Consider the following 280,482-nt stretch of genomic DNA (forward strand, 5'->3'; position numbering starts at 1 on the left):
AGGCCCACCTGCGTATGTACTCACGTCTGATGCAGCAGTAGGTGGTATGCATGTTGCTGGTTTGCAAACGATATATTTTAAACTTTTTTTGCCCCCAGTCATTGAGGAGGACGGTGGATGGGGTCAGAAACAGGGACAATAGAGTGAGGGAGAGACATGTGGGAAAGAGGCCACAGATCCACCTGAACCTGGGCTGCCCGAGCACATGGGGTGCGCCTCAAACCACCAGGCCATCTGTGCCCCTAAAACATTTTAAGAAGCAAGCAACTTCTTTCTTTGTATTAACACATTTCCAGGCAGCTCAGAGGGTTAAATAGACCTGCGCTACATAACTATGATGTTTTTTTGAAGTGACAGGAGAGGTTTATTGTCTTTTCACATCCACTGGCCGATTATAACTTGCAGTCATCTGTAAGCTGAGTCATAACAGACTGTTGACTTTATTTGGATGATTTCCACCATTTATTGAGAAAAATGGAAGCAAACTTCAGCCCTGTGAAAAGAAATTTTGCTGTAATGCCGACGTCCCATAACTGACACGACTCTCTGTCCTGTACCTAGGCGCAGTTACATTCACATTCTCATTTGAACAGAGTCCACTTGAATAGCACTCAAGACAACCTCCACAGGTGGCCCAGGCCTTGTGCTTGAGCACAGCTCGTTTGCATTTACACAGAAAAATAATAATTGGACTTTGGGCTCAGGTAACCTGGCAAGATGATGGATGTGTTTCACACATCCATCTGGAAAACCACTCATATACAGTGTTTGGGAAAGGGCAGAGCCTTTGAAAAAAAAACTCAGTCGCCGGTGAGAAATACAGAAACAGGCGTATCCATCTGCTATGCAAGGTTAGGGCTCAGGTGTTCTCAGATCTGGGACAGGACCCCAATGTGAAAGCACCCTAAGGCTGGCCACACACTACAGGATTTTAAGCCTGATTTTAGCCAAGATTTGACTCCCCTGACGATCGTGGGGGCGTATACCAACTGGAGCATTGTTGCAAACAATTATTTGTCTGAGTAGTCTGCATGTGTATGGTGTCAACACGATTAATTTACTGCTCCAAATTGCATCGTAGCCTCCCAAACCCTGAATCATAAATATCAAACATGTCTGATATTTACGATTCTAGGTCGTAGTGCCGCTGACGGAGTACCCACAACAACCAAAGAGATCGAGCACATCGGTAGCATCACCAGACAAATCATACGTACTTTCACTGCTCACAACCGTAAACACAACTGCGCCATAATTCCAGACAGGATTTCTTCCTGAGTCTTTCCCTTGTTTTATGATTGTTGCTGCACCTGTAACACACGCCAGGACAGCCTGTTGTGGAGAGACAGCAAGACGGTATCGACAGACATTCTGAAGTGAACCTCTGCACAGCCCAGAGCAGCTGGATAAGTATCTTACAAGGTGACATGGGAATCAAGATAGCAGCACACAAATAGCGTGTTTCTTTGCCTGTCTCAGGCTGACTTGCAGTTTGTTTGCTTCCTGTTTTGATGTGATGTTAATTTAGTGATGGGATTTGCCATCAGCGATATGTACCTGGTGTTTTATTTTGAAAAAAGTGTTTGACTTCTTTGTTAGGGTTGATCTGCTCTGCCCAGCTTGATGCATAGCAGCAGCACTTCTGGCACATACCAAAGATGGTCTGCAGCTCGTGCTGAAACATAAAAAGTGACTAGAAAGGACACAATTCATACTGAACACACAATAGGAATAAAGCATGTTGCATACGAACAAGAAAACTGCAAATCTGAGTCATATTCAAACTTTACCATGTTTGTCCTTATCCTCCACTTTAACAATGATGTCAGTTCATATTAAGCTTTAATTTATCAGGATAAATGAAACTGGCAACACTGAAGTGTAAAATAACTTTGTGATGGGTTATGCCACATTTTTTTCATAGGAAGCGTGCGAAGGCAGATCTGCTGAATATGTGAAAAGATAGCTGTAATCCGACAGGTTTCCCCCTCTTCACCTGTCTTGTCTTTCCTCCCGTCCCTCTCACTTCACACCTGCAGTTTAAGGCCAAGATGTTTATCACAGCCTGAGTCAGCCGACCATATCTCTTGCTCCGTCTCTTCTTCTTTTCTCTCTTTTTCTCTCTCATCTTGCTGTTAACCCCTGCCAGCTCTTTGAAGACTCCCAGGGTGTTTTTTCATTTGTCACCTGAGCTAAACAAGGCGAGTGATAGGGGAAGAAAACAGATGTAGAGGAAGAAATGAAAGGGGAAAGACAGAACACAAGACCACACACCTCTGTCTGCGTTTTAGCACTACATTGTGGTGAAGAAGTGGGGTAAAACAACATATTCACTAATTAAAACTTTTCATTTCTTTCTACAAGAGGCTTGTTTCTCTTTTGTTACGCACATAACCAGTAGCTAACATCATGGCTTTATACATAGAGGATCAAAGAAAGAGGGAAACTCAAACCCTCTTCAAAGTCAAGACTACAAAGGGAAAGTACGATAAACCATGTGAGAGTGTCTGACTGTGGTTATAAAGTACGCTGCGCCCTGACTCATTTGCTGGACCTCAGTAAGTAAGAAATGTTTTCTAAAAAAGGAAAGGTACCAATTACATCTCTGCACTGGCTCCTTCTCACGGTACCGCCCCTCCATTTCCTTCCTTCCTTTCTTCTTTCTTTCATTCTCTCTTGCCCTCTGTCCCTGGACACAGAGGGACAGATCTGCCATATAAACAGCTAACATCTCCCTGGATAATAAACAGAGGAGAGGCTCTGACTCTTGGGTTTGGAAAGACAACATTGACCATGTAGACCCCACACCCAGAGGAGAGGCAGCCCATAAATAGCAGCTTAATCTCACAACCCAAACTGGGGAACATACCCCAGTGGTTAATGATGACAGTGGGAGGGGGCAGAGTTGGTTAAAATTAAAGTTTAAGGGTCTGTTATAAAAACTAATTCCAAACCTGCTTTTTGACAAGCATATTCAGTGGGATTAATCTAATTAGAAACTTAAAAAAGCCTTCATTGCCAACCACACTCTCCTTTTAGTCTAGTTTTGTTTTCACTAAATTAACACCTTGTGCTCTTTAGGTAGATATTTGATCCATGCAAGCTTGTCCCTATACTCAGACACATTGTCTGTACATTAACATAGACAGCGAGTCACTCTGTCTCCTTCTGTTGTATGAATGAAGCCAAAATACCAAAATATCCCTGTGACAAGCACTGACGTAATGCACTGGTGGCGCAATAGTGTGGTGCAGGGATGACGTGCTTTTGAGGTCAACCCAGATGTTAGCATTGCACAGGTTCCATCAACCCAAAGCCTTCAAGTTTTTTTCCATGAGTTTTAGGATTATTGCTGAAAACAGGCAGGAGTTATGGCAGAGAGGTTTCTAATGCTTACATGTTTTGTTCATCAAGACAGTCTTCACAAATAAACACTACTTTCACATGTTTTGAACTGTAAACATAGATGGCGAAAGTTAAAAGCTTCTATCTACCCTTTATGGTGCTCATTCAGTACTGATAATTTAAACCTGGGAATATTTGGTGGACATGGATTTTTCTGAGATGCATAGGCGGAGTTTTCTTAAAAGCCCCAGAACTTTAGGGGCGGTTAAAACTCAGGATGCACGCGGTTAATCAGTAAAATGGTTACATTTGTATATCAAATTACCTGGCACGAGATTTACTTGTCAAACTAATTACCTATCATTTTTTATGAACAAGGGCTTGAAATTCTGGTCTGTAATGCTCTTTTAAACTGTAATGAACCTCCCACGACTTGAGGCCACTGAAGCTTCAGTTAATGGCCACTGCCTTCCTGTCTGACCCTTCACCGGAGGTAAATAAGAGAAGTTCAGTAGTGGCTTAGCAGTTAGCGTGTAGTAGGAACAGCGCAGTATGACCATTTTTTTAAACTAGTAAATGGGCATAAAGTGGTATGTAGGCTGTCGAGGGTTGAACTCATGTATAACTACTCAACCCAAGTGAAAAGAGGCCAAATACCAAAGCAAGATATCAAACTGCAAAGAGGAACGAAGGCTGGAGGTGCTAGTTGCTAATGTAGCCAGCTGTAGAGAGAATATCAGGCTAACATCACACCTGCTGACAGAATGACCCTGTGAGGAATTTGACTGTCTTCTAGGGATTTTCTACTCTTTAGACTAGTCGGTTAAACGAAATTTAAAGGACCATTTAGCCGAATAGGAAAATAGATGCTTAGGAACATCCTTATGTAAAACTATGATGCAATAGATAAATACAAAAAAGAAATAAATGCTAAACAATTGGGCCTTGCTAATCACAACATGGAAATTTGATTCTTAAAGTCAAACATAATTAAAAAAGTATATTTTTCTGTCTTTACCAGTAACAACTCCTGCATCCCTGTAGTATAAAAAATACTTTTAACATTGGTCTAAAGGTATATATTTTTTTGTTGTGAAAAAAATAACTCCATATGTTGTTTTTATGTTCTCTGTTTGAAAATTCATAGTTTAGGTTGTGAATAAATATTCCAACCCCACCTATGAAAAGTAAGAAAAAAAGAATTATTAAACATGTTTTAAGGCAGAAGTGAAAATTATTGAACCTCAACAAGGTATTTCATCAATTTAGAATGATAATGACATGTTGAGTGTGATAATATAGAGAAAAAAATAAGCAAGCGCTGAGGATTTTTTTAAGGGTGAGCAGCATAATATTTGCCCAAATGATGCCTTGATTATTTTGGCATTTTAATTCTAAATCTGTGTTTTAAATTAAATAAAATAGGGCATTCAACTGTGCAATAACCAAGGAATTTCTGGATAAGCCACCTTCTGGACTGTGCTTTGTTTAACACGTCCGGCTCCGCCCCTGCAGAGTTGGTTTCAGTGTCTACTGACAGGGTCAGATATATCAACGTTTGTGAGGTTTTCTTTAGATTCTGAACTCCTTTACAGGCAAGACATGACTGGCTTCAGAATACTTTATACTGTAAGTAGTGGTGGCACACCAGTTTCATTTTATAATTCACAAACAAATCAGAAATATCAAATAACTAAGTGAATTTTAGCAGCGATGAGACTTACAATGTAAAATAAAATCTGATGTATACCTTTTAAGTATAATAAAACTGTTATACTGTTGTAAACTGACTAAAATCACATACATTTATCTAAACTTAGCAATTGGAAATTTGTGTTCAGTATATTATTTCTCTGTTTTAACAAACTGTTGGAAAGCCTGTTTATTACCCTTTTAAATGCTGCCACATTTATAAGGAGCATGCATTTGTAGAATGAGCAGCAGACCTGAGTATGTGGGTTGTGGCTATAAACTTTAGCCACATCTTCTCTGCCAATGCCAAACAGCTTTTTCTGCTGTTGCTATTGACTCTTGCTTTGAGCTTCTGGTACCCCCAAGTGCTGACAATCAGGTGCCTGATTAGCTATCTCAATGCTGAGAGATATGGAGAGGAGATTCTGCTACCAGTGGTAATCCCATATGTCCACGGACTGGGATCTCTATCCTCCCAGATGACAGCGCTCTCCCCCACAGATTGGGGTTTATCAGAGACTACCTCCAGAATTTGGGAGTGGCGAGGACGGACTGGCCTGCCAGCAATCCTGACCCCAACCCCATTGTGGGATCAGCTTGGACGTGCTGTTCATGCCAGAGTGACCGACATAACCACAATGGCTAACTTGTGACAAATGCTGGATGAGCAATGGGATGCCATCTAAAAGGCTCAGTTTAAAAGGGAAATAAACAGGCTTTCAACAGTGTAAGGTTTATCCTCAAGAAGCCTTGTTTCAACAAAGAACTAATCTACCAAACACTAATTTCTTTACTTTTTGTGCTAAGTTAATATTGCAAGAAAAAAATAGTAGAATGTAAGGCTTTTCCACTATTGATTTATACTTTTGTTACTACAAGTAAATATCTGAACATGGTTTTGCTGTGACTCTAGCCCCTGGAACAGGGGCATGCTGGGAGAATGGGCAGGACCACATCACTTAGCTTGGCTGAACTCAGGCTTTGACCTTCACCTGTGGATGTTCACTTAACTTCAGTCACACTCTGTTACTCAACCCTCTCCCCCCTTCACACACTCGCATGGACACTTACACACATAAACTAGGTACGGGGGCAAGACTACAATTAAGGTGGAGGTGTGACCAAAGTCACAAATCAAACACATGGCATTAAACTGACACAGTGGACAGGAAGAAATATCATCTCCCGGTCCTGTGTATGAACACTCTCACCCACATGGTCTGTATCACAGGGTAACTCGATTCCTCTTATTGGATAAATGGGAGGTTGGGGAGGTGTCAGGTTTTCAGGAATAGCTTGGTAAAGAGTCTGTTTCCGATTAGTCAGCCGTGATCTGTGGCCTCCCGTGTCAGTGGGGCTCTCAGCTGTACTGATGGGCGTACAAGGGTTATGACAGCAGGGAGAAAGGCTCTGCAGCCGACTTCTCTGCTGCCTCCACTCAGAGGGACATTAGGTCAGTGTGCCCCCACCCCTCCTTCCTCTCCCACTGGCTCTAAATTCCCCAATGAACAACACATTCCTCCTTCCCAGTCCCTGTTTATGACACGCCATCCTTTGAAGCAGCATGTGAGTGTTTGTGTACGTGTACGTGAATACGTGCACGAATCCGTGTTTATGTGTTAGCCTTGAGCAACTGAGCCTTGGTGAATTCATAAACATTTCAGCATGACACTATCAAAGCAGGAGCGTGTATTAGATCATGCTGCGAGGATTCCACAGATGGAGCACACCTGAGCAGGTACGACAGGGGCATACAGCTGTGTGACAGCTGTTTTTTCAATGTTGCACTGAAGGCAGAAATCTAGGCCAGTTGAATGACACCTAGAGAGGGAGAGTGCATGAAAGCAATGGGTGGGGAAGAAGGCAGTGAGTCATCACCAAACATGGGATGCGCTGATTTTAAAGGCAGTGATTGAAAGGGGCAGACTGGGTGTTGGGACGAAGGAAAACAAACGAGTTGCTTTTCTAATTAAAGCAGCCCTGAAGGAGAGGGTGGGGGTGTTAGGGAGTTGGGGGGTGGTGGAGGTCAAAGCAAGCTGAGTCATTGCTTTACACCCATTTCCTGTGATCGGGGCACTTTGAGAGCGGGCAGCACTGTGAAATTATAAGTGTGGTTCGAGCAATCCTTCCTCATTTCTATGCACACTCACACGCAATCATATTATACACGCACACCCATGAGAGGCTGTTCAAATACAGAAGTGAGCATAAGTGAATTATATGCATACGCATGCGCTCATACATATGCATGAATATAGAGAGGCAAACATCATTCATCTTTTTTATATAAATATACTCTGAGGGAAAGAAATAGCCTCAGCTAAATCAAACCAAACTATGTATTTCTCACGTGTTTTTACCATTTACCTGCTCACTACTTCCTTCAGTGTCATATGCACTTTTAACCTGCACTGGAAAATAAGTCATGCAATAACCCAAGTACTGTCTTTACAGAATAAAGTATCAGAACTCGACGTGTTTATCTTAGTCATAAGCCGTTTTTACACAGAGATTCCACAATAAAGGCGAAAAGGAATGCCTGTCTGTTCTGCAACGAGCAATTCACACAAAGGTGTAACAGAGCCGGGAACGCCCGAACCTACACACACACACACACACACACACACACACACCGGCATCCCATAGTCAGATGGCAGCCGCTGCCCGAGCTGCTGCTTTATTTCAATGAAACTCGAAACTCTGGATTTCTCAGTTCAAAACTTTGTATTTTCTAAATGAAATACAGGGAAAATAACATGAACATTCATTTGATCAATTAGATCCAACAGACTTTTTTCCTCCATGTGTCTGAGTTTGAGGTCCGACTTTAAAGGGATATTTCAACATTTTGGCAAATTTGCCCATTGCCATAATTCCTATAGTCTTAAAAATAGGTTCGTTACTTTTAGTTGTCCGTGCAAGCTGTTTCTAGATTGGCGCTGCCGAGTTCGGAGCTTCTGTGCCAACTCAATGTAAGCAGATGGTATTCCGGCTTTCCCTCGTCAAACTCATCAAATACACAATCCAACAACTCCAAAACGCTCTCGTGGACAAGTTGTGACCTGTACATTCACCACACTAAGCAGTGTCACAGCGCATGTATTTACGTCGGGGATCGGAAACTTCAGAGTACCGAGCTCGCTTGAACACATCATGGAACTTTTCAGATGCTGCTGTGAGCAGAGATGTGTCTGCTCTCTCCTCTCCTGTACAGAGTGTGATCAGCTCTCTAACCTCGCAGTCTCTCCAGTTAATCCACATTATTCTTTGTTTTATGCCCCTGTTGTTTTCTCTGATGAAATGCCGCTTGATTAAACCGCGCTGGTTTTTAAATCTCCCGTTTGTGGAGACAGCAGCACACACTTGCCGTTGCAGAATGTCGTGACGTCCTTTCACACTCGTTGGGAAAAAGTCTGTTACGGCTCTGATACTACCTCTCGATCCAGATCAGAGGTGGGGCGAGATCAGCTACAGAATGGCGTTGCAGAACGAAGGCGTAACAGACACAGAAAAGAGAGGCAGTGTGAAAGTAGCTGTATGCTTCATAAATCCTCTTCTCTAATATATCATGGATTTTGATATGATCATTCTTTCATATACCGCACTTTTGTAATAAAAAGACACCATAAGGGGTGCTGGTAGTCGAGTGGTTAAGGCGCGCACCATATACGCGGGCAGCCCGGGTTCGAATCCGGCCTGAGGCCCTTTGCCGCATGTCTCTCCCCCACTCTCGTCCCTGTTTCTGAGTCTATCCACTGTCCTCCTCTACCTATTAAAGGCACGAAAAGGCCAAAAAACAAATCTTATAAAAGAAAAAAAGACACCATAATAATAAAAAAAAAGTGGTTAACACTTTGCATTGTAGATAAAGAGCAGGTGTGGGCAACTGGCACCCTGGGGGTCACGTGTGGCCCTCCTCTTTTCTCAGTGCAGCCCCCAATTCAGTTTTCAATAGTAATAAATTACAAACATGAAGAAAACAAAACAAAATCTTCCATGAAAAAATGAAAGATAGAAAGATTTCTTTTAAAGTCTTTGATTAATGGTATATGTTTGGTTCTTAGTACATATGATTGGCCAAAATTGCTTGAATTAGCTAATCAACACAAAACACCTGCAAAGGTTTCTTCAGCCTGGTCTCTTAGTCTAGCCCAGTAGGTTACACAACCATGGGAAAGACTGCTGGCTTGGCAGTTATCCAGAGGACAGTCACTGACACCCTCCACAAGGAGGGTAAGCCACAGAAGGTCATTGCTAAAGAAGCTGGCTGTTCACAGAGGGCTGTATCTTAGCATATTTAAAGACAGTTGACTGGAAGAGAAAAGTGTAGTAGAAAAAGATGCACAAGGAACAGAGATGACCACAGCCTTCAGAGGATTGTCAAACAAAACCCATTCAAGAATTTTGAGGAACTCCACAAGGAGTGGACTGAGGTTGGAGTCAGTTCATCAAGAGGTACCACGCACACAAAGATGTATCAAGAAATTTGGCTGCAAATGTTGCATTCCTCGTGTTAAGCCACTCCTGAACCAGAGACAATGTCAAAAGCGACTAACCTGGGCTGTGGAGAAAAAGACCTGCTCAGTGGTCCAAAGTCCTGTTTTCTGACATGAACCCCATGGAGAATCTCTGTAAAGAGAAAAATGAGAGGCACCAGACCCAAAAACACAGACAAGCTGAAGGCTGCTATCAAAGCAACAGATTCTTGCATAACAGCCCAACAGTGCCACAGACTGATCGCCCCATGCTACAGTGCATTGATGCAGTAATTCATGCAAAAGGAGCCCTGACCAAGTATTGAGTGCATGAAAATGAACATACAGAAGGGCAACATCTCTGTTTTAAAAATCCTATTTTGTTGCTTTGTTGCTGCTGTGTAGCGTTCTAATTTTTTTGGGACACTGAATTCTGGGTTTTCATTAACTGTAAGCCATAATCATCAAAACTGAACATTGAACTACTGAAATTGACGGTTCCACAATATTCTAATATATACAGTACTGTGCAGAAGTTTTAGGCATGTGGAGTGCTAATGGTTCTTCACAGGTCCTGATGTTCCACATCCCTGGGCTGAAGAGAGGAGGGAGGGTGGCCAGAGTCAGTGTCGACACATTTGACATGTACGTGTGTTGCTCAGCAGCCAAGGCCGAGCTTAACAGCATTTCTTTTATCCGGGCCTTTGCACCCCTGGTAATACACCCAGCAACCACCAACAGTTTTCAGGTGCTTAGAACATACACATGACAACCAGGGGGTTGTGGCAACCCTCCTACCCGCCCCAACAGTACCCTAGGCTATGTTTAAGCGCCACATGTACCCATAACTCCTAAAGCTGTGGTTTTGTTTTATTTTCATCTTATTATTTTCCCATGCCCTTGGTAATTACAAAGACATCCAGAGCATGACCTGGGTTGTGTCAACCCTTCTTCCCGCCCGATGGGGCCCTCAGGTGGACGCACTCACCATTACACCTTACTTCAGCCTCAAATTTCAGCCCAAATATGCCTAAAACTTCTGCACAGTACTGTATGTTCTGTGCAGATGATATCATGCTACAATGGTGAACTGCCTTTTAAAGGCCAAGAAGAGCAAAGAGAAACGCTGCAAAAAGACCATGTTTGAGCTGTTTATGACATTAAAAGTGTGAAGCTATAATCATTTTTGATTCTTAAGGTACTTTAGTGTCCTGAAAGTAGTGAAACATTCAGACAAAATAAAGTTTAAAAATTTTACAGGAAAACAGCAGCAGTCAGAAATTGGAGAGCCTCTGTCCAAAGCCTGGACAAGCCGTGTCACACAGTTCCTGTATGGTCTGTATTTTTTTTTTTTTTTACAAAGAAGCCCGATTTGGTTCAGTCCAGTTTTGCCATCTTTTAGCTCACTAAACTCTGATCTTGCTCGTGTTTCTTCTGCTGATGTCCTTCCAGTTTCGCTCGTGATGGGAAATCTGTCTCTTTTGAGAGATGCAGATCATTTGGCTGAGCTCAGTAGAGCTGGCTGTCTGGCTCCAAAACGGCTCTTCATTTGGTACCAGTTTGGGTTTTTAAATGTGGATTAAATAACAACAAAGGATGGAGAAAAGGAAACAAGCCCTCAAACAGGAGGCAGCTACAATGGCTCACATTAAAGAGCCATTTTGTAGAAAGGGCTCCTTCATGAACTCCACATCTTTACTTGGTCGCTCACCCCACAAGGTTTATTCAGTCGATAGCACATTGCTGTTTTAATTAAAAGCACATTTATTACATAACAAGGATTTTTTTTGTTATGTAAAAGGGGCTCAGCTAGCCTCTTAGCTCAGTATAATACTCCTGTGACTCTTGTCTCTCTTCATTTGGCTAGATGACACTCGACTCTGGGGCAGGACTCATCAACTACATTTGTAGTATGTATTTATCATAAATCACATTTCCTAATAATGGTGGTCAGGGAGATTTCTGTAAAACAGATTAAATGTTAAGTCATTCATGCTAAAACCATCAGGAATATTGATCTTTTTGGCCGGATGGGCAGCTATGGGGGACCTGTTCTGGGCCCCGGGCCATCAGTTGATGACCATGATTTGAGGAAGTCTGCAGGACTGAGTAAATTGTGACACTGATCACCCCCATGACAGGTAAAACTATTAAACTGTGTTTTTCTTATTGGGTGTAGGGATCACATTCAATGCATGAGGACATTGTCTGATGAAAATTGCAGCGTAGAGGTCCATGTGGAGCTGTAAAGCGCTAACTTTTCTTTGTTACCCCCATTCCCCGACCCCCTCAGACATTCAGGATTACTAAAAACAACCTGTGGAGATGCACCAAAGTGTGCACAACATACTCATTGATGACTTTATATTTCAGTGACACAAAGAATAATTTTCTATATTCAGTGTTTTATGTATTACCACCAATTAACCCCCCCTAAATAATACAAATACTGAAAAAGGTGTGACCCCCCATTATTGGCCAAGTGATAATGGCCGAAAACTTTACACATCACTTCCTTTAATCACTCTTATATAATGTGTCTCTATTTGGATGTTTTTGTTTTCTGCAAGCTGCTTCCTTTCCTACATTTTAACAAACAAATAAAGTACCAAACAAATAAAACTGACTTAACAACATCCTTGGCACATGAACTCAAACACCTGCAGTGAACCTCTAAACACATGTGCACAACACACTGACAAAAAAAAGAAACAGGGGAAGACAGGTATAACAGAATCCAGACTTCAAACATGGGCTCTAATTCAAGCCAGTGTATCAGCAGTGCAGTCTGACCCTCTGCTGAGTCACAAAGGCTCAAAGAGTTTCACACCGTATCATGGGGCCCATCTTTGATAAAGTGAATCTGGAGCGATTGGCTTTGACCACAGCGATGATACAAAGGGAGATCATAAGTTCTAACACATTCTACTTAGCATTCCAGTGAGAGTCAAGGCAATGGTATCTGAATTGTTTATAAGCTCACACCACCTGAAGAACACATGTTGGTGTGCCACTGAGTGTGGTCTTTGTTTTCTTTTAGACATACCCACTGGTCTCTGCAGTGTAAAAAGGTGCTGTCCTCTCCAGAGAGTATCTAGAGTGATGGTGCCTCCCCTGCCCGGCCACCCAAGTGTACAGGATGTGGACTAATACTTTACAGTAAGGGATCGGACTCCCTAGAGATAAAAAAGCAGGCTCAGGGATGAGTCTGGAAGGCACCCAAAGGTCTGTCAGTAGTTAATACAAACTGACAGGAAAGTCCAACAGTAAGAGCAACAGGAAGAGGAAACTCTCCCCCACAACATCCTGGATGGCCTGCGTATGTGTGAATGGATATTTTCAGACACTGCGCAGGGTTTCTCCCCTTGTATTTGTGCCTCACAGCTGGTAAAACGGCCAACTTCTAACGTCTCATTTGTGACTTAAAAAGCATCTGTGTCATATTCAGTGCGTGTCCTCGATGATGCAGTGGTTGGGAAAGTTATGTTGTTCTTCCTACAAATCTGTTTGTCTTGAACTCTTGTGACGGTTGTCTGTCTGCTTCTCTGCTTGTTTGTTATTTCTGTCTCACCACATCAGATCTGAGCTACACACGCTACTTGAGACAATTCAGACGAGAGGCGGTTTCCTCAACAACCCGTCTCGCTTTCCGCCTTGTTTGAAGAGCCCGATGGAAGGCCTGCTTCCCTTTCAAGTCCCGTAGTCATCTAATGGTCAGAGTGTTTGCACCCAGACATCCTGAGTCACTTATGATGCGGGTTCCTTTCTGTGGGAAAGCTTGACCGTGTGCGTCGCGCTGGACCGTTCATTGCTCATAAACAGTAGGAGCAGAGCCTGCGATGTAAAATAAACTAGCTGCCACAACATGTCGTCGCTACCGTTAATTGGTGTGAAAACAACAACCGCACTGCCAGATGAAAGGACCGCAGAAGGTCACACAACTGCTCCCCCGGAGTACTGCCACTGCAGCTTTGATAGATAATTCCAGGGCTCTTTCTTATTTTATGAGCTAGCGGGCAGCCTTCAGGCTCTTTGGGGCGGCTGTCATGAAGCTGGTGTTACCCTCAGGTGAAATAAGCAAACAAAGGTGGCACTGTCTCATTTATAGTTTGCTCCAAAGCTAGAAATAAGGTTGTGGCTGAGGAAAAAACCCCTTCAATTATATTTATAGTGCAGTTTTTTGTCACTCTTGATGGGTTTAGTAGGATGTCTGATGTCATTGGGCGCAGTAGAGCAGCATCTGGGGTGGTCACTGCCTATAAATATCATACTCTCCTCCACTCTCTTTCACTAACAGTTACAACCTTTTCACCTCCACCATTTACAGCCTTTTGATTAGTGAGTCTATTTCACATCCTCCTCCAGTGTCTGCCCCACTCCATCTATCTGCATTCCTCCCTGCGAGTTTCTGTCTCTCTCCGGCACACAGACATTGGTCTATTTGCTTGAATTTCTCATTTCCTGTTTGGGGCGTGTAGCTGATCCCTTGTTCTCATGCCCAGCACACATCAAACACTCGTGCTATTGAAAATGAGAAAAAGAGATAGAAAAGAGGATACACAGATGGCATATAAATAAGGGAATGATGGCAAAAGAAGATGTGAACGTGAAGAGTGGAGAGAATCAGGATGATGGTGGAAGTCCTGACTGATGACACAGAAATAGTAAAACAAAAGTTAAAAATACAAAGAAGCTGATTATCACACTACCTAAAAATATGGCCAAATAAGGCCAAAAGTGTGCCAAACACTTACATCATTCTGTTTAAACTTCATCTGATTTTAAAGGAATCTGGGCAGCTTTCACTTCCCGTAGCAATTTGTTTTTTATTTATTCGAATTATCTGTTTAGTCAGTCATTTTCTAAATTTGTTTTAACAAGGCTGTGGTGCCAGTGGATGGAGGGGCTGGGTGGGCGCTCCTGGGTATAAGCCATTAAAAAAAAAAACGGCCTTAGCCTGCTTCACATTTCCACTGGTAGGAATGTATTCCACTGAGGCTGTGTGTGGGCTTACACTCCGGTGGTTTCAGTGGCTAATGTAACTACCCTTATTGTATTGGTTTTCAAGACTAATCTGCCTGTTTAGATTAGCAACAATAAGCCACATGTTAGCCTGTTTTACTGGCAAAAAGGAAAATACAAAGTGCTTTTGTGTTTAAGTCTTAGAAAAGTGAAATGTTTGTGGTTAAGACATATTTATTTGAATGGTTCCTTTTGACCTGTTTCAAATTATCAGATGGTTTGGTACTGGAACAAACAAGACAACTAAAACTGCTCATCAAAATCAATCTATCCAGCCCTCAATACCATGTATCAGGGTGGGAAATTAGCACCCGCCACCAGCCATATGCCAGTCTTTCTGAGCAGTGATTGGTGAATTAGCTCAACCTACAGGCCACCAGGGCAGGTGAATAAAAGTAATAACAGAATGATTTTTGGACAGCCTAAATTAAAGTCTCAGGCCCCGTCCACACAGAGATGAATTCAGGAGTATGCGCAAAGTTTTTTGTCGTATCGACGTTTCATCCACATGGAAACGGCGCATCGAGAGGCCGTAAACGCTACTTTTTGAAACTGGGTCCCAGAGTGAACAAATCTGTAAACGCTTACTGTTTTGTCTCGTGTGGACAGGCAACCGCATCTTTCTTGAAATGATTATGTCCCACATAGCGTAGCCCACTTACAGCGCATGCGCATACCGAACCAAAACAACAATGGTGGGTTACAGGGGGTGTGTGCATGCTGCAGAAGCTATGAGCTTATTAAGGCTTTTACAGCAAAAGCTGATGCTCCTTTACCACCATTGCAAACAGCACACACCAGATGTTCTTAAATCCATCGCAGAGAACAACCAGAAGGGTTAACTAGAAGAAAATTTGGGGCAGTTTTCTGTGATCTTCTTCTCTCTTTTGGTGCATTTACATGGAAGCAATACAGTGCCACGTACAGGCTTGGCATTTATACTACAGCGTTTCCAGTTTCCAGAGGTTCCGTGGTTCCATGGACATTTCCTGAAACGGTCCCATATTTACAGAAAACTTTTTCAAAATGAAACAGAAATACATTGTTTTCATCTCCGTGTGGACAAGGCCTCAGTTTTCTTGTTGTTTTTACTTTCTTTATGATCAGAACCAAAGAACTCTTCCTCCTCATCCCCTTGTAAGATCAGCTGTCAGATGTTCACAGTCAGCTGTGCGCTGGGATGTTTCGACTCAGTATCATATGAGTAGCACTGCAGCTGGTCTACCTGCTAAAGGTCTTTATACAGTGCTTAACAAATTTATTAGACCACCTGTCATATTTGTCTCAGAGACCATCCAGCATCATGAAGTGCTTTAATGCGGACTCTTTCATTTTCAGTGAGCTCTCCATGGTTTACCATTTTGAACAGGATTGAGGGATTTCAAACTGAATTCACCCAAATTTGAGCCGTCTCACTGGGCTTCTCTGAGAAGTCAGAAATAAATCAAGCATAACATTCAAGCACTAAAACAAATTTTTCTGTTTAGGAATGCAAGTAAATAACTATAACTTGACATAAGAAATAATAATGTGCTTTACTATTTTTTCAGTTTTTTTGTAAATCAGTGAATTTGAAAATTCATGGTTAACAATAATAATTATATTTTAGCATTAAAAATATCATTTGGGTTAAAGAGCTTCTACATATTGGTGTATTAACCATTGCAGAAACATAAAAAACTATTTTGGTAATTACCAATGCTGTTAATTTAGGGCAGCTGTGGCATAAACCTTACTTTGGTTAGGGTTAGAGTGGTCTAATAAATTTGTTAAGCACTGTACCTTTGTTTCGCTTGTCTTAAGTCTAAAATAGCTACACAAGGCCTGCATTCTGGTGTGAGACTGCAGGAATGAGGCACAAAATATTCAAGGATTGCTCATCTGACACTCATAATGCAGGAAAATGATGCATGAGTTTCCAATGCTCTTGTATGTCACGCAGCAAACATTTGAAAACTGGGTGAAAACATGGTTTAAAATAAGCAGCACTCAACTTTCTAGCACAATGATGATTAATGATTGAGATAACTCTCCTAATATGACCTCATAACAACAAATTGATAATCTTGCCTCTCAGTTGAGTCACACTTTTAAGACCTTACTACAATGGAGACTTAAACCAGCCTCACAACAATATGAACAAGATGGAGCTCATGCCAGCATCATTTTCCTTTATTAAAAATTGAATACTACCATTCTTCATTTTTATACTGTACCGCATCTCATTATGCTGTATGTTGAAATAAAGTGGCTGGTAGAATATGACAGTGGCTGGTGGATTAAAAATTCTACCAAATTGTCAGGTAGGTGAAAAGGTTCATTTCCAACTCCACCATGTATCATATGCAGGGTCATGATTGGCTGGAGTCAGTCCCAGCTGTCAGTGGGCAAGAGACAGGATACACTCTGGACTGGTCACAAGTTAATCACAGAGAAGACAAACAGGGACAAACTAGCAGTAAATACCATACTCACAACAATGGGCAATTTAGAGACACCAAAGAATCCATCCATTATTACTACTGCTATCCCATTCAGGGTCTCAGGGGGTTGGAGCTGATCCCAGCTGTGCAAGAGGTGAGGTACACCCTGGAAGTCACCAGTCAATTGCAGGTAGAGACAAACAAACTCACTCACACCTATGGGCAATTTAGCATCACCAATCAACATAACAGGCATGTCTTTGGAATGTAGGAGGGAGCCAGAGTACCCGGAGAGAGCATGCACAGGGGAGGACATGCAAACTTCCTGTGCAACTAGGATTCTGCCTCCATGCTGAGGTGACAGCAATAACAACTAAGCCACCATGCAGTCAACCTACTAAATACTGCTTCTAAAATGAAAGCTGGTACAAAATTCAGATGCAATTATTCTTATTATTATGTATCACAATACAAGCAACAAAAACATCACTAAAGTCTGAATAAATAGAAAATACATAACAGTTAATGAGAATTATTTTGCACTCAGCATGTGCGTATTTCACCTGTTGGATTGAGGCTCAGGTATGATGTCCATGCTTTCACACTATTTTGGGGTCGTCAGATGAAAATCAAGCTCGCTTGCAGCAACCCTCAGATCAATTCGTGCCAGTTAAGCGCTGAGTTGGACTGGTTCTGATACCAGTATTGGAAATACGTCTGATGCTGCTAGAAATGCACTGACTGACACAGTTTGTTTAAAACTTTTCCAGACCAATGTTGTTCTATACGACAGTGACACAGGTTATTAAGTGTTAAATAACTTTTGAATCCTTAATCATTGCTGATTACTTTTTTCCCTCTTGAAGCTAGCTGTTGCACTGTTCCACTGATGCCATCATGCTTTTGTAGCTCTTATAGAAGCTTTTCTAGCGAGCCTGGAACTTGGGTGGCTTTTTGGGGGCTTTAAAGTTGATTCCACACCGGTAAATCTCTTATTGATCGTCTGTTTATGAACTTTCTCAAACAATTTTTGATCATTTATTGCCGTTAGCTTGAATGCCAATGACCATATTGTTTCCCAGAATTCTTTGTGAGGAGCTGTCATCCAGTGGCAGGCTGATCTTTCATCACACCATGTTTAAACAGGCAGATCTTTATGAAGACGACCTAAATAGAGCATAATGGAGAGAAAAATAGATAGAAAGCCTGTGATGTGGCCCTCTCTGTTATTGTTTTCTTAATATTCAGCAGGAGAAACAACTTTAGGTGTAAAAGGGCTGTACATTATGATTCTATTTGTTGAGCCGTGCCATGTGTTCACTGTAAGGCTAAATTAATGGGCCAGTTTTCCACAGCACAGCCAGTCCAGAAAGTTTACACTGGTACTGGATTGGTACTCGGTTTAGGCTGATGCCCAGTGCTCTGGTATCAGAATCAGTATCAAAAGAGGGAAAAATAGCACTGGAACAACTCAACGAAACAGAACTTTTGGGGTTTATTTTGGCCTCAGGAGAGCCTTGTAAGTACTGTATAATATGTGAAGAACATTAGATAGACATAGAAACCATGAGTTTAGCTCATATGCCTTTTGTAATATTTGTTTATCATTATGTTGTTCAAAAATATGTAACAGTGAAATCACAAATTGTGCCTTTTTCTGAAGCCATTCAGACCTAACGTGATCCAAACCTGGGGGGTGGTGCTAACATCCCACATGACATCATGAGGGGAAAATCTGAGAATGGCTTGTTTTAGCACACATTTTCTCAAAGGTGGAGAAAGAAAGGGGTGGGGGTTTCTGATTCTTTGGGGGATTGTGGACAGGCCAGGGGCACAAAACCTGAAAAAGTGTATTTTGCATATATTTGTGACCTTTAAATGTAATCAAGCTTGAAAAAATTCATGTTTGGTGGGTTTGTCATCTAATAAATACACATCAGAATCCCTGTCACAATGTGTGTTAAGGGTTTCAAAAGCTTCATAGTTTCATAGAACTTGTGTTTGAATGGGAAATTCAGACCAGAACTTTAAGAAACAAGGAAATACTGCTTTCACTCAATATTTCTTCCACTGGTACCAATACAAGGTGGTATTCACTAAACCGTTTGTTTAGGAAATGAGTTTATATCCTAGCTTCAGCCTGGTGAGCTCAGATGGTCAAAGTTTGGTACTAATTATACCAGGGTTGTGGGTTAGATCCCCATACTGGCCAATGATTGACTGATAAACTCAACTGTTGCCTGGTAAATCTACAAAACACTGCAGCTGATTTTAGCTGAAGGTAACAATAGGCTACTTCAGATTCAAAGCAGCCCTAATAGACATTTAAACAGACTATAAACGCTGTAGCATATAGCTGCATCCCCCTCCCTTCCTCCCATCTCACCCCTAACCACTCTTGTCACAAGTCCAAGAAACACAGGAGAACACAGAGAAAGTTTTACTGTGGAAAGGCAGTGCCAGCAGGAGCGTTTTTAGACAGGTATGCATCACGTACTTTTTCCATTTATATTAAATTTCCAACTCCTCACTCCCCTGTAGCGCAAATAAATTGAGTGAACATGTGATGTGTCATTTCAGGATGCTGCATGATGGGTACATGGATCAACAGGAGGAGAGACTTTGTAATGCTGTCATATTATGTGAGCAATCCCTGCAGTCCAAACATGATTCAAAGAGACGACTAGCCTTAAAAATGTTGACTTACTGAGGAACTAGACGTCTAAATCAGGGATGAGCAAGAAAGACACAAATAAGAATTGAGAGGAATGGAGGGGCTCCAAAGGATGTGTTTTTTATCTTTCATGTTTCTCAAAATTTTTTAACCCTGCCCACTAGGAAAACATACGGTTTAAATAAGAGCGACCCCCCGCAGACCCCCTGAAGTCATGTTCTCATTAGTGAATTATTTGGATAGAGTGGAGCAGAGGGGGGAAACAAGACTGTTGCCATTTCAGCTTCAACAAAACACTGGCAATGTCTGACATGATAGTTAAACAGGCAGAGTCAAAAGGGGGGGTGTTCAAAACATTTACTACCCAGTGGTCTTACATGTTACAGGACAATAAATAAGAGGCCCATGTAACATACACTCCACCTAGGGCTGGGAAATGCTTTGAATTTTAACACCTACTGATATAGTTTCAATAAAATTTAGAGTAAGACAACATTTTTTATTTATGTATTTTATAATGATGTTGATTTGAAACAATATATCAAGCACTGACAGACACAATGCTTGGCAAGAAGATTGTTTACATTCTTGTTTCTCAACTGGTGGGTTATGAAGCCATTTTCCCCATTTTGTGTCTCACAGATGCATGACTGGGGAACAAAATATGCAACAAAAAGTCTATGATGTACTTTTATTTTGAAAGGCAGATTTGCAGTTCTTTGTCCTGTTGATTTATGGTTCCATCTCAAAGTCAACTGCCCCATTTTTCATAAAAGGTTTGGTGATTAAAATCAAATAATATCGATGCCTGTTTGATACCACTGGGACGAAAAACAGAAGACTTAAACACCCATTGAGCAGTTTAGTTTTCATAAATCAAAAAGTGTAGGAAATTTGTCTAAATTGCACAAATGCACTGCCAGTATTTGCAAAAGTGGGTCTTTCTTGCTGCTTGTCAATTGCACTCATTTTTCCAAATGTTGGCAAATCTACAATTGCTCTCTCTCTCTTTTAGTTAAAAATATAAATACTGATCACTACATTTTAAAACCCATGTATTTAAGAGTATAGAAAATTTTGCCAACTTCAACACACAGTACAGAAAAGTTTCCAGTGTTTTAGTACAACTCTAAACCACCATTGGCATTTATTACAGGGTCACTGGAAATGGTTTATACTTATTCACAAACTGCTGACTGCTGCACAAAACGCAGTTACATTAGGGCAGAGACTAAAATAAAGTTTGGCCCCCTTGTTTCCAGAACACTGTGCAGTGTCTAGTTTGTTTTTATCAATATCCTTGAGCTCCAGTGCAAAAACTTGTGTTGCTCTGTCTAAATACATGTTCAATAATTTGACAAAGACCTATGAGACTGCTCAATGCATGTGCAGTGATGAAAAACTCAGTCTCTTTGTGAGTTGAGCTTAAAAGAATTTTCATTTAATTTCTCATCACTGGTGTAAGAGACAGAAGAACTGAGCTGTTTTTAAATCATACATTATCACAGATTCCTAATACAACAGACAGCGCCCCTTACAGTTTGACTCAAGGGGAGATTACAGAGTTGTGTCATCACATGACGCGTGAGTGTGTCTGAATAGTGCCTCTTTTTTTGATAGTTCATTCATTCCTTAAATTAGTCCTATAATTAACAGGAGTTCTCTCATTACTTTCACAGCATCTTCTAGAACAGTCAGTGGTGCTGCTGCTGGACATGGAAACGCACACAGATGGCATTTATCATAAACATGCACAAATTACAAAGCATTATTTTGAATTAATATGGTGACTTTTTTCAAATACCCATGGGATACTTTTAACCATAATACTGCTCAACCCAACACCATGGTATCAAACAGGTGCCAGTTTCATTTGAGTTTTACTGGAGTCATATCAATGATCATAATTTGGGCACTGCAACAACTATTTGTCTACTCCAAGGAAAAAAAAATTGTCTATTGCTATACTGCTAAAAAAAATATTGAGATATGGTTTTGAGTCTATATTGCCCAACCCTAACTCCACTCACACTGAACTAACATCTTTCATTGGTCTGCGACCCTGGAATGTCACTCATATTCCCTCTGACCTCCATCGTCTCTTTTCTCTAGTTGCTCGTATATCTCTGCACTTCTCTATTCGTGCTTGTTTTAACTTTCTCAGGACCCCTCCATAGCCCACACTCACGCATCGTACACCCAAGAGGACAGCAATTTCCCTCCTCCGCTCCCGTCCTCCAAGCAAGCCAGATTTTCTCTCTTACCTCGCTCCCTCCCACACTGTCTCTCCCACTCACTGTCTGCGTTTACTCTCATGTGGGGCTGAGGCTGTAACGTCAGCTCGCTCCCAGTCAATCTTGTTGTGGGTATTTTTTTCCCTCCCTCGAGCAGCACTAGTAAAACCATCACAGAACTAGACATGTTATTGCTCAGAGAAAGAGGCGAGTCATAGGTTATCTTGCTGAGAGAAAGTGAACTCACACTCTGGGGTAGGTGTTCAGCAGGGGTCAGGGTGAGTCACCCGACTGTTTGGCCTCTTACTCTTCACTGCGGGATGTCGCTTGTGAGTCAGGGCAGCAGACTGGACTGGGTCGTATCCTCTGTGTCACATGCTTCTCTTGAGTGTCTCTTTTTCTGTTGAACTTCTAACCCAAACCACGTAAAACCCAAACACACCAAACCACAAACCTACATTTCAAATCTGGTTGACTTTTCCTTTCTGCTACACAACACAGACGTCTTGTGACTTCACTGATCCACAGAACCTTTAGATTATAGGCAGTTTAGAGTTTATAGTAAAAGGAAAATGTTTCAGCTTTGACGTGCTCGCGTGATGTCTTTGCAAACCAGTTATTTGATGCTGGGGTGCGTCAGATGCCATGTGTGGGTGAGTAAAGTTGTGGACATTTGCACCTGTGCTGGATTTGTCCCCTAATTGCCATAGCTGTGGTTGCTGGATGCTGACATTGCTGAGTTTGAACGGCAGGAAACTTCCATCGCTACATCTCTGAATCCTTGAGGCATCTGGAAGAAAGCAAAAGGCAATCATGACTGAGGCAGTACGTTTGTGTAACATGAGACTACAATTTAATTAATCTGAATGTTATTTTAGTTTAGTCTGAGAGGTAGAGGCTTAATGACAGGCTATTGCTAAATAGTAATAATAATAAAGCCATTATCCCAGACAAGCCAGGGAAAATGATCTCCCTTGTGAATCATTAATCGAATCTCCAAATAATGATTTGGTTGTAATACATTACTCACTCATTGAGTATTTTCTGGTTAACCTCACATGAACAAAGTTACCTCCATCAGCAGTATTACAGCTGCCTTTATGAGAGCTTTATAGGAGTTTCAATGAAAGCCAACACTGACCTCTGCTGGTAAACAAAACAGAAATATTTTCCCACAGAATATTTCCCTTCTTCGGTTTTGAAGTGCCAACAGAGGTGAATAAAAGTACAAGACTATTGTATTCATGTAAAAACACTGTTGACTGGGTTGAAATTTACTTTAGCAGAGGTAAAAGCAGGCTGCTACTTCATAAATCTAGTCAATTAAAAAAAAAAAAGAACTCATTTAAACTTTACTTAAAGTACTTACTTAATAACTACTTATATCTGATGCAGGAAAACATGATTTTTCTTCAAGCGCCATCACAACAAGAATATAATAACAATGTAAATCTTCAGTCAGGTTTAGCTGTTGTTGGATTAACGTCCTCGTTTTGACTTCATTTTTTTTTCCGTTTCACGTAGTGAAGTATGCTTTTTAAAATGTAGTGAAATACAGTGCCCCCTTCCAAAAGGGTAAGATAAAATTATTGTCTTTAAAAAATACAAGTACATAAAAACCTACCCAATAAGGCTGAACTCTGGTTTACTGGAAAGTTTCTGTAATTTTGCCTTGTTATCATATTCTTGTGATGCATTAAAAAACAAACACGATATATATCTGATTCCTCAGGGTATCCTATGGGACTCGATTGACCACTTTAACTCCATCCTCTTTATTCTTCCACAGAAATCCTTTCACAAACAACGATTAGTCCAAATTCTGCTGCCCATATCATGTCCAGAAACCCATCCAGTCATCAGATCATATCTGTTCCTCAGCAGCTCCACTGGCTCCCAGTCAACTACCACACTGACTTTAAGATTCTGCACCTCACCTCAAGGTCATCCATAACCTCACCCCTCCATACCTTTCTGGCCTAATACACATCAGCATCCCCCACCCCCCTGCACTCTCAGGTCCTCCTCCGCTATCCACCTCTCTATCCCACCCCCTTCGCTTGACCACCATGGGAGTCAGAGCCTTTGGCTGCACTGCTCGGTAACATAAACACTCTTTCCATTGTTAAATCCTGTCTCATAACTCATCTTTTAAAACTTGTAGTATATCCTGTCTGATTGTCTTCTTTCTGCCAAACTGCATACTGTTTTAGTCAATGTTTTATTTATTGATAACTTCTGTATTTTCATTGACTCATTTATATGTCTTTTTTAACTTTGCCTTGTATAATGACCTTCAGTGCTCTAAAAGGCAACTATAAATAAATGCATCTTTATTATTATTATTATTATTATTATTATTATTATGCAATCTTTTGTCAGAGTTGTCACTAAATTATTTTCAGTGACATGTTTGGTAATTTGGGACACCAGGTTTGGTAAATTGGATCACAATTTTATTTGTGTAAATTACCACAGATTTTTTTCTTAGAGTTTGTCACTGCTTTCTATTCTTCTTTGCACTCTCTCTTTCAGCCCGGCTGCTTTTTCTAGAGCAGGAGGCATTTTCCTCTACAAAAGGCATCAAACCTATAATGGACAGTGGTTACCCCATGTATTAGAAAAAATAATCTAGAGATGTACATGTAAAACCTGCCCTAACAGTCAGGCCTGCCCACAGAAATGGCTGTGAAAAGCCCTCTGCAAATGTAATTGTTCATATTAATTAGGGTTAACGATGAACAACTGATATTTTGGGAAAATAATCTAAATGCATTTTTTTTCCCTGAACATTGCGGTTACAATTTAATACGCAATTACTTTTTGAAGTTTCTTATCCTATGCGTTTCTCAACAAACACAAGTAATAAATCATTCTGTATTATAACAAACACAACATCAGACAGAATAAAATATGGAACGATTTTGAAAAAATATGTAATTATGATTATCTTGACTCATATTGTGAAATTGATGTGAATTTTTGTGTTGAAGGGAATCTTTTTTTTCCAGTCATTCTTATACAAAAATGAGAAAAGAAGGATTTTTGTGAACTTTTCTAAAAAAGAAGAAAAAAGTTAATGAAATTTTGAACACTCTGCATTTTGAAAATTGCTGAAAACCATATTGTAATTTTATCTAAATTTCAATCCCTAACCCAGCCCTAACATTAATGCATGTGTGTCGGATAAATGACTTTACTGCTTAACCTCCTTTGGAGTCACAAGATAAGCTAATTAGTTATTTTTATATTCAAATGTTCCCTAGCGAGTTACCTCAGTTTGTACTCCTTTCTTTTTGGCATCCTGACTTTTCTGCCAGTCATAGCATGGTTATAAAGTCTGACATTACAAGCCAAATAGTGGGTTTTGGACTTTGCACTTAGAAGGAGACTACATGTAACTAGAGTAACAATAAACATAATGCATATTTGTGTTGTTTTGATAGGAATGGTCATTATTTTGGTTGGAATTAAATATGACCATTCCTTGACTTTACAATTGACCATATTTTTGCTAACCTCCATGAGTCCCATATGTTGCTGGGCCCCAAAAAGCTCTCCTTTTTACCCCCCTATGGGTGGCCTTGGTTATAGTCTCCAACAACACTGCTTGGTTTGATTCCCTTCACAGTGATGGTGCTGTTAACATGATGAGTATAAAAATAACTATTATATACAATTAACGGTATATAATTATCATAATAGGTCATATTTGGGTTTAGCTCTATTGTTTACCATTTCAAGTTAGCAAATATCTAAATAAAGGGATAACAGTCAACAGTTACATTGGACTTGGAGGATAATAATTAAAGACTCAGTTGCTTCTCTTGTCTGAATATCTGTGTTTCAGTACTAAAATAGATGTTTCTTCTTTAGAGATGTTATTTAAAAATAGAAGTGGTGCACATTATTTACACTGTTCCAATTATCAGGAAAATGTCCTATTCTAAAAACAATTACATAAATCTTTTTACTTTTAAAGACATAAAACAATCGTGAAAAGACAGAACACCTATGACAGCCACACTAAATGTGAAAAAATACGGTTGCCCTGTCCTATTGTCTGTTTAGCACGCATACTCGAGTGAGTTATCAAAAAAATGTCAGGTTAACCTGAATTCTACCGGACATTTGTCTTTGCCAAACTGAGACCAATTAACTTGATTCTTGGTGGAGGTGTTTTCGTAACGTTTGTTTTTAACACACTATTTGTCGTATTTAACCAAGAAATACTCACCTCTAAAAACATTAAATTAAACCAGTCTTAGCAGTAAAACGAGGACATACACCAACAGTTTTCTTTCTTTGTCAGTTTACTCGGAAAAGATTCTGAAACATTCGAGAAACTTTACGACCTTTGCGACTGTCCAGTCAATGGCGAACGACTCAGAATACGGCAGTAAGAAGAAGATGGCGGAGGGAGGTAATGATGCTGAGCTGCTGAAGGAGAAGGCGAATAAGTACTTTAAAGGTAATTTGGCACACCTGTCAAGTCAATCGCTGTCACCAGCTGTTAAGAGCAGACAAATATGTTTCCACTAATAACAGCAGCGTCATGAACATGTTCCTACAGGCTCTAATAGAAGCCGGTGGCTAACGCTGGGCTAAGCTAAAAGTGCTGTGAGAGCGTGCTAACTGTAAACCTCATTCATTGGATTACGACTGGACTCTGGGCGAGCTAGCAGCTATAATATCAGCAGAGATGTAACACATGCCGTCACGCCTGTTTAGATAAATGCTCCGATAACCAGACCTTTTCTGTGTTTTGACCGCATTGTTCATCTGTGTTTGTGCTCATTTTTGATAACGTTAATCAGAAGTGTTTTCCTGTTATTTCGGTGAAACGACTTTAATCGAGTTTAAGACTGAAATCACAGATTGTTCTGTTAGCTAACGAGCACAAAATAGCAGCAAGGCTGGGTTTCGATTTGTAGAGAATCACGTTATATAATAATATATTTATATTTTCTGTACCAGGTTACTTGAATCATTGATTTCTAGAGAATATTTCATTTTGAGATAAAACAGTCTGCCCTATTAATTAGTAATGTATCTCCATACTAGCCCCCGAAATCAATCATCTTAAGACAAGCGTCATAAACGTACGGAAGAGTATTAGGGCCACTGAAAAAAAAATTTTTGAGACAAATTTTTTTTTTCAATTGTGAGAAAAAAGTCAGAATTCTGAGATTAAAGTCAGAATTCTGAGATTAAACTCAGAATTCTGAGTTTAAAGTCAGAATTCGGAGAAAAAAGTCAGAATTCTGAGATTAAAGTCAGAATTCGGAGAAAAAAGTCAGAATTCTGAGATTAAAGTCAGAATTCTGAGATTAAAGTCAGAATTCGGAGAAAAAAGTCAGAATTCTGAGAAAAAAGTCAGAATTCTGAGATTAAAGTCAGAATTCTGACTTTATTCTTCAAATGAGAAAAAATTCTCAAATGTTTTTTTCTCAGAATTCTGACTTTTTTCTCAGAATTCTGACTTTAATCTCCGAATTCTGACTTTTTTCTCAGAATTCTGACTTTAATCTCCGAATTCTGACTTTTTTCTCACAATTGAAAAAAAAAAAATTTGTCTCAAAATCTTTTTTTCAGTGGCCCTAATACTCTTCCGTATAAACGGAAGTCTCTGTTGTTAAATGATTTGTCTATTTTTGATTGATATTAACCATTGTGTTTTTAAGAATCGCCGTTTGAACACTATTGTTACTTCTTATTAAGTTTTATTTTAAGGCAAAATCATAGATATAGAGGCACAGTTACTTGCACTGAAATAAAAGTAAAAAGAGGGAGATACACTGTAATACGGAATGTCATATGATTTGGTCATAAAAGTTAAGAAAATAATGAAGTGCTTCTGATTAGTGCTGGGTTACATGGTCCAAAAATCAAATCTTTATATTTTTATCTGATTTACAATACACAATTTATCGCTCAGTATTTTTTTCTGTAAAGAAATACCAAAAACACACCGACAACATATGCACATGAAAAATGACAGAAAAATATACTACCTGTTTGTGGGGGGAAGGATTTGACTAATTTTTGGCCTCGTAGTTGTATTTCTTTTCTTGAATCAGCTCATTCAACTTTGCTCTCACCAATGAAAATTTCCAAGGAAATATTATTTTTTGATGAAAAATACATACAGTTGTAAACATTATTGTGTTTACCTTTACTTAATTAAAAAAAAAATTCTCTGTCTCTAAAACTTGATAAATTTCCCACTCTGCAGGTTAAAAAAAGCTTTCTGAAAGGCCAGCTAAAGGGTACTATGGACTGGGAGATGTAGGTAGACATGGGAAGGAAACTTGTTGTGCCACAGGAAATAGTTTGCTCTAGTTAAAGAACTGTCAAAGTTCTACGGTCTGCCAGTCAGTGTATAGTTCATTTTATAAAGCTGACTATCCCTTTGGAGGATTCTGTGGAGGAAGCTTATGAAAGGAAAATGATATGCAGATTTAGGAGCAGAAGCTGAACAGCAAGGATGGCAAGTTAGGGTCTGGCCAGTAGAAGAGGGGTGTAGAGGGTTTGTAGCAAGGTCAGCTCGTTCATTGCTTAGAGAGCTGGGAGTGCAGGGACAGAGTTTGCAAAAGACACTTAAGGAGATGTCAGATGAAGCAGTTCAGGTCAGTCAGTGGATTTGGATAAGGAGGGATAATGCTGGCTGAAGGCCGAGTAATGGGTGATGGTTGTAAGTATGAGTCGTGCTTGGGTAGGTAGAGAGGGGAAGTAGAGCATCAGCTTTGTCCGGCCTTCCCCCACTCTCTTGCTTAGCTCTCTCCATCTCATTTTCTCTTGAGTACCCTTTTCAGTATCATGTGTAATGTCAGTGATAGGAATAGTAGTCTTGTTGTAGCTTTAATTATGAGTTGTGTTAGGGTGGGTAGAAAAGGGACGTAGAGCGTCAGAGCGCCTCAGTAAGGGCACCTCACCCCAGCTCTGCTTCCTCCACCCTCTTGCTAAGCCTGGGACTGTTGAAGGTGCCAGTGCTGTTTGGGCTGTGATAGCCATGTGGTAGGGTAGGGTAGGTAAGAAAGAGGATGTCCCTGTGTTGGCACGGTGGGCCAACACAGGGACATCCTCTTTCTTACCTTGACTTGTGGAGGCGAATAGTAAGAATTTAACTGGGTTTAGGGACTCGCTGAGTGCTTATCCCTTCTGTAGAGTATGAGTATCCTCTGTTTGCTTACATACTAACTTAAAGTGCCTTAACTGAAGTGCATAGTTATTTGAAGAAAGCTGGAATTTTGCAAAGGCATTTTCCTCATCAGTTAGGAGTTTACAGTCTGAATGACTCAGGGTGAAAATGCTGCTTCTCATCTTCTGAGTCTGCATTTAGGAAGCAGATACAACAGTCAGAAGGCAGCCCTGGAACAGTTCATGACATAAGCTCCCTATCAGTCTGTCATCTTTTTTACACCCTTGTGTTGATATCATTTAGGTAGGTGGAGAAGTTGCTGTGATGTACTTTGTGCTCCTGCCCTCTTGTCTTGGGAGGAGCAGTCCTCATACCCAGCGGTGATACAGATTGAGAGACTGACTCAGACTCAGCTGTGGCAGTTGAGAGATTTTACAGTGCTGAGGATATACTAAATTTCCTCATCCTCCTGGGATGATGTGGCTTTCTTCACTATTGCAGCAGTGTGCTGACCAGGTAGGGTCTGCTGAGAGATGGACCCCTAGATGCTCACCGCTTCTTATTTCCACCTCAGTCTCTTTTATGAGTTTATATTCTCAAAATTCTCTAGGTTCAGATTTGAGATACCTAGAGTCCTTGTTATTTCTGTTCCACTGATGAGTCAGAGCAGTAGTAAGAGACAGGCTGTCTGGTGCTGGACGAGTAGGCTGCTGCCTGTCTGGTATACTGAATATAATAAGCAACAGATTGTGCCACCACCTACTCAAATACAAAACCTTTTTGTGTTTGTGCCAGTGAGATTATGTCAAAGAGGTACATTGTGGTTTTGCTCTATTATTGGAAAGTACCTGTGAACTTTCAAACACGTTTGTTGGTTGTCTATCAGTAAAGAAAGACTTGTCTGAGTCTTTTATTTGTAACTGATTTGCAGGTTGTTTTAAAAATGATTCAGCCATCAAGTACAAAAGAATGGCCAAAGTGGGGGAAATCAGTTATTGCAAACTTATCCACACACTAACATTAAAGGTCACATAATTTACCCTTTAAGACAAGTTTATATTGGTCTTAGAGGTCCCTAACATATGCCTGTGAAGTTTGTTGCAGAAAAAATACTCCGATGTTGGATTTTTGCATGTCTAAAAACCCCTCTGTTACAGCCCTGCTCAGAACGACCTGTTTCTGTGTCTGTGGCTTTAAATGTTCCTGAGCTACCCGACTCTGCCCCTCTCCAGAAGTTGATGTGGCTTAATGGATCAGGAGAGGAGGGTGGAACTTTCTTCCAAGCAGGGAGGGCCAACCAAACCTGGGGGGTGGGGCTAACTCCCCACACGATATCATGAGGGGAAAATCTGAGAACGGCTTGTTTCAGCACACATTTTCTGGTGAAGAAAGAGAGGGGGAGAGGGAATGGATTTTTCTGATTCTTGGGGGGATTGTGGACAGGCCAGGGGCACATGGATACAGTAGGCTACCTGTATAAGTATCAACCTTCTCCTTCGTCATAGTGAAGAAAATTGAGGATTTGAGTCTTTAAAAATGCACAGAGATTGATTTTGACTATGAGTGCTGTTTAAATGAACAGTTTGAGCCATGGCTATACAAACATGAACAATGTGTAAGCAGGGATATTCATAACAAGATGATAACTAGTTATACATGTCAAAATTGACCTGCATCATTTTTCATTTTGTGACTTTCAATCAAGTAAGACTTTTTTTTTTTTTACTGTCCTGTATTTTTTTTTTATCAAAGCTATCCTCAAAATAATGTAAATTCTCATCTTGTTTGATTCTTGTGAACTCAGTTTTTGGCATCATCTCATAATATCACATCTGTTTAACTGTCTGTCTCCAGTATTGCTGATTTACTGATGTCCTCTAACAAATGTAATTCTTACTAGTAACTTCTCTCAGATGACATCACCCTGCCCTGCTGCAAAAATAAATGATGAGTAAAGTTTAGCACTTAGGACTGAATCATTTAGCTGTGATTATATACAGAGTATGATCATGGTACTGCTCTTGATATGTTAAATTAAACATAATAAATGTGTTCTATTTAGAGTAACATTTCATTTGGTTGTTGATTTTACATTATCATTCATTTATTCAATTCATATTATGTTTGGGTTTTCAAACACTGTAAATAAAAGTCAACAGAGTGCACAGAGGTTATCTTGTAATCTTCTAGCTCTTGTTGGCACACTGTAAAAGACTAAACATCCTGTCAGTAATGAACTGGGATTGGAAAATACAAAACATCTGGTTTTAGTAGGTATTAAATTAAGCTATTAGATGAATTCCCTAGAGTCAGGATGTCTACTAATGTAACATTTATGTTTGCAGAAAAAGACTACGAAAATGCAATCAAGTACTACACAGAGGCCTTGGAGGTCAATCCATCCAATGCCATCTACTACAGCAACCGAAGCCTGGCATATCTACGCACAGAGTGCTATGGCTATGCCCTGGCTGATGCCACGAAGGCCCTGGAGATAGACAAAAACTACATAAAGGGATATTACCGCCGTGCCACCTCCAACATGGCACTGGGAAAGTTTAAGGCTGCACTTAAAGACTACGAGACGGTAAGAAACATAGCAGCTTTGTTCATGAGTAGCTGTTATCTGCCATGTGGTCAAACATCTAGAGCAGGGATGGGTAACTGAGAGGGACACATTCAGTTTATTCTCACTGCCATGGGGCCAAATAGTTACAAATTGGGGAATACTCACAATTAAGTAATTATAGGTACTCATATATTTACTTTAAGGACAACTATATAGCTTTCTTCATGCAGATGTAAAAACTAATGCTAAATTTTATCAGCTAAAGATTGAGTAAGCCAGTGTTAACTGCAATGCAAAGAATGTAACACTGGGTATTTTTGTATATTTTACTTGTTTATCTTCATTATTTGTATATACAGAGGCATTTAATAGTGGATACAAAAATATTTCAGCAACAGTTACTGCTGATTAAATCACTAATTTCTTGTAAAGAACCAAACATTTGCCAGTAATCATGTTGTGTCTGCAATACATTTCTGCTATACAGAGGCTTTTCTCTTCAATTTAGGCAGACTGGTTTCAGGTCCAGCCTGTGGCTCTTTTCCTGCTAGTGCTGCGCAATTTGGCAATAATATGCGATTGCAATTATGCTGGACGATATTGCAGTTGCCATTGCGATTACAATATAATACATAAAAAGTAATAAATGGCAAAACATAAATACATAACACATAATTGGTGTCATTAGTCTAGTTGCTTGGTTATCAAGGAAAAAGAAGAGAATAATGATAGTTTTGCAGTATGTATATCTCAGCTCAAAGCATACAAATATTAAGTATCATAAAAAATACATAGGGCAGCACAGGGGTGCAGGTGTTAGTGCTGTTTCCTCACACTAAGAAGATTCCTGGTTTGCTTCAGTCCTTTCTATGCTGTGATGTGTGTGAGTGGTTGTTTGTCTCTGTGACTGACTGGTGACCAGTCCAGGGTGTACCCCGCCTCTTGCCCAGTTACAGCTGGGATTGGCTCCAGCATCCTGCAACCCCAAAAACTGGATAAATGGTGTAGATAATGGATGGAAAAAAGATACAAAACCTGAAGTTTTTACAGTTCTGCTTTCAAAATAACGTCATATTTTCCAAAAAATAAGTAACATTGCATTTCCAAAAAAATACGATTTCCTTCTTTTGAAAGTAAAGGTATTTATACAAATGACAATAGTTGCACTATTGTAAACTTAAAGGCATTTTTGTAAACCTTTCAAGTAATACTGGATAAAATAGTTGCAGCCTTTCATGCAATTTGTAATTGCACAGCCTAAAATTGCGACCATGATAAGAATTATTGTGCAGCATTATGTCCTGTATGTCCTGTCTCAGAAATAAAACCACAGAAGGCACCCCCCCATCCTCCAAAAAGTCCATGTATTTAAAAAAGTTTCCCTATGATTTTCCCAAAAAGGAAAGCTGTTCTGATGTTTATAGTCTTGCTCTTAATGTTGCCTTTCAGTGTAACATCGCAGTCATCCTTTAAATCCAGTCAACGTTACAATCACATTCTAAGTGAAGGCGCTCATTCCCCAGCTAATTTGAGGTCATTGGTTTCTTTTTCAGTTCTCATTATAAGATACATAAATACGCTAAGGCTGTGACATTAAAAGAACCTCTAAAGCTCAGCCAAAATGTAAGAAATTTATTGTACCCAGTAAACCAAGCCCTATGACATCATACAGGAAGAGATGACCCTTACAGAATTATGTGTTACAGCTAAATCCTTATGTTATGGATAATCTGCTAAAATGTAACGGGTGTCACTGTGACCCTCAGAGAATTTTGTCCACAACCGGCATAAATAGAACAAAATATTTATAAAAATACCATATAGTATAACTATTTTACATAATAAGCACATAAAACATTTTAACACTTGTGTTAAAATGCATGTCTTTCACTTTCCAACTTCTCTGGGTGTATTTCCATATGCCTGCCTGAATGCTGGTTGATGGTTAACCAGGATGGTAATTCTTATCGTTTCCCTGTTCTGATGACAGGTAGTGAGGGTTCGACCAAATGACAAGGATGCGAGGATGAAGTATCAAGAATGTAACAAGATCGTGAAACAGAAGGCCTTTGAGAGAGCCATTGCCAGCGATGAGACAAAAAAGTCTGTTGTGGACTCTCTGGACATCGAAAACATGAGTAAGTGTCTTTTCTTAATACGAAACATATTTTTGGATATCTCTAATCATAATGTGCTTTTACTAACATTGTGCAGATCAAGCACTTTATTATGCTTCTAATAACAGAAACTAATGAGAAAATATAAGATGTAAACCTTCTTTTGTCTTTCATGTCCTTTGTTATTTTCCATTACTGATTAAACTCATTTGTTTTTTGGGGTTTTTTTTTTGCAGCTATTGAGGATGACTACATTGGCCCCAAACTTGAAGATGGAAAGGTGACGTTGGCATTCATGAAGGAGATGATGGAGTGGTTCAAAGATCAGAAGAAACTACACAGAAAGTGTGCTTATCAGGTAAATACATGACATACTCTTAGTTAAGTAAATATCACCTACAGTTGGAATTAATCTTGATTCTGCTCTTTCAGATTTTGGTGCAAGTTAAAGATGTTCTATCGAAGCTACCAAGTCTTGTGGAAATAAAGTTGAAAGAGGTGAGAACTTTGGCAATAATCAGCCATTTAGTAAGTCAAATATGTGATTATATGGTGTCTAATCAGAGCATCCCTGATATTTCTTTGATCAAGGCTGTGTTTCTCCTTTCCACAGGCAGAAAAAATAACTATCTGTGGTGACACCCATGGGCAATACTACGATCTTCTCAACATCTTCACGTTGAACGGCTTACCCTCCGAGACCAACCCTTATGTATCCTTTCTTTTTGTCGAGCCATCAGCTTTTTAAAATTAGATTTGTGTTCAGTGCAGTCATCCCCCTTGCTTTATCATTCTGTCTCACCTGCAATTTCCACAGGGTCCATGTCTGCACCGTTTTGCCTGAGTACAGTTTAGCTTTGACCGACAGCATGCATCCTCGCTTTCTAGGCCCGTTTCTGAAGCGTAGTGGACACTGAATGCAGCGCGGTTCATCTTGTGTCTGTTTCTTTTTATTTAGTCTTGATAAGACTAAGTAGGCTGTGAAATTGAATTGACTTTCTGGGTTAAATTCAGTCTTTGAATCTGAGCCTAAGCAGTGCAATCTCAAAATCACAAATTCAAGGGGGAAAAAGTAAACAGCAGCACATTTCTTTGCCTGTATGGGGTTGATTTGCTGCCAATTTGCTTCCTGTTTTAATGTAATGTGGATATAGTGATGGGATAATTGCTCTATTGTCTGTACGTGGTGTTTCATTTTGAAATTTACCAGATGCTTTGTGTGCCCCCTTGTGTGCGTCTTCCTGGTTGCAGGGTTCCTGCAGATCCTTGAAAAGTCTTACAAGGTCTTAAATTGAATATTTGAAATTTAAGGCAAAAAAAAAAGTCTTATTTTTATAAGTGACAGGTGTTAAATTTTCAAGGGCACATTGATTAAGACATCCAATCTTTATGTGACTTTAATCGTTCTTTTTTTGCTTGTGCACGAAACGGCATATGGCATTTCGCTTTTTAATAGAGAAACTGTTTGGACACCTGCAAAAATGTGTCATAATAAATGTCACAATACAGTATATTGGTAGAATAGTGGCAAGAAATTTGCCAGAAATCTTCAAATTTGTGCATTTATGGCCCAAAAATGTCTTGGACTTAGATTGTTTGACACTTCATTTCACTAAATCAGAAAATTCAGCCTTGGTCCGGTGTAACCAGAAATCTCATCTCTTTCATTTTTGTCCATTTGCTGTACATGAGTGATGTTAATTTTTCTCAAATCAGGTCTTAAATTTGATTTTAAAAGTGTGTAGGAACCCTGTGATGGGGTCAGCCAGCTCTGTGCAATTTTACCAGTGTTGGCTCCTTTAAAAATAGAGCAGCACATGCCAGAGACTGTGTGTGTTGGCCACAGAAAACCAAACACTGACTTAAAACGGAACAGTTTGTTTCAGAATGTGTTGGACGGACAGAACGCTGCACAGATGGACTATGTGGAATTTGGGGGTAAAACAACTTGTGTGTCATATTGCTTAACCACTGAATTTAGCTGTTCAATGGTGACTTTGTGGACCGCGGCTCTTTCTCTGTTGAGGTCATTCTCACCCTTTTTGGCTTCAAGCTGCTCTACCCCAACGACTTCCACTTGCTTAGGGGTGAGAGCACTCACAGTGTGCTTGTGCATGAGTCTGTGGATGTGAATGTTGTACCTGCAACATGTCATAAATGTCACATTCAATATGTGCGTTGTCAAAAAGTTCGGAACACAACTGAGTTTAATTTACTCACCTTTAATTTACTCCTGTCTACATAACGTTTTGTATCTTCCTTTTTGTGAATGTTCTTCACTATGAGGTTTTATGAGGATTTCTCAATCAAGACTTTTGCTGACAGGTAACCATGAGACGGACAACATGAACCAGATGTACGGATTTGAAGGGGAAGTCAAAGCCAAGTACACAGCCCAGATGTTCCAGCTGTTTAGTGAGGTCTTCCAGTGGCTGCCTCTTGCACAATGTATCAACAACAAAATACTGGTAAGCAGTGCAGCATTGTAATGAATCTCAGAACCATGCTAATCATTTTGTTGTCATTTTAATTGATTCCAGGCTCTGTATAATGAAAAAAGTTTGGGAAAAAGTCGAAACTTGGAAGGTCTACTTGATATACTGAGCTAAAAAGAACTGACTTGGATTTTTTTCCCATTGAGAGGCATGACTAAAGGGACGGAAACTTACTAAAAGTCATGTGTTTACATTTATATTTACTGAAAGGGATTTTTCCCAGACTTCGGGCCTTCTTTACTGGTATCGTCCTTTGATTTTTTTTTTTAATTTGGTCTTCAAAAGACCCCTAGATATGTTTTAGGCTTGCTACACAATGAGTGATTTTTAAATCTTAACCAATTTTTAAAAGTAAGAGTGGAGGATAGTCAGTGTTGTCAGTTGGCTGCCCTGGTATGCATTCTGTTTTCCAGTGAAAAACAAAATGCGAAAAAGAATATTGAAATTAAATCTTGGCAGAGAAGTTAGTATACTCGTGTTTATGTCCACTACCATATTTATAAGCTGTAAAGTCACAAAACATCCATTTGGTGGCATTTCCAACTCTGCTCTCTCTCTCTCAATCGTTATTGTGGGCATTTTATTAGAGGCTGCCTGATCAGAAATATCAAACATGTTTTATATACACAATTTGAGATCAGGAAGGCTCCAACTCATCCAGGACCAGTGAAATAATTTTAGTGACACACTTGAGGAATATTTGGGCAAAAAATGTTTGTGACAAGCCTCAAACTGGGCCACTGCCTCAGATCACTGGGGGGCAAATTGAGCCCAAAATCTGGCCTAAATAGTCTAGTGTGTAGCCAGCCTGCGGTGGAGTCATTAAGCTGTTCTTAGACTGCTGGGTTTCTCTCACATGTGTTCTTAACTTGGTAAATTCCATATCTTTGAAACCTCATGCATGTTTTTCTTAATTAGCATAGAAAGCTGCAACTTTAATTCACATATAAAGGCATGAGGCTGCAGGGCTGTGTGCAAAACCAAAGTCAGACAAGTTCAAATGGAGAAGCAGAGAGATTTCATTACGAGTAATTTAAAACATAAAAGCAATTATAAACTGGACCTCCAAGTGTCACATCCTGGTTTGCTTCCTGTTCAAGGCCTTTCTGTGCAGAGTTTGCATGTTCTCCCTGTGTTAATTGGTGACACTAGATTGGCCGTAGGTGTGAATGGGAGTGTGCCTGGTTGCTTGTTTCTATATGACATATTGACTGGCAACCTGTGTATTCTAACTTATTGTATATTGCCACCATTTAGTATGTTTTTTCATGACGTGTGTTGCTGACCTCTTGGCCAGGTCACCCTTGTAAAAGAGATCTTGATCTCAATGGGTTTTTTTTATCTGGTTAAATAAAGGTTAGAACCAGTCTAAAGTGTACCCCATTGCTAGCTGGGTTAGACTCCAGCCCTCTGGGACCCCCAGTGGGATAAGTGGTATAGAAAATGAATGAATGGATGGTCTTACTAAGAGAGTACTGCCATTTAAAACAACTTACACAATGCTCTAATCAGACCATGCTGTCAGCACACCAGATGAAACAGTTTGAATCAGGAGGGAAAATAACTATAAACAGGAGAGAGAAACTAATTATCTCATACTTACTTAGAATAATAATGATTCAATGATACTTTTATTTCCAAAAGCAAGTGCTGTAAAAGTCATTTAATACTTGCGTGTAAAGGTTTACATTCTAGTTGTTAATAGGTGTTTCTTACCTGTTATTGTTACAGTAAAACATTTTGCAGTTTAGATCAAACCAGGGGTGACCTGGAATAGGCGGCAGTTAGATGATTCGATTCGGTGGAGTCTGATTTGACTATGAACCTCATGTACCAACCTTATGTAACCAAGATCGTACCATTCTGGCTACATGGGGGTGCTAAGCCTGAGTTTCCTTAGCCAGAATTTGCTGCTCATTGGCTGGTAAAAAGGGCGGAAGTCCAGCAGATAAAAATATAACTGGTCAAAATGTCCGTCAGAAAACATGCAAATGACCAGATAAGTAAATACTGAATACTTGCATATTATATTTTGTGTAACCTAGAAGATATGTTTCGAGAATGCGTTGATATGAACTAAAATTTGCCTAGTCTTACTAAATCTACTGTCCAGGGGTGCTGGGGTTGTTTATCTCCTCAGATGGCAAGCACATGGCTAATTATGTGTGCACGATGACGTCAAAGCAAATGCATCTCTCTGTGCGAGCTCAGTATTGCTGGGAACTATGCAGGGAAAGTGGGAAAGTTTGACCAGAGCTTTCTCGTAAAGCAGAATTTTAATCTAAGTGAGGTTTTCCTGGTTAGCCAAAGGCTTAATATCATATGGAGAGATTTTGTGTCATTGCTGCGAGTAATGAAGAGGCTGAAACATGCTGTCAGTCATTTTGACCGGGGACAAAAAAGTCTAGCGGAAACGCTGTTCAACTATTAGTCAACTAAAAGCAAAATCTGATGAATCAGATTTGACTATGAAAATCCTTAGTCGAAAACACCTCTAGATCAAACATTTCAGAATTAAAATACATTTAAATAAATTTATTTTTTATTATGTGCTAAACTAGGTAATAAACCATACTTTATAATTATATACTGATGTATCAGCACTCAAATTTACACAAAAGTGCTCTGAAGTATTAGTATATCTTTGCTATGAAAAGAATACTAATAGAACTTTAGTAATGTCAGAATCTCCTTGAACTGTTTAAGTGGGCTTCATCAGCAAATTTCTTCCTAAGAATGGTCGGTGGATGTGGCCCAATGCAACTGAAGATGTATTTTTGTTTTTTGTTTTTTTATATTGTAGCTTTTTCTGGTGATATGGTCATGGGTCTGTATTACAGGGAAATGTCCAAAATTCCCCCATAACTTTACTGAAGACTGTGCTTAACTATTTTTGTGACACTTTTTGTCTCAGTGATTTTACTTTATGTGCTATTTGTGCACTTTTAATAAGATTCTGTCTCTCAGGTAATGCATGGTGGACTGTTCAGTGAAGACGGCGTCACATTGGATGACCTCAGGAAGATTGACAGAAACAGACAGCCTCCAGACTCAGGTAATGTTGAATCTGAACTCATCACAAATATCGACCTGTTGTGGACATGTGACTGCTTTGAAGCAGCTCACTACATGGATGGGGGAAATACTTGTGTTGACATTAGGCTACTCTGCATTTTATATGACAATTACATTTGAGGAATATTTAGAAGCAGTAAATGTAACAGAAAGTAAAAATGATAGAACTGACCTACTTTACACAAATGTTTCTATGTCAAATGAGGTGAGTCACCTTGAGGGCACTCAGAGAAACTTGAGTAGACTGGATTGTAATGCATCTGTCTGCATACAGGCAGGGATCTAAAAGCTCCAGCGCTGGCAAAGCTGTGCACATGAATACCTCTGTGTTGAGTTTTTCATTGAAATATCTAAATATGCTCTTCAGAGAAGTATTTAGTGCAGAGCTGCACAGGTACTCTCTTGGCTTAAAGCCTTATTCTGTAGAAAGTCACCAAAAATCACATGCAGGTTTCAGACTTTAACACTGGAGTTTTGTAGCATTAGCATCAGCCCATATACTGCTTTACCTAAAAATGCTAAGATTTGCAGGTATCTTATAGTGAAATTTAAATTTTTCTAAGCTTTCCTTGTACAATATGTGCACAACAAAGATTGCCACACGGAATTTGTGGACAAGAGTTTATTTAGCACTTGCACCCAGTAAGTAACACATAGGGCTTTTCCACTATTCCTTTTGGCCATGCGAAGCCAAACCAAGCTGTGCTGATTTACTTCCACGCCAAGAATGGTCCTGCTCTAGAGCAGTGGTTCCCAAAGTGTGGGTCGGGGGGGGGGTCGGTCGCATGCTGTTGCTTTTCATAAAACAAAGAGAAATGTCACACGATTTAAAATCATGAATTTTATCTAGTATTTTAAAAAAATTATATCAAAATGTCGTTATTAAGTAAGATTTATGCTTGCATGCAAGTTAAAATTACAAAAACGCAAGGTTTGTGCATGATGCTTTGTGCAAGATTTTGTGCTTTATCCCCTTAAGGGAAGATTGTGGCCCCTGATATCTGACAACTTTTTGGGGGGGCCACAGCCTGAAAAGTTGTGGAACCCCTTCTCTAGAGCAGGGCCAAAGCTGCCAGCCCTGCCTCCAAGCACGCTGCGCTGACATCAAAGCAGTTCACAGGTTGCGATTTGCTGGGGGGATTTACCCTATCTGCTTCTGATATCCTGCCCTCTGATGATAAATTTTCAGCCCACAGGGAGATATGCTTTATCCCTGCCTCTGCTCGGACTGACTACAACACTGTAACAGCATTCAGTAATAGCCAATAGTTGCACACGGCCTTAATTCTCAAAATGACGAGCAAAATCAGGATAGACCAGGCACTGATCCATGATTACAATTTTTTCTATACCTATTAATAACAAAAGTTTGACCCTTCCCCCTTCTTACAGACAAAGAAATTCTAGCCTTTTAAATAATAAAATACTGGAGATGTTTGACAGTCTTTAATTGATTAACTGGTGCTTGTGAGGCATACATTTCTCTTTAGAAAGTATATCTAGAAAGAGGTCCATTTTAAAACTTGCTTCTGATTTCCCACAGGTCCCATGTGTGACCTCCTCTGGTCAGATCCACAGCCCCAGGTCAGTTCTCGTTCACCGCATTGATCACAGCATCCTGTAGTTTTTGTGAAAATAACATTCAGTCACTTTCTTAAATTAAGTTATTCATTTCACTCTCTGACTTTTTGACCCACAGAATGGTCGGTCAATCAGCAAGCGAGGAGTGAGTTGTCAGTTCGGGCCAGACGTGACGGAGCGCTTCCTTGAACAGAACAAGCTGGACTTCATCGTGCGGAGTCATGAGGTTAAAGCTGAGGGCTACGAGGTCACTCACTCAGGGAAGTGCATCACCGTGTTCTCAGCTCCAAACTACTGGTGCGTCATCATGCTGACCATCTACAGAGTGCTGACTCAGCCATTGTTATATCTGCTCACTTTAACGGTTGGTTGTTGTTCTGTTTCCTCCAGTGATCAGATGGGAAACAAAGGAGCCTATATCCACCTCAGGGGATCTGACCTCAAGCCAGAATTTCACCAGTTCACTGCTGTGGTCAGTATCATTTATTCTTAGAAAAAAAAATGTATTGTTAATCTTTATTTAAAATCTTGTCAATGAAGGTAGGTATTACAAATAAGTGCTTTTTATCATGATCATACATTTTGGGCATAATAGTTATTTGTTAAAGATGTGTTGAGGTTAGCTCTTTTAACAGAAATCTAATGTTGTCTCATAAAAGCTGGTTTTGCTAAGTGTAGTCTTAACTGCTTATATGAAAAATTAATCCACACACAAGTATGAAATATGTTTTGTATTTTTGACATTGATTTGGGTAAATGTAGGAATGAATCCAGGTAACAATATGAAGTTGACAAGCTGCCATCACTGTGGTGGTTGCTCAGAGTAACATTTGCGGGCTTAAGTGAAAGTTGACTGAGAAATTGAACAATTTTCTTCTTTTACTGTAACTTTATTTTGACGGTGTAAAAGACATCAAGACAAACCTGTGAAATTCTCAGCTTCTCTAATAGTCATCACAAAATTTGACTGAAGAAAAAATAAGGAAGTGAACTATATATTAGCTTTTACTTCATAAAGAGTTTCCTCTTAGTCCTCCTCCACACAGGACTGAATTATTCAGAAATAGATCAAGAAAAGTGTCATTATTGGCCTCTAGAGTGATTTGTAAAAAAATTACTGTAAATCTAGGTGTCTTTATCTCCAGCTAATAACACAGACTAGTTTTTCAGCCTTGTTTAGAAACCTTTAAAGCTCTTTGAATGTTGATGTAATTTTTATCGTTCTGTCCTTTTTCTCTACAGCCTCATCCGAATGTCAAGCCCATGGCATATGCCAACACGCTAATGCAGTTGGGGATGATGTAGAGGCCACACTTACCCGTCTGTGACACTGACAACCTCCCATCTGACCTGAACCATCCCAGCCACCTCACTCCCTCCAGTGCTCGGACATGCTGTCGTTTATGCTTGGCCTAAGGGATCCCTCTCCCTGACAAACTTCCACTAGTTGTATGCAGAAAACACGTGGTGTAGTTCAGATGGGAAGAGATCACTTACACCTTCCCAGTTCCAAACTGGGTGCATTCGTCATTATATCAGTTAAAACTGGAAAGTCCCCATTTCCATTGTCCATCTGCCCTCTTTAAATGTTCCACCACTGGGTAAAGAAGCCAACGTTGAGAATTTCAGATGTCTCCTTGGAGGTGCTTGGTTCTTAAGTGTGTGATATTCTCAGCAGGATAGGATGACTTAGGTGGTATGTACCAAAGATCTGTAATGATAATGATTGTTCAGTTTTTACAAGGAGCACCTTGTGACTCTGAAACCTAGCATTGTACTGTTGGCCTGTGTACACAGCTAGAGAATTGTAAACTGGGTAAAGAGCAGTCTTTCAGTGTTTCTAAACCTTCCTACAGTATGTCAGATCATTTTCCACTTTACAGGAATACAAAATAGAAAAACATGTATGACCCCAGCCTCCATAAATAATAGATTGTTTCTGGGTACACTTTGAACGGTGCTGTTTGCCATTAGTAGTGTTTTTTAGTCGGTTCAGTCATAAAGCTGGTAACGTTTATTTTGCACTGCTGCACTGCTTCCCATTGAGGAAGATACTGCTGCTCTCCATGTTTTCATCCTTGACCGTCATTGTGCCACTCACCTGGCAGCTCCTGCACAGTCTACTCTCCAAACTAGCTTTGGTGTAAGGCGACCACTGATGGCACTGTAGTCATGATTATTGTTCAATAACTGGTGATTATTACCCCAATATGTGGATTTCTAAAGTACATAAAACGTCCAAAATGCAACCCTGTCTTGAAACGCACAGCTGCATTGTCCAACGGCCCTCAACTTTTTAGATAAAGAAGTACACTTATGTGTATGTATATATACTGTATCATTTAAAGATTCCGTGTTATGTTTGGAAAAAAATATTGAATAAAAAAATCAAGTCCAGTGATTTTAGAAACAAGCTGTTCTCTTTATTTCTGTCAGTTTGCCTGGTCAAAAACACCATTATGTAGATCTTTATTAAGAAAAAATGTGGTTGCAGTATGAGCTTTTACATTACACATTCCAGAAATCTAAACTTGTTACAGTAAGTATGAAAATTATTTTTATAAATGATACTTTATCACTATTTTACAGTCAGATGGAACTCAAGCTAGTCATCAGCCATCCTTGAGAGTAACTTGCAGATTGAGTGGTGAAAAAACAAGTCTAATTTTGATTCATAAGAAACATTGCAAACAACTATAACTCGAGTTGATACTGACTCTCAATCACTCTTTATGTTATAATTTCGAGATAAAGCAGTGCGCAGTAATTTAAAGTCCAAAGTGATTAAATTATGATGGGATGATTCTCTGGTTTATGGCCAATATTTAAATCTCTACAAACTCACTGTATTAAAGGAGACACATTTAACTCCTTTGAGAAAAGTTTCTGGTACTTGAGGGGATTGTGGACAGGCCAGGGGTACATATTTTTGTTAGAAAATCCTGAAAAGGGGATTTTTGTCCCCTTTAAATTTGGTTTTAATCTTAGTTTTTGGATTAAAATGTCTCTCAGTTTATCCACATTTTAGTCATTTTAACCTCTATTGTTTTAGTCTATTTTTAGTTGAAGAAAAAAAAGGTCCAGCTTTGCTTCATAAAAAGTCCTTACATTTTAGCCTTTAGCCTACATTAAGTCATAATGTGTACTCTCTGAACTAAATAAATCAGCCAAATTGTCAAATTAAAATGTCTGTAAAACACTGTATAGTAATACTCGATCAGTACTTAAAAAACAGTGATGAAACTACTGCTAATGACTCTTCTGTAATGTTCAGAGATGAGTCCAGATTCTCTCTACAGCTGTGGGATTGTAGGATCAAAGTGTGGAGCAGACACAGAGAACACTATGCTGATTTCTGTCAGCAGTCCTGACCTCAACCCCATTGAACACTTGTGAGATCAACGTGGGCGTGCTGTTCATGCCAGAGTGACTAACACAACCACACTGGCTGACTTGTGACAAATGCTAGTCAAAGATTGGGATGCCATCCCATAGCAGTGTGTGTGACCAGCATGAGGAGGAGGTGCCAGGCTGTTGTGGCTGTGTATGGTTCTTCTACACGCTACTGAAGCTCCTGTTTGTCTGATGAATAAATTGTTAAATTGCCAATATGTCTAGTTTCTTTAGACCAATCCTCCAAACAAGAGTCAATGGCAAAGTAAGCAGTTTGGCATTGGCAGAGAAGATTTGGCTATTTTCCATGGCTTCACATATTCAGCTCTGCTGCTCATCCCACAAATGCATGTTCCTTACAAATGTGGCACTGTTTAAAAAGGAAATAAACAGGCTTAATGGTATAACTTCCTGGTATAACTTTTATTGCCGGGAAGCAATGTTACATGGTTAGCAAAAATAAATTTAAAAAATCCTGTTTTTATGAGATAGTCATGTCGTAAAAACAGGACGGTTTTTTTTAATTTTCAAGTGAATGCAATACGCCACCCATAGCTGAAAACAAGTTTCGTTACGGAAAAGATACTTCCTGATAGAATGACAGTCGCATACGTATGACGTCACGACTCAAACAGCTGATCGGCAGTCGTCAACTATGCGCCACGAATTGACAACACAGCACGAGTTTCACCTTGTTGTGAACCTGGTTGGTCCGCAGACATCCTCAGCTACAACGACGACAACAAACAGAGATGCCAAAGTACTGTTCAGTCCTCAACTGCAAGAATGACTCCGGTAACGGACACGACAGGAAGAGCTTCTACAAGTGAGCTGCTTTGTTTTAAACTGTTTTAGCTAAAGCAGCTAACTTTGCTGCTCCAACAGTGCTGCTGGACGCGTCATCTAACTTGATGCTGCTTGTTCCTATTTGATGAGTCACTCTTCATGTGGATTTTTACTGCAATTCTGATGTGAGGAATTAAAATCATAGGCATCAAAAATTACAACAATTTATTATTTTCGAGATGATTTTGTAAGTTTTAATCATTTTGTTGTGACCTTTGAGCCAGTCCGAACCCTGATTGAATCATGGTTCTTCAGTGAAACCCGGACAGGGGGATTACTTACTTTATTTTTAAGTAAATTAAGATACACAAGCTTAGTGTTGTTATACCACTATATTCAACTTACATGCATTTAAAATCAAACTGTTGCCGACTAAATAGTCCTAGGTATCCATTACTTGATTTTTGACTAGTTTTAGTAGATGCTAATTTTATTAGAAGTCAACTTCTGAACAATGTCTGAATGCAAATAAAAAAAAAAAATGCAAAGTTTCTGTACTGAAATGTCGCTTATGTTTTTGTACGGTCTAGATTATATAAAAGTCTTTCTTTTAATTCATAATCACTCCTTACCCTTTAGAGTGTGTTTTAAGGAATGAAATTTGTTCATCTTCAAACTTTTAATTGCATTTTTTAGGACTAAAGTTGTAGGTCTAAACTACATTTAAATATTATTATCAGATAAAATTAATTTGTAAATATTGACAAATATTGACAAAAATCAAATATTGTGCATCCCAGTTTGAATGATTAAGATAATCATTTTTTAAATTTTCATTTAGATTTATTTAACCAGCAAAGCCTTGCTGAGATTACAGATCTCATTAACAAGAGTGTCCTGGCCAAGACAGGCAGCAGCACATTCACAGAGGCACAAACATGAGCAAAAGAGCAAAGACTGTAGCTTCCAGAACTTTTCACATGAATAAAATTCACAAGTAGGATGTAAGCAGATTTAATAAATCCTTATACATAAGGATATGTCAATGTGCTATTTAGACAGAGTTTGGGAGTTTGTTTGCAAATTTTGAAAAATGAAAACAAGAAATAAACAAGTTTTGAGTGCCTATTTCCAATTCTGTTGCCAGTGTATCATGAATCCATGACAACCCTAGGTCAAACATCAATCGCCTTACTCTAAATGCTGATGCACAAAAAGAGCAACTGCTCTAATAATAAATGAATAGTCATTGTGATTTTAGTGGTATTTTTTTATAAACATCTGGAAGCACTCACTGTAACCAGTGCACTACAGCCTTGTTTACAATATAGTATTTCCTAGTCTAACTAAACAGACAGGTCTGCAATTTTTATTTAAGAATTAAAGAGACTGATAGTTTTGATCAATTCTTATTACGTTCCTGATGCCTCTAAAGTGATTAACATTATAACTGTAATAAAATGAAACTAAAAATCATGCATTTTTTAAAATTTATTTGACAGTATCATTGTTTGGATATATTATTTTCACTTGTGACTAAAACAAACTAAATGTGAGAAATATTTCTCAGCGTTAAGTGCTATCACTCTGTAACTTATTCTTGCCTTCCAAACAATCACAGTGTGATTTCCTGTCACTGTTCAAAACTTAAAGCCAAATTGTGATGAGTCCACAGAGTCGGCCGGTTACTTGATCGCAGCATCATCCCTGGTGCTCAGATATCAAACTGGTTTTCTTTATGCTCATTAAAGCAGAATTTCCAGTCAAATCCCTGGAATAAGCACAGGTTAAATTGTCTGTTGGGTGCATTTTTAGCTGTTTCCTATTTGATTTCAAACTTTTACAGTATTTCATTTGACTGAGCCTAAGTGTGGCATGTGTCTTACATGTATTGTTATTTTTCTTGTCTAGGTTCCCCCTGCAGGATCCGATCCGTCTGCAGCAGTGGCTGAAGAACATGGGCCGTGAAAACTGGACTCCCTCTCGACACCAGTATATTTGCCATGAACATTTTGCACCTTCCTGCTTTAAGGTGCGATGGGGAATACGTTACCTTGAGAGTGACGCTGTGCCAACAGTCTTCCCAGAAGCAGAGGTAAAGCAGAGTTAGACCTACCTTAGTCTTAGTTTGAACATTTAAGGACACAAAATACTTTTCTACTCACCCCTGATCTTGAAGAATTTTTTTTATTTTTCCTCAGTATTTGTAAATTGTGAGTTTATTTCTCTAATTTTAATTTCTCTCAGAAAAATCAGGTTTATAGTTTGTATATAAATTAAGGGGTGATTTATTAGGCACAGAAATGAACAGATCTGTATATGCATTGACTCCACTGATGTATAGGAATTGTTTCTCTTCCAGAAACGGAAAGCTACAGACACTTGTGAGAAGATACCAAAACGCCTCAGAGCTGACGATAATCAAAGCGTAACAGCATCAGATGACAGGACAGTGGCTTTGAACGCTGCAGAGATGGGGAATACTTTGCAGACCCTGCACTTGTATGAGATCACTGTGGACCCACTCCAGCAGAGAGAGAGCAGCCTGGTGGAGACGGGTGATCTTGGAGAACTTCACTGTTCTCTCCAGACAGAACCAGCGAACAGATTTCAAATGGAGGCCAGTTTCCCGTTAACTTTACTCCAGACAGTAGATGATCTGAGTAACAGTGGAGAGAGCACAGAGGTGGTGGTGATGTCTGAATGTCCTGCTGGTGAAGGTCAAGATGAGCTCATGAATGAAATCACTGCTGCCATTTTAACGCAGGGCCATGGGCTGGTCATGAACAACTCACCGCTCTGCCATGCAGACGAGACCGTGGCCTCTCTGGGGGTTCGAGATGTGACGTGTTCCACAGACGAGTTCTCAGGCATACGTGGAGGCAGCGAAACTCAAGTCATCGCCTACTTTGAGACGATACCCAACGTTTTCCCCAGCGAAACTTCCCGATTCGGCCTCTCCCCGGATACAGTTCTGTCATCAGCTCTGAGCCCCAAACCCATCACATCTACTCTGCCAATAGTGTCCAAACACACGCCACCCTCCCCAACATCCCTGGTCCTCACTGTGCAGAGAGTGGACACAGAGGAGGGGGACGACGGCCAATCAGAGGAGGAGAGCGGAGAACTGCATGATCATCAGCTGGAGGAGCACTGGTGAGGATGTTTTCTGTGCTGGGGCTGGGCAATGTATGGAATTATATTTAGAGATATAGTTTATGTTGATTATTAGAGAAAATAAATGCTAGACCTTATGCTCAGTAAAAAGATTGTTTACAGTAAGAACCACTAACAGTATTATCCTTATTGACAAGTTCATACCTGTTTGATACCACAGCAACAAAATGAGCCCTAGACCAGAATTTAGATCAGGCCTTACCCTGATGGATTTGTTTCACGCATCCATCTGGAAAACCTATCATACGCAGCCTTTGGGAAAGGGCAGAGGCTTTGAAAAATAAACTCGGAGGGTGATTGGATGAACGTTCTGTCACATCTTTACAGGCCAATCAGCGCAACAAAACACATGACTTCATAGCCGCTACCGAGGTGTAAACTACATAGAGAACTGTATAACATGAACCTGTAGACATGTCAGTACACAACTTTTATCGTTTTTGAAAAGAAAACAACTCACTGCTGTTCATTGTTCTTCTTTTAACGAAGAAATGTCGTCAAGTTCTGATAAAACTGGCGCTTTAGCAGCATCCACGCTAATGTCGTTTTAATCAAGAATGTGTTTCCTCTATCCCGTGACAACTTTTACAGTCTTTTTTTCTATTTTTATGAACAGCTATCATAAGAACAGTCTGAGTAAGGAGCAGCTGGAGGCGATCGTGGTCGAGCTGCAGAAGAAAGTGAAAGTGCTGCAGCAGCGACACCGCCGACACCTGGAGAAACTGATGGGACTGGAGAACACGGTGAGCCAGCTGAGACAAAACAACCTGCTGAATGAAGAGCGGCTACAGCTGCTGGAGAGGGTGAGAAGATGGACAGATTTGTTTTAAACTTTTATGATTTTATTCATGTTTTAAGGTTTCTTTTAGTTGTGGGTATGGTCTAATTAATGATAAAGTTTATAACTTCTAATAAGCTGAGTTGATGGGAGTGTTAAATGTAAAGGTTGAGTACATGTGAAACCATGTAGTGTGTTTATTTTCTTACTCATTATACCTGCTCATTTTAAGTGTTAAAGATGCTTTGGTTGTAAAAATGTGCATTTTTATCATCTACTCTTTCTTGCAGGCCTACATCCAGACCAGTGCAGCAGTGTCAGATACAGGTGAGACTGTGGCCATCATCTATGAAGAAGACGATGGTGCCTTCTTGTACACGCCACTGAACAACATCACTGAAAAGCTGTGAGGCCCAACAGATGCAGGGTAACATCTGCACACTGTGCCAAAAACAACACGACTCATGCTGCTGAAAAACAAAAACCTTATCTTACTTCTGTTTTTTTTTTCTCCTTACATTTTGTGTTGTTGGATCTGCTGTGGTGTTTGCACAAACATGGATGAGTAACATGGGACAATGTTGAATGTGTTTTTTATGAACTGCTCTTTAACCATTCTTTCCTTCTCCAACCACTCTTTGTTTGAATTTAGTTTGTTTGGGATTATGTACATATCAAATTAAAAAGATGCTTCCACTTTGAGTTGGTGTCATGTCTTTATTAACTATTCATAAAAAATAAAAAAAAGAATAAGAATAAAATTTCCAGGAAAGTATCGCAGAAGAAATCTTCTGAAAACTACTAGGAAAAAAATTCCAGATAAAATTAAAAAAAAAAAAAAACATTCCCAAAATTCCTCACCCCTTCTACTGAAAATTGCAGAGACATTACAAGAGAAGACGGAAAAGTTTCTGGGAAAAGTCCTGAAAGTCTCTTGTTCCTTGTGAAATTTTCTTAGATTTAGAGGAAAAGTCCCAGAGAGGAGTACCAAAAGTTAATGAGTAAATTCTTAAAGAAAAGTAGAAAAAATGTAGAAAAAAATACCTGACCTTTTTCAATAATTACTTAACGTTATTTTCTAAAAATTATAGAAAAACATCTCCAGAGTTTGGGTAAATGCACTCTACTCTGGATAAATATTTTACAGGTTTTAGGTTTGACCACTTGGGGGCGACAGAATATTTTCTCTGCTGCTGTTGGCCTACACACCAGTAATTCTGATCATTTGGAGGACCAAGGCAAAGAGTGATATAAGGCCCTCATTTGGCTTATAGCTTTCATAGTGAGTAAATAGTAATATTTTAGACCATCCCCTTTGAGAAAACAAAGCCACAGAGCAACATGACTACTGAATATACTCAAACTTGAGCAGGTCATACCCGCTCATCACCTCTTCTGAGTGCCCAGATAAATAAAAGTCACATTTAAAATAGTTCAACATAAAATATACAATATATATGCAGATGTAATATCAGTTCTTTTGCAACAAATCGTGATTCTAACATTTATCTAATGTCAGTTTACCACACAGAAATCCACTGTTTTGTTTGATGGTTAAGCATGTCTAGACCTGTCTTACTATAATTTGCTTGATATGAAGATGTAATAGAGCTTTTGGACTTGAACTTCAGTAGGTGGGGTTGGGATACTCTTTGAGAGGGGTCAGGTCACTGGTCTCAGACGCCCCCTCCAGGCAAACCACTACTGTGAGATGCCAAATCTGTCATTTTGAAGGGGACGTTATTTGCCGGTATGACATTTTCAATTTTCTTTCTTTAGTTCAACTTTATTAATACAGGAAGTCGCATTCATGAAAACCCATTGCAGACATTAAAGACTAAGCAACATTTTATGAATTAAACAGAGCAAAAAGCCAAAGGTCTAATCTGGAATTAAATTATGTCTATTTTTGAAGTAGTTACATGTAGCATTGTTAACTTTAGCTAACAGTAACGCAGCAGCAATAGTTGTACATAGTTATTACATAAGCCAATGTTGCTGCAATAGCTTTAGCAACATGAGCTTTAGCAAGTTATATAACATAAGCTAACGTAGTTTCCTTAGCTTTCGCTATGTTAGTTATGTAGCTACGTTATTTACATAGCTTCCATAGCTATCATCAGCTTTAGCCTTAGCTACATAAGCTATTTTAGAGTGTTTTCATGGAGCACAAGCTGTTTCTCAGTTAAAAGACTGTTTACTCGGCTTTATTGAACATTTTGTAATCTGGTTTTGCAGGTCAGGTTTTGACTTTTAACGTTTGGTATCCACATTCTTACCTTAACACTTAACCTAACAGGAAGATTTTTATTCTGAAAGTTTCAGCATTCGTATCTGTTCTGACTGAGGCGGCATTGTTCTCCTTATGGAATTTTTTGACTATCACACTTTATTTTGATGCTATTTTGTGCACTCTGGACACCTTATTTGCATTGAGAATGATCACAGTTTAAATATTTTGCATGTATGCATCATATTTGATGCACACCTTTGCCTTGAAGCCCCTTGGTGCAAGAGGCTGTTGACAACTGGCCACCTGTGCCTTATGGTAAAATTGCCAGGAGGTGAGCACACCTCTGTAAAGCCATATTGACAGAGTCTGTGTTCTTCATCCCCCTCCTTTCTGCTTTGATTTTAGAGTGCAGGGAGAAAATATGTAAAAGCAATTTGTGCTTTGTCATACCCCTCTTTTAAATGGATCATTGAAGTTTTCTTCACGTAATGAATGGAGATTATTACGTTGTTTGTCTTTTGTTCTGTGTTGTGATCGAGAGTCTCTATGTACCAGTGAATTCATGTTTACCTCAACTCTCTCTGGGCCACCATCACCCTAAAGCTCTGCTGACTTTTAAAGTGAAACTGAAAAAGTGATGACAGGATTTTTTTCTAATCTCTGCTCAGTTGGAGTCACCCCGCTGGAATGAAAGGGAGGGACCGTCTCTTTTCATCTGAACATTTATCAGCAGGTACGTTCGCTCCTATCTGCCTCTCCTGTTAGCTCATAGGCGATGGTCCACTTCACAAACACAGATTTGTTCGTATGACCTGACCCAAGGGATGTTCTGGCTCACACTGTACCTTTCTGTACAGATCTTCCTCCTTTGACTACCACTTAATGTTTGGATGAAAACAAACAAACTGCAGCCTGCTTCTGATTAGCTCAGGGGTTTATTTTGATCCGGGTCTGCTGCCCTGCCTTAATTCCCCCTGGTTTATCAGTGATGTTAAATATTTTAGGTTTAACACTGAAAATATAATTTTTTAATGTTTGACTTGTAAATATATGCCATACAGAGGGTAATACATTAGAATAAGATAGCACACTAAGCATTAAGACTTTTTATGATTCTGTTTCTCTGTTTTCTTGGTGAATTGGTTCCTTTGTTGGTCCTCTAAAGTCTAGATCTGGATTTAGATTTCTGGCGAATGCAGGTAAAACCCCTTGGTGAGTTTCCGTTCCCACTGAGCAGACACAGTGAGCCTGTGTTATACTCAGGGAAAGGTGGGGGCAGAGGGCTTTCTCTTTCTGACTTCAGGTGCCAGCCAAACTCTCTGCCCTTCACATTCCCCGGTATCGGTCATGTGACCAGAGTTTGGCCAGAGCCAGCAGAGCATGACCACAAAGACTCACAGAGCGCCTTTTTCTTCCTTCTTTACAATCAGTGGGTTTAGGTATTCAATGAAAGTGAGTTTCATTCAGCCTCGGGCTCTTTTCTCTCACCAGACTGATGTTTGTTCTGCAGTTATGTCTGTCCTTGTTTATAGATGACCTTTTCCTCCTCACATGCACACTTTGAATATTTAGAATAAAATTATGTGACATGTTTTATGAGTAGGAACAATAGACCTTTAGCTCTTTATCTGTAATTTAACATTAAATCAATGATTAGCTGAGCAGTGACCAAACACGCCTGAGGCTCTGAGAGAAGTGACTGGAACAGCACGCTGAAAATCTGACCACAAACAGACTCGGCCTTCATGATGCTCCATCACAGCTCTGAGGAAAGAGCTCACTCTGTGTTCTCTGTTTAAAGGTTTGTGATGTTAGAATTTCATCCGTATCACTACATATGCGATGTCCTTAACAGGCTTGCTGACCGCAGGAAATTATTATTGTTTTTATTTTTGTAAAAGAATTGGTTGGTATGAATAAAGTTGTCTGCATCTGAATCTGAATCAACCTGTGCATCTTTGTGAAATAAAGAGTTCATAGTTCCTTGTCTGTTTTGACAGAGTCTAGTAGATTTTATCATTATAAATAAAGCTGAATCTTATCCAGGTTTTGTACCTTTTTCACGTTATTGATCTTATGTTATTTAACTTTTAATATTTATTATACAACTTTTGTGCTGGTGCCCAGCCACATACATCAGACACCCCATTTACTATTCTCACCACTGTCCCTCAAACATCCTGAGCCATATCACATCATATCATATTGTATCACATCATATCATATATTGTATTGTATTGCAATGCATTGCAACATACATTATCATATCATAGTGTAACCTGTCCCATCGTGTAATGTTGTATCATATCACATAGTACTGTATCCAACCATATTGAATCAAGTCAATCCACATCTTGCTGTATTGTATTATTTCACATTGTATCATAACAGTTATTGTATCATATTTTGTCACATCACATATATTATACCTTGTCATATTGTATCCTTATCCCTTTATATTTCGTTGTTGAATATTGTATTGTATCCTATTGTAATGCATATTAATATATCATATTTTATCATGTTGTATTGAAACATATATTGTATTCTATTGTATTCTATTGCATTGTATTGTACTGATTGCATAAAATTTCATAATACAGTGTATCATATCGTAACATATCATCTATCATAATGTGACATAAACCTTATCATTATCGTATTGTTTTGAATAGTAATGCATTGTATCCAATCATAACATTTAGTATCTCTGTGTATCATATCATAAATTGTATTGTATTACATGGTATCATATATTGTATCATATATCATATCTAATTGTATTGTATTGTAATGCATTGTATCGTATTGTAATGTATTCTATCATGTCACAGTGGTTCCCAAAGTGGGGGTCGCGAGACAGTGAAGGGGGTTGTAGGATGCATTCCATGTAACAAAGAGAAATTTCATAAGATTTAAAATCATAAATTTTATCTATTATTTAAAAAAATGTTAAAATGAGTTCAAATTAAAATCAAAATGTAGTTATTAAGTGATATTTGTGGTTAAATGCAAGTTTTGTAAATGGTGATTTGTGCAATACTGTGTCTTTCCCCCTCAAGGAAAGATGGGGATCCCTGATCTCTGATGTCAGCTTTTTTTTTTTTTTTTGGGGGGGGGCGGGGGGTGTCATGGGCTAAAAAGTTTGGGAACCCCTGGCTTATTGCATAAAATTGTATTGTAATGCTTACTATATAGTACCGATCATATCCTATTGTATCATATCAATTGTATCATATTGATCTCATTATTTTGTATTGTATTGTGATTTACATTATCATATTGTAACATTTTGCATCACTTTATATCGTATCATATTTGATAATATGGAAATGAAATGAAAAGCAGGTTCTAACATGAACATTTTCGATGTAAATCCAATTATAACTTGTCTTTCAGGAAAGCGGGAAAGATTGCATGATTATTTTTCCTTGTTTTATTTTGTTTTGAAGAACACACATGAACACAGCAATTTTGTGTAGTTTTCCTCAATTTTGATGCTTTACTTGTTACTTATTTACAGTGTGTGTGATTAATCATATCAAAACTTTTAAAAAGTGCATCTGTTTTTTAAAAAGGAATGAATCCATTAAGATTGCGCCAAAACATTGGGAACATAAGTTACTCAGACATTGCAGATGTTTTTTCTGCAATCTTTGGTGAATGGGTCCTAAGAGCTTCTCTTTCCTGTCGCTGTGGTACTTAAACAGATATCAATATTATCATTGTTATATTTAATCACCATATTTAAGTTTAAAAAAACAGCATTGTGACAACAGCAATCACAAGAATCTGAAAATGAACCTCAGGGTTGTGGTTGAACTGAAAGAATTTTCCATTTTTATTTTATATATTATATAACCTTAAGATCAATGTTTTAGGAGTGGGAATTCTCTCATGTGAAAGCCCTAAATAACCCTGGCACACATCCTAAACTTGTGAAACCCTCATTAGAAAGTAAACGTGCTCTTTATCTGTAGTTGCTGTAATCATGAATGACCAGATGTCCAGCTGTTCCTCATCCTTTGTTTGAGGCGACACCGATATGAGAGTCAGAGACAACAGTTGGTAAGTCATCTGATATATCTCTGTGGAACCTTTCCCATATTTACTATAAGGTCTTCATGAATTTTTCAGGTTGTTGTCGTCATCAGGTGTGACTGCATCTGTTTCTGAAACTAGGCTTATGTTGTGTCTACTCCACAGTGGAAACTATTTCTGATAGATCCTGTAACTGTGTGCTGACGGCTCCTCTGCATTGCATCATTAAATAAAGATTACACAGAGTTTAAACCAGGGGCTGGGGGGACATTAGGTATGGATGATAAAACCGTCAGTTTGCTTCCTGTTGAGCTGCTTCACTGGATAGAAATACAGCTTTTGAAGGCATTTCTAATATAACATATCATTATTAATGATGTAGGCCTGATCCCAATAGTTAATGTTTGTAACTGGATGAGTTAAGGTGTTGCAAAGAAGTTAGGAAACAGCCAATCATAATCAAAGAATCATGCGACCTATTTGGCATGACTTTACCCCTCCATGCTCACACTTCTCACCTCTGCTGGTAACTGATCCTGTGGCTAATTGTTCAGAGCGTGTGTGGCTAAGTTGCCGGTTGCCGGTAACGTAGTCCTGAGGATTAAATGACAGGGTATTCTTACGAAGGCGCCAGGGTAGAACGCCGTAATTTTTGTCACTGGGTTGTGACTCATGCAGGAGTAAGTAAGCCTTTACAGAACCTTAATGGAGCATGTTGTACAAATGTGAAGGCCATTTAGGTTTAAAATGAAACAAAATGAGACAGTAACTTAAAAAAAACAAGCACTTTTATTAAAAAAAAACAAACATCTGAAATACATGTACAGTAGCTGAATAAAAATACACAGACATAACTGTCATTATGGGTGAGTCAGGTGCTTTAGCGCTGCCAGTGTAAAGCCTCCACCCTTACCACACTGCACGTAAAGCTGCACTGAAAACACCTATCATCTCTCCTGACTGTTAAAGGTGATTAATGACACTCATACTACATTATTTACAGCATAAACCATTAATTATAACCTTTTTCCACCAGTTTGTCCATTTTGTACAATAAATGAAGGCAAAAATGGAGCAGTCAAAATTTTTCTAGTAAAAAATATTCAGTAGTAAACATTAAGGAGCCGAGACAGCATAAGAAATGTTTGCTTGTACAATGGCAACACTTAACGTGTTGATTTAAAAAAAAAGCCAGAGTATTAAGATCACAATTTCTTTGCAATTCGTGATTTAAGGAAATTTCCACTCAAGTGTCCAATGCATGATTTCTCATTCTCTGAAAAGAAGAAGCCTAACTCAGAAGCGTGTCCTTCATTGTGGAGTCCCCTTGTTTGTGAGCTCTCCTCAGTTCGCCCTCATTTTAGCGTGCAGAGCTTCTTTAAAGTTTCATGTCTCTTACTCTTTGACATTCACTCACACATAGTCTTTCCGTTCTAACCCGGGGCCTCCTGCGGACCGCGGGGCAGAGTAAGCCATCCGTGAAGGGTTGTATCGCGTCTCCCGTGGCGGACATGAGCAGCAGAGGAGTCCACCACCGAGAACCAGAAGAGCAGCTGCTGCCCAGCCGATGTAGAGAGCAGCCCCCAGCTCCCTCCGCTGAGCGTCGGTGAGAAGAGGGTTGTAGAAGTCCCTGATTATGGTGTTGGCCGACCAGGACACAGGAATGAGCTGCATGACCCCTGAGACAATGAAGAAGACCCCAGAGATGATCATCACTTTAGCCTTGGAGGCTTCGTCGTCTATGCAGTTGGTGCACTTGGCCCCGGCAATAGCGATGAGGACGGCCAGGATGGCAAGCAGGATGGAGATGACGGTGAGGGCGCGAGCTGCTTGGAGATCCTGGGAGAGGGCAAGCATGGAGTCGTAGACCTTACATTGCATCTGACCCGTACTTTGGACCACACAAGTCATCCACAGACCCTCCCAGATGATCTGAGCCGTCACGATATTGCTGCCGATGAAGGCCGTCACCCTCCACATGGGGAGGGCACATGCCACGATGGCAATAATCCATCCCAAAATGCACAGGGAGATGCCTATCAACTCCAGCCCAATAGACATGCTGAAACGTCTTCCCTTCCCTCTGCTGCAGAGTTTATGTCACACCTAAGAGGAGCTAAAAAGCTGCAAAGAAGAATCAACCAGAGACCAAACTGCTAATGAAGTTGGTTTTGGGCCTCCGTGAATGTGTGATGATCTGATGGCCAGACTTCACCAGTATCCTTTATAAGGCAGATCAAGTGAATGGGAGGAGTTCTTGAAGGAGCTGACATCACCAAAGAGGGGAGGAAGGACCTGAACACAGCATGCTCTCGGCTTACAGGGCCAGCGTCACAAAGGGCCAGGCCACAAAGAGCTTTTTACAGCTGAAAGAGCACCAAGTATTTCATGCATCCTGAGAGAAACAATTCAGAGGCTGATTCAGTCACACTGTATGATTAAAAATAAGGAAGATGTATACGTTTGTGTAAAAATTTCTCTCAATGACTGATTTATAGTTTCTGTCAGAAAATATCTTGTTGAATGTAAAGGTAGTTTCGCAAAAAACTCCAAGTGAAAGCCAAGTAAAATTTCATGTTGTTTGCATTGAGAGGCTTCAGTCTAGACACTCTGCCATTACGCCCAGATAGAAATAACCTGTAAAATGCAGACGCCTGCTACGTAAAAACGTTCCTATATGTGAACCATCATCCGTCTGATTCAGTTTACCTTACTCAGAGGTTTTTGTCTGGTGTGTTGGGACCTGAAAGTACCTCTTGGTTCGTGGAGCTGTTCCTCTATTTTTCTCAAATGAATGCTTGAAAAAAAACTGTGGCAAAAAGTCCATGATGTACAGAAGCCCTAAGTGGACATACATCTATGTAGTCTGTCTCAGTTTTGCCATGGTCACAAGTCATTTTCATCTGTTTTCTTTGGATCTGGACTTGTCTTAGAACAACAAAGTTAGTGTTCCCATTATAATGTATTCACTTCTTTAGATCTAATAACCAAAATGTATGCTATCAGTTAAATAAATGCATGCATGTCCTCCCAGAGCTTCTGTGTTCATGCACTCTTTAAACATATATTTTTTTACCATTTCTTTGTTCGATCATTGGTCTTGCTAGCCTGACACGCCAAATGGATTTGTTTCACACATCCATCTGGAAAACCTTCCATAGGTGGCATTTGGGAAAAGGCAGAGCCTTTGAAAAAAAAACTCAGAGGGTGATTGGATGGATGTTCTGTCTGTCACTTCTTTACGGGCCAATCAGAGCAACAAAACACATGACGTAGCGGCGACCGAAGAGTAAACAACATATAGAACTGCATATCCTGAACCATGGCGACTGTAGACATGTCAGTGCATGACTTTTGTCGTGTTTGAAAAGAAAATAACTTAATGCTGTTCTAAATTCTTCTTATAGCGAAGAAATTTTGTGAAGTTCTGTTAAAACTGACACTTAAGCAGCATCCATGCTAATGTCTTTTACCATATCTGCACCGGCCTCTTTTTGCTGCTTGCTTACGTCACGACTTGCCCAAAAGTACTGCTCCTTGACACTGATTGGTCCTGTCACTTTCTAACCCAACAGCCAAACGGTTCATATGGGAGCTTTGCAAGATGGATTCACCAGTGAGAAACACAGAAACAGGTGAATCGGTATTTCTCATTAGGAAAATGGTGGAGGGTCATGAGGCTAGACCAGTCAAGTCTATCCATTCCATTCCAGTCCAGTCCATTCAGGAAGTATTTAGACCCCATTCACTTTTTTCAATCTTGTTAGGTTGCAGCCTGATGCTACAGTTGGTGAGAAAATGCATATTCTCAGTAATCTAATCACTACCCATCATGACAATGTGAAACATAGTTTCAGAAAATTTTTGCAAATTTATGAAAAATAAAAAAAATGAAATATCACATAGACATAAGTACTCAGACCCTTGGGGATTATACTTGAAATTTAGCTCAGGTTCCTCCTCTTTCTCTTAATTGTTGCCTCTCTACAGAAGGCCTGACAAATGACAATGCACATTAGAGCAAAAACCAAGCCATGAGGTCAAACTGCCTGCAGAGCTCAGAGACAGGACTGTTGCAAGGAACATAACTGGGGAAGGCTAGAAGTAAAATTCTGCTAAGCAATAGAGGAGAAAGGCCTTAGTTAGAGAGGTGACCAAGAACCTGATGGTCACTCTGAGCTCCAGAGATCCTGTGAGGAGATGGGACACTTTTTTGGCACCCATCTGTAGCGGTACCAATCTTACATATCCGTCCCAAAAAGGTGGAGCTACACAACAACAATAGAGGTTTGCACTGATGTCACCTTCAACGTGTGAGACGATTGCTCAGATGGACAGCAAAACAAAACACGGAAATTCTGCTTTGTGAGAAGCGGATGAAAACGGGAGAAAAACAGACCGATATCTGCTGTAATTAGGGACGTTTGGACTAGACAGAGATTCCCACTGTTTCCTCGTCTGTGGATATTGATATGTTGCCATAAATTGAGTTTCCCAAAGTTTATGTGGACCTGATTTTAAATTCAGGAAGCAGAGCCTGAAGGCACATATCAGTGCGGTTTATCTGTGATGATGTGGAACTGAATTAATGCTGAAGTTTTGTGAATACAAAGCTTTAGATCAGTTGATTCTCTGTGTTGTAGATAGCTATTTATCTACTTCTTACAATATGTAACCTGTAAAAAGATGGCCCTGTGGTTTTTGAACATGTTTGTTAAACTCCGGGCTGCAGCCAATTTTAAAACGAGATCAGCGCACCCAGGGTATTTACTTAATCTAGTATGATTTTAACACCAGTTAAACCTTTAGTTTATTTTTAATGTGACAAATTCTCATGGTACTGCTCTACACTTTTATATTAAATTGTATAAACTGTTAAAGATTCAATATATTCACATATTAACGTACTGTTTCAAAACATTTCTGTACACGTGCTTCATTACACTTTCTGTCATTGATTTCTTGTTGCTGTTACCCTACCACACGTGCATACACATCTCCATCACATTAGTCTTTGAGGACATGCATAGAGGGGACTCATGGCAGCTATCATGTGTGCAGAGTTAACAGTGAGTTTTTTTTTCCCCAGCCCTACCTTGCTTTATTTCACTAGATGGAAGCTTCAGTGGTGAAATAGCTCAGTGCTGATAGTTAATAAAGGAACAATGCCGGACCGCTGCTTCTTTTAGCAAGTTTCTTAAACTTCACGATCTTCAAACTGATGATTTAAGGATAACTTAAACACTTTTAGAGTTATGTGGCTGTCAGCGCAGGTTTGTGTTTGATGAGCTTTAATGACTCTGTCCGTCTGTCTGCAAAATGCCCTTGAAATTCTTCAGGGCAGGGACTGTCTCCTTAGAACCTCCACCCCCCACCCCCTCCAGCATTCTGTAACCCAGTGTTGACAGACCCTCCTCCCCCAGTCTCCCCCTCTGACATGAAACAGCTCCATTGTTTGGGAGGCCAGCTCAGATAGGTGAGTGTGGGGAAGCTGACAAAGTAGCGGTTCTTCTTATCAAAGAGCCAACAGACATATGGGAGACAGCCAGGTGGACAGATGCTGTGATAGAGACTCTCTGCTGTCAGCCTAATGGCCGCATATGAAGGCTGTATGGAAACAGACTTTTTTTTGCACCCGAGATGTCCATCTTTGATGTGTTGTTCTAATTTTACCATAAAAACACTTTTGCATGTTTGATTTGATCCTGAAACAGGTTATTGCTGATGAACATGTGGGCGAGTTCAATTCAATTTAATCTATGTAGTGCATTTCATACAAAGGTAAACTCAATGTGCTTTACATAAGCAATAAAAGCAAAATAAAAAAAAACATTATAAAATTCAACAATTTATAAATGTAGATATATATGTGTATCATCGGCATATGAATGGTATAGGATATTGTATTTTTTGCATGATGGAACCAAGGAGAAGTTTTAAAGGCTGAATAACAGTGGACCGAAGACTGAACCTTGTGGAACTCCACAACTGATATTGTAATTTTCAGATGAGGAGTTGCTGAGTGTGACACTGAATGACTGAATCTGATAGGCCGATGTTATTTTCTAGTCTAAGTAGTAAGATGTTATGGTCAACTGTGTAAAAAACAAACCGGAAATCTAATAATGCCAGGATAGACAGTTTGTTTGAATAAGTGATGATTTTAAGATTTTAAGTTGACCTGAAATAGTCATATGTGGAGTTTGCTTTCAAATCTTTTATGTATTTAAGCTAATTTGTAGAAATTCGGCAAAAGAAGATACAAATTTGTGTGTGTTTTAACTGTCACTGGGATGCTAACATTAGGAATCAACAGGTGAAGTATCAGCTGGCCCATTTATGGAGAAAATAGTAATGCTGCAGAAGAAGTGAGATCAGCTCTGCACTGGATGGTAATAGTGATCTATGGCCTGTTGTATAGAAGCTAAAGAAGAGATAAAATGGGGCCAACTACTACAGTAGTTCCCCATGTTAGTTCCTTGGTGTCCCCCTACTCATATCTAAATGAACCTGAACCCCCCTCAAGGCCCCAAATAGAAAAAAAAGCTACAATTAAAATGAATTTGACTTATTTTCAATGAACCCAACAACAAACCCAACAACATAACACACTTTTTTGAACCAAAAGTCCATTGTCTATTTGATGTGTCGTGTCATCTTATTTGTTTTTGAATACACAAATCTAAATGTAACAACCTCAAAAGGGGACAGAGCCTTGTACCAACCCTGAGATCTCTGACACCCCCCTAGGGGTGCCTGGACCCCAGGTTGGGAACTAGTGAGCTTCAACACTGCCAACTCCTTACAAGTCTAAGAGGCAGAAGAAGAAAATAAAACATTCTTTAAAAAAATGATGTGTCTCTAAGACTTACTGAAGGGTGGTAATTAAGGCTGTCAAGATTAATCGTGATTAATCAAGGTCCACAATTAGTGCACTAATATTTTTTAATCCCAATGAAGCTCATGCTTTATTGGGCCTTTTAGCATATTTTCATGGAACCATGTCTTCCTGCAGCAACAGAGATGTAAAATAAGTCCACCAGTGCTCCTTAATGTCCCATTTCACTTTAAAGACTCAGTGGAGTCAAAAGTCATCTGCACCATGTATTTCCTTTACAATCCAAGTTCATGTTAAAATTTTCAAACTCCCCGTTAAAGCAGGTCTGTATCCAAACAGGAAGTCAATGACCTTTAGGTTAACAGCTTTAGATGCAAAAAGGTCATTTCAAAATTGGATAAATGGATGTGATCAATTCAGACAGAAACCCTGAGATTAATTGCAATTAAAACATTTATATTTCACCAGCCCAAGTGGTAATTCAACATTATTGTTTATTTTTTTAAATGTGTTTCTTCGGTTAAAATGTCATACATTCTTTTTGAACGTTACGAGTAAAGGCCCTTTTTGCAGCATTTTCAATCAAAACTAAAATATGCCTCAAGATTGGTGGATGGAAAACCCACTATTTAAATTTACTCTATTGCTCTATGTCAGTGGTTCTCAACCAGTGGGTTGGGACCCAAAAAAGGTTTGCTAATTTGTACCTACAAAAGGAACTTATAGCAAAAATCTATGATGTACAGAGGCCCTAAGTGAACATACATCTATGTATTTTATTTAGCTCCATTTTGGATTGACAAAAAATAATTTGGCTGTTCTTTTGAGATCTTGACCTTTTTATCTTATTATCCTTGTCTTGTCTCTTTCTTCAATCTTAGGTTCAAACTTAAAACTACAACTTTTTTCCCCCCTTTTTTCTGGGTTGCGTGAAAAGTTTCATATTAAGGCTGTGGGGGTGGATTTTGAGGCTAGACCAGTCAAGACTCATCTTTGTGACAATCCTTGAATTCTTCATACTCTATGCTCCAGTTCTGATTGTGAAACAAGCTGAAAAAATGAAAGTCATACATTTTAGTAGAAAAAGGCACTTTAATTTAAAAAAGGCAACATGTTTTACATTAAAAAAAATCATTGGAGAGAAAAAAACAGCAAGTGGCTTCATGACAGGCATATTGAACTTTCTTATAAACAATAAAGGTAAAACACTAAAATAAAGTCAAGAAAATGCAGATTCTATGTTTTTTTTTTTTTTTTTTAGATTTGGATAATGTAGGAAAATTTCATAAAGGATAAAGTAAAGCTCAAACTAATTAACAAGCATAAGTTAGACATCAGTGCTTCCAACAGCCTCAAAATTCACACTAATTTTTATAAAAGATGACATTTTTGGACCCTGTGAAGAAACGCAGAACTGTAAAAAGAACATAGAAACTGCTTGTGTTAGTAATAAGCAAATTCCCAACACAAAGAAACAATTTGCAACTCAACTTAATGCAACTTCTTAACTTGAGCTGACAAAGCATAAGTGATGTGCTGACTACCAACTGAGGCCAATCTTTAAAGTTGACGAATATTTTCTTTTTCCGGTGTATTCAGTGGTATCAAAATCCGAGATTTCAGAGTCTGAGCATGAACGCAGACATTTACATTTAAGTCATCTGAAAAAAAGTCCAGTTGTTTTTGTTCAACTTTTCCTGATAGCAACAGCGTGAGAAAAGAGCAGATGTGAGCTCAGACGTAGTCTCTCCTGTCGTAACCGCTGGGTGCGATTGACCTGGTCTGAGAGTACATCATCTTTGAAGGCGGCCCGTACCTTTTCTCAGGCTCCTGTGGGGGGCAGCTGGAGCAGAGGATGCCCCCTCCAAGGAGCAGAAAGGCGGCAGCAGCCCAGCCCAGATACAGAGCCGCCCCTATCTCCCTCTTCTGTGCCTCGGGTATCATCGGATTATAAAACTCCATGATGATGGTGTGGGCAGACCACGACACAGGGATCAGCTGGGTCAAAGAGGCCACAATGAAGGCCGTCCCAGCAGCTATCATAACCCGAGCCTTAGCTGAGTCATCCTCCACGCAGTTGGTGCATTTTGCCCCCATTGTGGCCACCAGAAGTCCGATGACGCCCACCACAATGGAGATGATAGTGAGGGCGCGGGCAGCCTGGAGATCTCCGCTCAGCGCCAACATGGAGTCATGGATCTTACACTGCATCTGACCGGTGCTCTGGACCACACAGTTCATCCAGATCCCCTCCCAGGTGATCTGAGCTGTGACGATGTTCGTCCCAATAAAAGCGGACACTCTCCACATAGGCAAGGCGCACGATACAACAGCTGAGATCCATCCTAGGACAGCTAGAGTCACTCCAAGTATCTCCACTCCTGCAGAAGGCATGTCTGAACTCTGAATGAGTCAAGCTCTCAGTGGTTTGCTCCGGCTCAGCGGTGGGGTCAGTAAACGTCTCTGTGGTGCTGATTACTCATATAAGCTGCAGATGTCTTTGGAGAAGGTGGAGTCACTTGGCGATTGGCCCGGGGAAAAAGTTCAAATCATCTTCCGTCCCACCTCGTTTGAGCGTCCAAACACCCAGCCTTGGCGTGTAAACGGCTTCAGCTTAATCATTCAACCTCCTCTACCCCGGTAGCTCTCCCACCTATTTGGGTGAGGGGAGAGTAAACAGAGTCTGGGTATCTCAGGTCTGGAGTAGTTAAAGAATAACAGACATGGTAAGGACTGGCAGATGAATGATTGAAAGTGGAAAGCACTACACCCACTCCCATAATATTGTCCTCCATGAATTCTAAAAATGTTGATCAAAGAGTTTGATCATTTTATGGTCCATGTCTGAAAGACATGACATGCCTGCTAAGGACGTTATGTTCACAGTGATCAAGTTACAGTTTGGTGCAGGTTCAGTTTAAGAAAAAAAGTAAATCCCAGATGCATAAATCTAGGACACTAGTGACAGTAGTGGCAGTTTGTTCTTCTTATGTTGTTTAAAACTACCTGTGACATTCGCTATGGTCTGTGTGTTAAGCATCAAACAAAAAAGCAAACAAAATTATGCAAAATTCAAAAAGTCGGGGCGCTGTGTAAAATTTGCATTGATTTGCATATCTCATAAATCCATATTTTACTCACATTAGGACATAAACAACATGTCGGATGTTGAAACTAAAAAAATTCACCATTTCATGAAGCTCACTTTGAATTTGATGGCGGCAGCACACCTCAGAAAAGTAGGGACAGGGCCATGTTCACCAATGTGTAGCATTCCTAACCTTGCAAAGCAGATGGATACGCCCATTTCATATTTTCTCACTGGTGAATTCATCTTGCAAAGCTCCTGTCTGAACTGTTTGAGCACAGTTAGAAAGTGACAGGACCAATCAGCCGCGAGGGGCAGTACTTTCAGGCGCGGCGGAGTCATGACGTATGCAAGCAGCAACAAGAGGCCTGTGCAATTATGGCAGAAGACATTAGCGTGGTTGCCCTTAAAGCGCCAGTTTTTTCATAGCTTGATGATATTTCTTCATTAAAAGAAGAACAAAGAACAGCAGTGAGTTGTTTTCCTTTCATGTCTATAGTCGCCATGGTTCATGTTATGCAGTACTCATCGGTAGCTGTGCACGCTTACCTCAGTAGCGGCTACGTCACGTGTTTTGTTGCTCTGATTGGCCTGTAAAGGTGTGACAGACAGAATGATCATCCAATCACCCTCCGATATTTTTCTTCAAAGGCTCTGCCCTTTCCCAAACTCTGTCTATGAGAGGTTTTCCAGATGGATGTGTGAAACAAATCCATCTGGCGTGTCAGGTTATAGCATCCCCTCTTCTTTTAACAACAGTCTGTAAATGTTTGGGAAGCTAGGAGACCAGTTACTGGAGTTGTAGGAGAGGAATGTTGTCCCCTTCTTGTCTGATGTAGAATTCTTACAGCTCAACAGTCCTGAGTCTTCTCTAAAGGATGTTTGGCTTTTTGATGCTCTAAATGTTTTCTACTGGCAAAAAGTCTAGAATGAAGGCAGGCCAGATCAACCCCCAGACTCTATTATTGTAAATCCATGCTGTTGTGATGGATGCAGTGCATGGTCTAACTAAAATATGCAAGGCCTCCCCTGAAAGAGACTTTGTCCGGATGGAAGGATTGGTAGTGTCTTTACAGATGTGTAAGCTGCCCACACCATAGGCACTAATGCAACCCCGTACCATCAGAGGTGCAGGTTTTTAAATTGTGATAACAAGCTGGATGGTCCCTCTCCTCTTTAGCCTGCCAGGCACAGTGGCAAGTTTTGATTCAAGCGACCACAGAACAGTTTTCCTTGTCCTTTAGTCCAATTCATACGAGTTGTAGCCCATACAGGACAGCAGCGTTTCTGGCTTCTTCTTTGCATTATAGAGCTTTAACCTACATTCGTGGATGGCACAGCGAACTGTGTTGACGGTGATTTCTGGAAGTGTTCCTGATCCCATGCAGTGATTTCCAGCACAAACTCATGCCTGTTTTTTTGCAGTGGCACCTGAGGACCTTTGGCCTTGTCCCTTGCACTCAGATATTTCTCTAGATTCTCTGAATCATGTAAGGATTTTATGTTCTTTAGATGGTGAGATATGCAAAGTGGTTTTCTGAATTTAATCCAGTTTTGAATGCAGATTGGTGAACCTCCGCCCATCTTTACTGAGAGACCCTGTCTTATGAAAAGAAAAATTTCTCAGTTCCAACATCTGATATGTTGCTAATGTTCTATTGTGAATCTATTCTGGATTTACAAAATTTTAATTCTGTTTTTATTCACATTGAACACAGCTCCCCAACTTTCTCCGAATTTCTGTTGTAAATGCAACACAGAGATGAAAAACATCTCCTGATTTTAGGTTATAAAATAAATTCAACCAAGATAAAGTGTGCAGTCATGTAGTTGTTAAAGAACAGTGGATGCTGGGTTATTTGTGCTACATCACCACTGGTGTGAACCAGTAGAGGCCTGCAGCGTCATTGTCAACTTGGGAAGGTTGTGAAGAGGCACTTTTAAGACACGACTGAACCTCCTCCTTTACTACCATATATACCTACATAGGCTTTTAAATGTATTAGCATGGGTCATGTCTCTGAACCTTTTGAAGTTGAGTAGACACTTTCGGGTTCTCATATCTCGGCCGTGTCTTCTTGCTCGTTGCTAATGCACGCAACTTTTCTTCTTCTGCTTGCATCATGTAGTGGGAATTTTCTCAGATTTAGGATACCTGCAAAGCGAACTCAAGTCAGAAGTGTCTTTATCATGACTTTATTAGAAAGTTTTTCTTGCAAGAAAAGGAGTCTCACAACAACAATCACATCAGACAGCTGAAGGGAGAACCCTGCCAGATGTGGGATGCGGTCCCGTTTTTGTAGATTGCTGTACAAAGATAAAAGCTGTTTAACATAGTAAAGAATTTTTCATTGGATAAAAATATCTGCGGTGTACAAACACAGTATTTCATAGCTGAGTGACATTTGTGTGGGCGTTGACCTTAGCTGACACCATTTCTGCATACTACTATACTTTCTGCAAAAGTAAGATTGTTAGAAAGTTGTCCTTGTGTAGTATAACTTCCTCTGTAAGTGTAAAAACAAGTCAGTACAAGTTATTCCTTTCTTATACAGTTTACTTTGTGAACCAACCGTTAAACATTGGTGGTTTCTTGTCTGATGTCTCACAGCCTAGAAGTTCTGTGTCAGCAAAGCATCATGTGTAAACGAATCAGCATGAATAAAAATCAATTTTCCACTACATTCATGATAAACCACGATATCTAAACCACAAACAACATTACACCCTAAAGCCTGAGCACTTCTATAATGCCATGAAAATGTGTTGAATCATAACATTTGGAGAAGAGGTCTTCCTCTTCTTCTGTTTTTGACCAAATGGGCTTATCTTCTTCTTCTTGCTGTTGTTTCTGAATTGCCCTTCACCGATGTGTTAACCAATGTGATGTACAAATACTCAGCGCCTCATGATCCTGAAAACATGATGATTTAGAATAAATCATTACTATTCTATGCATGTTTTATCCATTGGTTTGTCATTTGTGTTAAATATTTCAGTGTTTTCATTCTAGTTTAAAATCAAGAGTACATTACCACTACCTAAAACACAGTGAATTTGTTGTGATGTTTTATTTGGGTGAATTTGAGTAAAGCGGGACAGTTTTTTAAAATGAACTTTCTACCTCTGTTTTAATCATTGTCCAAATGCCGTAGCCCTTCATGTGATACTGGTCTACATAGCTTAGGAAAGCTACTGTGCAACATCAAAACCAGCTTTAGTTTCAAGGTTTTTTTAGTGTTTTGAGTGTAAGAGGTTTAAGTTTAATAAATACATGTGATATGGACATAACCTGGCATACCACTGACTGTTTCATAGATCTATTGCATGGATGCAGTTCACAATCATCTGCGAAACCTCCAAAAACATGCTTGTTAGATCAAGTGGTGACTCTTAAATGCCCGTTGGAGTGAGTGTACCTGTTTTTAGTCTCCTTATGTGTTTGAATGGCAACCAGTCTGGGGTGTACCCTAACAGGCGGATGGAAAAATGGATGTTTTTTGTTAATGAGCAGCCCTAAACTGGTCCTGCTTCGTGTGGAACAAGTGAAACTAAGTAAAAGAAAAGCATGGGCATGACAGAAGAGATGATAAGGCAGAGTTGTAAGAAGTCAGAACATTTCTTAGGAAACCAGTGGGAGTTCAGTAAATTTCTCAGTGGGTACATTTACAGTAAGCCCTCCTGTATCATTTCAACACAGTTTATAAAAAAAAACAACCTTTATCTAACAGCTCAAGATAGAAACTGATTTTTTCTGCTTGTTTTCCTGAGAAATTTGAAGCATATCACCACCGTCTATCACACAGAAAGGCCAATACTATGACCACTGTCCATAAACAAAATGGGTGAAGAAACTGTATGAAGGGTTTAAAAATATCTCTGTGATCGTGACGAGATAAGGAGAACCGAAACACCTGGGGGAGACGAGGCCCACAAACTTTCCTATAAAAAGCCAACCACACAAAATACATCTGAGATACAGAACTGCAGCTTTTAGCAGTTTATGATTCTGTATGAAGCACTCAATAAGGAAAACTTGAAAATATATGAGATAATGTTTGCACTAAACTTAAGAAAATATAGAACATAGCTTCAGTCAGTTTTATAAATCTATTTAGACATTTCTGTACAACACTTTTACATATTTGACCCTTATAACAATGCTGAAATATTGTGCAACAATTTGGATATTTTTTGCTTTTTTGTTGCTAAAAATGTTTTCAGCCGCCTATCACCATGGGAAGATAATGACTAAAATCACATGTTGGGAACAGCAGTGCAAACAACAGAAACTCATCTCTGGAGGTTAAGTTTCTGCGTCAGTGAGGCACACAGCATCATGATTACCATTGTTAGTTACTAAATGTGTCTCTATAAAGTCATGATCTAAAGGAACAGTCCACCGTAGAGAGAACTGGTCAGTGTGTTGAGGCTGAACTATTGTGTGTGTTCATCTGCACAGGGTCTTATCAGTGTCCTTGTCCTAAAGGTCACAGTTCATCAGGAGTTCTGACCTTGGTTTAACTTTTGCACGTGCCTCAGACAAAGAGACATGCTGACCTCCAGTAATTCTACCAAGCACACTGATCAAACACTGTTTCATCTGTGACAAACTTAACCATGGCTTTATAGAAATTGCATGTAGTTTGACAGGGCCGTACCATTAACAGCAGTTTTATCATCATCAGGTTATAAAATGTGCAGAGCGCAACTTTGATAAAATTAACGTCAGTGTGCATCATTTGACCGATCAGATGAATGGATATGTAGATGATTCCCCAGGTGGCAAACATTCTCCCTAAACAACCAGGTACACTCTGATGGTAAAAGACATGAACCGGCACAGCGGGTGAGTGTAGAAATGTGGAATACAAAGATTTTGTGGTGAAAAAGAACAGCCACCCCGACCACTTGGAATTATTTTAGATTCAAGAGAGATGGCACGTAAAAGGAACTTAGGTACTTTGTGGCTGATTTTGAAGGAGATAGAACTATACTTTATCACCACGTGCAAAACAACCATATGGAAGAAAAACAGAACCAAGTATCATCAAGTATTAGCATATCAAAACCTTGTCATCAGAGGGTGGTGGTAATTCAGTCTTACAGTTATAAAAGGGAAAGACAATGTCGCATTTTTGTTGATATTCTCAAATAGATTCTTGCTGATGCTCAATACCAATATTTACATGTAGTTAGGACCTTAAAACACTTTAAAGTGTAAGGAATGACAATAAACAGAGAAAAAGACTTCAGCTGATGTAGGTCAGTTGGTTCTGCCTAAACTACACTAACTTATTTGCTTGTATATACCTTTTTTTTTGCAGATATTTTCAGATCTGCTGAAACTGATAACTCACTTTTAAGCTAATATCTGCTGCATCATGCTGATTATATCATGCATCCCTCAGTTATACAAAATCATCTAGCAGACTCTAGTCCAAAGTGATGTACATCTGTCCATCAGTGCTAGAGGCAATGCACAGAAGCACATTTTATTAAATGATTGTTTATCATCATAACCATAATGATAAAAGAGAGGTACTAGTTCATGTCCTGAGTACTGCTGAGGTGTCCTTGAGTAAGGCCTGAACCCCTTAAAACTCCCTCATGTGCAGCATGCTCACTCTCTCCATTAGTGCATGTATTTCAGCCTGACTGTATGTTCAATAACAGAGTTAATTTTCTGAAATACTGAATTTTGGGTTTTCATTACTTGTAAGCCATAATCATCAAAATTAAAAGAAATAAACACTTAAATCAGTCTGTGTGTAATGAATCTATGGAACATATGAGTTTACTTTTCTGAATTGAATTACTAAAATAAATCAATGTTATGATGCTATTCTGATTTATTGAGGTGCTCCTGTAGATGTGAGGGGAATCAGTCTGGTGACTGAGTGTGAGTCGGCCGTGCAGTGTCAGGTGTGTGTTGCTGATTAGCCCTGATTAGGGCCAGGTGTGTCTAGCTTACTTAAACTCTTGGGCTGCAGCACTCAGTGCTTACTAATGTCTCTCCATTCTGAGAGTATCTCTCTCTGAGAATTCTAAGGCTACGTTCACACTGCAGTTAAAAGTGACATGAATCTGATTTTTTTTGCTCACATGTGACTCGTATCTGAGTTTTTTCTGACAGTGTGAACAGCGCAAGTCACATTGAACCTGACCGTTTCGAATCAGGTTCAGGCAACTTTGGTATGTGGTTCTAAATCAGATGTGAATCTGATCTTTTGGAAGTTGACTGCAGTGTGAACAGACAAACAAAAAAATCAGATCTGAGAAAAGATCAGAATTGAGCATTAGGGTCTGTGGTGTGAACGTAGCCTAAGATCATTTGCCTTATAGATAGTTGTGTCAGTGCTGTGTGTCTTTCCTCAGCCATTTTGGGCCCTTTACCCACCAGCCTATTCATCTTTGCATTTTATTTTAGGAGAGTTGTCTTGGTCTCAAGTAGTTTTAGTTCTTAAACCTCAGCAGTGATTCAGTTTTTTCAGTTATATTTAGAATGATGAATTTTTGGGTTCTAGCTTAATTCTTTCCTTTTTTCCAATTAATTGTTTGATTTTAATAGTTATTCTTTTAGGATAACTTGTCCACAACTGTGTCCCAATACCCCCCATCCTGACAGGAAAACCTGATACTACCCTTCAGGGATCAGTGAAATATGTGGAAAAAGTTACTAAAACAAAATGTATATATTTCTAGGATGTATATGCACATATGTATCCTCTGCTTGCAGGAATTACCCACAATGCTCACCATTTTCCTTCTCTATTAAAAATAAACAAATCAACACAATATCAGAGGGAAACTGGGACATCCTGTTTCTATTGTAAATCTGTTATCATCATTATTATGTCATCAAAGTAAAGCTGGATGGGTAGAAGTAGTGCTACAGGATATGAATATATTGCATAATAATATTATCTGATTATCTTATATGATGAATAGAATGTTGTGATAATATGATTATATATAGTATAATTATATGATGGCATATTAGACGGCGCTGGGTAAAAGTTGTTAGAGTTGTTGTTAGTGCCCCTCCTATTTTGATTTATGGGCGTGACCCTTCCCACCATGTAATCACACACACTCACTAGCCTGTTCCAAATGTGTGTTTAAGAGCTACCAATGGCCGGGACTGACTTAGAAGGTGCTCTCTGAAACAGGCGGCCCATTGTGTCCTCCTCCATTAACAATGAAACAAAATACCTAATTTAAGCATTCATCCAGTACAGATCTTATTAGTCAGAATCAGCTGAACTCTGTTTTAAATTCATGTCATAAGCTTTCCTCTATCTGGGGTTTAGTTTTTAGTTTTTTGTTTTTTCAAAATAAAATCAGGCCTGTATCCAAACAGGAGGTCAATTAGCCTTAGTGTAAGACAGTACAAAAATCCAAAATTAAACAAAAACAGTTTTACACATAAAATGATGACATTTCATTATGGTTTAGAAAGGGAGATTAATTGCAGTTAACTATGGAGATTAATCTGGATAAAAAATGGCATCCCTATTTTGGTTAAATTTTATTTTTCTCTACAGGTCCTGATATTGGTTTTATTTTAATTTCTAGTGACTTATCAAGCACTAAGACAGACTTTTACTTTGGTAACTCCTACAGGTGAAGAAAGGTAAACACCTCCAGACTGGATCAATAGGCTCTTTGTGGCTCCCTTACAGTGCAGGTTACATCTCCTCACAGACAGACTTTTATCTCTGACTCAGTTTCACTGTTGCAAATGGAGGACGGGCTACAATGGCCGGGAAGCATAAGGTGCTCTCTGAAACAGGCGGCCCATTGTGTCCTCCCTCCATTAACAATGAAACAAAATACCTAATTTAAGCATTCACCAGTACAGATCTTATTAGTCAGAATCAGCTGAACTCTGCAGATGGCTTCTGCCCCAGTTTCTGCATACCAATGAACCTGTGCATGCTTACTTTAGTTTCATTTAATTTAAGCATCAGTTTCTGAGTCTGCTGTGTGGTAAAAAAAAGGGTTTTATTCATGATCTTGTAAAAGCATTGATCAAAACATAATCAGCATTGACACTGTGTGTGCAGAGAAATCAGAAAACATCTTACTTTGTAGAGATGCCAAAATCTACAAATCAGATGTATTTATATTTGCATTAAACATTATCGATAACATGCATAAATGCTAAAAAATAGTAGTAAAATAAACAGAGGGGAGAGCTGCACCAGTAGTACTTAATGTTCAAGCCCAAACATCCAGCTGTTAATCAAAAATGTTGTCACATTAGTCATAGTCTCTTCATCTGCACCTACATACAGGTATTTCATACATAGTCTCTCCTGGTGTATCCGTTGACTGACATGGTCTTGACAGGTAAATAGTCCATCCGTGGAGGCACAGAGCCACTACTCCCAGCTGTAGCTGTTTTAGACGGACAGGAGCAGCAAAGCAGGGCTCCCCCTAGGATGAGCAGGCAGGAGGCAGCCCAGCCGAAGTACAGAGCGTTCCCAAACTCCCTCTTCCCCGTCTCCTCCAGCAGCGGGTCATAAAAGCCTAGAACGATGGCATGAGCTGTCCAAGAAACAGCCACCAGCAGCAGCAGTCCAGCCACCACGAAGACCACTCCAGCAGCCACCACCAGCCGAGGTTTACTGCTCACGTCCCGGCTGCAGTTGGTGCACTTAGCACCGGCCACCGACAGACAAATGCCAATGATGCTGAGCACCATGGAGACGATGACCAGAGCACGAGCCGCCTGCAGTTCCACAGGCAGCCCCAGCATGGAGTCGTGCACCTTGCAGTGCATCTGGCCTGTGCTCTGCACCGAACAGTTCATCCACAAACCCTCCCAGATCACCTGTGAGATGACGATGTTCTGACCGATGTAAGCAGCCACTCGCCACATGGGCAGGCCGCATGCCACCATCACGCCCAACCACCCGGCCACAGCCAGGATCATCCCGAGGATCTCCAAGCCTGTAGAGTACATGGTTGGAGCTGGGGATGAGAGACTCTCTCTTCCAGGGCTCTTTGGGATAGAAGGCCCTGTGTCTGCAGGTTCAACCCTCCTGAGATGACAGCGATATCGGATCTCGCTGGCTCAAGGTCCTGCTTAAGACTTTTAGTGGGAGAGGAAGAGAGAGGGAGAAACCTTCTTTATACGGCTTAGACGTCTGAAGGTGGAGTCAGCTTAAGGTGGCATCATGTTTACCTTCAAACTACACCTGGATATGGGGATACAGTCATATATCTGATGTCACATGACTGCTTTTGAAAAGATGCTTTGTCATATACCTGAGCATCCTAGACAATTGTTACCTATTAATTCATCCTTCAGCAGAAAGCTGTCTTTAGTTCTTGCCTCATTTACACAGAGGAAGTGCTTCAGCAATCATGTAGCATCTTCAGCTCTTATAAATGTAAGGATGTGTTTATCTGCATTCTTTTTTAGTCTGTTGATTCTGAAAACATCTGCATATCTGTCTATATATGTGACATGAGGCAACCTTGAGTACAAAATGCTGAATCACCATCTGAATGAGCTCTCCATGCACTTAAAGGAGCAACAATGACGGGCCTTGTTTTTAGTTGGTCAGCACATAATACCTCCATGAAGAAGAAAAAAGCCCTCATTATTGAGGCCTCACCAAGGCCGCCTATAAGGGGGGGAGAAAGGGGAGAGTTTCTGGGGCCCGGCCAAAATTGGGGGCCCACGGAGTCTGCAAAATCATGGTCCACTGTAAAGTTAAGCTGTGATAACCAACATTTATTCTTAACCTAATAATAGCCTCTTTCATCAAAGCATCAAAAATACATTTTATTTATTTATGCTGTGGTATGATATAGCCAAAAATGTGAAGTGATTTTCTTAAAACAGAATTACCTTCTTTATTTTATTTTTTCTTTTACAGTGTTAGCAGTTTTAATGGACACACTGACTAAACATTTGGAAAATGATGTCAGACTTCATAGCTAAGCCATGATGTGCACAAACGCAGGATACCAGAGAATAAAGCAGGAGAACCGAAACAACTTTAAGGGAAAAATAATCAAATAATTACAAAGCAAAAGCAAAAATGGGCTAAATGATTCAAAGTGGCAAATCTGGGTTGAGAAAGCCAAAAAGCAGGCAAAAATGGTGAAAAGCAGTTAATAAGTGACAAAAACAGGTTAAAAGTAGCAGTATGGGTTTAGTGTGGCAAAAATGGGTGGAAGCAGTGATGAAAAGGGTTAAAATGTGGCACGAATGAATAATTTGGACATCTGAACTTAATAATAGCTTGACATACTTTTCACCTCCAGAATGAGGTAACTGTTAGCTAGGATGCTAGCGCCAATGCTACTGATCCAACACACATACGTTAATATCATTAATGAATCAAACTTGCCTTCTTTGAGTGCTCATAGATATGCACATTGTCTGACCCTAATTTATAAGGCTTTTTTGGGTTTGATTCCACCTTATATGTGTGCTTTATTGCAGAAAACAAGCAGTTGCTATGCCTTGCATTCTTGCACCACTAGTTTTATCTGTTCCTTGGGTAAGGACTGAATTTGGAAAAAGAGCTTTCAGCTTTGCTGCCCCTCTGCATGGAATACTCTACAGACGGAACTGAAACTCTGAGGTTTTTCCACTTGGAGCCTTCCATTCTATCCTGAGGGACAGACAGTGTGAGACCACTGAACAGTGCCTGTGTTTTAAATCTTAAATTGTTGTTTGTCGTTGTGTTATAGCTTCATATTAAAAACACTATTGCACCTCTAAAATTGTATGTTTTAATCTATATTGTCACTTCTTTGTGGCTTTTATCTGGTTAAATTACAAAAAAAAAAAAATCACAACTGGGGAGGGCCCACTTTCTGGGTTTATCAGGGGCCCAGACAATTCTGTGGGCAGTGACAGTGCTGGTGTTAGTGACCCCAAATGGCAGCCTGGCAATCAAAATAATTTACATTAGTATTTTTTCCAACTTCTTTTGCATCAGTTTTTTTTTTTAACAAGATCAGACCTGATCATAAATATCAAATGATATTTTTTAAATTTAAATGGAAGTTTAAGTCCATAAAACCCTGATTTTTGTGACTAGAAAAAAAAAAAAAACACACAAAAATACATAATCTCACAATACTGCATGCAAACTGGATTTTCTCCAAGGAGATTATCACAGCCTTGAACATGTTAATAATGAGCAACAACTTAGATTTATATGTTCTATTATTAATGTTTTAAATACACAAGAGTGTCCAGACAGGAAGCAGTGAAACATTATGGATGTTTCCCTCATTACCAATTATGGAAAAAAGCCGACATTTCCTGATGAAGAGGAAAAACTGCAGATCTGAAGCAATGACTCCAGAATGAAAGCCTAATATCATTACATGAATGTGTTCCACTGCAATGGCTGGGGGATCAAAAATTGTGGTTTAATGCGTTTCAATGAGGCTTTTTTTGTCGTGAACATCCCAAGTGTATACAAAAAGTGCTCAGAGCGTATCACTGACCGGTTACAGCTTCTGATATTAAAACTTTAACATTTTATAAAAAAAAAAAAAAAAACTCAGAAATATATGCTGTTGGCATTAACACAGTCAAAATGACAACAAAAAAGACCAAAAAAGCTACAAAATGGCCCAAACTCCCTCCAAGAGTTAAAGGTGTTTATATGGAGGATGTATATAAACTATGTGGGATAAAATGCACTGAGAGTGCCATAAGAGTGCTGTACCAACAGACAGAAGCAGAGACTGCTCAGCCTCCATGTTAGTGCAAACGTCAGACCTTAAATACATACCTAGGACTTAATGCTAGGTCGTCTGTGTAACTAATCCCTCCATAAATACCCCCTTTGTATGTGATCATTTTAGTGAAACCTCAGAGGACAAAGAGCACACACACTAAATCATCTCTGAAGTCTACACACCTTACATTACAATGATTTCACATTTCCTGTTTCACTGTAATTACTGAAAATGTCCAGAAAAACTGAGCTGACATCCACTTTTTCACATTCATCACAAGATGAAACCACAACAGGTGGGATTATCTGTTTTAATGATCTTGAATATCTTGTTTAAGAGACAAAAGAGAGGTCAGGGTTGGCTGGTGAGCTGTGTCGTTACAGGCTTTCCTGTAATCATTAGAGGTCGTCTGGGGTCAGCGGTCAGGATGAGTCTCCTTGCTATCTTTTGTTAACTCTGCAAAGAGACAAACATGCAGACCCTCCCATCCTCCCACACAATCCTGGACTCTTACTGCTTCACCATACCATGATGGGAATCTCAGCATGTGGAACAAGTGACAAATCATCAAATCCTTAATTGCAGGATTTATTTACTGACAGCAGACATGATTGCATCACATCCACTGTTGTTACAACCTGACAGGCCTGATAGAGTGTTTCACATATCCATGGTATGGGAAATATTCTCATCCACCTAATAGACAGTGTTAGGGAAGGACCGACCCTTTAAAAGGAAAACTCAGAGGGTGACTGTACAAACATTTAGTCTGTCACATCCATTATCGGCAAAACAAAACATGACATACTAAGCATGCACCGCTCTGGGAACCAAACTACCTAATGTGAGCTCCACAGGCAGCTGTTGTTCTTATTGTACAGTATCAGAGGAGCCAGCGGATATCTAACTCTTGTTGAAGCCAGCCAGGAGAAAACAAAAACATGTTTCCTACAAAGAAAAGATTCCAGCGCTGTCCTTAGTTGTTTTTGATAAAGCAATGTTGGCTAGTTCTGATAAAACTGCCACTGAAGCAACTTCCACTCTAATCTCTTCATTGGCGGCCATTGCTTACAAGTTTGTTGCCGCTTAGACAGAACCATGCCTGTAGTTACCACCTCTGTCTCCTTAAATGACACCCACCAGTCCCGCCATCCTCTGACCAGTTACATGCCCAGTGATGAACCTTGAAAAGCAAATGGACTGGTTTGATTCCATGTCTGTCATCACTGAAGTTTTTTTCTTGTAAATCTAAAATGTTTGTTCCCGGTCAGAAAATGACAGGACCAATCAGCAACATTAACCTCCCAAGACCCTGCCTACACATATAAGGACATTATATCCTGGCTTTAAGACAAAATCACATTACTATAAATGTCTACTACTAGACTTTTTGAGAAAATTGCACTTTCCATTGAAGTTTAAATTTTTCATTTGAAATACTGGGAGAATTTAACCTAATTTTCAGGAATTTTCACTGATAATTTTGGGATTATATCTTCGAAATTTTCAAGAATTTCTATGGAAAATTTGGGAGATCTTTGTGTTTTTTAGAAGCTTCATTGGAAGTGTATTTGTGTTAAAAATTTTCAGTATTGCATGAAAAACTTGGATTTGTTTTTGCATGTTTTGAGGATTGTGTTTTTTTCCATTTTCAGTAATTTTGTGTTAATTTAGAAAATGTATTTAGAAATTATATTTCCAAATACATTTCCAAAGTCCTCCAAAGTCAGAGGTCTTTTATTTCATTTTTCATGCAATTTGGGGGAATATATTTGTACATTTTGGGGAATTTGCTTTGAGAATCTTTCAGGGATGTAAATTGAATGTTTGGGGGAATTTTTTTTTTATTAAAATTTAGACTTTATGGTCAAGTTTTATTGAAACATTTGTGGATTATTCAAAGAAATTTAGGTGTGTTTTTTTCCACGACATTTTAAAGAAATATGTTTTTTAGAACTTTTCACAGATATTTTAGGTAGGTTCTTTAAGGTTTAAGGGATTTTGTGTTGATATTGAACTTCATTTTTGGTCTAAATTATTTCCTTTTCAGAGTAAAGGCTGAGCTTGTGAACTTATTGGGTCTAAACTATCCCAAATAAGTGGGATAAAATAAAAATGCATTCCAAACAAAAGCTCAGGTCTCAGGAGGTTAAAGGAGAATGAGGCAGTCTGATTAGGTGTGGTGTACAGCTAGCCTGTAAATAATGTTGGAAGTGCAAATATAAGTACAGATGCAGCTGTAGTGGGGGTCTAGCTGCAGACAGCAGCTCTCAGATGCCACTCTTGCAACCCCCCACTGTGAGACGCACCACCACTGTTAGGACAGAAGTGACGTGATTTGTTGGTACGCAGTATTTCCTGTTTACACGTAGTTACACAAACAGTGGCTCTATTAGCTTTAGCTACATTATGAAAGCTTAGGCTTTAGTAGCATTGGCATCACTAAGAAAACGTAGCTACCTAAGCTACATAGGTTACATAGCTAAGTTAGCCTGAGCAACAATGGCTTTAGCTTAATTACATAATGCAGCTTTGTTAGCTTTAGCTACATAATGAAAGCTTAAGCTTTGGTAACATTCACTTTAGCAACATTGCTAAAGAAAATATAGCTACCTAAGCTACATAGGTTGCATAGCAACATTAGCCTAAGCAAAATTTGCTTCAGCTAAATTACATAATGCAGCTTTGTTAGCTTTAGCTACATTACGAAAGTTACGTTATAGAGTGCTGTCATGGAGTTGAGCTTTTTTCTGTATGACGGTTTAGTTGGATACATTACGTGTTTTGTTGGTTCTGCATGTTGGGTTTTTAACTTTTTGATATCCTTACCTTCACCCTATACGGGAACTTTAATCAAGCAAGTTTTTGTGTATATTTCCACCCTGACAGTAAGGTGTCTGACAGCAGTGGTCTGCAGACCAGGTAGCTGAGAGAGGTGGTCTGCAGCCAGACTGTCTTGGATATAGCAACAGCTTTATCAGAACTGGAAAAAAAAAGTAATATTTAAAGATTATTTTGGGGCATTTCCCTTTATCTGGACACCCGAAGAAAGACAGGAGAGAATGATTAAAGAAATGCACAAAATACAAGCCAAGGAACTGATCCTGTGAACAGTATGATGAAGACCACAGCTTCTGCTCACGGGCGCCTGCTCTACCTACTGAGCTACATTAGCACTGACAATATTTCTTCATTAAAAGAAGAGCAAAGAACTGCTCTGAAAAGTCTTCTTGGTGGAAAGATGTTTTTACTCTTCTCTGACCAGTGACAGAAAAAGTTTGATCCACAAGCTGCCAACTGGCTCCACTGATAGTGAACAATGACAAGGGCTGCCTGTTGGGCTTGGGTTATATAGTTTACTCCCCTGGATGGTGCATATGCAAAGGCTTTGTTGCTCTGAGTGGCTTGCAATGAATTTGACGGACCAAAATTTTGTCCAGCCACCCTCTGAGAATAGTTTAAGCCCTTCCAGACACCATCTATGGGGTGTTGCCCAGATGGATGTGGAATATATATCCCATACAATGGATACGTGAAAGAGTGTCTGGCATGTCAGGTTATCATGGGCTTTGCAAAGTTTCCAATATTATTAACAAAAGTGATATCAGAAGTCCTCTTCATTTTGATTGGTCACAGAGGGAGAGGTGAGTGCATCAAAACAAAACAGCTAGCACTGAGTGACTGTAAGTATGCTTATTTATACTGTAACAACTGGTGTTTTAACATGGGGGGGTTAATGTGACTTCCAGTGCTTCTGCAGTCAACCTCAAGAGGTCTGCAGTTTCTTTTTTTGCACTTCTTTTTTCAACTCCAGAAGTTATCGCTTGCTTTGCATTCAGCTTTTCTGCAAGAAGAGAGCATTTTCTCTACCTTGTTTAATCCAAAGTCTTCCAAAGTCAGAGGTCTTTTAAGGTCTTTGAGTGTGAGGAGGATAAGGAGTGAGCAGGCCTGTCCATGTTGATTGGTGCTGTAAGGGAATTTTCTGAAATTCCAGGGTAGATGAACTTCAGCTGGATCTCTGGAGTTACTCTTTAACTCAGAAAGAGGACATGATGGGTTGCTTTAATTGGAACCCTGCTGTTGCCCTTCATACAGGGTGATCTACACAGGTTGTTTATGCCTCATTACGCCTGCATTGTCCTCAGAGTTACTGAGGAGGTGGTCATATGTCAGATTTATCCAGCCTTCAAAGACCCCTGGAGACAGCTCCAGTTCTGTTAAGAGTCAAATTCACCAGTGAATCCTAAACGATCTCAAAGCTTTAAATAAAATTATTATTCCTGCAGTTTGACTGACCAATTTTATCTTTTTAGAACAGACTGCTTCAGGTAATCTTTTGAAACAGATCATGTGAATTAAACGGTTGGTATCTGTTTAGCAGGCAGGGGGAGCCACTGTGACAGTCTATCTGTTGGCTGTGAATTCAGTTTGGTTCTGCAGATAACGCCCATCATAAGGATTTGTTGCTTTTTGTGAGTGTAGAGTGACAGTAGATAAACATGAGGGTGTGTTTAATATGTTTTATTAATGTTTGCACAATAAACAGATTCTCTTCAGTCTTTAGTTCTTTTTTATTATCTATTTTAATTGCATTGCATGAGGCACTTTGTAGGCTGGATTATGAAATGGCCAAAATTAGTAAATGATTGCTTTATTGCTGGTTGAAAAGGTAAGATTTTGTTAAAATAGTACTAACCCTTCATTGTTTCCATAGCAAACAGCAAACATTGTGCCTAAATATTCTCCTGAATTTCTTTGGAGTTATATGGAGGCAGTCTGTACTAGGAATGTTTGTTTTTGGGGAGTCTGCCTACAGTAATGTTTTTATTCCTTGGAACTGTGGTTTATTAGATAACACCAGATACAGCCTGAATCATAGCAGCAGACGTGATTGGCTAACAGCTCCAGAACAGCATGGCATCTGGTACAGGATTAGGAGGTGTTGCTTCTGGCATGCTCTCTTCAACCTTAATTCTGCATCAACAAACTCCTATACCCTAGAAATACTCAAGAAATATGTATGCTCTACACTAGTCCATTTTTCCTTGGAGCCCCCCTACATGTACCTTAGAAAAGCGGAGTTCCCCTAAGACCCAAGAGATGAGAAAAATTGACACGCTGCCACCAAAAATTAACATAGATTTTAATTGTTGTTTAATTGACAAACCCTAAACGAAGGCCTTTGAATGCTTTTCCTATCAAAAGACCTTTCTATAAACAAATATATTAATTAACTAATTAAGTAATTGCTTTATCATGGTTTTAATCAATGTTTGCAAATCTAATTTTGGCAACCCCAGAGTGGACAAAGCATCGTGCCCCAAAACTTTTTTTGGTGGGCCTCCTTCTGGAAGATGAAAATGTTTGCTTTCTGTGATTTTTCACACATAAGATTTTCTGAAAAGTCCTGCCCTTCCCAAATGTTTTCTGTAGGAGCATTCCCAGATGATTGTGAAATATATTCAGCCGATCTGATGTGTCCGGTCAACTGTTCCCTGCTGACAGGGCTTTATGTTTTAAACTTTAAGGGTCCTTCAGTTCTCAACCCACAGACATTAGGGACAGCACAATTACACACATCTAAACACTAATCACTCTGCCAGAACACACAATTCAGTCAGGCATTTCAACAGGCAGCCCTGATAGTTTCAGTCAGCCATATAGTCAGTTTTAACCTCGTCTTATTTTCCTTGTATTCAGATATTTTGTAAACTAGTGTAGTAACAATAGTATTTGTTCCCTGGTCACAAAAGATCTCCAAGGTGGATCCCGTTTGACCTCTGTCTGTACATAACAATCCTTTCTTTTCTATTTTATCTACTTCAAACATGGCTGTTATTCAGAGAGTTCAGCTCATTCACTGCAGGTGCAGCTCTTTCTCTACATGTAGACACATGTAGAGCACCTTGCCAAACATTCACCTGTTATGGGAGCGGGAGCGGGTCTGACTGGTTTGAAGTCCTGGCGTCTGCTGCAGGTTGTTGTTTCATCACAAAAGTCTCAACTCTTTTTAAAACTAACAACCATGACATTTTTCCGTGTGTGTCAAAGCCCCTATTTCATGTTGTTTTTAATTCAGTTAAGATTTTAATTATTGTGATTTTTGCCCAAGTAATAAATTATCTAAAGACAATACGTCAGTAGTTTTACAGGTGATGAAAGATGGAAACGGTGTGAGAGGAAGTGAGAGATTGACTGGATTAAAGAAAACAGAAGAAATGACGTTCCTGCATTTGTTCAAGCAGAAAAAATCCATTCTGTGTAAAACTTCAGAAAAATTAGGAACTGAAAATGTCCTGATGGCACAAACACAAACCTCAGTCACTCCCTCTTTAACCACTGAAATACGTCTGTTCTCACGTGTATGGGAGCTTTTATCGAGACTGTAGCATGTTTACATGAAATGAATTTCACACACTCACTTCAAACTCTGTGAAAAAGCCTTTCTGAAAGACTGAAGAATGACTTTTACATCAGAAAAAAACCCTGACTTAGAGAAACCAGATTTTAAAACAGTACAGTCTTGATGTTAAAACAATCTTCAGTGAACAATCTTCTTTGTAAAAACTTCTTTCATCAACACTTGCTGTTTATGTCATGTGATCATGTGTCACACCTCAGCATGTATGACTCACTGACAGTCTCACAGAGGCATCTATGTGACAAAATTACCCCTGAAACTGTGACTGTACCTGATCATGGCCCCAGGTAGGCCTCTGATGACATCACTCTCCAAATATAGACATGACCCTCCCACACTGATACAAACACGCAGTGTTCCCATGACGATACCTGATACTAAAGTTGTTTTTTTTTTAAATATCTATAAAAAGAAAACACAAACAAGGTAACTACAGACAGCTCCTCTTACGTCACAAAATCTTACCCCCCTCCCTCCCCCTCTATGTCCTACTGACAATCATGTCAGACTCAACTTTCCAAGGTTAATCGTTCCAAAATCAAGCCTTTTTCACTTTTCTAGATGGAGTTTTGTAGTCCAAAGGTGCAGAATAAAGCTGTTTACAGCAGTTTTTCTGCTGCTATCACTTTGCTGTAGCCATATTTTGCTAATATTATTTTATTTATTCATCCGTTAAAGCCTTGGCTTGATTCTAGAAGTTATTTTGAGTTAATTGGTTGGTACTTTACCCTCCTTTATGCTGTCATTGGTGGAACTTTGGGCACTTTAATCACTTTAATCCCTTTTTTAAAAATCATTTAGTCAGTTTTAAATAGCTTCCTCTTCTCTATCGAGTTGTTTTATTGTTACTTCTGTTTTGTATTTTGTGTGTCACATGCAGTGACGGACTCAGGATTTCTAAGGGGCACTGGTGTTGCACCATCGTTCAAACAGTTGTCAAACATTTATAGTGAAATTATTAGAAATCCTGTTTAATATTTTGTTTTTAAATATATGCTTATACCTGTTAAACCTCTGTAAAATCAGACACGAATAACAGAATATCAAACCTTTGATTTAACAAAGATAAACAAGGATGTCAATGGAAATAAGCTTTTTACTGAGGAGTATAGAACTTAATTGCATTGTCTCCACTGTTGGACATGTGGTGTCATCCACTGGTAGGACATCCTGCTCAATGACAGACCACCCAGGGGGTCACTATCACTCAATGTACACTGGAGAAGAGGATGAAAGGGCAATTTATCATGTATTGTCTGTTAAAAGACACCACAGAGGGTGATTTGTCAGATGTTGTCCCCTCAGAGGACACTTTATTGTGTTACACCATAGAAGAGGGCACTTTCTCTGATTTTTCATAAATTAGGGCACCAAGAAAGGGTCCACCGGTGTCATAATGGACGTCACTATCTTGCTGGCTGCAAAACAAACCAACCTACCTATACAAATAAATTTATCTGAACCAACCAGAACAAATCTTTACTCTCAACCTCCCAAATAATGAATCTAAGAAACGAAATAAGTCAAAAGACAAAAGAAAAGTCAGAGTTTAAGGGAAATTAGACAGGCATACTGCTGAGAACATCACCATAAAAAAACAGTGAAAATGTGCAGTTAAAAAACTGACTTGGTATTAATGCATGCTCATTCCTAATTAAGTAAGATAAACTGTAATCACACTGCCCCCATGAATTTAAATCAGAATCTCAGCAATATTGTATGTGAGCTAGGGCTGGACAATGCATTGATTTTATCAATAAGTCACATTTTGGCAAATTAAGATTTTAAAAATCTTGAACTTCAAGCTTTCAGCTTACACTGTAGCTCCTAAAAGGAAATGTAGTTTATTTCTGTGATGTATTGAAGTTTGTTGACTTGTTCTCAGCCTTTTTCCATTTGTATTTTGATAAAACAGGAATTTAAATGAACTCAGATTATTAATTGGGTTAACCTGACACATCAGATCGACTGTTTCTCATCTCCATTATGTAGCATATATTCCATATTCATCTAGGAAACATCCCATACAAGGTGTTCGGAAAGGGTAGGATTTTGTAAAAAAATTCTCGGCAGGTGATTGGTCGAATGTTCTGTCTGCAACAAGACAAAATGAGGTTGTATGTGCAGCTCTGGTAATATGAGTTCCGCAGACAGGCAATGCCATAGTTTATAAATGGTGGAGCTTGTTGGTGGATTAAAGTCATGCTGAGGCCAGTTGGGGGAAGTGCAAAAGCATCTTCCCTTCCATGTGTCTTTCTTTTAATAAAGAAAGGTTAACTGCTTCTGATAAAACTGCCATGATACCGTATCTACATCTGAGCTAATTACCCTGGTCTATCTTGAACTTATGTCAAAGCAGGTTGGAGGAGTGCGGAAACATTTTTTTACATCATGAAAAGATGTCAGTACTGTTCTTTGCTCCTTATTTCATAAAGAAATGTGGTCCAGTTCTGATAAAAACTGCCGAGACACTGTAGCTACATCTGAGCTAACAGCTCACAGTGCATCTTAACCCCACCCATTGTTACCACCTCAGTCTCTGATTGGTCAGATCAGCTCTCAGATGTGGAACAATTGTTTTAGACTAGAGCTTTGCAAGATGGATCTGTCTGATGACAGACGTGGAATCTGGCCAATCTGTCTGCTTTGAGAGGTTAAAAATTGGGTTTGGAGTAAAAAAAAAACATCAAAGATTTTATTTGTAGGCCATATCATGTGCTCACACTTGAGAGAAAATATTTTCCTTGCTTTCTATCTCTATCTATCTGGTATAAAACATTCGCAGCATTAACACAAAGCCAACATCTAACATTCTGTGTATGGAATAACCTGCCTGAATAACAACAAATGCACAGAAAGCTCAGTGAGTCACAAAAGATCCATTAAAATGGTAGCTTGACTTTACTTTTTTTTTTTCAGCTCAGTTCCTGAGTACTGTTGAGCAAGGCACCGAACCCCCAGCTGCTTGGGTGCTTGATCACATGAAACCACTGTAGGTGAATTTCAGCCTTTTAAGTGAAAACTTCCCCTTTGGGATTTATAATCAAATTACAAAAAAGCACAGCTAAGTGGACTAAATTGAGACAACTATCATCACTGCAGCTTGATTCTGCATTTTGAGCTTCACATTGATGAATAATGAGGCAGCTAGTTCAGCAGAAGGGTTGGACTGGATTTAGAGCCAGAGCGACGGTTACAGTGAAGTCTGGGCTTGCCTTAGAGTACCTGCTGACACTTGTCACCACGGCTCCCTCTGGCATTTTCTCAGGGATGTGGAGTCAAGTCTTTAACCTGTTATGCAAAATTTGTACTGTTCTCTTTGACACTGCAGAGCGACCTCAGAACTCCGGCTCCTTTTATTACTCAGGTTAAATGAGAACTAAACTTTTCATGCCCTTTACTCTAAAAATATGAAACAGATCTTGCTGTCATTTAGCATGACCCCTTTTTAGATTAAAATAGCACATTAAATCCGTTGTGCTGTTTTGTTTGTCTGAAAATAAAGATTAATTCAAAAGAGGAAGTGGCTCAGCTATCTGGAGTCCTCTTATCAGTCAAGCTGATGCTTCCTGTAAACATCTGCATCAAGATAAAGGACCGACACTGCTGTGCATCAGGCATTTACTTGTGTATGACGGCATATTAAAGATTCAACATGTGCACTGAAATATTTATTCATTTTAAAAAGGGACCATTCGTATTCTATGTATATAACATGTATTGACGTCTTACAGTATCATAAATATTCTCTGAAGTTGTCAAAGAGAGAAATTCTTAGTTTTTTTGTAATTGTGACAGGACATGTCTTTTCGTTGTGGCAGCCATAGGTTGTGAGTTTAATTGCAGGACCTCATGTCTGTAAAATGGAGCCCCCAAAAACATTTCCAGTGAGTTGAGGCCAGCACTGCTCAGCGGCACCCACCTCCATGGCCTCCTTCTCAGTACTACTTCTTGTTTTGCAATGATAAAACATCACCTCATTTACTAAACAGAAAACTACTGTTGTTTTCATCCATACATTTTTCACATTGTGAGGGAGAAATGCACTTAAAAGTGCACTGTCTTAGGGTGCAGATGGCCTAGTGGTCAATGGCTCATCCCTAGACGAGCCTCATCCCTGTTTCCAGTTCTATCCACTGTCCTCCTCTGTCAATAAAGGCTAAAATGGCCCAAAATATATGTTTTAAAAACAGTGCACTGTCCGTTGGAGAGTGTAACCAATGACACACTGCATGTGCACTAGGGGTGGAAATTGAGGTGCAGTATATGATGTGGAATAACACAACACTGTTATGCTGGTGTATTTTGGGCATGAGAAATAACGCTGTCAAATTAGATTTTAATCGATTTTAATCATCATTAATTTAAAAATTAATGCAGTAATTATGGACCTTAATTAATAAGGATTAATGACATTTATCTCGACTAGATTGAAACTAAATTGTAAGGATGTTTGTTTGAAAATGAAGACTTGTGTTTAGTGAATTTCCTGCCCCTATCCTCAACAAGTTAAAGGACTGACATTACTATGCATGGGACATTTACTCTGGTATGAAAGCATATGAAACATATCAATCAGAGGGTGCAGAGAAGAAGATGCTGCATGAGTGTAAACTCATTGTTGACTATGTGAATTGTTCATAAACAGGTGAGCGTGGCCTTCCTGAGGCAGATCAGGACTAATCTCACCTGAAACCATCTCTCCTCAGATCCCTAATTGGAGAAATTCCTCTGTGGCTCCTTGTGTGTGGAACCCAATCTCCATGGCCAGGGCCGAGGAGGCTTAAATGATCCTACCTTGGATAAAATAGAGTCATTATAGTCCTAACAGCAGTTTTGGCTCTAAAACACTGCCTCTATTCAGTCCTGAAACGATCAACGTCTCTTTGCCCCCTCTCACTGTTCCCTCTTTTTTTTAACAACACTCTGTCATCTGGGATCACTTGGCATAGTGTGACCATTTCTCCAACGTCTCCCTCCTGCTGTCTTCTCACTGCTGAGGAAACTATCGATTAATCAATCAGGACCCTCGGACTACAGAGTGAACATCTTTCTTCAAGGACAACCTGCAGAACGCTTCGACCGCCCCGGTTTAAAGGACTGACATCACTGCAAGGTCAGCTTTGAAATCCCTGTCTTTCATTCATGCATGCTCCAATAATCAATGCTTCCTTCTGACTGGAGTAATAGGGTTGATGTGCTTGTATAATTATATAAAAGAACAACTATGGAATTGTCCTTTAGCTGTGCTGGCAGTGTTTTTCTCTTGTACTGATCACTGTTGGAGAGGATTTCTGATGTTATGTATGGTACCATGACAGAGTGACATACTAAAACAGGTTGAGCTTTTCCCAAACTGCTCAATTTTGTTGTTTAAAGTTCGTATAAATAATGTAAAAATTCAAGAATATTTAAGGCAATAAATGTACAGTTTTGCCAATATTTGGGGAGGGTTTTTTTGTATTCTGTGTTCAAGCAATCATTTTTATTTCCATAGCACAACAGACCTTTTGTAAAGTGTTCCTTGGTTGCAGTTATACGTTGGACAAGATCTTCTGTTATTGGGCTCCTGCTCATTTAAAACATCTGTAAACCCTCGATTCTACTGACTTTCATACATATCTAATTCACTGATTCTTTTTAAAACTTGGCCTCAGTGAAAGAATAAAGACAAAGCTGCCACAGGGAGTATGAGGATTACTCCTAACATTTCAATTTGCCAAGCTAGACCAGCACTGACATTAGGTTGCAAGGTGATGAACAACAATCTCAGCATTACATTACACTAAAGTTACTAGCAGTATAACATTAGAAGGTTGCTCTTAAAAATGTTTAAGCTACTTGAAATAGTAAAACATCACATTTATCAGGCAGTACTTGTGCTTCCTTGTACTTTTGGCTATAAGTGATTGCCAATGGGTTGAATTGCCAGTGTGCATTTTTCACAATCAAGGGCATACTCTGGTATTTTTGAAGTTGGGTTGTATAAGGTACTTGGTAATTTCCATCTATTTTCTATATCGCTCATCCCCTTGAGGGTTGCGGGGGGCTGGAGCCTATCCCAGCTATCATCGGGTGAGAGGCGGGGTGCACCCTGGACTGGTCATCAGTCAATCACAGGGCTGACATATAGAGACCAACAACCAGGCATGCTCATATTCACACCTACGACCAATTTAGAGTCACCAATTAACCTAATGAGCATGTTTTTTGGTGGTGGGAGGAAGCCACGGATGCACAGGGAGAACATGCAATCACCAAACAGAAAGGCCCTGACTGGGAGGCAACAACGCTAAGCCCCGCCATGCATTACGTGGTAATAGTTGAGGAATTATTTTTTGTTTACAAAAACACGAACAGTCTATAATTTATGCGTATCTGAATGCGCAAATGTAAGGAGTTGTTTATCTTTTTTAATTTGTGTGAAAAACTTGCGCCACTCGCATGTCAGATCAACGCGAGACAGGGTGGGCCTCCTCCAACAATCAGCATTTCAGTCATTTATCAACAAACACGGCTAAATTCACACTGCAGGCCTGGTGCTTCATTGTGACTTGTGCTGTTTACACTGTCAGAAAAAAATATAAGTAAATAATGGGTAGTTTATACATAGCTCCTTTTTCAAGAACAAGTGTCTGTAGGCCTGTTATGTTAGGATTTTGTCAATGAAAACAATCAAAATTGATGTGTACTCTTTTCAAGTGGGTCACGGGGGTGCATAGCTTTTCTTGAAGTGAGTAGGGGGGCCTTTAGGAAAGAAGGCTGGGAACCAGTGCTGTAAGAAGTCAATTGATCAAATCTCCACTAAATGCCATTTTAAATCTAGAGCGATGTGCTGATGTTTCCCTTCATGCCCTTGGGCAGAGGCGTGTTTGATGCGTGCTGAGTTGTGTTTAATTGTTGTCTTTTGTACAGTGATGCCTGCTGGCATTCTTTTGCTCATGTTTTCGGTAGATTGTGGTTGTTTTTGATGTGGGACACATTTGCACCATGGGTGAAGTTATCCACGAGCATCTATGAGGTCCCGTCTGTGACTTTAGGAGTTCCTAAGTTCATATTCTTCATCAGTATGCATTTCCTTGTGATGAGATTGACTCTCTGCTTAGTTCTTATCAGAGGAGACCAACCTTGCCACAGATTTTCAAGAGTTTCTGCAGCTCGATCAAATTGTAAAATATTTAAGAGTTTAAAAGTGTAGTTTAACTATATGTGGTGGAACAATATGTACACTTTTAAAGTGTTGAATTTAACATTGTCAGTGTTTCTTTGTATTTTAGTTTATTATTATTGAACTGTGACTTTGCCTGAAAAACCTGGTTAGAGATCTATTGTTGCTCTTGCCTTTAATGAACTTCCTGCATTTGCCTAACGGTAACACCACTTTTGAGAGTCAAAGATTAACTGACAACATCAGCACCTTAATCCTATAAAAACTAGCTTTCTACCCAAAAAAGGCCAAAGTTGAAACTCTTTCATTCTTCTTCAGTACCTTGTTTCAGATCACAAAAAACAGGGCAAAAAATGGAAAAAGGAGATAGAACTTGATTTAAATTACAGTAATTAATAAAACTACATTAAAAAAATAAAAGTAATCTCTAATACCTGTATTTAAAGTATAAATGAAATATTTGGGTGCAGTGAAGGGTCTTAATAGTTCAGTCTTGATAACTTAGCAGCTAGAAGTAAGAAAGTACAACTCTATTTGATAACAGTTGCTTCCTATTTCTTGAAAAGCTGTTTCTGAAGCACGTAAAAGAATACATGTAAAGATCAAAAAGGCTCCAAAAAGCTTTCCAGTGGTGATACCGCCGCTTTAAAGGTGTGGTGGGTGTTTTTTTTTTCAGTTTGCTCAAATGTTTTGAGTACCTGTGAGTCATGGTGTGGTTCTTGCACCTGCAACGAACGCTAGACTGAGACAGAAATGGACATGATGACACATGCCCACGGCTGGAAGTGGGGGTGGCAGTCATCACGTCACAGCTCTGTATGACAGTTAGTGTGCTAAGCCCCTCCTTGGTAATGTGTATAAAAGACCCACTCCAACCTTTGCTGCAACATTTACTCTTTGGGATCTTTCAAGCAAGACCTTCCTGATCAAGGGAAACAACTTTTGGACTGTTTTATTGACTGTGCACAAAGCTTTCTGAGGAATCATGGTGTCAGCAGGCTTTCAGATGTTGGGCACTGCCCTGTGCATCATCGGCTGGATTGGGGTCATCGTTGTCTGTGCCCTGCCCATGTGGAAGGTCACAGCTTTCATTGGCCAGAATATCGTCACCTCTCAAACCACCTGGGAGGGGATCTGGATGAACTGCATTGTCCAGAGCACGGGCCAGATGCAGTGTAAAGTGTACGACTCCATGCTGGCTCTGAGCACTGACCTGCAGGCTGCCCGCGCCCTCACCATCATCTCCATCCTGGTCGGCATCCTGGGCATCCTCCTGGCCCTCGCAGGGGGCAAATGCACCAACTGTGTGGAGGACGAGAGCTCCAAATCCAAAATTGGCATAGCAGCTGGCGTGATCTTCATCATCTCTGGAGTTATGTGCCTCATCCCCGTGAGCTGGACAGCAAACACCATCATCTCAAACTTCTACAACCCGCTAACCATTGGCTCCCAGAAAAGGGAGCTGGGAGCTGCACTCTTCATCGGCTGGGGAGCTTCCGCCCTCCTCATCCTGGGCGGTGCACTCCTCTGTGCTAACTGTCCTCCCAAGGATAACTACTCTGCCAAATACTCAGCTGCCCGCTCAAATGGACCCAAAGACTACGTCTGAGGAAGCTGGAGCAAGGTGATGAGGTCAAGAGACTGAAAAAGATTAGAACTGAATGCTTTGTGGTCTCGGAAATTGTTCATAAAACCACAATTAGCATGATCTGAGTGTCACAGGGATTTGATTGTGGTTGCAGTTTGTGTGATGTTGAGTTACAGCGCTGCAGGATTTGATTCATCAGTGCTGAGATAAAGAGATGTGCACCACACCCAAACAGCTGTTCAAGAGAACTGAGACAACATGCATGTCAGAGAGAAAGTCCAACAGTCACATCAGAGCTACTGGTTAATTGGCTGAGCTTTTAGTTTTGTTTCAATCATTTTTATACCAGTTTTGTACCATTTTATATAATTTCATTTCAGTGTTTAAATATGACCCTCAAACTGTAAATAAAGTTTTTGTATTGACATTAAATGATCATGTTGTGTATCTGTTCTTTCATATTTTATATAATTTAAATTATTGTTAAAAGAAAAGGTTGCAATGAGTGAAAATGAGATTTCAGGAGGATGGAACGAGGCGTGGCTCTGAAAGACTTCAAGATTTTAGCAGATTAGCCACAGTGAGTAGTTTCTACGGGTGACAAAAGATTTACAGTCATACATGTACAAAAAGAGGTTATACTTTAAATTATGAAGTATAAAAGTGAATCCTAACAAGTAAAAGTAAATTCTGAAAATATAATAAAATAATCTAACCCTTATTTAAAGACAAAAATGTCTTTACTTAATTTTCTTACTATAAATACACTTACATTAGCTTTAAAGAGAGAAAAAAGCAGGTTTACCTTCAATTTTTGGACTAAAAAATACAATAAAATAATCTGATTTTACCATAAAAGAGAAAAATCCTATTAACTTCAATTTTCTCACTCAAAAAACAACAAAAACTCTAACTTTACTTTTAAGAGAAAAATAAAGGCTTCAACTTCAATTTTTCACTGAAAAAAATACAGTGAAATACTCTCACTTTACCTTTAAAACACAAAAATCATTTTCAACTTCAATTTTCTTACAGAACATGCAAGAGAATAATCCAGTTTTACCATTAAAACAGAGAAAAACATCTTTTACATCTGTTTTATCACTGACAATACAATAACAAACTCTAACTTTACTTTTAAAGAGTAAAAATGTCTTTTACTTTGATTTCATTACAGGAAATATAATCAAATACTCCAGCCTTACCTTTGAAAGAGAGGAAAAGGTCCTTTAGTTCAGGTTTCTTACTAATAATATGATAAAATACTCTGAGTTCACCTTTAAAAGTAAAAAAAAAACCTATACATTAATTTTCTCACTGAAAGTAGAATAAAATACTCCACCTTTACCTGTTAAAGAGAGAAAACATCTTTTAATTCAATTTTATGACTGAAGAAACATCTAATAAGCAAACTTTTCCTTTAAAAAACAGAAAAAAATATTTCACTTCAGTTTTCAAGCTGAAAATACAATATACTACTCTGAATTTACCTTCTAAAGAAAAAAGGAGTCTTTAACCTTCATTTTCTCTCTGAAAATACAATAAACTTCTCTAAGGTTACCATTTTAAACATATTTTACATCCTACTAAAAATACAAATTTTGATGTAATTTTTACTTTAAAAGATACATAACACCTCTTTATGCCAGAAAAACATCACATACTCTGACTTTACCTCTGTCTTTTAAAGACAAAGTGTTTTTTTGTTTTGTTTTGTTTTGTTTTTTTTACCGGTTATGTTCACTGAAAATAGAAAAAATTCTTAAAACTTTTTTTAAAAAAGAGAGAAAGGCCTTTAATTTTTTTGAACTGAAAAAACAATGCAATACTCCAAATCGACCTTTTAAAGAGAGAAAAAAAGTATTGTTCTTCAATTTTCTTACTGAAAAAAAAACTGTTTAAAGAGAAAAAGGGTATTTTACATCACTTTTCTAACTGACATTACAAGACAACAATCCATCTTTACTTTTAAAGGAGTAAAAAAGTCTACAATAAAGGACAATAAAATACTCTGAACGTTCCTTTAACTGAGGGGAATAAAGATTACTGGAAATGTCTTACTTTGGCAACCTATTATGATGATTACCTACAAAAACTGACATTCTTATTGAAAACATATCAAAAATATACCTTGAATTTCTTGTATTGAGTCAAAATAAAGATCATTTGTAAGTTAAAATCTTAGCAGTCAATAGGACTTTAATCCTGAGTTTGAATAAACACATGAGGTTCTGAAAAAAACAGAAATGAAACCACAACACTGAGGCAAGACTGCATACAAGGGGGGAAAGGGGGGAAGCTTTCTTGGGCCTAGCCCAATGAAGGAGCCCATGGTGGACAGCAATAACATGGCCCTCTACACTTCTCTCACCATTTATTAGAGGGGATTTCTTTATTTTTCCTGTTTGAGTAAAAATGTAGCTTGTTTCAAACTGAAACCTTAAAATGGTAAAGGCCTTCAAAGTTAGCATAGTGGACTGATCATTGAACTTAACCGTTAGGCCATCCAGTCTGACTGTTTGGACTTTCTATAACCATGCCAGAATCTTCAAAAAAATCAGGATGTCTAAAAAGAAATGGGAGAGAAAGGAGTGATCTGGCTTATTTATGTAACCATCACAACAGTTTGGTAACAAACTCTCATTCAGTCCGCTCTAAAATGAAATCTAAGTCGGACCAGAAAAAATGCTGTTAGCTAAAAGGCTAACACTGTTGACCTGCTGCTCACGCACTGATGTCACTACTGTACATCTTGAACTATTCTCAGGGCCTTTCAGGGTCCAGCCTTGTCTTTGAGTGGGCTTGAACTGAGGATTAAAGAAATATCACTAGGGGAAAAATCCTCTAGATCAGCGGTTCTTAACTGGTGGGTCGGGACCCAAAAGTGGGTCACAGAGCAGTTTTCAGTGGGCTGCAGAGGGGCCCTGAAAAAAAAAGGTTTAAAAGATGAAAAGATAAGATGTTCTTCATCATAACTCACACAGATAAGGTAAACCCACTACTGGTTAGATACTGAAACCTCAGTGACCCAGAGCTGGTTCAGTGAGGATCATTTTGGTTTATTTGAACAGCAAACTGAGAAGAAATGTTTTCCTTTTCATGAATTTCAGTGTTGGTTAGAAAGAGACTAGTTTGTTATGATGATGAAACAGTGTGATTTTTTTAGTGTCATATAAAAATATTTCTGGTTGAAAATGATCAGAAACATGGATCAGCTATTGTCATCGGAGATCTCAAGGCTGAGAATCACAATTCTATAGACATCTATTCTAAGCTGTATAAATGTATATCCTTTATTATATTAAATGAGGTGAATTTAGATTCAGTGCTCAGAGGGCACTCATGTTCTCTAAATGTCTGATCCTTTACTTACACAACACTGCCCCTTACTGTAGATAGAATAATATAATAAAATAATATTCATCAGTTTTGTCTCATAGCTGTGTGTAGATACCAAATAAAACCTGAATTAAGGGTGAATTAGTGGTTTAATAGCATACATAGCTCTTCTACATTTGATCTGTCGGCCCTCTCCATTAGATAGCTAGTTAAAAGGTAACCGGATGAGCTGATAAACAGAAAATCCACAAGGTGCAACATCTGCTATAACTACAATATTAACTGAAACAAAATCATTTGTGGATAGCAGGGGACTCAGCATTTGTGTTCAACTGAAGAATGACAACTAATTACTTTGAAATAATCCAATGTCTACTGAACAATCCCTGGCATATTTTCTTTTTCTGTTTCCATTCTGTTTCCAAACTGTGTTCAAGTGGCACTGGATCATTTTACACGATATATGCACATTTTTAACACGATATTGAAATTTTATTTTTTAATATCATGATTATCGTCAATATCAGTATATCGCGACAGCCCTAATATACATATACATATACATATATATATATATGTATATGTATATATATATGTATATGTATATGTATATCCCCTTACATAGGCTACATAAAACCTTTTTAGTGGTTCAGAGATTCTAATTGTGTTAACCGAGAATGTAAATTGTATTGGTATCTTCTTAGTTAAATGTTGTATACTTACATACAATAACATTTGCAGATTTTAATGGCTTTTATAATACATTCATTGCTGTTTGTTCTATAGAGAATCCTGGAACTTTATATTAGACAGTAATTTTGAAGTGAAATCCTGTGTTTTCATTGGATCAGGTATCCTGGATCATAAATGCATATCTGACGTCTGTGACAAACAAACAACTTGAAAATCGGCTCATTTTTCGGGGGGTTACGTGCATTTTAATTGTGGACAGACCTCCCTCTGTCATTGATTCACATCCATCATCAGTCACAGCTTAACTTTTTGCATACAGCGCCTCTGTGTCATATCTGAGAAGTCTGACCACGGCATCTATGTACTGATATCTATAGTTCCTTTGACCTCATGGCTTGTGTTTTTGCTCTGATATTCATCGTCAGCCGTCAGGTCTTCTATAGAGAGGTGTGGTCTTTCCAAACCATGTCCAATCAATCTAATTTACTGCAGGTGGACTCTAGTCAAGGGTAGAAACATCTCAACTTCAACTTCAGCTTTTTTTATTTGTATAGCACTTTTCATACATTAGACATGTAGCCCAAAGTGCTTTACAAAGGAATAGACAGACAGCAATGATCTCAGTAACAATCAAGAGAAATGGGAGGAACCTGAGCTAAATTTCAATGTTTTTGCAAGGGGTCTGAAAACTTGAGGAAATGTGATACATCAATTTTTTGTTTTTCATAAAATTGGAAAAAGTTCTAAAATTCTGTTTTCACGTTGTCATTATGGGGGTCTGGGTGTGGATTCATGTGAATAAAAATGAATTTAAATGACTGTGCTGTCAGGCTGCAACATAAATTGGAAATAGTGAAGGGTTTGTGAATGCACTACAGTTGGTAATAAATCATGTCTTTAGGTTTTTAGGTTCCATTTTTTATTCAGTACAAATTCTGTTTAAATAAAGAAATAATTCACAAGGACTCCTTCCCATGACCCCCTCTGCTGCCCTGAATGCATCTTTTGTTGTTGTTTTGATTGATGGCCCCCTGGTGGCAGAACTTATATACAGTGTGTTTGAAATAAAGTCAGTATCGATCAATGTTTACTATGTTTCCTCCTCAGGATAAACTAAGGTAAATATATCATGGTTAAAGGGTGCGATTGATTCATACTTTGCACGATCAAGGGTTGTAAAACTTTTTTATTGAGCCACATTTTTAATTTTCTTGTTTTAAGTCTCTAAATTCCTTTAAAAAGCCAGAGGCTGATGTACAGTAACATTTCTTTTGTTTGTCTCTGACCTTGAAGGGTTGGTTTCTGGACGGTCAGCACTCCTAAAGGTCACCGGGTCTCTGTTTGTGTGTAAACTTCATCCAGCCAATAGGAGCTGAGGGTTCTGGTATCACATACCCTCATGTTAGTTTCCTGATTCTCACACAGCAGCCTATAAATACAACCCCATATCTTCCCACGTCTTTTTATACGTGAGAAACAGAGCTGACAACATGGTGTCTCAGGGGATTCAGATCATCGGCATTTCGATGTCTGTGATTGGCTGGTTCTTGGTAATCGTCGTGTGCGCCTTGCCCATGTGGAAGGTCACTGCTTTTATCGGGGCCAACATCATTACGGCTCAGACCATCTGGCAGGGCATGTGGATGAACTGTGTGGTGCAGAGCACTGGTCAGATGCAGTGTAAGGTCTATGACTCCATGCTGGCTCTGGCCCCGGACCTGCAGGCTGCTCGAGCCATGATCATCATCTCCATCCTGACTGGGATCCTTGGACTGTGTTTGGCCATCGCTGGAGGGAAATGCACCAACTGCATTGAGGACAAGCGATCCAAGGCGAAGGCTTGCATTGTGGCTGGAGTTTTGTTCATCGTTTCAGGGCTGCTCTGTCTCATCCCGGTGTCCTGGTCGGCCCACTCTACCATCAGAAACTTCTACAGCCCATTAGTGATCAACGCCCAGCGGTATGAGCTGGGAGCAGCTCTGTACATTGGCTGGGGGGCTGCTGCTCTGTTGCTGATGGGAGGGGGGCTACTCTGCTGGAACTGCCCACCCAAACATGAACACCCCCACTATGCTCCCAGATTCACTCCTGTGAAGTCAGCGTCCACATCCAGAGAATACGTATGAGACTCAGGACTTCTTACAAGGACTCTTGGTTTGCTTTAAACTTAACTTTTCTTCAAGCAACCACTTCGCCATGAGCTGAATCCTGAGTTTGAATGTGGTTTGCGAAGATGACCAGACCAGACCTTTATCACAGCAGCCATTTGTCTTACAGCAAGCGTGATTAATGTTAAAAATGACAGATCAGTAACATTTTGTATACTCAAATTTGTATTGTTATTGTAATAAATCCCTGTCTATATCTAATCAGATTGTTATGATACTTAAAGTACAGCTACTTTAACTGTCATTCACATGGAATCAACACATGTGGAGCGACAGGCAGCCTCTGTGTTATAATAATAACAATGAGAAACAATTTCAGTAATTTTCTGTGCAAATCCTCTACACAGCCTGTACATTACATCTGTTTATTAACATTGTAATGTTCTTTTACTGTAAATAAAATGTTTATCTAATGGATGATTCCTTGTTAAGTCAATTTGACTAATTTTTGAACGTCACACTCATTGACCCATAATTCTCACCTGCAACCTGAGAGGTAAACCACCCAAGACATTCTGGCTGCAAGGCTGTTCATTTCTGACGGCCACTCTCACAGACCATTCATCTGAGACGCTGTATATCTCAGAACTGAAATACACGCGAAACTTCTGAAATACAATCAGATGAAACTACCATCTAGAAAAAACCTGCAAAACCTGGTAACAAAATGTTCAATAAAGCCAAGTAAACAGTCCATAGCTCCTTTAACTATGTAGCTCTATTAGCTGCATAACCACAGAGCTACATAGCTGAAGGAGCTACATAGCTAACAGAGCTAAAGGTAAGCTCTCAATACAGCTACATTATCTATGTTATTAAGTTAGGTTTAGCTAAATTTGCTAAAGCTCACATTGTTAAAAAAGCTATTTTAACAATAAATAACAGAGATACATAGTTAGCATAGTTACATGGCTAATGTAAATACCTAGCTCGCATAGCTAAAGCTTGGCTTACAAAAAAGTTATCTACTTATCTGCATTATCTGTGTAGCTTAGTTAACTTTTGCTATGTTTGCTAAAGCTCACATCAAGCAAACCTAGTTATTGGCACTACGTGGCTAATGTAGATATGTAACTGAGCTAAAGCTGAGCTTACAAAGCAGTTATGTTAGCTATGTATCTGCATTATCTGCATAGTTAGCTTTTGCTATGTTTGCTAATGCTCAGGTCAAACAAACTTAGCTACTGGCACTATGTAGCTAATGTAGATATGTAACTAATGTAGCTAAAGCTAAGCTCATAAAGCAGCCTTGAAAGCTATATAGGTACATTATCTACGTAGCTACATTCTGTTTAGCCTAATTGCGAAAGACAATGTAGCTAATTAGATAGCTATCATACATATGTTAGCGTTAGCTAAAGATAAAAAGGCCAAAGGGAGCCACCGTTCATGTAACTACTTCTAAATATCTATGAAAGGTCTGTAATGTTTGCAATGTGGTTATTTCATGAATGCAACAGCCAGGGTTTTTATATTAATAAAATTGAATTTAAAGATAATCTAAAACTAGAAATTCATTGTATCGGCAAATTACGGCCTGTCCTTGTTGAAATATACTGTGTCTCAGATGAACGGTCAGTGAGAGTGGCTGTCAGAAATGTACAGTCTGCAGCCAGAGTCCTCTCAAACTACATACTAAACTGTTTGTCTTTTAAACTTAGAATGACAATTAATTCTATCCATCCTTTGTTCACTCCATTAAGAATGCATTATGGTGACCTTATAACAACATTACACATGCCAATTTACACCCATATTCCAATAAAGTTGGGGCGATATGTAAAATTTTATTCAAAATAGAACATATCAGATGTTGAAACTAAGACATTCTTACGATTTCATGAAAAATATTAGCTCATTTTGAATCTGATGGCAGAAACGCATCTTATAAAGTAGGGACAGGGCCATGTTTACCATTGTGTAGCATCCCCTCTTGTTTTAACAACAATCTGTAAACATCTGGGATGTGAAAGATAAGGTATTGGAATGGCTAGTTGCTAGCTGCTCAACAGTCCTGGGACTTCTTTGCTGGATCTTTCATTTTATGATGCTCCAAATGTTTTTTTGTTGGTGAAAGGGATGAACTGCAAGCAGACCAGTTCAGCACCAGGATTCACCTATAGTGAAGCCATGCTGTTTTCATGGATGCGGTATGTGGTTGAGCATTACCTTGCTGAAATATGCAAGGTCTTTCCTAAAGGAGTCGTTCTCTGAATGGCAGCGTATGTTGTGCTGAAACCTGCATCTGGAAAGGCACTATCAGCATTGATAGTACCTCTCCAGATGTGTAAGCAGCCCACACCATAGGCACTAATGCAACCTTATACCATCAGAGATGCAGTGTGATAACAAGTTGGATGGTCCTCTCCTCTTTAGTCTTCAGGACATGGTGTCCGTTGTTCTCAAAAGAATTTCAATTTTGCCCCAGTCCATTTTAAATGAGCTTTGGATCGGGGGAGATGATGCCATTTCCGGACTGTGTTCACAGATGGCTTTTTGTTTACATGATATGGTTTTAACTTGCATTTGTGGATGGCACGGCCTTCTGTGTGACAGACAATGATTTGAGGAAGTGTTTCTTAGCCCATTCTGGGATTTCCAGTACATAATTATGCCTGTTTTTAACACAGTGTGCCTGAGGGCTCAAAGATCACAAGCAGCCATTTCTGACCTTTGGCCTTATCCTTTGCACACACAGATTTCTCCAGATTCTTTAAATCTTTTGATGATATTATGGACTTTAGATGTTGGGATATTCAAAGTCTTCACTATTTTGCATTGAAGACCATTTGTCTACAATGGTTGCACAAATGTTAGATGCAGTTTTTTGCAGATTCCTGAACCTCTGCCCATCTTTACTTGTGTGAGACTGCCCTCTCAAAAATGCCTTTTGTATAGCCAGTTATGTTACTGGCATGTTTACAACTAGAAAAGCACTCGGAGAGTGCAGACCTCCGCCATTAGCCCTATCTCCCAGTAGTACAGAATCCTTTAAAAAATTCCTGGATACAGATGGTGATCCGAATCACTCCCAAAATCCAATCTGTTCTTCCTTATGCCATTTCTGACATTTCCTGAAAATTTCATCAAAATCCATCCATAACTTTTTAAGTTATGTTGCTAACAAACAAACTAACCAACAAACAAACTAACTAATGAACGAATGAACAGACCCTGCCGATCACAAAACCTCCTTGGCAGAGGTAGTTAACCTAAGTGGTTGCAAAGTTCTTCTCTAGCTGTTTTACAGAAGTACCACTCACTTTTATAGCCCTCTGTTGCCCTGTCCTTACTTTCTGAGATGTGTTGCTGCCTTCAAATTCAAAATGAGCTAGTATTTTTCATAAACTGATAAAATGTTCAACATCTTCTGTGTTGTTTATGTTCTATTGTGAATAAAATATGGGTTTTTGAGATTTTCAAATTATTGCATTCTGTTTTTATTTAGAAGGCTCCATTTTAAACAATGGCAAATTTGAAATGATACAATACCAGTACATGGATCTTTATAGATGTAATCCTGTTTTTGGCTGACCGCTAGGGTCATCCCTACACATCAGTCTGTTCGTGTCTGCCTGCCTGAGTGAATGACTAAGCGAGTGACGATACTTCTAGAGCCGTACATACCTCGGCTGTAGCTTTAGCATAGCACCAGTTTTACTAAAACTTGACCACAATTCTGTAGGAAATAAAGAATAAAAACTCTTACAACTTTTTATTATGTTAAAGATAATTTCACTCTTCTGCCAACCTGGTTTGGCATGAGTTTGTAATATTTACAGGGCAAGGGTTAGCTGTTGTTAGTGGTTGCATACAATGGCTGCTAGTGGAGGGATTAACTCTGACTTAGCCACAGCGGCAGTTTTGTCAGAACTGGACATTCCTTTATTAAAACAAAGTCAGAGAGCCACACTGAAAGCTTTTCATGGCAGATCAGATGTTTTGTTGCTTCTCCCCATCTGCTTCAGCACAGGTTTGTAATTGTTACGGGTGGGGTATCCAGTGGCTGCTGGAGCAGTAGCTGTTAGTTCTGATGTAGTTGTAGGAAAGCGTCAGTTTCATCAAAACTGGACCACACTTCTTTTTAAAACAAGATCACAGAGCCACAGCGAAAGCCTATGGCAGAGATGTTTTTGCACATCCCCCACTGGCCTTGGGATCAATTTTGTTCTCCAAGAAGCTTGGCCATTAACAATCCTAGGCAGCAGTAGCCTGTCAGCTCATAAGTTGTGCATGCCCACAACGTTATTCTTGTTGCTCTGATTGGCCTGTCATGAATGTGACAGACAGAGTGTTCCTCCAATCACCTTAGAGAATTTTCAATTAGCTAAAATTTTTGAAAAGTCCTGTCCTTTCTAAATGCTTTCTATGGGAGCTTTCCCAGATGAATGTGAAATATATTCATGCAATGTATATATCAAACAGTGTATCTGTTGTGTCAGGTTGTTTCCTGCTGACAGAGCTTCATGTTTTAACTTTTGGGATCCTACAATCCTCAACCCATAGATGTAAGGGACAGCACAATTACAGACCCCAAAAACCAATCACTCTGTCAGAACACTATTCAGTCTGGCATTTCAACAGGCATCCCAGATAGTCGCAGTCAGCCCTGTACTACGTTTTAACCTAGCCTTGATGGACTACAACCTGGCACGCCAGGTAAAACTCTCACAGACAGCATCTTGAAAAATAAACTCGGAGGGTGATTGGATGAATGTTCTGTCTTTACGGGTCAATCAGAGCAACAAAACTTGCGATGTAGCCGCTACCGAGGTGCGCACCCAGAGAACTGCAAAATGCGAGCAATGGCAACTGCAGACATGTCAGTACATGACTTTTGTTGTTTTTGAAAAGAAAACAACTCACTGCTGTTCTTTGTTCTTCTTTTAACAAAGAAAGTTAAAAGAAGTTCTGATAAAACTGGCGCTTTAGCAGCATCCACACTAATGTCTTCCCCATAATTGCACCGGCCTCTTGTTGCTGCTTGCTTACGTCACGACTCCGCCACACCCGAAAGTACTGCCCCTCAACGCTGATTGGCCCTGCCACATTCTAACTGGGTCCAAACGGTTCAGACAGGAGCTTTGCAAGATGGATTTGCCAGTGAGAAACACAAAAACTGGCATATCCATCTACTTTGCAAGGTTAGCTGGACGACATGTTAACTAGATTTAGACTGTGGGGACTCTTTTTGATGCAGCAGGACTCAATTACAAGATCAGGAAAGGAAATTTCATGGTTAGATGTGTCATTTTCATTTTTTTTTTGTTGTGGCCTGACAAATTCATAATTGTGGCTGCTATGGTGGTTTTACCCTGGAATGGTTAGCACGGTCAGAATCCTGAGAATCGGAGCTTCCCTTTGGGTTATCACATGTGGTATCCTTATGAACTGTTTTGGAAATTACTGAATAGTTAAAAAAAAATCTGCTGGTGGCCCTCAGATTGTTGAAGGGATTGACACTCATTTTTGATAGCATGATTTATTTTATAGTTGGAAAAATACAGGATTCATGTTGTACTAGCTTATCAGATATATGCTGGAATTCAAAGCTGTAACTCCCTAAACACATCTTTGGTTTGCAGTAAAAATCCTGTTTAAAGGTTCATAGAAGAACTACACATAACTTGACCATTATCCATCTTTAATGATCTGGGTTTAGGACCTTTGAAGTAGCTGTAACACCATCCAATAAACCTGTGTTAACTCTAAAGAAATCTGCATATGAGAGTTTGTTATCCAACAACAAAAGGAAGTCATTGTTTAAAAATGGATGCCACTCCTCAAGCTGTTGCAGGAGGAATCTAGTTTTACCAGAAGAACTAACCTGACCAAGTGCTGGCCCTCCTCCTGAACATTCTGCCCGACAAACAATGAGTGAGAGAGCTGTGGCACTTTCCCAAAGAGAAGCAGACTGTGTGGTGAAACTCTTCTCCCTCCTGCCGCAGACCAGGCCTCTTCACCATGGGGAGGATTGCCAAGGAAACGGCAGGTCAGATCATCAGCTTCATCGGCTTCGTTGGTGTGGCGGTGACCTGCGGGATCCCCATGTGGAGGGTGACCAGCTTCATCGGAGCCAACATTGTGACAGGCCAGCTCATTTGGGACGGTCTGTGGATGAGGTGTGTAATGCAGAGCACGGGGCAAATGCAGTGCAGGCTGAATGAGTCCGTGATGAGCCTGTCCAGGGATCTGCAGGCTGCCCGAGCCTTGGTCATCATCTCCCTCATCTTCGCCTTCATCGGCTTCATGCTCAGCTTCATCGGAGCAAAGTGTACCAGCTGTCTGAAGAGAGACTCATCAATGGCCAAGGTGGTGATCTTATCAGGATGTCTGATCATCGCTGCTGCTATCATTCTCCTGATCCCCGTCTGCTGGTCTGCAGCCGTGACCATCACAGAGTTTGAGGACCCCCTCACTGTGAACACGCAGAGGAGAGAAATAGGAGCTGCCATCTACATCGGCTGGGCCTCTGCTTTAATTCTCCTCATAGGTGGGATTATCCTCTGCACGTCCTGCCCTCCAAACAAGCCGATTTATGGATACCAACCAGGCTACCAGCCACCAGTGTACCCTTATGCAGCCACAAACCCACCGACCTACAGCCCCGTGTATGTTCCTCCATCCAGCCGAGCATACACAGGCAGCGTCTCATACGCACCCACCAAACCTTACGCAGCACCAACCGCCTACTCTCCTCGACAGTTTGTCTAAAAAACTGACAGATCACTAAGAGGGTAAAGACTGAGATCACTGCTACGGTGACTTCAGGGACTTTTTATACTAATAGAAACACGTGCTGTATTTGTAGAGAACTGTTTATGCTCTGCTTTATACACTGTTGTGATTCAGAGTTTGTCAATGAAACAGCCCAGTGATCTGTGAATTTAAGAAATCTTTGATAGAAATGATTCTTCTTTTAGATTGATTTTGTGTTCTAAAGTAGAAATCTTTCTATTGATAGAAGTGTACCATTATGTAGACTTGGTTGTTAAGGCTGCTTTGCTTTTTAGGAGGAAGTCAATATCATTTTTTTTAATTCCTCATCCAACAGAGTAGATTTTGTAAATATTGTTGATTTGTGATGTTTATTTTCTGTAAATACTACTTTATTTCTAAGAATATTCTGAAAAATTTTAATAAAACATCTGTAATTAATGCAAATTTTGTCACTGAAGTTTTTATATAAACTTACTTTAATATGATGTAGGGAAGCATGGTATTACCAGCATGGTATTGGTATTAGCAGATTATTGCTTTAAAAGTTAGTCATTGGTATTCACTGATGTCAAGATTTTTACCAACATTTACATCTATTTTAGTATCTGTGAACATCCACCAATACTGGTCTAAATATAGAGTAATACGGGATTTAGATAAAGGCCTATTTCAGCTGTAAATATAGGTCTATACTGCCTGTAAATATAGGCTTATATTGGCAGTAAATATTTATTGGGTTTAAATATGGACATTTATTGGCTGTATTTTTACCTTACATTAGCTTTAGACATAGGCCTATATTGACAATAAATATAGGCCTTCACTGGCCTTAAATAAAGGCCAGTATTGGCTGTGAATAAAGGCTTATAATAGCTGTATTTATAAGCCTATTTTGGTTGTTAAATAGACTTATATCGGCTATTAATTTAGGCCTATATTTCAGCAGCTAATTATAGCCTTTACTGGCTGTAAATATAGGCATATATCAGCTGTAATTATGGGCTTATTTTTACAGTAAAAATAAGTCTTTATTGGCTGTAAATATCTGCCTATATTGGCTGTAAATAAAACCATATATTGACTGTAAATGTTGGCTCATATTGTTTGTAAATATTTCAGCCTATTATGGCTGTACATACAGTTAAATTATCAACTGAAATTATTGGCTTCTATTTTCATTTAATATGGGTCTTCATTATTTGTAAATATCTGTCTATATTTATTGTAAATAAGTGCCTTTATTGGCAGTAAATAAAGACCTACATTGGCCTTAAAAATAGGCCTATATCAACTTTCAAGATAGGCCTATTTTGGCTGTAAATATAGGCCAATATTAGCTTTAAATATAGGCCTGTATTGGCTGTAGACAAAGGCCTATATTGGCATTAAATTCAGGCATTTATCAGCAGTAAATATAGGCCTATATTTTCAGGATATATGGGCTTATATTGACTGTAACTGGACCCATATCAGCTGTAAATATTAGCCTATATCAGCTATAAAAGGAGGCCTTTATTGTCTGTAAATAAAGGATTTTAAAGGCTGTAAATATAGGCCAGACTTAGAAATAAGTTTGTGAGTTTAAGGCAGGACCATCAGTCTTACATCAGCTGAAGTCTTTTCTGTGTCTACCCCTAATTTAAAAATGTGTTTGAGGACTGAAGTTAGGTCTAAACTACATTTATATCAGTATCTTTATTTGTATCTGCTTAAAGGTATTTGTAAATACTGGCAGATGATGTAAACAATCTAATTTCCTGTGTCTTTAAAATGATACAATATTGTCAAATATCATCTTTGAGAATAATCTTGGACATTTTAAGATCATATTTTTAAAATCATTGTTTCACTGTAAACAAATCCAGGAAGCTTACTGACTAACCAGAAATACACAATAACATGCGAAAAGCTCAAAGTTGTTGATTTATTGATCACATGGATCATGAAATTGATGTGGATGAATGCTTTAATTGTGATGGAAGTAAAACATAAATAAAATGATGAATATAAAATAAAACATTAAAGTTCTGTTTACAAAGTCAAACCAGGAAACAGATCCATATATGACGGCCCCGTCAGCTGACGTCTGACATCCGGTGATACTCTCATTCGTGTTGGTATTTTTTTAAAACCTGAAACCAGTGACGGGACCTGATCTTCCGGTAGCCTGCCCAATCATTTGTGAGCATTGTCTGATTGAGGAATGCGTCACCTTGTCACAGGCCTCATTAACATAGAGTTGTTTAACTGATGCTCATCTCGTCGAAACTACTTCCCTGTCCATGTTCAAATAATGTGAAGAATCTGGTCAGGCAGGTAAATCACAGCACTGGTTTCAGGTCAGAGGGCAGGATGTCCTGACTCCACCCTCAAAGACGACATACAGTACTTATACCCGACAGAAACGTGCTGCAGTATTAATCCAACTTTACAACTCGAGCTGAGCTGACCCTCTCCACATACTCTTCTGCTTTAATTCAAACTCAAAGAGATTCAAAGAAGACCTCATCATGGTGTCAACGGGAAGGCAGATGCTGGGCTTTGTCCTGGCCACCATCGGTTTCCTGGGAACCATCATCGTTTGTGCCCTGCCCATGTGGAGGGTCTCGGCCTTCATCGGAGCCAACATCGTGACGGCGCAGATCACCTGGCGAGGCTTGTGGATGAACTGTGTGGTACAGAGCACGGGTCAGATGCAGTGCAAGATCTATGACTCCCTGCTGGAGCTTTCTCAGGACCTTCAGGCGGCCAGAGCTTTGGTGGTCATCGCCATCATCGTAGCAGCATTCGGGATCATCCTGGGCATCGCAGGAGGAAAGTGCACCAACTTTGTGGAAGAACCCCGAGCCAAAGCTAGGGTGGCCATCGCTGCTGGGATCGTCTTCATTTGTGCTGGTGTTCTGGTCCTCATCCCTGTCTGCTGGACTGCGAACTCCATCATCAGGGATTTCTACAACCCCATCGTGATCCAGGCCCAGAAGACAGAGCTGGGGGCCGCTCTCTACATCGGCTGGGGCACAGCTGCTCTTCTCATCCTGGGTGGGGCCCTCCTCTGCAGCTCCTGCCCACCCAAAGACAGTCCAGAATACCCAGTGAAATACAGCGGGGCCAGATCCACAGCCACCAGCCGAGCCTACGTCTAAGACTGCTTTTTCTTAACGCTCTCTGCTGTGAATCTCTCCAGCACAAGACTGTGTCTCACTGAGGTGAGACATTCAGATTTCTCTGGTGAGGAAAGAGCATCTCTCCAGGACTGAGAGACCCTGAGATGTGCTGCTGCTGTCAAACGACAGTCCTGGCTTTAGCACCTCCTAACAGCACATGGGACTGGACTAAATGAGAAATATTATATATAAAGCTTTTATGAAACCTTTATATTCTCTGACTGGTTAATCTAAGCTGGGTTAGAAGGATGGAAAAAAGTTATGATGGAAGGAAACTTGTACAGTATCAATGATTTATTGTGAATTTATTGTATAAAGTGTTTTAAATTTCTTTCTTGGTTTGAAATCCACATGTAAAGACTGTTTTTGTAAATGGAAATCACAGATTTTTAATAAAAAAAATGTACAAAATTTACTCCTTTGTCAAAGCATGCATTATTTATTTCACATTTAGTTGACCTAAATTGGCTTTGTTCTCTTTTTGCTCTTTACATTTAAGATTTTACTTTAAAGTTGAACATTAAAGTCAGGATCTACCTAATCAGCAAGATAAAACAGATAATCAAGATTAAAGAGAGCATCTATCAGAAGATTCAGGCACAGGGACTGTAAAGGTGTTTGTATAACACACCTGTCAGACAGGTTAACATGTAACACTCCTAAAGATTGATGTTAACCAAACTTAAATCAGGTCAGGAGCAGAGCTTTTCTGTACAGGTTGTATTTTAGATTCATGACTATATGCAATGATCTAATTAAGAGTGCAGAAGGCCTGCTCACGGGAAATTACATTTTCATGGGTTTTCATTTATGTAGGTCAGGATAGAGTCAAACTAGAACAAAGATGTTGTGATAGTGTGTTCAGAAACATTCAACAGTTTGGATTCTTCCTGCAGACGTTAAACCAGTTCAGCCAGTTTGACTGTTTTCAGTGCCAAGTGAAGAACCTGCTACAGTGTTTGACTTTAACAAGCACTGAACCCTTAAAGAACCTTTAGACCAGTATAAATCTAAAAAAGTGCATTGTAAAATGCGATCTGGTCAGTCTTTAAATCTGCAACAGTGTTAATTTTGGCAGCTATTTTTCATTTTAGTCAAGTTTTAGTCTTTAAATGAAATGCATTTTAGTTTTAGTCACATTTTAGTCATTTCTATCATTTTTAGTTTTAGTCTAGTTTTAGTCCATCAAAAGTCCTCACATTTTAGTCTTTACTTTCAGTCCAAGCTTGTATTTTCTTGCCTAAATCTGGTACCAAGGTATGGTCGTGTTTTCACTGCACTCTGCCAAACCTGGGGTCCCTGCTTTCTACAGCTGAGAGGCAGAATAGCTACAGCTGCATTGTTTTTTGACAGATTTACCCACAGCGGAGAAATATCATGGAATTTGAATGTCTGATGATGAAAACTACACTACATTATAGTCTAGTTTTAGTCATCTTGACGAAAACTAAACATGGTTTTCCTCAGTTTTAGTCATCACAGATCGATTTTTGTTAATCTTAGTTTTTGTCATGGAAAAAAAAGGCTGTCGACAAACATTTTTAGTCATAGTTTTAGTCAACGAAATTAACACTGATCTGCAAAACTCTTTTGATTTTGTAAGAAAATGTAATTTGCCATATAGGGTTTACATTTAAAAAAATCCTATCATTGTTGGGTGATTCTCTGAAACAAGTACCTTTTGGGTCCCAGCTTAGTCAGAGATACTGAATAGTCATTGGATATGTTCAATAACTTGGGTAATAATTCATTGAGTATAGGTGATAACAGCGCTGTGTTGCAGCACTGGTGCCTCACAGCAAGTAGGTTCCTGGTTCTAATCCCGGTCAGGGTCCTTCTGTGTGGAGTTTGCATGCTCTCCTTGCATTGGTCCTTCAGCTTCGTCCCACAGACCAAAAACATGTACGGTGAATTGGTGACACTAAATGAGGTTAAAGTGTTTCAGGTTGTTAGTCTCTATATTTCAGCCCTGCGACTGACTGTTGACCAGTCCAGGCTGTACCCTGCCTCTTGCCCATTGACTGCTGGGATAGCTTCCCTTCTGCCACCCAGCGACCCCAAACAGGATGAGTGATGTAGAAAATGGATGAATAAGTAATAAGGGGTTTGCAAGGGTAGAAATAGGACAAGACTATTGTACTCATGTACAGTTACTCTGTTTTCAATTTACTTAAGAATTTAGAATAGTCATTTCTAATATCTACTCAAGAAAAAGTTAATAGTAATTCATTTAAAATTTACTTAAAGTACTGACTGGTTATTTTTGATACCTGCAGGTGGGAGGATTGAGAGATTGTACTTTGGATGTCCTTGCATAATACCTGGTACATGGGAAAATAATCTATTAAAAAATAAAGTCTACACATGTAGGGCAAAGTAAGCGATGCATGTGATAGTTAAGCACAGCTGAGGGTACCATGCAAGCAGGTAGTAGGGATGCCAAAAGCCCCTGGTTGTGTCGTGAATGCCACAAGGGCCCCATAACAGCCGGTGGTCTCCGAGCCTATCACCAGGGGTGAAAAGGCCTGGACAAAAGAAATGCCATTGAGCTTGACCTTGGCTGCCATCCTCCTGTTCCCGGTTGTGGCACATCGGGCTCCATGATGAATCTTAGCGCCCTACAAACCTAAAAAATATGCACATGACTTTATGTTTTCAACAAATTAAAATTAAACAACAAGTTAAAGACAAGTCAAAGATGTCCTTTCAGACAAAGTAGCATTACTATATTTGACCTTAGATTTTTAGTTTTAGTTTTTCTGTGTAACTATGCACAGGTGGAGGAAAAAGAAGCAAATACTTCAGGTTATGATCTGTTCTAATGCAACTCAGTTTATCACTGAAATGAGTGAAGAGCAGTGCAGACTGAGGCCATCAGATGTGGACTGATGCTCAGCATGCTCAGTGCACAGTGATGTCTGCACACCTGCTCTTCATCTTCACTACTTTTTTAAAGCCAGAGGTTATGTCTATAAGACATGCTCAGATTTCTGTCATTAACACAGCACATAACTGCAGTTTAAACTTAAAGGTAACAGCCAGCGTTAAAACAAATGTGTATAAATCAGGTTGGACCAGTAAATACAGTAAATAGGCCTGGCGTGGTCAGAGAGAGAATGTGCACCGGCACGGGTGGGGCTGCAATTTTTCAGCACTGTCTAAGCTCTACTCATAATGTCAGATACATATTTTATTTGAAGACACACAACCCCAAAAATACGGCCTGGATTTCTTGCTCTAAAAAGAAAATATCTGCAAATTGTTGTTGTCTTCAAATGAGAAATACTAATGTAGATCATCTGAAACTTTCTGGTGAATATGGATTAAAAAGGGGTAATTTGATGTTTCTGTCTTGAAACTAGATGTATATATTTGCTCAGATTTGTGATTTTGCAGAGTTTTTATGATCACTTTAACTTAAACAAAGCAGCTTTTTAAAAAAAAAAAAAAAAAACATAGCTGAGTGTGTTCCTAAACTACACGAAATCAAACCATGCCATCACAGAATCATTCATCTTGTAGTTTTGGTTTCTCTTGTTTTTATTAGACTGTTGCATCAGATCACAAAGATCTTTTTAAATGAGTTTCCACAGAGAGAAATAACAAAGAAAAGGTGTTAATTTGGAGGAGGGGTTTACAAATGCTAATGATCGACATAGAAAGACATCCAGAAAATGACCTTTGTTTTTTTACACTTCTGTTTATCTCCAAATGCACCTCATCACTAACATGATGTCAGCTCAGCATGACTGTTGTTTTTTCACTGAGGTTGACACACCCTGCTGTGTGGCTACATTCGCCTGGTATCACATTCCTGTAGAGAGAATCTACCTGGACCTGTTCTGATTAATGACTGTGTGCTGAAGTCACTTATGTCAGAACAGACTAAGAAACTAATGCATGATGCATTATGTGATCACATGGTCAAAAACAGGCTTCATTTGCGGAATAATCGCAACCCAAAAGGTTTATTTTCAGGTGTTAAAGGTTTACAGAGTCTTTTATACTTAAAGGTATGTGGGCAGTTCTGGATCAGTGGTAGAGTCAGTCGTCACTGAACTGGAAGGCTGAGGGTTTGATCCCCAGCTCCTGTGGTCATACTGTATGTCCAAATGACACTGAAACCCAAATTGCTCCCGTTGCTGCATCAATCTGATCTTACAAAGCCGATGCATTGGCTAGATTCCATGTCTGTCTTCAGGCAGATCCATCTTTAAATCTCCAGTCTGATAAGCTTGTGTCCAGTCAGAGAATGGCTAGATCAGTCAGCATTTTCTGAGGAGAAAGAGGCGGTAGCTACAGGCACGTTTAGCTGAAGTGACTGTAAAAGTGCATGCTGTTGAAGAGGTTAGCATGGACGTAGATATCGTGGTAGTTTTACACACAAACATCAGGCCCAGCAGGAGCTGATAGGAAGTTTGACTGTTGACATGCTGCTGTTGGTGTTTACTCAGGACAGCAAATGAGCTGCATATGAGCTTTCCTTCCTCATTATGAGAAATTTAACAATGGAACATTGTTGTGTAGTAGACACCATATGGAGATCATTTTTAAGCTATATTTTTGGGCATTATGTGCCTTTTATTCATACAGGTAGACAGTGGGTACAGTTGGAAACAAGGATGAGAGAGTAAGGGAGTGACATGTCAGTTTTCAAAAAATGCAGTTTTTAATGAACAGCATCAACAATTCATTTTTTGTGTTATTTAATAGTGTGGAGAGATGACAAAGCTGTAAAAAAAATCAGTTATTCATTTTTAACTCAGAGCTGCCACATGCATAAGAGCAGCTGTGATCTATTCAAATAAACGCATAAGAAAATACTGATATTTCTCGGTCCTTTCTGGCATCTTAAAAAGATGCAAAGTTCATTTTACTCATGGACAGAGAGAGCAGCAGGGTGCTTTCTCACCGTACGTCTTGGTCTGCTTTAATTTGTACCCTTGTGTAGTTTGTTTGCAGTAGGGGTGCACAGATACTGATAACAGTATTGGATATCGGTGCCAAAACAAAGCCTAAGTACTCATCTGTAGTTTGATATTTTGAAATAAATGAGGATGACACAAGTGGAGGAGAATTAAAATAACATGCTGATAAATTGTCCAGAGGAGGGATCTGATGAAAATGAAACAAACTTTCAAAATAAGAAGTAAATTATAGAGGTTGGCAGACTGAGCAGCAGGCCTGGAAATGCTTGGGCTTGGGTTAGTTTGAACTCCACAGCCACATCACGTTCCATTGCAATTATAAGAATTAAGAAATTTCTATTTGAGGTATTGTTAATGAAACTACATATAGGAGTGGTCACTTTTAATTGATGTAGAAATTTCAGAACAATAAGTCTATGTATTGTAGTTTTATCAATTTTTAGGCTGCGTTTGACCATTTAAAGCTCTTTGCATGGCACTTTTGGTTTTGTTAATACCTAAAAATGTGGACGCCAATATCCTCTTTTCGTGTCATTAATGATGAAATATCATTTTAAATATCTTGATCTTGTCTCGGACTCGAGAGCATTTTTACTCAGTCACGTCTCAGTCTCGGACTGGCCGGACTCGGGATTTTCCATCAAGACCGGTATAGACAACTACTGATCTGCCATTTTTCAACTTCATTAATATGATATAAGGAGAAGCACTTGATAAAACAACAAATAGCAACACCAGCAAAAATTTTCTAGTCAGAAATACCTCTGAATGCTTACTTTAGGCCCCATTCACCTGACAAATCTGGATAAGCATCACATTTTCAGATATTTAAAATAATTCTCGACTTGTCAGTGGCTTTTAAATACATACAAGGATTTATTTTTTATAAGTAGTTAGTTGAACAAATCTGTTAAGATTTGAGATTTCTGCGTGTTGTGCTTTAAAAGAGTTGCAGACACCTTATTTTTATCTGTCAAATTTATTAAAAAGAAACTAAAATGAAAGAGAGAATGCTCTTTAACTGTTCAAAAATTAAATAATAAATAACTAAAATTGATTTTTATGGTCTTGGTCTTGTCTCGGTCTTGACCCAATCTTGACCCCCAAAAGTCTTGGTCTTGTACACTCTGGTCTCGGGCGAGTTTTGGTCTTGGATAGTGTGGTCTTGAGTACAACACCAATATGTACACAGGAATACAAACAGGATATTCTACTGAAACAACAAGCAGGGATTTATTTAGACTGTTTTAAGATCTCACAAGTGTCCACACCTAGATAAATGCATACTCAGATGGCTGTTTGCAGACTTGTGGCCTTTCTTTCCTTCCAAACTCACATGGACTGTACCAAATGTCTCTCAAACACGTTCTGTGCTCTACTCTTCATTTAAACAGCCTACAGTTTGGTTCATTTTCTGTAATACCTTGTTAAAGTAGTAACAAAACCCTCAGTAACACAATCCTCCTCTCCATCCAGAGGAACAATCGAAACTCAAACCTTTATTGTCCTTTCTTCAAAGAATCCTGCATGGCTGGTATTCTTTGGCAGGGCCTCTGAGGTCTTTAATAGCTTAGCTTTCACGCCTCTCATTCTTCATTGTGCCTCAGATGCACACAAACACTTGAACAGCTCCTAATATTCTCTCAGAGACAACAGAGAGAGAAGACGATGACTTCCATGGGGATGCAGATGGCCGGCTGTGCCCTGGCCCTCTTCGGCTGGATTGGGGTGCTCATCGTCTGTGGGACACCCATGTGGCGAGTCAGTGCCTTCATCGGAAGCAACATAGTGACATCACAGATCATGTGGGAGGGGATCTGGATGACCTGCGTGGTCCAGAGTACAGGCCAGATGCAGTGTAAGGTGTATGACTCCTTACTGGAATTGAGCACTGACCTGCAGGGCGCCCGGGCTCTCACGGTGGTGTCCATCATCATCGGCCTCGCCGGGATCCTCGCAGCTTTCGCAGGAGGGAAGTGCACCAACTTCATTCCAGACGACCGGGCCAAAGCAAGGGCGTCAGTGGCAGCAGGAGTTTTACTGATCATCAGTGGACTGCTCTGCATCATCCCTGTCTCCTGGACCGCCGCCATCATTATAAGGAACTTCTACAACCCTGTGCTTGTGGACGCCCAGAAAAGAGAACTGGGGGCTTCTCTTTTCATTGGGTGGGGGGCCGGGGCACTGCTGATAGTGGGAGGAGCACTTCTGTGTGCCAGCTGCCCCCGCAGAAAGGATGAGGCCGGCTCTGTGAAGTACTTCCTGAATGAGTCAGTGGGATACAGCAAACAGGACTCAGTCCGGTCTTATACAAAGACGTATATTTGATATTCTGATGGGACAAGGAAGTCTGGTTGATGACTGTTTAATTTTGGCTCCAAGAAGTAAAACAAAGTTTCTGTGAAACATCAGTTAAGGACAAACACTCAGACAACAAACCATGAAGGAAACATGCACTTTTTAGAATAATCAAGTTGTACCGGATAAATGAAGATTTTTTTTTTCTGAGGTTGTTTTTATTGTTTTTATCTGATGTTTTTTCTGAGGCACTTTGAGACTATGTTAGAACAGTTCAATAGATGAAGTTGATTATATTATGATACTATGTTGTAATGGGCTTTGTACTGAACATTTGCATTGGGCGAGTTTAAGTTAAATTATAAAAACTTTTTTGTTTGATATTTTTTGTCAAGTGGTAAAAAGTTTATTTTGTTTATGCACTGTGTAGCTCAATAAATGACCTTCTAGTATCATTTTTCCCATCATGCTTCTTGTTTATATCCATTTCCAAAAATGGCACGTGTTGTTATCTGACCCAGACGCTGAGAGAGAAAAAAAAAAAGAGAGAACCTGTTGGTCAGGTAGAGATCTCGACCCAGGGAGCCAATAGGTGACTCAGGGACTTAACATCCACGTAGCTGCTTTGGAAAGTTTTATCCATCACTGCCAAAATCTGCTGCATAGATACTGATTGGGAAATGGTTCATATGTTAACCATTTGAACTGCAGACCACAGTTAACAAACATTTTAGGTTTGAATTGATGTGAACAACAGTGTTGATGTTAGTCCCACTAACCTGACTGTAACGTTGTGTTTCCTTCTGTTATCAGGCTGCAGATCAGAAAGAATCACATTACTCACATGTCCCAGGAAGAATGTGAAGATTTCTTGTTTTCTCACATTTGCTTCAAAATTTTCACCACACAGCAAATTTCTGTATTCTAAGAGAAAAAAGACAGAAAGATGAGTAAATTGTTAAATGAATATTTGAAGTAGATCAATTCTGTTTGGCGGACTGGCAGACTTTTTTTTAAACTAATCAGCTGTTTACAAAATGTAAAAATAACATGTTTTATGCCACCAGAAAGCTCTGACTCTCAGGATTCTGACCATGAATACCATTGTAGGCTTAGTCCACTATATTTGCTATAATAATGTCTTTTTCTAAGCAGTTATTAGCAATGCTACATAGAAAAATGTCTGTCAACCTTGATCCTTTTTGTAGTCTCTTGTTTAAATCATCTGGATTTCTCCTCATAAAAAACAGGTGTAAAATCTTCACTTTCTGTTCTGTTGTCATCAGCTTTGAATCTGAACTAACTAAGGATTCATGCTTTGGTCCAGTTGAGTTTTCCAGCTAATATTTCCTAGCTACAGTCATCTACAAGCCTATAATCAGTGGAAATTTTCATATCTGCCCATACCAACAATTAGGGCTGGACAATCAACTGAAAATTAGATAAAATCGCAATATGGCCCGCTGCAATTATCAAATCGCAGAGGCCGCAATATTTTTTTTACCTGGAAATTGTGACAAAATGCCAGTTTAAAACTTTTTTTGCAGCAGAGATGTTATGCATTACATATCATGCAATCATTCATGGTCATTTTTTTAGGAATGGTCTACTTAAAAAATCCTACTTTCTTCACTTTTGTACATTTTTCTTACTAAATATGAGAATTAAATAAAAATGATCATCTTCCTTTCAATACTAAAATGCCTCTTCAATTTGCAATACAGGTCAAAATCATCACCATTAGGTATTTTTTCAAAATTGTTCAGCCCTTGTTTACTCTAACATTGTGTTGGTTACACTATAGAATGATTTATTGCTTGTGTTTTTTGAAAAATACATGAGATGAGTAACTAAACAAATAATTGCTTATCAAATCACAATCACAATATTGGGGGAAAAAAATCGCATTTACATTATCTTCCCAAATCATTCAGCCCTACCAACAATTTACATCATGCTGAAGATATTGTGCATCCCTGCTCGCTATGTGCTATTGTGTAGTCAACAGAAGTGAAAGCAAAGATTATTGTTAATTTAAAGAACAGTTACTAAAAGTAAAATTACTTATTTCAAAATGGACTCAAAAAGTACAAGAACCCAAGAAAACTACTCAATTAAAATTATTTGAGTAAATGTCAATAGTTACTTTCCACACCTGATAATAACTAAACATGATATACAATACACTTTAAAAATAACTTCTAAGAAGCACAAACTAAATAGTGATAAAAATCATTCACAAAAAAAGAACTTTTAGTAAGGAATGTTTTTGTGTTCTTAACAATCATTATTTTGCAAGATTTGGTCAAAAATCATCATGACAATAAGTTAAAATTTTGTACATCCAGAATAAATACTTACCGACCACTTCATTAGGTACACCTGTTCAACTGCTCATAAGATTAGTGATAAGTTAATTGGTCTGGCACTTTTAAAAACAGGGTTTTATTTTTTTTTTTGTGAAATGAGCACAGTAGTCTGGTACTCTTTCCACCTCTGCACAATAAACCAACTTACACAACCCAAACATAAATATTAAAAATTAAATAAAAACCCAAGAAAAACATCATAAGAACCCACAGACCCCAGCAACAAAAACATGAGGCCATAGTGACAACATTTGTAGGAATTTAAAGACAATTATAAATGATAATAAGAGATAAAACAGTAAAGCGGGGTCTGAAGCTTTGTAGAGTGCCCATTTACACAAATACTATCAAATCACATGGAAGCTACCGTTGTATTTAGGCATGTGGATGTGGTCAAGACGATGTGCTGCAGTTCAAACCAAAACTCAGAATGGGGGAGAAAGATGATTTAAATGACTTTTGTTGTGCCATGGTTGGCAATGCAAGACAGGCTGGTCTAAAAATTTCACAAACTGCTGCTGATTTCAAACACAACCATCTCTCGGGTTTACAGAGAATGGTGAGAAAAAGAGCCACTACTCAGTGAGTGGCAGCTGTCTGGGCCAGTCAGAGGAAGTGACCAGAGTGGGCTGAGCAGAAAGAGAAGCAAACACAACTCAAATAAGCATTTGTTACAACTGAGGTTTGCAGAATACCACCTCTGAATGCACAACATGGCAAACCTTGAAGCAGGTGGGCTACAGCAGCAGAAGACCACACTAGGCCACTAAGAACAGGAGACTGAGAGTACAATTCAAATGGGCTCGCCAAAGTTGGACTATAGAAAATTGGAAAACGTCTCCTGGTGTGATATTTTGGTTGCTGAAGCAGCATTTGAATAGTGGGGTCAGAATAAACAACATTAAAGCCTGCCAGTTCACCAACAACCATGATGTGTTCAATCATTTCAATCACTTCTTTCACACTCTGATGCTCTGTTTGAACTTCAGCAGATCGTCTCGACCATGTCTACATGCCTGGATGTATTGTTTGCTGTGGCTGTGATTGCAGTTAAAAATGTATTCCTAATTAAGTAGTCAGTGAGTGCATATCTAACTGTAAAACTATTAAAAAATAAAGTGTATACTATATAAAGTATACACATATATATTATACTTTATACTAAATTACAGTTGTTAGCCTTTAATAAGAAAAAACTTCATCAGTCTATTTCTTGTCTTTTTTAATGTTTCAATGACAAAAAATCAGCCAACAAATCAATTTCTAAAAACACTGGACCTGAAAAAGGTGAAAGTGAGGAGATGAGAAGTTTGAAATCTTTTGAGTTTAATGGTGACAACTATGATGTGATGATGTTGGCTATGTTTTTCTCAAACCTGATTTTTTTTAACATATCTCTTCAGACTGAACCGAGATTCCTTTCATTAGTTTCTTCCATGACATCAGCAGTTTAAGGAGCAAAACACACCTCATCTCTGAGTCTGTCTTTAATGACATACTGCCCCCTAGTGGCTCTTTGACTTCGTGACTAGAAAACCCCTACATTTTTTTCTAATGACACAGATTACAATAAACAACTTCAGCTTTGTGGAAACGTCTCTGTGACACCGTCGTCACTCTGATAACTGTGCTTACAGTGTTTGTTTTTAACTCTGTAAAGTACTTTGGGTTTCCATGTGTTCAGGGAGCTCTAAAAATAACTTGTGTTTGTTTTTCTCCTTATCATACTTAACATTTCTTCAGTTGTGTCGATGTTTGTTGAAATAAAAACCTCATAAGCATCAGGTTAACATGAAGCCAAACATAATATTTATGTTTTTATGCCAACAAAGTGGAGATAGCTAGCCCTCGAAGCATTGTGCTTTCAGGTAATATCTCAAAAACACTATGAGGGATTTATTTTAAACTTTGCACAAATTTCCACACTAACCTGATGAATGAAAAAGATTCTGAAAGCCAGAGGCCAAGATCATTGTGCCCAATATTTCAAGGAATTTTTAGGTCAAATTTGGCACAGACCACCACTTGGTCTCTAGGGTTGACAGATCAGATTTTGTAGGATTTTTGAGGTATTTGTGGTCACAGTCAGAGACACTATATGTTGCATTCAGAAAATATTCATGACCCCCTTCACATTTTTCAGTCTTGTTATGTTGCAGTCTGATGCTAGAGTTGAAAAAAAAATTTTTACTTAATAATCTGCACTCAGTACCCATCATGACAAGGCAAAATCAGAATTTTTCACAAATTTATGAAAAAAAAAAAGTTAAACTGATTGGACATGATTTGGAAAGGCATGAGGTTAAAAGAACTGCCTGCAGAGCTCAGAGACAGGATTGCTGACAGACACAGATCTGGGAAGGCAACCAAAAAATATCTGCTGCACTGAAGGTTCCCAAGAGCACAGTGGGCTCCAGAATTCCCACATGGAAGAAGTCTGGCACAACCAGGACATCCAAGAGCTGGTCATCAAATAAATTGCTTACTGATAAATCCAACAACATCCAACATGTTATAATGATTACGTGTATTTTCTGAATTAATACCGAACTGTTTTTTAACGCCCTTCCTTTCTTTATATCTTTCAGGGTGTGAAGGTGTGAGCAGTGTCTCATGGCTCTGCAGGAGCTCGGTATCAGCCTGTCTATGACAGGTGTAGCTGGCACCATCCTGATCTGTGCTCTCCCCATGTGGAAGGTGACAGCGTTCATCGGCACTCACCTGGTGGTCATGCAGGTGTTCTGGGAGGGGCTGTGGATGACCTGCGTCAGCGAGTACACGGGCCAGATGCAGTGTAAGCTCTATGATGCCCTCCTGGACCTGTCTCCTGACCTCCAGGCGGCTCGCGGCCTCATCTGCATCAGCATGGTCCTGGGATGTTTGGGCTTCCTCATCTTCCTCCTGGGTGCTCGATGCACCAACTGCCTGGGACACCCGAGGATCAAGGTGCGGGTGGTGATGAGCTCTGGGGCCATCTTCTGCCTGGCGGCCCTCACCACCATCGTTGCTGTTGCATGGACGGCGAACTCCATCATCAGAGACTTTTATAACCCCCGCGTCCCTGAGGTGCTGAAGAGGGAGCTGGGAGCAGCCATTTATATCGGCTTTGTGACGTCCGGGCTGCTGTTCTGTGGAGGAGCCATTCTGGGTGTGAGCTGCCCACAGAGGAGGGGACGGTTCAGCTCCAGTGGGTACACGCTGGCCCGGACACCCACTCACAGCTACGCCATCAAGAACTATGTATGAAGAGGAAAATGGAGGCTGAACAGAGAAAACTCAACATAAACAAGCACAACACTTCAGAATGAACTGACTGAACAGTGATATTTTCAGTCCATACATATCAAATAAAACAAAACAGATGCAGAAAAGGAATCTTTGGACCATGACTAAAATATATTATAATACTCTGTCATTTTTAGTGTCAGTACAGGAACTCTTATTCACATTTGTGCCAATGCAATTATATTGCATTCACTTTTTTTCAGATATATATTTGGGCTTTTATCAGAATCAGTACCAGCTTTACTGGCCAAGTATGCCTATGCAACAAAGAATTTGACTGGCTTGCTTTGCTCTCAATGTACAGAATTAAACATTTAATATGGAAATAAATAAAACTAAAAAATTAAAAGGATAATAAAATGTACAAGCTCTTGTTGTGGGCAGATTTACATGAGGTATGTGTTTATACATACCTCATGTAAGGAGAGGAGGGGGGATGCAGAAAGAAAGAAGAGGGAAATTGTGAAAAAGAGTTACTCAATGGTTGTCATGTAACAGTGAACTTAAATATTTAAACACCTGTGTTCCTGAGCCCAGGCGTAATATCCACCTCAGAATAATGGCAGTTTTTAAAGCAGCATTGTCTGAGTGGTCAAAGGTCACAGGTTTTCAGCCTTGCCCCTTGCATTAGATAACCTCGCAAAGCAGATGGATACGCCCGTTTCTGTGACGCTCACTGGCGAATGCATCTTGCAAAGCTCCCATCTGAACCATTTGGGCTCGGTTATAAAGTGACAGGACCAATCAGCGTCAAGGGGCAGTACTTTTGGGCGCGGCAGAGTTGTGACATAAGCCAGCAGCAATAAGAGGCCTGCAATTATGGCAGAAGACTTCGTAAAAAGAACTGCAGTAAGTTGTTTTCTATTCAAAAACAACAAAAGTCATGTACTGACATGTCTACAGTCACCATGGTTTGCGTTATGCAGCTCTCTATGGAGTTTACTCCTTTGGTAAGGGCGCAGCTCGCTGGCGGCTATGTCACGTGTTTGGTTGCTCTGATTGGCCTGTAAAGATGTGACAGAACTTCATCCAATCCCCCTCTGAGGTTATTTTCCGCGAAGGCTCTGCCCTTTTCCAAACACTGTCTATTGAAGGTTTTACAGATGGATGTGTAAAACGCATCCATGCCAGGTTATACATTAGAGAGATTTCGCTTAATCTTTTGATATTACATACTGCATGGTGAAATCTCTAAATTCTTTGAAATCGCACATTGACAAATGTTGGTCATTAACTGATGGACGACTTGCCCATGCAGTCTTTCTCAAAGTAGAGAGCTCCACACCATTTTTGATTGTGAATGACCAAATCTTAAAGAGTCCTTTAATACCAAATCATGGTAATCACCTGTTTACAATTCACCTACCTACCTGAGGAATGTTCCAGTAGCCTTACACCAGCTATACCTAAGGTTGATCTTAACAAGAAGAAACGTCCGTCTAAGTGACCCAAAATATTGTCGCAGACATGACGTTTTCACTCAATTAAACCAATCGGTGATAAGGATTTTTTTTTGCTACAGATGCTATTGGCTAAAAATAACGTATGCTAACTGCTCAAACAGCGTCCAGTGTGGATAAAAAACATGACATTTTGCATTTGTGAGTATTGAAGCATACAGCCTAAACTTAGAGCTAGTATAAAATAAAAACACTGACATCAAGTGGTAAAATCGCTCATAACACCAGATAATCACCAGTGGATGGAGGAAATTATCTCTGCTCATGGAAACAACAGTGTTACTTTATATGGAATACCATTTCTGCCACTTAAAGAAAAATTTGGAAGCAATCAAAAAAGTCGAAATTATGAGATAAAAAAAGTGGAAATTATGACAAAAATTCTAAGTTATGAGATAAAAAAAGTTGAAATTATGAGATAAAAGTCGAAATTATGAGATAAAAAGTCTAAATTTTGAGATAAAAAGCCAATTGTGAGATAAGTAAATTATGAGCTAAAAAGTCATAATTATGAGATTAAAAAAGTCAAAATTTTGAGATAAAAATAAATTATGAGATACAAAGTCAAACATTTTGACATCAAAAGTCAAAATTATGAGATAAAAAAGTCAAAATTATGAGATAAAAAGTCAAAAATATGAAAGAAAAAGTCCAAATTCTGAGATAAAAAGTCAAAAATATGAAAGAAAAAGCCAAAATTATGAGATAAAAAGTCAAAATTATTAGATAAAAAGCTAAAATTATGAGAAAAAAGCCAAAATTATGAGAAAAAAGTCAAAATTATGAGATAAAAAATGTAAAAATTATGAGATAAAAAAAGTTGAGATTATGAGATAAAAAGTCGAAAGTAGGAGCTCAAAGTCAAAATTATGAGATAAAAAGTCAATTGTGAGATAAATGTCTAAGAACTTAAAACTAGGCAACATTTGAACTTACACACATCTGGTCAACTAATAGCAGGTGTTTTTTTGAGCATTCCACAAATTTACCAGTCTTTTCTTGCCCCTGTCCCAACAAAAGACGATCAAAAGGAAAAAGAAAATAAAGAAAGAAAGAAGCAAACTGAACTGCCTCTGGTGTCCCTTAAACCACTGGGCCTCATGGAAGGGAAAACTTCATTAATGGGACGGGAAAACTTTTGGTCACAAGTTTCCCATCCCATAATAGAGATGATCAGTTTGAACTAGGTCTGTCAGCAATGATTTAAGATCCATAATTAGTGCTTTATTTTTTAGCACACTTTGGATAAGCCACTGCAGGCTCTCCCTGCAGTCAGTGGTGTAAAATAAGTTCACCACTGCTCCTTAATGTCTCATTTCATTTTTAAAAAACTAGACAGCTCAGTGGACAAGGCAAAAGTCAACCACACATTGTGTTATTAAACATTTACCTTTTTACTGTTACCTTATTTCCTCTTCAAGCCATAACAAGAGCTTTTCCCCATGGTTAAGTTAATGTTATAAACCTCGATCCACCCAAAGTTCCTTACTGTCTTTGAACGGAATTTCAAACTGTAAAAAAAGGCCATAATAATCATGATGGACTACAGAAATCCCGAGGTTAATCGTGCTAAAAAAAATTCATTCAAATTATATTAAAGATCTAGTTTGAGTATGAATTGTCTTTTCTTTGTGTTCTATTAAAGTGAATATAGGTTAAAAAGGGGTAATGTGGAGGATACTGTGGAAATGTCTGGCCCTTGTGGTGAGCCAACAGGTCCCTGTAGAACCAAACGGAGAGCTGCATTCTCATCCTAGCCACAAAGTCGGGCATAGTCCCAGTGCGTGTTGGCCTCTGCCAGGGCTGCCCCTTATCTCAGGTTCAGGTTGTGATTTTTTTATGGACAGGATCTCGAGGCCCAGCTGGGGAGGACCTCAGAATTTCATCTCTGCTTTGTGCAAATGTTGTTATGCAGGCTTCCTCAGCTCTTCCTGGGGGCCTCAAACAGGTTTGTAGCTCAGTGCGAAAGCAGTCAGGATGAAGGTCAGCACCTCCAAGATCCAGGCCTTGGTTCTCTGCTGGAAAACGGTGGATTACGCCCTCCAGGTGAGGAGGGTGTCTATGCCTCAGATGGAGGAGTTCAATAGCATCAAATCCTGGCAATGAATCCAACCATGGCTTCTCTGTGTACAAAAACTTCCATGGTGCTAAACAAAGACTGAGAATAGAGCTTTACCACCTCCTTTCTTGTGCTGCAATGCCAGAATTTCCCTCCTGGGGATCAATTAAGTTTTATTTACTCTAAGGCCTGTGTAACTTTAAGCAGTGGGAAAAAAAACAATCTTGTTTTTGTCATGAGTTTTGGGAAACTGTCATCAGAGAAAATAACTTGTGTTTGAGAGGTTTGTGTCTAGAAATTCAAGATAAACATTGAAAAGCAAATATATAAAACGTGTTTTCTGCAGTGGGAGGAGGTTTCTTCAGGTGTTTCCCACACAGTAGTCGGCTACTGAGAGACACAAATCTAGACCTTATCAAAAACTCGTGGCTCTTTAAATCGAGTCTCTCTGAAAAATGAGTCAGTGGTTAAAAGTCACAGCACAGAGCAGCTTTTGTGTTTCTCCTCCCTGCAGAAGACGGGAGAAAGGATTGTTTTGAAACCATGGCAGAGCAAACAGAGGGATTTCCCTCCTCCACCCATGCCTTGCCTTCTTCTTTCCATGAATACCAAAGAACTGGTTTCCCCTTTTTCTGAACAGACATGCAAAGCAGGCGCACACATCAACACACAGATTGTCTCTGCCTCACACATGCACACACACGTTGAAATAACAGCCCGCCCCACCTCACTCTCCTGCCAGCTGTTCCTGGTTAGACAGTCGGGCCTACAGTGAAGAGGAGGAGCAGGCCGGAGTCATGGAGAGGCAGCTGGAGCTTGCTGCCCTCGCGCTGGGCCTCACAGGGTGGCTCTGTGCCATCCTGACGCGCTGTCTGGCCCTGTGGAAGGTGAGCGGCACGCTGGACAACACCACGGCCACTCTGCCTGCATACTGGGATGGGGTGTGGCTGGAATGGGATCACTGGGACTTGGCCCATGATGGCAGCCTGCACTGCTCTTTCTACCGGTCTCTCATGTCTCTATCTGGGAGTTTTCGGACTTGGAGAGCTCTCATCATGGCTGCTGTTGGAGCTGGGGCTTTTGCTGTCGTGATTGGAGCAGCTGGGGCGGTGTGGTTTCCTCTGCGTGGCCAGGTTAAAGTTGCCTCTGGAGCTGTCTTTGTTTTGTCTGGGATTTTGTTGCTGGTTCCCATAGCATGGACATGCCATCACACCAGTCAGCCACTGGAGGCAGTGGTGCTGCTAAGAAGGGACTGGGGACCTGCATTGTACCTGGGCTGGATCTCGTCTGCCCTGATGCTCATTGGAGGGGTGTTTCTCACCACCAGATGCCCCAAGAAGAGTGCACAGCAGCAAGCGAGTGCACCACCGAATCCAGAAGACGAGGCTAATCACCCTCTGAGCAGGATCAACAGGACTACATTCACAAGCAGTCAGTATGAGCGCAGATCTGAGCCCATATGAGCACACTGGGCTGCAGTTTTAACTCTGTGAATAAATGAACTGGAGAATCATTAATATGTGGAGTGACTGTGGGTGGATTGAACAGCAGAGCGTGCACATGTTGAGCAATAATGCAACTATTCATTAACATTAGAAACTAAAGCATCAGGCGGATTCTAAGGGATGAGGGTGAGGCTGTGCATCTCATTTACTGTTTGTTTTGAAGCTGTTAACTGGTGACAGGTCCTTACAGCTCTTTGATACTTTAATACACTGTAGTGCCTTTAACTTGACTGAATTAATACTGGGCAAAAACCAAATTAGATATTGTGCAAATAAATAAATGTATACAGTTATTGTGTTTGTTTAGCTTTGTTGAGAGTAGAAAATGTTTACAACTGACATGAATTCTGCACAAAAACACTTTCTGGAATAAAGCAATTAATTCAGAAATATAATGTACAAAATGTGTTTGTCTTGATTTGTGCTTTATCATTGTTTTCAATAATGGAGCAGTAATTCTGAAAGTATGTATGTGATAACCATTTGTCATTTTTTTTAAAAGATTTATGATAAAAGCAGCCATAGATTTTTCACTTTAATTCAATAGTTTTATTAACCTTAGTTTCACTTTGTTCTGCCAGTCTTTACTGTTAAAGCCAAAGATCCATCTGTGTCAATGTTAAAGAGTTTTTTGTTCTTTTTTTTTACTGTTTTTTTGTAAAAGGACCCCCCATATTCAGACATATTCACCATATTAGAATTACATCTCTGTCTTTTACATGTATATTGGAAAAAGATTTCAATATTTTGGAAGAATTTGAAAATCAACTCACATTTAGGCTGATATTTTTGTGCAGTGCATTCTGGGTAGTGAAGTCATATGGCTGCATTGTTCTCGGCTTGAACTCACTTCGATCTAAATAACTAATGATGCACTGATTTTAAAAACAGGGACAATGGCAGATACAGATGTATACTGATGTTTTTTTAATCACTTCCATGGGGGAACAATCCCACAATACCAACATTTTTCTCATGTTTGACCAACAACACCCCCCCCCCATAATTCTTTTTAATTCAGTAATTTTAACATGTATAGTTTTGCTTTTGTTCTGCCAGTCTTTAAAGTTTAAGCCAAATATCCACTTGCATCAAATGTTACAGTTTTTCTGTTTTCTTTATAATGAACCCTGCATATGTATTGGAAGACTTTAAAATGTATTCACATGCAAGCTGCCATTTTTATTTAATGCACTCTAGTTGTTATTGTGCTTCTCTCTTCCTCACGTATCTTTTGGATTGTATTCACTTTAATCTAGATTCTGAGTTCTCCACCTTTTCAGCCTGCAACCCCCGAAATAAAGGTGCAAGAGACCGGGGACCCCACTGTACCTGAAGGTGGCTGAGCCATAGTTGAACGCAGCAATGCGCAGTCAAGAATAGTCATGAGCAGACTTATATTTTAAGGTTTTTTGAATGAACACATTAAGGCGCCATCCGAGAAAAAGTAGGGATTCTTGTAAATGATGATGCAAGGATAAGGAGCAAACACTCTCCTGCTGGTAGGTGTCAGGATTCACCTTGTCGATCTTGGGTCAGGGTGTCAAACTAGACGATGATGTAAGGGCCTGTGGTTTGAGATGAGCTGGAACGGTGCAGTCGGACCAAAATCTGGCAGAGTCTGTGTCATGTGAGCCGGCCTTGGTAATCAGTAGTTCATGGAACAAAAATACTTTTCACATAGTTTTCGTTACTTTGTTAGTTTTCACTAAAAATAATAATACTGTCAGAGTCTGAATAAGAGAGGACTGTCCACTCTAAGAAGTATTAATGTTATCATTTAGAAGTTCTTGTCAGCATATTCTGTAATTTAAGCCCCTGGATCATCTATAGTTTTTTAAAGTTTGCAAGCTAAAACAAAAATTATTTTACGATCATAGGTTAAGGACTGAATTGATGATCATATTTCTTGTTCTAGGTTAGCAACAAATGCTAAAATTGAAAACTTTCCATCAAAATTACACACTACTGATAAGTTAAAATAAGTCTAAACTTTTAGAAATATTTTTAATCTGTTACACGTTTTTCTAGGTGGGTTTCCTTTGAGATGAAAATCCCTTGAAGTTACTGATTTAAATGTTTGACTTGTATTTTCTTTAACATGTAATATTTTTGAGATGTGTAAACTGGTTCTCAAATCAACTGTTTGGGAAAAAAAATCACTGTGCAAACACAAGAAAAATGATATTGCATTAAATATTTATTTGTTTAAATGCAAATGCAGTCATTATGAAAATATAAATTATTTTTTAAAAGAAATTATCTATTGGGCATGACTACATAACACACAACATCTGACAGGAAGCTGATGTTTTGTAGTCCTTTAGTAATGTAAATGGTCCAAAATTAAGCCCAGAATTACCCAATAAACTTGAAGGTTAGCAGTAAGTACTCAAATTATTCCCCCCTCACCCTTATACAAGTCTGTCAAAACAATAAAAGTCAAATAAACCCTTTGAAAACAGCTGCTGGTATGTAAGAGTGGCTAAAATAAGCTGAACACCTTCATAAATATGTTTTTTTGTGAGCTGCAGGGAAGCACATCAGTGTGGATAAGGTACAGAGTCCTGGAAGGTTCAGTTACTATAGTTTCTCATCTCCCTCCTCCACATCCTTCAGACTGAGGACCTCCACAAAACCTCGGCCTTTGGTCTCACAGCGGACCAGCTCATCCATCTCCCTGAAGCAGCCGGGATCCACCAGACACACCTGAGGATGATGCAGAGACAGGAGAGTAAAAGAGAAGTTACAACAGGAAAAGAGGAAGTTTTTATTAAACACAGGCAGAGAAGGAAGCATAAGAACCAGCCAGACCTGACTGTTACACAAATGATGCTTTTTTCATATGGGAGTGTCCTGTTAGAAGTTTCTGGATGCAAATAGCAGAATTTTTATCTGAGGATTAAATGCTCTCCACATTAGAGCTCTCAACAGTGAGGTTCTAGAAGTCAAAATCCCAATTATCTAATTATTTATCACCATTACAGTGAATTTGCTGAGCTACTAGAGTATAAAACAATGATTGATCCACCTGCGCGATCTCAATTCCCCTGTAAGAAAATGTGGTTTATTAGTGATCCTGGGGAAAAGAACAACATTACCCAGAATTCTAGAGTGTCAGCCCAATATTTTTACAGTGCATTTCCATGAAAGTCAACACACTGATTATCCTTTCTCACCATTTCCAGCTCATCATCAAAGTCTTCACTCTCCACAACCTCCAGGAGCGGCTTCAGCTTCTCCTTCAGCCTCTTGGCCTCCTTGGCGGGAAGCCTCAGCCGCAGCCTCATGTGAGCTCTCTGGATCTGCATGGATTCCTTCAGCTGCCGGATCACTTCCAGAGCCTGCAAACAACCAGACACAAATGTCAAGAATCATTGTCTGTTTCCCTCATTCATCAAACACCTTGAACACTTCAGAAATCTGTCAGATTGAACAAATCAAAATTTTTGTAATACCTGAAAAAGATGCGGATTTTGTTTATAGTACATGGGGTGAATTGAGCTACATCTAGTTGTATTTTTAAAGCTACCAAATCAGTATGAACAAAAGATTGGCTTATAGGCATCAGCAACAGGAGAGGATAACAGGAAGTTACCATCTACATAGTTTCACATACAGAGCTGTGGGACGGTATTTTACCCCTTCCTTATTTATTTCTCTTTTTTTGCATATCTCACTCTTAAATGTTCCAGAACAGCAAACAAATTTTAATATTACACAAAGAAAAACTGGGTAAATACAAAACACATTTTTTAAAAGATGATTTCATTTATTAAGGGGGAAACAGCTTTCAAGGACAGAAGAGATACAAAGTTATTGATATCTATTAGTCTGGAAAGGCTTACGAAGCCATTCCCGAGGCTTTGGGACTCCAGTGAACCACTGAGAGAGCCATTATCGACAAATAGAGAAAACTTGGAACAACGGTGAACCTTCCCAGGAGTGGTCAGCCAACCAAAAACAACCAGTCATTAGCTTTAGGGTAGGATTAGATGGCTTTTTTCCTTATTAAATGAAATTGTAATTTAAAAAACTGAATTTTGTATTTACTCAGGTTATCTTTGTATAAAAAATGTTTGATGATCTGAAACATTTAAGTGTGACAAATATGCAAAAAAAGAAAATAAAAAGTAAATCAAAAAGGGGACAAATATTTTTCAGGGCACTGTAAAGGCATAATTTCAGCATACTCTTCAATTACGTGACAAAACTAGGTATATAAATTACACTTTTGAAAGGACACTTGTTTCTCACCTGCTGTTTTGTGTTCTTGTTTGGCTTGACAGAGTAGTGGATGTCCTTCATCGCCCGCTCTATAAGATTGACGGTGTACGGCCTTTTGGTGTCTGGGTTGACACACTTATCTGCCACAATAGTCGCAATGTCTCTGAACATGGTCTCCAGCTGACTCTGCCTCTCCTTGTCAGACACTTGCAGCTCTCCTTTGGCCAGGATCTGTCCAAAAGAAAAACAAGACAGGAAAACACAGACTGAAGGTGAGAAATGAAATAAAAAGTTCTTACCACCTAGTATTGTATAGTTTCTTGTTTTCAATGATCAGAAAATGCAGGCAATATGTTTGCTTTTCTGTAGTTTAGAAACAGTGCAGGAGTTTTTCTGCAATCTTTAATAGATTCTGTCTCTCTAACGCACCTGTCCTATCAATAAGTTGTAGTTTTTCTATTAAGCATTTGATCTTTCTGTTGTTACAGGTTATTGCAATGACAGAAATCAAAGATTTATAGATTTTAAAACGTGACATCAAAATGTATCACAGTATCGACCATTATGATAGCCTCAAGAGTGATACAAGGTGAATTAAGAGATGTTACCTGTTTGCAGATTTCTGTGAGATCATCCGTCCCGAAAGCTCTGTTCAAGTCCTCTTTCTTAGCCGTCTGACCTTTAGACACATTGATAAAGACTGAATTTGTCTGCAGAACTTCATCCAGATCTTTCTCCCTGGGGCACAACACAATAGGAGGGCACAAAAATCAGAATCAGCATTATCAGCCAGGAATATGTGCATGTGTCAGGAATATCATATGTGGAGATTTCTAGATGGAAGTCATAGCTAGGGAGTTGTAGTGCAGTTAAGAGAGATGGTGTGGATGAAGTTCAAAATTACAAGAAAATGTGTCGTTTTATTGTTCAACAAGCTGTCATTTTAAGAAAAGGTGTAGTTTGCAGAAGCAACAGCAACAACTGCACATCCACCAGAAGCTCAACCAGTTTGAGAAATTCTGTGATCGAATATGACCATACTTTTAAGGACACCTGATAGTATTGGCTTTCGTATTGGCATATATAAGCTTAAAAAACTTGGCAGATATGAATATTTTCTGCCCATATTTACACACAATATTTGCCTGTACTTATCAACAGATTTAACAGGTAAATTTGAGCAGTTTCATGCAAAATTGATGGCCCTACCTCAGCTTTAGTTCATTTCATTTTCATCCTTATTCTTAAACTTCATCATGTGATCATCTTCATCATGCTCTAAGGCAGTGGTTCCCAACCTTTTTTCCTATGAGCCCCCCTTACTTGTAACGTAGAGGAGCTGAGGACCCACACAATCAAAATGTGATACATGGATGTCAAAAATTAACATCAAATTTAAAGTTTTCACTTTTCAAATCTATATAAAATAGCCGCACAGGTTTTCTTATCAAGAGGCCTTTGCATAAACGATTCACAAGTGTTTTATCATGACTTCAATTAGTACCATTCAATCTAATTTTGGTAACTTTAAAGCAGACAGAGCCTCGCTTACTTACTTTTGCTCCTATCACCTGGTTTTATAGCCTCTTATTAGGCAATTAAAAAATTAGAACATATTGTTCAGGTTGTCAGTAAAGTCTTGGCACTAAGTTGCCTGATTTCTCTCGAACCTTTTAGAAGAGAGTAACATCCAGAGCTTGTGACATTGCACAATGCCCTCATAATGCTATCCATGCTGAATTTGAGCTCCTACCCTCCAGCAGGGGGTTTAGATCACTAAAGGCCCATCTAAAAAAACTCACAAACACCCACTCTTCCTGTACACAACTTCATTTATCTTCATTTTATAGACAGTAATTAGATAAATGTCATTCGTCCAACTGCCACGAACCTTTGCACAGTTACATAATGACATCATTCATTATCATGCCTATTTCAGCATCCTCATGACCTCACTGTTGTCTAATGTGGGCGTGTACATATTCATGTTTTCTTTACAGTTTATACCGAGAGTACCGTTGTATTCACATTCAATTTAATCGTATCTCAATTGAAAGTGGCTTCGCTTAAATCACAAAATACAGAAAAAACACTGCCATACAGATTCAGAATATAAATAAATACAATCTCCTTCAGACATGCTTGTTCTAGCTAGTTGGGCTGTTAGCGGTCAGGCAGAGCTCAAACAGGCGTTTAAACAGACTAGTTGGTTCAAATACAGGCCCCAAATTCTTTGTATAGTAAGTAAACAAGCCGTTTAATGACACTGCATTATAATAAACAACAAAAAGACTGTGTTACTCACGCTCCTGTTCTCCAGCTCATAACTTTGTTCTTATAACAGGCGATTTCAAACCTCTTCCCTCCTTTCTTCATCCTCACCACCGCCACGTTAGTCAAACGGATTTGATTTGTCGGCGTAAATATAGACATGTTGAAGTTTAATAGAAAAATAAATAAACGCTACGTCGAATGTCGTGTTATCATGAAAAATACCGCTGTCAGCTCACACTGCTGTTCGTGCTCCACGAGAGTTAGAAATACTGTCCGACGTGAAACATCATCGTAACAGAAGTTCCGGTCCTACCGATTTATATTTTTCACCCTCGATGGTAATTATCGGCTGATTTAAATCTTTTAAGAACTTTTTTTGTTTAAAGTGAATAAGTTTTAAAAACACCAATTTCTTCCGAGATCAATGCACGCAGAAAATGAACAAGACACCTCCTTAGTTTCTGGTCTCGACCAATTAGTCGACCAATTATTTTGAAAGTTTCACCCGGAAGTGATAGTTTTCTTTACGTTAGAAATGAGGCTGACTTGGCGATTCTATATTGCAGTTCCTTGATGTTCCACTGGAGGGAAGTAAATAACCATCAAACACCCTATCCCTCGAGCTCAACCACATTGTTTTTATTTATTTGTTAATTTTTTTTACTTTATTAAAAACAGTTGGAATTTACAAATTGATAGGAAAACATTCACAATATTATCAATACAATAGAACAGTTAGCAGCCATAATTGAAAAATTGTACAGTAAAAAAAAACAAGCAAATACAAACCAAAGAAGATGAAATAATATAAATGATTAAGAAAAAATAAAAGAGAGGAACACAAAAACAGACATTCTCTTTTTTAGGTCATTTCTGTGTAAATCCAACAGCTCATTTGAAGATTTACATTTTATCAGTTGGATTGAATTTTTATCATAAAAGTCGAAGAAGATGGGTGAGTTTTTGAAGAAATACGTATGTCATGAGGTTGAAAAACTTTTGCCAGAATAAATGGGTAAGAGCATGAGATAAAGAGATGGACTTTTGTGTCAATATCTTGTTTGCAAAAACAACAAAACCAAACAAAACAACCCAGAAACATGCATTGCTTTTCAAGCCAAATCTTAATCTTTAAAAAAATGTGGAAGTACTCATTATTTTGTAATTAACCACTTAAAGCCTGATAACACAAGTAATAGCCAGAAAACTCTAATTTTTTGGAACTGAAATGTTCGTTTAACTTTCTACTGAAATTTAAAGAAAAATCCAAATTTCCATAAAATTTAACAAATATATTTTTAGTATCTCATTTCATTCATTAGGTGTTTTTGGTAACTGATACTCCACTTGAGGGCATTTTTATCATTTATCAGATTGTATTCAGAAGTTTTTTTTTAGTAATTTATTGAGCATATTGATTAGATAGAGGTTTCATAAAAGTATGTAACAAATATGCAACAACAGGCCTTAAAGTGTTAATTTCTTTTGTTTTTGGTGGGACTGACTGTATGTATAAAGAACTTTGTTTTTACTTTTGATCAAGTCCTATGCTTAAAAATGTTAGAAATATTATCAATAAACTGAGTAGGGTATATATAAATAACTATAACAGACCTTTTGAATTTATTTAAACATGTTTAATGAAGACAGTTCATTCCATCTTTCAGTGTTGTAGAGAGTTCAGGGATTGAGAATTCAAGAATTTTTTTTTTTGGCATCTTAAGAAATTAACTGGCTATAGCATTGACAAGAGATTAAAATTCTCTTGGGTTGAAAAGAAAATCCCACTTTTGACAAATTTCTCCATACTACAGTAGCCTGGAAGTGCAATACAAAATTTTACTTGGGTCATTCATATTTGTCTCAGCTCATGTAAAAGTGGTTCATGTTTACAAATTAGTTTTGTAAAATGCAATATTAAAATTTATTTATTTGTATTTTTTTTTTTACATTTTACTTTTGTTTCATAAAATGTAATTCTTTTTTTTGGAAGGGTTTCTGACTTTGCAAATTTGTTTCTAGTTTTATGAAAGTATTTCTTCAGACTTTATCATTTTGAATTGGAATAGTGCATTTGTTTTGTAAAATGCATTTCTTCCATTATTTGTACAAATGTTTTGAAACATTTTTTAGAATTAAATCGATAAATATTCTTGTTAAATTTGGTTCAAACTTTGTAATTTTGTATTGTACTTCCAGGCCACTCTAAACTTGACTACATTCATTCCATTTATATAATAAAGGTCCATTACACACCAAATGTTTCTATCCATCAAGGCCCTATAAAATATGGATTTTCCCTGTGGGAAGACTTTATCTATTGTCTCATATAGGAGTATTATGAGGTGTGAAGTTGCGATTGTAAAATAATTTTCAGAGCAGTAATACGTGTTGAAAAGATTTTAAAAGCTCATAAGGGAAGCTGCTGACATTTTAAAATAAATAATTTACCACCCATTCTGTTTAAATTAAGAAGTTTGGGGGAACATGTGCCACAAACTACATTCAACTACAGTCATTGTTTCGTTGTTTCTAGACATGCATTTGAATTTTTTTCTTTCAGCCCACCTTCTGAGAGAAACCACATCAAAAGTATCACGATGGTAGATGTAAAACAAGGACAAATAATAACGGCGACATCCATGAATTTAGATACCACTCTGTGTCAGTATTTCAGACAAAATGTAACGTTAACCAAGTCTGTGATGTTTCCTAAAGGTACACAAATGGTAGTCAAGTGAGAACTATTTTATAAGAAACAGTTCCGGTGAATGCGTTAATAATAAAGCCAACGGTTAGGTGGCTTAATAAACCATGGGTATCCAATCGTAGGAGAATAAACACGTCCTTCTGTGGTATGATTTATGGAGAAAGTAAAAAAAATGCCACAACAATCTCCTGTTACATTAGTTTTAGAGGACTGCCTTTAGCAAGAGCATCTGTTAAAGCTCTTAAAACTCAACTTCCCAGCATGCTTTTCGGCGCAACATGGTTGCACACAGCAGTAGCTGAAGAGGACTGAGTTTTTAATTCAACAATTTGCCACAATGCTGTCATTTTTGGTTCTTATCCTCCTTTTTATAGGATATTTGTCTGCCTCTGATACCAAAGGTGAGTGTTACTAAAGCTCTAATGTAATTTGAAACTGCGTTTATGTTATTTTATTACTAACGTCAGCTGTATTGTTGGTTAGCAAGTGTTGTTAGCTTGTCACCCGCCTTTTATTTGCTGCAGGTGACCCTGGGTTGGAGTTAGACATGTTTGTTTGCAGGGTGTTTCAAGAGGGTCTGGTTCATTGTTCCCTAACTAAGTAAAGTGACACTATTCTTCCTCCACATGCCTTAAAAATAAAGACTCAGTTTGATGTTTTTCTCCTTCCAGTCTCACAAAATGACCACAGTCCTGCTGAGAGCTATGTCATGTGGTTATGGCACAACAGGCTGTACTTGTATTCAGCTGCTGCTCTCATCTTTGGGATCTGGTTCTCTGTGAAGACTATTCTGAAGAAGGTGAGTTTACCTTTCCGATGCCCCACTAAGTAGACTTCCTATTTCATTTGTTAGTTATCCCCATCTGTTTGTGTTCAGGCTCATCCCACATGTCCTATCAGTTTTGATTCTGGCTTTCCATGAGGTTGAAGTTTAACTCTTTTATTATTTCTTAACTTTTTGTTTTCTTATTTATCTTTTATTTAAAGCAGGCGGAGACTTTAGTCTCTTCCAGAGATGCCCTACAGTTATACAGAAGCAAAGTAAATAAAAACATATCAACATAGTAAAACAAAAACAATCAAAACTACACACAAACTCATTAACATGCATTCATATTTTTAATGCATGTCCATTTTGGTGATGTCACATTTTAAAACAGATCCATTCACTTTCCTTGAGTAGTTGAGACACCAGCTCTTTAAAAACACCATATGAAACAAGATTGGGCAGCTGAGCTGTCAGCTGGAAGTTGCAGCAACACTAAAAGCAGACTTTCCCTATTCAGTCCATAACCTTGGTGTTTTTTGATGAGATCTAATTTTGAGATCTGGTTGTATGGGTTGAAATGTTTATGTACAGGAGTAAAGTCAGGTAAGGCAGGAGATTATCAATGAGGGCTCTGTAGATTAACAGAATACTGTGCTGCCTTCTGTGTTGGCCCAGTGAGGGCCAGCTTACAGAGCGGTACAGGTCACAAAGATGAGTTCAAAGTCATCACTATCACTAGAGATGAATCATAGAGCACTGTGATAAATAGCATCCAGTGGCTTCAAGACAGAAGCAGTTGCATGTGCATAGAGAGCTTCACCATAGTTCAAACCCAGCAGAATTGTAGCCTGGAAATCTTTGTAAGACGGGATTTGTTTTTATAGAGGCCTAATTTTGCTCACACATCAAATGTTTGGAAGATTTACTTTCACTTATCATGCACTAACATATGAAATTTTCTTTGGGAACATTTTAAACTGACTACATTAATACCCAGAGACATTACAGGTTTCACTATCAAATCTTAGTGATTTTGAATGTCTTTGCCTTTTGAATTTTAATATTTTAGTAGTTTAAGGTTTTATTGTTAAGCTACTGTTTTCTCTGTGTTCTAATACTTGAATGTCTTGATTTATAAATTATTTTACCAACTTTTTATTCATAACTTTTTGGCATTGTCTGGTTTTTTTTAAAATTTGTTTGTCTGCTTTCTATATGTTTGTGCACCTCGGCTTCACTGAAAATGGGGCTGGTCCCTCACTGTGTCTCCTGAGGGCTAAAATGAAATAAATGTTGATGATGATGATTAAATGTGTGACCTAACAGACAGATCCTGAACTAAGCAGATAACCAGGTTTAGGGTGTACAAGGGCTTGCTTGAATCTGTTTGTTGCTGTGAGAGGCCTTGATCATTAGAAGGTGCAATGGAGTATAATATGTCGATGTAAAGATACATTTGTGAATTTCCTATTTTATTTTGGATATCATTTATATACAAAGTATGTAAAGTGGCCCAAGGATAGATAATTGTGATACTCCTTTGCTGATCTCCATAAAAGATTATTATTGTTTGAGTTCTGTTTATTAAATAGTTACATGCCATCTCATCAAGGCTGATAGAAGACAGTCTATGTAACAAGATGGAGTGGTTTACTGTACCACTGTTAATACATAAAATGATTTACAGTGTGATTACATTGATTGTCTGCCTGTTTGTGTTTTTTAGAAAAGCTTCTCCAAAGACGTCGGCTCTTTGGTCTACAAAGCAGTGAAGAACAATGACTGCTCCAGCAAAAACACTTTGGTTCATGTGTCTGCTGTTAAAATCTTCTACGGCTCACAAACCGGAACAGCAAAGGTAAAGATACTGAAACCTGACCATTCTCACTGGCAGTGATCGTAACATATAGTCAGTTTAATCCGATAAAATCAAAGATTATTGACCAACACTGTTCATGACTTAATACCACACTAATTTTTCTTAAATTCAAGTATCAAAAAACATGCACACAAAATGCTTTAATACAAAACATTGCCAGTTCATATTAATGTGAGCTCAAAATTTAAACTCTGTGTTTCACAAACTAGAAATTGATTGAAGATTATAAGATGGTGTCTGCTTAGAATAAATGGGAACTTTTTCTGTTTTCAGGGCTTTGCACAGGAGCTGTCAGAGGAGGTGAAGACTTTAGGAATACCAGCGGAGGTGATAGACATGAAAGACTACGATCCAGATGATCAGCTTGCTGATGAGGTAAGAAGTCCAAAGAGAAGATGCCTTTGCTCAGGCTGGCAAAGGAGATAAAAGCACTCATAGAACACTTTATTAGGTAAATATCTAATCAGCTGATCACATGATGGACCAGTGCATTAATGGGTATAGTGATGATCAAGATGATGAGGTCAAGTTCAAACCAAGCATCAAATGGGGATTGTAGTGACTTTGAACTAGGGCTGAATAATTTGTGTAAATAATCTAATTAAGTTTTATTTCCCCCAGTGTTGCGATTGCAATTTGATATAAAATTTGAGGTGAGGTACCTCATCTTTTGCATTTTTCGATAAATACAAGTAATAAATCATTCAGTACTGTAACCAGCACAATATTAGATACATTAAACCAGGGGTGAACAATTTTGAAAGACATATCTAATTGCACTTTTGCTCGTGTAGCAAATCTAATATTAATTGCCACATTAAAAAAGATGATCATTTCTATGTTATTTTCGTTCTGATAAAAAAAAAACATATAAATGCACAAGAAAAGTAGGATTTTTGTAAATCATACTGAAAAAAAAAACACATGGATGTTTGCACAATGTGTAGCGCATAAAATCTCTGCTGCAAAACCTTGTATTTTTGATGCATTTTAAGTCAAAGAAATATTGCACTATCTGTGATTTGAAAACTGCAGTAGTCATATTGCGGTTTGATCTAATTTGCCATTAATCTCCCAGCCCTACTGGAACCTGCCATGGTTATTGTCTGGCAAACTTTGTTGATACAAAATTTAGACTTTAACATTGAAATGTTACAGCAGACTTTAGACCAAGCAATGTTCCTCTACTCATCTTTTGCCTAGTTTTAGTGAGGTCTTGTGAAATATAACCTCAGTTTCTCGTTCTTCGCTGACAGGAGTGGACCCCCTGGGCTGGCCCTCTGCTGCTGTAGCTCATTTGCGTCAAGATTTATTGTGTTGTGCATTCAGAGATGCTCTTCTGCATACTTTGGTTGTAGTGAGTTGTTATTTGAGTTATTGTTGCTTATCAGCTTAAACCAGTTTGGTCATTCTCCTCTGCTCACTGGATAATTTCTCTTTTTCATGTCATTCTCTGTAAACTCCAGAGATGGTTGTGTGTGAAATCCCAGTAAATGAGCAGTGTGTGACAGACCAGCCTGTCGGGCACCAGCAACCATGGCATGTTCAAAGTCACTTCTGTCCCCTTTCTTCCCAATTTTGATGCTCAGTTTGACCTTCAACATATCGTCTTTACCATAGCTACATGGCTTGGTCTTCATGTGATTGGCTGATTAGATATTTGCATTAATGAGCAGCTAGACAGGTGTACTTAAAGAAGTGATCTGTGAGTGTATATGTGAAAAAACAGCAGTATGTGTTAATGTTTTCATCATACCAGAATTTCAGACTTTTATTTACACTCAATTTTGGATAGTTTTCTTGTTTTGAAGTGATTTTGGTCGATTATTTCTCTCTTGTGCTCATATCCAATAAATTAGATGCAGTTTTTACAACTTTTTGGTTCTACAATCCATCATTTAAGTCAATGAGATTGTCATTTTACCACATTTTAAACACACAACCTTAGTGTGCAGTTATGGAAAGCCCTTGACTTGAGGATGTCATTTAAACACTGTGTCTGAAAACACTAATTTCAGAGCTGCTTTTCAGCGTGTAACCCTTCACTTCCACTTCATATAGTTGAAGTGACTCGTTAATTGCAGACTCTGTTATGATGATAAAACATGCTGTATAGACTGCACCAAGAAGTTTCTCCAGGGTGTTAATTAAATCTCTAAAATGTTACTTCAAGTCTATAAGTCTTGTCAACACGCACTGACAGGCAAAGCTAATTAGGACAGAATTAATCACGGTAAAATTAATGATAACAGTTTTTTTTTATTGAAAGCTTGATAACAAACGGCACAGCAAGCCTGCAGTTGTTTTATCTTCCAGCTCAGTGTTCCCATTGTTTAATTCTTCTAACTGCTGCCTTGGAGGAAGAGTGCATCAAGTTAATCCAGCTCATCAAAGACAAATTGATTATTTTCATCAGTTATCGTTTTATTTTGTGGGTGCAGACACCTCGTTGTGCTTTGAGGCTTTGAGGGATGAATAGAAATGTGTTTGTAAAACAGCTGGAGAGAAAATAGCTCTTTCTTTAGACAGACAGCGATACAGACTTCAGTGATGGGAAAGCGCCAAAGGAGTAATGGACACAAGCTGCAGTCAGTTGAGAGATGCAGCTGATCCTCAGTCAGTTCCTTCATCATCATCCAGCCATTAATCAGCATCACACTTATTTGTTTGGCAGCTCAGACACAGTTTGACACCAGGCAAGGATGCAGCACGACTTTAGATTCAATTTAGGGGGATTTTTTTTAACACTTTACAATGACATTTAGTTCTCATCCTGTTTAATCTAGGGTGGTACTTTTACTTCTTGAGCAGCTTTTAAAATCTTATTTTTATTTAAATAAACTTTGGGGTAAGTATTTCGTTTTTTCAACATTCTGCATAACATCTGTGACAAAATTAGCTCTAAAACGAGAGAAGAGAAGTTTCAAGCTGTCATCAACTATTCTAGACTTGCCAGTTTTTTGGTTTATGCTACAACTTTACAGTCAGTAGCACATGTTGAGAGAATTTCCCAAATTAGATATTGTACCTTTCTTTACTATTAAAGTGTGCCTTTGATTAAACAACCTGATTTGAGATTCATAATGTATTTATTTATTTTTTTTTAGAAATGCACCAGTTATTAAAAAATATCTTACCCATTAACACCTAAGGCACTGATCATCAACTGGCGACCCGGGGGCCATATCAGGTCCCCCAAAGCTTCTTGTCCGCCCCCCCGAAAGATCATTAAATTCAGAAAAGGAGGAAAAGAAGACGTTGTGGTTTTAAAGTATCCTTTGGCTTTAAGTGTGTGCAGCTGTTAAATCCATCCCACAAACAATTAACATTGAAATAGTTTTAGAATGACTTAACATTTGATCTGTTTTTACTGAAATTTACTGTCATAATTAGTAGATATTCAAAAAGGGTTAAGGTTGGCAGAAGTGCTGCAAAAATGACCACATAAAGTGGGGAAAAGAGGTTGGAGAGTAGCAAAAGAGGTTGATAAGTGGCAAATGGGTTGTGGCACAAAGGGACAGAAAATGGCAGAAAAAGTTGGGAAAAGAGAATAAAACGCAGCAAAAAATGGTAAAAAGAGTAAAAAAAGGGGCGAAGGTATCAAAAATTGGTTAATAATAATAGGTAAATCCTATTGTGGAGGGCCCATTCTCTGGGATTTCTCGGGGACCCAGCCAACTCTGTTGTTAGGCCTGTCTCCCTGTGGCCTGCTGCATTGTAGATAATGGAGATAGATCTCACTATTGATGCCTAAAAATGTCCTGTGTTTTGAAAGAAAATACAAATACTACTACAATTACATTTCAATCAGACCAAAATATTTATTTAATTTTTGTTTATATGAAAGTCCAGCCCCCAGAGTTTCTGTCGAGACTAAATCTGTCCCTTGTGCAAATGTACTTGATGACCCCTGACCTAAGGCCTACTCAAAAACACATTGTAAAACCTAAGTATTGTTTGAAAAACAGTCTTCCAAAACCTGTGGGTTTACTATAAAATAACAAAATGCACAGAACAGCATTTAGATAACTCTTGACTTCTCTGTCTGGGAAAGAGATGGAGACAGTAAATAAAAGCTTAAACCCTTGGCTTTCACTATGAGTAACTGCCTTTGCCTGAGTAACATTTTTATTAATCATCAATCAATCCATTTTGAATCATCAGCATCTTCTTTTTCAGTCATGACCCTCATCTTTCTCCAGCCTTGGCCAGCGGGTCCACAGTCGCATAAAATTCTTGGCCATTGTCTGAATTTATTATTCTCATCTATTTTAGTGTTGTCATCTAACATACTGCTGTAGTCAGCCTCTATGTCGCTCTTTCAGGTTGTCAGTCGTCATGTTTGTTACTTCTTACCTTTTTCACCCATCAACCCTTGCACACAGGGAGGCTAAAATGGCTAAAAGCAAAATTAATTTTTATACACTAGACTTCCCAACTTGTTTTTCAGCAAATCACAACAAAAAATCAGATCATCAAAAACGCCCTGATGTTGCATCAGATCTTCAGGGGTAGAGGCATGCAGCGTCTCATTCGCTTTAGTGGTATATACATGAAAATGTTGCATCCACTCTAAATAGGTTAAACTAAAATTTTAGCAAGTTTCCAATACTGATGCTGATGTTTATTTATTATTACTTCTTTTGGTGTAAGACTCCACAAAAGCCGCCATTTTCCCTCATGTTTGACCACAAAAGCAGACTAGAGGTTGTCCTGAATAAAAACCCTCTTTTCTAAATCATCAGTAAGGTGTCCTACAGCAGATGCCAGCATTAAATATGACACAACAGATAAACATTGGCTACTGACATCTGTGCATGTTGCATTGTTTGCCTGTGTGCCGATCATTTTCAACAGGGCCAATATCACTGATAGTGACGTTGCACCAATGCGTCAGTGCATCCCTGTGCTTTTTTTTTTTTGCTGCACTGTCTGCACATAAAGGACAGCTCAGTTTTTTCAACTTCCTAAGCTTTGATAATTTTTTTTTTACTTTTTCTAAAGTTAATTTAAAGCCAGTAAGTTTACTCCCATTCAAGTAAGTTAAAATAAAGAGTTTTTTGGGTTTTTTATGTCTTGTTATTAGAAAGGAAAGATGAAAAGAGACAGGAAATACAAGGAGAGAGAGTCAGGGAAGGCATCCACCAAACATCCATCTAGACCAGGTCCTGAAATCAGTGTGATGAGGACTGTAGCCTCTGCACATGAGTGCCTGTATTACCACCTGAGCAAAGTCAGCTTCCTCATTCAAACAAATTGACCTAAGCTGTTGTTCTTTTGCTTGATTACAGTTATTCCTTCACTCCTTCAGTCCTGGTTTTAATCCTGAACATTGCATCCAAAAATGTGAAACTGCTTTAAGCTATTAGAATGAAAACATATGAGATCATCTTATACAGGAGTCAAGGGTTCATGTATAAATAAATCAGTTAATGATGTCTGACAGTGCTTTATGTTTGTGCATAAATGTATGTGTGGATAGTGACACCATCAGATATAAGGCTGTGAAAATGTTTAACATCTTTAAATACCATGTATTTTTAAGGGGTCCAGTCTGTGTTCTTTCTTGATTGTTATTATTCGAGTACCAAAGCTTAAAAAACTATTTCGTTTAAAGGAGAGAAATTGATATATCAAAAATTGCAGGCCAACTCTAACACACAGCCTAAATTGCACCAGTACATTGGCAGTGCTTTGGAACTGAAAAGGTTCCAGTGTTTCAGTACAGTAAAGACAGTGTTTTGGATTTTGCTTACAATTTTTGATTACAGTGAAAACAATAAATGACCCAATATTGAGTGCTTCTGTTCTGTTGAATCGGTGCTGAAACAGGTGTTGCTTTGGTTTGATTTGTACTAGTTTAATAGTGAAATTTAAAATTATATTATCATGATAATCCTGTGCAGAAAAAGGAAATGTGCTTTAAAGACACAGTCCATTTTGGTATTTCCAGTTTTTCACCTATGACTTTGATTCATTGTTTTACACATTGCCCTTTTTTGTTTTAATTTAGTCTTACTGCACTGCAGCTGTATTTTATTTCTGTTTTATTTAATTGCTTATCATAATGAGCAGAGGTAATTGATCTTTAAAAGCATTTAATGTTTGGAGTGTTGATTTAATGTTTGACTTTGTCTGAGTAAAGCCCTCTGTATCCCCTCTGTATTTGTGTTTAAAATAAGTCTTCTATTATTTGCTGTTTTTGCTAATTTGCCCCCTTGCTGAGTATAAATGCTCCTGTTCTCTTTACTGTTCCCTTCAGTGCACCAATAAGTCAGTCTGTGTGTTTGTTGTGGCGACGTACACTGACGGGCAGCCCACAGAGAACGCAGAGTGGTTCTGTAAGTGGCTGGAGGAGGCGTCCACTGACTTTAGATATGGGAAAACGTACCTCAAAGGCCTCCGATACGCTGTGTTTGGTCTCGGCAACTCTGTCTACACTGGCCACTATAATACGGTAAGGCAATGTTTTAACTGTTAAGTAAAAAAAATATACTGCCTGATAATGCAGTTTACTCTGTGCTGTTTAAAGGAGTGGTACTCAACCTTGGGGTCGGGACTCCCTTGGGGGTCGTGAGACTCTGAGAGTGGGTCTCCAGATGCCCTAAAAAACAGTATATTTTCAAAATCACACTGTTGCCACTTTATACTAAATTTTAACCCCTTTATCATTATTTTTCCCACCAATTTAACATATTTTCCCATTAATCACTTATTTTTGTCCATTTTAAACCCTTTCCACCACTTTGTTTCTGCCTGATTTTGCCACTTCTAAAACAGTTCTTGCCGCATAAGCCTAACGTTGCCTCTGTTTAGCCATTATTGCCTTATTAACCCCTTTTAACCACTTTGTATGCCCAGTTTTTCCTATTTTAACCACATTTCACCTTTTGTTATGCCCATTTTTGCCAGTTTAACCCATTTCTGCCGAAATTTGCCTATTATTTCATTCTCAGTTAACCATTTCTTGCTAGTTTATATTAATTTTTTGTCCCATTTCACCAAATTTTCACACATTTTCCATTTTAAAGCCATTTCAGCTGCTGTTTAACTCCTTTTTACCACCATGTATGCCCACTTTTATCCCCTTTTTGCCATTTTTAGGTAATATTTTTGCCTTTTTATCTAATTTTTGCTACTTCTAATCCACTTCTGCTACTTTAAAATCTCATTTTCACCACCTTTTCCACCATTTTTTGCCATCATTAACCCATTTTAGCTATTTCTAACTCATATTAATTCTTTTTAAGGGATCTACATTTTGAAGAAGGCTATTTACAACACAGATTACTAAAAAAATATAGTTCTTTCTTTGGTAAGAGTGGTTATTTTTTCAGGTTAAATATAAAATATGGATATCAAAGCTTAACTTTACAATGGTCCCCCAGTTTGGCTGGGCCCCATTTATCCCCCGTTTTGGACAACATTGTCTGGTCTCTGGCACCTTTATTTTGGGGTCGCAGGCTGAAAGGCTGAGAACACTTGGTTTACAGGATATCAAAAGTTAAAGTATAATTGTTAAAACTTAATGCATACTCCAGGTTCATGATGATTTGACATACAACTTACCAAAATTTCAGCTTAGTCCATCATTTAGTTACTATTATAAAGGCCAGGATCAGCAGACTTTATTTGACATATTTTCTCTTTGTGTCATCAGGTGGGTAAAAATGTGGACAAGTGGCTGTGGATGCTGAGTGGCATGCGGATCATGACCCGAGGAGAAGGTGACTGTAATGTGGTAAAGAGCCGTAACGGCAGCATCCAGGCAGACTTCCTTGCTTGGAAGGCAAGGTTCCTGAATCGTCTGCGGACTCTGGCCAAAGGTGAGAAGAAGAACTGCAGTGGGAACTGTAAGACCGGAGGCTCCTGCAAGAACAAGAAGAAAGAGGAAGAACAGCAGCAGCAGCAGCAGGAGGAAGAGGAGCAGAATAACAGATCTGAGGTACAGAGTCTCAGTGTGTTTTTTTTAACAATGTAATGTGTAAGTTCTGCCTTCGGTGCAATAGTTAAAATGTACAGTGTGTAAATTCAGCCACCAGGGGGCTCTCAAGCAAAACAGTAAGAAACAATGGCGTCAAGGGAAGCAGGGAAACAAGGGAGTGATTGCCAGCTGCTCCACACCATCGCCTCCTGATGAAAACAAACCTAGAATGGATCACAATCAAAACCAACAGTAGGAGCTTTGGTGACAGAATGCACAGACCATTTCTGAGAATAAATGTGGTTCATGACAATGTAGCAGCACAAAACATGAATGAGATACAGCAGCTTCTAGTGGTAGTTCCTTGCTTCCTTCTGTATTAGTCTGACGTGACATCTGGTCTTTCAACAGCAACAATAAAACATGCCGTATCAATCATAGTGGACAAGAAATGTCCCATCACAGCTATAAAATCAAGGATTTCTCTGGCATGACAACTAAAACAAAAATATTTAGTGTTTAGTCATTTTTTGATAAATTTAGATATTTTGACATAAAGATTCTACATATTGCATCTTTAACTAGATTGTATTAAAGAAGGGGTGTCAAACTCATTCAGCATTGTGGGCTAGGTTTACTCCAGTGGGTCGTCCTGTCAGCTAGATGATGTATTTTAAACTTTAATACGACCAAAGGCTGATGTATCAACTGCTTGAACGTTTACTAAAATTAATATTTTCCCAAAAATTCCCCCCTTTTCTCCCAAATATCTCAGAGGCTGGATTACACCTGCTGGTGGGCTGTAGGTTTCACACCTAGTAGAGGCTTAAAATGTATGAAGAAGGTCTTGAAAAAGGTTTTAAAAAGAATTATATTTAATGTCAGATTTTCTATACATCTTCGAATTATTTTGAAAGTTTTTCGTTTTCATCACACATTCCTCACCCTTCCTCTTGACAGTTTAGCAGTGCATAGTAAGAAGTCTGGCCTACCTTTGTAATCCTCCTTAATGTGAAAACATCACCAAACAGACAAGAATCCAGCTTTGCCTACAAGCTCAAATAATGAGAGGCTAAAACCATGCTGTAAAATGACTCAGAGTACAGTATCAGCAAATCGGCTCAACGAAAACTTTACGTTTAGGATTTGTTTTTAATGAATCATTGTACAAGAACTTGTCTAAAGTGAGCTCCTGGCTTCTGTCTGAGGTTATGATTAGTCAAATCAACAGTTTGATAATAAAAGTGTATTAAAACATGCCTTTAACCTCTGAGATAATAAGGTTATGTGTAACACTGTTTTAACAAGGAATATTTTTAAGACCCAGAGGAAAAAGCATGCTCTTTTGACTTTGAATAATATTTTAAAAATCCCTTTAATTTTGTATCATTAAGCAGTGCAATGGCCTTGTTTAGAGGGGTATGATAAAGCAAACCTTGATTGTGCACAGTGCACCGTTCAAAAGACTCCATTGTGCTCCTCTGACCCAGAGTTTGAGTGTGCAGGTGAAGACAATTAGCAAATACAAGAAGGTGAAAGGCTGAAAGCATGCAGCTGATGTTTAATTAGGAAAATGTCCTCTAGTGTATGATGATGCCTGTTTTTTTAACGCGTTACAAGGACACTTTAGCCATAAAAGCTTCCCCTAAAAATGGATGGTCCGGAGCTAAACAACCTTGGCAGTGCGATTAAAATCTAATAAGTTCAAAGAGTGCTTCTTTTAGTTTATGAGCCCTGTTTTAAGTTGCATTGATTTTGTGTGTTTTCAAGGCGGTTAAAAATGTCCTGGAAGGCTTACATGCAGTTTGTCATTTCTGTCAGCGCCGTCCGTCATGTTAAGATATGAAAATAGCACTTTTTTTTTTTTTTTTAATCACCAGTCACTGAAATTACACATTTCACAAGACGCCAAGTACAAAAACACACACACATTTGCAGCTTTGGTACACATCATGGCACATACACATGACTGGTTGTCATGGCAGCAGGCACCTCAGAGCCAACTGTAGCTGAGGCTCTGTCCCCTCTGTCTGCAGCACTCAGTGCACTCAGCAGAGGTGACATTCAGCCGGAACCAACATGGTGGTGATTTATCTGCCCACTGTAGTACTTTTGTGCTTTATGCTGCTGTGGCTCATCTGTGTAGAGGCTCCCACTCCGGGAATACAAGCTGATAAATCTTGTTTAACACCATAAACATGCATATGGTTCCAGTATATAAGACTGTGCATAATAAATTGATCCATGTGGGCTCCTTCTCTTAATTACAGGCATTTTTTAATTTAGTTAAGGGTTGAATATATGCAGGTTCTTGTACGTTGGAAGACAATTGCGCTTTCCTTTTAATCACGATGTCCTTGACTTTCTATTGTTTAAAAACTCTGCCTTTTTAAAATTCTGTTCTCTTCTGTCTTTGCAGGAGGATCTGATGGAGTCCAGCACTGATGAGGACGAGTCTGGCTCACACGAAGAGAAAAGGTCAGGTTCAGTGGTGGACATGGAGGATCTGGGTAACATCATGAGCAGTGCCAAGAAAGCAAAGGTCAGACTCTGTCCAGCAGCACAGTCGCACCACGTTCAGAAATGTATGCATGTCTATTTTGGTACACTACAGAAGTATTTATATTCCTCTACAGCTCATGATCCTGTGCAAAAAAGGCTTCAGTTAAATGATTTCACCTCTCCCTACATTCATTAAAATCACAACTGTTCAGGAATCTCCACAAAAAGAAACAAAACTGAAAAAAGCTTTTATAAATATACACTGTGCCTACAACTATGAGGTAGATATACAGCACTGAGCTTCCTGCTTCACAGCTTTATACTTATGTGTTTGTTGAATCATTTTATCCAGTCATCACCCATCACGTTTATTTTGAGCGTTTCCGTGTGATGGTTTAAGCGGGCACCATCAGGGTTTTTAAGCTTTCAACACCTTAGTCCGCTCTGAGTGAGCAGAGGAAGCAAAAGAAAGCAGTGTCACTGAATGAGAAGTGGCAGATGGGTTGATAGACACCAGACCCTGACAGGCGAGAAGCGGAGGCTTGCGTAAGATCGAAGACGCCCACCTCGCAGACTTGTGAAGAACGAGTCACTCAAGAGAGTGGAAAAAATGAGAAAGAAGAGGCATCATTGGACTCCTTTATATGTTGGTAGTGTTTGGTTTACAGGCAGGAAAATGGGAATTAAAACCACCATTCCCCATTACTGTGGGAATATGGGGCCTTGGGGCCATGGTGGCGAGCAATCAGGTTCCTGTATAACCAAAGTGAGAGTTGTGTCTGCATTCAAAGTCCAAACATTCCTGGTGTGTGTGTGTTTTTTTTTTTTTTTCCCCCGCTAGGGCTTCCCCTTAACATCAATATCCGGTTTTGGGACCTCAGAATTCCGTCTCTGCTTTATTGCAGATGACGCGGTTCTGTTGGCTTCTACGGGGACAGTTTGCAACTGAATGCGAAGCGATTGGGATGAGGGTCAGCACCTCTGAGTCTGAGGCAATGACTCTCTGCCAGAGGATTGCTCTCTCGGGGTGGGGAGTGAGTCTCTGCCTCAGGTGAAGGAGTTCAAGTATCTCAGTCTTGTTTACTAGTGAGGGTAAAAGGGAGCAAGAGACAAGCGTAGGTGCAGCATCAGCTGTACTGCAGGTGATATGCCCGTCTGTTGTAGTGAAGAAGGAGCTGAGCCGTAGAGCAAAGCTTACTTCTGGGCTTAGCCTTAAAGATAGGGTGAGGACTTCAGACATCTGGAGGGAATCACGAGTAGAGCCACTGCTCCTTCACTTTCAAATGAGCCATTTGAGGTGAGTCAGGCATCTGATCAGAATGCCTCCTGGGCACCTCCTTTTGGAGGTCTTGTCCAGTTGGGAGGAGAACCCAAAATTTATTGGAGGGATTATATATCCTCTCAGGTCTGGGAATGCCTTGGGATCCCCCAGAAGGACTTGGAAAGTGCTGTTGTGGAGAGGGATGTCTGTGTGGAATTGCACAGCCTTGCAGGCAGGAGAAGACATAGAATTTAGATTAAGATATTCATTTTAGTCATTTTTCATCTTTGATTTTTTTAAGTCTATTTTTAGTCACTGGAAACTCAAAAAGATTTCAGTGCAGTTCTTTGCTCCTCTTTTAATAAATAAAGCTGCCCAGTTCTGATAAAACTGCTTCTATAGCTGCAGCCACACATTTCTTTATTGACAGCCATTGTTTACAGGCTTGCAACTGAACCATGCCTCATTCTCTTTAAATGACACTGATTGGTCTACTCATTTTCAGACCTGGACCTGCCTGAGGACAGATATGAAATCCAGCCAATTTACTTTTGTCTGGTTGCTCATCTTGATAGCCAGATCATTTTACTTGGGACAAAAAACTTCAAACAAATTTTAAAAAGAATTTAAAAAACTGATTTCATAATGAAAAGTAAACATTTTGTTTTCCATAGAACATTAGTTTAAATAAGCATCAGAAACCCTCCCAATTTTCTTTTTTTATAGAGTATTAAATGTTAATTTCTTAAGTTTCCTACAGATCCTCTTTGTGTAACAGCAGTAGCAGAAAGCCATTCAATACTACATCAAGCCACTCTACATCTGTTTGTCCCTGGTGGTGGTACTGTAATGAATGCCATTTTACAACAGTGGCCACTACATGCTGATCTCTTTGCTGTATTTTGTTCAACTCCTATCTCAGTTTTGAAATGGTCATAACGGCCTGAAAGGGTGTTTAATTATGAGTGCAGCCAATACGCGAATGCCTTCATACCATCTCGGCTTTTTAGAAGAGACTTGAGGAGGACTTTCGCCCTGCTGGTCTCGTATTTGCTCTTAAGGAACAGTAAGTTTTCTTCTGTTCTGTCTGGATGGATGTACCATTATTCCTTTTTAGTAACTTAAGTGAAAGCTCAAGGCAAGGTGTGTGGAGCTTCAGTGGTTCATACATTTTGTTCTCATAAAAACGTAATGACTTTATAACAAAGTTTGTGTCAGACTAGCAGTGCTGGATTTCAGGAAAAGTTTTCTTTACTTATGAAGACAAGGTACATGACTTCAACAGCAGATTGCCCCAGACCTGTTTCTCCTTTTGTGACATAAATATTATATTATTGTGTTTCATCTCTGTGAGGTTTGGACAGGCCTGTTTATTAGCTCTGGAAGGCCTGGAAACCGAAGTCCGTAAGCTAACTTTATTTGCTCTGCCAAAAATGTTTTACGTTCAGAAAGATCCTTTAGACCTGGTTCTGGTCAGACCAATCGCATCTGTTTCTCAGAATCCGTGCTTTGGTCTAGCCTTGAACCCACCACCACCTCTTTAATAAGAAATCATGACCTGAATGTCAGAAAAATCAGACGTATTTCATGGAAAATGTTGCAGTTCAGACCTTGGATGGCATATATTTTACAAAGAGAGGGGACATACATACATACATACATAAATTCTATTTCTCATTATATCCTGTGGTAACATGTTAGTAAGAAATTAACATATATTAAAGGAAAAACTTACTTTGATACCCCTTATAATGAGATAAATGAGTCAAGATCTTGAGGAAGCAATCCCAGTTTACTCCCTCTTATCAGAACAGAAACAGAGTAAGATAAATATGGAAGTCCGGTAGGACTGATTGCTGTGTTGTTTTTAATCTTGAGCCCAATATTTGGAAGCACTGTAGTAACATCCCAGGATGTTTGATGTACAAGTTATCTGCTTCTTGCTGTGAGTTTTCTTGTTTCTACTTTAAAAGTTTGTCTGATATTATCATCAGTAGTCCAAGATCTGAGCACTGTGCATGCAGAGTCTCTTGCTGTTTCTCAAAGTCTAAGATCCTTCCTCTGTAAGAAGGATCCTTCTGAGTCAGGTCCAATGGAGGCGAGGCAGGAATCCTCCTTGGCAACTGTTAAACACACATTTGGAACAGGTTAGTGAGTGTGCGTGATTATGCCATTGGAATGGTCGTGTCCATATGCCCGCTGGCAGCAGAAATCAAAGTGAAGGCAGTACTGACAGCAGTGCTGTACAACTTTTACCCCGCGCTGTCTAATATGCTATCATATCATCATAATCATACACTCCAGTGTATATATAAAAAGTCCAGGGAGCAGCAGCTGTGTGAATGAAAATGCCTTGATGATGTCAGAGGAGAATGGGCAGACTGGTTCATGATGGTAGAAAGGCAGTACTAATTCAAATAACCACTCGTTACAACCAAGGTGTGCAGAATATCATCTTTGAATGCACAACATGTTGAACCTTGAAGCAAATGGGCTACAGCAGCAGAAGACCACACTGGGTGCCACTCCTGTCAGCTAAAACAGGAAACTGAGGCTACGATTTACAGGCTCACCAAAATTGGACAATAGAAGATTGAAAAACATCACCTGGTCTCACGAGTCTCTATTTCAACTGAGATGGCTTGGTCAGAATTTGGTGTAAACAACATAAAAGCATGGATCCTTCTTGCCTTGTATCAACAGTTCAGGCTGCTGGTGGTGTAATGATGTGAGGGATATTTTCTTGGCACTCTCTGGGCCCCCTAGTACAATCTTAGCATCGTTTAAACGCCACAGCCTACCTGAGTAGTCCTGTTGACCATGTCCAACACTTTATGACCATAGTGTACCCATCTCCTGGTGGCTACTTCCAGCGCAATAATGCACCATGTCACAGAGCTCAAATAATCTCAAACTGTTTTTTCTAACATGACAATGAGTTCACTGTACTCTGAAGACCTCCACAGTCACCAGAGAAACGGTGTGCTGTCCCATCAGTATGGACCAAAATCTCTGAGGACTGTTTCCCACACCTTGTTGAAATTATGCCATGAAGAATTAAGGAAGTTATCAAGGCAAAAGAGGGTCCAACCAAGTACTAGCAAGGTGTACCTAATAAAGTGGTCAGTGCGTGTATATCCTGGAAAGGAAATATATATCGATGTCTATTATTTCTTTCGATGTTCAGCCTTAATGTCCACATATGGCTTCCTTACATCATTGACCTATTGGCAGTGGTTTTTCCAGGTACACATTTATGACCCACTAAAAACAGCTCCATGACCCACATTTGGGTCCTGACCCACCAGCTGAGAGCCACACATCTAAAAAGTTTTTAAATATTGATTATTACACACTACAGGGAAGTTAATTTGTTATCAAATCAGCCTTAAATCAACCATAGAGTTCTTCATGTTACATCCAAATTTTACCAGCAAGGCTTTTTAAGGTTTGTCCTGGTATTTTTATTATTTCTTCAGTGAATGTCAACATGAATTTCTGCAATCACCATACACAAAGACGGTTGTTATTTTACCTGCATCTGCTGGAAATGAATTCTGACAATATTTAGTTACTTGTCTGTAAAGATTATTGTAATTACGGCTCTGATGACTCATTATCACACTTGGATTTCAGGATGACAATGTTGCTGTGTCTGTTGTAACAAATCACTCTTGTTTTTGCATAATTTGGTCTCTCAGAGCAGGCAGTGCTAGATGTAATTAGTTTGTGCTCTAAACATTTGCTATTGCCAAGAGACAACAAGTATTTAGCCAAGCTGCAAATTAAGTGTGAACAAGGAAATTCCCCTGACTGGAATATCTTAATCAGCTAATAAAGTGAAGAGTAAGCTGAGGCCTACAAGCTTTATATCTCTGGTGTTTGAGTCCCTACTAATAAGCTGGGTATCATGGGATATATTGTAGGATTTTAACTGGGAACAAAGGCTGAATGAAGTCCTCTTTTAGCATTGTAGGTTTCAAAAGTTAGATATTAACCATGCACCAGTGTTTTTTCTTTGCTGGAGATTTTTCTCATAATAAACTGCAGCTGGAAGCTTCTTCTGTCTGTGTTTGGACACTAGGTGATGATAGAGACTCTCTGTTGTAGCAGCTCACATCTCTAAGTGAACCTCTAGTCTGACATTTCACACCATGCTGTCATTTCACTTTCCAAACCCATTTGCATGAATCCTCTGTGCAAATCAGCATGATAGACATTTAACACATAATTACAGTTAACCTTTTCATAGCTTTCCAAGCTGAAGTTGAATGGAGCTGACTATCTGAGGCTTTATTTCAAGGCTTTGAATCAGGGTTGGAAGTAGCAGTTTAAATGAAATAGCCTCATTATGTCAAGATGATTTACACCAGAACACTATGGTCAAAGAAGTGCCAGCGATAATATGCATGTCAGGCTGGTACATTATAATGACTTTTACATGCACTTTAAAGGTGCTTGGCATTTAATCAAGTTTAAATTTCAATAATGACTATATGAAATCAAGAAAACCTTTCTACTGTGCCACATGCCATGTGGTGTTTGTAATGTCTGAGGATGCAATCACACCAATACCAGTACCAGGTACTGTTGCAGATACCAAGCAATTAGTTGTACTCCTAAAACATTGCAGATACTGAACGTGGTATTATTTTACAGCATGTATTTTTCCACTCATTTTTCGAGTAGATAAGGCAAAGCTGGAGTCATGTCTGCAGTTCTGTGATATTTGAACATAAATCCAGGGAAAAAGTTGAGCACAGGGCAATCTGTGCACTTAGGAAGATCTGATGATATTAAACTAACTTTCAGAATTACTTAAAGAGCTTAGTATTCTTGTTTTTAGTATTGCTAAGTGTTCATATTTACAGTACCCAAGTTTAAGTACTTGCAGACTATAGATCTGGCCAGCTATGGTAAATAATGCACACTATCCCATTAGCCCTGGGTGATATGACCTAATACTATTATTATTATTATGTCCTTCACTGTAACAGTATTATATCGTGGTTTCGCAAAATTAAGAGCTAATGCATTTGAATGCATATTCAAGAAAGCTAAAGGGAGTGAAATATGGCATGACTAGATTTGTCTACAGTGATATCAGTGGTCCTTAGAGCCATGCATGAATGAGGATGACTGGATCATGACTAAACTGGCTGCCGATGCATATTTGCCACAACTGTTTCCTCCAAATGTACCCAATGGTAGATTGGCAATCACATGCTGATTGGCTGCCAGAGCTCACACTGTCCATCCATGGTTCAAACCCATCTGTTGCTGTGCTTCCTTTTGTAATCTGTCCAGTGCCGGTAAAGCTTCATTTTCATTTCTCTCTGAAATGGTGCAATGTGCATTTAAACTCGGAAGGCTACTGCTTTTATCTGCAGGTCCATTTTATGCTAATATAGTTTAAATAGTTGTAAATAATAACGTAAATAAAGAAATGTAGATCCTGATTTTTGAGGTTAGGTGTAGCTGAAGTCTTTTTCTGTCTCTACTGCTCCTTCTCCCACTATCTTAGTCTCTTGATCAGATGCACACTCAGTGTATCATCCCTGCACCGTCTGTCTGCATCAGCCCCATGTTGCGTCAAGGCTCCAGTATAATACATGGTGCTGTGACGTGTCCCACTTTTAGTCCAGGCAGGTCCGGGCATGACCAGATGTCTGCGAACTCTCAAGAAGGGGTGAAAGCTGGGCAGCAGGGACCAGAGACTGAGCCCAGAAGATTCTCTAGTACTGCACGTAAACACCACAGGGACAGATTGCTGCGCTGCTGTCTGCATGTTGTAGCTGCTGTCATAGTGCTGCATGTCAGAGATGCATGAGGAAAAGGTGGACACTTGTACCCGCTAAGAGTCTCAATCTAGTCTCAGTTTATTTTTGGATTAAGAATAGCATAATCTAGAAATAGAACATATGTAGCTTAGAGCATCCTTTAAACCTTTCAGAATAAATCAGCGCTCTGTGTTATCTGCACAGGGGTAAATAGAGTTTAAAAAGTCACATGGCAACAAACCCTACCCTACCTCAGAGCATGATGTGGGAGGATTCTGACACAGCGTGATGGCTTACGTACTTAAAGCATCCCTCATCGACGGAGGAGACCGCAGCAGCTGTCAGTCATGAGAATGGCATCCTGGATGTACCTGCTGCTACGGCTGGTTAAGGGAGGCACATGCAGCTCAAAATGCATACAGAGCTGATGGTAAGATAGGGAGATTAGATTCTATCCAAGTGAAATTACTCTGTCATTAGGCTTGTCAGGCGAAATAGATGTGCTTGGGTAACATTATATAATACTCAGATGCACAAACCTGAGCATGTGCCGGGGGTAGAGCACAGATCTGTTAATAATACAGCTGGAATTCATTTAGCCCTGAGAGTTAGCTGCTCAACTATGACAAAAAATATAATCAACATACATTTTTGATTCATTTTAAGACCGGTATTATTAATTTGTTAACTTTTTAAAGATGATATTTTTGGGCTTTTTGCCTTTAATTGATAGGACGGCTGAAGACGGACCGGAAACATGGGGTGAGAGAGTGGGGGAAGACATGCGCCAAATATGCGTTGAGGACCTTAGTTTCAGTTTACGAGGGCTCACTCTACCAACTGAGCTAAACTGGGGCTCTGTTGTTAGCTTATTAACTTGTTGATTTTCTCATCCACACAATGGCAACACATAACACTCGCCCAAAGTGTTGACCTGCTTCTTGAGCAGGGTTTGATGTCCTCTGATATTTTAGTGTGTCTCCAGGAGCTGTTTGGATTGTAAAATGTGTCCTTTAATGCTTACTCTGTTTGCATGAGTTGAGGGGTTTGTACCTTTGAGTGTTTTTGTATTTTTATTGCTTGCTTGAAATACCTCTTTGTGTGTTTCGGTGAAAGGTAGTAGAAGTGAGATTTATTGCTGGAGTCACCACCCTGATGTGGCCTGCAGCCCTCAGCTGGTTTGGGCCAGGATCCCTGTCCCCCACCTAGGGCCCAGGCTGGATAGGACTCACGGGGAATCATGGATGTCCTGCATAGATGGCGACAGATTTATATTCTGTCATAGGTTTTTGAGTTTGTATCTATTTTTGCATAATGACTGAAGAACAGCTTTCATCAGTGCAGACCCGCTGCATTGATCATGACTACAGACCTGCTTTTGAAGTTTTGAAGTATGATGTCTTTTCAATAAAAACGGCACATCCAAGTTGTTTGTTTACTGAACACATGACTGTTTCCTTAAATGTATGTTTTGACAAAATAAAGAAGAAAAGCTGTTAAAAAGTGGTGCTGCTAGCCTGCTCCACTCCATGAGCACAGCACAGTGCAGTGTGGGACGAGTGAGGGAGGAGTGCAGCGGGTGGTTGTTCAAAGTTCTAATCTGTTCTAAAGTAACTCAGTTTACCATTAAAGTGAGGGAAGAGCAGTGCCATCTGTTAACAACCTTATGTACTGGGTGTTTAGTGCGCAGCGAGGTCTGCGCGTCTGCTCCTCATCCTCAGTGCTCTGGTTATCATGAAGATTAGTAGTAAAAAAAAAGAGTTTTTCTAACAGGTCAAAGATTTAGCCCAATAATAAATCTCTAAATCAGCTGTTAGGTGTGCTAAATCGCAGCATTAAATTGTTAAGACACAACAGATAAACACCTGCAACTGATAATTGTTCATGGCCAGGTTTATTTGTCAATGATTAATGGCAAAGGACCAATATCAGCTGGTGTTAAACTGATGCATCTGTGCATCCTGAAGGCCACACTTGTACATGCTTCCATGTTGCCGTCCTTAAGATCTTATCTGCAACTCTGGCCTGTTTAGACCTTACTCTAACAGCCAAATTATATTAACAAAAATACACGAGTTAGTCATGCTCAGGCCCATATATACATTTAATGGGATTGACTGGGATCAGAGAGAATGTGCATAGGCATTGCTTGGAGTCAGGTTCGAAGTCTGAGGCCCAGTCAAAGCTCCTTAGGGCAGCAATATTGTGTTATTTTGCATTTAGCTAGGTCTTCAAAACCAGAGAGCTACCGTACAACTAAGGTCATTTGACCTTGTTTTGTTAAACTTTATGTCATCTAATGCTTTTTTGCTTGCCAAACTTACCAGTTTATGTTGTAGCTCCCTCTGCTCCTCACTTAAATTGTAGTGAGAGCGGTTTTATTTTATTTTATTAATAGTTATTCAACCAGGATAGCCGTATTGAGATTAAGAATCTTGTTTACTATAGATGGGAGGTTTTGCTGGGAAGGGGAGAGCATTCACTCTGTTATAAAGGGGGAAGGTGTGCTCCATTTCCCACACATGACAAACCTGTATACAAAACAAGTGCAATAAGTCATACAGAACAGTAATTGTTAAATCTCTATGTCATGTTTTAAAGATTATAGGAAGCTTGAATTGTATTGAAACACTAACAAACACTTGTTGTCAGTGCTTGAGCCCTTTGTTAGCGCTGCTGTATTGAAAAGACGGTACAAAGAACCTCGTAGACAAGCAGAAGCAGTTGCAGCTGTGCAGACATGGTTGGAGCTGCTTACATGGTTGATCTCGAGGTATTCATAATTTCTCTCTCTGAAAAACAGTACCTGTTCATACATACCTTTGCAATTTTCCATGCAGACTTAATCAATCTTCTGTTGAGTCTGTTTACAGCATATCTCTAAGATGTTTACATTTCCATACAAATACTGTTGGCTGCAGTTCTGTAATTCTGGCCTGAAGGAAGTTGTTAATCTTCCAAACAAAAAGGCTCCAGCAGCGACTATCAAAGAAGACAGCTGCTGTGGTACCAAGCCCAACAATTGTCTCGTACTTGAGACTTTTTGTTTCATATTCCCGAACCCTTTGAGGGTTCTTAAACCAGGATTACCCCTATATTGTTCAAACAGATGATGCCTCTGTATTCAGAGATGTTGGTGTTATGCAATGGTTATGGGTGATGTCACACACAGTCATGCAAGGACTGCAGAATCCCAATCCTTGATCTTCAGTCCTGTCAAACATCAAACACTTTGCTTCTTTTGCTTTTAACTCGGCCCCCTAAAGTGATGAGCATCATTCTATTAAAGCAGTTAACACATTTTCAAACAGACTATTTAGCTTTTTAGATGATTTTTATGTAGTTGTCTGGTTAATAAGGGGTAAAAAGCTCATTGTCTTTTGTTAAACTCTCTTTGAACTCCCTCAGTTTCATTCCTGTTGGCTCGACTGTGTCTCAAAGTATCCCTGTGAAGTAAATAATTTGCATATGATTGGTATTTGAATAAGTAATGTATATTATTGGATGATAAAAACCATTTAAAGTGTTACATTTTTTACTACACGTTAGTCTGTATTCTTCCCTCAACATAAAATTTACAGGATTAAAGTTATGGTTTATTGTTGTGACAGATGCAAGCAATAATGCATGAGACTGATTCCTTTTTGGCTATAAAGAATAACAGGCTCTAAATTTTGTGTTTGCCACAGAGCAAATCTGAAGGTCAAGGAAACGGCCAGATGGTGAAGCTATCCAAGCTGAACGGAGTGAAAAAGGTGGAAGATGAAGGAGAAAGAAGAGAGATGATCACACCTGCTCTCAGAGATGCACTGACAAAACAAGGTGAGGAAAACAGAGGATTGTAGATAGCAAACAAGTTGTGAATAGCATAAAGAGGAGAACATCACTTTTATGGATTTTTGGTGCAGCTTTATCGATGGTACAATTTTATGATCCTCTGACTCATGTTAAACTCTGCAGCCATTTCCCAAGGAACATCTGCAGGGTGTCACTGGTGACTCTGGGTAATATATTCATATTATGTGGCTGTGCTGCTTTGCAATAAATAATCACATTGCAGACCTCACACCAGCTGCTTGTCAGCATATCCTTAACCTTCCTGCTCTTATCACAAGGGCAGCAAAGTTAAAATCCACTGTAAAACATAAACCACGTATCATGCCATTTTTTAAAGTAGCTGTAAATGAAAAATAAAACCAACATAAACCGTCAGAGGAGAAGTCAGTTTAGCTCTTTTTACTAAAATGTGATCAGAATCAGTTATAGAAGTGCATCCATTCAAACTCATCTGATTATACATCGCTAAATATGTTGTGTTTAGCTCATTATCTAGTTTTCTGCCATCACTTGCCTCAGCATTTCAGGCAAAAGATACTGGAGCTGTTTGTTTGACCGTCTTCAACTTCATCAGCTGCTAAAATTGCATCCTTTGTTCCTTACGTTTTTCTAATATCATGGAAGAGAAATTGGTCTGTTAAAGCTGGCCAGAGGTGCTTCTTGGAGAGAAGTGTGGAGCAAGGGAATATTTGTTGTCTAATGGCTCTTAATGATGCATTGCAGTCCAATTACCCTCTCTGCCTCCTCCTGTCCTCAGGGCGCAGTCCCAGGAGTCTCACTTCTTTCTCCTCCCACATCAGAAAACATCAACACAACTAATCCCAGCTGGTGTGGGAGTGAAGCTCTAGTGATTCAACTTAACATGCAAAAATGGTTTTCTTCTAAAAAAAGAAGCAATTAAATCACTTTAAAATCCCAGATTTCTGATGTAAAACTGATAACCACTGAAAATAATGCTACTAATTAAAGGTTCAAAGATTTTCATAGGTAAAAAAAAAAACAAAAAAAAAACAAAGGTTTACTCAAGGTTAACGAAATTTTCTATACCTTGATACCTTTTTTTTGATACCTTGAAGGCAAGGGCATCCAACCTTGATTCCTTGGAGACCCCCTGAAGTGTACTGATGCCCCCCAGGATCCACTCGTAAAGGAGTACAACATTGTAGTCCAAAATCAACATAAATTTTAATTATATATAATGATAAAATCCCAGTCGAAAAGGCCCTCCCACTTGTTCTTACTGAAAGTCTTTCAAGCTAGCCAGTAAGTGTTTATTAGGGCTGAACGATTTGCAAAAATAATTTAAGTGCGATTTTTTTTCCCCCCAATATTGCGATTGCGATTTAGTATTTGATTATTCTTAGGTCAATCTTGTGTATTTTTTGACAAATTTCAAGCAATAAATAATTCCGTTAATAAGACCATGTGCATTGAAAACAATGAAATTATTTCAGAAGCAAGTAATTCGTAGTAGCATGAATCGGAATATGGGGGTGCAACAAGCTTTATGCTATAAAGGAGGCAGCTGGGGTGGGGGAGGTGAAGCTGGCTACCAGCTGAGGTATGACTTTCTTGAAGTAACGTTAGGCTTCATCAGTTTTAGTTAGAATGAGCTTACTATTTTTGTTCATATTGCAAATGTGACGTCATTTGCTTTGTTTAAGGGGATTATCATTTTATGTCACTCATTTTGATGAAGAAAAACATTCATGAATCATGAAAAGAGGATTTTTTTTAAACCATTGTAAAAAACTGGTATTTTGACACATTTCAAGTTAAAAAAATATTGCAACTTCTGCGATTTGTGAATTGCAGCTGGCCATATTGCGATTTAATCTAATTTGCAATTACTTGCCCAGCCCTAGCGTTTATCATGATTTTGGTTCATATTTGCATATGTTGTTTTAACCTCAGTGCAGACAGAGTTTTGCGCCCTCTCCCATGTTTGAAACCAATGGCAAGGTTCGATGGTATGAAGGTGAGTTGAGAAAAAGCAAGCTAAAGCTGCCATGAATGGAGAGAGAAAGAGACAGCACGCAGCGATGGGTGATCATCACTGAGTAAGTCCAGAGAGGGAGGGTCGCTAGTTAGAGACAAAGCAGTGACTCTGGGAAACAAGTACAGGTGCACAATATTATTGGCATGATATTACTATCAGCAGATATAAACTTAAAAGGTTAAATATTGTTACCCGCAAGCATTAAAATTTACAGTTAATATATAGGCCGGACATATTAGTACAATAAATCTTATATCAGTCTTTATTATTGCTTAAATATAAAACAGTAACATCAGGAATACAGATGCATCTCAAAAAATTAGAATATCATGAAAAAGTTCAGTATTTTTTGTCACTGTTTTCTGAAAGTGAAACCCATATATTATATAGACTTGTTACACATAGAGTGAAATATTTCAGGCCTTTATTTCTTGAAATGTTGATGATTATGACTTACAGATAAAACAAAAACAAAATTCAGTGTCTCAAAAATTAGAATATTACATAGGATCAATAAAAAAAAGGATATTTTAAACAGAAATGTCAGGCTTCTAAAAAGTATGTTCATTTTTATGCCTTCAATACTCGGTTGGTCCTCCTTTTGCATGAATTACTGCATCGGTGCAGCGTGGCATGGAGGAGATCAGCCTGTGGCACTGCTCAGGTGTAATGGAAGCCAAGGTTGCTTTGATAGTGGCCTTCAGGTCATCTGCATTGTTGGGTCTGGTGTCTCCCATCTTCCTCTTGACAATACCTCATAGATTCTGTATGGGGTTCAGGTCAGGCCAGTTTGCTGGCCAATCAAGCACAGTATCACCATCGTCATTGAACCAGCTTTTGGTATGCTTATGGGCAGGTGCCGAGTCCTGCTGGAAAATGAAATCAGCATCTCCATAAAGCTACTCAGCAGAAGGAAGCATGAGGTGCTCTAAAATGTCCTGGTAGATGGCTGCGTTGACTGTGGAGTTCAGAAAACACAGTAGACCCACACCAGCAGATGCCATGGCAGCCCAAATCATCACTGACTGTGGAAACTTCACACTGGACTTCAAGCAATGTGGATTCTGTGCCTCTCCAATCCTCCTCCAGACTCTGGGACTTGCAGTTCCATACAGCTTAAAAAGTCATGTATATATCAGTGGCTGTTTCAGTGTCAGTAAAAATGAATTTGGAAATGTTGGCAAATTCGATATCAGCAAAAATCCATTATCATGCATCACTAGAAATAAGGGGCTATTTCCTGATTGCTTCACAGTGTTTAAAACACTTATGACTACTTCACATGAACATGCAGGAAAGTGCAGGATTTTGTTTGATAGCTGCTGAGAAGGGTACTCTGTCAAAGACTGCACCAGTAACTGTTTTATTCACCAGTTAGCAAATGAGATTGTTATTAGGGTTGCATGACATTCTCAGCATGATATCGGTATTGGCATGTATTAGCTTAAAAGTGATTTTTTTGTGACAGCAGTTTAAAACTTCTGTCAATATGTACAACTAATATTATTGCTAAAAAATTCTAGCTATGTTGGCTGTACTAACAAATGTTGGTGGAGTTTTAAGCTGGATCAACAGGCCTACATCAGCTGATGTCTTTATATATATCATCATAACTTACAGTTAAAGTGCATTTTAAGGTGCTGAAATCTGATCATTTGTTGATCTTCAAACTTATGAACTTAAGTTTAAGGTCTGAACTACATTTGAATCAACCTGACATGCCAGGTGGTTTCTGGGAAACCTTCAGTACTATGGGAAAGGGCAGAGGATTTGAAAAACACTCGGAGTGTGATTGGATGAACGTTCTGTCTGTCACGTCTTTACGGGCCAATCAGAGCAACAAAACATATGACATAGCCGCGACCGAGGCGCACAGCTACCAAGGAATAATGCGAACCATGGTGACTGTCAACATGTCAGTACATGACTTTTGTCGTTTTTGAAAAGAAAACAACTCACTACTGTTCTTTGTTCTTCTTTTTACGAAGAAATGTTGTCAAGTTCTGATAAAACTGGCACTTTAGCAGCATCCACGCTAATCTCTTCCACCATAACTGCAGTGGTCTCTTGTTGCTGCTTGCTTACGTCACGACTCTGCCGCGCCTGAAAGTACTGCCCCTTGTCACTGATTGGTCCTGTCACTTTCTAACTGGGCCCAAACGGTTCAGACGGGAGCTTTGGAAGATGGATTCACCAGTGAGAAGCAAGGGCGTATCCATCTACCTTGCAAGGTTACATTTGAATAGCTGCATTGATATCAGTACGGGCTAAAATTGATTAGTAATTACCAGCATATCAAACATCTGTAAATCCAATATCATCTCATGGAGATGAGCATGGTACAGTTGGTGTTTGATGCACACAGACAGAGCACAGGAGAGAGAGCAATGTCTCCTGATCACTAAAAGTCCTTTGTTTTACTCCTGACCTGACCTGTGGATCTTTGACTGCGAGCTTCAAACCCCTGCAGAAACACTGACACCCATAAAACATCTAAACCAGGGAAATGAGGAACTTGGACAGAATCACTGAATACTCTTCTTCTGGATTATTAATGACAATTCAGAGGAAATACTTTATTTAGGTGTAGATTATTTTTTATTAAATCTTGTCACCTTTCATTACCATAAACAGAGTTGAGCTTTGGCAGGTGTTGTTTGACTCTTTAGTGTAGGTTAAGAGTCAGAAATAATCAAGTAGGGTTATTGTTGTTGTTGCTGTGGTATCAAAACAGGTAGTGGTATTGTTTGATTTTTACAATTATCTTAGCAAAACTCAAATTCTCGTATCGTGACAACTCGACTGCTGTTTGCTTCCAGCATTTACACATCCATACTTTTACCCCTCCCTTTAGTTGGCCTCTGTCTTATTGTTTTTCATTGAATATAGCTCAATATTCATTCAACTCTTTGCTCTGATAAATGAAGCTACACGTAGGGCATCCATATGTTCTCTCAGTTGGTGTTTGCCTTTGATAAAGGCCCAGAGTTTTGTTTTTTTTGACTCAAAGGCTCACTCTGAACCATTTTACTATCTTTTCTTTATTTAATCCATTACCTGCTATAAAATAGACCAGTCCTTTTCAGCCAGAGAGCCTTAATGTTAGCCAACACTGCTCTCTATAACAAGCACTCTTTGAAAAAGATGTCACTTAAATTGCCCAACTGTTGACCTATTTCATGGTGCTAAAGTTGGCAAGAATTGATCTCAGAGGAAAACTCCTTTTTTTTTTTTGCAATTAAAGAATCAAGGATGAAAGTTTTGGCATTGTTTTAATTACATTGAGTTCATGTTGGGGTATATATTCTGTCTCATGTTTTTCTGGCATGGCATGGATGCAGAAGAAGAAGGTCTTGTTTACAATCCAAGAAAATTCTAATGCAAATACATAATATTACATCTAGTTTGCCTTTGTCTTGGTTGGAGAGATGAGCATTTTCAAATGGTATTAACTGTCTGTTCTTGAACAGTTATATTTATGGTATAGAGTTAACATAGTTGCTCAATTTTAGAAAGGAGCTATAATATGTTAAGTTTCAATAATCTTATCAAAATTAATTAAAAATAAAAGCCATATTTTCTAATTCCCTGTGAGATCCTGATAAAAGAAGCAGAAGACTTCTCAAAAACAATTAGGCAGATTTTCCAACTCTTTGATTCAACACATCCTCCCCCTGCTCATTTTAGGTCCCTCGGGCGGTTCTGATGGAAAGTGTCGCTGATCAAAGAAGGACTTGTTTGCAGAATCTTAAATAATGACATACCCAAATCTCTAAGGCACAACAGATTTTGTGCTGTAAAGATTAAAACCCTTTGGGCTGCTTATACATGATCAATGGGGGAAGCCTCCTCACTGGCTGTTTAATTGTTTTTCTACAGAGAGAGCAGAGCAGTGTAGCAAGGAGGCAGAGCTAGCTTTAGCCTGCTGCTCTTAAAGTTGCCACCAAGCACTGCATTTCACATTGCAACATTTTATACTGGTATGCAAGTTACCCCCTATGTAAACTTAGCACAAAAAGTAAGGAGACATGTGTTTGGTAAATTAGTTCTTTGCTGAAACAATACTTTGTGGTAATAAATCTTATACTGTTGGAAAGCCTGTTTATTTCCCTTTAAATGGTGCCACATTTGTAAGGGACATACATTTGTGGGATGAGCAGCAGAGCTGAGTATGTGGGTTGCACCCGTGAAAATTTGCTAAATATTCTCTGCCAAACAGCTTATTCTACCATTCACTCTTGTTTGGTGGATTGGATGATTGAAGTCTGAAGAAACGAGGCATATTGGTAATTTAACAATTTATATATTTAAGAAACAGAAGCCTCAGTAGAGTATGGAAGAACCAGACACTGCTGTGGGATGGCATCCCATTCTTTAACCAGCATTGGTCACTGGCATGCCCAAGCTAAACTCACTAGTGTTCAGTGGGGTTGAGGTCAGGACTGATGGCAGGCCATTCCATCCTCTCTGCTCCATAATCCTGGAGGTAGTCTCTGATAAACCCCGCTCTGTGGAGGCAAGCTTTGTCTCCCTGGAGAATAGACTTTGGTTCCAGACTGTGGACAAATGGGATTGCCGCTGGTTGCAGTCCCTCATCTCGATATCTCTCTGCATTGAGATTGCCTCTAATGATAACAACCCTCTAATTCCAGTGTGGAAGATGGTGCCCATCACACTGCCTCCACTGAAAGATGCTGCTCTATCGTTGCAGCAATCTATCGTTCTCCACATGATCTTCACATTTAGGCACAGCAATTCAGCTGCTGTAGGCATAATCTGGACTCACCTTGAACATAACAGGGGCCGATCAGGACCCTGATTGTCAGCATTTGGTACCAGAAGCTCAAAACAGGAGTCAATAGCAACAGCAGAATAAGCTTTTTGGCATTGGCAGAGAAGTGTGGCAATTTTTTCATGGGTGCAGCCCTCATACTCAGCTCTGCTGCTCATCCCACAAATGCATGTTTCTTGCACCATTTAAAAGGGAGATAAACAGGCTTTCAGACAGAATAAGATTTGTTGCCAGGAAGTGGCAACAAAGAAAAATTCTAATCTTCCTTACTTTTTTTTGCTAATTTTATAAGCTGCAACCAACCATTAAGAAGAACAAAGGTACTTTATATATATAAATGGATTGCAGTGTTCTTTTTTAGATTTTTTATTATAAGCACTCGTCTGCTGCTGTCTTTTACTGAAGTCTAGAGAAAAAGTGAAATAGGACAGGAGGGGCTGGGAAATTGTGGAGACCGACAAGAAGTAGGGTATTGTTGTTTTGGTCTGAAAATCGGCTCTGTAAGTCGCATACTAAGCCTTTAATCTCTCAAAGTGAAACTAAGAAGCTGTTGAAGATGACATCTGTATGCAGAAAAACCAGAGTTACACGTATATAAGCAGGGACGATGTTGAAGAGGCACTTTAAATAGTAAACGTACATGTGAGGGATGTGTAATTGATCTGCTATTAGCAGGCTACCCATTAGCCTTCATCGTCTGCTAATTTAAAGCCTCTTTGTGGAGTTGGTAGTGTTGTATATTCAAGCGTTATTGATCTTTTTGTTAGTCATGCTGATATATTTTAAGTTTCCTTTTTAATAAGTGCATTTTCTTGTCAAGGATTGCAAAGAAGTGCTTCAAACGCATGAGAAAATGAGTGTTGACTTTGTTTGCCTCGTATAATTTGCTCTTTTTATCATTTTTTTCTTTGACTCTTGTCAACATCTTCTAAGTTAAAGAACATTTATTCATCGCAAAGACCACCCTCCTTATGCTGATATATTTTTTCAGTGAATAGGACAGGACACAGACCTAGAAAAGCCTTTCTTTTCCACCCACCACCCCCTCACTTTGCCTCAATTCTCTTCTCTGACACTTTAAAGGACACAGAGGCATTGGAAATCGATCCCCCTAACAAACACTGGAGGGGAAACGTGCCTACATTAAGATCATTAATAGTTATATAAACTGCCAGCAGGGCCTATGGTCTCTGCAGCCGTGTTAGCCTGCGGTTATACATTTTTATGTGCTTTATATTGCTGCTAAGAGCGAGGCTGGAGAAGGATGCGTGCTCTCTAGGTATTTTCAGGTGGAAAAATGATTTGATTCTGTACAGCACATTTTCTGCCTGAAAGAGGAAAGGACAAAGCAAACATCATTTATTTGGGCAAAAAAAAAAAAAAAATATGAATTCCACGAATATTTACCTCCTGTTTGTTTGTGCATTTGTTGTTTGAGTTGTTCCCCTACACAAAAGAGCATCCTTGGTTAATTACAAACTGTTTCATTCTGATGGTAAATAAAATACTGAGTTCTTTCCACTCTGAGCCTTTTGTACAGATACTTTCTTAACAGTTTGGATGGAAAAACATTTGTGCTTTCTCACAACTGGACACATACTCTATCTCAGGTAATAGAAAGATATTTCAGCTGTGAGGATTTAAAGAAATCCACATAAAGTTTGAAAATAACAGTCCCCACCTGAATTCAAATGCAGGCTGTTTTGCAGCTTTACAGCTTTACTTTAATGTCACTTTGGATGAAAGGATAATAAAATTGAGCCCTTTTGGTTTCTCTGGATGGGATACGGTTATCATTTTTGCAAGAGATAAAGTGATATGGATAAAATATTCTTTTTGAGACCTTATAAGAGACAATGTTAAATAAGAGCCTTATTTAACATTTAATAAGACCTGCACACTGGGGTAGTAGGGGTGCTCGTCTTTGAGGATGCTTAAATTTAAATGCAGTGTTTTCAATGTTGAAAAAGTGCTTAAAAATTATAATATTGCTACTTATATGCAGTGCATTGAAAAAAAATATTCACACCCCCTTCCCTTTTTTTTTTTTAAATTTTTCTTATGTTTCAGCCTGATGCTGCACTTTTGCAACTTTGGTAGCAATTACAGCTTCAAGCCTTGTTGAATATGTCACAGTAAACTTTGCACATCTGGACTGGAGGATCTTCTGCCATTCTTCTTTGTAAATCCTCTAAAGCTCAGTCAGGTTGGGTAGGTAGCAATTTTCAGGTCTCACCAGAGATGTTTGACAGGGTTCAAGTTGGGGTTCTGGCTGGGCCCTCTAGGTCCGTCACAGATTTGTCCCACTCCTGTGTTGTCTTTGCACACAGCCAAGGGTCATAGTCATGTAAGGTAAACCTTTAGCCCAGTCTGAGGTTTTTATTGAGGACATCTCTACACCCTGCTTCATTAAGCTTTACCTCAACCCTGACATGCTACCAGTCACTACTGCTGAAAAGCACCCCAACAGCATGATGCTGCCACCAGCATGCTTCACTGTTGGGATGGTATTAAGCAGGTGATGAGTGGTGCCTGGATTCCTATGGACATAATGTTTAGAAATGAGGCCAAACAGTCCTTCAGGGGCTTTTTTTTTTTTTTGGAAAACTCTTAGTGGGCTTTCATGTGTTTTGGACTGAGTAGAGTCTTCTGTCTTGCCACTCTGCCATAAAGCCCAGATCAGTGGAGGGCTGCAGTGATGGATGTCCTTCTGGAACTTTATCACATCTCCACACAGGAAGAGCACAGTCAGAATGACCATCGGGTTCTTTGTCACCTCTCTTACTAATGCCCTTCTCCCCTGATTGCTCAGTTTTGCTGGGCAACCAGCTCTTTGAGGAGTCCTGGTTGGGCCAAACTTCTTCCATTTAAGAATTACGGTGGCCACTGTGCTTCTGGGGATCTTCAGTGTGGCAGAATTTTTGTAGCCTCCCCCAGATCTGAGACTTGAAACAATCGGAGATTTCATGTGACAGTTATCTTGATTTAAAGGGGACATATTTTACCCTTTTAAGACACGCATATATTGGTTTCAGAGGTCCCCATGGATTTTTGTGGTACTTGAGGGGATTGTAGACAGGCCAGCGGCACATATTTTTGTTTGAAAAGCCTGAAAAAGTGATTTTTGCATATGTCCCCTTTAAAACAATATTTTTGCTATTATTTTTACCAGCCTTTGGTTGTAATGTGGAACCACTGCCAGATGGTGGCTGTAGGACAACTGCTAAGCTGTCTAACTGCTATTAAATGCCAACAGAAGACAAAAGCAGAAATGCCCTGTGACAGAACTGAAATGCTAAGAAGCTAACTTTACTCCTCTTAACAAAAAATGATCAATTTCATTGAATATTTTTTTATGGACACTATCAGTTTAATTATTTTAATGTTGTCAAGTGAAACAGATTGTTCAAAAGGTGATATTGACATCAAGCAATGCTAAATCTGTTAGCCCAGCAGTTTCATTTTGGGTTAGCATCAAGCTACGAAACACAGATACACAGTACTCTAGAACTTTTAGGCAACTACACGTGAATACTTGTCACCAGAAGTTTTATACTTTACAAATATTCTAGTTTAGTGAGGCAGGCTTGTGAAGAAAAGATCATTTAAACACTTTATCTCTGTTCAGAGCTGAAATGTAATCTTAAATGCCTCCTTCCCTCTGCCCGTTGGCTCCACAGACCACATTCAGCTCTGGTCACTCCTTCAGAGATGTGAAGCAGCTGAGCTGATGACTGTGAATGAGTAGCACTTTGAGTGCTGAGCAGGGCTTAGTTGATGTAATACTCATAGTATTGTGGTGTCAGCTTTTCTCTGTATTAATTATCCTCTGAATGTGGCCTGTGTAGTTCTGGGTCAGAGACATGTTTGTTGATTCATAGCCTTGTTGTTCTCTCTGTCTGTGCAGGGTACAAACTAATTGGAAGTCACTCAGGAGTGAAACTCTGTCGATGGACCAAGGTAATAGAATTTACTCCTCTCATAAAGCATCAGACTTTTGGACAAACTGAATGCATGAATCATATTAAAGGTGTTGTCTCTGCTTGTCAGTCGATGTTGCGAGGGAGAGGAGGCTGTTACAAACACACTTTCTATGGTATTGAGTCTCATCGGTGCATGGAGACCACCCCCAGCCTCGCCTGCGCTAACAAGTGTGTCTTCTGTTGGAGGTAAGTGCCTGAAGAATAAAGCAGGTGTCATAAAAACAGACACTCGACAGAGGCCAAAATAAAACTTATATAAGCCTTCAGATAGACGTAAACATTTTTCAATTTCACAAGCTGTCTGGTTCCTGACTATCTGAAGGGAGACTCTTTTACCCTTTATTCTTGGTTTCTTTAAATCTGGTGGCTGACAGAAAATGTTTGCCTTTAAGATGAATTCTATATAAAAATGACACAGCTGCTCTGAATCTTGTTTTGTTTACTACCATTTTCAGCTTTGAGACTGGTATCTGCAGGCTTGTTTCCTTCAGTATTAAAGGGACTATCAAGGATCAGAGATGAAGGATCAAGAAGTCTTTATTTTATCAGAGGGGCAGTTTGCTTTACAGCCTGCAGTACCACACAAACCATCACAGGACAATAAAGAGACATAATGAAATACAGTTCATGAAAAGGGCAGTAACAGTAACTAAAGGAGGAATGAAAATATCACATTGAGTTGTTTCAAAGGCTAATAGTCAGAATAAAGGTGTTCTGTAGACTGTTGTGGGCATTTATCTGTGACCAGATGGAAACAACAGACTAGATGATTCAGCTTTTCCAGGATCGATCAGGCCTTTTTAAGAGTCCTGAATTTGACAAACCAGTCAGGCTAATTTCTGGGATTTTTCAGCATGTTTTGACAACACCCTGTAGCTGTGTAAGCAACATAAATAAGCTCAGTAAAATAGAATTAAGACGGACAGGAGGTATATACAGTTGACATTCTGTGCAGTCAATAGCAATTAAGCTAACGTGTTTGTGTAAAGTGACATGGTACACTTAATAGCAGTCAGTTATAAACACAGCATGACATGGACATGAGATGGTGTAAAAAATGTCCAAAAAGAACTGGATCTTATACACTATATTGCCAAAAGTATTTGCTCACCTGCCTTGACTCGCATATGAACTTAAGTGACATCCCATTCTTAATCCATAGGGTTTAATATGACATTGGTCCACCCTTTGCAGCTGTAACTCAATTATCCCAAAGGTGTTCTGTCAGGTTAAGGTCAGGACTCTGTGCAGGCCAATCAAGTTCATCCACACCAAACTCTCTCATCCATGTCTTTATGGACCTTGCTTTGTGCACTGCTGCGCAGTCATGTTGGAACAGGAAAGGGGCCATCCCCAAACTGTTCCCACAAAGTTGGGAGCATGGAATTGTCCGAAATCTCTTGGTAAAAATTGCATTAGTTGTTGAAGATACTGCTATTTAAAATACTAACATGTGTCCAGTCAATGAGACAATAATGAGGCACACTTTCAGTAGCATGTAGGAATTACTGCATGCTTAGTTTCCTCCCTTTCTAACCTTACCTCGCTCGCCTGTCAAAAGCACTTCTTGTTAACAATTTATAAGCAGGAGGCTAATAAGCTACGATAAGTGTGAGGCCAAATGGTGGACACTGATTAATCAGGATGTTGTTTAGAGTCTGAGCCTTGTTCCCCCTTAAGTTCCCTTCGAAGTGGTGACAGCGTTGGGCACTGAAAGGTCAGAGTGTGCTGCTGTGAACTGCTTCCCTGTCATCATAGATATGCCAGTCTCTCTTGAAGGCAGCTATGTGGGATGACAGGAGGTATGAAATTTCAGGGCACAGATGTACGGTGCCCACTCCACCCATCTGTTTGAAGCAACAGGTGGATTTTAAATTGATGTACAGGGGAAGTATTTGTGGTGTTAGTGTGTGCATATGTATGCGACAGACTGTCTGAGATTTGTGGTGCCTGAGGATTTGTTGTTGCACTTAGAAATCACACTTAGACAGTCAAAAGGTGTTATTTACACCCAGAGGAGCTGTGATTTTTATAGTACGCTGTGTTCCTTTGCTTTGTATATTTTCAGAGCATGAAGACAAGCCTTCTAATTCACGTCTCAAGTCTTCATATTTGTCACCTTGTTAGAAAAATGCCCTCCTGAATCTAGAGAAAAGTGTTTGTTGGTGTTGAATGACCCCATTGATTTGGCTTAGTCTATCTACATCAGAGTTTTTCTAAACAGCAGTACAGGCTGATATGTCGTGCTCCTGGAGAAAGAAAGCAAGGGAAAGTACCTCTCCAAAAATACGCATTAAAGCTTTATCTGCCACACTTACAGACATCACACCAACCCTGTGGGCACCGAGTGGCGCTGGAAGATGGACCCTGCTGAGAAAATCCTGCAGGAGTCCGTGGACAAGCACCAGAACATGATTCGACAGTTCAGAGGTTGGTCACACATGCACATATTAATTTTCCTCACATCTCTTTGTCCAACTTACTCCCTCCATCAGTCTGTTTGGCTGTATAGTGATCAGCTGCACTTTTTGGTGCATATCATACAGTCGAATTCTGCTTGGTAGAAATGAACAGACACAGAAGCAAACACGACTGCACAACTCTCTCCTTACTGTTTTTAATTTACTTTCTATAACCTCTCATGGCCCCATGTGTAATGAAGCAGAATAATAACATTGCGTCCGTTGATTGTCACACTGTTTATGCGCTGCATCATCAATCATTTAACAGACACCCACATCGGCACACACACAATTTAATTTCTGTGTTTCCATCTCGACTTTGCTCTTATTTTCTCAAAACAAGTCGATATTTGAGTAATAATCTCTGGTAGGGGATCGACAGCAGGATTGCAAATAAAGTACATAGAAGTTTGTAATGTAAAAATAAATCTAAACTCAGAGTTTTGGGCTCCATTTATTTATCTTTTACTGCCACTGTTGGCATGAGCGACTTATTTTTATCTGGCTGCAGCCAGCATTGGCTGAAAACGGCTGGTTAGACGCCCAGAGCTCAGTCAAAACAGAATTAAGTGATCATCCTATGAATATTAGCTGAGCAGATTTTCTTTGAGAGGTTTTTAGAAATGTTGTCAAACATGGTGGTGACACATTAATTAGATGTTTAATCAAGGAAATAACAAACGGCTAGAAAGCTGTTTGTATTCTAGATGGATTTTTAAGCTTTTTAACAATATTTTAATTCTAGCTAATTGTGATTGTGATCAGTTACTTTGTTGATCAGTTTATTAGAGTTTATCCTATATTCCAAAGCAAGAGACATTTAACCATCCTTAAATTTTAATATGATTAAAGGTCACATATTATTCAGTATACACTTTTTCAGGCTTTTCTAACAAAATGAGCCCCTGGCCTGTCCACAATCCCCCCAAGAATCAGAAAAATCCATTCCCTCCCCGCTTCTCTCTCTCCACCTTACAGAAAATGTGTGCTGAAACAGGCCGTTCTCAGATTTTCCCCTCATGATGTCATGTGGGGAGTTAGCACCGCCCCCAGGCTCGGTTGGCCCTCCCAGCTTGGAAGAAAGTGCAGCAGTGCCACACCCATTTCCTAAGAGAGGTGTAGCCAGGGTCGGAGTCAGACAGCTCATTAAAGTTTAAAGCTACAGACACATAAACAGCTCGTTCTGAGTGGGGCTGAAACAGAGGGTTTTTTTTTTTTTAGACGTGCAAAATCTAATACTGGAGTGTTTTTTTTTCAGCAACAGACTTTCCAGACATGTTTTGAGGACCTCTGAGACCAATATAAACTTTTCTTAAAGGGGAAAAATATGTGACCTTTAATACTTTAATACATGTGGCCCAATGACCTTGATCTTTGACCTCAAAGATCAAATCAGATCATAAGGCTGGCCACAGACTACAGGATTTTAGGCCCAATTTTAGGCCAGATTTGCCTCCGCTGATGATCATGATTATCCCGAGTGGAGGCTCTTTGAAAAACGATAATCCTCAAGTGTGTGGCATCAACACGATTGTTTTACCGCTCCAAATCATAAAATAGCCTCCCAGACCCTGAATCTTACATATCATGTTCAACATTTACAGTTTTAGGTCCTAGTGCCTCCGACGGAGTACCCTCAACTACCAATGGGAGCGAGAAAACAGTTGTAACACCAGCCTGATCATACATACTTGTAGCATTCGCAAGCATAAACAACACTGTGCCTTCATTCCAGCCAGGATTTCATCCTCATTCGTCTCCTTTTATAACGGTTTTATGCATGCCAGGACAGCCTGTGGTGGAGGGACAGAAAGCCAACAGTATCGAAAGACGTAAATGTTTGTTATTCTTCTGAAGTCACATGATCATGCAAGATTGCTGATAGGTCAGCAGATGAGTGTGGTCTCAGTGGACCCACAACCTGGCTTAGTTGTCTAATGTGTGCACACAAAGGATAATAAGACGTGAAATTGTTCAAATCTGTCCTTAATTCTTTGGTCTCCCTGGTTTTAAAATGGTTTAAGATTTGAAAATTGTCTGGCGTGTCTCATAGATGATGTTTGTGCTAGTAGGGCAGGGAAGTAGGGCTGCAACAACAAATCGATAAAAATCGATAATTTAAAATGTTGGCAACAATTATATGTGTCAAATCATTGTGTCACACGATTATGGCGTCACTTGGCATGATGCGGAGCTGTTTACGTCACACGCAGATGGCTGATAAACTTTCCTTTGGCTTGGTTTAGTACTTCTCTGATAATATTCTGATGATTCGCGGAAAAATTAAGTAGATATATTCATCATCAACTGTGTGTCATGATGAGACGCTATAGCAATCTAAAAATAACTCGTCGTAAAACTCCGGTGGAACTTAATTTTCATTTTTGTTACGATAAGAGACTGGATAAAAACAACAGTGATGGACTGTCAGGCGCTCACGTCATCCATGATATTTGCCTCACTTTGTGTTCTAAATGTTCGCTAAAACAGGAGAGTGGAGGAAAAGCTTGAGCTGCAGTCACATGGCTGTTGGGTGTGTATGTCTGTGTATGTGTGACAGAGAGAGTTTGTGTGTCCGTCCGTGAGTTTGGGTCGGTCTGACAACAAGCATGAACGAACTAACGTTAGCTTGTTGAATACGTGAGTGATAAATGTTTATAAGTTATCATAATATCAATAACTTTAAAAGGCTGAGGCTGACCTTTGGCTCCTCTGGGATAAAATAATTGCAAGAGGACATAATAAAAGCAGAATCCCACTATATCAGTCTGTCATTCAAATCATATCCTCAGGCTGTTGTCATCAGTATGATCTTAAAGTATTTATGTATGTTTGTAAGGAGGGAGGCAAAGTAATAACACAGAAAACATAATTTCAATTAAAAAAAAAAAAATTATATTTTTTGTGTTTATTCTGTGGAATGTTCAAGTTATTTAATTGAACAGAACTCAAAACATGTTTTGTTTTAGTTTTTAGAAGAAAGACATTTAAACTCTAACATTATTTTGACAGCTTTGGAATATCCATGTAAAATTTTTTAATAAGGGACCCCGCCCCCGAGAAACATCTGCTCCATCGATTAATCGAGAAAATAATCATCCAATTCATTGATGAATGAAATCATTGTTTGTTGCAGCCCTAATTACAAGCAAGGAATAACACTGGGCAAAATCAACCTTGACCTTTATTCTACGATGTCCAAAATCAAATAATTTAATCCTGGTGTCAGAGTGAACATTTGTGCAAAATTTGAAGGGAAATCCTTAATCCTCATTCACAGGCAGCTAAAAGCTAAAAGTTTAACATGAGGCCCAAATGAACTTGATCCTTGATCTAAAATAGCTCAATTCATTCTTCAGCAAAAGCTGTGTTTTTGTGTTGTTTAAAAAGTTCTGAGCAGGGATGAACATATGGCCCAGAGGCCTTGATCTTTAACCTCCAACATCTAATTGAATCGTCTTGCAGGCTGGCCACACATTACACGATTTTAAGCCTGATCCTAGGCCAGATTTGTCTCCCAACTGTAATATAGCCATGTGTGTTATTCTTCTGGGGTCAGATTATGTTACTTCTTATTTGGGATATTTTTAATGTGAAGTCATTGGCAGGTCGGCAGGTGTGTGGTCTTCAGTGGCCTCACAATCTGGCTGAGTCATCTAGTGTGCTCTCAGAGGATCGTAAAATGAAAAATCTTTTGAATTTGTCCTTACGTCTGCGGTCTCCCATGTTTCTAAGAAGTTTTTAAATTTGTTATTGTGTGGCCGCCCAAGTTTTAGTTTACATCTGTTCATAGCATGAGGAAGATCCTCCAAAGATGTTTTAAATACTGCTCTCACAAGCAAGGAATAACCATTAGGCCTGATGGCATTGACCTTTAACCTCTGATGTCCAAAATCTAACCAGTTTATCCTAGGTATGAGTGGACATTTGTGCAAATCTTGAGAAAAAATTCCTCAGAGATATCATGATTAATCATGTTCAAATGCGGGGGATGAAAATGAGCCAAACTGGGCTTCAGTTCTAGCCTAAAAAATTAGGCCAGCTCATCCTTGACCAGCTGGGATGTTTGTGCAAAGTTTGAAAGAATTCCCTCAAAGTGTACTTGAGATATCGCAACCATATAATGACCCTGACCTTTGACTTATGAACTCTCAAATCTAACCTGTTTTTCCTTAAATCAGAGGGTACGTCTGTGCAAAGTTTGACGACAATCCCTTGAAGGTTGTTGTAAGGATGTTCCTAAGCCTCTATTTTGCTATTCAGCTAAATGCTCATTTACATTTAGTTTAGCTGACTAGTCTAAAGAGGAGAAAAGTGTCAAATTCCTCACAGTGTCATTGTGTCAGCAGGTGTGATGTTAGCCTGATTTACTCTCTACAGCATGGCTAACATTAAAACTAGTGCCGCCCACCTTGGTTCCTCTTTGTAGATTCATATCGTGCTTTGATATTTGGCTTCTTTTCACTTTGGGTGAGTAGTTATACGTGATTTCAACCCTTAACAGCCTACATACCACTTTATTTCCATTTACTACTTAAGAAAACAGTCGTACCGTGGTCTTCCTACTACACGCTAACCGCTAAGCCACCACTGAGCTTCTCATATTTACATCTAGTGAAGTGCCAGAGAGGAAGGCAGCGACAATTAACTAAAGCTACATTACAGGTTCATTACAGTTTAGAAGAGCGTTAAAGACCGGGATTTCAAGCCTGTGTTCATAAAAAAATGATAGGTAATTTGTTTGACTGTCGAGTAAATCAACTGTCAAGTAAATCCCGCGCCGGCTAATTTGATAAACAATTTTGACCGTTATACTGATTAACCGCGCACATCCCTAGGTACTCGATATATAGCATTCACAAGAATGGCCTAGGACGACAGACAACCCAAAACCAAATGCCTCTGGCCTGAAATTTTGCAAGCAGGGAAATATAAAAATGCAAATGATAAGGTAAAGTGGTTGGTCTTTATTGATGAGGCCATTGTTTGTCAATGGCCTTATCATTAAACACCAAATGGTTTACTTTACTTAAATGTATATTTGGTCATTTCTCAGCTGTATAAAATATTAATGAAGTTTTATGACCTTCTGTTTTGTAGTTGAAGCTTTTTCTTTTCAACTCTAGTGCCAGCTAAGGTACACCAGTTAACATCTAACCCTTCTCTGATCTTAACTACATCTTTTTCATTATTTTGGCCAAAAAGTTAACACTTTTTTTTGCTACATGACTGTGGCTGCACACCCCATCAATGATTTAAACTTATTTAGCCCGCAGGCCCCTGGCAGCACAAGCACACACATCTGAAATCATCCCCCGAGACTCCACTGACCAAATTGTCTCTTATTCAGAAATGAACACCAACAGTTTTGTTGGGGATCCATGGTCTTTGTGAAAATGTAACTGTTACACACCACATTTCATTTAACAAAACATCTAAGATCTTTGCTTTCAATCAGTCCTTCCTCTGCCTGCATTCAGTCAAAGTGCTTTAAGTGGTGGCTTGATCCTGAAACCTTACAGTTAAAAGGCTTCCTCCCTAACCTCAAAGCCGCTGCTGTTCCCATTATAAGACAGAGAAGCAATAACACTCAGGAAATGATATAGATGCCAAATGCTAAAAGCTTCAGAGACATATCCTCTTCAAAGGGCTGCTTTATAGCTAATATCATTCTCAGAGCAGTCATTCATGATGTATTTTAATGCATGTCATAATGGAAAATGTAATTTCCTGATGTGATTATAATGGAACAATAGCCACATTAGCCACTGTTGACACTAAGCTGCTTCTTTGTTCTTTTACTGAAGTGTTTAAGAATGTGCACTAGTTATTAAAGGGATTATAGTTATGATATTTTGAGCAGAAATTGAAGAAAATTGCATTTTCAGATGCTTTAACAAAGCAAAACTTTGCAATTCTAATGAGAAACATAATAGAGCAAAGTGCAAGCCCACATTGTCATTACCAGCTGTAATTTTCTTTCCAGTTGCACTGTTAAATCACATTAGGCAGCCTTCAACTCCATTTACAGTTGACAGTGACACATTTATAATGTCTGGCACAATGAACTACCTAGACAATGCCTCTTTAAATCCACTGTGTGATTAAACAGGTTGGTTTCTATTCTGACAGCCTGGATGATCTCCTACCTTAAAGGTCACGTCCAGAAGAAGTTTAAAGCTTAAAGCAGTGTATAATGAGCTGTTAACAGTCAGACTTTAAATACAAAAGAAAGGGTTTCTGGCACTATTGGTTGCAAGTTTTTGTTTCTGTCAGGCTCTTTTCTTTATTAGGAATTAAGGGATAAAGAAATTAACCCTAGAGTGGAGTCCATGGTTAGTGAAATTGTTATATAGTTGAGGCTGTTGCTTGTTAACTTGAAAGCCTATTAATTACACTCCATAAGGTGTTTTAGCTTTTGCTGATATGGCATTTTAAGATGCAATGATTGCCCTGTTCACTTTATAAGCATTTTGGTTAAATTTACCTGCCACTTTGTCATTGTGCTTTGCAGATAAATATCAGGAAGATATTTTGTAATGTTCTTATTTTTGCTGCTTAGTTACTGCATGAATTAAATATCTTGTTCTGTGATTCTTTGAGCCGCAACAGCACAGGAATTTTAATTTTTTAAAAGGACTCAATCCAGTCATGCATACTGTAGTTCTACACTGCACTGTCCTTATTTGATTTTTACCAGGGATGTGCATTCAGAAGATGCAAAACAGGAAGTGTTGACTGTGTTTTTTTTAAATCTCACATTATGAGTAAATGAATGGGGTTAAAGGGAACTTCAAATCCAAGAATACATCAGAATATTCACTTGTGGGCTGAGCTACTCTGATGTGACATGTAATGCCAGGAGCTCAAAACCCTTTTATCAAATAAACAGAATGACGCTGTTTTTCCAGGTTATGAATCATGAATATATTAGGAATCTTACACTCGAAAGTTGATCAGAAACCAAAGACAATGGGTAGTTGAATTTAAAAGACATGAGGCCATTTATCACAACATATAAGCTGCTAATAGAGCTGATGCTAGCAGGCTAAGCAAGCTGACTCTCTCCTTAGCAAGGTTTTCCAGCTTCTCCTTGGATATTCTGAAGCATTACCATCCAGATGGGATACATCATATTCCCTCCAGTAAGCTCTGGGTGTGCCCCTAGTTGTACGTGCCAGAAGGACCTCCAAGCAGAGGCTACCAAGAGGCATCCTAATCAGATGTCTAAATCACCTCAGCTGACCTCATTCAATGTGAAGGAGCAGGGCTTTACTACAAGCTTCTTCCAAAGTCCAAGCTCCTCACTGTACCAAGAGCCGAGATGAGATGAGTTAAAACTCGCTACTGCTTGCAACAGACGGCTCTGCATCACTCCAAAGCCTGTCAGTTCACACCACTGGAGGAGGCAATGCATTGCTTTCATAGCAACAACTCAGTCTCTCAAAAGTGATTTATTTCTTATGTTACAGGGCAATAAATCTGTCTCCACAAGAAAGACAGCATTGCACATTCAAGCCATATTGGTCACTTGTTATTGCAAACTCATTCTTTCTGTCACTACTCAAAGCTCATTACGGGGGGTAAGGGTTGGACTGAAGATCAAAACGCTTCTCCTCTCAGCTTAGGAGCATCTTCACCATGGTGGTTCAGCATAACTTTCACTGATTATTGCTGATGTTGCGCCTATCTACAGGCCAATTTCATGATCCATTTTTGCCTGAGTCATGAATAAGACCCCAACACCCTCAATTGGGTAGATGACTCACTCTGTTCCCTGAGGGAGCAATCAACCCTTTTTTGGCAGAGGACCATGACCTTAGACTTCGAGGTGCTGGCCCTCATCCCAGCCGTTTTGTACTTGGCTGCACACCATCGCCGTCCCTACTGGAGGTCTCAGGCTGAAGAAGCCAATAAAACCACATCATATGTGAAAAGCAGAAACATAACTTTGAGGGTCCAAAAGTTGAAACCCTTTTCCTTCTCCTTGAACCTTGAGCTCTTCTCCATGAAAATCACAAACTGAATTGTTTTCAATCACTCAAATACATTTCACGTGACAATATTGTATCATTCTGCAGGGAATGTTTTTCAACATTACCTAGCTAAGAATAGCATTTGCTTTGAATGGACACTTTTCAGATCCTCTTGTGTACTCCTCAATCCCAATACACATCTTGCCTCTACCACTGAGCTCCACCCCTACAGTTTGTGCATTCATGCTTAGGAAGGGTGTCCCAGTTTTTTTTTTTTTTAATTTAGGGGCAGGGTGAAGTTTTAGGGCTACATGTCCCTTCAAACACAGACTTCGAACACTTTAAACAGAGTGTTATGGGAAATGTCGACTGTCCTGAAAATCTCTGGCAGAATTTGAAAGTTACATTGGCAATCTAATGTCACAGTTTGATGTTTCAATGAATTAAGGTAGAGAGATTGTAGATTGACTACAAAGAATACAATCCTTCATCTCTCAGGGAAACTTCGCTTAGTAAAAATTTGGAAAGGGCAGAACCTTTCAAAAAATCTAATAGGGGGACTGGATGAGCATTCTGTCTTGACACATTGATTACAGGCCTATCAGAACAACAAAACATATGACGTTACACCTCTGTGACTAAACTATACAGTGTGAGCCCAACAGGCAAGCACTGTTGTTGTTTACAAGCAGTGTGCCAGTTAATGAGTCACTCATGCCGAAGTCAGTCAAAAGAGGAGAAAAAAACTTTTTTTCTTCAAGTAAAACCTTTTAGTGTACTTCTTTGCTCTTTTTTTAAAAAAAAGAAATGCGTTCCAGTTATGATTAGAATTATGATCCTTTTGATTTTAAACAAGAATAAAAACAAAACCCACAAACATTTGTAGTAGAAATGTTTGATATTATCTTTGCATCTGTGTACGTCATTGCTGTCTACTTATCACAAGCTTGAAGAGTCGTTCCATTTACAGTGGAAGGGGTAAATTTCACCATCAGCAATTGTAATTCAGATTCAGAATCAGAATCAACTTTATTGGCCAAGATTGCTTACGCATGAAGAAATTTGACTCCAGTTAGCTTTGGTCTCAATGTACAGGTATTAAACAAATACAACAAATAAATACAATTGAAAAAAGTGTACAGTAAATACGGCAAACAGATTAAGTTAGTAATAAGTGCAGTAAATAGATTATTTAGTGCAAATATGCATATAAGGTGAGGCATGTAACTGTGGCGATTTAAGTAACAGTTAATAGATGGTGAGCAAATGAGCATTTGAGGTGAACCTTTTACCACAGTGAGCTATCCAAAAGTATCTGAGATACAGTAAAGCAGAGAGAGACAGTGCAGAATGTTTTGAAATAAGCAAGACTAAGGTGCTCGTTAAATCAAAATTCTACTTTTTCGATGTTTTAATTTTCTGACTCTCTGTAACTGTTGAGTGTTCATCAGATTAACTCTGTGACTGTTGAGTGGTCATCACAGTCATCTGTGACTGTTGAGTGGTCATCAGGATGACTTCGTGACTGTTGAGTGATCATCAGAGTGACTCTGTGACTGTTGAGTGGTCATCAGAGTGACTGTGACTGTTGAGTGGTCATCACAGTGACTGTGACTGTTGAGTGGTCATCAGAGTGACTCTGTGACTGTTGAGTGGTCATCAGAGTGACTGTGACTGTTGAGTGGTCATCAGAGTGACTGTGACTGTTGAGTGGTCATCAGAGTGACTCTGTGACTGTTGAGTGGTCATCAGAGTGACTCTGTGACTGTTGAGTGGTCATCAGAGTGACTCTGTGACTGTTGAGTGGTCATCAGAGTGACTGTGACTGTTGAGTGGTCATCACAGTGACTGTGACTGTTGAGTGGTCATCAGAGTGACTCTGTGACTGTTGAGTGGTCATCAGAGTGACTGTGACTGTTGAGTGGTCATCACAGTGACTGTGACTGTTGAGTGGTCATCAGAGTGACTCTGTGACTGTTGAGTGGTCATCAGAGTAACTCTGTGACTGTTGAGTTGCCATTGGAATAACTCTTATGGGGCATGAAGTGTTTAAACAATAAGCAGTGGAAGTAGACGTTAGAAATGGGACTAAGCCTAGACACTATAACTGTGTTGTCATCATAAAAGTAGATGAATGCTTACATCCACTGGTGTCTCATGATAGTTTTCAGACCATCCCTTTTTACCTTTAAACTTTATTCAGTGTCACTCTAAGTTGTCCACAGTGCTGAATTCTCTGAAAAGTGATGAAATAATTTTTTTGTTTTTCAACAACAAACCATGACAGGACTTCAGTGCTGAATTCTCTGAAAAGTGATGAAATAATTTTTTTGTTTTTCAACAACAAACCATGACAGGACTTCAGCCTCTGGACCTGAACTTTACATAAAGGTGAAGTGGCTTTATGAATATGGTAAATGAGTTGGAAACCATTTTCCATCACTCTTATTGTTTGTCGAATAAGGGATGATGAAGGTCAGCCTCAGATAAATTGAGTCCTCCCTTGAATCAATGCTGAGACTTATAATTCAGCATCCATCATCACACTCCTTCATATAAAGCCCCTTGTCCTTACTTATACACCCTTATTTTTTATCTGAGTGATCCACTTCAATAAGAGAGTTCTCCTCTTAAAGGTCCCCTAGGGAGTGAATTATGGAAGAGTGTGATGGAATTTCCCATTACCTACACCATAGGATATACAGTATTTAATGAGGTTTCACACACTTGACTCCCACTCATGCACCGTCCTCCTCAGATGGTTGTTGTGAACAGAGTTAAGTGATGTTTCTCCTCTGGAATAGTTTCTTGATTGATGTGTTTGCAGCAGTAGTGAGAGACTTGATGTGTCCTTGAAAGGTAGCCCAGTAACAGTTACTTTTTGTTGAAGAAATGTTGCTAACTTATCAATAATTCATAGAAAGTTTTATACATCATCTGAAGGCAACAGTCCAAAGTTTTTTTTTTTCCTGGTTTACATTCGCAGCACGTATTTTTAAATTAAATGGCATCTACTGGAGCTACAGCAGTATTACATTAAATCCCCATGACAGTGTATGAAACTTCCCCCCCCAAGCTTTTCCTATTTGTTTACTCCCTGCCTCCATCACAGTGCCTGCTTGTCATACAGCGTTTAATACTTTATACTGTCAGCAGGAAGCAGGATTACATGATGCTGCTTCTTATAAATTCCTTTACCTTACATCCCCTCCCTTCTTGCCTACAAATCCATGAAGATGCATGCTCAAATCACAGATGTAAAATATTTCTTGCATCATATTTTCTAGTTTTCCAGTGCTATGTTTCTTGTGGATAACTTTACCGGTTTTTAATCATTATATGGCTAATGGCTGTGATCCAAATGTGTCCTCAGTTGGATAAAAATTCCTTTGGAATAACTCTACTAATGCAAACTGAGAATTGATTGCTCACTTTTAAAGTAATTTTATCGGGCAAGGAAATCAATCCAATTAACAGCAGCATTTGATGCCCATAGCTGAGATTTGTCGGTTTTTGTAATGCACCATTTAAGCTGTTAATCTGAAGCATTTTTTGATTTAGTAATCATAAAGTTTTATCTTAACAGCCAGTTAAATTTTATAACATTCTTCACTTCCTCACCCTATGCTGAGCATATCTTTACAACCTCCTGTGGTCTCTGCCGGTGGATGGTCAAAAGATTTAGTCCAAGACCACACAGGGTAGAAAGATAGGGAGGGTGGAAGATGGATCGTGTTCTAGGTCATCTTCTCTTTTCTTCTCTTCTCTTCTCTTCTCTTCTCTTCTCTTCTCTTCTCTTCTCTTCTCTTCTCAGTTTAATTGGCAGAGCAGTGTGCAGATATGTTATCAATGATATATTTTATACACAACAGGAAAAAAAAAAGATTGCAATATTATAACTGGAATGTCTATCAGAAATTAATGTTGAACTTTACAAAATGCAGAATGAAATAAAGGTTTTCACTGATAGTAGGTACAATTATGGTTTAAAAAAACTATTATTAAAAACATTTAACATTTTTCAGATAGTACAGTATTTCTTTTACTTCATCCAGCAGATATTGTGTTTTAGTTGGTTGTTCATCCTGGTTAATTATTTTGTTTGCTGGTGAAACGTGAAAAAAACGAATGTTCCTGTGCAATGGACAGGTGGTAAAAAGTGAAGCTCTTATGCTACCTCCTGTTGGCTGCAGTGGGTGCACAGTCTGTCTTTTTCATGAATCCGGCTTTGTCCGTGGCGTCCTGACTCTATGGTGAGGCTGTGCTGACTGAGTCTGTACTAATGCTAGTCCATTTATTTAATCCCAATCCCAATATCAAATTGTAAAAAAAATGATTGCGTAAAAAGGCTGAAGTTATTTTTGTATTAAGTAATGCTTGAAAAATTTACAAAAATGCCTGCAGAAAGGCCTCTAAGTCAACAACAGTGTTACCATTGCACTCTGTAAACCTTTATTTTAAATCAAAGTAAAAACCTTTAAATATTTGGAAATGTTATTTTGAAAGCAGCACTTAAAAACTTCAGCTTTTGTATTTTTTATGTTACTAAATATTTGCACTGAGAAATGCACACTTCAAAAACCAAGCATATAGCGTTAGTTCAGGCAGGCCATGGAGTCGAGCGCTGCCACATAATTGAGATCAGCTGATCTCACACAAGCCCTCGTCAGCTGGCAGCCAGCTGATTTTCTTTGTGCATGCTGTTGGCTAATCGCAGTCATGCAGCCATATTTAAACTGCTCTAGCCTGGCTACGCTTTGCTGCTCCCTCTGCAAATTACTTTCTGCAACCTTGTTCCACCCCAGCTCCTCCTTTATTCTGACTTGATCGATACCATTCTGTTGTCATTGATGCTTCTCAGTTCTGGGTTTTTGCTGCTTCTCTCTCTGCCTCAGGCTTTCCTTATAGGCACAGGAAAGGCAGGAACGTGTCCTGTTCCTGCTTGATGCTTTTGCGTTAGGCTTGTGGAAGGGGAGGTGGACCCCAGAACAGCTCCTGCCAAATATAAAATAACAGCAATAACTGCAAATTGACAACTGCCAATTGAGAACAATATTCACCGTAAATCATGTGTGTTGCTTGGCAAAGGGGTCCTGACTGAAATTTCATTATTCTCTGTGTTTACCTGGATAACCAAGCAAGCAGACTCATGATACCATTTATGTGTTAAATCATGATCACAGTTGCAAATTGTAATATCGTCCAGTGTTATTGCAGTCATACATTATTACTAAATCCTTCAGCACTAGTCTGTACAAAGTCAGTCATTTCCTCAGTCGTGGATCAGACACAGTGCTTACATGTTCTGCAGCTGCATATTAAGGGACAAATAGCATTCCAGTTTGCTTTGTTTTTCGTTCAGTTCTAGCCACTGAGTCAAGTAGTTTCCTTTTGTTGAATATTTTGTTTTAAGCTGATTGTACTGTGTCTCAGAGCTCTGCAAGTAAACATAGTGTCCTCTCCTCTTCTTGCCTTTCCCCTCCTCCTCCTCCTCCCCACCTCCCCTCCTTTTCCATTGTTGTCTGACATCGATTAAATCCAAACCTCACTCCCTGCAGGTGTCCCTGGAGTGAAGCCTGAGCGGTATGAGGAGGGTTTGAAAGTCAAGCACTGCGCCCTCTCCCTGGTGGGTGAGCCAATCATGTATCCTGAAATCAACACCTTCATCCGCCTCCTCCACTCCCACAACATCTCCAGTTTTCTGGTCACCAACGCACAGTTCCCACAGGAAATCAGGTGGGGGCAAAACAAACACATGCTCTCTCTCACTCACACAGACACCTTGCCTGTTTGTTACTATTTTCTCTTTGCTCCCAATCTGTTTAGGCTTATTACGCTGTGTTTTTCATGTGTATTTTCATATTCTGCCTTAGCGAGCTGTTGTCTTTGAAGTCTGGGAGGATAAATTAGAAAGCAGGGAGCATGAGTGTGTCTAAGCATTACATTGTTCCCTAGCAGAAGGATCAAAGGTCTCCGTCTGTACAGTTATGAGAGCTGTGTGCTCTTTAACAAGAAGGGAACAATACAGCCATGTAGAACCAGGCTGTTTGTTGTCATCAGAAGTTTAAAAAACGTAAGTCATGCTCAAAACTTAAAAATCACAGAGTTCTCAAATGACTGAAATGGTGTTTGAATGGTTCAGAGGGTTCAGAGGGGGACATCTCTAAATCTGTGTGAGACTACATGCCAACAAGGACAAATGAGTAAACATGGACATGTGTCTACAGGAGCTGATGAGCCAACCCCTTTGCTCTTTGGGTTGAGATGTGGCGATTCTGCCACTGAGCCCTTGAACAGAAATCAAAATGAAGCAGCTTCAGTCCATGCATGGAGGTTAGGCTGGCTGTTTGCTATACAGTAGATGGTTGTGACTTAGGCCCTGTTTATGAGGCAACATTTTCAGGTGAAAATGCAAAAAATTTGAGGCGTTTTGGCTGTCCGTTTACTTGAGAATGGCATTTTGGGTGCCTGAAAATGGAACTATTTTTAAAGGGGCTCCCAGAGTGAAAGGTTTTCAAAATGCCCCCGTCTCTGTGTAAACAAGGAAAATTACTCTTTCTGAAAACGTGCGCACTATGTGTTCAAGCTGCCACGGCTTGGAAATGATTTAGCCTTTATCTTTTTTCTTAAAGTTTTAATATGATAACTTCAGCCTGTAGACTCTCCTCCTCCATCCGCTGCACATCAGAGTGCAGCGGATGGAGGAGATAAGATTGAAGCTTCCGTGTTAGGGTTAAAAAAGGTTGTTGTAATCACTTCCAGGAAGAGGATAAAATTGACAAAAGGGGAAATATCGTTCTGAAAAGGCTGTCTTTATCCTGCTGCACTTTAAGCAGGAAGCACTGCACTTTCTGAGAAAAGCCATGAAAAATTAAAAGTAAGAGAGAAATTTGTTTGTGGAGAATTAAACAGTCTTTAAGGGTGTCTTCATTATTACAAGACTGACCTGGCAAAGCATTTTTGTGTTTAAATGCGCTGTGAAATTTGGCTGCTGTGCTACAATAGTGATGAGGAGGAGGATTGAATGATGAATTACTCCCTATGTAATAAAAATGTTGCACATTATTAAAAACACATGAAGAACAGTGAATGTGTAGTACTGTCCCTGTTGTAGAGACAGATTTAATGTACAGTAAATCACTGCACTACAGCGTTTTTGTGTTTCCTGCGGTCTCATGTAGATGGAGATTGTTTTCAAAATGCTGTCTAAACATGGAACTATTCTAAAACTGAAATGAAGCAGAACTTTGTCGTGTAAGCAAGACTTTAGTGACTGCATATAAACACCATCATGTTGAGTTTCCTCAATATTCAGTGCTGAGTTATGACACGAGGTCACTCCGACTTCATGCAGAACGTTTCACAAGAGGGTTTGCAGTAAAAATTCCTGGTAAAGTCAAACAGAAAAATCTTTTTGCACTCACTTATGCAGCTCACCCTGAAACTTTCAGGAGGTTGTTATGATTGTCCATGTGTGATTAGGGCTGCTGATGGTTATACCTTAAAACAAATATGTTGTTTTTATTTTTTTTTTACCACAGAATGGCACAAAAGAGGCTAATGATGCTGTGCCCATTTTTCATTTGTCTGCAAGTTAACATGAGTGCTCAGTCTGTTGTGACTTTTATTTTGGAGGTTGAATTTTGCATCTAAAATCAAAGCCAAGCCTCAAGAGCTCAGGTCAGTCATCTTTGATCCCATTTTTTAGGTAAAAGAGTTTATTAAACCTGCTCCCGCAGGCACTGGCCTACAGCCCCAAACCTACAGTAGTTGTATGAAAAATTCATAAAAGACAGAGCGACCTCAGGTGGCTTAACGCTCACCAGACTGTGGAGAACAACCACACACACCTTTGTTTTCTTTGGTACTTGGGATTCAGGAGTGTTTGTGAGCATCAACATGAAAAGTTTTTGGTCTGAGGAGAAAACACTGACCTGACCTCGAGTGTCATTATTCTGAGCACAACAAGTTCTACTCAGCACCCTGTCAGCTGAACTGGATCCACCCCTCTGACATCTCTTTGTGTGAAGAGATAAAAGAAAAAAAGCCATCACACATACAGTACACAGTGTGAAGTGTCAGAAGAACCGTCAAAGGGTTTTCAGAGTTGACACTGTCATGCTCTGAACAAACCAGTATGTTTAAAGCAGAAATCTACTCTGTTATTAAAGTTGTTGGTCTAAAGAAAGATTTTTGCATTTTGCACAGTTTCAGCAGTTAAGAGTTCAAATGTGTTGTCTTTTAATTTTTGTTAGACCAGTTAATTTCCACATAGTAAACACAATCATCTCACTTAATATTTTTAATGCCACTGGATTATGACTGACGTTTATCAAATGAAGCCATTTGTTCATGCATTTGCTCCACAACAATAATTTGCAAGTATAATGTTGACTAAAAAGTCTTGAGTATTTTGATTGTTTGGACGGCACAGGTGATCTGATTTAAGCGTGCAAATCCATGCTCATTTTTCTGAGATTGCTTTCCCAATTTTCTGGAGTTGTTTGGCAGCTGCTGAGCACTTTCTTAAGTCTACAAGTTTTTGACAAAACATGCTCACAACTCAATGTCAAAAACTTTATTTTGCAAAGTTAAAGTCCACTCAAGGAAATATAATATTCTAATTTCCAATGTTGTGCTCCACCGTAGAAGGGGAACAGTATCGAAGATGCAGGTTTCTTTTTTATGAATATTTTGAAATGTGACAATTAGATTTTCACTTACACATTACTTGATTTTAAGCTGATTTAAGGTCAGATTTGCGTACCCTGATGATCAGGTGGGTGTATCCTGAGTAATAATCCTTAACTCTGTGGTGTCAACATGATTGTTTTACTGCTCCAAATCGTGTCATAGCCTCCCAGATTTAGAATGGAAATATCATTGATATTTACCATCTTAGGCCATAGTGCTTCCAACAAAATACCCACAGCAACCAATGAGAGCGAGCAGACCGAACATTGCCACCAGCCGGATGTTGCGTACTTTAACCACTCACAGACGTAAAAACAGCTATGCTTTCATTCCAGCCAGGATTTCATCCTGATTCTTTTTCTTGTTTTATGATTATTAGTGCAAATGAGACGCATGCCAGGAAAAGCCTGTGGTAAATGGACAGCAAACCGAGCATATCGATAGTCATCCATGTTTATTTTTATCCTGAAGTCCTGTTTGATCACCCAAGATTATGTTAAATACCATGTTTGGGGAATCTTCACTGTCATTGGAAGGGGGCACGGGCAATTCTGTTGTCTTTTGACTAATGCTGGTGATCAAATAAAAGCTGAACTTGTTTTTTGCCATTGCTTTTCATTTGTATTTTGTTTCAAGGACAAAAAAAAATATATGAAAAGGGTAAATCTGGTTTGATTTAATAAAAACAGAAATCTCAATTTTAGTATATATCACCCATCCCTAAGGAGAACATGTTTTATGTAATTATAAGCCTTTATGCCATGCATAGAGTACTGTGAAGAAGTCTCAGGCCACAGTTATCATATCATTCCATTCTGCCTAAACAAAAACTTGGAGTCATATGCTGATGTTTACCTTAGTTTCTGTCCCTCTGTATGTCCTCTAACCTCAAATCTGGAGCTTGCACTCTGTCCAGCAGCTTTCCAGCTTGTTATCAAGACGCTGCTAGGACTGACATAGACGGTATGTCAGCAAACCTACCTGTCACACTCTGACTTAAATGTGATCATGCAGGTTTGGCTCGGACAGTAGCTGTCAAACAGTTTTTTCTGTCAAAATCACCGTCTGGGAGAAGTTGGTGTGGTTTTTGAGTCTCTTGTTGGTGATTTTTTTCTGTCCTCAGAAATAAACAGAGCTTATTTTCCTGCTGTCCCATTACTTAATGACAGTATTGATTATTTCTGCCTGTTTTACAATACTGCTTTTCTTGCATAGCAAACAGTTTTTTGTCTATTTAAAGAAACACAAGAGGGCTCTGCACTCTTTGTTTCAGTGATGTGTTTTTTGTTTTACACTTGTCCGGTTCTGTTTACTATTCTGGTTTGTTCTGCTGCTCTTACAGATTATGCCAGAGGGCAGCTACTTGCAAATAAGTTAATGTTTTCCCTAATTTAATATTGATGAGAAGTACTCCTAGTTTTTCACAGCTTCCTCCTCCTCCTCCACCCCCTTATTTTTCCTCCATCTGCCTTCACTAACTGTTACATTTAGCACAGATGCAGAAAGTGTTTGCTTTGTGTAGAATTTAATAAAGAGTAGAGAGGAAAGGCCATCATTTTCTGTCTCGTCTCAGACTGAATAGTTCAAATGTCTACTTCAGAAAGTCCACAGTAATTCACTTATGTGTATCTAACAAGATATAAAGATTTAAAGACACTAAAGATGAGAAAGTTCTTAAATAATTTAATTATAAGTCTTTGTCCCTTTTGTTCTGTTTCTCAAATACTTCGAAATTTTGTTCTACAGTCTCATCAGTCTCTTACTTTCTTTAACTGGATCTGTTTTATTCTTTCTCCTTTTTTTTGTCTTTTGTTTGCAGGAGTCTGGTGCCAGTAACTCAGTTGTATGTCAGTGTGGATGCCAGCACTAAAGACAGTCTCAAGAAGATTGACCGGCCACTTTTCAAAGACTTCTGGCCCCGCTTCTTGGACAGCCTGAGGGCTCTGGGAGAGAAGGTACGCTGAGCTAGTTTCATTTCCTGCCAGCTGGTCAGAGAGGTGAGGGTGTGAACAAAAGGTGGAACTGTACTGTGAAAGAAAGTAAATAAGAATGTGCCCGCTCAGTGAAGTGTAGCTCTTTTAATAAAGTGTACTGTATAATAACAACGTGGTAAAATGCAGATTTGGGGCTGAAAGAAATGGGACCACACATGTGCACTGACAGAAAAAGAGAGGTTTGAGGATCTTAGAGTATCTTAAATATTTCCTTCAAAGACAGAGAAATTTTTAGTTTTATAAATGTACCAAGATGTGTCTTGTCATGGTGGCTGCCATAGGTTGTGAGTTCAATCATCCAAAGTCACCCCTGTAACATGGTAACCCCAAGTTAGCTAGTTAAGACCAGCGCTGCTCAGGGTCACCCACCTACGCGGCATCCTTCTCATTAGTTTCTTTGCAGGTCTCATAACCCAGCAGCAGAGAACATCCGACTGGGGGCAAGAAGTGATTTGTGCATAGAGATATGCCACCAAAAAAGCCATGTTTTGGCCTGATTATGACTATACCATAACCTTGCAAAGCAGATGGATCCACCTGTTTCTGTGTTTCTTATTGGTAAATCCATCTTGAAAAGCTCCCGTCTGAACCATTTGGGCCCGGTTAGAAAGTGACAGGACCAATCAGCATCAAGGGGCAGTACTTTGGGACACAGCGGAGTCGTGATGTAAGCGAGCAGCAACAAGAGGCCGGTGCAGTTATGGCAGAAGACATTAGCATGGATGCTGCTAAAGCACCAGTTTTATCAGAACTTGATGACAGTTCTTCGTTAAAAGAAGTACAAAGAACAGCAGTGAGTTGTTTTCTTTTTTCTTTTTTTTTTTTTTTTTTTTTTTTTTTTCCAAAAACAAGAAAGGTCATGTACTGACATGTCTACAGGCACGGCTACACGGCTACATCACGTGTGTTGTTTGCTCTGATTGGCCTGTTAAGATGTGACAGAACATTCATCCAATCACCCTCCAAGTTTTTTTCAAAGACTCTGCCCTTTCCCAAACACTGTGTATGAGTGGTTTGCCAGATGGATGTGTGAAACACATCCATCTGGCATGTCAGGTTAACTATATCAAGCATTCAAAGTGCAAAAATAGAAACATTCTTTATTCTTAAGCTACTTTTGTGTCCCAAAAGTGGTGAAATATTGAGGCAGCAGCAGACAGGAACTGAAAAAACCTCTGTCTAAAGCCTGGATGACCCATGTCACACAACTCCCATCATGTATGATACATTTCAACCCAGCAGTCTGGTTTGGTTCAGTACAGTTTTGTCACGATTTAGCACATTAAACTCTGATCCTGCCCATGTTTCCTCAGCTGAGGCCGTCCAGCTTCACTCTCTAGAGATCTAGATCATTTGGCTCAGCTCAGTAGAGCTGGTTGTTCTAATAGCTCTTCATTTGGTAACTGTTTGGCTTTTTAAATGTGGACTAAATAACAAGAAAGGATGTAGGAAAGGGAACTGTCACTCACATGGGAGCTAGCAACAGTCAGTTACATTACAGAGCCATTATGTAGACCAGGTTTGTTCATGAACAACACATTGCTTGACCCACAAGGTTTATTCAGTTGATAGCACATGAAGGTTTCATTTAAAATCATGTTTGTGACATAATGAGGATTTCTTTAGACATTAAAGGCTAGCCTCTTAGCTCAGTACAGGACTCCTCGAGACTCTTGTCTCTCTTTATGTACTAGACGACTCTAGGAGGCAGGACTGAGTTAACTGTCATTTTGATCGTCTCCATGCCAGGTAGATCTGTTAAACTGTGGTAAAAATCACTTTTTTGTAAAGTGTAAGGCATATTCAGTGTATGTAGAAATTTTCTGGTGATAATTACAGTGCACAGGTCCATTTAGAGCTTTCATGTTTCAACTTCTCTCTGTTCCTATTCATTCTTGAGGACTGTCCCCCACTTCCTGCCCCCCACTTCCTGCCCCCCACAGGAGCATTCAGGATCACGTGATTGCAGATGACCTTTTGTTTTTAATCAAGTTGTGTGGAAAAGGTATGCCTGGAAATGTGACTTCTTTTCCTGCTAGTCAAAATGGTACATGAATTCGAAACCTCACAATTTGGTGTGTCTTTCAATGAATGTAATTCAGGAAGGAGATGACTAGATAAGCTGCAAAACTCATCTGCAGAGCTCATCATTTGTCTTGTTTTAAAAAGTTAAAACAAATGCATATTTTAATCCAATCAGTGATGACATAAGTTATAAAAAGATAATTGTTGTCCAGTAAGTTAGCCTTTTAATTTGCATTATTGAATTGAACTGTTATTGGTGAACACAAGCTCGATTTCTCTAAAAACCTTTTTAGTGAATGTTTCAGCCTCGACTAGAAAGCTCTGTGTTTATCCTCATTTTTTAAATCTGTTTAATATTCCCTTAGCTCAAAGAAAATTGCCTTCTTTTCTGGTTATGAATCCTTTCTGGGGCATTGTGTGGTTCGTTTCTGCAGAAATTCTTCATAACTGCCGGGGCAAAAAATCAGTCCCAAATCTTATTATGCAGCAAAGGCTTTGGGGTTGTTGACACAAACTTTTAAATAGAATACAACCTATCATTCATCTTTAACCTGTAGTTCCTTAATCTAGGCAGAACATTAACTGAACCTCCAACAAATACAAGTTGGTTTTGGGGAAAACCGTGAACAAAAACCTATTCTTGTCATTGCTGATAAAATCACGTCAATCCTGGGCAGAGGAAGTCCGTTGACAAAAGGAATTTCTTATCTTCAGCTCCTGATCAGAACGTTCATTGGAAGCTGCAGATTCTCCCTCCTCTGCAGACACATCTTTTTGAGTGAATCAGGGCAGTGGATCACAGTTGCAGCCCGACTGAGGCATCAGAAAGCACAGACTGGGGTTTCTCATATCGACCAAAATTCTTTTGCAGTGGCAGGAATGCTTAGAAAAAATGCTGGAGAGCTCTCACACCTTCAACACTTCATTAAAAAGAAGAAGAGCGAGTATGTATTGATTCTTGAAACTCTGAGCTCTAAAGCTTTATCAGAGTTTATAATCCACTGCCAGCTTTGTAGATGAACACATCCACTGGTGTACATTTTAAGGGTATAAAATGGCACCCTTTTAAAAACTGTGTCTGTTACCTTGTGTGCCTTGTCATCACTCTTTAACCGAGGAAGTCAATTATCAAGTCTCCAGACCTCTGGTGTAAATCGATTCTATCAGTCAGTGTTTCCTAAAAAGCCAAAAGGAGAGAAAAAGGTGCCTAGGTGTTCCTGCAACAACTAACAGAAATACGTGAGCTGCGAAGTCTCTCTCAGGACCCTTTATTACACCTATCTGTTATTGACCCACTTCCTCTTGTTTAATGCTTTAGCAGACAATGGACAAATTCATTAGCATCCAGCTTGAGGTGTTGTTCACTACACAGCCGAGACCAGTCACAGGGGATGGATCATTGCACTCTGATTGCTTCTAGATCACCATTTTCACCACAGGCTGATAAGTAAATATCAGTTTGAGGGGACTGCAGGGGAGGCTCACAGAAGGAACTAAATAGATCAGTACCCTTTCAATATAGACTGGCACTGTGAGGTGAGGTAGATCATTTCCTGTCAGCACTGTTTGTAGTCTGTGGCCATTTGAACGAGATTCATTAATCATTTTTATTACAGAGAGAAACCTCCAACTTTTGAAGCAACAGCTTGTTAATTTGCCATCTTGAGTTAGTAGTTTCAAAGTGGATCTGTTTGAACAGTCACTTCAACTGAGAGAAAAGGGTCATACCCAAAGAGTGCCCTGGCCACCTGCTTTCAGCACTTTGTAGCTGAAGCGGATGGAGGCGAGACAATTTCAAGAAGTGCAGTTTTATGGCACCAGTTCAAACACCAGACTTCAGCTTCAGCCTCCAGCTGTTTTATACGATAGCTGAGGCTCAGAGATGGAAGAGGCGTGAAAGGAAGGAGAGAAAAAGAGTGCGTGATCAAGTGAGAAGCCAGACTAGAGTAAATATTAGACAAGCTTTCTATATGTTGGCCAGAGCTTTAAGAAAACAGAAGGTGCATCCACTGCATGGATGTGTTTCACATTCATCTGGGAAAGCTCCCGTAGAAAGCATTCGAGAAGGGCAGGACTTTAAAAAAGGTTCTTGACAAAGCGATTAGAGGAACATTCTGTCTATACACACTGTCTAATGACAGGTCAATCAGAGTAATAAATCAGAACAAGGTAGCAGACGTGCAGCTCCACTACTAACCTGAGCTATCCAAGCTAGCACTGCCATTTAACAACCAAGCTCATTAGTGGCTAAAATTCATGCCACAGCCTTTTAAGAGACATGCAAAGACATCTTCTCTGCTACGTTTTCAGTGTGGCTTGTTTTGATGAAGAAATGTGGTCCAGTTCTGATAAAACTGCTGCGCTGCCAGCTGTTGCATCCCCCCTGTACACAGTAGAGACACGTGCGGTTAATCAGTGAAATGGTTAAAATCGTTTATCAAATTAGCCGGCGCAGGATTTACTAGTCAGTTAAACTAATTAACATCATTTTTTATGGACACGGGCTAACCCTTTACCTACTGAGGGAGCACCGGTGATCTGTTTTATATTGTCTGGAGTTTTATTACCATAACTCTGTCAAAGTTGTCCGATTTGAAAAATTCCAACGGTGTTGGAAAGCTGAGAATTGTGGGCATGCACACATATATGGTTCATTACGGTACTCGCAACCACATAACGTGGGCATTCATAACAATTCACCAGAAGTTTGGAGAGACAACTACATAGATACATAACTCCTCGAAAGTTTGTTCAATTTAAAAAATTCCAATGCTGACAGAGAGCTGAGAATCTGTGCTTTCCGGCAATATATGATGTGTGGTGTATATATTACAGTAATGTCGAACAGCACTGCGAAAAGGTCAGCTTTGCAGAAGACCAGTGAGAAAGGAGAGTGAAGGAAGAGAGTAAAAGGAGAGCGAGCGAGATTGGTGTTTTGTTTTCTAAAAATAGCATTAGATAATGGCATTTGTGCATGTCTGTGTTTTGTTACACACATTTAAAATGTCGGGGAGACCATCAAGAATGGTAAAACAGCCACTACGGTTCATAGAGGAGGACAGCGATTTGAAGGATGCATCTTCTGAACTGACGTTTAGTATAGTTCTCTTTTGCACACCCAGAGTCCTAGACTCAAAAAATGACTGGTGATTGTTCTAAACATGTATAGGTTCACATGTCAAATGTCCAATTAAACTTCATGAGCAATAACAACATTTCTTCTCATAAAAGCCATGAAAAACAAATCTGTTTTTGTGTTTTTCTTCTTTTAAACTGCTGACAATTCCATATAATGTGCAATAATCATGAACCAGATGTTGAAAAGTCAAGTCCAAGTACACTGGGAAAAGGGACCAAAGCTCTCAGACTTAGGGCATTTCCTGACTATTTTACAGCCATAATAACAAAATATGTCCAAATCACCATTTTTAGCCTTAGGAGGTAAAGGGTTAAATTCTGGTCTATGTTGCTCTTTTAATCTGTAATGAACCTCCCGCCACTAGAGACCGCTGTAGCTTCAGTCAATGGCCGCTGCCTTCCTGTCTGGCACTTTACCAGATAAAAACATAAGAAGCTCAGTGGTGGCTTAGTGGTTAGTGTGTAGTAGGAAGACTGTGGTACGCCAGTTTTCTAAAGTAGTAAATGGAAATAAAGTGGTATGTAGGCTGTTGAGGGTTAAACTCACATATAACTACTCACCCGATATGAAAGAGGCCAAATATCTAAGGCGGACAGTGCTGACCCTGTGATGAATTTGACTGTTTTCTAGGGGCTTTCTCCTCTTCAGAGTAGTCGGTTAAACGAAATGTAAATGAACATTTAGCCAAATAGGGAAATAGACACTTAGGAACATCCTTAGTACACAGCACGACAGACGACACCCTATCCGACTGAAAGTCAGTGCGACTTCCAAGTGAGTTGTGTGATTTGAAATTTGTGGCTGAATCGGATGAAATTTGCACGATGTATACCCAGCTTAATGGCAGCAGCCATCGCTGTTTGCACACGGTACATCTAAACTCCTCCTGCAGCTACGGCCCTGTTCTCTGTTCTTTGATGAAGTGAAGTTGATATTTTTCTATCAGTTATTTGCTAGTTCTGAGGCAGTTTTTTTGTATTTATTTATCATTATCATTACATAAAAAGGCATCCGCCTTACTAGGCACTCTTCTTTTGCATACATCCACATGCAGTCTAATTAAAGGCTTTGACATATACTTTTTAGTGCTATATCCACTTTGGTACATTTTTTTACAATTATATATGGAAATCCTACATTTAAACAAGTGATAGTACATGTCAGTCAGATCTAATGCCTGCTGCTGGTACTTATGTGTCTGTTGGTTTCATAAAGTCCAGCTGGACCACAGGCCGACACTTTGGCTCATTGGTACTTTCACTATACACTCCCTTGAATCTCATTATTTTGAAAACTGCATCACAGTCTGGCAGTCGAGGAGCCATCAATCCACAGAAATGCTTTTGAACCTTGTATGAATGTTTCCTTGGGATTGCGGTGACTCAGAGGTGGAGTGGGGCGTCCCCTAATTTGAAAATTGGCAGTTGATCCTGACTCCTGCTCTCTACATGTGAAAACACACAAATTACTCCCAAAAGAAGAAAGAGTGGTATGATTTAAACAGATCCTGATGAGTAGCCTGCAACTTTACTCTGAAGACTCTACAGTCTGTGAGTTTGTGTATGAAAGGGTGAATGCAGCCGTGAAGGAAAGCCCTTTAAGTTGTCTGGAGAGTTGAAAAATGCTGGAGAAGTTCAGTCCACTTACCATTTATTCATTTCCATTCCCAAAGAAAGACAATTCATGGTTGTCAGTAACTGGTGTGGGGGCTCCGAGGACAGGAAGAAAATGACGAGCTGCAGCATGGGCTTGTTAATTTTCCATACCTTCAAAACAAGGCAGGTTTAGTTTGGGCTTTTGGGACACTGATACACAATTTCTACAAGGTTTCCACAGCATTACCTCCACGCTGTGGTTTGCTCTGTTTTTTAAGTGGAGGGCATTAAAGAAAGCACCAGGGAAACAGCCTGTTACTTTAACAGTTTAATGCTGATTTTTTGTTCAGCAAAAGTTAAATAACTTTTCAACCATAAATCATAGCTTCTTACTTTTGTCCCTCCAGAAGCCCAATGTTTTGCCGTTCCAAAGGTGCTATCCATGCCCATGTAGCCTTGACAGAGACTTTTCTCTGTAAGGGCTCTCTGCTAGCCTGAAACCTCAGTGACCTTTAGGGCTCTTTAAAAGTTAAATCCAACATTGAACGTCTTTTTATCCATTTTTTTAATCAATTTTGAATGCAGCTGCTAAGCCACCATTTTTTATCCCACATTGCTTTTTAACAGGCTGTAACAACCATTGGCAGGCTGTTCTGTGGTCATATATTGCTTTGTCAAACTGTGCAGGTCTGACTGTGTAGGTCCTGGAGGAGATAGCCTGAATAGCTCATAATGGAGTGAAAGAGAGACAGAGGGCCTGTGATGTGACCCTCTGTGTCTCTGCAGACAGGAGCTGCCTTTGACAAATGTAGAGCCAACACAAAGAAGCACAAAGACATTTTTTGTAAATACGTAAATATTTTGAAGTCGTAGTCATCAATGTTTACTGTGTTTCACACATGAAAATATTTCTGATTTAATTTCAGTTTATTTTTCTTTTTTCTTTATAATCCCATCATTTTTTTTTTTTTTTACTTAAAGTGACATTACTTGAGCTTTTTAAGACAAAAAGTCCAGGAGAGACAAAATGGTTAAATAATTCCTTAGGAGCTGAGGGTCTGTGCTACTTTTGTGTCGTGGAAGTACTGAATATTCAGGCAAAAAAACACAGAGAAACACTGGAAGGCATGGATTAGAACAATCACACAATGCTTGCATATGTTCAGTTTACACAGTTTGGTTCAGTGCAGTTTTGTCATGGTTTAGCACATTAAACTCTGATATTGCCTGTTTCAGCTGATGGCTGTCTGCTCTCATCTGTTGTGATGAGAAATTTGTGTCTTTTAGAAGATCCAGATCATTCGGCTCAGCTCAGTGGAGCTAGTTGTTCAGCTCCCAAATGGCTCTTCATTTGGCACAAGTTAAAATGTGGATTATATAACAAAAAGGATGGAGGAAAGGAAACTGGCACTCAGATGGGAGCTAGCTACAGTGGCTCACATTAACGAGCCGTTTAGTAGAACAGGCTTGTAGTGAGCAGCACATCAGCTCACCCCACAAGGTTTATTCAGTTGATAGCACATTATTTAACTAAAAGCATGTTTGTGACAAAATGAGGAGTTCTTATTATGTTAAAAGGGACTCAGCTTGCCTCTTAGCTCTGTAAAGACTCCTCAAGACTCTTGTCTCCTTTATCAGGCTAGGTGATGCTAGATGCTTCTGCAGGACTGAGTAATTTGTGATATTGATCACCTCCAAGCCAAGAAGATCAGTTTTAATGTGGAAAAACCCACTCTTTTTGTCAAGTGCAGGGACTGTATTTAATGTATGTAGAAATATTCTGATAATAATTGCACCGTAGAGGTTCATTTAGAGCTGTTAAGTACTGACTTTCCTCTTTTCCCATTCATTCTTAATGGATGTCTCCCACTTCCTGACCCCCCAAATAACTTTGGATGATTACAAACATCTTATATCCATTAAAACAACCAATGACTTTCACTTTCATTAAAAAAAAAAAAAAATTCAACAAAAGACAGAAAAGTTGAGTCAGTCCTCTATCGTGTGCCGCTGTATAAGGTGTTTTGCTGATTGTGAGTGGGTCCAGAAGTGAGTGATGCCATGAAAACTATATTCATGAATGACAGTTAATGTGCACATTCCAGCTGTATGTAAATGTCAGAACATATTTCACTCATATTTCTCGATTCAGCATTTTTTTTCTCCAGAATCCAGGTCTTCTGATGTCTGGCATGAAATGATTTCCTGTTGTTGGTACGATGTGTTTGAAGAGTTATGATTTAAATCACAGTTTAAGCCTTTGATCTGTCAGTTTAACTGGTGCTACTTGTGACAGCTACAAAGTGTAATTGTTAAATAATTTGGTTATTTTATTCATGTGTTTCGCTGGAGTGCACAGTTAGGATGGATGTGCATGGTTGTTAAATGAAGATAAAATAGGAAAAGGCACAAAATTTGTTGATATTCATAGCAGGACATGGTTTGCCCTTTGGCACACATATTTTATAATCAGTTTTAATATTTAATCTCAAAGTTAACATTTTCCATACCACTCTTGAACCATTACAGTTGTATGGCCTTAAACACAATACCTGTATCAGACATTTGCACCGTAAAGACCCCCCTCATTAGCCAGACCACATCAGATAAAATCACAACTTTACTTTGATGATGGTTTCTCTGCGTGTGACTTCCTGGTTTCCAAAAATAACCTCCCTTTCTGCCCCTGTGTCCCTGCCACAGCGCCACAATCCTAAGTCTGCATTTCACGGTGGGCTCTATCTCCATCCTTCCTGAGCTCTTATCCTCTCTCTCTGTTCTCATTCTGACAGCTTTCCTCGTCTTCTCCACCTGGCCCCGCTGTCAGTGTGCCCAGGGATTGATAGAGTTGTTCCTCAGTGTCAGATTTGGAATAAAGACTGCTTGAAACGCCTCACCTTCCTCCTTGCACCGGCCAATTATCCCTTCCCTACTGGGCTGAAAGGACCTCATGTTATAGATAACCTTCCAGTGAGATAGGAAGGAAATGAGGAGAAAGGAGTGCTGTTTTCTCCTATTGTCATCTACCTGTTTCTTTCTAGTATCCGTTTCTCCTGGCCTCTCTCTCACCACTCACCTTCTTTCATCTCCTCTATGTGTCTTTGTCCCTCTCCACCACAGTCTCAGACTAATCCTCCTTCCTGTGCTTCAGAGGCAACAACAATAGGCTGAATTTAGACCACAGGACTGTGAGCCTGGCTTTCCTCTGTTCTGCTTTTTACCCTGGGAAAGTTAATTAAAGTTTTCTTAGTTTTGAACTCAATCCTATACTTTATATATGGGGTATATGCCAAATATATTCCAGTGTATTATCTTTCATTTAAATGCGGCTCAACTCAGAGAAGACCCCACATTAAAATTTGATACTCTGATGGAAAGTAAAAAGTGCATTAAAAGAGTAAAGCCTGTGTGAAGTTACAGCTGCTGAACTATAGATCCAACTTCTCTTCAACTGTTGAATAAAATGCAGAATGAGTTGTTCGACTCCAAATAGAAAGCCTTTTAATAAATTCAAATTTCAAACTGTAAGAATAACATTCAGAGGCATTGTGCACATGCAGATTTTCTGCATTTTCTGCATTTTTATGATCTTATTGTTTTGTTTTCCTCTTTTTGTAATAGCTAGAGCTGGGAAATATGACTATAATTAATATCAGTGTATTCTTTTGCTCTTTGTAGTAACAGTATAGGATGTTTTCAGGAATGTCACCTCACTGCTAAGAACTCCAGATTGGATGGTTCTGCACAGAGAAGCACTTTTAAAATGCTCAGGTTCTGTGGTTCAGTACATTTAGTCACAGTTTGTCACAGTAAACCCCGATCTTGCTTCTGTTTCCACAGCTGATGTCCATCCTCTCACTGGTAAAAATTGAAAATCCATCTATTTTTAGAGATCAGGATCATCAAGAGTTGCCACTTGGCTCCTCAACAGCTTTTCATTGGGTGCCAGTTGGTCTTTTTAAGTACAGGTGTATCTCAAAAAGTAGAATAGCATGAAAAAGTTAATGTTTTGCTATGATTTAATTCAAAAAGTTAAACTTCATTTCTATTATTGACTCATCCCATACAAAGTGAAATATTTCCAAAAAGTGTTTGTTTAAATCTCAATGATTTTGGCGTACAGCTTCGGAAAAACAAATCTACTTTCTTTAAACATTAGTATATCGTGGGAAACTCCAATTTGCAAAGGTTTCCTGAGCCTTCATTCTCTCACTCTGGTTCAGTGCACACAACCACAATCATGGAGAAGACTGCTGACTTGATTCTTGTCCAGAGGACAATCGTTGACACCCTTCACAAAGAGGATAAGCCACAGAAGGTCTCTGCTGGAAGGGCAGGCTGTTCCCAGGGGCTGGATCAAAGTATTTTCATGAAAAGTTGACTGAAGGGAAAATTGTTGTAATAAAAGAAGAAAAAAAGCAACAGGGATGCGCTCAGCCTTCAGAGGATTATCAAACAAAACAGAAATTAGAGGACATTCTCACAGAGTGGACTGAGGCTGGAGTCAGTTCAGAGCCACCACACTGACGGGTCCAGGAAAGGAACTGGGTGCTCAGTGGTCCAAAGTCATGTTTTCAGATTAAAGTAAATTTTGAATTTCCTTTGGAAATCAAGGTCCATGACTCTGGAGGAGGACTGGAGAGGTGCAGAATAAAAGGTGCTTGAAGTCCAGAGTTCTCAGTTTTCAGAGTCAGTGATGGTTTGGGTGCCATGTCATCTACTGCTGTTGGTCCACTGTGCTTTATCAAGTCCAGAGTCGATGCTGTCAGCTGTCTACCAGGAGATTTTAGAGTACTTCATGCTTCCTTTTGCTGAGAAGCTTTATGGAGATACTGATTTCCTTTTCCAGCAAGACTTGGCACCTGCCCTCAGTGAAGCCAAAACCAGAAACTGGTTTGCTGGTTTACTGTGTTTGATTGGCCAGCCAACTGGTCTGAGCTGAACCCCAAAGAGAAACTCTGGGACGAGCCAACAAATCATTACCCGGTCATTTACCCCACAAGGTTTATCTAATTCAGCTCTTTTTGCCTACTTTAATTTACCTCACGTGTGCACTATATCCCAGTTTACTGCCCACCAGTCGCTTGCATAGGAATTAATTCCTTCTTAAAAGTGTCTTCTCAGTTATTCAGATTTCCCTTCATCCTCATCATTCAGGTCAGCTCGGCAGATTCTGAACATATGCGAATCTGTTATAACAGTTGTGAGCACACTAGAAAACATGCAGACCTTCACCTAACCGATCTGTTATCATCAGAGAGAAAGGAGGTAGACGGGACATCTGTGAGCTGCTGGGATGCCTGATGAGGACAGGTGTGACTAATGACAATCTGCAAAGGCCACTGGTTTGAAAGACAGACAGGAGCGTAGATGTGGCATTATGAGAGGTGTATAAACAAAGGACTGGTGTCCTAAACTTAAAAAAACTCTTCACAGGATGTCTGAAGATGTCAGAAAGCTCACAATATAAACTGAAATGTTGTTTTTTTTATGCTGCTGCTAGATAATCTTCATTAAAAGTGGAAGACCGCTCCTCTTTTTTTTTGGCAGTGCGAGACGTCAAATTTTCCTAAAACTGCTTAAAGAAAAACACTTATGACAAATATATTATATTTCAACCATAGTGATACCATGTTAATGCCCTGACTTTAAAACCTTTTTATCAAACCGTCTCCTTTGTGTTTTATCAGAGACAGAGAACGGTGTACAGACTGACGCTGGTGAAGGCGTGGAACGTGGAGGAGATGGTGGCGTACTCAGAGCTCATTGCTTTGGGCCAGCCAGACTTTGTCGAGGTCAAGGTAGGATCCAGAAACATGTTTTATATATTATATTTGCTTTAGTTTTCCTATACAGTATCCTTTTTTTTGCTTTTGAACTTTGATGTCAAAGCCTGTCACATTCATTGCCCTTTGATGAGTTTCCAAAGCAAAAGAGCAGTAGCTCTATCCACTGCACTGTTTAATTACAGAAATATGAAAATTATAATCTTAGGACAGGCTATCTTCTTCTATGTACGCTTTATCTGCAGTTCCTCTAGTCTACATAGTGAACTAGTAAGAGAGTTGGAAATATCTCAGAAATAAAGTCTTGCTCTACTCCCCATTGAAAAGAAGTGAGTTGGATTTAATTGAAATTTAATTGGCAAAATTTCCATTAAGCTCCATCGAATGACTTCCAGGCCTTTCATGTCCCTAAACATTTAAGATGAAAGCAAATCTTCAGCATCTTTCTGCTTGTCACTCTGGCAGTCGACCAATTTAAACATCAAGAGAACGCGCTGAACAAACATCCTAGTGTTCACACTTTAAAGCTTAACTTTCTTCAAGTTACATAATACTTCTAATTTGGTTTTATCGAAAATGAAAATACTTCAGCCAATCCTATGTCACAAACGCACAGTCAAAGAGCAAAAACTCATTTTTTTAGTTAACTGAAGCTTTGTTATTAAAAACTTTGAGGTCTGTTTGCTTTTAAGTGAATTTGAGTTTGTCTTAATTTATGAATCTTTCATTTTCTCATTAATTTACTCAACTGGAAGACTTAAAAAAAAAAAACAGTTTTCCAATTTGCCATTGAGCTAGTTAGACTGAGTTAGACTTTTTGTTGCCTGCCCACAGAAATTACTAACCCTTCTTAGGCTCAGTTATACTGCCCTCCCTGATTTGATAAAATCAATGCATTAGGGATGTATGATTATATTAGAGTGTCATCAGTATTTCTGCTGCTTTTCACAACCAGTACATCAGCTGTACAAACGAATACATTTGTGGAGTTTTAGTCAGGACAAGCAGACCTATGTCAACTAAAGTCTTGGTCTTGCTCATTTTCATTCCTTAAACTTTAATTTTTGTGTTTTAAGGTTTAACATTTTAAGTCTGAACAACATTTAGATATTTGTATCATTATTAGTATTAACTAAAATGTATTTGTAAATATCTGTATATCAGATATTGGCGAAAATCCAATATCACGCTGCATAGATTAGTTCAACGGTACCACATCCATATAAAACAGCCTCTTACTTGTTACAGTAAAATAAGTGTGTAGCATTAGTTCAGTAGTCAAGCGCTGCCATATAACTGAGATCATTTTATCTCACACAAGGCCTCACCAGCTGACAGCAAACTAATTCATTCTAAGCATGCTATTGGCATATCGCACTGATGCTGCCATATTTAAACTGCTCTTGCATGACTGCTCCCTTTGCAATCCTCTTTTTACAGCCCTCCTCCACCCCAGCTCCTCTTTTATTCTGCCTTTGACTTTATCAGTGTCATAACTGTTAAAGTGTAAGTGAACCTCCGGCTCAGAGCTAACTCAGCCCACCTCTGTAATTCAAAAAATGCCAAGAAAGTGAGCAGTTTGGCTCTGAGAGGAGGGAGGGGAAAAGGAAGGGGTTTTCCAGTTGAGGCGGGAGTGACAGTGATGTCCCCTTGTCAGAGAGAGACACAGACAGAGTCCCACAGCACAGGTGCCTCATAGCGATCTTTTAAAGTGGAGGAGTTTTCCCCTCTAGAGTCCCCTGATGCAGGCTATTGTGTGGTGGTGGACCGTGGTAGTCCTGAGCACTGCCTGTTCAGGTTGTGTGCTCCAGCAGCGGCGTTACTATAGCCAGAGCTCTCAGAGCCGAAGCAGTGCAGGAGAGGATGGGAGTGGTCTCTGAATGGGAAATTCAGTTAGAGGCGGTAACGCTCTACGATTTCTACAGAGTGTGTGACTTAGAAACCTACTGATGGTCGGTTTCTACGTCACATAAGCCCCACCTTTTCAGAAAAGATTATTCAAGGCAGATGTCTGTTTGAGCTAATTAAAAGCCGTAAAATCCAGATTTTTATCAGTTTGGTGCAAATTTCAGCTACAACACCAAAACTGTATTTTATTATAGTTCAGTAAATTACCTTAGTATACAGATGAAAAAAATGTTAAAATGTTCACTGGCTCTTTAACAAAATAAACTATTTATAACCACACACTATGTGTGTTTCTTGAAAAAGTAGTCCTGACCAAACCTAAATTATTGTATAGTTGTAGTAATAACGGTTGGTCGTATATATTCTCATGGCGCACCAAGACTTGGCTCAAGGCACACCAGTGTGCCTTGCCACACCATTTGAGAACCACTGGATTAGTGATGTTAGAGCTAGCCTCCTGGCTTGGATTTGCCCCCAAAACCAGAATCAGACCAACTCTGAGGCCAACTGAAAAAGTTTTGCAAACAGGGGTCAAGTACACCTCTTTGTCTTGTCCTTTCTTTTCCTTATCGCTAATTTTATCCAGGTCCTTGCATTGCTGTACGTCTATTTTAGAAGAGGGGTTACATTCAGAAACAGCACTTTTCAGGAAAATCAAAGGAAGAAATTTGCATTTTTTTGCTTTGATAAGTATTTTTTTGTAAAAATAATTATGATTAAAGATGGATCGTGTTTTTGGCAACCTTCATTGACCCCCAGTGTGTCAGGGTCCCAGAAGGCTTTTCCCTTCGTCACCCCATGTGGCGGCTGTGTTAGGGATGCACAATATTATATTGGCATGCTATATATCAGACTTTGTTTCTATATGGATGTCACCACATACTGTAGATCGGTGTCAGAATTCACTAGAATGACATTCTGTTCACCACCGCTGCTGTATCCAGGTCATTTGGCAGTCTTGATAATGATAGTAGGGGTAGGGGCACTGGTCTGAGCTATGGTTGTCATGGTGATAAACATACCCTGGTAAGTGTTCATTATTCTGAGCTCACTTCAAAGTATGATTAGAATGAGGATGAAAGAGGTAGGAGTAGACATAGAAGCAGTACATCCAAGTAGATAAGTAACACTTGGGGTTGTCATGGTACAAGTCACACAATATTGACCCCTGTTTCAATAAAAATAAAAGTCCTAGGCAGCCTATAATGAGGCATTTTGTTTTTGATATTCGTACATTGCAATATAAAGCTCCTGCATACTATCTTAGCTGCACAAATACAATTTAGATGGTTTGTTTGTGATGTATTTATTTATTGTCTAATGATGCAGTGTTTTTGTGCATCGTCTCCTCTGCTGTCACCTCTGCTGCTCTCTGTCTGTCAGAGGAATAAACTCAGCTTTTGCAACAGCATCAGCATTTGCTGACCTGTGAATTAAATTTTTTAAAGGTACACTACATAACTTTCCATTACTTTTCACTATTATTTAAAATTTAATTAATAGAGATCATATCATTGTAGAAATCATGGTATTCAAAAGTGTGTCTAAATTTTTGCTGTAGTAATCTACTCTTTCTTTGTCTCTCCATTTTAACGACAGGATTTAGCCTGTCACAGTTGTCCTGAAACAGCTGATCAGAATTTCAGTCATTAGTAGCCTTAGTTAAATTTAAAATGAGCAGTTAACCTTTATTAATAGTCAAATTGGAGATAAAGTTTACACCAGAGGTGCTCACAGTTGTTGTCTGTGGGAGTGATTTGTTTAATTCTGAAAAAGACCCCCTTCAAAATGCTTAATGCAGCTTCTGTAGGTTATTTTCACCCGTTTCTGTATTCATGTCACGTGTGCATTTATTTCTGGAGTTTTAAAGGACTGCAGAGACTTTGCTATCTGGCTGGGTCTTTATTCTAACCTTTACTGTGGAACAGGGCTCACCAACCTGTAGATTGTAATCTCCTGGTAGATCTTTGAGACTAACACTGAATGTTTTATGTAGACTGTTGAAAATGTTTGTATACATTGTTAAAGTTTTATACCAGTGTTTGATTTTAAAGGAAAATTTGAAATTGTCATGGCTTTTATTTTGTAAGCTGTTAGACCAGGGGTTCATCACTCAGTCATTACATGTAATGTAATTAAAGATTGGCATGGGAAAGGAAAAAGTATTTGCAATGATTAACTACATCAGAAGAACGTATATTTTAGGGATTTTTTTTTTACACAAATAGACCAGCTGTTGTCTTCCCCTCCATCTTTCAATTTCTCCGTTAACCTCATGGAGGATCTTAAGAAAAACTTACGCACAAACACAGTTATCTCAAAAATAGAAACCAGGCACTTCATTAAAAAGTGCAAATGTGGTTCAAATAAAGATTCTAGTTATTAAACTACCAATAAAAAATGCCTGAAGTTTGCAAAGATGGTTAAACTAATATCACAACAGGAGCTAATAACTTAAATGATCTAACTTGCAGCCCTCATGAATACACACATATTTTGTCTGTGAACTGTAGTCTGTTCATCTGGAGCTTTAATTACTCTTTGTACTCTTCCTTTCATCTCCTTTTCTCTACTCTGCTCTCTTTGATCTCAGCTGCATAAAACTACTCTGAATATCCAGCACATGCACCTACCTACTTACTCTAACTTTTTGATGCATGTAGCATCAAACACTGTGGGTTTGGCAACCTTCTTACATATTTTTAAATTGTTTTTTTTTTTCAAATAATTTGCTTATATATATTTTTCTAAGGTTTCAAAAGTCCTACTAAATCATCTTTATGGTCCAGCGGCCACATGTCTACTAGTAGAAATAATGTGCAGCTTCTGCGTCTCTGTCTGGTGTGACTGCTACATCTTGATTCTCTGTCGCTGCTTTCATTGTGCTGCTATTTTGTTATTTTTAATGTATGTGCTGTGAGCATTGAGGGACTCAGCAGTACATTTTATTCCAATAAAGTTCCTAAACCTGTTAGGCTCTTTACTCAGGCTGCTGATTTTTATTGAACAGTACTCTGTTTGAAGTCTTCTTTCACTTTACATTACCTTTAATTTGAAAGTCTTGAAACGTCGTCACACCAGGAACTTTTATTCTTGTTTTAGTGTGTTTTCTGCCACCTCAGGATAAAACTATTCCTGAACTTGCTTTCTGGTGCAGTTTATCCTTTGTTCCTTTTAAACTTTGTCTAAAATTAGGCCAGCGCAATTAATTGTCTCTACTTCAAATAGCAGAGATAAGAGGAAGCCCTGACCTTTGAAGTCAGCTGAAGTTGAGATTCAGTTGTTTTCTGTTTGATATTACTGCAGGGATGCATGTTAATTGGTGTAAAAGGTAGCTGGTAGCATAGTGGTTAGCTCGTGCGCTCCAAGCTGTTGTCGTCAGGGCAGGTGGCCCAAGTTTGGATCCAACCTGGGGCTTCTTCCTCATGTGTTGTTCCTCACTCTCTCTCCCCAGTTTCAGACTCTGTCCATGGTGCTGTCTCTCACAGCGAGCCATGAAAAGTTCAAACATAAATCACGTAAAGGTAACAGTAAAAAGTACTAACCTGTGTCTTTGCAAGACTTGATCTTGTCATTCAACATACATACAAAATAGACCTCTTGTTTGCAAGGTGAAAACAGATTTTTACAAAGTGATATCAATTAAATGAAAACATGTGGTGTAAAGTAAGTGACTGCATAAATATTCAGATGATAGATTTAACTGAACTCTGGGGGATGTTCAGTGCTTTGGGTTTTTGTTGTATCCGTCCCCTGAGTTATACTTTTCCATAACTTCTTCTTTGAGTTGCTTGGAGTGTTCTTTTGTCTTCATGGTGTAATGGTAGTCAGGAATACTGATTAACCAGTGACTGGACCTTCCAGACACAGGTGTGTCATTACTACACCCCCAATTACTCTTTACTTGAAATTACTTTGTAGAAATCTTTTTTTTCCACTTTGAATTTAAAGAGTTTTTTGGTAAAGAAATCTAATTGTATTGTCCATGATTGATTTATAAAATCAATAAAAGGGTAAAGCATCCAAGGTGGCAGTACTTTTTATAGACACTGTAAATTTATGGACTTTTATGCAGGGACACTTCTCATCCTTGCCTCACATTTCCAATCACCTGTACCACCTCTTAAAGGCCTGCTCTAAAAGCAAACAATGAAGGTAAATTGCTTCCCAGGTTAGCATTCATGAAACTGCTCTGCTCACATGGACCCCCTCATGGGAGTACTGCCTGTTCTCATGCCTGCCCTCCCTGTCCTCACTGCCAGCAGCTATTACTTCTTTTAACCTTCATTTTTCCAGGCTGGCTTCACCGAGCAGACCGGTCCTTCTCAGCAGGTTTCCCTCAGTTACACAGAATCACACCTGGGAGCTGCCAGGTACCAGCACAGCCTTATCAGCCAATGAGCAGGATGGAGCATATCGGGGTTAAGTGCTTGAGTGAAGGACGGCCTAACAGTGTTTAATGAGGGAGAGCAGCAGGGTCCAAATGACACATCAGTGTGGCCTTTATTATCAGACAGCGTTAGCTTATCTCAGAAACAGAGAGAGGCAAAATAATGGGGAAAAAATATCAAGATGGAAGACTTTTTTATTTTTCAGTGGACTGCAGTCAGTCTGAAACCTGCTGAAAGTGAACGTTCATATTTAGTTTCAAACTCATTAGGCCATTTTCTTTTTCCCTATCGAAAAGCACTTGCAATTATGTTTGGTAAAAATAAATGATAGCTCAGAAATGCCATGCTCTTCTTGATTTAGTCAGTGTGTTAACATGAACAATCAAGCCTTAACTGGACTGCTGTACCTGGTATACTTGCGCCAGGGGAGAATCAGTTTTTTGATAAAGTGTGTCTGACTTCACCATGGTAGGTGGGGATGTATTCCCTCTTAGGCCTGGGCAGTGAGTGAAGAATAAACTGCACACCTTAAGGTGGCTGTGACATTCTTTGGGACTGTGGTAGTCAATACAGATCTTCATATACATATATGTACATATCTATGTAGGCATACAAGCATGCACACATAAATACATTTACGTACCAACATGTATATTAAGAGTAGTCAAATTTCAAATGGCAGTGTTGTAGAGTCTCATTGTACTTGGGATGAATGATCTGCAGCAGCACTCCATCTTATAGGGTGGATGTCTACATCTGCTGCTGAAGGAGCTGCTAGGGGCCCCCACAGTGTCATGCAGTGGATGAGAGGGCTTGTCCATGATGGTTGTCAGCTCAGCCAACATCCTCCTCTCATCTACTTCCTCCACAGAGTCTGGGGGACAGTCCAGGACAGACCAGGACAGTCCAGGCTGTATGTAGGCTCTATCAGGTTATACTCGTCTATAACTAAAGCACTGAGTGACACAGAAATGTGGATGTTAACCTGCAAAGAGAAACGAAGGCAGGTCAAAAATGTTAGCTTCCTTCTGTGAACTAACTTCACAATAGGGCAGGGCATTCAATCGAAAAATAATCGAAACTGACATTTGGAGCCTCTAACCAACATAAACCTGTTTTGTCAATTATTTCAATTTTTTCCCTTTAAATTCTCTCTACTAATATACCACCCCCTTTAAATCAAACTACAGGCTGTGTAGTCACGTGATAGGTAGCCAGGTGTTGCAAGGCATGTAGCCGCTTGTAATCTTGAGAGGATAAGAAGTACTAGTCATGCACTTATTCCCATCCAGTCCACTAAAACTCAAACACAGAGCTGACTGTGCAATTTGAGCAGCAATGTTATTTTCTACTTTTTACACAACAGTATAAAAATAATTATTTTGGTAGCCAGAAATACAAGTTGTTTTTTTTCTACTTTTCTTTGAAAGTTTGACTTTTTTTACAGAAAAGATTTTCATTTCAGCTGATGTGTGTTTTGATTTAAATTGTTTCTATAAGTAACCATAAATTGTTAATATGTGCCTGCTCCATTCAGTTATTTGTTTTAAAATTATACAAGTATTTTCAGTACAACCAGAGTAGGAGGTTGGGGGAGGAATAATCATTGGTTAATCATTATCGAGGTAAAAAGTTCAATTAATTGTGATTTTGATTTTTTTCCTTTATCGCCCAGCCCTACTTCACAATAGTTACCAACTACTGCTGTGATCCTGTCTTTTGATTTTGGCTGTTTTCTGGGTGTTTTCTTGACTCTAGACAAGTGGACTGAGCACAGTTATGATTTGCTTTTAGTCAAATGTAAAATTATTTGCCTAGGAACATCAGGAGATTGTCCAGAACTCAGTTCGGACAGGTTAGGTGTTTAGCTCTTAAATACCCCTCTTATTTCTTCTTGGCATAATAAATTTGGATTCACCAAATTTAAGTAGTCCTAATATAGAATATAAAAATATCACAATACATTACATGACCTCAGTCAGTTTAATTTGCGGCACATGTCCATTACTGCTTGTGGGAATAAAGTACAAAAAAGTGGATAAAACTTTTTTATTAAGTGCAAACCACCCCAGAAGTAGTGATGATTACACTTTGTTTTTATTTTGTATTTTTAGTTGAAGATGTGCAGCACGTACACTCTTGTATTACTGGAAGTAATAACGTTGTAGCCTTGAGCAGAGTATTGATTTAGCTCTTCAGACCAGACTATTTAGTGTAGCTCTACATCCAGTCAGTCTGTGATGTTTACAGGGTTTTTCTATATTTTTTATCAGTATAAAAATCAATGACATTTATAGTGAAATTTAAAAAGTGTTGCGCACTTTTCTTTCCTTTGAATGAAATACAACAGTATAAGAACAATATTTATCAAAGGGTAATTTTTTGTAAATATGTGTCTTGTTCTGAGTGGAGAATAAAATCATATTTTCATTTAGCTCATTAAAAACAACACACACATGCAAACCTGATGCATGAACCAGATGTCCACAGTGCAAATAGGAATATTCCTATAATTCATTTTCTACAAAAGCACCACTGAACTTTCACCATGTCAGAAAACTGCAGTGGTTACAAATTTTCTGCTCGAAATAATGAGAAGAGGGAGCCTGTGCTGTTAAGAGGGCAGACGAAGGCAGTGTGTGTGGTGTGGAAACCAAAAACTTTCTAAAGGGCCAGCCGACAGCCAGCAGTGTGAGTGTGTGGAGGAGGTAATGAAGTTTTTCCAGGGAGTCTTTGCTGGCCTTGCAGTATGGTCCTAACTAGCTCAGCTGCTTCAATCTGTCCTCATAATGCTGCTTCTGTGTCCAGACAAATTCTTATAATCTGGCCTCTGTATCCCTGAACCTTTCTCTTTTTAACCCAGCCAATTGATGATTCACTGAATAAAACTGTTGGTGAAGTTGGTATTTTCTTACTGTGCTTTTGTTTCATATGCATGCTTTGAGGGTGATTTGGTGTAAAAATCTCTAATAGGTGCAAAAAGCTTTGGATTACAGCATTACAACATAATCAACATAAAACTGATATAGCTGAAATGTATGCTGCAAAAACATTGATTTTAGCATGTTTTTGTGTGATTCAGATGTTCCCAAATGGTGCAGCATTGTGAATTTGAGCAACCATGCGTTATTACTTTAACTATACATCAGCGAAAGATACTGTAAGAAAATTTAATGAGGCAATTTTGCATGAATATGAAGTGAGGTAGCGTGAGTCCATATTTTCAATGGCTACTGGTGGAGTCATTAGCTTGAATGTAGCTTTACTATAGTGGCAGTTTTAGTTGTACTGTAATCCACACCAAAAGTTTCTCTTAGCAGAAAAGATGTTTTCGCACTTCTCCTGATAGGCTTCGGCATGAATTTCACGCACCAACACACTCTGCCATTCAAACGCTACAACAGGACTAGCCTGTGCAGTCAAGGTAAGCACTGGAGCTGGGCATGTCTACTACCTAATGGTGTCCTGCTGCTCTGAATGTGACAGACATTAAATCCAGTCAGCTTCTAGAATCTTTTGAAAAGTCCAGCCCTTCTCAAACCTTTTCTATGGGAGGTTTCCCAGAAGAATGTGAAATATATCCATGCAGTGAATATATGAAACAGTCTGAGGCGTCAGGGTACTCTACACACTTGAGCCTCTTTTATTCGTACGCTGAAAAAGAAAAACAAGCTCATGTTGTTCTGATCATGTTTACACACTAATGCCAACTGTCATTGTTATTTTTTGAAACAGTTTTGATTTTTCTTGTTTTTTTGCATCCATCCAAGTCATTAAAATGTGTGAATAATGATTCAGAACAACATCTGCTGCTCCCTTGTCGCTCCCTTGTCCTCCTCCCAACTCCCTCTCTCTCCTTTGCACTGAAATCTCACCTTAGACGCTGTGATTTGCCCGTGTATTATGTGGATATCAACTGTGGAACATAACTGATAGTGTGTCAAGGTTTGGCACAGCCGTAACAGAGACTGAATTTAAAAAGTTGTTCTCCATCTCTCAAACTTCACACAGCTCTATGGAACATGAGATGGTGCTGTCTGAAGATCTCTGTCAGGATGGATATGGATCCAGAGTAGCTCTAAAAGGAACCCTGCATGATCAGAAAAGTTCATCTTGTTGGATAGATATTTTTATCTCTCAAATGTATACTGAACTGAAAAAAACTCACTAGATATCCTAGATATCTGCATTCTGAGTAAATTTGAGCGTATAAATTCACCCGGAGGCCGCCATGTTTTGGTCCGCACTGGTTATGTGACGTCACGAAGCCACAGTGCTCCTCATCGTTGCTATCCAGTAACCGCTTTTTAGATAGTTTTGCTGCTTGCAGCTGTTGCTGCCATAACAGCTTTCTTACTGTGTTTATCTTTACCTGCAACCTTTTGAACCTTGTGGAAACAGAAAGCTTTGTAATTAGTAGAAGTTTGGGGAACAACTTTATTAAACAGACACAGTTTAGCTTGTGCCCTTTTATCTGGTTCATCAAGAAACAGATTTCAAACACACTCTTCGTATGTGGACATAAACATTTGCTACAACAAGGTAAATATTTCTCTGTATTAAACATTTTCCTGTCTAGTTTGACCGATAACTGCTAAAGGTGCCAAAAATAGAAGAGATCTCAAATCTTAAAATTCTCCGTGCGTGAGATGTGCAGCGTCTCTGAGATGCAGCCCTAACACTGGCTGCCAGAGGCATGATGGCGGTCGTGTTACAGAACAGCCACGTTTAAAGTATAACATAACTTGGCCTTATAGGACTAAGATCTCTAAGAGAAGCAACTGGAAATAAATTAACAAACGTTAAAGTTTTGGGAAGGGATGGCAAACTGGAACTTGAATCAGATTATTGATAAAAGTTCAGTGGTGTGAACGGAGGAGTTTGAGCTATTTAGAGCCCTCAGGCAAAGACTGAGGGGCCCCTACCCATTTAGCTAAAAGCCAAAGCAAGTGAATAAAAATTTTTAAAATATCTTTCCCCCTTGGACCCTTAATAGTAAATTTAGATGTACACCTCATTATCTGATGCACCTATCATGATTTTATCTTGAGGCCCCTTGGAGCACAAGACCCCAGGCAGTTGTCCCACCTTTCCCTGAGGGTAAACCTGCCTGTGTGTACAATTGAGGTTTGTGAAGAGCCCGACTAGCAGGCCTGTTTAGAGCACATAGGTGTAAATAATAATGTATTACAGCATACAGAGAAAGCAGTGCATTTGCAGCCTGACAGGCAGATTCATTGTCTTTCTTTGTGCTGTGTGAGCCTCTTTGTAGACACTGGTCTGCTGGATAGAGGAATACAAACCATGTATATAAATCATATAGCACAAAAGCTCAGAGACAGAGGATTATGTAGAAATTACATTCACGAACTCACAGATAGAGGAATTCATCTTCCAATCTATTTAATCTATGTTTTATATGAGCAGCGACAATAAGAGAAGTTATCTCAGGACACGTTCTCTATAGTCTAGACTGTACTCTTCATTATATTAATCTCTTTCAGGCCTGGAGTATTCAGCTCAGTTTCTCTAGAGAATTTGTTTTCTCTTTTTGCATATTAATTGCTTTTTCCCATTATTCTTTGAATCATGGTACCTGGTCCCTGTCTCCTATGTCTGCACGGCATGTCCTGAAGCACCCACGCTTGTCTGTTTCCTTTACCTTCCCTCACTTATTGTCTGCTTATTTCCTCTTTGAATTCTCTTCATTCTCTGTAAATCTGCCCTGCCTCTTAAATTTGTCATGCTCTGTAAATGTCAAAGCAATTTTTAGCCAACTGTGCAGAATTGATTTTAACCAGCTGTGTGACAATTAAAGGATCCCCGTCTCCTCCTCTCATTCATTGACATTAAGCTAATTTTGCCTGCTGACGTCTTTTATTGCTCCTTAGGCAATCAACATCTTGCTTCTGGCTTCATGATTGGGTTTATGATGCCCTGTTAATGGGTGAAAACACACACGTAATTTTTAGACTCCCCATGAGACTTGGCTGGCTTTTCTATTAAAGATTTCTCCAAGAAGTGTGTATTGATCCACAGCTACATGACATTTCAGTAAATCAGAGAGCACAGCGCTAACAAGACAGCGGGGAGTATAGGATTGGACAGGTAATCAGAGATACCCACCAAACAACTCCAACTTACATGACAAGTGAGATGTTAATTTAGCTTCAGTACATTCACTGTTGTGTTTATGCTCTCCTCATTTTAAAGAGTCATTGGCATCTCTCCTTTGCTGTGTAGTAGATGAATGTTAATACAAATACACACAAAAACATCTCACACAATGGCTTAACAATTTCAACAGTTAAACTGACCAATGATTAGGAGTCATTTATTAGTGCAAGATATTCTCTGATTTTGTCCTAGTCAAAGTGAAGATTTGTACTGCCCTGTTTATAAATCATTAAGCAAGCTGTTTTAACTCTCAAACTTTGGAAAATTTCTCATAAATCTGAGACTGGCAACCCCTGAAATCTTCCTTGGTCACATCTTCATATATGCACTTTACTAGGGGTTGACCGATAATTGGTTGATATTTTGCATTTTGCCAATTATCGGTATCAACATTTTATTCCACTGATCACCCATGTGATTAATCAATCATAAGTCTGCTACTTTGACTTCTCTGCATTTGTTTCCTTCCCTTCCAGCTCATCTTTTATTCAGTCACACTCTCCCCTAATGTCCCACCCACACTACCTGATTGGCTACTGTGTCACATGACTTCTAGCCAATCAACACTGCAGCCTTTGTAAACTGATACCACCCTGAACAGTGGTCTCCTGTGTCGCCTCATAAAGGAAATACAAAATGAGTGGGCCAAGATGGGGCCGGCGTACGTGGCCTGCCGTCTGTCGCTACCAGTGCTGTGTGTGTTTATGCTGTTTGTTTCACTTTTTGCTCTTAATGTCGACTCTGTACTGGTGCATGATCGCCAAACACTGCTGGATCTTAGACTTTATGCTGAAGATCTAGTAAAATCGGATTTAGAGGTTAAAGTGGACCCTGATCTTAAGCTTGACAGTCAGATTAATGCTGTCATAAAATTGAGCTTTTTCCATTTGAGGCAGCTGGCCAAAATAAAGCCAGTTCTTTCTAAGCAGCAATTTGAGACAGTAATCCACGCCTTCGTTACCACTCGGCTGGATTACTGCAATGCATTGTATGTGGGGGTTGGTGGGTCCTCCATCGCCCGTCTTCAGATGGTACAAAATGCAGCTGCACATCTTTTAACTGGCATACGTAAACACGACCACATTTCCCCCATTTTAGCCTCTGGTTGCCCATACAATTTAGGATTAATTTTAGAATTCTTTATTTGCTTTTAAATCTCTAAATGGTCTTGCCCCACCCTACCTCTCTGAGCTTCTACACCCATACACACCCACCCGCTCCCTCAAGTCAGCTGATCAGCTGCTCCTGAAGGTGCCAAGCGGAAGCTCAGAGGGGACCGTGCATTTGCTGTTTCGGCTCCAAAATTATGGAACGAGCTACCCCAGCACGTTAAACAGGCCTCTTCTCTACCCGTTTTTAAATCTCTTCTTAAGACCCATCTCTTTTCTCTGGCCTTTAACACACAGTAGTCATCGACTTTTATATTTATTTGCTATTTTTATGCGTGCCTTTTCATGTTACTTGTGTTTTATGTTTTTTAAATTGATTCTGTATTTTATATGTAGTGCTCTTCTTTTATCTCTTGTGAGCTGCTATGTTTTTTATGTACTTTTATTTATTCTGTACTTTTATTTATTCTCCTGTACAGCACTTTGGTCAACTGTGGTTGTTTTTAAAGTGCTTAACAAATAAAGTTGGATTGGATTGGATTGGATACAGCGGTTATCTCTGAGGGTAAAAACATCATGATCCTCCACACTGAATTAGGGCTGAACAATTTGCAAAGATAATCTAATTTTCCCCCAATATAGCGATTGCGATTTAATGTGTGATTATTTTTAGGTTCCTCATCTCATCTTACATAAGCAGGAAATCATTCTATGTTATAATAAGCACAAAATAAATAAGTTAAACTAAGGATAAAATATTAAGAAAAAAATCTAATTGCAATTTTTCCAATATAGCAAGTTTGATTTCAATTGATATAATAGAGGCGATCATCCTCCCATCCTTTTATATTATTCTTATTTGATTAAGAAAAACAAACATGAACAAGAAAAGTAGGATTTTTGTTTAAAATAAAGAAAAAGCAAGCAAGAAAGAAAAAAGACACTTGGATGTCTGCATAATTTGTAGAGCAAAAAAAATGATTGTATCAAACCGTTTTTTTGACCCATTTCAGGTTAAAGAAATATTGTACTGTCTGTGATTTAAAAATTGCAGCATGCCATATTGTGATTTAATCCTATTTACGATTAATGGCCCAGTCCTGCACTGAAGTTCCTAAAACACCAGAATCCTGGACGCAGTGTCCACAGTCACAGCCTGTCCTGTCCACATTTAAACCACAGAAAATGCCTAGAAGCATCTTGCATCTTTTTTTGATCTGTTTTTCCTCTTTTTTCATATTTTAGTACACCACATGTTGTACCAGCTATCACGCTAGAAGGATCAAACTGTAAGCTAAACTACAGTCAGATTGGTATTAAAAAGACAAATAAATCTGATTGACAAGAGCTGTGTCAGTGTTTGAAGAAAAAGAAGTTTCATAAACTTTTCAAGTAAAGGTGCAGACTGAAAGAAAAAGTCAAGTCAAAGTTTCTTTATATAGCACATTTAAAAAAAACAACCTTAGTTGACCAAAGTGCTTTACAGGCTTTGACAAAACAATTAAAGCACAATAAATGACTCACAAAAACATAATGCTCTAGCAGTATTATGAAGAATGCATGTCAAAATGTCAAGCTCAATTTGTATTAAAAGCCCGTTTAAATAGGTGAGTTTTCAGAAAAGATTTTTCTTGTCAAAGTGTTTGTTTACAGATTTTACAAATGGCAGGACCATATAGTATTAAGACTAAGAAGAACATCCATCCATCTTCTATACTGTTTATTCCATTAGGGGTTGCAGGGGGGCTGGAGTCCTTCCCAGCTGTCATCAGGCGAGAGGCGGGGTACACCCTGGACTGGTCATCAGCCAATTACAGGGCTGACATATAGAGAGATAGATTTTAAAATAGAAATAGATTAAATACAATCATTACAATTTTGAATGTAAGTCCAGGTTGTGGCTGTTCATTTTCATATTTCATGCCCACCTTTGACATGGCTTTTTTCTGATAATCGGCTCCATGTTTAATAATGATCAGTCTCCCTGTCTGTAGAAATCTCAGTCAATTTAAAGTGTTTCAAGTGTGACCTTTATAGCAGTGAAAATCACAGTAAAATCCTCCCCACATTCTGGCTGTGAATTATTGAACCAGTCTCACTAGTGCAGGTGGAGGGTCACTGTCAGAATGAACGCTCTCCTTCTCTCTTTGGTGTCTGTTGCCCCATATTATCTCCTCTCTAATATCTCTTCTCACCACTTCTCTTCCTCCTGCCACTGAGCAGTATAACAGCCTTTACTGGATAGATGGACCCCTCTGGCTGCTCAGCTTTGGGCAAGTTATCGACTGCAGCATCATGAGCTGGGTAATTAGTGTGTCCCAGGACAGACCTGCAACCGAATCAAATCATTGCCTCTGAAATTAGCCTTCACTTCTGACTGATTGATGACTGGGGTCTCACCAGTAGGTCTGTGGACTGTTGATAGGCTTACATGTTAAAGGAATCTGAATTTTTATAAATATTTTATATTTTAATAGGTGTTGCACCTGTCTGACTTATTGACCTCTGATACAATCCCATACCTGGTCTCTGGGTTTCCGCTGATAACAAATCTAAAACCATTACAGAGTAAAAGCCTACATTCCTCACTGTGAGACTGGGACATCATTTATGTCTAAGACGTTATCAGGTTTGTCCTAATAGGAAAAGTAACTTTGAATAAATAGAAAATAAATATCAGACTAAATTGTCACAGTCCATGAACAACCTGCTAAGGCATCACTCGCCCTCTGCTGTCAGAGTGAGCCCTTGTTGGCTCCAGTCTGCACCATATGTGCAAACCAGTTGAAGCGGTGCACTCCTTTGTTGTCCAAGGCTTTTCAGTTTTTCCCCCAACCTGTCATGCACCTTGGTAAAGCATTTCCTTAACCCTTTTACTCCTAGCGCATCGTCGACGACGCGCTGTTGAAGCACACTGTACATGACCATAATTGCACTCCGGCACTTCTCAAATGCCCTTGGAAAGGCCAGGTAGACCACCTGAAAGGCCAGGTAGACCATCAAGGACAGGTAGACCCCCTTTAGAAATGATTCACTTTGAAAAAGGTTTATAAGCCACACTTAATAACTACTTCTACATTTAAAAACTTGTCTGTGGCTTGTATACCGATGTGACCAGACACACAGGACATACACCATCAATATTGTAAGCTGCCACCATAACATACTGCATGAGACCTGGTGCAACTGAAAGTCCACCCCCTTCATTATGTATTGCAAATGGCCACTTCAGATTCAGAAAACTTTGTTGTGACAGAAAATTCTCTTAGGCGTTACTCATCATACAGTGTAAGATTAAAACCAAAGACACATTTCATAAAAAACAAATACATTCTTTAAACAGAGTAAAACCGGCTAAAACAATCACTGCTCAAGATGTGTGTGAAAATAGATAACAGTGCACATCCGACTGGTTGGGGTTGGTGCAACTTTTTAACCGGTTTTCTTCCTTGTTAGGTCATAACTGTGTATTTAAAAAAATTGTCAGTATATTGGTAAGGAAGTAAACTCTGCGGAGCACTAGACTGACTGAAAACACTTCTCAGTAAAAGACAAGTGATTAGCAAAAAACAGCAGAATGACTTTTTGGTGGTGAGTCTGTCTCATAACAATCATAGCAGGATTAGAGTTCAGTTACCAAACTATAGTTCACTGAAGTTCAAACTTCATATTGTGAACATTTGTGATGAAGATGTGCAATTTGTTGCACATATTCTCAGACTACTTTGCTGAACAACATGAAAATCATCATACAAGAGGAGAGCTTTTGTCTGTTTGAGAGGCTCCATCTTATGCTAAATGGTAAATTTCTAGTTGTCTGACCACACAAAGGTCACACCTACCCATTCACTCCAAATTTGACACTGATGGTGAAGGTTGCTATGGAGAATTGGCCTTCAGTAGTGCAAAATCCGATTCAAATGTTTCCATACACATTTACACATTAGCAATGTCGATCTGTGCCCACTTGCGAATGTACTCAGTCTGATACAGCAGATGGGGGTATGCACATGGCTGGTTTGCAAGCTCAACAAAGAGGAGAAAGAAGAAGCAATCATGGTAACCACTCGGGTCATGACCTGAGAAAAGATTGTTTGCTTTAAGTCAGCAAAGCAGTCTATCCATCTACCATAGATGGTTTTTAAAGTAAATTTTAAGATACCAGCAAAGACCCTCTTTGTATTTACACTCTGGTATTCATCTCAGAGGATTAAATGGACTTTCACTCGAGGATTCAGTGTGGGTTTTTTTAGGTGACAGGAGACATTCATTGCCTCTGCAACTCATCCCGCAAAGTATAACTTGTCATCTGTAAGCTGAGTCATAACAGACCATTTGTTGTCTTGATTCTGATAATCTCCACTGTTTATTGAGAGAATTGTGAACAAACTGCAGTGCCGGAGAACAAATTTGCTGATGTCATACAGCAGGCACAACTCTCTGTCCAATATTTAGGCGCGATTGCATTCACATCTCATGTGAACTATGACAGGGTCCACTTGAATTGCACCTGAGACCACCTCTCCAAACATGCCTGTGCATGGTTCGTTTGCATTCACACTGACCAAAACGAACCAGGCCCAAGCAGATCCAGGACAGGACAGGGCCCCAGTGTGAAGGCACTCTAAGTGTCTCACCTAAGGACACATTGAAATTTGAATGAAGCAGTTGGGAATTGAACCCACGACCCCCAACGTGGAAGATGACCGAATTTACCTACTGATCCACAGTCACTACTTCTACTACAGGTTTTAATCTGACTGTTATATGGTTCCTTGTCTCTTTCAAAATATAAACGTAATACAGCTTTGCAATCATGAGCTTTGCAAGTCTCAGATCTGAATTACATCCAAACTGCTTTAGCACTCCCTATGCAGCATTGGCTCCCCCTGTCCAAATGCACAGGCCTATCAGGGCCCTGGTAATAGTGACTTAGCACATGCACATGCTTGCTATAATAACAGGAGCATTGAGCTGAGCTATATAGATCTGCCCTTGGATTGACCCATTGTGAACCGAACCAGATCGACCTTTTTGAGTCAGGATTGGACCAATATCCCATACCAGGATTGGATCTGCCCTTCCTTAACTGTAAGTGGGTAAATCTGGCACAACTTCACCAACTTTAAAGGTGCATGGAGATTTCTGTTCTCTTCCTTAACTGTAATACTGTTGAGTGCTTCAAAGATGTCAAGGCATGCTTAGATATGTTACACAATCACAACAAGTGCAGTTATTAAAACAAGAAAATCAGATGAAGACTGAATTCCATCAATCTGTTATTGATATCGATTATCCCATTTGGGTCACAGGAGCCAATTCCAGCTTGGGTAAGAGGCAGGGTACAGTCTTGATTGCTTGCCAGTCAATCACAGGGCTGACAACTGGAGACAATCAGTCACACTCAAATTCACACCTATGCGCTGTTTAGCATCACTAATCAACCTAATGAGGATGTCTTTGGACTGTGGGAAGCTGGAGTATACACAGAGAATCCACACATGAATGGGAGAACATGCAAACTCCATAAAGACCCTGTCTGAATGGGATTTTGACCAGAAACTTTCTTGCTGTGAGGCAACAGGGTTAACGATCACGGCACTTTGCAACCCTAAGACTCAGTTTTTTAAGATATTTGGATCTGCAACTTTAAGTTAAAGTGTTCTGTTGATCTTAAGCATGATTGAGTGAAAAAAAGTAAGACAAAGTGTCTTCAAACATTCAAAAGTCCCTTGGCAACAGAAGTAAAAGCACTTAAGCAGAAAGTACGTGATTCCTTTAATTGGTGTAATTAGATGTCCATTTCCTGTGTTGTTTAATTTAGCTGAAGATGAAAAGAAGATCTGTGTTCAGGTCCACAAAGCAACAAAAATAATGCTAATTGGATATTTCTGAGTAGAAAATAAAACCATTGTGTATTTTCTGCAGTTGCCTTAATTGTCATTATAATGGTGATGAGATTGATGACTACTCTTCAAGGTTTTTCAGGCACCAGGGCTGTATGTTTGCAGAGTCTTCCCCCATCTTATACAGTATATAAGGACATATGAGTGTTGTGTGTGCATTGCATCAAGATGAAGTGTGGAGCTGTAGAGATGATGCATTGTTTGGTGTCTGTGATCTTTGTTATTGACCCATTAATTAATAATCCATCATTTATATGGCACAACACATTCTGCCTGCACCATTTACCATCTGCTGTCCATAGGTTGTCCACTGTTTGATTTATCATCTTTGTGTTGCATCAATACCACTTACCTGCCCCTGGCCTCTCACTCGCCCGGAGAGGAAATAGATTACTGAAAGAGAGAGAGGAGGAGAAGGAAAGGTGTAAATGTACAGAGATAGATTTGAACAAACCTACATGGCTTTGTACATTCACGGGGGGGCCTTGAGAATCAGCATTAACGATTTCCATTAAAGGAAATGAAGTGGATTATTTTGAAGCAGGTGAAGGCTCTCTCTCTTTCCCCGCCAGCTTTCTTGCTCTCATAACTTCTTCAATGATTCACTTCATTCATTCCTTCAGTTTACATCGAAAAGATCTTTTCCCATCTCCTCCTATCTCCCCCTGCTCCTGCCCAGCCTGTTCCTGGTGATTTATACAGAGTCCTGGATAGTTGATCTTTATTCAGCGGGCCTCCAGGCAAGGCTGATAACACCAAGGTCCTTCATCAATTCTGTCCAGCCCTCCTGCCCTGCCTTGCCCCCCAAATGCACCCCTTCTTCCTCTTTCTCCAACCCCTGAAGAAACTCTCTGTTTGTGTTTGTTCTGTGCACTGAATCACAAGCAGCTATACAAGATGTATCTGGTTAAATTACTGAAGAAATAGCTGCAGTTCACAACTGTGGGCAGAGATCCCCTACGGCTGAGGAGTGGACAGGCTGGATAGATGTGAATGGTTCACTCCAAACAGCAGGGCCGATGTGAGAAAGGAGTCAGTCGTGAGATTGTTTCTTGCAACTGAGAAAAACCAGTAAAAATCCCTGGAAACAGCAGGAGCCTTCTAGTGATTTAGACAACCCACCTCTTTTATAGATAGAAATTCTGCCTTTAGATTGCTCCAGCTGTCTGATTGGTCGGTTTTAGATGTCTGGCTCCTGTGAAATGTCAAAGTGTGGAATTTTATCTTGCTGTATGCACCTTTTTACTTGTTAGAGCTGTTTAGCTTCACAGAGTTCAGAGTCAAAGAGATTTGTTTTAGCCCAAGTAGTGTTTTAGGAGTCTGCAGGGGATAAACAACAGTTTTCATAATTTAGCACACATCAAGTTTAAAAATTCATCCAAAACTTATCCTGCAGATCCAAGGTGAAAAAAGAAATAAACATCTACTAAATGAGTTTTCTAAGCTGGTTATCGACCTTTTGAGGACACTTGACCTCTATGATGGTGCTGAGTACAGTGGACAGCAGATGTGCCTGTGTTGACATCCGGCTAATACTATTTAGACGATTATATTAAAGATGTATTTCTGAGCCAATAGAAAGTAACATAAGGGAATCAGCCAGCTTAACACAAATGTCAATGCCTATGTAAAGTGAGGTAAGTCATTTCTGTAGAGCTCACAAACAGAGAACCTGTAAAGGCTGGACTGAAAGAGGCATTTCTTTTTCCACTGGCATTGAATTTAAAGCAAAAGCCCTGATGGCTCTGTAGCTGACCTTGTTGGTAGCTCTTTTAGTTTTTTGTTCAAAAGTCAAAATATGCTCATCGGACTACACAAAGAGGCAGAGTACTCTTTCTATTTTGTGACGTGATGAAATAGTTTCTAATTGATTTTTAGGTTTGTGGTGCTGTGTGTTTATCACGTCACTCACCACAGCATAGAGTCGTTGATGTGACACAAACATTTCATAAATGACTTGTAAGCTTAATGCAATGCAATAATGTAAATATGCAGCATTTATAGACTTATTTATGTTTTGTATTTATGTATTTATGTGTGCTGAAGTTGCAAATACTTAAATATGGGTACAGTTTGCAGATTTCTTGCCATAGATAAAAAGCCATGATCATAAAAGCTTCCTTGAGGTCAATGCTGATAAGATACATATCTTTGAAATCATATAAAGGCATCCCTCTCCCCAGTAGGGAAGAGTATCGAAAACCAGTACCAACATGGTACCGATACCAAAGCATCCAATACTTACCGAACAGAATTACAACGCAGATATCAATGCTTCATTTAGGCTGTTTAGCACCTAGTAGTCTGGAGAACTCAGTCCATTTTGGAATGGAAATTGCACCATTGTTGCACTTTCCTTTGGTTTGGTTCACATTCACATTGCTCTTGGTCAAACGGACCAGAGTTTGTTCAAAGCGGACCAAACAGCTCTGGTGTGAATGCGCCCCAGGCACCCTGTCACCCTAACCTTGCAAAGCAGATGGTTTCGCCCGTTTCTGTGTTTCTCACTGCCGAATCCATTTTGCAAAGCTCCTGTCTGAACCATTTAGGCCTGGTTAGAAAGTGACAGGACCAATCAGCGTCAAGGGGCAGTACTTTCGGGCGAGGCGGAGTTATGACATAAGCAAGCATCAACAAGAGGCCGGTGCAGTTATGGCGGAACAGATTAGCGTGGATACTGCGTCAGTCTTCCCAGAACTTGATGACATGTCTTTGTTGAAAGAAGAACGCAGAACATTAATGCAAAGGAGCATCGGCTCTACTCCTAGTTCTTTCCAGATGTCTGACCTCCTCACCTTATCTCTAAGGCTGAGCCCAGACACTCTCCAGAGTAAACTCATTTTGGCTGCTTGTGCCTGCAATTTCATTCCTTTGGTCATCACCCAAAGTTCATGACTATAGGTGAGGTTTGGGAGGTAGATTAACTGGTAATTTGAAAGCTTTGCCTTCTGGCTCAACTTCTAAAACAACAGATCGGCACAATGGCAGTACCGCTGACACTGCACCAATCCACCTGTCAATCTCATGCTGCCTTTTACCCGTGAGATACTTGAACTCCTTCACCTGAGGCAAAGACTCACTCCTTACCTGGAGAGAGCAATCCACTGTTTTCCTGCAGAAACCCCTTTTTTTTGTAAAAATTATTTCAGAAATAACTAACTGTCAAGTGATGTACGTCACTCAGCTGTTGTTGGCTGTTCTTTCACTTATTTCATCTGCATGTGGTAGGATGATATGAGCTCCTGACTTTCTCCTTAAGTATTTCAATTTCATTTTGCAGATCTTACTTATTGAACACATTAGTTCAGGCTTCCTCTTACCCAGGAGATTATAGAACTCAAAATAAACCTTTAGCACTTGCTCTTCAATAAAAACCAGGATGAGCTGAATGTCGTACTTCAGCGTGTTTGACACAGCCATACATTTTAGGTTTTGCAAATATTAGCAGCATGGCTGACTGGCTGGGATTGACTCACCATCTGCTGCATTAGTGTATGAAGGAAGGTGGAAAGGATACATTGAAAAAAAAAGCCAGCAGCAGGCTTTTAATGTGCAAACTGGCTGTTTGAGCAAGGCTGACAGAGCATGTTTTAAAAAAACATTTTTGCATGTTTTGAATCAATCATAGAGATTAATAGGAGCAATTCTGATGAGATTTTTTAGTGCACATTTAGAGTCTGCAAGATGCACACATTATGATGAAGGATCATATAAAATATTTAACCTTGAAGGTAAACTCAAACATTTGCTGAAAACAAACCAATCTGATTTCAACATCTTCTTCCGATGCTCATTAACTTGGGGCCTGAAACCTCAAAGTCAAACACTCCTGAACCTCTTTAGAAGCCCTGCTGTAAAAAGTGCTTATTGATCAGTTTGCTGAGACTTCTCTCGTACTGGAGGCTGCTGGTGAGGAGCTGCAGGTTTCTTCAGTTTGTACACAATTGAAAGACAAACCTCTTTCATCACCACACAACATATCGCAGCTCTTTCCCAAACTCATCAATATCTCGTCTGTTCCATAGGGAGCTGTTGTTCTCCTCTTAGTGCTCCTCCATCCTCAGCTCTTGTAACCACGGCACAGATTTTGCCACTATTGATCAGAACACACTCAGCTTCCAGCTTGCTGTTTTGATTGATTTGGGTGGCCAAGGCCAGAGTGTTTTTTTACTTCCTACTTCATTTCTCTCAGCAGCTGGATGTGAAATTATATGTCAGCTCCAAACTTTTGCTGGTGGTAATCAGCAGTGCTTGTTGTCTGCAAGGAGTAGACTCATCTCTTATCATTGTCAAATAAAAGCTGTAGCTGACCTTGGCTGATGATTTTGTTTCAGGAACAACTTAATTTGTAAAGCCTTAAAAATAAGACTTTCAAATTCTTTAACATGTGCAGAAGCAGACTGGGGAATAAAGCATAAAAACCCAAACACAAGTAAAGACCAAGGCAAAATACCAACCAACAGATTGATGATTTATTCTACCTTTACCCCCTTTATCTCATTTCCACATGTTACTGTTGTTTTATAATTATTTATGATCGCTAATAATGAAACATAGACGTGTTTCAACAAATCTCATTTTTGTTAGTATTTATTGGAGTAAAATCTGAGGCGTTACCCACACTTTAAATACCTATTTTTTCTATCTAAATAGTTGGCTGCCACCTATATTCCAAGGCAACTTGCACTATATGGACCAAGTAACTCAAATGCCTGGTCCTCCTCCTCCACTTGCTTCTTGGAAGGCGTCCTACAAGGTTTTGGAGTGTTTCTGTGGGAATTTTTGATTCTTCATTCTGTAGAGCGTTTATGAGGTCAGGCACTGATGCTGAATGAAAAGGCCTGGCTCACAGTCATGGCACAGTCATGTTGGAAAAAAAAACGGCCTTCACCAAACTGTTTTCACAAAGGTGGAAGTGTAGCATTGTCCAAAATGTTGTGGTATACTGGCACATTAAGATTAGCCTTCACTGGAGATAAAGGGCCTAGAGCTAGACCCTGAAAAACAGCCCCATACTATTGTCCCTCATCCCCCAAGTCAGGCAGTCAGGCAGGTAACATTCTCCTGCATCCATCAAACCCAGACTCACCTATCTGACTGCCAAACAGAGAAGTGTGAATTATCACTCCACTGAACACGTTTCCACTGCTCCACAGTCCAGTGTCAGTGTGCTTTACAGCACTCCATCCAACGCTTGTCATTGAATTTACCTTAGATGCACCTGCCCGGTCATGGAAACCCAGGCATGAAGCTCCTGCTGCACAGTTTTGGTGCTTACATTAATGCCAGTGGAAGTTCAGAAGTCTTCAGCTCTGGAATCAGCAGAGCATTGGCAACTTTGACTCACCATTCACCCACTCTGTGATTTTATTTGGTCTTTTGCTTTGTGGCTAAGTTGCTGTTATTCCTAAATGCTTCCACTTTCTAATAATACCACTTACAGTTGACTGTGGAATATCCAGCAGGGATGACGTTTAATCAACATTCATATTTCAGAGGTGGCATTCATCACAGTACCACTACTGAGCTCTTAAAAACGACCCATTCTGTATCATAAATGTTTGTAAATGGAGACTGCATGGAGAGGTGCTTGTTTTAGTTGGTCACTCACAAGAGATTCAAGCATGTCAGCCAAGATGGAAAGTTTTGAAATTGTCCTATGATTGTTTAAAGGTGGGGTCTCCTCTTTTTAACAGAGGTAGAAATGAGGGCAGATTTCCAAACAAGTGGTGTTTTTCTGTGACCACAGACAAATTAAAAGACAAGGTTAAGGTTCAGCAATAAAATCCACAGATAACTTTAAAAAATGGTTTTCAGGGCCAGTTGGTTTCCTTGTATCTAGAAGTCTGAAGGTCTTAAGACCTTGCTTTTGTTGCAGTTTTGATTATGTTCTTGTCTGATGTGTGCTTTTACTTTTGCTGTTCATATAATCTGTCATACTAAAGTGAACTAACAGCTAAGGTCCTTGTTCCTTACGATGTGTCTATTTTTGTGCAGGGAGTGACGTACTGTGGAGAAAGCTCTGCCAGCAGTCTGACCATGGCTAACGTCCCCTGGCACCAGGAAGTGGTCGCCTTTGTCCAGCAGCTGGCCGACATGCTGCCTCAGTATGAGATCGCCTGCGAACATGAGCACTCCAACTGTTTGCTCATCGCACACACAAAGGTAAGAAAGAAGAGTCAGTCTTGACTCAACATAGGTTCTGTGAAACATGAATAATCATCACCTTCAATAATTAGTGCTTCTTGGCTCAGAGCATAAGTTTGAGCAGTTTGTGTTAAATTTTGGTGCCTCACATTTAACAGCAGAGTTAAAGTATAACTCTGGAATAATTAAGAGCCAATCACCCTTTTCTGCAAACTTAGATGGTTGGGTAATTATGCTTTATTTAATTAAATAGTGTAAGGGACATAGATTAATCACTCTAATGACTGACAGTACCAAAGAATCAAAATACCCCCTAAAGAAGTGTAGTTTTAACACTTTCAACTCACACTTTATGCTCTAATTTTCTTATTTTTCTGTACATAAGGTGCAATAATACACTGGGTCTTTTTATAGGTACAGCTTAATTGCCGCTGTTGTTTTCACATATAAAAAGTCTTAGTTATTAGCTTTATCACTGGAGCCAGGAAGAGGATCCTGCATTAGCCTCCCTTCACACATAATAATGAATAATGTGCACCTGGTGATCCTTAATGCATCTATTATTGTGCACAGGTTCTCTCGGACATAAACATCCTTTATCTACTAGTCCATTTTCTTCAAAGTTTCTTCTTCTCTACACAGCTCAGAAACTCACTGCAAGTTTCCTCCTCTGAATTTGGTGTTATAATTTAATCTTGTTTTATTATTTATAAAATGTAGTCTCCTGTCTGACTCCTATTCAAAGTAGGCAGCCATCAGAGTGGTTTATTATGTCTCACCCGCCCCAGAAAGTATCAGTCAGCGGTGGGTTGTGCAAAGCCAACTGTCCCTCAATAATTAATGAATGATGATTAATTACTGTGTTGGCTCCCTCTGACAGAGTAAAAATTTAAGATAGCCAGCTTGGCACCCACACCGCTCTGTCACACACTCGCATACATCCATTAACTCTAAGCTGGATGTGTTATCACCCATAATGTAAGCAACCAAACTCCCAATACACCTTTGTTTTTATTTACTGGAGCTTTGTGTTCAAGGGACTGCTGCAGATTTATTTACCTTTGTGGCCTGTGGACTGCCTGTGGCCATAAATGCATGACTGGAAAAACAGGAGAGGAAGGAGGCACATTAAGTTGTACTAAACAGTCAAATACTTGGCATCTTTTCATCTGCAGTATGGAGAGTAAAAACTGATGCTGGACACAGACAGTTGAATGAGCCAAAGCCATGCCCACTCAGGAGAAATACTTAAGATGTATTGTAGTAGAATGAAAAGATGTAAAAAACTACAGTTCCTCTAAACACAGTACACAGTGAGACAGGAGATATTTACTCTAAAAGTGTTAACATTCTTCAGCGGGGTACACACACAAAGATAATCGGGCTGTTTTTGTCCCAATTTTCCCCCTTCCCGACCAAGGACGGCAAATGCCCGATTATCTTAGGTCTTATAAGATTATCCTATAAGACTATCCTGTGGTCTGAGGTGTGTTAAGAGTGAATTTGTACCTATAATTGGCTGCGAAAACGGTCGGGGCCAACAATCGTAAATGTTAAACTTGTTCAATATTTACGACCAAAAATCTTCATGTGTGTGGGGCAAGCCGACGACTCCCGCGTCATGACTCCGTGAATTGTGACATGGAATCGAATGTAGCCAATCAAGAAGCAAGCTGACTCACAACAACCATAGACATTATATAAGTCTATACGTATATAATGTCTGTGACAACAACTCACCTCTAGCTTGCCTAGTAGACTATAAAGTCCGTGTTCAAGTTGTGACCTGTACATTCACCATGCTATGAAGTAATCACGGAACATTACGAGACGGAGATGTTTTAAATCTAAATGCAAAGCCAGAACTACACTCCAGGCATGGCTGCTGCACTTTGTCACTCTGCCCAGTAGTTTACTCAAGAAATAGTTCTGAGTATTTGCTTCGTGCATTGTAATGTTACATAATTATACGTTACTATGTCATAGCGTGGTGAATGTACAGGTCACAACTCGTCCACGAGAACGTTTTGGAGTTGTTGGATTGCGTATTTGCTGAGTTTGATGTGGGAAAGCCGGAATACCGTCCGCTTACATTGAGTTGGCACAGCAGGTACGAACTCGGAAGCGGCCGATCTAAAAATAGTTTGCACCGACAACTAAAGGTAACGAACCTATTACTAAGACTATAGGCAGAAAGAAAAAACAGTCATGCTTTTTTCCATCAGTCCCAGGAACTTCTACTAGGAAATCTGCTGAAATCTGTAAAGAGTTATCTTTACATTGACGCCAAGCTTATTCATGTGGACTTGTTGCAGAGAAATACTCAGTTGTATTTGGGTATGTCATTTTCAAGCTTGAACATTGAAAAATGGCCTTTAATTTAATTAATTCAACTTTAATAGAGCACATGTTTTAGCCAACAATGTGTCTTGGTCCATTTTTACCCTAAATTACGCTGAGAAACCGTACCCATCTGTTGCTGTATAGCCTCTTTCCCAGCCTGGACAACCACCCAGTCATTCTTAAAGGGGCATTGCTCACTGAAATCACTGGAAGCTAACACCCCCCCCAACCCCCCACTTCTGCCAAATACCTCATATGACCCAACTTTACTGAATATTGCTTTAATTTAAAAAGGAACTAAAGCCGGCGTTAGCACTTGAACTGTCGATGCTGGACTAAACCATACAAACTATGATCTCAAAACTGAAAAGCCTGCTGAAATTGTTGCGTACCATTACACCCCCAACAAGTGTTGTGTTTTTTTCTGCTGATAAGTTAAAGCCAAGTTGAAATATTTTCATCCTCACTATTACTGTTTTGTTGTTGATGATAGATACACACAATAGCCTGAGACAAAAAGGAATTTAAAGCCAGCTGTTTTCCTCCTGTCTTCTCTTTTCTCTCACTCCAGGAGGTAATCAATATTTGACTAATTGATTTTGACCTCTCTCTTTTCATTCCTTTCTTCTCCTTTTTTTCCTCTCTCTGTTCTTCTTTCACTAAACCAAATATAGCAATGCCAAATTGCGCGTTCGATTGAAACACCTTAATGAATTTGCACCTCCCTGCCTACAACTGTCAGTATTTCTTAATATGCACACTTCCTCTTCACAGATGGCTGTATTAGTGCTCGATGCTGTGAGGCAGGATCTATCTGCCTGTTAACTAACAACTCCGACAGAGCCGCTGTGAGAGGAAGGAACAGTTTTTTGCACTCTCTGCATCTTTGTAGGCTTCAGGAGAAAACAGAGCAGAGGGCTGTCAGTTTGAGAGACACAGTATCTCTAATTAAGCTTCCTTGCACACCTTGTAGTTTGCTTTTGTTATATTGATATGTCAAAGCTTGTAAAGCAGATGTTAGGGTCTGAGTGCAGTTTTGTTTCTCTTTTGCGCTGTGAGTGACAAAGAAACCTCAAAGTTTCTAAAGATATTAATGAAAATTGAAACTGGAGCATGAATTAAATAAATCATGACATGGGACAGAAATATGCACAATTTGACATAAAAAGGGGGGAAATGAAGCATAGATTACCTTAGTTTCCCTTTGTCTGATTAATGAGGCTAACACAGATACTGATGACTTCTTTCTTTGTCTAACTGCTTGTGTTGAGTTTCTGACTCCTCATTTTTGTGCTCTCATCAATAATCGAGCAGCGTTTGGGATCTGGAGGCTTTTTTAGGTTCCTCCTGTGAGCGCAGAGCCTGATGTTTTTCTGTTAAGTGTCCTCGGCGTCCTGAATGTCTCCGTGCTGCACGAGCTCAGCAGGAAAAGAGTCCAGAGTATGAAGGCTTCCAAGTTTTAATGTTAACTTACATAACAGCAGAGTTTGAAATGCATCATGGGAAAGCATTAGGCTCATTGTGTGTGTGTGTGTGTCTGCTTTCTGTACAGCCCTCAGATCTTCTGGTTCCACTTGGATGAGATCACTGTTTGATGTAGTCCTTTAAAAGACATCAGAGCTGAGTATATATGTGTGAAGGATCATTCTTAAGCAGCGAGCAGCGATAGATCCTCCCTGCTTTGACGCATCTTCATCATTAGTCCCTTTTCAACCCCTGGGATCTTCCTATTGATGGGCATTTCTCTCTCTTTCTGCATCTCTTTCACACCTCCTTCAGCATCCCCTGCCAGCTTTCTCTCTCTTTCATCTCCTTTTCTCTCTTATTCTCCTGCTTTTTCCGCTTATATCAGGCAGATTAGACACAATCCTCCAGGAGAAGTATTCCTCAGAGACGTGTTGACTTACAAATTAGTGCCATCAATGAAGCCTTTGTGTTTTTGTTTTTAAGACAGAGAGATGCCTTCCCTTTTTGGAGTCAGATGTTTTCAAAGATATGCCAGTGATCTTCCCTCAGCGTCTGTTTGTGGTAAATTTAAAGCAAAAAGATAAAATGTTTAGCAAAGTGGAGCCACAGCAGTCAACTTTTAAAGCTGAATTTAAAGCTGTTAAAAAAAGCTACAGCAAACAAGCTGGCAAACCACCTAGCCTGTAACATCTACGCATCTGCTGCAATAAGCTCAGCACAAATAAGTAAGGAAATTTGTGTTTGGTAGATCATTTCTTTGTTGCTTCATGGCAATAAATTTTATACCAATGGAAAGTGTTTATTTCCCCTTCAAATGGTGCCACATTTGTAAGGAGCATGCATTTGTGGGATGAGCAGCAGAACTGAGTATGTGGGTTGCGCCCATGAAAAACTTGCCAAATCTTCTCTGTTAATGCCAAACAGCTCAGGGTCAGTCTCCTTTCTACCCCTTAGCCCTTCCCTTGCACGTTCACATCAGGTGAAGGAGTGTCCCAATTCTCTTTTGAATCAAGGGCTAGGGCTAAGGGTCAAGGGCTACATATCCCTTGAAACGAAGATTTTTCAGGACCACACTTGAAACCAAGGGGATGATGAATTCCCACCTTGCAGCCAACTGAGAGGAAGATCACATCCATTAAGCCACATCAATTTCCTGAGAGGGGTGTGGTCAGGGGTGGAGTCAGACAGCTCAATAACATTTAAAGCCACAGACACAGAAGCAGCTCGTTCTGAGCAGGGCTGAAAGAGAGGGTTTTTAAGACATGCAAAAATCCAATACTGGAGTGTTTTTTCAGCAGCAAACGTCTCAGGCATATTTTGGGGACCTCTGAGACCAAAATAAATTTGTCTTAAAGGGGTAAAATATGTCACCTTTAAGGGAAGGTTTCCCCCCTACCCCTTACCACTCTGTTTCGAGGGGCAAAGGGAAGCGATAGACGAAGGGGAAGGGTTAAGGGGTAGAAATGGGATTGGCCCTTATTTTGCTGATGTTATTGGCTCTTGTTTAGAGCTTCTAGTACCACCAGGTGTTGACAATCAGGTACCTGATGTTCAGGGATGCATTCAGATTCTGCCTATGGCTGTTGGATTGCAGGGTCAAAGTGTGGAGAAGATGCAGAGAACGCTATGCAGATACTGCACAAATAGAGCAACAGTCAGCAACAACCACTGCACCACCGTGCAGCCCCAAGCACACTTGTATTCCATATTACTGCAGTGTTGCTTTTCTGAGCATGAATATTATTCAGAGTACTAAAACTGAGCTTAACTTGCTATTGCGTTTTTACTTTGTATAACTCTTTGTTGATGATCTTGAGTTTGTCAGTAGCGATATTTGATATTTAAAGTTATATCTGCCTATAGTGGAATAGAAGCCGTTTGACACTCTCTGACAGTTTTATTTTTTCATCACAGTGCTGACCTTTTCGTCATGTGGGAGATTCTGTAGCTGTCAGAAATCCCTTTAGTCTCCTTATCACAGCTACATGACTTATGTGGAGAAGGCTTTTCACACTTGGCTGCTCATCTGTAAAGCAGGTTATTTTGAGGCTGATTCAACGTGCCAATATTTGTCCCTGCTTATGGATTACACAGAAATGTTGGTTTGAAATGTTTCTGGGGTTGCAGTTTTGGTCTGAGTGTATTTTGGACAACAAAAAAACATCCTAAGACAGGTGTTTGATGCATTTTAAACAAAAAAGGGCGATACACTTACATGCACTGTTTCTTTTGCCTCACTGCCCTTACACTTGTCATAGAGCTGTTTCTTTTTCTTCTTTCGGAAGCCCTTATTTTTCTTCTCTGAAGAAACAGAGGGAAATCTCATTGTCCAGCTGCAGTGAATGAAAAGACGCAGTTTGATCATACAGACGTAGGATATGATGGTCTTTCATTGCTTCTGCACAGCTCATTGGCATGTGCTCATACATGCTGTACCTCCCATGGTGCTCGGTGATGAAGCTGTTCTCATCGTCCGCAGTGATCCTCAGAAAAGATGCGGTTTAAAAACAACAGGCCGTCTTGTTCTTGCAGCACACAGCTCAGCTCTGCTTTGTTGCTTGGAGACTGAAATTGTTTGCAGAGATGCTGGCTGAACAAATATCTCCCCTTCTCATTACCAGAAACATTAACTCCCAATAGGCGCTGCTTTCGTATTTTTTCCCCCCTTTCTCAGGCCTCATTAGCAATGCAGCGGGCAGCTCTTCTCTAATGGCTGAGGCAGGCACAAGGCATTTAAAGGCTCAAGTGCTTAATGCTGCCGCTCCCTCAGTGGGTCGTCATATCCAGCTAGAAAGTCTTTAACTCGGCAGATAAATAGGCAGTAGTTAGTCCTTCACAAGAATATTTTGGGCCATTTTGGGTTCTGTACTGAGAAGCCTGTGATGTATTTTTAACTCTTTGCCCTTCCATTGTGGAGCTAACTGATGTCGAAGCAGTTTCTTTCAATTCTGGTAAATTTAAAACGCATGCCTAAGTGCACACACGAGGGTCTGGTTGAAGCAGCCCTCATCCTAACGGAGCTCTTAAATACTGAATGCTGAGCAAAGCGCAACAGTAGTCCCAAGCGACAAGTTAGCACAATTTTACATCCATAAAGTCGCTCAAAAACCTCCCCAAATGAGCTCAACTCATCAGGGACTGTTTGAAATATCAAACTTTGCTCTTTGCTGCCATAAACAGCTCCAAACTGTGTGTTTTATATGCAACATTGTCCGCACTGCTACTTCTTCTTCCTGCCTCTGCAGACAGCGAGGGAAACTGGTTTATTATCAGCTGGAGTGCACTGTTGCATGCTGGGAAAGTGAAAGGTCAGAGTCTGCACCCCCTGAGCTGGATGGGGAAAACAAGTAGGATTAGAAAGGTACAATGATATTTGGGACTTTTTCTTCATTTTCAAAACTGAAGCTGTTCCCGCTCTCTCTGATGGTTAGATTTCCTCTTTCACGAGTAAACACGACACTCTTCCTGCATCTTCGCTTTCCTTCTGTCCATTTATTTCCCACTTTTTTTGTCTCGTAAGATGGATGGATGGGTAATTGCATGAAGGAGTCACAGACAGTGATTGATAAAAGCAGAGATGTATGGAGAAGGGAGGAGGTGCAGTAGGTGAATCCATAACTGTTAAAAAAGAGAGGACTAACAAGAGATGGCAGATATGGAGAAAGAGGCTCAATCATCACTGTTAGACATATCCTTCAATGTTTTACCTTCATTATAACTACTGTAATAAGCAGATCTTTTTTCATTTGGTAGTTGCAATTCCAATTGGTTTATTTTTATTTTTTTGGAGGAATTTTCTTATTTAATATAAGGAACTATTAGGAACTTTTCGTTTGTGTTGATTTTAGAAACCCTATGGACATAGATGTAAATCTGATCCATTTGCTGAGCTTGCCCTGTACATGTGTAGATAGTGTTTATGATTTTCTTTTTTCTTTAAACACTGAAGTATATCTGGTACTGAGAAACTTTCCCATAGAAAATGCCAACAAAGGCTGTTTCTGCAGAGTTCCTTTATCACTTTGTTTGATTCTGACTCCACAACAGCAGTTTGGAGCATCAGGAATTTGAATCCCACTATCCTTTGCATAAGACCCACTTTTTAAACCAGTTTTCCATGTAAAAAGCTGTCTCCATCAAATGTATATCTAGGATGCATGAGTAAAAAGAATATCATGAGAAGTTAATTTTATCTCATAACTTGACTAAAAAGTTAAACTTCAGTATACTCTGTCTATTCATATATTCAATAAAACGAGAGGGATCAAACTATAAGCGGCACTATTGTCAGCTCAAAAGTAATAAATGAGGGAAACCAAGCATTAGGCCTATAGATTTTTGAAGTTATGTTTCTTTTTTTACCAATGAACCAACCCGTGACCCCAAAAAACAAAGGTACAGACCCAACCGGGCGTCTGTACGAGGTTCACTGTTAAGAGAACTAAAGAATCCTTAATCAAAGACGGCAAGTGACCAGCAGGGGTTGGTGCTGTAACATACAGACTAATGGTCTGTACTTCACAACTATAACCATAAGGTGGCAGCTTTACACTGTACCTTTAGCAGAACAGAATTACAACTCCAAATGGTATAAGTCTAACCTTGCAAAGCAGATGGATACGCCTGTTTCGGTGTTTCTCACTGGCGGATTCATCGTGCAAAGCTCCCATCTGAACTGTTTGGACTCGGTTAGAAAGTGACGGGACCAATCAGCGTCGAGGGGCAGTACTTTCGGGCACGGCAGAGTCATGACATAAGCAACAAGAGGCCAGTGTAATTATGTCTGAAGACATAAACGTGGATGCCGCTAAAGTGCCAGTTTTATCAGAACTTGACGACATTTCTTCGTTAAAAGAAGAACACAGAACAGCAGTGATTTGTTTTCTTTTCCAAAATGACAAACGTCTACGGGTCTATGGTTCGCATTATGCAGTTCTCTATGGAGTTTACTCGTCGGTAGCGGCTACATCATGTGATTTGTTGCTCTGAGTTGCCCATAAATATGTGACAGACAGAACATTCATCCAATCACCCTCAGAATTTTTTTCAAAGGCTTTGCCCTTTCCCAAACCCTGGCTATGGGAGGTTTTCTAGATGGATGTGTTTCACACATCCATCTGGCATGTCAGGTTAGTATAAGGGCGCTTTCACATGAGGCCCAGTTGTTTCAAACCACGCCGTGGCATAATTTCTCCCACTCCCCCTTTCCCCTGCTGGCTTGCTTTCACACTAGCAACATCTAACCTTGCCCGGGCCCACTTGCATATTTACTCAGTCTGAAACAGCAGGTGGCGATATGCACGTAGCTGGTTTACAGCCCTGCCAAGGAGGAGAAAGAAGAAGAAGCTACCATGGCAACCACTGGGGTCATGACCTGAGCAAAGATTGTTTTTATTTTGACCCGGCAAAAAGTCCATCCTGCAGCCATGGATGATTTAAAATCACTTTTTAAGATGCCAGCAACTTCACTCTTCGTATCTGCATATCTATGTGAAGCTCAGAGGATTAAATGGGCTCGCGCTGCGTGGGTACAGCAGTTTTTGAGGTGAAAGGAGACTGTTATTGCCTTTGCTCCTCCTCTCACTGACTCCAACTTGTGTTCATCTGTAAGTAGAGTCACAACAGACAGTTTATTGACTGGATTCTGATGATTTCCACCCTTTATTGAGGAAAAATGTGAACCAACTGCCACGCCATGAAAAGAAGTTTAGTTTTTGCGATTACGTCATACAGCTGATACGGTGCTCTGTCCCGTATCCGGGTGCGGTTGCATTCACATCTCATCAACGAGCCAGAGTCCACTTGAATCGCACCTGAGACCGCCTCCCCCAGTGGGCCCAGGCCCGGTTCGTTTGCATTCACACTACCCAAACGAACCAGACTTTGGGCTCAAGTGCACTCGGATCCGGGACTGGGCCCTAGTGTGAAAGCACCCCCAAGTCAGGTCAAGTCAGGTATTGGAGCATATGCCAGTTCAGCACTTGGCTGCGTCAACCTTGGTCCTGTACTGCTCTGGCCCCCTGATGGCCAGGCCCATGCTTCATCTCTGCAGGTATCCTTCCAACTAACCCCTCTACAATGCATGTGATTGCCCCCAGTGTCTGGACAAGCCCACCCAGTATGCAGTGAGCTGGATCTGGCCTGGGATAGCACGTCATTTGCTGAAAATGCAGCTGGCTCTCCTATGTCAGGCAGCTGACCCTTCCCTTCACCACTCTCCTGAGCACGTCAGCATTAGACACATGGTATTACCAAAGATGCGTCAAAGAGAAGTTGTCACAAAGGAGTCCAGTCAGCTACTCCAGCAATCAGTCAGCGTCCAGGCCTCGGAAGAGTGTAGTAAGACCGGGAGGACCAAAGACTAAGAGACTGAAGTCTGTCAGCATACTCGTATACCAGGAACGCCACACTGTCTTGCTCAGCAGACCCATGGCCTCATGCCCGGTCTGGACTTGCGGTGAAATCTTGTGTTACAAAAAGAGCTGCACAGAAACTGAACGCTAGACTTTGGTTAACACAATGGATATCATAACATAGAAAGAGTTTGGACTTTTTTTCCTCTGGGAGACCCAAAAACAATACTGGTGTGTTTTATATTCTGACTATTACAGTTAACAGAATAAATATTTATGCTGTTGGTCACTTTTGTGGCTCCTAGAGGCATCAGTATTCATTTCAAGTGAATTTATAACCCTGTAAAAACTCCTCACAGAAGCTCTTCATCATTTTCTAAAGAGGGATTTTGCTGATTTTTATGAAACATGTTTGGATTACATATTTATCACGGCTGTATATTTAATTTGATGTATTTGGTTGCCTGCAAAAACCGCAGGCTTCCAGCCATTTCTTTGCCAGTTATAAAAATCTGCTTTGGGTATTTAAAATGGCATCCCAATATGTTGGTGCTACAGGATGTTATGGATGAGAATAAATTTAACAGTGTTTTGGCTGACTCGGGTATTCAGCAGCGTTTAATCAAGTATACAGTTGAAGAAATGCAGAGGAGGGAGGCAGAGATGTTGGCTGTTAGAGTGCAATAGATCCTGGGATATTAAGGCACTGCTGGTCCTGGAAGCAGTACAGATTGCCAAGAGAGAGGAACTCAGCTTCCTGGGTCAATATACCAAGCATGGTGGAAATGATGGCTTAATTGACTGTATTATCAAAATAGCCGAAAACCTGTCCCAGTATCGTTGCAAATGTCCTAAAAAGTCTCAGTAAATGGCTCAGAGAGGCTGGAAGGTTTCCACATTTGAATCCATAAACACCTAATAACTGCTTCCCTCTGTTTTATCTCCTTTTTCCTTATTTTTTGCTCGCAGTTCAAGGTGGATGGCGAGTGGTGGACGTGGATCGACTATGAGCGTTTCCAGGAGCTGGTCCAGATTCACGAGGAGACCGAGGGACAACAGAGCTTCTCGGCGTTGGACTACATCGCCAAGACTCCCAGCTGGGCTTTGTTTGGAGCCCAGGAGCAGGGTTTTGACCCTGCAGACACGCGCTTTCAACGACGCAACAAAACTAAAGATATTTCAGGATGCTGATAGATGAGAGAGAGATGGAAGGAGGTAGGATGAACTGAGTGATTTCTGCAGATGTTAATTTAAGGGAATTATAGTTGAGTCATTCTATTCATCCTTTGAGTTTTAAATCTGATGTTCACAGCTGAACTTTTATCTTTTTTTTGTATCTCTCCAAACTGAGATCTTGAATTTTGTAGATTTGACCCTGAAATCATCCTAAAGCTGCCAGGATCAAGACCTTTCTTTTAAATTTTCTACACATTCCCCTTTATATTTGGTTTAAGTGTCCCTTTGCATCACAAACCACACGTCTATTGATTTTTAATGCTGTTCTCCCTTTTTTTGAAGGGGGTCATTATTATGAATGTCATTGGCTCTGATCTTCTTACCATCTATCAGTGCATGAGGACATTAACACTGTTGAAGTCTGACCTGACTGTGACTTCATTTCCATCTTCGTCCTGGACATTTTTTATAATCTGCTGAATATCTCAGGACACGATCAGCATAAAAGGAGTCTGCAGGAATACAAATCTGTCCAGACACCTTTGCTCTTCCTCCCACTTCTCAAGACAGCAGATGTATTTACAGGTGGGAGAAGCTATCAGAGAGGAGCATCAAGGCTGCACCAGACGAATCAAGCTTCCTATTCCTCTCTTTTGCTTTTTTTTAATTGAAAGTTTGCTCTATTGTGCATTTCCAGCAGTGTCAGCTGTGTTTGATTTACTCCTCATGCATCCCAGTTTAAGCTCGTGTTACTGATCTTTTGTTAAAATCTGATCCATTAAAGTTTTTATTTGAATGTAAACTTAGATGTAAATGTTTAAGTCCTTCTTGATTTGTTGTCTCCTCTGTTGCAGTGTCTCCCTGCTGGGAAAAGCAGCAGGTTTTTGGATACAGCCACATAATAAATGTGTTTGGGATATTCAGCTTTGGCATGTGTGGTTTTTGTATACAGCACCCACATTGGTGTATTAAGGCTTTTTTTCCACATGGTGTATTGTGTACTAGTTTTTACCATCAACTAAGTGGGGAGCTGACATTTCAAGACTACAATAATTGTGGCAAAAGCTTTCTGGGATGCACTTAGAGGCCAACAGCAGAGCTCTTACTGAGCAAGGATGGAGGAAAAGGTGAAGTACAAAAGGGTCAAGGTCAAGTAGACCCTACAGTTTTTTCCAGGGCTTTTGTTTTTTGGTGAGCTTCAAAAATGAACTGTAATGCTGTTATGAAAGAAGTCACATCCTCTGTGCCGGTGGTTCTTAGCTGGTGGGTCGCGGAGCTGTTTTAGTGAGTCATGAATGTTTGCCAGAAAAAAAATGGTGGCAAAAAGTCTGAAGTAATGTCAACTTTATAACAAAAAATCCTGCAGGAAGAGTACCACAGAGTTTGTGTTAACTAAAACTAAATAGTATGTAAGCAAAGCAAAACAAGCATGCAAAAACTCATCATTATTAAAAGGAAAAGATCCAGAGAGTACTCTCAATGTGCTATGTCGCTCACCGATAAATCAGACCCTTAAGTTATAGGAATGATAGAAACAGATCTCATCTCTCCAGAGAGAAAACTTTTCAGATGATAGTGAAAATACATAATAATAATACTGCCCCAGTGGTGGGCAGTGAACTGCTGTCAATCTTCACTATTACTGTTACTGTCACTTTTACTAGTTTTAGTGCTAATTTTAGGCAAAACCAGTGACACTGATAGCTTAACCTTCCAGACACAGAGGTGGGCATATAAAAATAATGCAAAGAGTAATTTGAGATGTCATATTGAGTTCCATAGTCAAAATGTTTTGCTCTTACTCTTAAGGTGCTTCACACTAGGGGTCAAGTCCCAGATCTGAGGACACATGAGCTGAAAGTACAGTTTTTCTGCGGTGTGAAGGCAAATGAACCGTGCTTTGGCAACGGGCCCACTTGGGGAGTTGGTATTGGGCACAATTTAAGTGGACTTTGGCACAGTTCAGTGAGATGTGAATTCAACAGTGCTCTGATACGGGACAGAGGGTGGTATGATGTCATCGTTGAACCAAAACTTCTTCCTCGTAGTTCTCTCAGTAAACAGGGAAAATCGTCAGAATCAAGTCAACAAATGGTCTGTTATAACTCACCTTAAAGATGACCGCAAGTTGGAGACTTAAGATGAGCTGCAGAGGCATCAGTGTAGTGCAAGTTTAATCCTGCACATAGATGTGTAAATACAAAGAGGGACGTTTCTGGCGTCTTAAAAAAGGATTTTGAAATCCATGACTCAAGTGGTTGCCATGGTAGCTTCTTCTTTCTCCATTTTAGCAGGTTTGCAAACCAGCTACATGCATGCTGGTACCTGCTGTACCAGACTGAGTGTATACGAAAGCGGGCCTGGGCTTGGATCAATGTTGCTTATGTGAAAACCAGCCAGGGGGGAGAGGGGAGGGTGAGCAATCACCTAATGTGAGGGCATCCTTAAAAAGTAGAGCCTGGCAGGCTTGCACTCTCACCGACCAAACATCACTGACTGCTTCCTCTATGTGAGCAAGCATCAGTATGATTAGCATGCTGCACAGCAATCAGAGCAAACGTGTGTTCTCTCCTCTTAAAGTTTGATATGTGTAAATAACAGCAAAACAAAATGATTGTGCAAGCTTTGTAAAGTGTCTCTGTCGGTCATTCAGAGGCTTTGACTGAGTCTATATACTGGAATGAATCAAGTTAGCTGTCTTAAATCCAGCACTGCAGCTATTTGCTCTCCATTACAACAGCTGAAATAATTATTAAAGTGTTAGAGCTGTGATTTCACTCATGACTCAGTTATTTTGAGTCAAAGATGATTAAAAGAAGCAGGCTGTGGCTCTGATTGTGGTCAAAGAAGCAGCTGTAAACACAGTAGCTCCATACACTCAACATTATTTTCACTAAAGCTTTCTTGATTCAATGATAATTTCCAACAAGTTCTGCACAATGAGAGTCCCCTCCTGTTGTGTTGTTTGACTGCTTCTATTATGATCAGCCATATCAGAAAATTTGGTATTTTACTGAGCAGTTTGACAAAACTCAGCAGGAGAGAAATGAAACTTAAAGCCACAGATTACTTTAGAAACCACATCCTTCCCTGATGTAAAGCACAGACATGACTTGAGTATGCCATCACAGGCTTGTTTAAGAGGGAAAAGGTGGTCATACATTTAAATGTGTTATCTCTTTATTTTGCAGTACCATGGAGTATTACTTTCTCTCGTATCAGCCAGCTTTAATGCTAAGCTTTAGGGTTATTTGTCTCTGAAATATATCCTCTGGCTGTTTAGAGCCTGAGGTCTCATTTTAGGTTTATAAGATCTATTAAGCCAGTCTTGCAAAGCACTCACCTTGAACTGGTTCTCATTACATTAATGGATAGCACCACTTGTATGTACTGTATGTCTACAGATTTATGTGTCTGCAGTTCTCCGGCACCTTCACAAGTGTCAAGAACAAGTTTTGGGTCCCACTGAGGTAAGAAAAGAGCTGTGAATCTTTCCTTTTTTGTGGATTTAGTTCACTTACACTGTCATGAAACACGGTAACATATATAATGTGGCCTGCAAATGAGTATTACGTGATCAACATGTGAATTCAGTGATAAAGTCTGCTGCTTTTTAAACGTTTGTGAAGGGAGTATTTATTCTAAAGATTCTTGATTGCTATTATCCCACCTTTGGCATTTCCCTCCCACTCTAGCACTAAAGATTGCTATTTCAGGGAAGTATTCCCACATCCTGTTATCCTGACAGCAACACCTCCACTGCAAGGTCAAAGTCCATCTGTGCTGCTGATCAGATTCACCATCTGCAGGAAGAGTATGGTACCAAACACGTCTGTAGGAGAGGGAAGAGTGAGTTTACTCTGATGCTTGGGTAATACGCTGATTGATATTGCTTCATTTAGTCTTTTAATTTAGGAGCGTACACTTAGTACAAACATGTCCAACAAACAGAACTCTGCTCATCGGGAAATGTAACAAGAGCCTAATTTGGCTGCAGTAGTGTCTTTTATGTTCATTTGATGAAGGAGGGATGAAGTGGTAGAGGTGTGGGGAAATTAATATTTATTTTAGAATGTGTTCATTATTCCCAATGGAATAAGGATGAATAAACATGTAGAATTAAGAATTCTTCGTCCCATGACTCTAATGCATTATCATATTTGAGTGATGTTTGGTGGTTTGCAGGCCCCTTTCTCTGGCAGGGTGTAGTAAGCCTAGTGTGATGCTCATCAGGAAGCCTGTGGAGAGAGATGAACAGTGCAGTGTCATGTTCTGCTAAGGGTTTGTTAAAGACCAGACGTGCTGCTGCGTTCTGTATTATCTGCAGAGGCTTCATTGTGAATGCAGGGAGACCCGACAGTAAAGTTGCAGTAGTCAGTGGGTGACATTATGAGAGCCTGAACCAGGAGCTGTGCTGCATGATCTGTCAGGTAGAGTCTGATCCTCCTCACGCTTCAGAGAGCAAATCAGCATAATTGAGCAACTGAGGCCCATCAGTCATGAGACCCAGACTATGTGGGCAGGAGTTTGTTTGACCTAAGCTGGTTATTGGTTTGTGATTGTAAGGAGGGACTGGCTGGGATGACAATAAACTCAGACTTGGCCAGGTTGAGCTAAAAGTGGAATTCATTTATTTAGAAATATCAGCAAAAGACAATGAGAGCAGTTGTTTCATTTAGAGGGACATCTTAAACAAACAGAAAATCATGAAGATCATTTCCACCTTGAATTAAGTCAAAAAATTAAGCTTGTATATATTCTAGATTCATCTCATACAAAGTGAACTATTTCATTACTTTTCTGTTTTAACGTTAATGATTACGGCTCACAGCTCACAAAATCCACTGGCTGAAAATATTAGAATATTACAAATAACAATAAAAAAAATATTCAAAATACAGAACTGTCTACCATCTGGAAAATTCTGTTCATTTATGCTCTCAGTAGTTGGTCGACGGTTCTTTTGCACAAATTGCTGCAACAATGCAGCATGGCATGGAGGCGATCAGTCTGTGGCACTGCTGGGGTGTTATGATGCCCAGGTTGCTCTGATAGCAGCCTTCAGCTCGTCCGTATCGTTGAGTCTGGTGTCTCTCATCTTCCCCTTGAGGCCAGTCAAACACAGTAATACCGTAGTCAGCAAACCAGTTTCTGGTAGTTTTGGCTTCACTGTGTGCAGGTGCCAAGTCATTCTGGAAAAGGAGATGAGTATCTCCATAAAGCTTCTCAGTAGATGGAAGCATGAAATACTCTAAAATCTCCTGGTAGACGGCTGATGGCTGACGGTTTAATAAAGCACAGTGGACCAACAGCAGCAGATGGCATGGCACCTCAAGCCGTCACTGACTGGGGGAACCAAAAACACTGAACTTAAAGCACCTTGGATTCTAGCCTTCTCTGATCTTTTTCCAGACTCAGAGACTTTGATTTCCAAATTAAATTCAAAGTTTTCTCTCAGTGAAAAAATGACATTAAACCACCAAGCAATTGTCCAGTTCTTTTTCTCCTTAGCCCAGGTGAGACGCTTATAACATTGTCTGTGGTTCAGGACTGACTTGACACAAAGAACACGACACTAGTGGCCCATTCCCCTGTTGCTTGTTCTCCTATTCTTACCACACTTCTCTCTTCCAGTCAACTTTTCATGAATCTGCTTTGATACAGAACAGCCTGTCCTTTCAGCAGTGACCTTCTGTGGCTTACCCTCCCTTATGAAGGATGTCAATGATTGTCCTCTGGACATTTGAGAAGTCAGCAGTCTTCCCCATGATTGTGGTTGTGTTCACTGATCCGTAGTGGGAGAATGGAGGCTCAGGAAACTTTTGCAAATTTGACTTTTCCACAATATTCTAATGTTTTGAGGTCATGGATTTTTCATTTTTCATATGGCACCGTTTCCTTTGAATGAGATGAATCCCAAATAAGTAAAACTTTTTTAATTGAATCAGAGCAAAAATTTTTCATCATATCCTATTTTTTTTTTAGATGCACCTGTATACTGAGAAAGGAGGGGAACAAGTACTGACCCTCGGGTCCCACCCGTTGATGAGCCATGTGGTTCGGAAACTCCTCATCTCCATGATACTCAGGATCTCCCTGTGAGGTAGGACATTAGCCACTGGAGGGCAGCTCCTGTGATGCCAAGTAAAAAAATGTGGGGACTGTTAGTGGTTCACAGTGTCAAAAATTGAAAAATCCCCCAAAGGATACCTGAGAAAAGCCTGATATTTGGGCGGTGTCACATGTCAGCCGTATTCTTCATCTTATATTATTTTCTGTCTTTGTCACTTACAGTGCTCTACACAGTTAAACAATGCTGCTGCATCATCCAAACATTTTTCTGGGCGCACAGTCGCCAGAAGTGTCAGATAAATATTTCATATTGTGAATGCATGCAGTGATCATTTTTGAATGAGAAATTTGTTTGTTTTTTTTTCATCCTCCAGCGCTCCTCCCTCAACACAAAGAGGCGCGTGATTAATAATGGAGACTGAGTGAGGAAGGAGAAGACGACTTTGTTATTGTTTTTGAACAGAGAGTCTGCACATGCTCAGTAGGAGGGCTGAGAGAAGATCAGAGAGAAGAGAACATCTCATTCTTTGGTTTTCACCAAATTTGACCCATTCTGCTCAAACAAGCCTGCATCAAACACGTCACTAAAAGCTGACTTTTGAGATCTATTTGAGGTTTACCTCATCGCAGACCCTCTTTGTAAATGCTCAGCTCAGTATATGTGAATAAAGCTGCAACACACACTCACACACACACGCTTCGCTGTGGCCAAACAATAACAGATGGACAGTTAAAAAGCTCCAGTTCATCCAAAAAGCTTTGTACTGTTGTTCCTTCGCTGGGTGGGGTGCATTGAAAAATGCCATTTGAAAGCATGAAACCAACACAAAAGAGAGTTCTTGGCAAGAAAGTGTAATGTTTTTATTTTGGAGTATTTTTTCAGCTAAGTCTGGAGTCCAATAAACCTCTCAGGAGACCGACAAAATAAAAGCCCCCATTTTTCATTCTGACAGGATATCCATTAAAAGTTTGCCAACAAAGTGAGCCTAATATTCTCTTAGGTTGATCTGTTTTCTGAGCACAGGTCAGACTTGTTAAAACAGCAGGGTGTCCACAAACAGCCACTGTCCCTGTGGACGCTGCTGAAAAATAACTGTGGGGGGGGGGCTTTTTCTCGTCATTGGTCCCAGAGGTATCCATCCATTTAGGAGCTGCGGGCCGTGTGTACAAGCTCTGAGTCGGCCTGTCATGGCCGCGCTGTAAACAATTGGTGTGCAAGTCCATGTGTCACGCTGCCTGTCAGCATCCACGCAGCACTCAGAGTCAGGATAATACATCAGAAACTGTTCTTTTATCACAGCAGCTCCATTTCTACAGCAAAGGAATTAACATCAGCCTTCTTGATATCGTAGCACACTGGATTACTTACGTGTGTGTTGATTGTGTTTTTTTATTAATCCTCGGGCATCACTAGAGACATTTTTGTCCATTTGGGCAAACTTTTCCTCTTTCTCTGCTCACCAGTTTGGCTGTTAGTGCATATGGTTCAATTTTTTTGTAGCAAAGTTTCTTTCTCAGCAAATTTTTGAACTCAAATTTCAGTTGCTCCAATAGGTCAGGGGAACACTGCAAAACAAATTTACTACCCTTTAAAGTCATTAAGGACAAAAATGTCTGCTTCCAAAAAGTTGCTATACAAAGGGTTAGGGTTGGGACGTTTCTGTCCACGAGTGACTCGAGAGGGTAGCAAATCTTAAATTGGATGCTACACAAAAATTAATACTGCATCAAAGTCAATATTTTGGCTAATGTTTGACATACCCAGGACTGATTTTTAACACCCACCCACACGCCCCAAACATTAGTTATCTGGAATTTTTTTTTCTTTTTTAAATATGACCATCATGTAATCAAACTGGCATTTAGAGTGTTAAAATACTGAAAATTATTCAATATTTGATTGTTTTGATCAGAACTGAAGTTGATCAAAAGATTTGACCCAAAAAAGGCAGAAAAAAATATTAATGTATACTATTTTTGACATTTTTGGAAGTGGACGTTTTTGTCCTTAATGACTTGAAAGGGTCGTAAATTTTAAATTGGATGCTACACAAAAATAAATTATGCATCAAAGTCAATATTTTGGCTAATCACTGACATATCCAAGCTGGATTTAGAAGTAATACCCCAGCAATCCACCGTTTGGTTTAAGAGAGATAATTTTTTTTTCTGTTTTCATAAAAAACTTTGACTTTAAGTAATCAAACTGGCTTTTGAAGGATTGAAATCCTCAAAATGATTGAATTTTTTTTTCGGGGCATGCTTGTAGTTGAGTGGTTAAGGCGCACACCATGTGCACAGGTGGCCCGGGTTCAAATCTGACTCGTGGTACCATTTCCTGCATGTCTCTCCCTGTTTCCAACTGTATCCACTGTCCTCTCTCTAATAAAGGCACGAAAAAGCCCAAAAATAAATCTTAAAAAAAAAGGATTGAATTTTTGGTTGTTTTGAGAACAGCTGAGGTTGTTTAAGAGATTTATGCATAAAAAAAGCAGAAAAAAATATTTATCTGTTAAGTTTTTATAGCATTTTTTTGGAAGTGCACGTTTTTGTCCTTAATGCCTTTAAAGGGCAGTAACTTAAAGTGATGCCTGAGGGTTAAATTTTTTCAAGCTCCTTTTGGTACTTCACCTAGAACATGAAAGTCCCTCTGCATTGAAAGTAGGGTTGCAAGATGTGCAAAGAGTGCAAGAATGCTGACTAGACATGATCAGAGGTATAAAATGAGCAGGAATGTGTGCAGATTTACATGAGAGAGATAAGATGATTTAAGATAGTTTACACTAATTAGTGCAAATGTGCATATGATGTGAGGCATGTTACCACAGTGAGCTTTCTTACTGTATTTGAGTTACAGTAAAGCTGTAGAGGCTAATGCCACTACTACCAAGCACCTAATATAACCAAACTTGAAAAATATCTACGCAGGTATCCCTTTAATACATTTGGACCCGAGTGGTCGCCTGGTTGTCTCTTCTCTCTTCTGTTTGGTGGATTTGCAGACCAGCTATGTCTACAGTCTAGACCTGCCCTCTTTGTAAAGGATCTTGAAATAACTTTGAGACTGAAGGAGGCATTGTACAAAACTACACAGCAACATTCTCGTAACAAGGTTTAAATGTGTTTTTGGATGGTAAAAGAGATTCTTAACCTTTCTACAATTTCTTTAGATACTGTTTGATAAAAGAGAAGAGGTTGAATTTGTTTGGAATGATATAAAGTCCATCCTAGGTACCTAAATAAATCCTGTGTCTCAGGTTTGATGTGAAACTACTCCTTCTGAAAATCGAGTCCCCTTAAGTGTTTCTGTGGTAGGCTGCTTCATAGTTCCTCAGGAGGTTTTCTCAGCATTGATAATGTGCTAAAAACTCAAGAATATATGAAAGTGATAATGTATCTTGCAGATGGCTGCTTAATGTGTTGGAGGTTGTTATCAGAATCTGTGAGAGATGGGGGAGAAAAAGTGTCTACGCCTCAGTGGAGAGAGTTCACATCTTTCTGCACCAGCAGCCGCTCAAACCATTACTTCATGTCCCATCATCCCCCTCAGCTTCTGTGTGTGCATTTCTGTGTCTTTATGTGTGTCCTGTTTGGGACAGATGTCCTGAACATCTGGGCTCAAAGCAGACGTCCATCCCTCAGCTCATCCCGTCTGCGTCCATGTGTAACTCAGCAGCCCTGCAGTGCGATGTGACGCCACCATAAGCTGCTACAGGATATGATAGAGCCAAGTCTTTCATTTAGGATCAGTGTCGGCATGGCTTGGCACTCATTTAATAGTGCAGTGAGATAAACCACCACAGTGATGTCCCTGAGATTTAATCACGAGAACATGGTGACATCCTGCTCGTTTTCTGTCATTTTTAAATATTCACATCACTAAGTTTTGATCCAGAAAACAGATATTTTCTTAGACATAGTAAAGCACACGGGATTCTTAAAAGAATGGTTCTGGTTGATTTTTTGATTGATTATCACTCTTACATGAAGATAAATCGGCATCTTGACACTGCTCTCTGTACCTATGTTATTGTGATTGATTTCAAACACCTTAGCGGCAGTTTCTGCTCAACAGGACAGTCACAAAACAACAGAGGCATAGTGTGAATATAAAACTCAGCACTGAGGGTTCAGCTGACATACAGCCTGTGCATTTGTTTGTGTTGTTAGTCCATGCTTTTTGATCTGTGGTGATATGGTGCAAATCCATCTCTGCTCATGTGTTCAGAGTCCTGAATGCATCAGCTTTATTTATAGAGCACCATTCATACATACAGCACTTCAGAGAGCCCAGAACAGGCCATGTATACCATCCAAAGCATCGAAAGACAGGACACAGAGACAAACAAGACAATAGATATGAAACCTACTGATATACGTAAAAGAATTTAGAAAAACATTGGTTTTAAATCATGCATTAAAATGAGATGAAATGATCCTTTAAAGTGCATTACGTATTAATATTCTTTAAAATAGAATTAGTTACTTGCAAAGTTGATCAAAATATCCAATCAGTTAAAAATAAATACTTATTTAATTAAAAGAACAGTGTAAAAGAAGGTAAGAGGTTATCTCATATGAACACTAAAGCATGAGTTACCTAAAAAGCGACCTATACACTGGATGAACTGCTTGCTCTCCTATGCATTTATTTCTGTTCCTGTACATTCAGATCCATGAGCAAATGCATTCAGACGTACAGGCTGGGCTTGTCTAACAAACCTACACATTTTAGAGGACTATGAGCTGAACACACTTTTAAAAAGAGGAAATGCCTCAAACAACTGCATTAAAAACAAGCATGATTCTGCACTGGAAATCCCTGCATGGGCTAAGGAGCACCTCCAGAAATCACAGTTCACCGTGCCATCCCCTAATGACAGTTAAAGCTAACCATGCAAAGAAGAAGCCATATGTGAACACCATAAACACTGTCGACTTCTCTGGGCCAAAGCTCATTTAAAATGGACTGAGGCAAAATGGAAAACTGTTCTGTGGTAACATGAATCAAAATTTGGAAAATGCTTTTTGGAAACCATGGATGCTGTGTCCTTCAGAGTAAAGAGGAGAGGGGCCATCCAGCTTGTTATCAGTGTACAGTTCTAAAGCGGGGTTGCATTAGTGCCCATGGCGTGATCGGCTTACACATCTGGAAAGGCACTACCAATGCTGAAAAGTTTCTAGAAGGTTTAGAGCAGGGGTCACCAAATGGTGGATTGCGGTCCGGGTCCGGACCCAGACGCCATCCGATATGGACCTGGACCCGGACCTTCAATCATTAGAAAGACAAAGAGAGTAAATGAAAAGACGAGTGAGCTAAGACAAGAAGTCTAGGGCCCTATGGTTTTCGCGTTAGTGGAATCGCGGACAGAATCGCGGAATTGGCCAATAAAAACGGAATCTACTATTTAAAGTGGACATTGCAAAAATTTGAATGAATTTGACTGAAACGTTATGTTTTTCTTTAAGAGGAACGTATATCTGAGGAATATGTTCTAGGGGGACACTAAAGTGTGGCACAACTCGTGCCTCACGTAACAAACACTCACCCAGCCCCCTCCTAAACAATAACAGCATGTCAAACAGCAGCACGAAACACCAGCAAACATTAGCTCAAGCAGGGCAGTACGGGACGACATAATGTTGAACCTTCAAGAAAACTCATCCGTGCTATGAGTTATTTTATCTCACTACACCTGAGAGTCACGGAGACACAGACACCTCTCACCTACTCACCGCTCAAGGGCTTCAAACTCTCGGTGACCCTTTTCTCTCGCTGCAGGATGAGACGTAATGTTGATATAGTGATGATTTGCAACCGGGAGTCCGTAGATTTTGTTGTGAAAGAACTGGATATTCTACGCTTCATGACTTCCTTTTTTGGAGCTTTCGGATCGATGGGTATTGACGTGGTGTGGCAGTGGGCCATGTTGAAAATAGAATCGAACAAAGCGGAGTGAAATGGCGCTCCAGTCACGCGCCGCTGCCAGTCTGGAGCACCAGCTGTGGAAATGCTCTGATAGAATAGAGAGGGAGCGATTTGCTCTGCAGTACGATTCGCCACCGGATCGTGGCACAGTTGCTGTATGTGGAAATCTGCTCTGAGGCTGCCAAAATTAGATTTGCAAATATTGACTAAAACCATGATAGGTTTTTAGGTCCTGGGGGGGCTCCACTTCTGTTAGGTACATATAGGGGAGGCTCCAACAAAAAATGGTTGGGATGCACTAGTTTAGAGCAACATATGCTCCCATCAAGACAATGTCTCTTTCAGGGAAAGCCTTGAATATTTCAGCAGGACACTGCTAAACCACAACAGCATGGCTTCACAGTAGAACAGTCTGGATACTGAACTGGCCTGCCTGCAGCCTAGACCTTTTACCGATCGGAAACATTAGGAGCATCATAAAATGTAAAATCTGGCAAAGAAGATCCAGGACTGTTGAGCAGCTAGAATCCTACATCAGACAAGAACTGGACAACATTCCTCTCCCAAAACTCAAAGCAATTGGTCTCCTCACTTCCCAGACATTTACTGACTGTTGTTAATAGAAGAGGGGATGGTACACAATGGTAAACATGGCCCTGTCCCAGCTTTTATGAGATTCCATCAAACTCAAAACGGGCTAATATTTATCATGAAACGGAAAAAAATATCTCAGTTTCAACATCTGATTTGTTGTTTGTGTTTTATTGAAAATAACTTGGGTTTATAAGATTTGCAAGTAATTGCATTCTGTTTTTATTTACATTTTACACAGCGCCCCAACTTTTTTGGTATGGTGTTGAACATGTGCTGAATATAATAGATTATTGTGAAAAAGTAAGGCATGTATGTCTACTTAATCATCCAGTTATCTATATCAGACTGTGATGTTTACATGACTACTGCAGTAACTCTAGAAATCAGATTAGGATCCATATTAGTGTGCATGTAAACACACTCAGTATGCTTCTTTGTCTCCCATTACATGGAACAGATTGAATCTTACCTGGTGCAAAATGTCTCTTCCTGATAAAGCATTCTTACATTCAAGAAGTTTGATGGTCTCTTTATGAAAATATTTTTGATTAATTTCAAATGTCCTCAGTGCCTCTGAAAATTAGTAGGTTTAATAATCCCAGATTATACTGCGTTAGATGATGTTATTTACCATCAACACCACTGCATTCATCCTTCTTGTTAAATTCAGGTGTTCTTCAGTCTAAACCCTACTTCTCTCTTCAGTAGTGTACTAAATAAGTGATGCAGTGTAAAAGCATCAGCCTGTAGCAGAGTTTTCCCACATCGACTGTGTGCCTATGATCTGAGCTTTTCTGCTCCAGCTCTATCGATGCTCGTACCACTCGTTCATTTCTCATCACGTGGAGCCGAGCAAGCAGAGATATAAATGTTCTGTCAACAGAAAAACACACCTGACCTCCTGTTCACTGCTGTACTTCCTTTTTACCTCGTTTATATTAATTTTACTCACTCATTACTGAGAGTGTATCTGCCTGAGAGCTGACATTTGGCCCTTCCCGTCTGCAGCATGGTTTCCTGTGAGGCTGCTGCTGTGGGAAGCGACCTTGATTAGCTCACATGCTAATCTCCTCTTTAAACAAAGTGACTTAATTAACCAAATGACCGTCTAACGAAGGCATCGCCTCACATATTGATGCTTTATTTTGGAGGGAGGATTTGCATGCTAATGTTGTAATGAATTTTCGCCTGACGACTGACTGGTGCTAAAGCGCAGAGCGATGCGATGAATCATAGAAAATCTGTCTCAATAATGAGTGTTAAAATGCGTTTGGGCAGGGCGATCAGAGGAGATATGTGCTAATTGCCTGCTGTGTGTCCTGCAGGATTCTCTCCTCAGGCCCAGCTGTCATAGAGTCTGCTTCACAAGTCGTTGAAAAAAGGAGAAACACAATTAAAAGATCACTTTAAAGGTTATAAGGCCTTCACTGTGTCCTGTGGTTTTAAATCAGCATTTCTGTGGAGATTATTTCATTCCCCATGCAGGCAGGATCTTGACCTTAGAAAAGTTTCAGGTTATGACATCAGGTTTATTTGACGGAGAAAAACTGGCAAGCTAAAAGAAAGTGCAAAGCCAGTCTTGCTTTAATTACCTCCTAAAATGAATCATTACCTCAGATGACTGTTTTTGTTTGTGGTTTTGTTTTTGACATTTTTTGGACATGATGTTTTGTTTAAATCTGGCTGACAACTCATCCTCATCAAACTGTGGCTTAAACGATTACCAGATTCAGTCCACAGTCCAGCAAGAATGACTGACAACGCTCTTGTCTGTTTATTTGCTCAAACATTTGGTTTATTGAAGGATTTGCTCTTTATGTTTAGTAAATCGTTCATTAAGGCATTAACAGGATGCAAACAAACATGAAAGTGGCAGCTTTTTGTACGTGTCAACAAATGACAAGTCTTTTTTTAATAACTGTTGAATATTTACAATGTAAAGATGCAGAGCTGCCATTCCACTAATCAAGCATATAGCATTAGTTCAGGCAGTTCACAGAGTTAAACACTACCATATATTTGAAATCAGCTGATCTCAAACAAGCCTTTATCAGCTGACAGCCAGCTGATTTGCTATTGGCTAAGCCTTACTGCACCCTCTGCAAGCTGCTTTTTGCAACCCTCCTCCACCCAAAAACAATTTGGAAAAGAAAAAGGATCTCTGCTGCTGAAAAGCGTCAAATAGTGCAATGCCTTGAACAAGGTATGAAAACATCAGATTTCAGGAAAACTTAAGCGTGATCATTGTACTGTGAAGAAATTTGTGGCTGATGAGAAAGGTTTCTGACAGACATATTCATCGGACTAAGAGAGCAGCTACTAAAATACCATTACAAAGCAGCAAACAGGTATTTGAAGCTGCTGGTGCCTCTGGATTCCCATGAACCTCAAGGTGTAGGATCCTCCAGAGGCTTGCAGTCGTGCATAAACCTACTATTCGGCCACCCCTAACCAATGCTCACAAGCAGAAACAGTTGCGAGTGGATGGATGGAGTAGTGGATGGTTGGTGGATGGCCACCATGTCCCAACAAGGCTACGACGTCAGCAAGGAAGCGCAGGGTCGTGTTTTGGGCCGGAATCAAAGGGAGAAAGCTGGTAGTCCCCTTTAGGGTCCCTGAAGGTGTGAAAATGAACTGGGCAAAATACAGTATATAGAGTTTCTGACTGACCACTTTCTTCCATGGTACAAAAAGAAGAACCGTGCCTTCCTAAGGAAAATTATCGTCATGCATGACAATGCACCATCTCATACTGCAAAGAATCCCTCTGTGTCATTGGCTGCTATGGGCATAAAAGGAGAGAAACTCATGGTGTGGCCCCCATCCTCCCCTGACCTCAACCCTGTTGAGAACCTTTGGAGCATCCTCAAGCTAAAGATCTATGAGGGTGGGAGGCACTTCACATCAAAACAGCAGCTCTAGGGGGCTATTCTGACATCTTGCAAAGAAATTCAAGCAGAAACTCTCCAAAAACTCACAAGTTCAATGGATGAAAGAATTGTGAAGGTGATATCAAAGAAGGGCTCCTATGTTAACATGGAACTTGTCCTGTTAAGATGTTTTTGATTGAAATAGCTTTTGATTTCAGTAAATATGACCTCCTAATGCTGCAAATGCAACAAATAACCATTTTCAATTCTTTACAACCTTTAAAATGTTTTAAAACTCAGTTGTGCATAAAATTTAGAACAGTGAATTTTGAGTTTTTAAAATTTTGAACAATAAATAGCTATCATTGGGAGGTTTTTTCAATAAAATTTGAATTATGCTCTAAAGGTTGATGACTGGAAAATTATACTGACTGTCATTTGCATCGACTATTCAGGAAAACCAGAGAAAAATGGAAAAATGTCATTTGCCTAATAATTTGGAATAAGCAGTCTTGCTGCTGATAGTCTTGTTTATTGAGATTATAAAGAGGGATCACTATTAGTTTAAGTAGATTGAAAAACTTAGCACAAGGGTTTTAAAGCAGTATAGATCCAGTTCACCACCATCTTTGTTTAGTGGCACACAAACTGCAAGAGAAAAGGAAAGAACAGTAAACCTTGAAGATGATGCCAAGAAGCAAAACAGATAAAGATAAATGAACCACCTCTCGGACTCTCTCACCTCTTTAATAAGTGGACCTGAGTGTCCCACAGAGAGGCTGTGTGCATGTGCATGTGAGCCTCACATCACTGTTGGTCTCGGCTGAAGCATATTTCCCTCTAACCTTTGCGCTCCGTGGTCTGCTCTCTGCTTGTTGAGCTCTGAGAGTGTGACTGATGAATGAACGGTGGGCAGCAGGTTAGCAGGCGAGGAGCCAGGTCTCTGTGTGAGCTGAATCACACTGAGCTTATTATTATCCTCCAAAAAGACTTGCTCAAAGAGACAGGTGACACCTGAATGGGCTCTTAGTGAGACTTTATATTGGCCCTAAAAGTGAAAAGCAGCCGATAGCACTTGTGCATTTGAAAGGTTTTGTTATTTACAATGTGTGATGCTTTCTTTACTTAACCTCTAGTGTAAAGAGCAACTAAACACATTATTCAGTATGTACAGCGTGTTTGACATGTGACATGAGAGGTAGGTGCAGAGTGAACTGTTTGTTCTGAACATTTTACTCCCACATCAGTGATCAGAGCAGCGGGAGAGAACGATCTGATCCATTTTTAACCACCGCTAATCAGTGAGAACCAATTGACCTACACTCACTGACCACTTTATTAGGTACACCTGCTCATTATTGTACAGGCATACCATGTAGGCATGTAGACATGGTCGAGGTGATTCGCTGAAGTTTAGGGGCAACTTTTGCTACTGACATCCTTTTAAAAAGAACAATTCCTACAATAGTTCAAAAACATTAAAAGAAAGCTTGTTTGGATCTTATCAACATGCTGTTTTCTCTCATAAATGTTCATGATGGTGGCTTTTACTCAACATGACAAATACCATCGGCTCTCTGGAGCCTTTATGTGAGCATATCTCCAGTATATAAATCTCCAGTTGTCAGTTTTACTATAAGCTGGCTCTGTTCTGATATCATCACAAATGACATGTGCTTACAGGACTCTTCTGAGTCAATTGCCTCTTGAGAGTTACAGTAGCTGTTGTAAAGCAGTTGTTGTTGCTATAATCTGACTCACTGTGCTGATAAATCCAGAGCCACGTCTGGATTAGTTATACCTCTGTGTGTCATTTATTATTTTCTTACTTCTCGATATTTCTTAACAAGTGTGTTTTATAATTTGAGTTCATATCAGTCAAATAAATGTTGCTTGACAAGTGACAAACATTACATAAATGATATTGACTTAGATTACTAGAGTACTCAAATACTTGCACCAGTCTCTAGTAAGAGGCAGTATTGCATTTTTATTCCACATAACTGGATGTCTCAACAGCTTCCTACATGAGGAAAACGCAGATTATTATCCTGATGTTGTCAGAGATGACGGATGAATTGTAAACACGTCTTCAGCATTGAGACATCTATCCGTTCTTATTTTTCTACCGTTTTTCTGGTTCACTTTAACAAGTGGACATCCCGATTCCCCATCTCCTCTTATCTGTGGTCAGGCTGTGGTGGCAGCAGGTGAAGCAAGTCAACCCAGACATTCTTCTCCTCAATGTTTTCCAGCTCCACCCAGAGGATTCTGAGGCGTTCCCAGGCCAGACAGTTTAGACATTCCCTCAACTGCATTATGGGCATGCCTGAAAGACGTCCAAAGGGATGTGCCCAGGAGGCACCCTGATCAGACCACGTCAACTGGCTTTTTTGATGTGGATGAGTAGCAGCTCTACTCCAAATTCCCTCCTGATGTCTGAACTCCTTTCCCTATGTGTAGGCCTGATCCAACCGCCCTCCTGAGGAATCCCATTGCAACCACTTCTATCTGCAATCTCCTTCTTTCAGTTATTACCCAAAGCCCGTGTCCATAGGTGAGGGTTGGAATGTAGATTGACTGGAGAATGGAAAGCTTTATGCAGGCTCAGCTACTGATTCTGCACCAATCTGCCCGTCAGTCTCACGGTTAATTCTACCCTCACTTGAGATACCTGGACTCCTTCCCTTGGGGCATGGGCTTACTTCCTGCTCAGCGGGAGCAATCCAAGCCTTGGACTTGGAGGTCCTGACCCTCATCCCAGCTGCTTAGCACTCAGCGGCAAAAAACCCCAGTACCTAATGAATGTCCAGTCTGAAGAAGCTGGGATTTTAGATAATCAAAATCTATGCTGATGCTGTCTTATTCACTCTGTGGCCCTTACTTACACTTAAAATACATGTCTTAGTCATTGAAAGTCATTTTAGAAGGATACCTCATATCCGATGCACACCAGTAATGACTATATCTTCAGTCCCCTCATAGCACAACCCCTACCCCGTTGTCTATCTATGCCTAAGGGTAAAAAGGTCTATAATTAGAGCACTTCCCATGTGGAAAATCCAGACCCTCTACAGAACCCTCATTCCTGTGTAGAATCTGTAAACAGATGAAGTGCTGCAAGCTTTTCAGAGTTACCAAGATCTTCATCATCTTTTCCCATGATGCCCTCCTGACCACCCTACTCAGTCCACATAAACATATCCCCATTCAGTGAGTTCTGTGTCTGCTCTCATTGGATTTCCTACGCCCAAACTACATCGACCTTCACTTTTAAAAGAGGCAGACGTTTCAGCTTAAGCTTAATTACCCACAACATTTATTTTTGCCTCTGCCTGTGGTTTGGCACGCAGCCTGCTGTACGTGATTGAATATATAGATTTCAGGCAGGACGCCAAACAAAAAGCCAGACCTCCGGGCTGAATCACGCTCTGCTGATGAATTAAACCAAACAACAAAACAAGGACATATTCCCTGGTATAATAAGCCAGGTGCTGATTAAGAGCTATAAATGTAAATAATAATTTATGCCAGGTTTATTTCACTGCTGAAGCTGTAAATGAGAGCATCAGGACAGCTGTGTGCTGTAGTATGGCGTTAAGCCTCATTGCATCAGAATTACAACTGTTATGCAACACATGCTGCAGTGTACATGTTTGTGCACATTAAGGTAAAGATGAAAATCTGAAAAGAGGAGTGACACGTGGGAATTACCTCCACTATTTCTCACCTATTCCTGAACTAGATTGCAACATGCTGAGCTCTGTACGTGCTTCACTGTACAGATCCACAACAGCCAGAAGGTTGAAATGATCTTCACAGCTCAGCATGGAAACTAGTCGAAGTTAAAGAAAATATGGAAATATTAAGGTGTAAGAGTAGATTTTTGTATTACGAGGCTAATGTGAAAATACTAAAGAAGCAGTGCACGGTACTTAAACCTGGGAGTCTGCACTGTTTCATACAGTGGATAAATAGCTGGATGTGTACAAGTGCAAATACTTGATTCCATGAAAATATGTAGGAAGGAGTCATATAGAATCTGCACAAAACCCAGAGACAGCACAGTCACATTTATTTCAGTCTAGATGGAGCAAAGTGATAACTAAGTGATTCTGACAGGTCCAATCTTCTCTGTGCTACTCTAAAATCTGTCTGCATCACTTTCTTTGCCCCTGCTATGGTACAGTTTCCTCTGGGATTAATATGGAGCATGTCATTTTAGTGTCCTGAATGTGTGGCACCCAGATCTGGAGTAAACACAAGATACCTGTGCCCTACAGAAAGGATAAGAGCAGGGCAAAGAAGTCCCTAAGCCCAGTTAAATCCTTGCCTCCGTAAGTCAACTGTGCAGACCAGGCAGCAAGAAGCCAACACTTCACCAGGGTCATCAAGTGGGATCAACCATCACCGGTGGTTTATTGAGTTTAGTCCCACAACATCCCCAGAGCCATGCCCCTCCATCCTAGCTCTCTCCATCCACCATGCCAACATGGAGACGCTCTCTGCCCCAGCAGTTTCCAACCATTTTTAGCCCAAGGCACACCTAATGTAACATCAAAAAAAAATCTCATACAGCATATCCAGAGCCATACAAAATAGCTTCTTCTAAATGTGCAACAGTAACCTCAGTCATTGTACACTTGTAGAGATAATGTATGTTTTTATAAAATCCCACAGCACAACAAGACTTACCTCAAGTCACACCATCTGAGAACCACTGCTCTACCTTATACAGTATGTTAGTTTGTCAAACTAAAACTGGACTCTGAAAAGACATGTAAACATGATAAAACTGAGCTAAATTAAATTTCTCAAAGTCAGACTTCAAGGCTAAGTTATTGCAGTTTGGAGACTGATTTTCTCTCGCATGTCTACTCTAACCTTGCAAAGAAGATTAGACTGTTATCAGGCTGATCCATCTTGAAAAGCTCCAATCAACGTTTGTGCCGAAAACAATTCTGACCAATCAGCATCACTTGTGTAGAACAAGGGCAGGGTGAAGTAGCAATAGCTGCCTCCAATGTAGCAGTTAGCTTGGATGTAGCTCAAAACTGGATCACATTTCTTTATTCAATAAAGATCAAAGAGCAGCGCTGAAAGTGTTCAGAACAGAAAAGATGTTTTTGCTCTCCTGCTGACCTGCTTTGGCATGAGTTTGAGATCATTATGAGGGCTTGAGGTGTGAGTTGGTAGGTACAATGGCTGCAAGGGGGAACAATTAGATCGGTTGTAGCTAATGCAGCCGTTTTATCAGAATGGGACCACATTTCTTTATTAAACAAAAAAGAGCCACTCTGAAAGCTTTTCATGATGGAAAAGCTGCTCTTCTGCTAATCTGTGTAGGTGTGAGTTTGTGATTGTTATGGGTAGATGGGGTTTTATTTTAAGCCAGTTTATACAATAGCTACCACCATGGTAACTACTAGATGTAGTACAAAAGCAGCAGTTTAATCAGACCTTGACCACATTTCTTTATTAAAACAAGCACAAAGGACCACACCAAAATTGTCCTATATTAGTCTTCATAGACTGATGATCTCAACTGTAACCACCCCTAAAGTAGTAAATCAAACCACTGTGGATAGTGGAAGCGTCCACTATGGATAGTGTGGTACAGTCCTCCTCACATCGATGGCTCTTCCCTGCAACTGAAGTTAATTTCTGCTGCTACAATTATAGACTGGATTAGCCAGAAAGCCTTGAGCTCCTAGCTACAGAGAAGTGAGATGGTGCTCTCACCATGAGCCGGAAAGATCCATGCCTCTCTACATGACATCATTCTGTGTTGAATACAGTTCCACTTTGTCACAGAATGGGTCAGAGGTAGATTTACCCACTCATCAATAAAAAATTCAAAGATCTTCAATACAGCTGAATTTCCTGCAATTGGCATATTTTTCGGCTGGTCATGGCCATTTATATTTTAACTTCCAGACATCTGCCCATAAAATTGGCCAGAGACTGGTAAATACCAGCTTATGGAAACTCCAGCTTTTTTACTGGTACAAGAATAGTCAAGTTTAAAAGCCTTATTGAGCTATAACTTTAACTCAGCTCAGCTGTGCATGCAAACAGACTGACTGTTGCAGATGATTTTCACATTTTCTGTCCTCCTGCATCATATGTTATTTCACTGTCATTTTATTTCTTAGTACAAAACGGAGAGTAGGATAAGTTTGAGTGATACTGTTGGTTTAAAGGCTTTCATTGCATTTCCTGGTCATTATAAAGACCCCCTTTCTGCACATGTCCTGGATGTTTAACGCTCGTGCAGTTACATTGCACAGATGATGCACGTTTAGTTGTAGCAGGAGAAACTGTGTGCACTGGGCCTGTGAGCTTGTCAGACACATGATTGAGTGGGAAAAGGGGCAGGATGATTGTGTGATTATGATTCAGCAGGTGTGATAAAGTAAAGGAAATGTCAATCGTAAAGGCTCCAGGTGGTGACAGCAGGCCATCCCAATATCCTCTGAAACATTTCAGCCTGGGTTATGGTTGTTGCAGCATACAGATGAAGTCTCCGCTCTTATCTCTACGGTCAAAAACACCACTTCTGTAGGCAGAGCCAGTCAACATACCATGATGGTAATCACAGAAAATGAAAAGCACAGCTCTTTTTAAGAAATGACTGATGCTTGGAGATTAAAGTGCCATTCTTCTTCTGGCCGTTTGTGCATTTTTGTGTGTTTCTAAGTGAGCCCTGGAGCACAGCCCAGACTCAAGAGCAGATCTATTTTGTTTTTGTAAACATGCAAAATGCTCAAATGTGATTCTTTCAGCATAATGAGCTATAGAAAGCAGTCGTCTGTGAGATGAATGTGAGTGAATGAGGATAGGGCACGGGTATTGAGATGTTCCCCCCCTGCTGAACCCCAGCATAAAAATAGTCACAATAATGGAAATAAAGGCATGAAAATGTATTTTTACCACCTTAGCGGTTATTTATTTACTGTATTGTTTGTTTCTGCCTAGTTAGAGGAAAAACTGTATAACAGAAGATATGCTGCAACTGAATTATCAGAATATTTTGGACTAGTTTCTAAAGTTTAGAACTTTGTTTTCATGTCATCGCTGAGGAGCAGCTTCACTGATGTTAGGCTGCCTGAGGAAACCTTTTCTTTCCTGAAGGGGCTGCACAGTTGAAAACATTTTATCTGTGGATTTCTACATCTACTTTGAAAGACAAGGCAGGTGGTTTTTCTCTGAGTTTCTATCATCCAACATTAAACATTTATCTGTAACTCATCATCAGTTTCTCTAGTGAAAGATATACTCTGTGCAGCTCTTTCATCATCAGTGCTGAGTAAGGTTTGTTCATGTGAGTTAATTATACAGCTCAATTATTCTTTAAGAACTGAATCATCAGGCTTGAATGAAAATGTCAAGTCCTTCAGAGAGCTTCCTTTGGTGACCTTTGTGCATTATTTTCATTGACAATCATCCTGTTAAGAGGAATCTTCCAACAACTCAGATCAGACAAATGCAGTGATTCTGCAAGTCTCATGATACACAACTAAAAATGTATCATAAACCAGGATTACTCATGCAAACTAAATTAAAATAGTCCTCTTGAGGCGTTGCATTGACACACGTTTCAAATTAATTTCCTTCAACATTTTCAGTTAGATTTCTGTTCTTAAATGATTTATAACTTTCGGAGCATTGTGCCATCTTCCAGACAGGTGTCTATGTAGCTACCTCAAAGGGATATTTTGGAATTTTTTTAAAGATTAACTTTTGGGCCCTTATTTGCTACATGAGGACAGTGGACGGAGTCAGAAACAGGGATGAGAGACATGCGGTAAAGGGCCTCAGGCTGGATTCGAACCCGGGCTGTCCGCGTACATGGGGCACACCTTTAACCACTAGGCCACTTGCACCCCAATTTCAGGATTTGTGACGTGGGGTCGTATGAGCAGTGTTGCAAACTTAGTGACTTTGTCGCTATATTTAGCGAATTTCCCCCTCTACTGACTCTTTTTCAAAAAAGCGAAAAATCTAGCGACTTTTTCTGGTGTTATTGGAGACTTTTGGAGACTGACGTGAAAGCACATATCGTTGTTGCCCCTCTTAGTGAGCAGCAGGTGCTGCTGTGGGCCCCTCCATGTCCAAAAGCACTCACAAGCAGCCCAGTTCTAGTGCAGCAGTGCCTCTCAGCTGCAGTCACTGTAGGAGATGTTCACCCCTCCATGTCCAGACTGCAAATTAATCGTGCCCTGAATGCACCTTGACAGTTTTTCTATTGTCTCTTTGTGGTCCAATTATATTGTTAATGTAGTATCCAAAAAAAACACACGAACACATTACAAATGTTATGGTTAATGTTCATGTTTCACGTGATTTGTTATCAGCTCTTAAGTGGACCATAAGGTTTAAAACTAAACCAAACTGACGAAAAATAAACTTGTGAAAAATAGACTAATAAATGTGATTTAACTCTGCCACAGTATCTCCCTTGAGTCATTTTTGTCAGTCCTAATCCCAGTTAAAGGAGGAGGGTTGGGAAGTGGTTGATTGTAGTTCTAAACATATTAAGGGTTGTTTTTACTCACTTTTTGTCTCTCTCATGACGTTATTCCTCTCTTCTACAGCGTCCATTACAACTTCATCCTTTTGGACAATTATGTAAATTAGATGATGGTGTCATATAGCGACTTCTGGTGACTTTTAGGACAGTCAATAGCTACTTTCCTGAGGAGTTGGCGGCACTGCGTATAAGGTACTTGGCTATAGCAGTGGCATTAGCCTGCAGTGATTTCTGTGAAAGTTGCTCCTGTGGTTATTTAGAGCTCAGAGAGGGTTTTTTTTTTTTTTTAGGAGATATTAAGTGCTTTGTAAATTTTTTTGACTCCGTGTACAGGCAAGCCAACATATTTTCTTGGCCTATTTTTGGTAAAAATCGTTAAACTATGTGGATAAACATTCCCATCTATAGCCACTATGCCCTGGATCTCTCTGAGCTCGTAATAACCACATAAGCAACTTTCATAGAAATCATTGCAAGTTAATGTCACTACTATAGCCAAGCACCTCATATGACCCAACTTCAAAAATCCCAAAATATCCCTTTAAGAAGGTCCTATTTTACCCTGAACCTGTTACCCATGCAGGTTGAGGTAATAGAGTGATTGAAAGAATCCACATAAGCTACAGGAGCCTGTAAACAATGGCAGCCAGTGAAAAGATTAGCAATGTTTTTGCTCTTCTCTTGATTCACTGCCTGGCTCCACAACAATAACGACTCTGTTGACCTTGCATGTAAAGTTTACTCTCCAGGGCGGTGAACTTACCACGCTCTGAAGGTTCTGCCCTTCCCAAACACAGTCTATGGAGTTTCACCTGGATGGATGTGAATTCTATCTCATGCCCTTCATTTATAAAACAGTCTATCTAAAGTGCCAGGTTAACAGGACAGCAGATAGGAAACCAGGTAAAACAAGTGGGGAGAAACATGCACTAAAGGGGCCACAGGTCAGACTCAACCCACCCTGAAGACCAGCCTCCATACGTGGGACATGACCCAACTTTGCCCCTCAAATTAATTCTAAATCTAAACATTAATGGTGCAAACACAAGCTGAACAATATAGCAGCAGGATGAGGAGAAATATCCCTGCAGCCAAACAAAGATCAGAATAGGCGCAGTCCCAAAATGTAATATACAAGTTATGTAACATTAAAGCACTGGCTTTGGGAAATGTGCTTTAAAGCTGCATCTGGACTCACTGATATGCAAAGCAGAACTCTCTTTGGCATATTTAGATTACATAATAAACAATGACAGAATATAAACATTTACATGCATTTTCTCCTCCTAGAGTTTTTCAGTAATTCCCTTTTATTTGTCATTCATGATTCTCTGCTGCAGGATTTTTAAAAAGACAGCTGGATGATCTGCTCTGACCTGATAACTTTGTTCACTGCAGTTTGGGGATCAAGGAACTGTGAGGACTTTGTTGGTGTTCCTCTGGGTAAAGATGTCGGTTCAATGGCTCAAAGCAACAGTGTGTAACTTCTCCGCCTTATAAGGGTAGTGTTAAAGTCATTATAAAGCAAAGTCACTTCAGACAGTGAGAACACTATTTATCCTGTTTCCAGAGAGCTCTGTCGCCTGTTTTCAGCACTGTGTAACTTTAGCAGCATGAGAAGTGCTTACAGCTTAACTGTTCGCACACCAGCTGTCAGCTAAAAAGAAGCCAGTTATCTTGTGTCAGAACTGATTGATCCAACAGCAACAGTGGTGGAAGACAATGCGATGTGATGTTGGGCTGTATTGATACTCGTCTAATTGTTGTCTCGATGATTATGGAAGTTTAGCTTTTATAGCATATAGCATAGCTCAGCTAGTATGTAATGAATTAGCCATTTAGCCTTAGATCTCATCGCAACACCTGAATGTACATTCCTATACTCCAAATGGAAACAGTCCAAAAATGACAAGCTGTAGACCAGTGGTCATCAACTGGTGGCCTGAGGGCCACATCAGGCCCTCCACATCTTCCCATCAGGCTCCCAGAACATTTTTAAATGCAGAAGAAAAAATAGGTTGATGTAGATAAGGTATCTTTTTGAGATTCTCTACAATTATTAAAAACCCCAAAACAATTGAGATTGATAAAAATTATCTGGGTTGGTTAAATGTTATATTCATTTTACAGAAATCCACCTGTCACCTATTGTTAGCAAATATGATGCACGATAAACACATATTTTTAGTTCATTCTTGATTAAAACTATGGTTTTCTTTCAACCTCAGGCGTTTCCTGCCTGAGAATCAACACTAAATATACTTTTTCTTGTGCAGGTTTTTCTCCTATCAGGGCACACCATATTAGCAGTGAACCCAGTGATGGAGAACACAACAGTCCTGGAGATACTTAGCTAAAATATCTCAATCGCCCCCTTGTGGTTGGCTATGGTATAGTGACTGATCTTCAGAGGCTAAATATGGCATACATTTGAAATGAAATAACATATTTTTTAAGTGTGTTAATAAGACTAAAATGTCTCTTAATTAAAGTTTATTTGAAAGTCCGGCCTCTATAGCATCCATCAAGGACAAACCTGGCCCTTGTACAAATGTAGTTGATGACCCCTGCTGTAGACACTGGTGGAGTCACATTTATGCAAAATTTTATATTATCAAGCCTTGTCTGTGGTTCTCTTCTTTCTGATGTCTTTGCTGGTTTTACCACCTTCTCTTTGCATTTAAACTCAGAGACCTTAGGCGGGCACCATGTCCCACTAATTCATCCATACGTTGTTTAAGCATCAGTATCATCGATTATCTAATATTAAGGAAACTTTTCTGAAATATTTGACATGTATCCATCTGTATTGCTGCAGAACTGAGTTCCCATGCCGTCCCTGGTTTAAAGCCTCCCCTGGTTTGTAGGACAAGGTCGACCTCCAGCTCCTGTATGAAACAAAGCAGCTGCAGGATGTGATGTAGATGCTTTGTGTTTCTCACTCACAATATTTCTTTGTAATTCACCTCTATGTCCCCAAATGTCTGGTCTGTTTATCAGCTGGTTTATATTTAGATATTTGTGTCATCACCACACAGAGAGCGGGGTGTTAAGAGCTGTCAGTTAGCTTGTTTTTTTGTTTGTTTTTTGACTGTGAGAATCTGACGGTGAACTCTCTGAACCGCTCAGACGTGTGAATGGTTCTGTGTGAGTTGGACCTGTGGCTGCCCTGCCTTTACCAGTGCATGCTGGGAAAGGTTTAAGCCTCCATGACCTTGAATGAGAACAAGGTAGTTTATAAAATATTCAGACTGGTGAAGCAGTTATCAATGTAGAGATCTTCAAATGCACCTGATTTTCTTTTTTGTAATGTTGACATGGATGTGGTTTTTCTTTTGCTGTTTTTTATGTCAATCTCTGTATCATTATTTAAATTTATGTCATCTTTATCTTGCAAAGTGATATAAAGTTATCAGTTTAAGCCAAACTATGGTAGCCCTGATGTACTGTACATTTATTAATGTGAAATTCATCACACTGTTGAATGAGAGCCAGCAACAACGTGTCTGTCTTTCTCCTGCATCTCTCCCCTTTACAGGAGTGTAACACAAGCTTCTCCTCTGTGGCATAGATTCATACTACAGTACCAACTTTATCATTCTTCTGTCACTTTGCTGTTTGGTTTGTTTACATCTGTGACTTTTGCATTTTTAGAACAGCCTTCATCCTCTTTGGTCAGCTTCCCTGATGCAGCAGAATAAATTGTAGAGCAGAAAGAAAAATCAAACATGCTTAGGAGGTCATGAGGTTTTCCAGACGTGGCCTTCTTTGTCGTTCACCCTACGTCAAATCAAAACAATTGATTTTTGGGGCTGATGGTCCTGAAACCCTTCGACTGCTGGATCAGCCTATAATCGTGCTTACAGAGTGTAATCTGACCTCGGCTTAGGACTTTATCTCCATATCAGCATGCTGGGCTTATTGAAAACAAAGTGACAAAATGTTCAGTACAAAAGTGCAGCTATCAGCATCTTGTTTGACTTTGACTCGACAGCTCCGTTTTATTTCCCAGTGTAATGCTCCAGTGTTTGTGGCAGCCTGTATCACAGCTTTGACAATACTCATTTGTGTTCTCCATGTGTGTGTGTCACAGTGTTGTTGGTGCAGTTTTAAAAGCAGATCCCTCTGTTTGTCCCTGACAAAGATATTCAGCAGCCAGACGCTCTGAGATCCTCAGCAGCTGTCAGCAGGATCAGTGAAGACTTCTGCAAATCCACCACAGACGTATTGACTCATTGGATTCTCCTTTGAAAAAGTTCGATGGAGCCACAGAATCTATGACTCATCCCACCAAGAACACACAGAGACCCACTGAGACTCCAGTCACACTTCCATGTGCATGCACACACTGCATGGTGATGAGCTTTCAGAGGCTGAGCCTGGAGAGAACAGAGCACAGATTGGATATGTGATACATGGTGTGAACTGTATGTGTGTAGAAGTCAGTATGAAATAATCCCAGCAGCTCACAGTGCTCTTTGCATGAGGCACAAATTAAACCCAAACCTCACAAAAGTGCAAAGACTGCAACTACTTTAAAGTTCTTTTTGCTTAAGTAATGATTTTCTGGGTTCACTTGTTTATTTGGTGCAGGATTTTCCCTCATGGCTGCCTCATAGGGTGTAATTTTGATTTTTAAATGATCCTGTCTGAAGGAAATGTTGTTATGGTGCAGCAACAGTCATGATAAAAATTTGATTATTGAATCAGGGTTGATCTGCTCCTGATATGTTTCTCTCGTGTTCACATATAAACTGGTTTAAATGCAACAGGTGTAGAGGGATTTAGTACCTCGGTCTTGGGATCACAGCTACATGTCTTGATTGTGTACAACCCCATCCAAAAAAGTGCAAGTGATGTGCAAGGTTCAATCGAAACAGAATCCAGCAATTTGAAAATCCTTATAACCTGTGCTTTATTTACAACAGAACATAAACGACATATAAGATGTTGAAACTAAGACATTTTACCATTTCATGAAAAATATTACCTCATTTAGAATTTGACAGCAGCAACACATCTCAAAAAAGAAGGGACAGGGCCTTGTTTACCCCTGTGTAGCATCCCCTCTTCTTTTGACAACAGTTTGTACAACAATCTGGGAAGTGAGGAGACCTGTTGCTTTGAGTTGGTAGAGGAATGCTGTCCCATTCTTGTCTGATGTAGTATTCCACCTGCTCGACAGTTTTGAGGCTTCTTTGCTGGATTTTTCCTTTTATGATGCTCCAAAGGGTGACAGGTCTAGACTGCAGACCAGTTCAGCACCTGGACTCTTTAACTGTGAAGCCATGCTGTTGTGATGGATGTGGTATCTGGTTTAAAATGTCTTGTTGAAAAAGTTAAGGCCTTCCCTGAAAGATATGTTGTCTCGATTGATGGTGTCTTTCCAGATGTGTAAGCTGCGGATGCCATAGGCACAAATGCAACCCCATACCATTATGGATGCAGGCTTTTGAGCTGTGTGCTAATAACAAGCCAGATGGTCCCTCTCCTCTTTAGTTCACAGGACACTGCATCCATGCTTTAAAAAAAAGCTCAAATTTTGATTCATGTGACCACAGAACAGTTTTCCATGTTGCCTCAGTCTATTTAGAATGTGCTTTGATCCAGAGAAGATGGTGGCGTTTCTGCATTGTGATCACATCTGGCTTCTTCTTTGCATGTTACAGCTTAAAGTTGCACATGTGGATGGCGCAGCTTACTGTGTTGACAGACAATAATTTCTGAAAGTCTGTAAAAGTCTGAAATTAAGCCTGTTTTTGATGCAGTGCCTCCTGAGGGCCTGAGGATCACAAGCATCCAATATTGGCCTTCAGCCTTGTCCCTTTCACACACAGATTTCTCCAGATTCTGAGTCTTTTGCTGATATTATGGATTGAAGATGGTGGGAAGTCTTCAAAATTTTACACTGAGGAACATTTTTCTAAAATTGTCTAACAATTCTTAGATGCAGTTTGTTGCAGATTTGTGAACCTCTGCCCATCTTTATTTCTGAGAGACTCTGCCTCTCTAAAATGTTCCTTTTAGTTCCGTCATGTTACAGAACTGTTGCCAGTTAACCTGCTTGGTTGCAAAATGTTCCTGCAGTTAGTGAGCAGGGCTGCAGCTGGTTACTACTCACTATATCAGGTTGAGTTGACTGGTTGAGTCGTCTAGTGTGTGCGTTCAGAGGATTAAAGATGAAAAATCTTTGGAAATTGTCCTGAAGTCTGTGGTCTCCCACAGTTTTAAAATCGTTTCAGATTAAAAAAATCGTCTAGTGTGTGGCCGGCTTTAAGCACCTTCTTGTTTTCATGGTTAGGCGTGTGTAGAGACTTTTGATTTACCAGAAGTTCCTTGTTTTCTTTTTAAATAAAAGCAGGATTTTATTTGAACAGGAAGCAAACTTCCCTAATCTTTAGACAGCACAAATTACAAAGTAAAAGAATTACAAAAAACAGTTTGTTGAGAAAATTGCTTAGTTTAGAGCAATGCTTCTCAACCTTGGGGTTGGGACCCACTTGGGGGTTGCGAGACACTGACAGGGGGTCTCGAGATGCCTTAAAAAAAACTACGAATATTTTTAAATTACACTTTGCAACCAATTTTGTCAAATTTTTTACCCCTTTTCATACATTTTTCCCACCAATTTTAACACGTTTTTACCATTTAACACCTATTTTTGTCAGTTTTAAACTCTTTCTGCTACTTTTTTTTCTGCCTGTTTTTGCCTCATCTAAACCAATTCTTGGCATTTAAGGTTAATGTCGCCTCTGTTGACCAATTATTGCCACTATTAACCCCTTTTTACCACTTTATACACCCAGTTTTTCCCATTTTAACCGCATTTTGCCGTTTGTCATTTTTGTTAGTTTAACCAGTTTCTGCCATATCTCCCTTTTTTTCTTTCTCAGTTAACCCATTTTTGCCAATTTAAAGCAATTTCAGCCACATTTTAACTCCCTTTTACCACTGTTTATGTCCATTTTTGTTTCTGCTACTTTTAAAATCCACCTTCACCACCTTTTCCACGATTTTTTGCCATTATTAACCCATTGTAGCAATTTTTTAAACCATTGTAATTCTTTTTTTTAACTAAAGGGATTTACATTCTAAGGTCTCTTGCACCTTTATTCTGGGGGTCTCCGGCTGAAAAGATTGAGAACTACTGGCCCAGAGCAGAGAGAAAACAGCGACACATGAACACCTGAAAAGTGTAAATGCTGTCACAATAACCCAGGGATCATTGGACTTCAGTGAGTCATTTTGTCATTCCTTCTTTATGGCTAACAGTGTTAAACACTGTGTTTGACAGACTCAGAACATGAAATTTGTCACCTTTCTCTAAGTCATGGTTTCAGACCCCACTGCTGTAGCAGTACAGCACAGATTTAACTGATTAATGTAAAAGTCAATACTTCTTTAAAAATGTACCTGTAAAATGAAATAATGGTGATTAATTATCAAAATTCAATAAAACTGATAATGTTGCAGCCCTAACAGTAACTTAACTGTATCAGATCTAGAATTGGTTAGTTGTTAAAGGGTTGGAGCATCAAAATAATGTTTAACTGGAACATTTAACTCTTCCTTTAGTGTCTGTTGTACCTCTCAGAGCAGGAGCTGTTAGGCATCCTGAAGCAGACCTTCTTTTATGTAAATCAGTTACTTCGTTATGCGTCATTGCATCATCTTAATTTTAAACAGGACCTTCTTGAGAATAGAGAAACATTTCCTCTGACCTTCTAAGACCGTCTCCACTGAACCATGAGCCCACATGTTGAGCCACAGTTTAGAAACACAGCGATCTCTTGGTTGTCTTTGTGAAGTTATCGAGTGTTTATTGAAGGAAACTGAAGGTGGGACACCAGGCATGTCTGAGGTTGCACAATGACTAAAAGGTCACAACCACATATGTGTCCTCGCCTGAGACGTCAGACTCCCACATGCTGAGTCACCGAGTCAGAATCTTCCAAAGGCCCTAAACTGTGAAAAATAATTGTTGTTACCATGACGGGAAAAAGATGGGTGGCATTTTGATTTTGGCAGGGCCTTTATTGTCCTCTGGCAGTCCTATCCTGAGTCTAGATTGCCACCATTAAAGTACAATAGCCTATTAGACGCAGGCATTTATTTGATGACACTGACAGGAAGGGGAATAAGGAGACAGAAAGTGCTCGGTCGTCAGCTGTAGAGCCTTCAGGAGAATTCCACCTCTAGAAATCAGTCACAGACTCTTCTTCACTGAACAGATATGAGCTTTGATACATTTAAATCTTCATCACACCATCACACCCCAGATACGCGGTCGTCCTTTGTGCGAAAGCACGGGCTTGTATGTAGAGTCAACGTTGGGTATGCAAAATAGGATCATTTATTCTTTTTAACCTCCTGAGACCTGAGCTTTATTTGAAAAGCATTTTTTGTTTCTCCCACTTATCTTGAATAAGTACGACCTGATCATTTTAAAAGCTCAGCCTTGTCTTGGAACAGTAATTTTTTGGAAATGCTCCATTCCAAAATACAAACAAATTCCCTAAAATTTCAAAGGAATTTACCTTAAACTTCTGTGAAAATTCCTAAGTATATTTTAAAAAGATCACATAAAACACACCCTAGAATTTCTTTGAATAAACCTCAAATCTTTTAGTAAACCTGAATCAAATAAAGCTGAACATTTCAATCAAAATATCCCCCAAAAATTCCATGTTAATTCCTGAAAATTTTCAAGCTAATTCCCCCTAAGATGAATAAGCAAATTCTAAGAAAAAATGCAAATATATTTCTCAAAGATCCAAGAAAATGACGGAAACCTCCAAACAAATTACCTGAAATATCCTGAAAATATCAAAGGGCAAACCCTACCCTCCAAATTCCCAATTCAGTTTCCCCAAAAATTGCAAATACATTTCCCAAAACACCATGAAATGCACCCCCCCCTCCCCAAAAAAAAAATCCTATCAAATTTCCCCAAATCTTCTACTGAGACTTTCCAAATTATGCAATACGCCCTAAATATTCATGAAAATGCTAGATAATTTCCAAGCAAATTCTAAAAAAAAAAATTGCAAATGCATTTCCCAAAATTCCAAGAATATTACAGAAACAGCCAAACAGATTCACTAAAATATCCACTGAATTCCTGAACATTTAAAAGGACAACCCCCACCCCCACATTACCAGTTAAATTTTTGAAAATTTACAAATAAATTTCCCAAATTCCATTGAAAATACAAAAAATTTTAAAAATCAAAGCAAATCTCCCCAAATCTTCCAATGAAGCTCTCCAAAGTCTACAATCATATCTCCTAAATTTTTAAAGAAAATATTTAATTATTTCCCAAAATATCCAAACAGCAAATTGTCCATTTGAACCTTCAAGCAAATTGTTTAGATTTCACTGCACATTCTGGACAATTGTGTCAAAAATTCTAATTCTAAGGTGTAGGAGAAGCAAAATATGAAGTCCACATATGGCCATGCAAAATTGCACACAAACTCATGCACACAGTCTGCATTTGTGCAATTTACACAGTGTTTATTGAAATAGATGTTTTTCCTCTCTGCAACATTTCAGTTCTCCTGATGATTAAAACAATATTGTTGATATTTTATGCCATTCAGCCACAATTTTACCACTAATCAAACATCACTGAGTGTAAACTGTACTCACTAAAACTGCTTAATCTCATCACTTATTAACCAAACTGTTTCCTGTCCACATATACACATTGATATATTTTAGCATGTAAACTCCTGACTACACTATGTGGACAAAAGTATTTGACCACGTAACCTTTACACCAACAGGGACTACATATAACCTTGCAAAGCAGATGGATACGCCCGTTTCCTTGTTTTTCACAGGTGAATCCATCTTGCAAAGCTCCCGTCTGAACCGTTTGGGCCCGGTTAGAAAGTGACAGGACCAGGGGCAGTACTTTCAGGCGCAGTTGGACCGACCTGGGGTTGAGGACACATCAACGTACCTCTACTTTATCTTTTACTCTGTAGAGGCACTTTGGTTGTTTTAAATGTGCTGGATAAGTAAAGATGACTTGACTGCAGGTGCTGGAGATCAAATCCTTAACCTTCTGACTGAGATGACAGACCACCCACTGAGCCACAGTCACCCCAATATGCACTGCTCACTTTCCTCACAATCATCTGAATAAGAAGCAGAAAGAATGCATGACCGGCTGGTTGTGATGTGAAAAAACCCCCACCAAACTCAGTCCTCAGCAGCCCTCTGTATTCAGGGTTTGTGATTCACAGCATGAAGCAGAGTTACTTCTATAGAAGGATTTATATTGACAATCTTGCAGCTTACTCCCTGCAGCAGAAACATTGTGTAGATATGTTGTTATTGTGGCTGTGCCATTGTAAAAGACAGATGCTAGCAGGTACACCATATGGACAAAAGTATTTGGCCACACCTGTTAATTCTTGATTTTAGGTGTTTCCATCAGATCTGTTGCCACAGGTGTTCATAATTAAGAACCATCCATGCAGTCTCCATGTGCAAACATCTGTGGTACAAAAAAGGTGAATGAATGGATGCCAACTTTGCAATAAGACGGTTCATGAAACTCCCTGCTGGATATTTCACAGTCAACTGTAAGTGTTATTAGAAAGTGGAAGCATTTAGGAACAACAGCAACTCAAGCATGAAGTGGTAGACAATGTAAAATCAGAGAGTGGGGTCAACAACTGCTAAGGCACATGGTGGGTAAAAGTCACCAACGTTCTGCTGATTGTATCACTGAAGAGTTCTGAACTTCCACTGGCATTAACGTGTGCTTTACACCAGTCTCTCTGTCATTTGGCGTTAGACTTGGTGACGTGAGGCTTGCATACAGCTGCTCGGCCATGGAAACCTATTCATGAAGCTCCTGCGGACAGTTTTAGTGTTTACTGACACTGGACTGCAGTGGAAACATGTTCTGTAGAGTGACAAATCTCGCTTCTTTGTTTGGCAGTCAGATGGTTGAGTCTGGGTTTGGTGGATGCTGGGAGAATGTTACCTTCTTGACCTCATTCGTGCCAACTGTGAAGTTTGTTGGAGGAGGAATAATGGTATGGGGCTGTTTATAAGGGTTTGGGCTAGACCCCTTATCTCCAATGAAGGCCAATCTTAATGCTTCAGCATACCAAGACTTTTTCTACAATGCTATGCTTCCAACTTTGTGGCAACAGTTTGAGGTGGGCCATTTTCTATCCCAACATGACTGCGCCCCAGTGCACAAAGCAAGAACCATAAAGACATGGTTTGATGAGTTTAGCGTGGAAAAACTTGACTGGTCTGCACAGACCACTGACCTCAACCCCACTGAGCACCTGTGGGATGAACTGGAACGAAGATTGTGAGCCAGGCCTTCTCGTCCAACATCAGTGTCTGACCTCATAAATGTTTTACTGAACGAATGGGCACAAATTCCCACAGAAACACTCCAAAATCGTGTGGAAAGCCTTCCAAGAAAAGTGAAGGTCACTATAGGTGGAGGAGGGGACCATCTCCACATTAAAGTTCATGTATTTGAATACAATGACATCACAGTCCCTGTTGGTGTGACGTTCAGGTGTCAGATTGTTAAAATAGTGTGTTTTCAGCTGGCACTTTTCATTTAGATAAGGCTAGTGTTTAACTCATTGAGTGCCATTGACGTATATATATATATATATATATATATATATATATATATATATATATATATATATATATATATAGGGCTGGCACTCAATGAGTTAACCATGTTAAATCTGTGTTTAAGGTGTGATCAATTATGGAAAATGGTCTGATTTTGTCATTTTGGCTACAATAATGAAGTTTTCATGCTGCGATCATCAGGATCTGTGTGCATGTGTTCATCATCATGTATTTATTTTTGCTTTTCTCAGCAGATACACACTTTTGACATCTGGGGCTTGAGCCTGGTAAGCCACCTTCTGGCTCTGCCCATAGCAGTCTACAAACTGACATCAAAACATATAAATCAAAAATATATGAAAAACGTAAGACCAGTTTTAATGAGTCAATTCATGGGTTATTGGCCACGGTTACATGATGTTTTTTAATTCAGAATTAATTATTCTGAATTAAATAATTCTGAATTAAAGTATTCTCCTTTGCGTTTACATGGCAATAGTAATTCCGATTTGAGGTTTACATGGAAAACACGTTTAATTGCCTTTATTCATTTCCGCTTAAGGTCTGCGGGTTGGGAAGGGTTCTGATTGGACAGGGGGTGGACGTGATGTATTTATGTCTACTGGAAGAAAACAAACTCCAGTTCCGAGAAGGGTCTAGCTGTAGCCACAGCCGCTACAAACCACACTCTGTACAAACCACGCCCCACTGATCCATACAATAAATTAATTCTAACCCTAACCAGTGGAATCTAAATGCTAAACCTAACCCCAGGAAGCTACATATGAAAATGTATACGTCCTTTTCAAACGATATTACCGTCAGTGCTCACATACTTCCATGCATCCTGCATACGTTGGCATGGATGTTAACCAATACATCCTGGGGGGGGGGGGGGCAGAGTCAAAAGGTTATGACAACAATAAACTCAAAAACAAACATGACGACTGTGGAGGAGGTATTGATAATGTACCTCTTGCATTAAAGAAAAAAAACAGAGGCAGCGTTTCCATCCAACTCGCACAACTTTTCCTCAAAAAGTTCGGCCGTGTTATTTCTTCTTCATGTCTCACTAGAGCTACATATCAGGTAGTGACAGCAACACTGCCCCCACGGTTTCTGGTGCTACTGCTCCATTTGGCCCGTACCTGTAAGCTTTATGGAAACGTGCAGAAATACTGACGAAATGATTTAAAATCAGAATAAACCAGCCACTTACTTTGTATTTAAGTTTAATTCAGAATGGTCATTTTCATATGGAATTAGGTGTTTACAAGGTCATTTTTAATCTTTTTAAAGAGGATTTAAATTTTATTCTGAATTAAAGCTCTCATGTAAACGTAGCCAATGTAGCCTAACCCCGGGCAGACAATGATGAAGCGCACTGATGTTTTCTGAAGCCTTTTTAATTATGTTCAGCCTTACCATGGTATTTGAACTCCTTTCCATGACTCTTCAGAAACACCATAAGAGCTTAAAAACATAAAAAAACAGCTCTTTTAATGAAAGACAAAAAATATACAAAAATAAACAAAAAACCTTCAGCTGCATTATTACTCACAGCATATAGGATGCCAACGAGTGCAACCCTTAGCATGCACATGACGGCTAATCATGAGAAACTAGCTAGACGTAAACTTTCCGAGAGGAGTTAATCTCAGAAGTACCTCTAACATAACAGTAGTTCTGCAAACACATTTATAAAAACACATATAAAACATTGTAAAGCAAAATACCTTGTTCTCACTCCAGCCAGGTGCTTAAATGAATGAGAAAACATGAGAAAACACCTTCCATGCTTCGTTTCTCTGCATCCATCAATGCACTAAACAAAACTTACAGGAAGTGATCTTTAACAATAATAGACCCTCATATGAGTCATTTACAGTTATCTTATGTTTCCGAGTAGTCATTAAAGGTTTCCTGCAAATATGATGTAACTGGAACCACATTTATCTCTTTGCCTTTTATTTGAAGTTGGGAACCCAAAGTGCATAAAGCTCTGCAGTGAATACTGGATATTACAGGAAGAAACTTTTAGAAAATATAGATTTAAAATATATATAAATAAAAATATATATATAAAAATAAAAAGGGATCAAACAATAATTCTTAAAGTAACACTAAATGTGTTTTTTTCCACATTATGACCGTAATAAACTCATTATTTTGAAAGTTTTAGCCGGAAAATGCAACCATGTTTGGCTTCTTTAGACACGTGCTCACTTTTAAAATGTGGGTAAACAGCTGAAGAAGAAGAAGAGGAGTGATTGACTCGTGGAGGTAAGGAAACATTTTTAAACGTCTCCGGTATTTTCTCCTTCTGTAAATGACTAAATTAACCTGTTAAGGCAATCAGGAGTTAAATCAGCCAATCACTGCTCTGCAGCTCGATTGCGTATTGATTTGGGTTGGATCGTCTCCACTGGACGCGGGGCTGCTCTCATCAATCTCCCCCACGCTCGGCACCTGTGTGTGGATCTCCAGTCCTGCATTTGTTTTTTTAAACTTTCTATCAGCGGACCTGCGAAAGGAAACAGGCTTTCTCCGTGATCGTGAATTCGTCAGGAAACGTGGAATAAGAGGAGAAATTTAAAAAATTTAAGAGAGTTTGCGAAAAGTGCAACTCGGCTGAAGGCGCGGTGCGGAGCTGCTGCTGACTTCAGATCAGAGAACATGACTGCTTTTTACGATGGGGAGGAATGACTGCGCTGCTGCCGCCGAATAAAGGAGTAATTCCGAAAAAAAGGAGACATCAGGCTGAGAGGATCGATCACAGAGACTGATTGACGAGTCCACCTCAAGTCTCTAAACTGGATCTTACTGCAGGCATCGATTAGCGGATTTGACTGATCACCTTCACACTCTTTCCACCCTTAGAGGTAAGTTGGCTAAATGAGACTATAAATTACCTCCAGATGGTAATGAATAGGCTGTAGCTTATTATTACAACTCATTGATGTCTCTCTGACCGCTCTGAATCACACAAGTCCTCCCCTCAGGCCCACACCTGTTGTTTGGATGTCCTCTCTGAAGAGTGTGCTGCAGGTTTCACTCTTCATTAGTGTCCATTAAAGGTGGGACACAGGGGAGAGAAGGGCATAGAACAAGAAAATACCATGTTTACCTTTCTGTGTAGTGAGATTCTCTAAAGACTGCAGCTAAAACTCGACGGATCCATGTTTCATAAAGTTTTAAATAAATCATTGAGCGCTGACCTGCTTTAATCATCCTTAAATTTCCGCGTCTCTAACGAGACAAGCAGCTCTTAGAAACAAGAGCAGACACGCATTTTAATTCCAGACAGAGTCAGGCACTAATAAGAGAGTGTTCAGCCTGAGCTGAGTGTGTTTTATGAGAATAAGGACGCTGCTGGGGGTGATGGAGCTGTTGCAAGGATGGAGGATTTGTCACACTGATGACGAGCAGATCACAGCATGCGTGTTTTCACTCGATGTACTGGAGCCGTGAAGTGAAGGGGGCTCAGTGGATTCACATTGTAGACCCCCCGCTGGGACGCCCCCCCCCCACCCCACCATTCCCATCCTTATCCCCCAGTTGCGCAGCGTCCAACGCGCGCCCTAGCTCCACACGGTGGCGCACGTCGTTACGCACGGCGCGCTGTCCGTGTGATGCGCCTTCACAGCAGCCCTGTCTTAACTTAGAGTGAGGAAAATTTAGGAGGATGCAAAAACCGTCTGACACTAGAGCCTGGCAGTTAATTGGGTTTCATTTTCAATCACAGTTTAAGCTGAAAACAGGATAATCCTGATTGAGCAATTGCTGTGCCAAATGCCCTGTTCTGCCCCTTAGTCCACAGAGTTGCCATGTTTCAGAGTTTGTTGTGGTATTTCAGCCATGGCAGTTATTATTTTTTGGTTATTTTATGTCTTTATTTTCATATATTAAAGTCTTATCTTTTAGTTTTTGCACGTTTTCAAAGTGTTAAGACTGTTTAAAGTTGATAATTTGCTGAAATCAGTGACTAATCTTGTTAATTAATGGTGATATCAGTACCAATCTGAATAATTGTGATTATGATTCATGCCACAATCATGCAGCCCTTTGCACACACATAATCAAAAAGTCTCTTTTGGTTCCTTATCTCTCCATCTTTACTGCTCCTTCCTTGTCTTTGTCGTTCTTTATTTGTCCATCTGTCTTCATCATCTCTCTCTCTTTCTGTTCTGAGTGTCTCTCTCTCTCCTTA

The 280,482-nt window shown here is 39.5% G+C and overlaps 11 protein-coding genes across 12 annotated transcripts; 8 read left to right on the top strand and 3 right to left on the bottom strand.

Annotated features, from left to right (window-relative positions):
- The first annotated feature begins 26,119 nt into the window (after positions 1-26,119).
- Positions 26,120-43,244, top strand: ppp5c (protein phosphatase 5, catalytic subunit). The gene is made up of 13 exons (XM_041808761.1): positions 26,120-26,336; positions 31,352-31,593; positions 33,566-33,713; positions 33,929-34,050; positions 34,125-34,190; positions 34,306-34,404; positions 35,674-35,779; positions 36,018-36,160; positions 39,155-39,242; positions 40,806-40,846; positions 40,962-41,140; positions 41,234-41,315; positions 42,086-43,244. The coding sequence occupies exons 1-13, from the start codon at positions 26,240-26,242 to the stop codon at positions 42,146-42,148; spliced, it is 1,476 nt and encodes a 491-aa protein (XP_041664695.1). The 5' UTR covers positions 26,120-26,239; the 3' UTR covers positions 42,149-43,244.
- Positions 43,245-44,884: 1,640 nt separating this feature from the next.
- On the top strand, positions 44,885-49,679 carry LOC121517721 (THAP domain-containing protein 5-like). Its single transcript, XM_041799713.1, has 5 exons — positions 44,885-45,062; positions 46,934-47,117; positions 47,385-48,178; positions 48,816-49,002; positions 49,268-49,679. Exons 1-5 carry the CDS (start codon positions 44,989-44,991, stop codon positions 49,385-49,387), a joined length of 1,359 nt encoding a protein of 452 aa, XP_041655647.1. The 5' UTR covers positions 44,885-44,988; the 3' UTR covers positions 49,388-49,679.
- A 6,342-nt stretch (positions 49,680-56,021) lies between these two features.
- On the bottom strand, positions 56,022-64,525 carry LOC121520337 (claudin-3-like). The gene is made up of 2 exons (XM_041803734.1): positions 63,993-64,525; positions 56,022-57,322 (listed from the first exon to the last, which is right to left on the bottom strand). The coding sequence occupies exons 1-2, from the start codon at positions 64,481-64,483 to the stop codon at positions 56,665-56,667; spliced, it is 1,149 nt and encodes a 382-aa protein (XP_041659668.1). The 5' UTR covers positions 64,484-64,525; the 3' UTR covers positions 56,022-56,664.
- Positions 64,526-73,482: 8,957 nt separating this feature from the next.
- LOC121522452 (claudin-4-like) lies at positions 73,483-74,148 on the bottom strand. The gene has a single exon (XM_041806873.1). The coding sequence runs from the start codon at positions 74,146-74,148 to the stop codon at positions 73,483-73,485; it is 666 nt and encodes a 221-aa protein (XP_041662807.1).
- Positions 74,149-91,379: 17,231 nt separating this feature from the next.
- On the top strand, positions 91,380-98,233 carry LOC121521611 (claudin-4-like). The gene is made up of 2 exons (XM_041805730.1): positions 91,380-91,948; positions 97,588-98,233. Exons 1-2 carry the CDS (start codon positions 91,473-91,475, stop codon positions 98,231-98,233), a joined length of 1,122 nt encoding a protein of 373 aa, XP_041661664.1. The 5' UTR covers positions 91,380-91,472.
- Positions 98,234-104,180: 5,947 nt separating this feature from the next.
- Positions 104,181-105,314, top strand: cldnf (claudin f). Its single transcript, XM_041807309.1, has one exon. It carries the CDS (start codon positions 104,240-104,242, stop codon positions 104,987-104,989), a length of 750 nt encoding a protein of 249 aa, XP_041663243.1. The 5' UTR covers positions 104,181-104,239; the 3' UTR covers positions 104,990-105,314.
- A 2,135-nt stretch (positions 105,315-107,449) lies between these two features.
- Positions 107,450-115,415, top strand: LOC121520260 (claudin-4-like). The gene is made up of 2 exons (XM_041803637.1): positions 107,450-107,988; positions 114,753-115,415. Exons 1-2 carry the CDS (start codon positions 107,506-107,508, stop codon positions 115,413-115,415), a joined length of 1,146 nt encoding a protein of 381 aa, XP_041659571.1. The 5' UTR covers positions 107,450-107,505.
- A 4,952-nt stretch (positions 115,416-120,367) lies between these two features.
- On the top strand, positions 120,368-121,000 carry LOC121520282 (claudin-4-like). The gene has a single exon (XM_041803657.1). The coding sequence runs from the start codon at positions 120,368-120,370 to the stop codon at positions 120,998-121,000; it is 633 nt and encodes a 210-aa protein (XP_041659591.1).
- A 4,323-nt stretch (positions 121,001-125,323) lies between these two features.
- Positions 125,324-126,315, top strand: LOC121520270 (claudin-4-like). Its single transcript, XM_041803647.1, has one exon. It carries the CDS (start codon positions 125,356-125,358, stop codon positions 126,019-126,021), a length of 666 nt encoding a protein of 221 aa, XP_041659581.1. The 5' UTR covers positions 125,324-125,355; the 3' UTR covers positions 126,022-126,315.
- Positions 126,316-128,245: 1,930 nt separating this feature from the next.
- On the bottom strand, positions 128,246-132,835 carry sbds (SBDS ribosome maturation factor). Its single transcript, XM_041797475.1, has 5 exons — positions 132,596-132,835; positions 130,899-131,028; positions 130,321-130,521; positions 129,243-129,407; positions 128,246-128,772 (listed from the first exon to the last, which is right to left on the bottom strand). The coding sequence occupies exons 1-5, from the start codon at positions 132,721-132,723 to the stop codon at positions 128,647-128,649; spliced, it is 750 nt and encodes a 249-aa protein (XP_041653409.1). The 5' UTR covers positions 132,724-132,835; the 3' UTR covers positions 128,246-128,646.
- A 2,699-nt stretch (positions 132,836-135,534) lies between these two features.
- tyw1 (tRNA-yW synthesizing protein 1 homolog (S. cerevisiae)) lies at positions 135,535-241,558 on the top strand. Of its 2 annotated transcripts, XM_041813851.1 has the most exons (17): positions 135,535-135,675; positions 135,946-136,073; positions 137,770-137,901; positions 138,196-138,297; positions 144,185-144,379; positions 145,583-145,867; positions 148,266-148,388; positions 159,079-159,211; positions 169,925-169,977; positions 170,068-170,186; positions 172,321-172,430; positions 185,997-186,174; positions 190,952-191,087; positions 203,576-203,686; positions 229,160-229,327; positions 240,442-240,687; positions 240,991-241,558. In XM_041813851.1, the coding sequence occupies exons 1-16, from the start codon at positions 135,612-135,614 to the stop codon at positions 240,661-240,663; spliced, it is 2,259 nt and encodes a 752-aa protein (XP_041669785.1). In that variant the 5' UTR covers positions 135,535-135,611; the 3' UTR covers positions 240,664-240,687; positions 240,991-241,558. The 2 variants fall into 2 exon arrangements, with proteins under 2 accessions (XP_041669785.1, XP_041669775.1); XM_041813841.1 differs by having other exon boundaries at positions 240,442-241,558.
- Positions 241,559-280,482: the final 38,924 nt, after the last annotated feature.

The sequence above is a fragment of the Cheilinus undulatus genome, linkage group 2 (assembly GCF_018320785.1).
Source record: "Cheilinus undulatus linkage group 2, ASM1832078v1, whole genome shotgun sequence".
Taxonomy (NCBI): Eukaryota; Metazoa; Chordata; class Actinopteri; order Labriformes; family Labridae; genus Cheilinus; species Cheilinus undulatus.

Coding starts and splice junctions, on each gene's coding strand:
- sbds (XM_041797475.1), bottom strand. CDS start 132,723: ATGTCTATATTTACGCCGACAAATCAAATCCGTTTGACTAACGTGGCG. Junction 130,522..130,898: donor TCACAGAAATCTGCAAACAG/GTAACATCTCTT, acceptor TCTTTTGGACAG/ATCCTGGCCAAAGGAGAGCT. Junction 128,773..129,242: donor TTGATGATGAGCTGGAAATG/GTGAGAAAGGAT, acceptor CATCATCCTCAG/GTGTGTCTGGTGGATCCCGG.
- cldnf (XM_041807309.1), top strand. CDS start 104,240: ATGGGGAGGATTGCCAAGGAAACGGCAGGTCAGATCATCAGCTTCATC.
- LOC121520282 (XM_041803657.1), top strand. CDS start 120,368: ATGGCTCTGCAGGAGCTCGGTATCAGCCTGTCTATGACAGGTGTAGCT.
- LOC121517721 (XM_041799713.1), top strand. CDS start 44,989: ATGCCAAAGTACTGTTCAGTCCTCAACTGCAAGAATGACTCCGGTAAC. Junction 45,063..46,933: donor GACAGGAAGAGCTTCTACAA/GTGAGCTGCTTT, acceptor TTTCTTGTCTAG/GTTCCCCCTGCAGGATCCGA. Junction 49,003..49,267: donor GGCTACAGCTGCTGGAGAGG/GTGAGAAGATGG, acceptor TCTTTCTTGCAG/GCCTACATCCAGACCAGTGC.
- LOC121520260 (XM_041803637.1), top strand. CDS start 107,506: ATGGTGTCAACGGGAAGGCAGATGCTGGGCTTTGTCCTGGCCACCATC. Junction 107,989..114,752: donor CCCAGAAGACAGAGCTGGGG/GCCGCTCTCTAC, acceptor CAGAGAGAGAAG/ACGATGACTTCCATGGGGAT.
- ppp5c (XM_041808761.1), top strand. CDS start 26,240: ATGGCGAACGACTCAGAATACGGCAGTAAGAAGAAGATGGCGGAGGGA. Junction 40,847..40,961: donor GGTCAGATCCACAGCCCCAG/GTCAGTTCTCGT, acceptor TTTGACCCACAG/AATGGTCGGTCAATCAGCAA. Junction 41,141..41,233: donor TTCTCAGCTCCAAACTACTG/GTGCGTCATCAT, acceptor TGTTTCCTCCAG/TGATCAGATGGGAAACAAAG.
- LOC121521611 (XM_041805730.1), top strand. CDS start 91,473: ATGGTGTCAGCAGGCTTTCAGATGTTGGGCACTGCCCTGTGCATCATC. Junction 91,949..97,587: donor ATTGGCTCCCAGAAAAGGGA/GCTGGGAGCTGC, acceptor CGTGAGAAACAG/AGCTGACAACATGGTGTCTC.
- LOC121522452 (XM_041806873.1), bottom strand. CDS start 74,148: ATGTACTCTACAGGCTTGGAGATCCTCGGGATGATCCTGGCTGTGGCC.
- LOC121520337 (XM_041803734.1), bottom strand. CDS start 64,483: ATGCCTTCTGCAGGAGTGGAGATACTTGGAGTGACTCTAGCTGTCCTA. Junction 57,323..63,992: donor AGGGAGATAGGGGCGGCTCT/GTATCTGGGCTG, acceptor AGGGAAGGGAAG/ACGTTTCAGCATGTCTATTG.
- tyw1 (XM_041813841.1), top strand. CDS start 135,612: ATGCTGTCATTTTTGGTTCTTATCCTCCTTTTTATAGGATATTTGTCT. Junction 170,187..172,320: donor AAGTGTGTCTTCTGTTGGAG/GTAAGTGCCTGA, acceptor CCACACTTACAG/ACATCACACCAACCCTGTGG. Junction 186,175..190,951: donor CAGTTCCCACAGGAAATCAG/GTGGGGGCAAAA, acceptor TTTTGTTTGCAG/GAGTCTGGTGCCAGTAACTC.
- LOC121520270 (XM_041803647.1), top strand. CDS start 125,356: ATGGAGAGGCAGCTGGAGCTTGCTGCCCTCGCGCTGGGCCTCACAGGG.